Here is a 237627-nt window from a genome sequence, read left to right on the forward strand (position 1 = left end):
AGGTATTAGGATTTTTGGATGACAGTATATTCCAATTTGCCAGTAATTTCCAATTTTGAGATTCTTTGGAGGATTATTGTATTGGATCTGCTGGTGAAGGTTTTATTGGAATTTCATTAGTTAGATTCCTTTCCGTCGTATTGTACGTTAGAATTAATGAACATTTTATGGTATTTTGTTAAATGAATTTAATTATTTGTTGACTTTGTCATTTGTTGACCAATGACTTTGTTTACTCTTAATTTCTAATATCTGTTATCTAGCATATCTCCGTTTTACTTGTTTGCGCAGTATTACTTACCAATATCAGAATGTGTTTTAAGAAAAATTGATAAATTAATTTATTTTTAACTAGGCTTAATATTTTTAACGATTTAAATCTTAACAATTTACGCTATTTCTTCCCTTGAAAATTTTCCACTGGAACCTCTTGATGAATAATACATTTTTATGGCATTTATTTATTCAGGATGCCCTTTACAAAAAAAATAAAAAAGCTAAAAATAAAAGCACATAAAATTTAACTTACTACATTTTCGAAAAATTTAGCCCATTCGCTTTTTGGTAAAACATTTTATTAATTTACAATTTTAGTAAATAAGTTTAAATAAATAAATCTTTTTACAAATTTCATAGTAACGTTTTCAAAATTTTAAACTATGGTTTCTTCCCAAATTGTAAGGAATGATTTTTGTAATTTACTCACTATAGATGAATTTTATTAAAAATTACATAAGGATAAGAAAACAAATAAAAGTTGAAATTTTAATTTTTGTAAAGTATTTTTTGGAAGCGTAGCTCATAACCGATCACATGCATGTTGAATATAATGCATCTTTTTAAACATAAATATCACGCTTGACAAATTATTTTTACCGCAGATTTTCAAAGTATTTTCAATATCTTTAAACCCGTATTTCGGTATTCTGTGCTAATTTTCTTTTTAAGATAGTTTTTGATGCTGGACATTGTGTTTCATTTTCTAAAGGATATCTATAGGCCTGCTCTCTCTCTGTCTGTCTGTCTGTCTCTCTCTCCCTCTCTGCTAAGATATTTTTTTTTATCTTAGCATAATTTAAAACTTTTTTCTTGTTTCGTATATCTTAATTGTAATTCATGGTTTTATCATACTGTTCTAAATGGATTTAAAGATCTATCTGTCTATATATATATATATATATATATACACATATAGGTGTAAAATTTGTATATATCTTTCTTGTCATATATTTTTGATTCTAAGTACATCTAGTTTGTATTTCAACAAATTTATTTTCTCAATGACAACTACTATTTTTTTTAAATATTTAACAAATTAAAACAAATAGATATAAATTAAAACGTATTAAAATCGAACTAATTTTTAGTAGGTGTTACCATAAATAAGGATTATCACCAAAAAAAAATCTTATAATGATTTAATATTATTGAAGACTAAAAATTTAAAAAAGATCATGAACCAGTATTTTTATAATTAATTAAAATCCGTAAATAATATTATTCTGTTGAGATTATAAATTTAAAAAAATTTAGAATACCTTGAATTTTTTGTGCATCCTCGTTTAACGTTTTCTTGCGATGTTTTTTTTAATTTTAATCATACAAAACCATTCGTAACAGTGAACAGTTACTTGATGAAATTTTAAAATTTAAAGTACCTAGAAATCCGTGTACGTAAAAGTGTATGTAACTATAAATCTTTGTTTCTCTGAAAGCAACTTTACTTTTTTAAAGCCTTGAAATGTTGATAATTTTAATAGAATTTAGTAAAGAATATATCGATTCAGTTATGTTAATGATAGATGTTGATTTTATAAATTAAAGAATTGATGGAAGAAATTTTATAGAAGGTTTTCACAGCAGTTAATTTTTAATATAACTGTTGAAATAGCCTGATGATGGACAGCTGTTTTAGAAGAGGATTGAAATATTTTATAAGAGTATAAAATGTAATGTTGTGCATTTTTGTGGTATTTTTTTTATAAATAGTACAATTTATCAGTTAAATTCTGATTTAAAAGTTAGATTGTATGTGTAATAGGAACCTGAGGCTTGAGTTCTAGAACTTGCATCTAAACTTGTTCTAGAAGATGCATCTAAATAGTTTACTTATTATTTGAAATAGTTCTTTTTAATAAAAGTTTCAAAACTGTAAATTTATAATGTACTAATTAATATCTCTTTTTATTAATAACAAAAACACATGGTGCGTTGGTTTGTTTGTTGTATTTGCTCACATTTTTATTTTAGCTGCTATTGGCGCAGAGCGGACCACGTGTGCGCCGGACAGCTGCGCGCAGTCGTTTTTAACCGTTACCATCTAGCGGGAAACATTGAATTAACAATTATATGATACATTTTTTTGTGTACTATAAACAGTACGTTGTTTAAATTAGCATTTATTATACTTATTATTTCTTTATATTTTGTTTAAAAAAAACTATTGTAGACATAAGTTTTTTGAGATTTTTATAAAAATAAGTAAGTATAGAAGCACCATGCTTCTTGATACGAACGATGTATATGTATATAATATGTAAATGTATTAATTCTTTTACTTCATTATATTTCTGTCCCCTTGGCAACAGAAATATAAGTAAGTAAAATTACTAATCTTTTTTTCTTTAATGAATATTTGTAAAATACTTAATATTCTCACAAACATGAGGATACAAACGCGTCAAGGGTCCAAGGGGTGAAGCTCCTTGACCGGCTAGTTATATTTACTTATTATTAATAAATAGTTAAATCACTTAATTATTTTTCATGTAATTATTACTTTTTATAAATTTAACAACAAGATTACATTAAAAAAACCATTAAAAGTACTAGTTTTGTAATGTTTTATATATAAATTGCTATACGTAATTAACATAAATAAGTACTGTTCTTTTTTTATTTTTTTTTTTTGGGGGGGGGGGAGTTACTTCAACTATGAACCACACAAGTGTCATTTCTTCTGGTTTCTATTTCTTTTCTCCCAATATTCTTTCATTCATGTGTTTAGTCTTTCTCCGACCATTTCACTTTGTTGTGATTATTTCGTTTTTCACCGTTTCAAAATCACTTTTGTGTTTTTTTCGTCTGAATAGCTTTGTATCTTTCATTTCCTGTTCTTAGATCCTTGGGTTCTATAATATTTTCTTCATTTGATATAGGCTTTAAAATTTATTTTTTTATTGTTTCATAATATACTATTCCTGAGTGTAAGGGCCAACATAACCGCCGTCCTAGAAACTACCCGCTCTATAAAATGGTAACTGCTATTAATTAGGAGGTGAAAACACTAAAAAAGTTAGCTATCCGGAAACAAGAAAAATTGTTAGCAATCGAACATCTCGATCTACGTCAACTTATCCACAAGCAACTGGCCCCTCTTCATCGTCAAATGTCAACGCAGAACAATTACTTTCTACTCTTCCACCAAGTCTTGCAGCTATCATTGAAAAAATCATAGATAGTAGAATGAAAGCTTCTCTCCCTGAAGAAAGAGTAAAACCTATCAAGATACAGATACTAGTCGACATTGTACGAAAGATTTGGAGAAGACAACTGAAAAGGTCAAACATATTCCTTTGTGCAGTCACAAGGTGAAGGAAAGGGTAGCAAGAATACAAAAGAAAAATTCTTCTGAGCCTAGTGGGATGCAGGTTCAACAAGGTAAAGAAAGTCCTAGATAAGAAACTTATGGAATCTCCGAAAACACAAGAGGACTCCAGAAGAAAGGGCGAGCATTTCAGCCACCCGAAAAGTCTCAGCAGGGAGTGCATCGAGTCTAGAACTGGTTGCAGTGTTCTCCGCACCACTTGAGCAGGGACCTCTCCACCACCCTTGGCGGTATCGGAAGAAGAAGATTCCATCTCCGAGATCTCAGATACAATATGTCCTCTGAAGTCGAAGCAGTAAGAAGAATGTAAAAAAGAAGTAAAAAAGGATGGTCCTTTTTACTTTTTTTTAAAGAAGTAAAAAAAATATATTATATCAAAAAACATAACCTGGGCGGTAAATAAAAGAGAAGTTAGAAATCAAGACTCTTTTTTTAATTTTTTAATTTTGAAATGTATTTATTTTAGGAAATGTTGTAAATAATTACTAGCTTCTTTCATCGAAGTGGGAAAGTTATTGTCCCTTTGTTTTTGGGAGAAGGGTTAATGACCCTTCGATCCCGAAATCGATGCCCGAAACACCGAAGAAAAAATCAAATAGTCATCTAATTTAAAAAAAGTTTTGTAAATGCATAGATCTTAATTTTTTTTTGTTTTTGTTTGTTTTATGCATTTTATCGAGACTTCCATGGTTTCCTTGATCCTTCTAAGCAAATATCAGAATAATTCTTTGCAGTAATATACATATATATTGTTGACTTTATAAAGTATATAATTATGATTTATTGCGCTTGCTACTAGAGTGTAAACTTCTGAAAATCTTTCACTGTTTACGAACTCCTATTTTTTCAGATCAATAGAATATGTTGCTTGATTGTAGTTTTCTCGATCTTGGGAAGATCGATTGTAACTCGTTTACAGAAACATGACCTTGAGTTGCTGATCATATGAGAAATATGGACCGTGGCATTAATATCCAAGTTTCTATTTCTATGATCAAGATAATAGTCTTTGATTAGTATATATATATATCTAGAATTAATATTTTATTTTGATATTTTTTAACTGCATTTAAAGCTAATATTAATCCAAAAATCATTAATTACTTCACCTTACATTTTTTTATTTTTTTAATAGTATCTCTTTTCTTAATTTTTGCAATTTTTATTTGTTTATATATTTTTTTTAAAATAAGGGATATTATAACCATTGTTTATGAAAACATTTTTTCCATTTATCATTATAGCAGAAAAATACAATAATTTTATCTTTCGAAATTTTGTTAGAACAATTAAAATTTTATTCTTGTTACAAGGTGTTATGTAAGTAAAATTAATTTTTTCCTCCTTGAAAAAATAAACAAAGAAAAAATAACACGGTACATTTGTTTTCTGTCCTAAAATTATAGTTTGTTAAAAAAAGTATTCTAAAAATAGATCTTTAATCTGTAAGATATATTTGAAACCTTGAACGTTGGGAAAATTATTCTATGTAAATATTGTGTTTATTGTATGTAATTCGTTTTTCAAATTCACTTAATAGAAGACACGTACGGTTCAAACAATTCTTTGTCTTCTGTCTTCAGTAATAATACTGTTTTTCTTTGTATTCAAACTGTGTAAAAAATATATATAATACAATCTGTGATTGTTACGAACAAATATCTCTGTACTTACCGTAAAGTGACCGCTGCAAACTTACTACAGTACATCTATCCTCTATCATTTTTTAAGAGATCCGTGTCTTAACATGATTTAATAAATAAATAATAGAATTAAAAAAATTATTAAATTGACAATTTTTCTTTTTTTCATCTCTTTATGTTTGTTTCTAAAATCTAAGGGTACGGTAGAGAATCTTTCCCGTCGCTCTGGGGATGCCTTCTTTGTGTATTGATAATGTTCACTAATCTGTGTTATATCCTTAGATGTTTAGAATTAGGATTATTTTTAATAAGATTCATTAAAAAAAATGACTGTAGTTATGAAGACAGTACAAATGTAACTTTCAGATTATTTAAGAATATCTTCAATAGAAAAGTTCTTTAATCTTTATTTATTTTTAAAAAAGTCATTTTCGTAAAATTTCACAAAAGAATTTCCATTGATTCAACATAGATTTATTTTAAGTTTGATGTCATGACTAAAATATTTGTAAACGATCCGACTTCAGATTCACTTTACATTTGAAATTAGTCACTTTCAAGATTGCTAATACTCCACTTTACTGATGAAAGTAAAAAGTGTTAACGTTAGAAAAAGTGGATAAAATTCCTAATAAACTTACAGATGATCTATCTATATCAATCCGATTAATGATTTTATAGACAGGAGCGATGAAAACTTATGTAAACTTCTATCGCATATTGTTGCAGTAATTGAAACCTTACGGTACGTCAAACTATCTCCATTTTTATTAGTGGATTTCTTCGGTACAACTAATATTTAGGTGAATTTTCTATTTTTCTTTTATCAGATCTGAATTTATCTTACGGGTTATATTAATTTCAACAATTTTATTTCATTATTTTAATTTTATAAAAACGGATTTTATAATAACTGGAATACTTTAGGTGTTTTGAATGACCTCCTCCAACATCAGTACAACACTGCACACGTTTCAATTCAAACACTTTAACCAGCTGATGTACTGGAATGTCTCGTACTTATGCTGTTATTGTTGTTTTTAGTTCGTCAGTCGTGAGTGATCTGTTGGATTGTTTTGTGCTTGTTTTGCTGCCCTCTGTAGAAAGTAACCTGGGGGAGTCAGATCGGGCGATCGTCCAAGCCATAAAGCCCTCAAAATTATTCGTTCACCAAAGACATTTCATAAGTTCATTGACCTGTTATTTATCTTGTGGCGCCATCTTTTTGGAACCAACAGCACAATAACTATCACTATTAACTGTATTTTCAAAAAAAGACTGGACCCACAATGCGCGTTCTACTCGCACCGATTCAGACTCCAATTTTCACTTCGTGTAAAGATTTTTCATGGGGGATAGTTGTCATCCACAGTCGTATATTTTTGAACTAATATATCCTCCCAGATAAAACCACGCTTAATCTGCAAAAAACGTAATGTTGAAGATACCTACAAGATTGTGCTATCCTACATACTTCAAGATAGTCTTTTTAACAGAATGTTTTGAAGAAGCGTAATTTCAGCGGACAATTTCCTCGTACATTCAGCTTTTCTTCGCTGTCCTCTTTTTTAAAGAATTTTTTTTTTTTAATTAAGATTTTGAAAACAACTCCATTGATTAGAAACGAAATCCAAAATATCGAAGAATAAATCAATACTATTGTGTCAAAAAAATATAGAATGGATTCCTCCAAAAAATCATATAAGGAGTTATTTTATTAAAAGGAGATTTTCGTTGGAAATATTTACTTATAAAAAAAGTTGTCAAAGTATTGACAAAAATTAAAAGGGTTAGAGCCAGAAAACAAAAAGAACAATAGATATTCTTTAGTAGCGGGAATAAACTTTAAGAAAATGTTTTCTAAAAATATTCATATATAGGTTAAGCTTAACAAATTTGCTTAAGTAAAGTTTTCTTTAAATCTAACACCTCCTTTAATATAAAGCTAAAATTAGAGAAAAGAAACTTTCAAAAACTTTTCTGTACTTTAGATCCGGGTTCTATAAAAACATTTCTTAATATCTCTATATATGAAGTGTAACTTTGTAAAACATTTAAAGGGAGAATAGAAACAAAAGAACAGAAGGAAAATAGAGCAAAAGAACAAAAAACATATTCTTCAATTTTATGAGGTGGGGGTTTAATTTGTGAAAAAAATTTGCATCCAATACATATGGATTGTAGGAAACAAATTTGCTTTAATAAGATTTTCTCTAAAATGCCTCTGAATAAAATCGAAATCATGGTTTTCGCGATATCTCCCCACCTCAATGAGTAATGTAAAACTTTAATGTTGTAAAAAATTAATGTAATGAATGACCTACATATAGAAATATTTAAACCAAATTTTACGAAAGTCGGTTCGATTAATCCTGAGATATAAGACCAAAAGCATACACATACGTAATACATATGTACACATATACATACAATACATATTTTTTTTTTTTTTTTTGGTCTATATGAACTAGTTTGGCACTAAAACATAAATATTTGGAAAAACCTCGATACCCCACTTTTGATAATACCATACTTGCATCTTTAATATTTTGTATTTTTTATTATTATTTTTTTTTTTTGGCATTTTCCCTGCTACACTTGATTTGTGTATAAATATTTATCCGTTTAACATTCTAAACGATCTATCAGTAATTAATGAAAAACTTGATATATGTATGTATGTTGATATATATTTATGTATGTTATGTTGATGTAATGCTAGATGATTATTTACGTGTATACGAATGCTAGGTATAAAATGTGTTCTTTGAAAATATATCTAATGAGTTCACTCATATACGAGTAAATCTATATAGAATTTTATATTTTATTGGATATAATTTAAAATTAGAATTAAAGCATAATACGTACAATTAAGTCGTCATATATAATACGAGTTCTGATATCATGAAATATCAAACAGGTGTTTTGGCAATCATTTTACGTCAGTTGTAGAGCCAAGTAACTTCTTTCTGATCTTGATTATCTCAAGGTCTATTTAATTACATCAAGCTCAATATTTTTATTTATCTTTCTTTTTGTTTTAAGTCAATTAGATTTGATATTGATTATTTAGCGTCATAAAATTAAAGACTTTATTTATATAAATTACTATCAGCTGGCTGCAGCATCATAGGGCTCCTTGAAATGTCAGAATTTTTTTCCTAAAAACGTTGTTTCAAGTTTTATTTCTTTTTTTACTCTCAACTCTTTTAATTGTGTTTTTTTCTAACATTTGACGTAAAGGAGTACAATCACAAAATAATGTTGCTGTATTTTCAAAACTAAACTAAGAAATAAAGTTTCCTGTGAAATTAATTTTTTTTTTAATTTTGCTTTGAATTATATCGGTTTTAGTTTTAATTTTTTTTTTTTGTAAAGTGTATCCTTTTGTAACTTTTTTAAAGAACGTTCTCTTTTATATTGTAATTTAAAAGTTATTTCATTTTATATATTTTATTAGAATTATTCTCGCTTGGTATACAAATAAAAAGACATAACTCAAAATAATTAACCAATTTAGTTTATTATAAAGAGTGAGCAACATAAACCGAACCCGTAATGAAACCGCTACCCAACACTATTTATGAAAAACTCTTTCGCAACTAGCGCGACTAGTGGATGCATATATTACTGCTGAATTTTGCTGCCGTTTGGCAGGTGGTTAAGTGTCAATACAGTATACGTTTTGTTGCAGGGCAGTATTTTGAGTGCAGTTGTGTTTGTGTAAAATGCCTTATTCAATCCAGGAGAGGATTCCTATAGTTGAGACCTATATTCGTTCTGGATTGTTTGAAGAATCACGCCAAGTATTCGTAGAAAAGTTTCCGAATGCCTGTATCTCAGCGAAGAGTACCATACACGATTTAGTTAAAAAATGGCATACAACAGGTTCGGTTTCAAATGCAAAACGAAATAGACAACTTTCCGTTAGGACTGCACAGGTCATTGCCGATATTGAAAGGAGAATTACTGCCATTCCAAAAAAAAATCACAACGAAAATTATCCCAACAATCTGATGTTGAATATACATCTTGTCTTAAAATCCTTCATGAATTAAAGTTGAAATTATACCGCATTACAAGTGAAGGAGACAGACAAACCGAAACGACTTGATTATTGCAACTGTCTTCTCGAAAACATTGTTGGTGGACAGATAGAGTTGTGTACTGGCGTTTTTTTCCTTTGAGGCTACTTAAAGGAGAGAGTTTACGCATCTAATCCCCACAATATTGATGAACTGAAGGTGAGCATTCAGCGAGAAATTAACGTAAATGACGATAACGTTTTGCGTCAGACGACTCTCAATATGATCAGTCGAGCACAAAAGTGCATCTATGCCAGGGTAGTCATTTTGAACATGTTTTGTAACAATAAGGTAAATAAATGTAACATTTAAATTACGTTTTATGTTTTTCTTATTTACTTTATCATCCGTGTCATTCATAAAATTTCATTCCAACATAACCAACCGATTCTGCAGCGGTTACGTTATGGGTTCGGTTTTATGTTGCTCGCTCTGTATAAACTATGTTACATCTTATTTAGCTTTAATGAATCGATATTTCCGCAGTTTATTGTAAGCTGTGTTACAGGAAATAAGAGTCCTATGAAAATCCACACAAGCTATCCTACAAGAAGTACTAATGAATTCCCATATGCTAATCATTAACGTAGTTTAAGAACCTTATCAATAGAACAAAAAATAAGGAAAGAATTAAAAATAAAAACATCCAGATGATAGAATGGTGCATCTGCTAATATAAAAATCGCAACACGAGAGATAATCAAAGTTACCAGCAGGCAGAAGACACCCATTCTTCTGTCTACAACACCAATAATCTTTATGTAGAATGGAATTATCACATTACTGATAAATGATTTTGCATCTACCGGTGAAATATATACTGCAACAAAATTTTCTTACCTCTAGGAACAATAGTCAACCGAAAGCTTTCCAAGAAATACTTGTATCCGTTTCCTTTAATTGTACAGCAAGCGGAATTATGCAAAAGACTGTAAACTGTTCACCCTAATCTTTACTGAACAGTTGTTTTTCTATTAATCTATAAAATACAAATTTATCATTTAAAAATGTAACCTTAATGCAAAACAAATTTATGCATTGTTTTCAAAATTTCCTTTTTTTTAACGCAGATCATATATTTTTGAACAGAAACCTGTATTAATTGTTTTTCAATCAATTTTTACATCAATTTTCGAATGAAAGACAAATTAATGGATGTAAAATTGTTAATTTAATTGTAATTGACGATGTAAATATTTTTACATCCACCTTTACATCCAGTGGATGTAAAAAGTTTTAATTTTGATGGTGTTAAAATATAAATTTAACACTGTACGAATTTAAAGGTGACTTTTTAGAACATAACAATATCCAGTAAATTCAAATTTTTTAAGTATTGACTTACAATCTTGATTATATATTTTTTTTATTATTATGTATAATTAAAATTTTTACGCAAAATCTTAACATCTGTGGAAAGTTTAAAAGAATTAATTTTTTTTACGGGAATAAACAAAAGTTTATTATCCCTCAAATAAAAGGAAGAACAAAAGAAGATACTGGTTTGAATATTGAGAAAAAATTACGAAATTCTGTAGAGAATTACATGAAAGTATAATTTTTTTTACTATGTAAATGATATGAAATAACATTACTGAATTAAAAAGAGACCTAAAAATAAGGTTTACATTAATTTATAAATATTATAAATGTAAAAATGGGTATATGTAATAAAATAAATAAGGAAGTAAATAAGTACATACACGGTGCGCATATACTGCATTTAAAGCGAATTAAGAGTGTAAATCGTTCCGACCATAAAAAAACTTTTTTAAGATGTAGACAAATACCTTATAAATGTCAGAAATTTAAATAGTTTTTGCTATCGGACAGATCACCCCCAAAGATACTGCTATTAAAATGCGTCAGTTTCAAATCGATAAAACGCCTCATGAGAAACATAAGAAGAAGAAGAACGTAACAAAGCTAATTACAATTATCTAAATCGCATAATAGATTATCACGACATAAGAAGTCCTTTTATCAACTTGATAAATTACTTTCTCATATTAAAATTTTGTAGATTACGTTTTATTATATTGGATATTTATTGAATCAATAAATATTTATTATCAACATAAGTATTACAATTAAATACTTATCTTAATTAGCTTATCTCTGTTTTTTGTTTACGAATTCCCTAACTTATATATGTACAAGGTAATAATAAATTATTCAGCTTATTTTAGATGTTGATAAAAAAATAACAAAGCAGTGTGCATACATGTTATATTACTGAACAAAACATCCCAAACAGTTTGTTTATAACACTTATTAACATCAAAAAAGTTCAATATGAACACCTTTTCTGGTGCGTAAAATATCTAGATGATATTAAGTTTCACGTCACACATTACGAAGAATATCTGGAGTTATTCCATTAATTCCTTTCCTTTTATCTTTTTGGTTCATTGATGTCGACAACTTTCGTTGCGTATACCTTGACTTTGACAAATTCTCAAAGAAAGAAATCGAATGTCGTAAGGTTAGGGGATTGAGATGGTCAGGGAATTGGTCCATCACGGCCGATCCAGCATTGAGGAGATTGCTGATGTAAGTTGTCCTTAACATGCAACCCCAGAGTGATGATGCCCCCTATCTTGTTGAAAGTAAACGCGGGTTTGCCGATGTTCAATTTGTGGTACTGCATACTCCTGTAACTTGTTTAGATAACTAGCGCTAGTAACCGTTGGCTCGGCAAAGAAGAATGGTCTAATCCTAATCACTTCATAAGCAGTCAACGCACACCAAACGTTAATTTTCGGTCTATCACGTTGTGTTTGTTGAATATGACCTCAAACACCTCGACATGAGGGTTCTTGCTACCTTAAATCCGACAATTATGAGGGTTAACGTGACCGGAAATATGGAACATAGCTTCGTCGGAGAAGATAACCTTTTCTAAAAACGCATTATCTTCGTTCACTTTATCAGGATTGTCCACGGCAAAATTGTAACGGCGTGGGTTATCGTTATCTTCAATTGTATGCACCTACTGAATTTCGTAAGCGTGAAGTTTTAGGCTTGTGTAGATTGCGGTATTCGCAGTTCTCAACTCGCACTATGAATCGATTCACCCGGGGTTCTCTGAAAAGTTTCTCTTACTTGATCCACAGCTTCCTCGGAGACGGGAGGTCTGCCAGCATCTTTTTTATGTAATACATTTCCTGTATCCTTAAACTGTCTTTATTAGGAAGATCACGGCCTTATTCTAAACGAAAACATCTACGAACAGTAATAACAAATCCGCTTTCGTGACCGTAGTACACACATTGCTTTCACTTGTACGATAGCCACTGCTCAACTGACGATCCCCTCTGTCGTTACATCGCGCCGGCATTTTCATTCAAGGTTATCAGTAACTGTACATTAATGTTTGAAAAAATCAACGTGAATTACATTGCTGTATTGATTTTTTATCAATAACTAAAATGCGCTGAATAATTTTTGTTCACTCTATATATCTGCTTATTTTACATTTAACATTATTTTTCACTTGTCTGTACTTTTTAAATTTTATTAATTTTTTTATTTATTTATTTTACTGCATATTATTAAATAATTTAAAAGCTTTGTTTATAAATTAATTTTGAGTGTTACACATTTCAGCTTTATTTATTTTTACTCGTCATAACTTTTAAAAAAATACTTGTTATTCCATGGCAAGCTTAATAGTTTTAGTAAAATTTAATCCGAAATTATTTCTTATATTTAATATAAAAATTAAAGCTAACATTTTACTTTTACTAAATACTTAATCAATACTATCACCACGGGTGAGTGTTAACCCACCGGGTTGACTAGTGGTAAACTCGTCGTCGTAAATCAGCTGATTTCGAAGTCGATATTTCTCAGGTTCAAATCCTAATAAAGGCAGTTGCTTTTATTCGGATTTGAATACTAGATAGTGGATAACATCGGTATCTTTGGCGGTTGGGTTTCAATTAATCACACGTCTCAGGAATGGTGGGCCTGAATTTGTTCAAGATTGCACATTTACCGGTAGTTTCATTACACTGATAAGTCGCTAATGACTAAATGTTGATGGGACTAAAAAAAAAAGTGTTTGTAGCATAAAATTTATATTTGTGTACTTATTTAATTTTAAAATTTTGGAGATGTGTTCAGATGACCTTCATTTCATAAAAATAAAATAAAAGCACAAAAATCATTGTTTGAAGAGGTAAAACGCTTCAATACATGTTTAGATTAACAACTTGTATATAATTTAATCTATTTCATAATTCTACACAATAAGTACATTTTCTGAAACTTTTTACGAATATGAACATAAGTATTTGTAATACTTTAACTTGTCATACACTATTATATCTAAATATTGATTGTAGGGACTTAGTATTGATACATTATCAAGTTTTAATATAATTAACCGTTAATAAAGATATCAAAATAAGCCTAAATCAATTGCTACGTGATTGGATGTATTATATTTAACCACGTTTATACAACATCCGGACAAAGTTGTACACCCAAGGAAGATTGTCAGTAAATTGAAATCCCTTTTATTCTCTCGGATGTAGGTAAGTAATGGAAATGTTTAGCGATCTGAAAAAGTTCGAGTATCGGTCCCTTTTTACATATGTTGAAGTTTCAAGATCCCCCGTAGCCAAAAACATTAAAAAAACCGTAGAAATTTCCGGAAGATGTATGTAAGTGAGTAGACTTGTATTTTGATTAATATCTCCAGACTTAGTCAACCAAATTCATCGAAAATGGCTTAAAAGAAATTCCTATGTGGAGCATTGATGGCTTTCAGTTTTGTATAAAATTAAAAAAGGGGACGAGAACTTATATCATCAATTTTTTTTTAATTTAAATTTTCAAAACCAATTGTATCTATTTGACGATATGGAAACTTTTTAAAACAAACGTATGATCCGAATTATGAATTTTAAATATTTGTTTTATTTTTGATAATCTTTTACCTGTTTTTCAATTGTAGATGTTACTAAAAATGTTATATGAGGCAATTGTTGAGAAAAGAGGTCAAACGAGACTCAGATTCTTAAAAAGTTTTTTTTTTGATAATTTTACTATACTTTTATGATAAAAATGTCATTTCATCAAGTGGGTCGACTGGGGGTGCAAATTTTTTTATTAATAATTTTGATTTTATTTCACAATTTTATTTTTAATACTTCATAATTTTAACGTAAAACCCGAATTTAAAACAAAGGCTCAAATCGAACCAAAAGTATTTTACTGACCATTTTTTCTTCTTCTTTTTCGTTTCACCTGACTTGGGAGTACGTTGTATCAATCACTTTAATGTGTTCTGTGCCTTTCTTTTAGTCTAGTATCGTTTAATTCTTTCCGATTTTACTTTGTTCTTCGGAGAATATGATTTTACTTTTGGTTTTGGCTTGTAAACTCGTTTTCTTGTTCTTTGTGGTTATTTTTGTGCGTTTTGTCCAGGAGCATGCTTTCCGATAATTGGAGTGTCATTAGATCTTTTCCTGTTTGGTTGAACCAGTCTGGTTTGGTTTTTTGTTTTAAAGATAATCAAAGATTTGTTTGATTAGTCTGTTTGCGCTGATTCTGAGGATGTGGCCGTTCTTTTTCTCGTTGTGTCTTGACAATTTTTCTGTCTTTTGGTATAGGATTTCGTTTTTGATGTGGATTAGTTTGTTTTTTTTTTTGGAATTTAGGGCCTAGGACCTTTAAGATTTTCCTTTCTTTAATCTCCAGTAAAGACTGGAGATTAATACGGCCCAATCGAGAGTGATTGGGTCGTAGTTAGTAATGGATAATGTTTCGGTTGCATACAAGGCTTCCGGTTTGATTATCGGGTTGTAGTGTTTTATTTTTGCATTCCAGGACAGAAATTCTTTGTTGTAGGTGTTTTTTGATGAGTTGAAAGGTCAGTTCAAGTTTGTTTCTTCTGGTTTTCATTGCCTTTTCTCGAGTGCATTCCAGCTATTACATAATTAAACCAATAATATTTAAAAACCTTGTGGTGTATTTGAAATAAAAATCTGTCAAGGGCAAAGCAGAGAAAGTTATGTAACTTTTTGTTGATTTTTTTAAGAAATAAAACTTTTTGGTAATTGATTCTCATAGGATCGGATTTAAAAATCTTAAATCTTTTATTTATTCAACTTCAGTCCAAACGTTTTTAATGTTTACCTATCTCTAATACCTATACCTTTTATTTATGTATCTATGCTCTTTTAAATTTTTTGTGTATTATTTTTTTAAATGGGGAAATATATTTTTTACCTAAGAATTTCTGAGTTTTGTAAATCTGATTGTTTTTAAAAATTCTCTTGATTTTTTTTTGACTGATGAATTAATTCCACAGAAGTTTACAAAGATATCTGTGGGAGTGTGAAGATTGAAATATTCTGCGCATAAAAAATGCTACGCCTGACCGGGATTCAAATCCGGGACCTCCTGATGAAAGGCTGAAACGCTACCACTCCGCCACGGAGATCAGTTTTTAAAATTATTAAATTTTTAAGAACTACTTCGAATTTTTAGAATTAACTAGAAATATTCATTCTATTTCGGTTTAAAGATACTAAAAGGTACGATAAACAGTTCAAATTTCAAGTTTGTAGGTCTTTTTGAAAAGAAATGTATTCTTTATTTCTTCATTTCATATTGCGGTAACATTCTAAAATATATTTTATCTTGAGGTTTTCCTGTTTCTATAAATAATGGTTAAATTTTGAGATAAATAATAAAAACTTAATATTTTATTGGTGAATTTAATTATCATTAAGGATAAGTAATAGTAATTTTTACTTTCTTTTTTGTAGGAAGTGCGTCATTAAATGTACTCTAAAATATCAGATGCGGTTATTTCTATATTGACATTTCCTTGATTAAAAAAAAAAAATCAAAATAAATATTAATTATTATCATTATTGTTTATAAATTAGAATATTTATTTTGAAATTTGTACTCGAGAGGTTCAAATGCTTCAATTTTTTCTATAAGATTCTATTTTATCTTTTCCCTTATCCACTTTAAAAAAAATGATTTCCTATTTTATTAGCTTATCCAATTTTAAAAATTCTCCAAATAAACTGCCCTAAGAGTCTCATTCTTCTATTTTCTGATTTTTTCCACTTGTCGCTGGTTTAAAGCGTTACATTAAAAAAAAGTCTTCTAATTATGAAATTATGTTTGATTCGAGCAGATTTCTTTTCTACATAAAATTATAAACGTAGTTGCTAGTATACTTTTTTATCTTTTTCCTTACTTCATGTTTTTACTTTCTCGGCAAAAAATAAAGCTACAATTGCTGTATTAAAGGGAAAAGTATGGTGATCATATAAAAAATGGGGTAACGGGGTTTTTTTGCAAATCTTTACATTTTAGGGTCCAACTTGTTCATATAAACCAAAATAAGTTATGTATTTGCGTACGTATTTGTGTCGCACTGCTTTTGGCCTTGTATCTCAGGTTCACCGAACCAATTTTCTTCGTATATGACTCAAATATTACTATATATGAGTCATTGATCATATTAATTTATTTTAAAATTCTTTAAGGGAGTGAAAAGGGATATTGCGAATAAACCAATTTAGATTTTCTTCACAGGAATTTTAGAGAAAACTTTATCAAAGGAAATTTGTTACCAACAATGCATATCGTATATATTAACCCAAAAAATTAACCTCCATCTCTTAAAATTGGAATATATACTTTTTTCGTTTTTTGCTCTAATTTCTTTTGGTGTAAATATTTTTCCAACAATTTTTGAAAGTTTTTTACTTCATATATAGAGTTTTCAAGAAATATCTACAATTATTTTTAAAAATTATAGACCTAAATTGCAGAAAAATTTTTTGGAAATCTTTTCTTTTTATTTTAGCCTTTATTGAAGAGGGTGTTAGATTTAGAAAAAACTTTACTTAAGAAAATTTTTTACGCTTAACCTATATATGGATATTTTTAGAAAGATTTGTTTTGAAAATTTATTCTCCATCTCTAAAAAATATATATTCTGTTATTTGTTTTTTGGCTTTTAATTTTTGAAAGTATTTTTTTATTTTTTTTCATTACTTAAAGGGCTACTAAAATTAAAATAGCTTTGGCACCTATAATATATTCTGGATCCAAAATGAAAAGCAGTTTTTTTCATTACTTTCATTAAAGTTATACTTTATTTTTTCAATATTTTAAAACAATTTTCTTTTAAATTAATGTTTTTTTTGTTAGAGAACACTTATTTATAAATAAATTTTTCTCACAGAGTAAGGAAGCCCCTAAAATAAAAATTATACGAGATTTAGGAATTTTTATGCTTAAATCTTATTTTGGTAATCATGACATGAGTAGCCAGGAAAGTCATGCAATATTTTCTAAAAAGTTACAATATTTTTGTCTCTTAAACTCTTACTTTTAATTTCCTGTACGTAATCTTTCACGGTTGTTATACTTAAATGTATGATTGTACATATGTTATTTTATTAATATATCAGATTTATTTATTTATTATTTTACGTCAGAATAACATCTGAATGGTAGTGATTAACCAACAAACGTGTAACTAATGAAGCACGCATATTTAAAAATAAATAAAATTGAGATTTATGTTAATAATAAATAATTAAACGTACGAGGTTTTTTTTAAATTTATTAATTCAATAGAAAACAGAGTACACTTTTATATATAGAACAAATAAGAATTTATAACACAAGTAATAATGTACCTAGTTTTATTTATTTATTTATTATGTGGTTTTTTTAAACCTACGATTGTGATCATTCAGTACCTTTGTTTATTGTTTGAGCGTTCATTTTATAATCGACATTTTTTTATACGACCTAACAAGAAACGAAATCAAGCGGAATTTGATGCTCATTATATCTGTTAAATGGCTATGCCGTTTTTGGGGTCTGATTAATGACTCATTTTAGCTTGCATATTACTGTTTGATTATGGTCATAACATATCTTAAATGAAATGATTACAGATATCTTACCAGGAACTAAAAGATAATATGAAAATCTATAATAAATTTTTTGTAGGAAAAAGTTGTTTAAAAAATTATTCATGTAGAATATGCAAAGTTCATTCTGTAAAGAATTAAAAAATGTTTATAAATATTGAATACTTTGGTCTCCCTTTAGATAAGTGAAAAAGGTAAACGTTTATACAAATATATATATATATATATATATATATATATATTTATTTATTTATATATTTTTATAAGAGATGAAGAAAAACAGCCTGATGTATTTTTTCGTTATATACTTAAATTTGTAAATAATTTTTTTTAATATAATTTTTTTGTCAGGTTTTTACCAAAATTTTTTCGATATGTATTGAAAAACAAATTATTTAAAACGGAAGTAATCATTTTTTGGAGCTTTAATTTTTTTTTACATGAATATGCCATCCTAAAATTTTAATAATTTTATTCAGTCAACAGTTCAGATGACTATGTATTAGACCATAAATTTAAAAAAAATTTAATTTTGTGATAAACAAAAAGTCATAAATCGTTTTTCGTTAGTTTCCTGCCACTTTCTACTGACAATCTAATGCAATAAATTATACCGTACATGTAAATTAAAGGCTGAAATTTATAAACTGAGAATTTACTTTTTTAAAAATACAATTTATTTTTAAACCTACTACAGTAAAATAGATTAAACGGTTTGATCTAGACAAGGGAGTAACGCAAGAATTCCTGCTTATTATCAGTCATATTTATTAATGTATATATGTTAAAGATGTTATCAAACATGATCTAGAAAAAGATAAAGGAATCATTGTAAGAGAAAGAAGAATAAATTTGCATAAGATTTGCAGATGATATAGTTTTTCTTTGAGGAGATGAAGCACAGGATATTTGACAAAATTGATATTTTATTATTATTTGATATATATTTTTGAACTATATTGATATATTATTTGATATTTCCAAAATTAGAAGACATTATTGCAAATAATAAAAAGAAAATAAGTGTTAGGAAAACTAAAGTAATGGGTATTGGTGATAATAAGCCAATTCAAATATGAATTGAACAAATAAATCAGTAGCGATACTTAAGTGCTATGTAAAGAAAAAATAATGCAGATGAACCACTGAATATAAAAATACAAAGAGAAAAGATCGTGGAGGTAAAAATATTCTGTTATTTGGGAAGTAGAATTACTAAAGATGGACGAAGCAGGAGCGATATAAAATGTCTAATACCACAGACGAAACGAGCCTTCAGTCAGAAATATAATTTGTTTACATCAAAAATTAATTTAAACATCAGGAAAAAGTTTTTGAAAGTATATGTTTTGAGCGTAGCTTTATATGAAAGTGAAACATGGACGATCGGAGTACCTGAGAATAAAAGATTAGAACCTTTTGAAATGTGGTGCTAGGAGAATGTTAAAAATCAGATGGATAGATAAAGTGACAAATGAAGAGGTGTCGCGGCAAATCGATGAAGAAAGAAGCATTTGGAAAAATATAGTTAAAAGAAGAGACAGACTTACAGGCCACATATTAAGGCATCCTGGAATAGTCGCTTTGATATTGGAGGGAGAGATAGAAGGAAAAAATTGTGCAGGCAGGCAACATTTGGAATATGTAAAACAAATTTTTAGGGATATAGGGATGTAGGGGGTATACCGACATGAAACTATTGGCACTAGATCGGGAATCTTGGGGAGAGCTGCATCAAACCAGTCAAATGAAAGAAGACAAAAAAAAAATAGAAAGCATTTACAGATAAAAATATATAAAAATTACATTTAATAAGTTTGAAGGGTTGGTCTATTGATAAAATCGTTGTCTCAAAGTCGAAGGTTCTGAAGTTCAAATCCTACTAAAAGTAAGTTACCTTTTTACGGATTTGAATACTAGACGGTGGATACCGGTTATACTTTGGTGGTTGGGATACAATTAACTACACATATCAAGAATGGTCGGCCTGAATCTTTACAAGACTACACCTCATTTACATGTTATACATCATATCATCTCACTGAGTCACGGGATCGGTTATTGTTCACAAGTTGAACAGATTGCAACGTACATATTAGGAATAGAAAAAAAAGTTCGAAATGAGAATGCGTTTCGTGAAATGTTTGGAATCTACTTTTATATAAGGATTTGAAATGTCGTTTGTAGAATAGTAAGTGTACACATTAATGTGGAGAGTTAAGGAGAATAGTAGCTAAATTAGAGAACAATTCAGAATAAGAAATCATAAGAGGAGAACTGATTAAAACAGTGCTTTAATTATAAAATAATAAGCAAGAGTAAAAGTTATAGACGATTAAAAAAAAAATATAAAAGATTACGTAGGACTAGAGAATAATGGAAACGGAAATGGTGCAAAGGATAGGCCTCAGGACAGGTGACTATAAAATTTGCATTATATACATAGATAAAGGCTTCATTTACGAATACGGAAACGCTGCTATAAAAATATAGTTAAATTTATAAATGATATTATTTTAAGTATATTTATTTTCATTATAATAAAAAAAGTCTCCAATTAGTATTTTGATACTTAACAAAATTTTAAAAAGGAAAAGTAATAAAATTCCCGATTTTAAAGTGGGTTTAAAAAAAATAATTCATATGCTCATTTACAATAATCGATAGGAAATACTAAGGATATTTTAATCTCTTGTAGTAATTTTCCAGAAGATTATGTTACTTGATTTTTTTCCCCTTTATCATAAAAATAATTAGATTATCATATAATTCGTTAAATTTATAAAGTGGTTGTGAAACTTGTAAGCTTACTAAAATAAAATGTTTTCGTGATAAACTGAAACCATATCGTACGATTTATTTTCTTTAATATTTTAAATACATTTTTGTTACTTTAGATATCGCTTAGAATTGTTAATTTTGTGTTAAAAGTGTGATTCATATTTATTCTTCTCAATAGTTATAACGTCATCATTATCAAATTTAACGAATATTTTATTTTACGTAACCGTATACGGATAGCAATTTGTTATCAGGTATTTCCTGTTTGATTTATCGTAAAAAGTGTGTAATATACCGAAAAAAAGTAATATATCTTGAACTAGTCTATAAATTCTAGATTTTTGTATTTTCTTGTTTAAAGCTGAAATTAAGGTAATAATAATAATAGACCATATCTATATTAATTTAATATCGGTTATTTATTAATTTTAATATTGGTTTTAATTTTTACTAAAAGCACCCGGTTTGGCTCGACCGTATGGTGTTCGTTTGTCAGCAAACTAAAGAAAACACCTTATTTTAATTTGTTGTAAATTCATTATCATCTAGTGTTCTGCCTGGTGGCCAGTCCCGTACACCTTCCATTCTGGCCCAAGCCTTTTCCTTCGTCCTCTTGTAGTTTCCAGTCTTCACTTCATCTGTTTACTTCTACTGACCCTTCCGATGGAGTTATCAATTTGCCACCTTCTGTAATCACATATCATAAACGGTTTCTGTTTCTTTTGTGTACTTCCCGCAAAATTCCTCTTTCTTCATTAATTCTGTCTATTACTTCCTCATTCCTCACTTTATTCGGCCATCTTATTTTCTCTATTTTCCATATCCACATCTGCAAAGCCTCAATCCAGTCCTTCTTCCTCTTCCTTATGGTCTACGTTTCACTCGCGTACAACAAAGCATTTGGCTAACCACTTCCTTAACTCAAGTCCTGTCTTTTAGTACATAATAATTTTTTCTTCTTACTGAAGGCTTCCTTTGTCATCGCTATCATTCCTTTTATTTGCATCACGTTCTTTCAGTCCTCTATCCCCACAGTACCCAGATATCTATCATCTTAGTTGTAGATTAATCCTTTGAAAAGATATTGGTGGTGTTATATGTACTAACATCGCATATTATTTGGGGAAAACGGTTCAAAATTGGGATATAGAATTTTTTGTTGTATAAATTAGTTAAATATTCTTACTATATTATCACCTGCTCTATCGTCAGTTGCTGTATAAAACTTAGGCCACACTGCTGAGTAATATGTCATCTATATTTATTTTAGTAAATTAAAAAAATAAAAATAAATTATTAATCCTTATTAATTAATTACTTTCAAGTGACTTTTCATTTATATCCAGATGCTTCTAATATTTCTAGAAATTTCAAATAGAAAAAGCAATCGATTATAAAAATTCAACCAAATCCTTCTGTAAAAAACTAGAAAAACAGCAAAGCCAACTGACTGTAAAAAAGAATAATAATGTACAATTCCTTATTCTAAGAGGATACACCCCGAAGCTTTATTTAAATTTGAAAAAAAATTAAAATTTTTCATTTCTAAGATTAGGGAACCCAAAATGTTATATTATGAGTGACTGGGATATGAGGCCAAATCATTTCAAATAATGATTTTCACCGACATGTTATTATTTTGATTAAACCATGATTTTAAAACTAAAAAAGGAAAACGTTTTTCCATGTACTGGAGGGTTTCACAACCCTTTTGAAATTATTTAAAAAAGTAAGATAAAATATGTTTAATTTTAGATAATTTTTTTCATATATTTATTTTTAGAATCCTTTCTGACAATATAAAATAATATTAAAAATAATCATTAAATTTCAAAAATAGATTTGAATTCTTTAAAGATTTTGAATCTTTTTTTAAATTTTATTCTTACGTTATTTTAAATAGAGTAGATACTAAATCGAAAGTTTAAAAGTATTTACTGCTCAAATTAACATGATAAACAAAATTTGTTTAGATTTATTTTAATTTTTAAAGATTGTTTGACAAAATGGATTCTGATAAGTTAGAAGACCTTTAAGAAGTAAATAAAATTAAATTTTTTTTAAAACCCGCATGAAATAAACATTAAGTAAAAAAATGTTAATTAGACTTAGAAATATTCAAAAGTCGTTTTGAAGAAACATATTTACTGCAGTGTCCCCTGGCGGCTTATTACTATAAAATTAATCTAAGAACCTGCTCTGAAGTGATACCTATGTAATGCAAAAAACCGCATCGAAATAGGTTCAGTAGTTTTTGAGGAAAAAGGTAACAGCCATACATGTACAACCTCTTACCCAAACGCATATACCGTCTCCGTTCCGTCGAAAGTAAAAAAATATTTTCACCATAAAAGGAGTGGTCTAATCCCTCAAAAAATAATATTCTGGCAATTTTTGTTAAGAGATTTTTTTAAAATTATATCCTGAGTAATTAAGTAAGTAAAAAAAAGCTTTTTCAGTTTCTAAAGAGAAAGCCTGAAAAAATTCAAAAATCTTCTGACTGAAGTTGTTTAAAATTGCATAGTTTTAATTTTAATAATAAGAATTTTTTTAAATGGACCCTAATTTGTAATAAAAAAAGTGTGAATTCTGCTCTAAAATTAAATTAATAATAATAAAGATTTTTTTTAATTTTTTGGGTAAAATTAAAAAAATACATTTTAAAGTTTTTTATAAGATACAGGAAAAATTAAATTAAAAAAAAAACATATCTTAAAGTCATATTTTAGCTGAAATTTATTCCCATGATAAGATTACAACACTTTGTAAGCATCGTAATATCGTTTTTTTTCCAACCAATTTTTCACAAATCGATCGAAAAAAATTATTGTAAATATTTATATTAGTAAAACAACTGTATTTATTAACGTGCCGACGAAACTAAAATAAAATTTAACAAAATTTATTTAATAACATTAAATAAAACTAAAATATATATTTTTCACATAGAAAAAAAAATTGAAAGTGTCGCTGTGGTGAGAATTCTAACTGTAACCGTTTTTACATTCGACGTTATTGGTTGCGTAAAATGATTTCGCATTGTTTTTAGTTCAACTAAGATGCATTGTCAATGTAGACTGATTGCCTAATTATTGTTGGTTTTTTTGTATGATAGATGAGAAAAGAATTTTTGTAGCATGTAAAAAAGCCAAACCTGGCTGAGATTCGAACCCAGAAACTTCAGGATGATATTTGAAGATATGCCATTATTTTATTATTGATTATACTCTGAAATACAATACATACATATTTATAACAGTAATAAAATTCTAATAGATTTTTTTTAATAAATTAAAATTCTTAGACCTAAATTATCGAATGTATAATTAAAAAAACTGAAAACAAAGTTTTGTAGTACTTTCCTGGCATTGGTTATACATTTTTATGCAGTGGAAAAATAATTATACATGAAAAAAATTACCTAAGATTTATTTTTGGGGTAGGGGATAATTTATGATGAAGTGTTATTGCAAAATTGTCATTACATGTTTAAATAAACCAAAAAAAGTTTAAAAAATTCAAAAACGGGTAATTTTACCTAAATTTCCTTTTTGGAGATGGGGTGAATTATGTTGAAATTTTATTGGAATATTATTACTAAAAGTTTATTGTTTAAGCTTTTAATAATATTAAAAGTTTAAATAAACCAAAAAAGTTTTGAAAGATTCGGCTCCACACCTCCAATATTATCTCCAAGTATTTGTTGTTTTTTTTTTTTTGGGGGGGGGGGTCACTTGCACTACTACTGTGCCTATGAACACATGAAAAAAATCTGTTAAAATACACGCATTAAATAAAAAGGTTGTTTGTTGGATTGTTTGCGGGAAGTGGGAATTTTGGGACAAAACTTAAAGCTCAGTATATGCACGCATGTACTGAGCAAAATATATTAGGGTTATGTTTAACAAAATTTCGTAAAAACTGACCCCAAAAAACAATTCGTATACCCGCCCTCTGTAGATATTGATACCAAAACTGTACCAACGAATTGCCCCATATACACGAATCAGTGTACAAACTTACATCAAAATCCTTTTAAGCTTTAAACACGTCAACAACACACGTACGTACGAATATTGCCTCAAACGGTTTTTTGTTTTTTGGGGTCCTGAGTCACGACACGTCGAGAAATGAAAAAAAACTATCCCCATTTTTTGACTGATTACCATACTTTCCTTCTTGCAGCATAACTCTACAGCTATGATGCCAGGAAAGTAAAATTGCGTATTAAACACCGGCTTAGTATCTGGTAATGTACGAATTAATTTTTGAGCTAATGTACCATATTTTTAGCGATTCCTTGAAAAACTATAAAAATATATGTTAATTTTCTAGGAAAATTTTATGTTGAAGATTTATTTAAATAAATCTTCTTTATACTATACTGAAGGCTATTCTCAATTCATTGTAGATAATGTAAAGTACTTATACGTTAAAACGAATTATTGTTTGTTTATAAAGCAAGCATTTATTTAATTTTTATTTATAATCATTTAAAAATTAAAAGTAATTTAAAAAGAATACGTATAAAATTATTAGTAGATACTTTGTTATCGATTAAAAGATTTTCCTAAGTAAGATTTGTTAAATCATCGCAGAATTGCAATTTAAATTTTACGTATTAATGTAAAATTATATTAATTTTTGTGTTGATTTTTATAATTTTTGTATTGGGAATTTTCATAAATTTTATTTTAGGGTTTTCCTGTTGTCTGTAAAAGATTTTTGTTTTAAAAATACATTTTTAATACATTTATATAAACTAAAGATTTATAATGTAAATTTTTATATTTAATTTTACGAACAATTTTAAGTATTGATTTTTATAAAGTTAATAATATCGTTAAATATAATATATAAATGTATAAAATCGAAAAAGATTTGACTTTTTAGTTAGAAATAAACTATTTCACATTTTGTAACTATATATCGTATAGATGATTACAGATTTAATTTTACTCGGATGAATCCATTTGAAAATGATTGTCTTATTAGCTGTTATTTATTTTCGTAAAAGTAAATAGAAGTGATTATCTTAGCTGTTATTTATTTTCGTAAAAGTAAATAGAAGTGATTATCTTAGCTGTTATTTATTTTCGTAAAAAGACGATATAAATGGTAACGTTTTATAATGCTGAACATTGTTATAAACACACAACAGTGATGCACGTAGAGAACTGACTAACTTAGCCGTTGTGCGTCACAAAATAACTTGAATTTACCCCCACTATCTTACCGACTTTCAAGACTGTTTTATCCCCACTATTTATACCTAAAATGATGTTGAACGCAACGTTTTCAGTTAGTTGCTCGACGGCTTTACTCTTGTGAGCATATGATTTTTGATGAAGTTCGTATATTAGAAGTGTGGTTATTTTTTTGTTAATTGTTTCATCTGTTTACAAGTAATAATAGTCTTATTATAGTTAAACTAAAGTTTATTAGTTTTTTGGTTTTAATTTTATAATAAATAAAAAAAAAACTATGAGTAGTGGAGTGTGTGAAGTCGTACGGCGATTGCCGTTCGACTTTCAGTCTATGAGCCGAGCTCTAGAACAGTATAAAAAAATTATTGAAAAAAAGGTAAGATTTTACTCTTTAAATATATATATATATATATATATATATATATATATATAAAAAAAATACTAAATTTATTAATATTCTAAATTATACTAATTTGTAATATTATATATTTATTAATATAAGCTAAAAAACTTTTTGTATTAAAATTATATATATATATATATATATATATATATATATTTTAATAACTATTTTCTAACCTAAAAATTTAGTTTTGATTAAAATATTTTCACTACTTATTTATTATTATTATTCTTTTTGTTTAATTAAAAAGAGTTTATTATTTACAAAAAAAATTCTTAATTTTTTTTTTCATTTTTTAAGTTTTATTTATTATTAATACTTTTTTAACCATTACTGAATTTTTACATTATTATTTTAGTTAAAAAAATTATTTTAATAAAATCAAGCGAAATTTAATTTTTTTTAAAAATAATATTCTTAAGTAAGCTCATACACTAATTTTATATGTACTTGTGTGGTAACATATATCACAAATATTTTTCGTTTACCGGTAATTTTTAATATAAGCGAGTTAAGTTCCAAAATACGTTTACAAAAAACACATTTGTGTGTAAAACATTCGTCTTAATAAGGTTAAAGACAGTTTATTTAATTAATTTTTTTAATGTACTTAATCTTTTCCCCATTTTTTTAACGAAGCCTAAAATTATTCATTAACCTTTAATTGCATTTATTTAATTACTCTTTAGTAACACTTTTATTATTTATTTTTATTACTATTTTGTTATTATTACTTCCTGTTAATTTTGAAGGCTTTTTCTTATAAAATATTACTTTTCTTTATTACACGATTAAGCCTATAACACTGTTTAATAATACATGATAGCCTTATAAAATAACTTAAAAATTTTAGAATGATATTCGGTTTAAAAATCTTATATGTCAGCGGGTACTATGATGAACACACGTGAATTTACGTGTATGTGCCTTTGTATGTGTGTTTATTTTAGTTGTTTTGGATAAGCTATAAAATTATTGGCCTATTTTTTTTTTTGTTCTATTGTTTAAAAATAATACGCACGTGTAATTCAATTTGATATATTTTTCTGTAGTTTGTAACAATTTTTTTAGATTTTTTAACTAGGTCATTATGATGTATAGATATCTTTAAAATATAATTTTGAGGTTAATACGTTGAAAATATATATTGTACAACGTATTTTTTGCCTAAACGTAAATACATATTTCTTTCTTATATTTTTAAAATAAATCTTTCGTCATCCGATAAATTTATTTATTTTTTGTCAGTTTATTTACTTTTATTATCTTCTTAAATCTATTCTTATTACTATTATAAAATTAACTATTATTTCATTATCTTTATTTTTTTTTGTTGTCGTTTTTAAGTTATTTCATGGCTATATTGTTTTTGTCAATTTTATTTTTATTATTATTAGCCTAAATTACTTTCCAGTTGTTTCCTTTTTCCCCTAAATCAAAATATTATTTCTTTATGTATAAAACAGATGAATTAAATTTTAAATAATTTTATTAATGATAGATTAATATATTATGATGTTAAATTAATAATTAAGTTAATTTAGAGATTACTGTAATTATAAAACATTGACCCTATTTATTTATAAATAAATTTTGCCTTTATTATTTATAAAAGAAAAAACGTAATAATTTAAAAATCGGGAATTTATTTATGAAATATTATTTGTACACATGACGCGCACCCGCACGTGCTTTCTAGTACATTCACAAATACGAATATATAAGTAGAAAAAAAATTAAATTAATGATAAAAGTAGTATTTTGTACTATATGCGTGTATGTAATGACAATTTTCTTGTTATTTTTTAAAAAAATTGTTTATTTTATCATGTTTTAAAAGCATGACCCCGATAGTCGTTTTGTGTGTTTGTAATTATTTATAAAATTATGATGAAAATATTCGTTGTTATTACTTTTATTTTTAAAATGTAAAAAAATTCTTATGTAAATTGAATTAACTTATGTATCGTTTCTGTGTGCGTTCAGTGAAGATAATGTAACATAATATGATTATATTTGAGTGTTTTTGTCGCACATTAAAGCGATTGCCATGAAAAGATGTTAAAAATGTACTACTGTTCTGATAATATTCTATTATTTATCTTAGAATACAAAAATATAATAAAATAAAAAAATTGAGGTTAACTGTTATTAAAAATTACAAAATAATAACAACACACTTAATAATATATATATTTTTTTAATGTGTCTAATCTATTAATGATAGATAGTACAGTTATTTTATTTATAGTAGTACTTAAATGTTACTTAATATCCATCAGAATTAAGTAACATTAAGCATGATAAATAAGTGGAATATGCTACCGTTTATTAATATATGCTTAATTGATTTAAATAGATTTTTACTTTCCCGGCGAATGTAGCTAATATAGCAATATTAAAAACAAAAAATTAACCCCCCTCTTAAAATTGAAATATATAAATTTTGTTCTTTTGCTCTATCTTCCTTCGGTTTAAACATTTTTCAAACATTTTTTGAAAGTTTATACTTTATTTATAGAGTTTTCAAGAAATATATACAACATTTTTCAGCTATAGATGCCAGTTCTAAAATGAAGTGTAGGTTTTGAAAATCTTCTTTTTCTTATTGAACAGGGTTGTTTGATTTAGATAAAACTTTACTTAATTAGATTTTTTAAGCTTGTCCTACGTATGAATATTTTAAAATTTACTCCCCACCTCTAAAAATATATTTTTAGCCCTAACTTTTAATTTTTATTGTTCAACATTTTTTTTGCATTTTTCTTTTTCACTTAAAGGTTTATTAAAATTTGAGTCGCTTTGGCACCTATATTACATTACAGACCTAAAATGAGAAACAATTTTTTTCGTTACTTTCATAAAAGTTATTAATATCAGGGAAAGTCATGTAATACTTGCCAGCCTTTTAAAAAAAAAAAAATATTACTACATTTTTGGTTAATACTTGTGGTAAAATATCTTTTTTAAATATTTCGGATTACTATATTAAAAAAAACGTTGTACGTTCTTAATTCAGAAAATAATAATAACAAAATTAATTTTTTTATAAAAAAAAGATTTTTTGTGGTTAAAAATATTAAATTTAAAAACTTGTTTTTTATATTATAATTGTTTTAGATTCATTAATTTAAGAGAAAAATAATAAATAATTTTTAAAATTTGACATTTCTAAAATATTTAATTTTCTTTAAATGACTACGAATGAGGTTGTAAAAATATATAGAACGTTGCCCTCTCTTTATAAAATACATACGAGTACATTTTATTATAATGTTTGCTTAAATAATTATTTGTCATTAATGTCCTTCAAGTTAAAAAATAATGCTAAAAAAACACCTTGACTTTGACTTTTAACTCTTTTTTTTTCTTGCCTACTGTGAATTATATTAAGGTTCTTTATTCATATAAAATAATAAACAGTAAAGTTATTCTTTACATATTTTTGATAGAATGTGAACCTTGACCTGTTCTTCCATTAAATAAAATTAGAATGTGTGTATATATGTATATATGCTATGTAGAATATACGGTATGATAGACAAATGTCATTTGTAACTAGAGTAGGCCTATACAATATATAAGTGATACAAATGGTAGTTTATTATTCTCTTTTAAAGTCTTGGCGAGACGAATTTCACCGTCGATTTTTATTATAAGTAATTTTTAAAGCTATTTTATTATAGGCCTTGAAATCACCTTGAATCGAGGTGAAGAAATTTTACGGTGATTTATATAAACGAACAGTTTTTATGTCATGTTTTTATTATTATATTGTTCAAAATTTTATTGAAATTAATTTTCTTTGTTGTTATGATTTTGATTTATATGTTTGTGACGCATAACAATTTTATTATAAGTTTTATGTTTTCTAATTTGATTGGTTTTTTTATAAAATGAATCTTTTGTCATATATTTGTCCTCTTTTATAATGCTGTGTATATTTTTTCAATTTATTTTTAAATAGGTATATTAAAGAAATTTACGCCTTTCTTTTGTATTTTCAAGCTTTAATATTTAATTCCTTTAATTTATTTTTGTGTCATCATTATAAACATTTTGCACGATTTCGTAATTTAATTAGCAATCTCTTTTCTTTAAAAATCGTTAATTAATTTTTCTCGATATCTATTTTTGTCTATTTAAATTAAGATTATTTTAAATTAATATTGTTTGTACAAAATTAAAAAAATAGATTTTTTATGAATAAATAATAGTATTATTATTTTTATTTTTTTGCATTGTTAGAAATGTTGTTTAACGTTGAAATTTTGAGATTAAATCAAATTTATTATAAACTACAGTTCGACAAGAACAAAATTATATATGCTCAGAATGAGTATATTCGTGTAGCCCTTATGATGATATATTCCCCACTACTATTGTATAACCACAGTCCAATGTACGACTTCGTTTTTATCAGTAATTCTATACTTACAAAAGCTACAGTAAACTCCAAATAGCGTGAAAGCATTTTCAAGCGTCTTACTGCTTTTTGTTGAAAGTGTTTGTTATTAGGGTTCCAGTATCTTCCTAATGTAAATTATCATTGTTATACATTCCTTTAAAAAAGTATATGTTTTTACATATATTAAAAGATACAGAGATATCGTCATGTTATTTTATATTAAGGTAAACATTTTTATCAATGTAACTGTCCGAATTCATCGCACGTTATTTTTTGATAGTATTTAAAGAATGATAAAGAAATATGATTCATGGCACGTTATTTTTGATAGTATTAAAGTATGATAGAAAAATCTATATTGATTTTCTAACATTATTTTTGATTTCGTTATAAAAAAATTAGTTAAAATATATAACTAATGATTAACTCACTTTAATCTTCATTTAATTGTTATTATTACTGGATAATATGCCTGTTATAATCATAGTTACAAATAATTTATTTTTCTTATTTTAAAAATACGAAAAGAATTGCGTTAAAATTGTTGTTATAAGACGTTTTTTCTCATGGACCTTGATAAGATAATGTAGATTTCTTTAAAATGTAAGCTATAAAGTAGTAAAAGATTTAATACAGGTAGTGTTGCATTTTCTCCCTCCCTTCCCTTATCGCGCTCTCTCTTTCTCTCTCTCTTTCGTAAGTGTGAATTAACACATTGCTTGTTTTGTAGACTTGTAATGTTATAAAATATATATATATATATATATCTGTTAGAGTATATGTCTTGAATATTATATTTCTTCCTACAGACAGTTTCTGTTATTTTTTATATATTTCCAGGGACAAGTGATGTTCAGAATATATATATAATTTTTTTTTTCTTTTATATTATAAAATATGGTATTATCGTATGTTATAATAATTTAAATTAAATATCCTTATTGTTTAAAAAATAAAATAAATATTGGACATTTATCAAATTAAATAAATAAATAGTAGTTTTGTAAGGTTTTATCATTTTAGAATTGTAATAAAAATAATAGTAATTTTCTTTACCTGCATTTGTAAGTATTGATTTTTTATTAGTTGAGGAAATATAATAAAACTACACGTTTTAAATTGCTCATATTATATATATATATACACACACACCACGGAAATTTTGTAGTTCTAATAAAATTTAATTAAATTGAAATTTAAAAAAAAAAATCAAACGTATATTTTATTATAAATATATATTTTTTTTAATCCGTTTATTTATTCGATAAACCGGGTAATTTTGAAATTATTAGCTTATCCGGAAATTGTATTCCTATGCCACGTCGAAATTATAATATACATTTATATTACACGTAACCCGTCATTATTAAAATATTAATTTGTAATTTTATTGTGTAATAAAATTATCTTTTTTATTTCCATTGTTGTAACGAATTTATAGTCATTAAATAAGATCTAACATTTCTACTTTAAAAAATAAAAAATAATCTTTGTTATAAAAATAATTAAGTTGACTTGTATTATAATTTTTTTTTTCGTAAGATAATTGATTATATTTATTTTTATTTAAACTAAACGCTTTTATTTGTAATTATTTGAATTTTATACTTTATTTTTATATATTTTATCATGAAAACCTTTTTTTTTTAAAGGAATTCATTTATATATAAACGATATAAGTAATTCATTTTATCAACTTATATACTTTAATACTATATATATATATATATATGTATTAGCAATGAAGGCTTTTTAATTGATTTTATTAAAATTAATATTATCTTAATTGGTTTAAATTTAATTTACTCCTTCTTTTAAATAAAATATCCTTGAATATAACTAGAATTATTATTACGTTCCTTATCTATTTTTTAAAAAAAGTTAGGTTTTTAATTAATATATATTTTTATCATTAAAATTTTTCGAAATTAATTTTTAAAAATAGATTTTATTTCTAATTTATATTGCAAATATCTAAATTTAATTATAATAATAAGCTGCTTTTAATATAACTCAATATTTTATGTAGATAACCTTAGTTAATCCATGTAAAAATAACATCGGTTACGTTATATATTTAAAAACAGATTAAAATATTAAGAAAAAACATATTTATAACGAAGCAATAATTATATCATTAACCTACCTTTTATTGTTAGTATCATTAGTCGATTCAATAATTTTTTTTTGTATTTAGCTTTAATTAGAAAACATTTTTTAAATGTATAAATGAAGAAATTATATCACTTTTAATGTTAGATAGTTTATATGCAAGTTAAAATATTTTTTATTAAATTTTATTATATTTCATATATTAAATTTTTATTTGATAAAAAAATGTCACTGTCTACGCAAATTTACAATATAATTCATTGAATAATATTTTTTATATTACTATTATTATAATATTAATGACATATAATTGCGTTTAATTTTAGATAAATTTGTTCGATAAATTATTAGTTTTATTACAAGAATACAGCTTAAAAAATTTTTTGATTACGTAAATTTTACCAAATTAACGTCTTATCAAATCCACTCAGTCCTTGGGTTTTTTCTAAAAAGAACTTAGACCATATAAAATAAAATAGAAATATTTATTGTAAATGTAGGTTAATCAAATCTATCTTTTATTTTCATAAAAAAAAAATATATATATATATTTAAAGAGAATCATTTAGTTTTAGTTATAAATTATATATCGTTTTTGTTTTTTTTTACGTTTTCTAATGTGGATATGAAATTCCTAAGTAGTCATTCATGCAAAAAGATTCGTCCCGTTCGCCTTTCTAATGTGTATATATATATATATATATATATATATAATGTTATATATAATAAATTAAAACCATTATAATATATTAATTACATACATTTTCTACTTTCAGTATAAATAAATGGTTTGTTTTACCGACCTGTTAAAAAGATTATGGCTTTCTTAAAAATGAATAATCTGACGTCGATTGTAGCCTTCAAATTTGTTAAAGAAGGACGTTTATTAAGTCATAGCTGTTTTACTATTGTTTTGTAGACATTATTATTGCAAAAATAATAACCTTACCTTTCCGTTTAATATTATATTACATAAAACTTTATAAATTAAAATAAAAAATATTACCCTCTTCGTTGATGGATATAAAATTTTCTTGTATATTAATTTTTTGGGGATTTAATTTTTAAAATATTTAACAATTAACAGCTAGTATATATCTGTGCTCTATTTGATTGTTTATATATATATATATATATAATAGGACTGATTACGTAATATTTATGTCGCATTTATTTTAATAGAACGTTTTTATTACAACAACAAAAAAAATCATAAAAATTATTATTCCCTATTATGATTATATTATTTATAAATTAAATTTATTTATTGTATAATTTTTTCTTTTTAAGTAGAGTACATTGTTAATAATTAGTTAATCGTTTAATAATGATTATACACACACATACACATTCACACACATACATATATATACTGATATGTCATCAGTTTACTTAATTGCACTATTAAGGGTAAGAATCTCGTGCTGTTAACAATATAATAGTCATAAACACATTTAACTCTCTCTCTCTCTCTCTGTGAATGGATGCGTGCGATTATTAAATTTTTTTCTAATATACATGTAAAAAAGATAATTTTTTTTGTTCGATTTTTTCCCAAATAATTATATATTTATTTTTAAACAGACACGTTTTCTTCACTTAAAAATGAAGAAAGTGTTTTATACGTCATATTCATTTTTAAAAAAATGTATATATATATATATACACATAGTTAATTAATGTAAAAAAAGATTACTTATCTATTTTTTTTTCAAATTTGTAAAATTTTTATTAATTTTCTTTATATTTTACATAAATATGTTAAATTCATAAATAAGTGTAATACAGTACGTGAAAAGGATATTGTAATTTTAGTGACATTAAAAAAAAAAGAGAGAAAAAATGTAGGTCAAGTTGTAATGAGCAAAAGTTGGTCGTATACGTATGGTATATGTTATACTACAACTATGTATGTATTCATAAAAGATCAGGCCGTTATACGAAGTCCCAGTTTAACCCGGATCTTCCTTTTTAAACACGAACATGACTCGACTCTCTTCTTTTTAATTTCCGGTTTCAGAACCGTTTGTAAAATAATTATAATTAGTAATCACATTATTCATTCTTTTCATTATATATTTTTCATTCATTTACTGCACTTAAAAATATATAGATAATCGTAATAATAATAGTTCTATATACGGTATTAATAGAATTATAGAGTAGCCTAATTTAATAAATATAGTTATTATATTTAACCCGACTATACATCTGGTTAATTTATTTATTGAAATAATAAAAAAGTTTAAATATAATTTATTTTATCTTTATAGAAATTTTTATTTGTTAACTAGACAATAACAATAATTTATTTAAAATTATATTTATTATGAAGCTATAATTAAAACTCTTACATACAATTTGTTTTCTATAAGTCATAGTAGGCTACTTACAATAGTATATTATAATCTTTAGTATAGTCAGGTTTTTCACGATTACATACCCTACGTCATTTATTTATATTCTATTAACATTCTTTATTTTTAGTCTTATTTAGTTAATCGTTTTAAAAATGGGCTTGTTTATATAAGCGCGAACGTGTGTATATATAGGTGTTAAAAAATGGCCACTCGAATTTTCGTGTAAGAAATATTAGGTCAGTGATAACGTTTATTGAATGCTATTGTTTTATAAATCGATCTTGAATTAATACTTTTTAACAGTAAAAAGAAAAGAATTCACGCACGCACGCGTGTTTGTATGTAATCAGTCATTAGGCAGTTAGATTATCTAATATTTTGTATTAAAGTACATTATTATATTTTTGTAAATTTTATTATTTATATTATCAGTTTTAAATTATTATTTTTTTTAATATTTCTGATTGCATACGATTTCCTGTATCCTTGATTGTAGTTTTTTTTAATATTCTTCTGCGGAAACATTATTTCCGTTAAATCTAACTCTTGATTTTTTTTAATGTCCTTTTACGAGTAAATATTTATTTAAATTTTAATTTATTTTTCTTTTTTTATGTCAATGTTTCTGTTATAATGCTTTCTGAAATTTAATGTTTTTATATATTTTTTAAATATATCTTAATTTGTATTAATTTTTTGTTACAGCAATCTGGAGAAGGATGGAAGACTCCGTCATTATCAAGTCCTAAACGTGTCAGAAGGCGTGAAGAAGAACAGTCATTACTGAAATTTCTTGCCCTGGTAAGTTACATTTTAACTTGTGTAATTTTTAATTCACATGTAAAGTACCTCAAATAGAATTGAACTAATCATATTTATTTTCTCTGAAAGTAATAATGATCATTATACAATAAATCTTTTTGGTGAATAGAATGAATCTGTTCAGTCGGCTTAATATGAGTAAAAAAAAAAAAAAAACAGGAATCAACTTTATTTCAGATTTTCTTTATTAAGCCTGACCAGGAATGCTTGTTATTCTTGGGAATTGGATATGACATTTTTTTAAGTAACTTTGTCTTGTATTAAGTTGCCTAAAACCGATATGGTTATGGCCGTTAATATACATATAAAGTCAGATATATTTTTTCTGTGTTGTAATTTTTTTTTTAATTAATGAGTTTGTAAAAATTGAAATTAAATTATTAAAATACATTTCCCGCAAAAGAAATATAATAATATCTATTTTACATATTTATGATTAAAATAATAAATAATCTAAGAAAAAAACTAGTAAAATGTAAATAAACCAAACTGGTTATTTCTATATAAAATTTATTAATAAATGATTTAAAAAGAGTTATAATGTAAGAAATGAGTTATGACGCCAGAACAGTGTAACATAATTATTTTTCTATCCTTAGGCATGTCCTTGTTATGTCCTTAAATCTATATAATCATTATCGTAATTCTTTTACTCATTCTTACCATAAATAATTGTGATCTCCCCTTAAGCATGTGTTAGCATTACTGTAATTTTTTCTCATTCTTATAAATTTATTGTGCGATATATTAAAAAAGATACTATTTTTTTTTTGTTTCAGAATGCTTTAGAATTAACTGCACCGGCTAGTGATGTTCTTTTACGACAAAGCAGTAGTACAAATTCATCATCAAATTGGTTCCAACTATCAGGTCATCCGGATACATTTGCTCCAGCCGGTCCTGGTACCATATGGAAAAAATGTAGTGGTGGAGCTGAAAGAACCGTTTATGAAGCATTAAATAAAGAACCATCATTACAAGATGTTACACCTCGTTTTCTACGCGAAGTGCATTATGCTGGGCAAACATTTATTGAATTAGAAGATCTTTTACAAGGTTTTAGAGATCCAAATGTTATGGATATTAAAATGGGTACACGTACATTCCTTGAATCTGAAGTACAAAACTCATCATTGAGACCTGATCTTTATTTAAAAGTAAGTACAATTTATTTTTATGAACCTTAAATTATAATATATGTTGTGAATAACTATAATATTAAAAATTTAATTATTCTTTTTTAATTATAATCTGATCAATAAATATAGATTTTTTTTTGTTGATGTTTTGGATTATGGACTGTAATAAATGAATTTAAAAAGTTGAAAGTCTAATTCATAAAATGTCACGGTATCTGCCATTAATCTTTGAAACTTTAGCAAATCAATATTGTATTAAACTGATTGTTGTTCACCCGTTAATTTACACATTTTATTTTTAATTACAGTATGTTTATATATATATATATATATATATATATATATATATATACATACACACACACACATAGATATAAAATTTTGTTGTAATTAATTGTAAAATAATTATTTCAATTAATGTTATTATCTTATATAATATAGGAAAGTTTATTTTATTAACTATCTAATATGTCTCCATATGATTATTAGACCATGAATATCTTTTTGGTACTAAAATAAATATGTAAAATATAATTTATAATTATATTAAATCGCAGTGTAATATTATATTTTTTAAATGTTTCTTTTTATCAAATAATTAATCATGTTATTTGATAGCAGATATTAATTATTTATTAATTTGTTCATTTAATTGATTCTAATTTTAATATTATTATAAAATTATATCATGTGAAGGTATTTATGTAAAATAAAATATCTAAATTTGTAATATAAATGATGAATATTAATTTTTTGTTGTTTTATATAAGTTATTTTTAATAATTTATATTTATTATTATATATAACATTTTCTGATAAAGAAATATCTTTATAGTAACATTAACAAGCATTTCAGTGATGCGCGTAATCTAACATGCATGATTAAAATGGTATTATATAATATTTTCACGGCACTTTATTTTAAAATCCATGATTTATTCAATTGTATTTTATTATCATTTTTTAACCCTCACCTATACATCACACCCGCACTTTTATACACAATTGTGGGTATCTTTTTTAAATATATTATATACATTAATTTTTATAATTAATTAATTGTTTTTCTTTCTTCAGATGGTTTCATTAGATCCAACAGCACCAACACCTGAAGAGCATGCTGCTAAAGCCGTAACAAAATTACGATACATGCAATTTCGAGAACAACAAAGTTCAACATGTAGTCTTGGTTTCAGAATTGAAGCTATGAAGGTAATTATTGATGTAATTAATTGATAGTATGATTATTACTTTAACTTTTATTTTTTGATTATGATAATAAATTGAGAACAATTGATTATTAATATATAATAATAAAATTAAATAATTAAGACTTTTCGCAATTAAATTTGAGGGGAAATAAATAACAATGGGTGTTTGTTTAAAGTAATTAAGCATTATCAACATTACTTATTGTACACCATTGGCTATGAAAACGAATTGTTTCTAATTTTATTTAACCTTACCCAATATGTTTCTGGGTAAAACTTTGGTTCCAATTAATAAAACATTAACAAAATAATGTTTTGTTTTTTTTTCTATATATTTATTAATATATGTAGAGTACTAGATATTAAATTGTACTTTCAAAGCAGTGAGGACTATTTTAACAGATTATGTTATGTTAATGTTAAATTGAAACTTTGTAAAGAGATTTCACTTTAAACTGGTGGCTATTTTAATTATTTTGAAGTTAAATATTTATTGTTCCATAAAACAAAGCAACATTCTTTAGCAATTTGACATTCTTTAATGAACGTCATATTGAAATATAACCATACTCGTTAAATTTTAACTACAATTTTTCTTTGGTTTTGTCCTCCAGCTATCATATCTTGTTAATTCTAATTAACAAAAATATCCTATTTTGGTAAATCTAGGATGTAAATTATCCAAATTTATAGATTTACTTCATGAAAAAGGGATGCAACCACTTGTAGGAACCAACTAAGAAAAAGGTGCTGGAAATTTGTAGATTATCATCAACTCATCGTACATTGAAATAATGTTCTAATTATTATACGCATTAATTAAATTATCTTCTTTTTTTGACTAGAGACATTTTTAAATCAATTATGATTTTTTTGTTCTGTAGTTTAACATTACCAAAATTCTCTTGAAATGTTTTAACACTTTTATCTGTAAGTTTATTTTTTAAATAATTGTTTATAAATTTTCAGTGTACTAATTTTTTTTTTTTGCTTCTTTATAGTTTCGTGGAACTCCACCAGTAACAGATTTAAAACGTGTTAAAAGTTCGGATGAAGTAATAAGTGCAATGTCATTATTTATTGGTAACAGAGGAGATGTTAGATTAAGACTGTTAGCAAGACTTCAAGAAATTCGTTCAAAATTAGAACAGTCAAAATATTTTAAACATCATGAAGTTGTTGGAAGTAGTATTTTAATAATATATGATGACGTCAAAGTTGGAGCTTGGTTAATTGATTTTGCTAAGACAAGACCTCTACCAGATGAAGTTACAATTAATCATCGTAGTCCATGGGAACAAGGAAATCATGAAGAAGGCTTCCTATTCGGCTTAGATCAGCTTATTAATGTAAGTATAGCTGTTGTTTTTCTTTCTTTTCATATTAATTTATTGCTGATTTATTTTAATTATATTATGATTAGATTTTTTAATCTGATATTTTCTTTCATTTTTATTTAAATGTATTAATTTATAAATAAACTTTATTATATGAATATAATTTATTCATTTAAGCTTTGTATGTAAAATCTTTCATTTTTTACTTACGTAGACAATATTTTTTCTTCATATAAATAGTAAAAAAAGTGTAATTTTCCTTCATTGATATCATTTAATTATTTAATATATTGGAATATAATCATCATCAAAACACTTTTGCTCTTAGACAGGAACCTGGCTCAATTTTTTCTCTTTCAGTTTATTTTCAATAATATTATAATTTTGATTTTCTTTCGTATCATCTACAACTTTTAATATTCATTTTAATGTTAACTCCTATTCTACCTTTACTTAATTTTTATTAATTTAACAAATGTCATAAGCAATCAAATTTTCTTTTCTGAATTTATGAAAATTAAATGATTATGTTTTCAAATATCTTATTAAATATTTTATCGTATAATTCATTCTTGCCTACCTGGCATTTGGGAATGTGTTTATTGGTTTACTTCTGGGGTACAATCTTTTTTAATTAAACAAAGAAAATGCGGAATTTTATTTTTAAATGGATTATATTATAATGATGAAAATTAATAATGAAGTAATGATAATAATAAACATCAATAATCATTACAGGAAGAGGATGAAGAGTTAATAAAATATTAAAATTAGCATCAGGAACTAATCTAAGGGCAAAATGTTATTAATCATTTATACCCAAAATTGAACCAAAAGTATTGTTACCTATAACACTAATCATTTCAGTTGTAGATTAGTGATGCTATGTTTATACATAATTTTGTGTCTAGTGAGCTGCAATTAATAATTAATAAAAACCACCTAAAGACACTTCAAAGTAGTAAACTTTATTTAAAATTTACAATTTATATAATAAATTTTTGAATCCGTGGATTCATCATCAATTATTAAACACTGTAATTTCATCTAATGCATTATTATTGCTTCATGATAATACCACCATTTTATGATTTAAATCGCTTGATCATGACGATTTTTATAAGCATACTTTATAAATTTGTGAGTTTTATATTCATAATATTGATTTCTTTTGATCATTGATTTCTTTTTTTTTATTATATATCATATCACGTTTACATATTTATTTCCTTTTTTTAATTTAATTTACACAGTTATAGTAATATAAATGATAATATTTTTATTTTATTATTATCATTATTATTATATTAATGTATAAATTAATTGATTGTTACAGGTTCTGGAACAAGTTGAGGTTAAAAGTGAAATAGATAACACGGTATCGTCAACTAGCAGTTCAGTGGCACTGGCTTCATGATCGAATATATATGAATGATCATCGTTATTGTCATTGTTATCAATCAAACAAGTCAATCTTTATAAAATAAGCAGTACTGCCAACATATAAGAATAAATAATGATACTAATAATAATAATAATAATAATAATAACAGTGTTATAATATTATTTTAAAAAGATAAAGCCAACATCGTGCCAATCTAGTCCACCAATCATGATTATTATTTATCATTACCATCTTGTCATCCATTTTTTTAACCATCCTCATATTTATCAAGATCATTAAACAGTCATATAAATTCTTTTCAAGATTGTTTTATTTTTCATTAACACTGTATTTCATTGTTCATGTTATCATAAATTGTACGTATAAACTAATAATATTGTATTTAGAAGTCACCTCATTTTTTTAATAATTGTGAATTATAATAATATTAATTAATATATATGATGTAGTTTTGTATAATTATATCTGATGTTCCTGTTTAGAAGATATTTCTAGCAGAATTATTATATTATAATGACACATAATCTAAAATTCTTAAATCTTTTATTATATGTATGCCATTTATACTATGTATATTTGTACATGTATTTTATATTATGATATTAGCAAAATAAATTTTATAAATTTTTATATATAATTGTCATTAATTTTAAAGATATTACTTTAAAAATTTTTTTCAAAAAAAAATTTTGATTTCTTTTTCTTATTTTCTTTAATAACATTTACTAATAAAAACATTAATGATATGAAAAGGTTTAATGACCCTGAGGGTAGCTCAATATTAAAAGGAATAACTTTCTAGTATAAATATTACTTGTTTGAATATTTTGGTAAAACAAAAAAATGAAAGTGACCACCTAGTCCTGACTTCTTATTTTTAATGAAAAGAGAGTAAGCATGATACTAGGTGCATCGTTCATCCCTCTTTGTATTAGTGTTATTTATATTATTTTGTTTTACTGTAATAAAGAATATTTATTTTGCTAATATCACCTGCTATTATTTTTTATCATAATTGTTTTTATTAATTAAATTAATATATATTTTAATAATTATATAATATGTAAATTTTCTTACTAAATTTGTTTCAAAATAAAATACTATTAATTTATGTTTAAAAAATATTTGTATGGATATTATAATCAGTTTTTAAATACCATATTGGTGTAATTATTAATTATATTAATTTTAAAACAAAGAAGTTCCTGTTACAGTTCATGGCAGTTTTTTTTTGCAGAAACATGAACTTCTTTCCAAATACATTCCTAATCATTAAATGTAATTTGTTGAAAATAAAATTATCTTCTTTTTAAAAAAAAGAAAATATATGAAATATCAAATTAATTACTTGAATTTAATAAATTTATTATTAAACATTTACTGATTATAATATTTATTAATAATATACATTATATTTATGTATTATTGATAGAAAAATATTAAAACAATAATTAATTATAATATAAGTATGATAATTATATAATTTTTTATATTTTTTTTATTACAACTAATTAAAATTTGTATTTTTGTATCATGGAGTTGAAAATATAAATTTATTATTTCTTGTAATTTTTATTCCCTAATTCATAATTTTCTAAATATTTTTCAGTATTTTTTTTATTATATTAAAATTATTTTCTGTTTATAAACACACAAGTTAATTTATTCCAAGATTTTTTATAAAATTTGATTTTACAGTCCTTTTTCTTTAATCTTTATTCTATTTTAATCAGATAGAACAAATTATTTATAATTTGTAAACACATTACTTCTCATTGTTAATAAAATTTACTGTCTTGTATATATATATATATATATATATATATAAATCTTGGTATTGTTTATCTAATAATAAGATTATCCGTTGTTAAAAAAAGTGATCTCAGAATTTTTTCCAGATACCGTATTTATATAATTAAAAGTACTTCTAATATATGTACTTAATGAAACATAATCAACTACACATATTTAAGTCTGTTGCATGAATTATTTTTTTAAGGAATTAGTAAACCTTTTGTTTATTTGTCATTATGTATGTTATTATTGTAATTTTATAAATATTGTGTCATTTTGTATCAGTATTAAGTTATAATTATTATTTTATTGTAACAAAATAATAATTATTATGTTTGATAATTTTTGATTATCCTAATTAATTATTTATTTATTTTTATTATTGTTTGTTAATAATAATTAAACCATTTTCTTATATTTAAATATTACTTTTTGTATGTATTTAAAGTAAATACAAAATATGTTTCTTGAAATTTTTTGTTTTCTTTTTTTAATTTATTACTAACCATAATATTACACAATTCTTTAACCCTAATGGAATGTAGATAGTGCATTCTGAGCACTTTTTCATGACAGAAAGTGGTATGGTACATTAACTTGTGACTTTATATTATTTGTCTCAGTTTATTACTGACTGTGATATATATGAAGAATTTCAAACAACTGGATACACCAGTCAGATTTTTTTTTCTATAGTTTATTTAAAATTTATGATGTGAATGAATGTTTGAAGTTGGATTCAGTGGCCTTGGAATTTTTTATTTTTATTATTAAGATGTCAAACATATTTGGAAATATTTTATCAAGGAAGATTAGATAGATATGATAAGTGAAAAGATATCAGACCCTTGCCGGGAATTGAAACCAATACCAATTGATCTAGAGTTCAACATGCTCACCACTACACCATCTGCAATTCAGCTAAGTGAAAAAGAGAGACAGGAAACTATTTCTTTCCTCATTATCCATAGCATATCTGATTTGCTGTGCGTGTTTTAAGCTTTGCTATGTTATATTATGAGTTTTTTGCTGATAATTTATGACCAATCAAATAAATAATACATGTGATTATGTAATATTGTGATTAAATATTTACAGTCAATCACTATATCTGACATCATTCAGTTATCAGTCGAATAGTTTGGTTTTAATGTTATCATTGTCTTGTTTATAAAGCTTAGACAACACTGAATATGTGTGTTATAAACCAAGACTTTCCTCTTTAAAAAGGCTTTAATTACTTCCCACTTTTGAAATTTGTGTGTTACTGGATGATGCTTAATCATTAATTAAATAAAATTATATATACTGACCAGTTTATGCAGTGGCCAGCGTTCTGACCAATTTGTAAAGATTCTAGAGTTTGATTCCTGACCTGAGATTTTTTCATTATTTAATCATCATCTATATTAAGAAAGTAATAAAATGAAATTTACTGTTATAATGAAATATATTAATAACAGTAAAAGAACTTTTATCAATTTTGTATTTTCTAATTAATTTTTTCCAAGAAGAATTTCTTGAATGCTAGTTTTTTTATTTACTTCACATTTAGTTCTTCATTACTAAAGAAATTATAATTTATCATCTCACTTTACTAAAACAATATTCTTAATAATGGGTCGGCATGGAAATATGAAGATTTTTGAGTTTATCTATAGTAGGAGCAATGTGACTGAAGGAAATAGAATACAACACACAATTACTATACTGCATGCAGTTTACCTGTTAGCAGTCAGTGCAACACCATTTATTTATCATTACAGCATTCAGTGTTTGAAAAATGGTTATTGATGTTGAAAGAAGATTTCAAATTTAATGAGCTTGACACAGATGAATTTTTTCATGGAATATTTTTTAAAGGTGCTATAACAAGTTTAAAAACAAATGTAAATGTATTAGATGCTTTAGTTTGTCTATAACCAGCTATTCCAACTCCCAAAAATGCTGATCAGGCAAAACGAATAGTCCTATAGAGTTCTCAGTAGTCAGTAAGATGATATTTACTCTCATTTTAGAAGATTTTGCCAAATGATCTACTAAATTAACTTTACTTTTACTTTATTTAATGTAATTGCATATGACAAATCCATTTTCATTCAACAGTATATTTATTTATAAATGAAAATGTATATATTGGTCTTCCAAACACTACTCTATCACTGAGTTACTTCATTATGAAAAGTTAACTGCTAGCTGTAAATTTAAAATGTTTGGAGTCATCATTGGTCATTAATATTTTAACAGTAAAACAGAAGTTACACTTCATCAGTGTGCTCAGATTTTTAAAAGAATTTTTTACTGTTGAAAATACAACTTTTAAAGAAACGGTATAATGTAACTATCATTTTCAAGAAATTGTATACATTACATAGTATCAAAATATTCATAGATATTTTAGAACATTCTTTCCTGGTCAGTTGATTCTTTGGAATGGAAACATTAATTGGCCATCATGATCTTCAGATTTAAGTGTATGTGATACATATCTTTTGTGGGGTTATTTAAGTGTATTTTTGAGCAATACACCCATAAAATTTTGTACACTTTTCAACATTATTACCATCACAATTATCATATGATAAGTTGAATTTCAATCAACTTATCATCATAAGTATCAGCATGATAGAACAAATTATGTCCTTCAAATTGTGCAACATATTTTGAAGAATATATTTTCATTTTCAAAAAGAAAAATAAATAAAATGAATTAATTATATATATATATATTTTTTTTTTTTTAAATATCCTCAGTTGACCTAACTTGATTGTGGTAAATCTTATTTTCTTGACAAATGAGAACTGAAGGTAAAAAGTAAATTACAAAATGTGTTCTTCCTAATTGGCAAAAAATAAAATTTACTTACTGTAACAAGTGGAATTTATCATATTTAATAAATCACATAAATAATATGATAGTGGTATGTAAATCTTTTCATAAAATTGTTATACATTTTATTATTATTTTTTATCAAATTAGCATCTGGTGTATGTAAATTAAAAATTCTCAATCTAGAGAACATAGATTGTAAGCAATATATTATATATTTTAAATAATTTATTTACATTAAGCAACAAAGAGTTGAAGAAAATAGTTGCAACAGATCTAGGAAAATGACCTTGAAATGCTACATAAGTTGTTTTATTTTGATAAGCATTGTCATTTTGCCAGTTCAATTAACAAGCAGAATGGTGCTTATTACTTAGCTGTTATAAAAAAAAGCTTTATCAGTGACCTTTGTCTACCCAGAGTTAATTGGATGGTATGCTTTGCTTTGTCATTATACTGCTTAATTGTACCTTATTTCTTTTAAATTATAATAGAAATGTAAAAAAATTGAATATTGATCTTTATAAAGATATGAGGAATGACTTCTTTACTGTAGAAATTGTTATTCATAAGTGAAAAATTTTATATATTCAACAAAAGTGCACATGGTATATGTGATCATGGCTCATGAATGTAATTTTGAAGTGGTATAATGGAGATCATTTGAAAAACACAATTTATTAATAGACAAAATTTGTATACAGATTACTTTTTTATATACAACAAAAAATATCCTTTTTTTATAGATAATTATTGATTCTGTATTATAACTTCACAAGATAAGATTAGATTTCATGAAGAATAGAAGGTCTAACTTTACCCAGCAGTTATCTCAGGCACCGGCTTGAATTTTTGTACAACCCAGAATTAGGAAATATAATTCTTGGATAGTTTTATGGGCACAGAAAGTTGTTAACCCACTAAAATGACTGTTGTGCTGGTTATTATAAATTGTAGAATAAAATAAAACTAAAATGGTACCTGACCCAGCTTGCATAGTATTCAACCAAGGGTAAAGGAATAAAGAAAGGGATAATCGATCCTCAGAGAAGCTGCATTTGGTCAAAGTGATTCACAGTCTTATTCATTAGTAAAATGTGATGGCTCTTTATTTCATTCTGAAAACCTTCAAATATTACTTTTAATTATTGGAAAGAAATATCACTTAAGTAAATCTTTTATTCTGATCAGTACTTAATAATACATTATATAGATCATGTCATGAGTGGTTAGATGTACTACGTAGAAAAAACTGTTGCAATGTCCAGCATTTGCCTGGACGGCTCAACCATCATAAAATGTTGATCAGAGCAGTGTCTCAAAGTATATAATTAATTATGAAATAAAAAAAGATGTAATTAAAATTCATATTAATATTAAAAATAAAAACACGTAAAATAGTACAAGACGTAAGGTAAGTAATAATAAATTACAATTCAGGAGGTGTTTGTGAAATTTATTTGAACACATATTTATATACACATTGAATGGAATGGAGAAAATTCAGGAATTTTTAGATAGTTTTTAAATTCTAATTTGTATAATTTAAAATTTCTTTGGCAGAAAAATATTGTTCCCATAAAAGAAAATCTTCTAACTGTATTTAAATAAATTTGGTGGAAGATTTTTTAAATAATTTGGTAATTTATTAAATTATGCTTCCCAGTGAAAGCATAAGGCTCATTCTTGTAAACCAAAGTATTGTGTTGAGTTACATGAAAACAGTCCTGTAACACAAAAGATGCAAGAGTATCTGAAAAGTGGAATGAACTTCCTACTGTACTGTTTTTCTATATTTCTTATTATGGATGAAAACTTTATAATTAAAGAATAAAAAAGAAATTGGGTAAGATACATTACAAGGAAAATGTATAAATGTTAAACCAATGAAAGAAAAAAATTGTAAAGAAAATAGCAAACCGACTGTAAAGAACCATTGAAAACCGTAAATTCCCAAAACTATACTTAATATAATCATACCTTTTAATCTATAGATTAAATGATATTATTCATAAGATTAATTGTTTGAAAATAGTATAAAAATTCCATCACTTGTTTTTTTTTTGTTAGTAATAAATGGTAATTTACTTAAGCAAATACGAACATTCTTTCAATACAGGAAATTACAGATGATTTTAAAAAATAAAGACATGTATTATTCTGTTGGTTCATCTTATTTTCACAATAAATTAAAGAAAAATTAAATAATTTATTGAAACCTATTAAAGTTATTTTTAATTGAAAAATGAAAAGAAGAGTTTCTCAATTAAGCAATTTTTTTTAATTCTCGTATATTTTCAAGCCTTATTGACTACCAGTAAGTGCACCAATTTCAATTTTTTTTTTTTTTTTTTGTAGTGGCACTCTAATTTATTTTATAATATATTTCTTCTGAATAACAATAATCAAACATTTTCAGAATGAATTATTCTCCATGCCATTATATTGAATTTTTGTAGCATGTTGGTACATAACCTGTAATCTTTCTAATATTCAAAATATTTTCATACTAATTTTTTTCAAGAAGATTGTTTGGAAAATATGAAAACATAGCATGTTTAGAGGCACATTGCGTTACAGTACATACAAACAAACCAAAACAAAAATTACATCTAACCATTAGATCTTACATCCAGAAGGAGGGAAATAACAAAGATAAAATTTATTTTTCATTGAAGCCCCTTGCATTCTAAGAAAAGATGCCAAGCATTCTCACTGGCCAAACAGACTATCGGCAGTATCTGTATACTGGATCTTCTCAATAAAGTATCAAATAAAACCTAATTCTACCATTTTCACACAAGAAACCAATAACTTTCCTCAGGCTTGGTCTATTTGTTTTAGTAAGGAAACAGAGCTCTTTAAAAGGTTCTTAAATTAAATAACCTGTACATTTTTGTCACAGTTGGATTTTTACAGTGCTCGTTTGTTTAATCTGAACTAATTGCTTAATTGCTGTCCTGACCAAGACTGTAGTCATTTCATATGGTGGTTCAAGATCAATGAAGGTTGTATTTTTTTCTCTTATTAGCAAGAAAGTCTGCCCACTCATTAACCTCAATTCTTGAGCATCCGTATATCCAGCATAATCCTTTATTACTAAAGGATGAAAGGTCTAAAAACACGTTATAGCACTCCTACATGAGTAAATAAATTTGGATGTAGTGTTCTGAATACAATGAAATCTTTCTGTTTATTTAAAAGGAACCAACTGAAAATAGTGTGATATTTTTTCCAGTTTTTGACTCTCCCACTCTGTCATTAATCATGATGTTTCTCCGTTACTTAATAGTGTTGTAACAAATTTAACCGCATCCCATGAAGTAAAAGAAATGACTTCTATTTGTATTCAAATAAATATTAAATAGATAAATAAATGTATTAGATGTATCTAATGTGTAATGTGTAGATGTGATTAATAAAAACTTGTTACTATGTTACTTCATATTAATAACAGTGCCTTCCATCTTCCTTGTTTCATAAGGTAAACTTGGAAATTTTTTTTCACTGAACAAATACTTTGATACTTAAAATGCATTCTTAAAAATTGTTTCTTAATCTAATGTTACAAATCGAGATCCTCCTACCATTCATTATATAATTGACTTGATCCCAATTCCTCCCTTCTTTTCAGAATATCATGAAATTTATGAATCAGCCGAAATATTATTCTAAATTAATTAGGAAAAAGATCATGATTACTTTTATGGATTTATTATTAATAGAAGGAAAACAACCCAATTTAAAAAATCAAATAATCCAGTATTTTTGTTTATTTAATCATAATTAATCATATGTCATGAATGAAAATAATTTGCCTTTTATTGACACTGATCATAATATCCTTAAAATTATGTACTAATATATCCAATTTAGGTTATTTAAAGATTAATTTTTTAATTCAGCAAACAATTATAATATATTTCTCTTTATAAATGATCTTTTGAAATTTTATTTTAATGTAACATTTATTCGAAAAGTTTCTTGTATGTATTTTATTTTTCCCAGTTTTCATGAAAATTTGGGGAAAATATGTATAAACTTCCAAATTGACTAGATAAATTTCTTTTCAGAAAATATATTTACTTAGAAAAAGTATAATTGCAATTGAAAATTATTACAAAAATTCATAAATGAACTAAGTAATGCATTTATACAATAAACATACAAAAATTTATCTTTATACCATAATTGTTAAAGTAGTACTCCACTAGAATGTATACTAGTAGGGTATTGTACTGGAAGGAGGATATAAAAAAGATGCCTAAAAATTACAGAGAATAAAAATGATAGACATTCAGTAAAATTAAAATGACAAGTATATTTTTGTAATATCTTCTGTTACAATTTATAACAAAGTTATTGCATGTTCACTTTCACTAATTCTTGTTTTATAGAAATAACACTGGCTGCTTCTGGGTCAAGACATTCTAGCCCTGGTATGCCAGAGAATAATAATTCATATTACAAAGACAGTCATCATAAATGTTGGTCTTTTAAAATATATATTGTAAACAGTGACATACTTTCTATTTCGGTCACGAATGAGAATACTACATTTAGTACATAGTACTTCCTTTCAGAATAAAAATAATAATTTATTATTTATAATCATTAAATATTTCTTAGATTATTTTACATATAATTAAAAAAGAAATTCACAACTTATGTTTTATTGTAGCTAAATAAACAAAATGATATGTCTTAATGAATGGAGAGAGTATAATACAATTACCCTTTCTTACATAAAAAATTAAATTAATTTGTTAAATAACATTATCCCTTATAGAGTCTTTCTTATGATTATAATAAATTTAAAAGCATCTAATGTATAAGTGGCTCTAATCATAAATGCTTTCCTTGAGAATAGTATAATAAAACCAGTTCCTGTGAGCAGATTGAAGATGCTTCTTAAAACTTTTGTATAGCTACTGTTAAGGAAATAAGATAGCTCAGACTTGTTTAAAGGCAGAGTTTCTCCTGTCAAACTGCATATATACATATTATCTCAAATAGGTCCCCATAACTTTAATATTCAGTAGACATCTACGAAATTCTGAAAATCTCCAGGAAGGCTAAGATCAAGGATAATGGAAAAGGGTGAGCAATGTTGAAGAGATGACCTGCTTAAAGAAGAGCTGTGAAACAAGACAAAGAAACTTATTCAAAAGAATACTTAGGTGTCCTCCATGATTTTATATTAATTGTTGATTTTAGTTTTTTATCACGTTTCTATGAAGACAATCTTAAAGCATCTGCTGCAGCAGGTGAAGCTCAGTCTTCTTTAAGGCAAACCTCATCCATTTCTAGAATATTGTGATGTGTAAAAGTATCTATTAGACTATACAATTATTTAGCCAGATACCTGTTGGAGGGTCTTAAAACTTGATGGCTTATTATAACTAGAATATCACAGTGATTAGCATCTTGAAATATTAAATGCTAATAATTGAAAGTACAGTTAAAACTCATTCATTTAGATCAAAAAATGAACAACACTAGGCGTCATTTTTATTTGGAAAGTAGTATACAGTTAACAATACACATTTTTTTTGGCTGATGTCCTGAGAAGTCTATGCCTAAAAAGAAAGAAATCTGACAGTTATAATTCTACATTACAGCTTGTGAAATTTGGATGAACAAACATAAAAGTGCTCCTTCAGGTATTTTTTTTTAAATCCAAGTGTATTGTACTGACATTACCAATGAATTTCAGTCTAGAGTTATATTTTACAAAAACAAAACCATTAATTGCAATCTAGTTAACAGAACCATGAATATAGTATAGTGAACAAGCCATGCAATAATAGTTTCTTAAAAATTACCTTGAAAAAGAATTAAATAAAATACCATAAATTTCAGTCAATAAATTAAATTAAATTTTAAGATGCTACAGAGAGTTAAAGAGAAATCTGTAATTAGTTAAGTTTAAATTAATCTGATGTATAGAAAAATATACATTTTGCTTACTTCAGGGCTGTAACAGCAGTCTTGTGTTTCCAGTAGAACGTTAAGTAAGCTCAACCAAAAACTAATAACACCTTCAGTTTGCATTTCTAAGTATAAAATCGTCGTTAGCGACCATATCCATTTTAAAAACAATAATATTGTTATTTCATCTCAATTTTAATTAATCAGTATGATATTCTGTTGTATTTGTGTCAGATATTTTTATCATTGTATTTAGTAAAACATATGAAATACATTTAATGAAAAAGTAGTGAATTTTGCAAATAAAAAAGAACAATAGGGGGAAAAAAATAATAGAAATATAGTATTTAAAATTAGCACATTTAGCATAAAAATTGTTTATGGTTGTCAGAAAGATGAAGATATTATTTAAATATGCCTTGACCAAAGAGTACTGTACAATCAGACAAAGCATGCTAATTGTAATCAGAGAATCAGATATTAAAATGGGTATTTTAAAACCAACTGAGCAGCTACATGAATTTGTAATCTTAGCTAAAAAGAATAATTACTTATTCTTTAAAAAAATAGCAACATTCACCTCTATCAAACTCGACAAAAGAATAGTTTTTTCCTAACTGAATGTAATACTTCATTTTACTAGACAGGAATTGCTTGCTTCTATTGCCATTTTTAATAAATTACAGAAATTAAAAAAAATCTTCCCACTAATTCTTTTAAAATACAATTAACAAATGTTCTTTTAAAGAAACAATGTTATTCTCTTGATGAATTTTTAAATAAAATAATTCAAAAATAATTCCTGTATTTTTTTACATTCCATACAGTATGTACATATACATGTGCTTACACAATTCTCATTGACACATTCTGAATTGTGAACTAATTTGTTTTTATTTTTAGTACCTTCTTACATTTACCTTAACATTATTTCATGAGTTTAAATTTTAAATAATTAATATGGACTTTAATCACATCTATTTTTTATTTTATAATTAATTATGTTCTGTAATGCTACTCTGATCAAGATTTTACCTTGATTTCGCTTAATTCATCCAGGAAAATGCTAGGGCAGTATATGTTTTATCTGCAGAGCAGCATATCTACCCATTTCTGATATAATCAATGTTGTATTATTATGTTCCAGTCAGAATAAAGGATTCATTTACATTACTTTTTGTTGATACTTTTACATACAAAAACGGCCAATTTATGTAAGACAGCTTTATTCATTAATGAACAAATTATATTTAGTCATAAATAATAAGAATCATATTTATTAATACTATTTAAAAAAATATATATATACAGATTAACTATTTTAATACCATTATAATATAAACAATGCCAGTCAAAAGAATGAAGTTGCCCAGAGTTGTTTTTACGATCTGTGTGTGCTATCATGGTTTTAATGAACATTAGCCAATTACGTTCCTATCAGAAAGAATGTTTACATTTTGCATTATGGCCATTAAAAAAATAAATACTATAGGAATTGCTATTTATTTTTAAAGTTATAAGCTGTTGTGTAGGTACTTATTTTTCTGTGATAGGTAATTGAGTTAATAAGTAAAAATCTGAATTTATGTATTCCTTAAATATCAGCAGTGTATTAGATTAGTGCCATTGATGAGATGTATTGAGAAAATTAATAACATTTGTGAATGTTATGATAGAAGAATCAACACATATAATAAAAATACAAATGCCTTTACAAGAAAGATAATCTGTATCTTTAACTAGAAAATTGTATTGTCAGAAAAATTAAACAAATAAATAACGCTTCTTAGTAAAAGATGAGTACACAGATATGGCAACATGTGGACATTATTGGTTATTATCTTTAAGGATGACAGAATTGTAAAGTAATACACTGAAAGTAGAGATGAATTCTCTCAGTTTTTTTAGTTTTTTTGTATTTTAAGTTTATTTTAAAATCTCACTGTTGAATTCCTCAAAAAAAAAAAATGTTCCTTGTTACATACACTAAGATTCACTAAGGTTTGCAAATATTCTGCAATTATTTTACTATTTAGAGTAGGTTTTTCTGCTTTCTATTAAGAAAGGTAATCCTCATGAAACTGAGATGATTCCAAGAAATATTGAGACCATATTAATGTATATTTAATATTTTTAATTACAATTTCTGTAATCGGATGTAAACAATTAAGTAAATAACTTGCACTCAGGGCTATCCCTCGAGGTTAAGGTGCCTGGATTAAAGACTACCTGAGGAACCTCCCCCACTGTCAAATTCTCCAAATAGTGTAAATATTGAAATTTTTCCACTAAAGGGAATTAAAAATAAAACAGATATACTTTTCATAATATATACTTTCCTGAATATTTTATTAAAACAAACTGTAAGACATATGTTTATAAAAGATCTTTATTATTGTATGTGTATGATCCAAGTATTATATTTAGGTTATCTGTATGTCTGAATATTATTTTACTTAACATTTTTAAATGGTAAGATTTATATTGCAAGAAGCTAGTTACTTGAAAGTAGTCCATAGGCAGTAAAACAACTAAGCAAAATTTATGAAAACAGTTGTAGTTAAAAAGAATTCTAATGCAGCACCATTATTAACTCAGTCCTAGGTGTTGGTATACTCATTCTCATAAATGGAATAATTTTTATTGTTAGTTTCTTAGACATATTGTATTATGTGGCTAACATATGAGATAAATTTTCATTTGGTTTTTAAGACAAGCTGTATTCCATTCGACCATTGTAAACATTCTTGAAACTTCTTGAAGTTTTTACATTTAACTACTATAAGTAACCGGAATATAAGATAGTTTCAAAATTTATTACTGAAAAAAGAACATTGTTTAGATCAAGTCCTTAATTTCTCATTAAAAAGGGATTCTGCGTGTTTTTGATTTGGTGAATGATCTCTTCCATGTTGAGACCCTTTGTTTCTTCATTTTCTATGGAGATCATTGCAAGGGAACTTAACCTTCCTTGCATCATTGATGAACGTAAATAAGTTTTTATCAATTTTAACTTACTGAAGCTTTGTTCACACCTTGCTACCGTTACAAGTATGTATGATTACAAGGATACGAAGAGAAATCCACAGATTGGTGAAGAGATCTTTTTGGTTGGTTTTCTTAATAATTTGTAGAACTTTCAGTGGAGACATCTGCTTGTCTTTTGATTTCTCATTTATTATTACGTTTACATGCAGAAGTTCATTGTACAAGCTCTGCCCATTTATGATTGATACACCTTTTACAGTAAGATATTCCTGTAAATTTTTACATTGTTCTCTAAGTGCTTCTTTTTCTGGTAGATGCTTCGGGTCAAACAAAAATCCCCACTTTGATTTTTTTTTTTGTCTTCAGTCATTTGACTGGTTTGATGCAGCTCTCCAAGATTCCCTATCTAGTGCTAGTCGTTTCATTTCAGTATACCCTCTACATCCTACATCCCTAACAATTTGTTTTACATATTCCAAACGTGGCCTGCCTACACAATTTTTTCCTTCTACCTGTCCTTCCAATATTAAAGCTACTATTCCAGGATGCCTTAGTATGTGGCCTATAAGTCTGTCTCTTCTTTTAACTATATTTTTCCAAATGCTTCTTTCTTCATCTATTTGCCGCAATACCTCTTCATTTGTCACTTTATCCACCCATCTGATTTTTAGCATTCTCCTATAGCACCACATTTCAAAAGCTTCTAATCTTTTCTTCTCAGATACTCCGATTGTCCAAGTTTCACTTCCATATAAAGCGACACTCCAAACATACACTTTCAAAAATCTTTTCCTGACATTTAAATTAATTTTTGATGTAAACAAATTATATTTCTTACTGAAGGCTCGTTTAGCTTGTGCTATTAGGCATTTTATATCGCTCCTGCTTCGTCCATCTTTAGTAATTCTACTTCCCAAATAACAAAATTCTTCTACCTCAATAATCTTTTCTCCTCCTATTTTACATTCAGTGGTCCATCTTTGTTATTTCTACTACATTTCATTACTTTTGTTTTGTTCTTGTTTATTTTCATGCGATAGTTCTTGCGTAGGACTTCATCTATGCCGTTCATTGTTTCTTCTAAATCCTTTTTACTCTCGGCTAGAATTACTATATCATCAGCCAATTGTAGCATCTTTATATTTTCACCTTGTACTGTTACTCCGAATCTAAATTGTTCTTTAACATCATTAACTGCTAGTTCCATGTAAAGATTAAAAAGTAACGGAGATAGGGAACATCCTTGTCGGACTCCCTTTCTTATTACGGCTTCTTTCTTATGTTCTTCAATTGTTACTGTTGCTGTTTGGTTCCTGTACATGTTAGCAATTGTTCTTCTATCTCTGTATTTGAACCCTAATTTTTTTTAAATGCTGAACATTTTATTCCAGTCTACGTTATCGAATGCCTTTTCTAGGTCTATAAACGCCAAGTATGTTGGTTTGTTTTTCTTTAATCTTCCTTCTACTATTAATCTGAGGCCTAAAATTGCTTCCCTTGTCCCTATACTTTTCCTGAAACCAAATTGGTCTTCTCCTAACACTTCCTCCACTCTCCTCTCAATTCTTCTGTATAGAATTCTAGTTAAGATTTTTGATGCATGACTAGTTAAACTAATTGTTCTGTATTCTTCACATTTATCTGCCCCTGCTTTCTTTGGTATCATTACTATAACACTTTTTTTGAAGTCTGACAGAAATTCCCCTTTTTCATAAATATTACACACCAGTTTGTATAATCTATCAATCGCTTCCTCACCTGCACTGCGCAGTAATTCTACAGGTATTCCGTCTATTCCAGGAGCCTTTCTGCCATTTAAATCTTTTAATGCTCTCTTAAATTCAGATCTCAGTATTGTTTCTCCCATTTCATCCTCCTCAACTTCCTCTATAACACCATTTTCTAATTCATTTCCTCCGTATAACTCTTCAATATATTCCACCCATCTATCGACTTTACCTTTCGTATTATATATTGGTGTACCATCTTTGTTTAACACATTATTAGATTTTAATTTATGTACCCCAAAATTTTCCTTTACTTTCCTGTATGCTCCGTCTATTTTACCAATGTTCATTTCTCTTTCCACTTCTGAACACTTTTCTTTAAACCACTCTTCTTTCGCCAGTTTGCACTTCCTGTTTATAGCATTTCTTAATTGCCGATAGTTCCTTTTACTTACTTCATCACTAGCATTCTTATATTTTCTACGTTCATCCATCAGCTGCAATATATCATCTGAAACCCAAGGTTTTCTACCAGTTCTCTTTATTCCGCCTAAGTTTGCTTCTGCTGATTTAAGAATTTCCTTTTTAACATTCTCCCATTCTTCTTCTACATTTTCTACCTTATCTTTTTTACTCAGACCTCTTGCGATGTCCTCCTCAAAAATCTTCTTTACCTCCTCTTCCTCAAGCTTCTCTAAATTCCACCGATTCATCTGACACCTTTTCTTCAGGTTTTTAAACCCCAATCTACATTTCATTATCACCAAATTATGGTCGCTATCAATGTCTGCTCCAGGGTAAGTTTTGCAGTCAACGAGTTGATTTCTAAATCTTTGCTTAACCATGATATAATCTATCTGATACCTTGCAGTATCGCCTGACTTTTTCCAAGTGTATATTCTTCTATTATGATTTTTAAATTGGGTGTTGGCAATTACTAAATTATACTTCGTGCAAAACTCTATAAGTCGGTCCCCTCTTTCATTCCTTTTGCCCAGCCTGTATTCACCCACTATATTTCCTTCCTTGCCTTTTCCAATGCTTGCATTCCAATCTCCAACTATTATTAAATTTTCATCTCCTTTTACGTGTTTAATTGCTTCATCAATCTCTTCGTATACACACTCTACCTCATTATCATCATGGGTGCTTGTAGGCATATAGACGCTAATAATCGTTGTCGGTTTAGGTTTTGATTTTATCCTTATTACAATTATTCTATCGCTATGCGTCTTGAAATACTCCACTCTCCTCCCTATCTTCTTGTTCATCACGAAGCCTACTCCTGCCTGCCCATTATTTGACTTTGATTTATGGTTTGAAAATTGATTCATCCTGTCTTTCAAAGATACTAACATTGTGTCAACAAGGGGAAAGAATATATCCCTTGTAAATAAATGTTCAGGGCTCAGATTGTTACCCTTACTTTCATAAGAGAACATCCTTTGTTCTAGATCTTTTTTGTTCAAAAACAGCTTATACCAATTTTAGTGGCTTTCAAGACTGAATCCTTCAATCCACTATCCCTGAATTTCTCAATGAAATCAACACATATTTGTAGTTGATTAGATGCCAAAGAAACATCTACAGACTGACTTTTAAAAATTTTACAAAAAAGATTAATCTCAAGAGTACATCATGCCACACTAACGGGTACAGCAAGAATGGGAAATCTTACATATGCATCTAAAAGGACTTTGCTTCTGATGAGTGGTTGAATCAGTCGTGGTTTCACTCAGTTCATGAAGTGCTCTTAGAACCCTACCATACTGATATCAGACAGTGGATATGGAATCTACCCTTGATTCCACCTTTTATCACAAACTTGTTTGAGTATTAAGATTGAACATGATCACAACAATACACCATCAATGATGCTGAACAAATTTTCATTGTAACAGACTAAACAAGAGGGTTGATTTCACAGAAGTTTTTGCTCCATCACAGACAACCAAATTCAGACTGTATTAGCTGTAAAGTACATGAGGCAATTGCGTAGTCTTCTGAAGGCCAAGATTGAACACCTTTTCAAATTCCAGCCATACTTGCCACATTTTCGTAACCTTGGCCTCGACAGTTTTTTTTAGGTCTAACTCACAGGACTCTGTTTCATGATTAAAATGTTTGAGATAGCTTCACCTGTTGATTCTTCAGCTATGAGATACCCTATAAAACTTTCTTTGATCATCACTTCACCTTCACCGGTAGTGTCTTCCTATGAAAGACACTACCATGTCAAATCATGTTATGGACTTAGTAGATAGAGAGAGGTTTGGTCCTTATGACTTAAGTCTGGAGTGCAATCCATGATAACTAAGAAGTACTTTGTAACTTTTATCTCAAGAACAATAGCATTCTTGACTCGCTTAGCCAGAAAATTGATAATTTCATTTTGGATATTTACCCTTAACATTTGTAAATGATACTCCATAGCTTCTATTCATTGCTCCATCAACGCAGGATCAAATTGTCCAAGCAACTGGACAAAACCGAGGAAACCATTAATTCCAAAACCATTATTTCTTGTGAAAAGTTTTGATGAATCCCTTGGAATGCAATGCTGTTTTCAGATAAGAACATGATAATTGCTGTTATTCTTTTCAATATATTTCTCCATCTTTCAGTCACAATATTAATTTGAACATCATCTCTTGATTGATAACTTGATTCTATTTCAGAATTTTCTTAGTTTCAATCCATTTTTGGGCGGAAATAAAATGCCCTGGTCTTGTTTCATGTGTAGAAGCCTGTTTGATGTTCTTTTTCCAGCTATTGAAACTGGGTTCCAGCTAGAAAAGAAATTTGGTTTGGAATTACAATCAAACAAGTGACCAGACAAACAAAAGGCTGCATCAGCAGATTGAGAATACTCGAGCCATATTCTTTGATCTTTTCACCATTCTGCCAGTCTATATTGAAATTCATTTTTAAAATGCTGTTTTTCTACTCCAGACTGAAGATGCTCTTCGCCATATTTTAAAAACTGTAGAGACTCCATCAAGACAATCTCATCTCTTTCTCTTATAGTTAGGCATTCTAGCCAAGTTGATGGGTCATTAAACAAAAGATTCGTTGGATAAAGTAGGATGTATTTAAAACTATCGTCTAGGCCTAATTCTACCATAATGTTACTCAAATCACAGTGAGATTTCAATAAGTTTCTTGAAAATCTTTTTCATCTGATTCTTCTTTTGGCTGCAAATGGGACAAGAAGTCGAAGTTGAAGTAGCAAAGACAACACTAGTTCCAGCTGCTTCTTCAGGCACTTCAGAATAAGTCACTGATTTGACTGGTTTGAAAAATTTTGTTAATTTTGGAACTTTGCACAGCAGTCCTTCATAAGCAGCATCATTGTCCTTAATGAGTTTTCTTCTCTGAGGGCCAGACAGTTTTTTGGACTTTATGGAAAGCGTTTTTATGTTGATAAGCAGTGGTGGCGCATAACTAAAATTAGTAGGGGTGCTGCTCCAGAAATTGTTTTTCTGGGCCTTTTCAAGGCCATGGTTAAAGTTTTCTGTAAAATAAAAGAACAGAAAAAAAATGAGTCAAATAGAATAGCTGGAAGCAGGATAATAATCTAATTCTATACTTTATCACATTCAATAATATGGTACACGGTTATTAAGCACATTATGCTTAAAAACCGTATTTGGTTTAACTGAATAAATAATAAAATGTCAATACAGATAATATTTTTTAGTATTATTAAATAACTTTTCATAAAATGTCCGCTTAAAAACACTATAGTCGAATGGTGCTTAATTTAAATTTCTATGTACACAGAAACAAATACATAATTAGTTTTTACTAATTACCTTATCTCTTCACCCTTCCAGCATGTTTTTGGCCAGATTTGGCAATCAAAAAGCCCTTGCTTTCCGCCATCTTCTGATCACTACTGAAAAAACAACTTAACCACTTTCATATTCCTTCCACCAACTAAACAAGAAAAGGGAACGAACAAGGAATGTTCTATACACACACAGAGTAAAAAAAAAACTACCTTCCACCAGCACGCCAGGGTTGGCACTGTGGGAGCAACAGTGCTCTCTTTCCCTCATAGCCTTGCATGCAGCTTCCTATGCGTGCATGCCCACAACAGCCAAACACCATGCTGCTGGAAGTATGAAGCACACACTTCCATACAAAGATATTTGTATCTTTTTCATAAACTGGGAGACAGCTACTGACATTAAGCTTAAGGATTATATATTGTACAAGTATAAAAAAATTAAAGAAAAAAGAACTCATTATATTAAATGTTATCAATAATATCAAGTGGAAATAGGGGGTGCTGCAGTTCCATAGTGCCTACATGCAAGTTGCCACTGTTGATAAGTGATATACCAGATTAAAATCTAGTGCAAAATTTTACAGACTATCTAGAGTACAGTTGTACTGTAGGCTACAGTGAATATTGTATGATTTATCTGTCTGAGGACTAACCTTTGAAATTTATTACAACCTTTAAAGTTTTATTACAATATTTACATATTATTCACATTTAAATTGGAGAAAAAACATATTTTTTGAGTCTATATGCAGTAGATAGAGTTATGTATTTTTCAGTTTCAAAATTTAAGTGATACCTATTGGTTTTGACACCTCAAGAAGGGGTACCTAATGGCATCCCCCTGATGAGTAGCTCGGGTCAGTTTGACTCACTTGAACCCCCACCCCCCCTAGGGATGGCACTGCTTGCACTAATAAATAAGTTATAATTTGCATTTTAATAAACTTACCTGATAAAATTAGAACATTCAATTTAAATTTCAGCTTTTCATCAATGTTTTTTTTAGCATGTTATTGTTTCCCAGATATTGACTTTTATATTAGGAATTTAAGATAATTACTTTTCTCTTAGGAAGATATACACGTGTAAGTGTGTCATTAGGGTTTTAACAAAATTCTTTTAAAAATATAGTTATAAGTTAAACATAATTGAAGAAATGAAATGAGGTCCTGCTTTAACTTGAACTTCCAGCAGTTAATTTGTATTAATAATGCAGTCACTGCCAAATGCATTATTTATAAAAAACCTGAAAAAAATAAACATAAAAAGTTATCAATCATCAAACCTGGGATATGTTTTTAAAAAATTAAATAAAAAAGGACACATATTAAATGATATCGACAATATCAAGTGGAAATAGAGGGTGCTGCAGTTTCACAGCGCCTATTTGCGAGCTACCACTGTTGATAAGTGATATACCAGATTAAAGTCTAGTGCAAAATTTTACAGACTGTCTAGACTACAGTTAATATAACTGTAGGCTACACTGAGTAATTACTCACTTGTAAACAGTTACTAAATAATAAGTTCCATAAAACTATTAAAAAAAAATAGTAAAACAAATATTATTCACATAAAACAAATAGAAAGTTAATAGATCAACACAATGACCCTTATTGTTGACCCTCATTGTTTTCAGGTATATCCCTGAAAACAATGCTTATGATATTGCTTCCAGTAAGATTATTTATGAAACTAGCTAAACCTTCCACTAACTATTACAATCCTATTATAGTCCATTTGCATTTATTTTAATTTTTTTTGTAGAACTCAGTTTGTTAAATTTAGTACAAAGTGAATGACATTTAGTTGATATTAATCAATAATTTCTACTTAAATCTTGACCATAAAAGTCACTGAATCATTCTCCTATTAATGGTTTTTTAATAAACTTAGTAATATAAAACTTTTGTTATTTTATTTATTTCATTTTTCAAAATTACTTTTTTGTCATAATTCAGTAGTTCCTTTTAATTAATTATTTTAATTTATACAATTGGAATACAGAGAAATAAATATTCAGCATATGATTTTTAATGTTTTACATTTAAATACATGAATTGCCTATCATGCATCAACAACATGATTATTGTCTAACAAGCTTGGCTCCCCAACCAGTATGACAGGCATGACAGCCAGTCATTTGTATTTTTATTTGTACTATATAGTTCTACGAGCATTACTTATTATTTATTCAGTGTTACCTAGAACTTTATTTTTAATTAATGTTTGTAAAGTTTTTAACTCTTTCTTCCCCTTTTAGTCTATCAGAAAGAGTAAAACGTCAAAACCTTTTATTAAAGTATATTTTGTGATAGAAACAATATACGTTAAATGTCATTCGTTCTGTTTTATGATGATGAAATAGAATTATTAGTTGATTTATAAAAATAATAATAAATAATTTAATTCTTATTACAGCTTAAAAGTTTGTTTACTTCAATTTTTAGTAAATTCACTAAAGTATAATTTGTACAAAATAAATTTTATTGGATGACTGAAATTCAAATTAAAATAGACTAGTATATTATCAGTTATCTACTACTATTAAAGTGATAGTAAAATTAATTTTTTGTATTATTTTAGATCAGAATACAAAATACTTCTTTGATCATTAGATTGTGATTGTTAACACTATTAGAGTAACGGACACTCCCCTGGGTGGCGTAATACTATCAAGTCGGTCCGGCCCAGGGGAGAGAACACTGTCTTATGTCTAGTTGACCTAAGAGTTACAATCTGAGTTACCATCTTTCACAATCAGGTTGTAAGTTCAGTTAATTGTTATATACTAAAAGATTATAATCACAAAAAAAGTTCACAAAATTCTGGGGCTTATTTATACCTCTGGTCAGTTCAATACTAAATTTAAGGAGCCTGAAACCAGGTTTGCCATACATTTTAACCTATGGCTCAGATCAATGAGGAAACATCTGAAAGAAGGGTTTTGGCTACAAAAGGCAACTGCTAGGTTCCTCATTTTCATGTTAATGTTAAAATATTTATTAGTTTCCAATCAATTAAATTTATTCATAGTGGTAGTGGTGGCCGTTAAAAGCATAGCATAGCCAATCTGTAGTAGATTAATAAATTTATTTATTCCATATTTGCTGCTAAAATGTAACCTTGTTTACTCTCCTAGTTGCAGGATATAATTTGACCTCTTTTTCTTGCAGATTTCCTTGATTCAGTCAGTTAAGGATACCTGCATTAATTCATTGGTGAAGATGCATTGTAATTCGTAAACTCCAAACTAAAAATGGACGACCAAGAAATAAATGGTGAGCCTAGGTTGCAATTGGATTTCATTTATCATTTCTGGTAACACCAAGAAGTAATTGGTCAAGTTAATAATTGTGGATAGTGAAAGACACTTGTTGGAAAATAAGCTAAGTATTTATCTTACACTGTCATCATGTTCTACTCAACCTAATGCTGAAAGATTTTTATAAATAGGAGGTAGTTATTTTTGTATAACTACAAAAAACATTCTCAGATTACAATTTGTAATACCATTTGCATTTTGTGCTACAATCTGTTACTAATCTATAATTTTGTTATAAAAAAAATTACGAATTATGCCTACATTGATACTTTGTGATTATCTAGAACAATGGATATTTAAAAGTATTGTCTGATTAAAGTTGTCTGCTATTAACATATAATGGCATAGAATGGTTTTTATTTTTTTCTTCCAATTTTGCTGCCTTGCAATATTCTGTAAGCCCAATCAAATTTCATTTCTTTTGTTTAATCTTTCTCTTTAAAGAAAGAGACTGCAATTTTAACTCTTTTCTTAAAGTAAACTCTTTCAATAAAATCATTAGTCTTACATCGTCATTGATACTGTTTTTATCAATACTAAAATTAACTTAAGTAATTAAACCAAGCAACATTTTATAAAATTATGAAAAAATAATGTTCTATAGGTTATGAAAACTAAAATATAAATATCTATTTGTAATATAATGAGAGGGATAAGCCTGTATAATATTAATTTAATTTGGCAAGGAGATTAAATATTCATTATTTTCTTGTCTTTTTATTATATTTTTGACTGAGATTTGTAGGATAATATAAGTGAAACTGGTGTTTGCTTTGTTCTTCTGCAAAAATAAAAATCTGTTGTCGACATCACATGACTTCTTGTACGCCTATTAAATTACATATACACATTTTTTGCTGCACTTCATTTAAATTTATTTCATTTGAAAGTTAGCTACAATCCTCCAATTTTTTAATAAAGTGGACAGTTACACAATTGCTGAGATATTAGTTTTTATTAACATCAAATGTTTATACAGTAATTAATTCAACAGTCTTACATGAAATATTAGGATGGAGTAAAAGTCCCTTTATTACTCGTACTACTAGAAGACCAGTATTATTTGTATCTTTGAGAGTTGCTGATTAACAAAAGTTTCAGATTTCTGGTGTGTCGTATAAACAAATAACAATAATGATTTTACATATGTATGTACATACATACATACATATGTACATACACATGTCGTACCGAAACTAGTCAAAATGGATTCAGGGATAGTCAAAATGGATATTTCCATTGAAATCTGAAAATCAAAATTTTTCACAATTCCAATTCTTTCCTACTTCATACAAGGAAGTAAAAAACAATAAATTAGAATTTCCTAAAGATAAAAATTTTCTGTATACCTTTATGGATGCTAAATAAAATGCAAAAGTAAAAAAAAAATAAAGCTATTTGATGTAATTAAAAAACAACTCACATTACAGGTTAATTAAAGCTCCACTATTTGTAATTTGATTAAAGGAACAAGTATACCCTACTTTCACTAGATTCATTTGCTGAAATTTATTTAGAAAAATATTTAATATTTAATTCTCCCTTGTGTGTAATTTGGCCTTTTCTGATGTGCTAGAACATTTAATATATAATTTAATTAATGATTAATTGCTGAAAAATATCATGTAAAAGACACAAAATTAATTTTTTTACTCTTCAGTTCTGGGCTTTTGAGATTAATGAAGGCTTTATTTATGTAAAACAGCTTTTATGTAGGTAAAATAAACTTCACTTCAGGGTATGAAATACATGGAGTATATGGACTACACATTTTAAACACATTAATGATTTTTATGGCTTACACCACAATATATTTGATAAAATGTATAGAAATTCGAATGCAGATTCATCAATTCAAGACCAAAATGCCCCTTTTCAATAAAATACATCACACTTACTAGCTGTAAGCATGATCAGGTTTCTCTCCAATTTAATTGCTCTCTTACTTTTATTGGGAGGTCCAATGTTACCGAATGTCAAATGCACAGTCGCACAGTTTCATCGATATATATGATAAGGTTTAGTTACAAGTAAGTTTTAACTAATTTAAAATATACTGTAAAATTTTATAAATAAATATACTTTTATTGGTGTTTTATTCTTTTTTTTATTAATTTCTGATAAACATTACAACCTAATAATGTTATTAAATTTTATTAGAAAATAATCAGCCACTTTTTTTTTTAATAAATTCATATAAAGACTAAATCACGGAGACTAAGTGAAATTACTCATTAGCAGGGAACGGCCACAGTAGTTGATGACACTTAAAATTTATGAGTAGTGTATAATAATTTAAAATAGAATTATTGTAAACATTAATGAACTCTCTCTATATATATATATAGTAGTTAAAAACTGCATAAAAAATTTGTAAAATTAAACAATTTATTAATTGTTAATTTAATCGCATAGCAACATTCATTAAAATGTTTTAATATCATTCTATTTCACTTCAAAGATATACCATCAAAGACAAAGGTGCACTAAGAAAAAGGAAATACAATAAAAATATAAAACAAACATTAGTTGCAAAAAAACAAATGTTTTTTGCGTTTCTCAACGTTTCATTAAGTACAAATACAAGTACTATAAAAAACAATAATTTGCAACATTATTACAAATGATATTGATATTATTCCATATCAATAATATCATTATTATGTCAATTGATATTATTACTAATGGAAATTTTTGTCCACCTCTTGCTCCATCTTGAAGTGGACAAAAATTTCAAATGCCTATAAGTACTACAAAAAACAATAATTTGCAACACTATTACAAAGTAAATGGCTAGGTCAATTGATATTATTACTAATTGGCATTTTTTTCCACCTCTTTCTCTATCTCGAAGTGGACAAAAATTTCAAACACCATAAGGTAGTAATTTTGTAACTATGTAGAACTGCACTTGTTTCTACCTCCTAGCATCCCTCAGTTTTAAAATATGAAGCTGTTTCGATATGTTAATATTACTCTGTATATAAACAATTAAAAAATTTAAGATCTAAAATTTTCTTTTAGAAAAAAATAAAGGTATTTTAAGTCATACAGTAATAAAGAACCGTAGAGAAATGTATATTGTTATTCTACTGATATTAGGAAGGAATAAAACACAATACACATATAACAGGAAAATAATTTACTATTTTGCGGAGACCTACATCACAATGAACAACAAAATATAAAGAATGAAAAAGAAACTTTATTAATTTTGGAATATAAATTAGAATTTGTATAAAAAAAGAGGGTGATGATAATACGAAATTAATCATGGAGTTCGTTAGAACTTTGTCGGTAAGAGTCGACGAACTACGTTTACAGTCTAAACATGACCTAATCTAACAATTAAATGAAAATGGGAAAAAAAATAAATAAGCGTGAAAACATTATATTTCATTTCAGTTAAATTAGTAATAAAGAATATTTTCAAAAAATATCTCGATTTTTGTTAGACAACTTTTTTTTACATTTGATGAACCGCGGGACTCGAATATGTCATTTTATGCATTTTTTAAATGTATCTTTATAAATCGCGCCGCTATATAGCAGTACTTGATAGTACTAGGTAGTGTAAAAAAACTTGATAATGTACTTGAAATAATAAAATTTAAAAAAATATATACTACAGCTTGTTTTAATAGTAAATGCTCTTATGTAAATGAAAGTACTAAAGATGAAACAGTTTTTTTAATTCCCATCACTTCTTTAAAAAAAATAAAAGTTTTAGTTTACAAGAGATATACTAGTTTTATTTAAAAAGGAATAAAAAATGAAAAATAAAAATCAAGAGTTACACTTACAAAGTAATAAGTGCCATATTACGTCACAGATTTTCGATTCGTAAAGGTCATTATTATACTAGTTTTATTAAAAAAGGAAAAATATGGTATGAAATGAATGACATAACTATCAACAAAAAAATTGGCCGTGAAATTCAATTTGTTTATTCTAAGGCAATAAATTTTAATAATAAATCCGTAAGATAACAGTCACTAATTCACAAAAAAATAAAAATAAAAGAATCTAACAAAACACAGTGGCATCCAAAAAAATTACAAAGAAATTGTAAACCATATGGTAAGAGTCTTGCAGATATTACTTCTGCTCAAAAAAAATTTCTGTAATATAAATAAAGCTGTTTTTAACAAAACGATACTGGTATCAAAAAAGGTAAGTTACTACATTTCTGTTATCAAAATCTGCTAATAATTTATAATTTTCTTTAAAAAAAAAAAACTTGCTAAATATATGTAATAGACAATAGATATACAATAATAGATAATAAACAATGTTTAAGTGTTCCATATAATAAGCAAAAAATAAATAAAAATTTGTTACAAAACTCTTACCCAATTTCATTTATATGTAATGCATATCACATTTACAGAAATAATATAATTCTTATGATTATTCATTGTATAATAAAACAAATAACTTATCTTTGTATTTAAAGTTTTTCTAATAAAATAAGTAAATAAATGTTTATAGAATTTGATATAAAATCTGTTAAGGATTATCAAAATAAAATTTAACTTACACCACCAGTAAATTATTTTTTACTCTTTATTAATTTCTCTCAAGGGCTGAAATATCTGAAATCGAATTTTTTTTTAACAACCTGCATTAAATAGAACATTATGGTTACTTTAGTAATTTATTACTATATTCAATTAGTTACTTTCGTTTACCTTGAATCAGAGGTACAAATATGCCATTTAAAATAAATGAAACATTTTAATCAATTAACAACCCAATAATAATAATAAACATTTTTCTATTATTAATTAGGGATTAAAGATCTATTTTTTATCGCGTCGAATAATTTACTCCATGTAAATAGTTGAAAGTACCGGTTAAATAGTTCATATTTCTAACGACAGATTTTTTAGTTCGTTGACTTACGAGATCAAATTGTTGGCATGTGAGTTACGTGATGTTCATATTTATCTTGAATTGTTATCAATTGTTGCTTTGGCTGCGTTGTTTAATTTATAAATTGAATTCTACTGCATTAATTAATTATTTTAACAAAATAGAAATTGATAAGCAATTTGAGGATTCCTTGCTGTGAATGTGGCGTATTGGCGTATTAAATCAGATTAATTTGTAGTATCTGAATAAAACCGGTTAGTATTAATTTGCAATTTACTGTATAATATTGTATGTATAATTCTTATTTTTGTTATCTGTATAAATCCTGTTATAGTTAGTTAAATCTTCATGTTTAAACTTAAATAATTGTTAGTATAGTAAGTTCTTTTAATTCTGTATGTTGATTTTAATTTTTTAATTAGAATGCATTTTTATCCAAAAAAAAGCTTGGCAGAAGGAGATTATTTAATTCTCGCATTGATTTTATTTTATATAATTTACCGTATGTGGTAACTAATTATTTATTTTTTTCATTAAAAGATATTACCTACTTGAGTGATAGGTTAGGTAGTCTAAATATGTTTTGGCATATTTGTTATAGATTATTAACCGTGTAAAGTGTTTAATGTATATGCTTTTTCAATTATATGAAGAATTGCAGACATTTTATTCACATAAGTGTATGTTATTATATTTTTCATCAATTTATCAAATAAATGAAGTCTGCTATTGATCAGTGTGTAACACTGATATAAAACATGATTCTGTGACTGTATAATCAAGTATTTAACATTGTTGAAATATTATTATTATTCATTGAAAAAACTGTTATTTTTATTGAATTTATCAAATCAGATTTTGTCTGTTGATTGTTAACACTATTTAAACAGTTTATTTTATTGTTAGGTTAACGTGAAGTTGCAGTGTAGAATATTACTTGGATAACATTTTTCTTAAGTAAATTGGGTCTGTTAATATAAATTAGCTCATTAACACTTTAAGATCAAATATCTCATTTTTATACCACACAAACAGGGTATACTTTCAACTTATTTTGTTCTCATTTAAATCAACTTAAACTTGATTCATTATTTGCTTTTGTTCTCTCTATTCAGAATGAAATTAAGTTGATCAAGTAATTGCTCTGAATTTTAATTAAACTTCTGAACACCTAATACTAGTCTAATTTTGTTTTGTGACTGTATTATTGCATTAGATAATTTATAAAATAATGCAATGAATTATATGAAAAATTTCTAATGTAATGGGAATTAATGAACTTGGTAATTGAAAAAAACTGTGGAGAAAACAACATTCGTTCATGAAACATCTTATTTTTCTCCTTTATATGTAATCTGTTAAAAACTGTACTATATAAATGACAGCAACCCTAATCTGTGTCAGCTTGCTAAAATTTTAGGTAATTGTTTACTATTTCTCCCCTGCCTTGAAACTCTTTGGGAGATATATTCTATGAAATGGTTTGGAAACGATAAGGAAAGAGGTATTGAGAGTCAGTAAAGCATTTGATTGAATAGATTGTTGCTATCAGTTAGTAAATTGGTTATTGCAAGTTTGAAGGTCGATGCTGGAAGATTGTGTAATGTAATTGCAGTTATGGCTTTGTCATGCTCATATGATCAGGCATTTTTGTGCAGTAGATGTTAGTTTACATTAACCCAGTTTTATTGGAAAGGTAGTGAATCTTTATATAGGTTTTTGTATGACCATAGCATTTTACAAAAATTTAAGAAATAACCAGATTATTAACATCAAATGACATTAAGGGTTTCTTTATCACAAAAGAATTTATACAATTGATTCTCACCAGAAAAAAGAGTAACAGAAAAATAAAAATACTTTGTTTTTCCATCATAATTTAACTAAAACATAGATTGTCGATTATTGAATTTTAGATTACAGTAAAACCACAGTATCATTCTTGTGTTAAGAGTTTGGTATGTCTGCTTTTACATTTGTGGACAGGACTTCATACATTTGTGAAGTTTGTGTGCTCACTATTACTGGAGTCTTCAGTGGTTGATGGTGTGGAGTAACTGTGGAAAAAGGGCAAAGCAAAAATTTATTGATTGTTACTGGATCTTTGGAAGTATTGAGCATGGAAATAAATAGGTGTTCTTTGTTCTATTTCCAACCCACAGAAGTGAAACTTTATTAGCAGTAATGGAACAGTACATTTTTACCCAGCTCTATCATTAGTGACTGATAATTGTTTGTAATACAAAAGTACAACAACTACCTAACATTTAAACACTCTGTAAACTTTGTCGATCCAGACATGGAGTTCATACAAAAATGATAGAAAGAAATTTGCTAGATATGGTCACTGAAAGCATCATTTAGTTACCCATCTGGCTGAATTCATGTTCTGTGGACTTAATCTTGGACTACAAGTCACAAATCCACATGCTGTTCAAAGCAATATTGCAGCTTTACAATGGTGGATTTGAGCATTAGCAGCATCCAGATGCAGCCTCCACCGATGATCCTGAATCTTCTGAAGATGACTTAAAGTTAGTTATGCATGGCTTTATGAATTTCTGAAGTAAATCAAGTGTTTTTCTATTGTTCATAGTTTGTTTTATATTAATATCTCAATACTATAGAGTTTAGAGGCAGGGAGAAATTGTAAACAGTTACTAAATTTTAAATTGTGTAGTTATAATTTTAATCCTGTAATGATTTTTTAAAGTTGTTGGGTAATCGTTTTTTTTTTGCAGTAGTCATGACAAAGACCAGGGATGAATTGTATGAAGAGTCCAGGAGTAGACTGGAGAAAATGTATCCTATATTTTTAATGCTGATTTCATTACCTTTATCAATGTTTTTCTGGGTTGGAAATCTTGCATTCACTCATCTATGGGCTGATCAGTATGGTAATTGAGACTAAACTATTGTAATATTCTGTTTATATTTTTATCTAGTTTATAATTGTTAAAATAAAAATGAAAAAGTCTGATTTATATAGTATATATGCATCAAATCAATTGATTCTTATCAAATTTGGAAGTCTCCAGATAACTTAGAATCAACAGATTCAGAACTTGTAGACAGCTAAATCCCTTTTTTTATGTAATATATACCCTTAGCTTTTACATCTCTGGATTTTCGAATAGGATTTATTATTAATTAAAATTTGACATAATGGTGGCTACAAAACACTATCAAGAAGCCATCGCAATCAAAATGTAACTGGTCTGACTGGGCCTCCAACTGTCTGTGTTGCATAGGAGAGCGAGTGCTAATTCTAATCATACTAATTCTAGACATAAGTATACATATAATATTGTCCAAATAAAACTCTGGCAGCACTAGATTGATTTAAATATATTAGTAAGGTTTGCAGGAATCATAATTTTGATTAATCTGGAATTTTTTTACCAATTACAAAATATTTTGGTTGTATGCCTTCTTCATGAATCTTTGCAGCCACTTTTTCTTGTCATTCATTTTCATTAAACTGCTACTAGGCGTTTCTTCATAAAGAGTAGCTTTAGCTACTCTTCTGTAGGCTCCTCTTCTCTTAACTGTTAATCTGAATTCTTTTTTCTTTTGAAGGTCTTCCTCTTCAACAGGCTTTTTCTCTTACTCTCATGCCTCTTCATCTTAATTCCCACTTTTTTCCTGATGGATTTAGCTCTTGACTTTTCCTTATTTCAACAGGAGGTATATCCCATTCTTCCTTATATTTTATCTTCAAATTTTCACTCCCTCAATTCAAACTCATTTTGATACTTGCTCTTGTTCATTTACTACTCTCTTTGAGTCTTAGACTGATAAATTTTTTATTTTGCATGATACCTACTACATCAGCTTAAATTTCTATTCTGCCCTTTAATATAATGTTAACAAACATCTTTGTTGGTGTGCAGTTCTCAGCTGATCTATAGGTACTCTCAAAAATGAAAAAATCCTGTCTATAATCAGCTACACTCCCAAGATATCCTTCATTCTACTTATTCTAAAGATGAGTACAGTTGATGTGTGCATGGTCAGTATCCTGATTCTGGCATCTCTTTTCTTTTAGTTTATTATTAACTGAAATTGGGTCTGGTAATACCTACTTTTCCATAATCCTGGTACACCTTTGCAGGATTGTACAAGGAATGTTCGATAATTAATGAGACAAATTGATATAGAGAAAAAATGATTTATTCAGTGACAATGAATCTTACACTATTTTCAACATTGTCTCCAGCAACATTTAGACAATAGTCCCACTGTTCTGTGAACTTTCTGATTCCCGCAGCGTAGAGTCTTTACCTTGCTGTTTGAACCATTCATTGTCATACTGCTTTTTTAACTGCTTCATTGTCATCAAACTTCTTGGTGCGTAAAAAGTCTTTGAGCAAGCCAAACAAATGAAAATCAGACAGGGCAATGTCTGGGCTGTAAGGAGAATGTGGCAACACCTCACAACCCAACTTCTAGAGCGCTTCTTCCGTTCTGAGTGATTGGGGGACATGCATTGTCATGCAAGAGAATTACACTTTTTGAGAGATGGCTCTGACATTTTTGCCTTATCGTGGGTCTTACTTTCTGTTGGAGCAGGTTAGAATAGTATTCACTGCTCATGGTATGTTATTCTTCTAAATATTCACTAAAAATTGGACCTTGCGAGTCCCAGAAGACCATCAACATCACTTTACCTGCTGACACAGTAGTCAAAACTTCAACTGGTCTTCCAGAGTGATAGAGATCATTCACACTTGTTCTACCCAAGTTAAACTGTTCCACCCACTTCTACACATCTGTGGTTTAAACACTTTTCACTATACTGTTGCAACATTCTTGAATAAATTTTTGCCAATTTCACATCTTCTGATAGCAAAAACTTATCACTGAACATTGCTCTTTCAGCATACACATTTGAAGTGGAGCTGACAACTGAAATCAACAAAAGAGGTTATGTTAAAATTAATTATGATTTAACAGCCGATTAAATGTGTTCTCAAGGTTGTCAACTTGACCCTCAAAAACTTTCATTATCATTGAATGAGCCATTTTTTTCTCTACATCAGTTTGTCTTATTAATTACTGAATGTTCCTTCTACCAAGTTCTCTACTATTAAAAGGTATTCATTGTAGCCTTATTAACTGTACAATGTATGCAGGCCATTTGGGTTATAAAGGATACAGTTAAATTGAGCACCACTCAATACTTTTACTATTTATAGAATTTAATAATTTTTCCTTTTTATAATTAATCCTTTGGACGAAATGATTCCGGAACCGATTTAAACTTTCTCCATACTTAAAATCTCAATTAAGAAAATCGGTTTGCGCCTCCACGTTGGTTCGTCTGGATAACCAGTTAAAAACGTGGAGATTTCTACTGGTGAACTAAATCGGAATCACCTCTCTGGATCACATCCAGAGTTGTAACTCGGGAATTTATTCCCACCCAAGGTTGACTTGCCTTTGAAAGTCAAATATGGAAGGTCTTTTAAGAAAAAATCCACCGTCTGGTAAATACCAGAGAAGGCTGCACTCGGATCCGGTGGGCAGCTGCTTAAAAGATAACAATGAATCGGAGCGTTTAGAAACACCCAAAAACAACACAACTTCAAAATTGAGGATAAGACACAAGCAAATAAACTACATTGCACACTCACAACATTAATTCTCTAACTCAACCCGGCAAACTAAAAACTCTTAACAGACATAATGGACAAACAAAATATCCTAATCGCAGGACTTCAAGAAATGAGAAACACCGATCGAGAGCCGTTTGAATCTCAGGGTTACAGAATTTACAAAGGAATCCCTGGGAAACATGTGATGAAGAATTGCCCACAGTTCGGAACAGGATTTGCAATCAATCTTAAAATAATTGACTCAGTCGTAGAATTTAAGTCTTACTCTCCCAGGATTTCAACCTTAACCCTAAAATCAGCCAATAAATTCTACACCATAATAAATGTCCATGCTCCCACCAATGGCAAAAACAATCTTAAAAAAGATAGAGAAGAGATGGACAAATTCTGGGAACTTCTTGACCTAACAGCAAACAACATAAATAAGACCCACACCAAGATTTTAATAGGGGACTTTAATGCCCAACTTGGTAAAGAACGAAGATATCGTGATATCGGAAAATGGCCTGCCCAAAAGAAAACTAACAAGAACGGCCAAAGACTTGTCAAATTTTGCAGAAACCATAATATGATCTCAAAATCCACCTATTTTATGAGAAAACCAAACAAATTGAAGACTTGGAAACACCCAGATTGGAAAAAAGGGGAATGGCAACTCGATCATGTTTGCATGGACCGGAATTATCACAAGGAGATTTATAATGTAAAAGTCTTGAGAGGAACAGATACTGGATCGAACCATTACTTAATTAAAGTTAAAATAAAATTCACCCCGCATAAAAAGAAAAAATCCCAACCTAAAAACAAAAGAGCTTATGATTCACATAAATTAATAAACAATGCCATCTTTGAAGAAACAAAAAAAAAATCAAATTAACTAATAATTTAAAAGAACTGACATCCCAACTGAAAGAAATAGCTGAAGAACTAGCCCCTATAAACCCAAGAAAAAAACACCAATGGTGGAATGAAGAATGTGACAAAGCAGTCAAAGACCGACACCGGGCGTGGCTCAACCACCAAACCCAGAAAACTGAAGAATCTAACCATGAATTCACCAAACAAAGGAAAATAACTTAGAAAATTATAAGAGGAACCAAACTACAAGCCCAAAAAAACTTGATTCAGCAAATAGAAGAAAGTTCCAAGAAAACTAACTTCCGAGACTATTATAAAATTTTTGGTCAGGCTCTTCAAAGATATGAACCACCCACCCTTATGCTGAGAGGAAAAAAAGGAAATATGGCCCACACCAATAAAGAAAATGCTGAGATTATGGCAGAAACCTTCAATAGACTCCTCAACTGTGACGACCCCCCAGAGCTTTTTGAGATTGACACTGAAACTCCAGTTAAAACTTCACCAGTAAATATCAACCCGCCTACAATTCAAGAAGTTCTCGCAGCCTTAAATGAAACAAAAAACTACAAAGCAAGCGGAGAAGACCAGCTTTTCGCAGAACTCTGGAAACACTCATCAGTTTATTCAGTCAAAACTTCCCTACATCTATGCCTCGTGAAAATATGGAACGAAGAAAAACTTCCAGAACACTGGACCACAGCCCTCATTCATCCATTACATAAAAAAGGGGATAAAACTAATCCGGAAAACTACAGAGGCATATCTCTCCTGGATTGCACATACAAAACCCTGTCGAGAATCATATACAACCGATGCAAAGACCAACTTGAACTGGAACTTGGGGAATACCAAGGGGGATTTAGGCCATGGAGAGGTTGCCCGGAGCAAATAATATCCCTAAAACTTATGATGGACTTATATAAAAGACGGAAAAAACAACTAATAATCACCTTCGTCGACTTTAAAAGGGCCTAAGATTGTATACACCGACCATCCATGCTGAATATTCTGAGAAACCTGGGCCTTCACCCTAAACTCATAAACATGATAAAATTAACTTTAACCAATACCCAGTCCAGAGTGAAATTCAGAGCTGAACTCTCTCAACCCTTCTACATAAAAACTGGATTGAGGCAAGGAGACGGCCTCTCACCACTCTTTTTTAACTGCGCCCTCGAATTTGTCATGAGAAAATGGTATGAAATAAATCCCAAAAATATAAAAATGGGTACTAAGAAAAACTCCATCACACTAAATTGCCTAGGATTTGCAGATGACCTCGCTCTTAGCAAATAATATTCAAGAAGCCAAAACACAAATCATGAGCCTTCAAAACCTAGCACAAAAGATAGGGCTTCATATCTCTTTCGAAAAAACTGAACTAATGGCCATAGATCCTCTGGTAATAGAGCACATTACGGTAAACAATCAGAAAATTAAAATAGTAAAACAATTTAAATATCTAGGGGAAATAATAACTTATAATTTAAATGAAAAAGTGACATGGCAAAACAGGACAAATAAAATGATTAAATCCCAAAAATTAACTTGGTCAACATATAACAAAAAATGCCTTTCTGCTAAAACAAAACTTAAACATTATAAAACTGTAGTACAGCCAGAAGTCACCTACGGAAGCGAGACCCTTTTCAAAATCACTCAGAAAAACCGAATTGAAAAAATTCTGAAAATAGAGAGGAGAATTGTCAGAACATGTATCAATAAAAAACACCAAAAAGAAGGCCAGTGGTGGATTGTGCCAAATGAGGTGGTGTATCGAGAAATAGAGCCTGTTACTGATGCTATGCGGAAAAAAAGAATCTCTTTCTTTGGTCATCTCATAAGGACACCGGAAACAAGACTGTCAAGAAATATCATTGAAAAGCTCTGGTTCCAAAAGCTAGAAGTAGGATGGATCAAAGAAATTAGAGAAGATATGAAAGAATTGGGAATTTCCCTGACTGACCTACAGAATAAAACTGGAAAAATTACAAAGCTAAAAGATAAAAGCATTAGATTTAAACAAAAGACAGACAAACGACAAAATACAACGAAGAGGGTGTTTACGGATGAAGAAAAGAAAGCAAGATCTGAACGGATGAAGAAATACTGGGCAGCTCGGAAGAGTAAAATAACAGCTTTTCTCAGAAAAGATCCAACTAAAATTGACTTAAGTGGTCCCATGTTGGCCGTAAAAGCATAATAATAATAATAATAATTAATCCTTTAACAAATCCAGTTGATGAGGTATAATTTTTTTTATGTAATAATATATAATTTCTTGGAATTTTGTAAGTGGTATTATTACTTTACAAGGGATGATTAGTACCATTATAATACACCTATTCTAAGCAGTGGTATTAATTTAATTTTAACTATGCAGTACACCAGCAACATAAGTATTCAATAAACTAACATGTAATATATAACCAGCTGTAGGTAATCACAGTACAACTAACTGATTTGTGATGTTACCAACTATGAATAGATTAATGCATTATTATTTGATTATTTACATTAATTTTATTTTTTACAGATGAAGTACCTCCTACTCGTTGGTTTGCAGCAACTTTAATCCCACTATTAGTTGCTACATGGGGTCTTAAAAAGAAAAGTTTGTGTATGAGTGGAGCAGTTTTAGGTAAATTTTTATTTATACATACATTTTCACTACACATACAGTGAATGAATATGCTAGGAGGTTAAAATTGCTTCTCACTAATGTTGAAGTTACCTTAGTGCTCAAACTTTCTTCCCTCTATATTAGTCATCTGATGTATTTTTCCCTCTTTAAGTATTTTTGCCTTCAGAATTGTAGTTTATGCCTCTGTTAAATCATACAAAATGTCAGTAGTAAAAATGTTGTAAGCATTATTCATCTCTTTAAAGGCTTCTTAAGCAGAAGAGTTGCTTAGTATAGCTGAGATCCATTGTGCTGGAAGTACAAAAATTTTTTAGTTGTTGAAATTCATATATAATTGCAGAACAGTATAGGTTGTGTAGAATGTACTCATTTCTAAATATATTTCTCTAGTCACTTGACAAAGAAAATCTCAATCTTACTTGTCCTGGCAAGGCATTCCATTCCAACTGTTTTGCCAGGTTAATGAAATTATGTTCTGCGACAAATTTTGTGGATTCCTGATTACTATTAAATTAGAGTGGTTTATCAGCTCAACCCTCAATCCCCACGTCTGATTTTCAGGATGTCTGCAGTATGTGCATAAAAACCCATGTCCTGTTTTCCTGATGCTAGGAGGATGTTCATTAAAACCTAACGTCTGGTTTTCAGAATGTTTTATAAAACTATTCTTTTAGTATACATTATGCTTGATTTTCCTCATATATAATACCAAAATATTCAGAAAGGCATATTCTTTCTGATAAACATGTCATTTAGTACATTCATTTATTCATATGTGTTGATGATTTTGTGGAGAATGAATCATGTTTTTCCAAGTGTGTTTGTGTAGTTGTCAGTTGAGGTTAAAACGGGTCGTGTTTGTTTCATTTTATGCATTAGTTTGTACCTTTTGTTCATGAAAAAAAGTTGTGGTTTTTAATAATGAGTTTGCCATTTAGTGACATTGCTGTGAGACAATTTGAGAAGAAGATAATTCTGATGATAGCTATGGTGTAAACAGTAGCGATGTGGATGATACAGACATAGATTTTACATACGATCCAGCGAATTATCTTCGTAGCTCTTCATGAATTCAAAGTAATATTCCATTTTTCTCTACTGTCACATGATGTTTATGATAGTTTGTGATTAATGGCCTAGAGGTCAACCTCACAGTAAAAACTAGTCATAATTACGATATCAGTGACTTGTCATGTAATGAAAGTCAGTAGGAAGAAGTTACTGAGGATAGTGATACAGGTTTTCATTATAAATGTTCTTTTTCTGAATTACCTGCAATCAAACGTGGTCCTCCTCATAACTCACTTGCAGTTGCATATTTCAAACGCTTCTTTACTACTTCAATGTTAGAAATGTTGATGGAGTATGCTAATATATGCTCTGACAAATTTATATCAGTAGTTGCTTATTTTGAAAGTTTGGAAAACATAATAATTTCAGATGGTAGATGAATGTTGCAGATGTAGATGAAAGTTGCAGAAATACAAGCGTTCATAACAGTCTTTATAAATATGGGACTTAACAAGAAACCCACTACTGCCAGTTATTGGTGGACCAATAAAAACCAGTGATGCCCATAGTTTGGCAGAATGTTTTACAGGATCCATTTCCAAATAATTTTTTTTTTTTCCGTGTAGTTGACACTACAAATCTTCCAAAGCCTAACGAACCCAATTACGACCCATGTATACTAATTTAACTGCTCATTGACCATGTAAATAATTTGCAAACAATTTTATACACCAGGAGAATATTTGTCAATAGACAAAAGTATGACTCCTACTAGTCGTTCAATCCATTAATGCAGTATGTACCTAACGAACACCACATATTTCATATCAAACTTTAGATGGTTTGTGATGCTGTTTGTCATTACTGTTTAAACTTTTTTCTGTACTGAGGTGCAAAAGGTCCTGACAGAAAACGAGTTAAAGAAAAAGGACTTGCTTACACTGTAGTTATGGAGCTTATGGAAGTTAGTGGATACTTAAAGGATACCACTTGTGTTTCTAGACAACTTCTTTACTTCTTTCAAACTTGCCAAAGATTTATATTCAAAGTGTACAATTTTACCCGAAACATTGTGGGTGAATAGGCAGGAAAGGTACTCCTAATGAAGTGAAAGGGCAGTAAAAAGTTGATGAGAAAAAATAACGTACTGATAGGTTACAGGCAAAGAAAATCTAATAAGAAACAAGTGCTTTTGTTGTCGACTGATTCATTAGCTTCCAGTGAGGATAGGTCCAAAAGAAGGGGTTATAGAATGTTTGTTATCAATAAGCCTACTATTATACAACAGTATGATTATATGGGTGGCGTTGATGTAAGTGACCAAATGTTTTATCAGTATCTCAGCAATTGTAAAAAAATTGCATTTTGGAAAAAAATAACTTTTAATATTTTTGAACAATTGATTTTAAATGCCTATCAAATGTATGAAGTTAATGCAAACAATCCACTGTCTAGATTATATTTTACATTATTATTAGTCGATGATTTGAAAGAATGGCTGGATGTAAAAGAAAGCAGAAATCTCAACGTAGAACTTCAAGGTGATGATGAGGAGCATGGCAACAATGATGCCATTACATTGGTACCTTTTAAAAAGATTCCTCATGGGAGGGAGAAAAACTGTTCTGTGTGCAGTACTACTAGCACTACAAGTGGTGGTAAAAGAAAAAATCGACATATATGTGTGCAAAGTGTAAAAAAGCTTTTTACATAAATTGTTATCCCAACCACAAATATTAGATTGTTAGTTTGTGTATCTTTTATCAACTATATTTTCTTAGTTTAGGACTTTGTATTTCTTTGTTACTCTCTAGTGATTAATAAACAATTTATTCATTCCTTATAATATAATTTTGTAATACTTAGTAGTGGAGCTTACAGTTCCACTAAGAATATAGTTTTTGTGACTCGAAGTTAAGAGGAAAAATCTTAAACGACATACTTAAATCATGACATGATTTAAGTATTATGTCCTATAAGACATGGAAACAGAGTTATTTATAAAGATAAATACATGAGATTTTATTAAATGTACATTTTTAATGTTCTTTTATGCATCACAATGCAGTCTTCATTATATTTGGCTGAGATTTTTTTTTGTGACTATTAACAGCTAACTTTTTACTATTTACTTATTTCAGTAAAATATTTTTTTAAATGTATTTTTTCTATCTGTGCATCCTTAATAATTTATATGTATACAATATTTTTGAGGGGTTCCTTATAAGTAATTTAAAAAAAATCATTGCCATTGGTTCATAGATAACTGAAAGATGACTTTTTTGTGAAAGGCTGCAAATTGGCCAGAAATCTGTGGGGGTTTTTTAGGTCATAACTTAGATAAAATACCCAGGATATTAAAAGTAATTTCTTTTCATTTTCATGAAATTTTTGAAAATTCATTTTTTGAAAAAACTTGATTCATTTTCCATGAATTATTGAAATACTATTAAGGTAATTATATTTCTTTATTGAACATAATCTTCAAAAACTGAAGCATAATCTTAAATCAGGATTTTTTCTCTAAACCATTTACTAACTACGGTGTGTAGTGTCACTAAAATTGTTCCTTGTACAGAATTTAGAATTTTTTGAATTGAACTTTATGAAGTCCCTTGCTCAGCAGTAAGCCCATGTTGATTTTTCTTTAACTCTAATGATCACCTGGTCAAGTCTGGACGTCAGTTCATAAATTTAATATTTGATTTTTTAAGAGATAAATTTCCTCTTATTTACAAAATTTTGACTTCTATTTTACTGTGACTGTTTAGTTCTCAAAAATGATGTGAAAAACTATCTTCTGGTTATTTATCCTTGAAAAAAAAACTTTGTTTGAAAAAGCTTTTGCTGTGTTAATTTCAGATATCCTCAACAGAATCTTCAAATCGCACTATAAATTGTTGTAGATTACCTTACAAGTTGGCAAAACTGAATTAAGCAATTGTTGCATTTAAATTCCATACTTTTATGAAAAAAATTTTTTTTTTTTAAATTTTACCATAAATTAGTCTTTAACAGAAGAACAGATAACATTATAAACTGCAGCTGGGGTGTAATTAACAGTTTTATAGGTGAATAGCAATTAATCTAATAAGTTGAAAATAGAAGATGGAAAAGTATAATATTACAAACTAATTAAAGTCCTATTGCACTTTATATTTTATTGGTTAGTGACTTTTGGCCACCTCATACTATTTAACTATACTCATTCTTTTTTTTTATTGATAATCAGAGTGGATTTCCAATATTTATAAAGGGTAGCTACTTTATGACAAAATTCCAATTTTTAATGATAAAATCATTATTGACTTTGAGACATACAAATAAAAAAGCAATATAATTTTTACCATATCTATCACTGATTGTAGTTCGTGTTTTTTTTATTTTCAATGCTTTTGAAGACTGTCATGAGTTATTTTTTTTTCTATTTTATTTTTATAAATTTTTCCTTTTTCAAAGTAAATTGTATTTTTTTTTTATCATGTTGTTACATTTAGAGATAAATTTGTCATTGTTAGTCTCATTGCAAGAATTTCTTTTAATTGCACGTTGAATTCTGTTCGGTTTCATTTTAATTAGGTATAAATGGTTTTTTGGTCAAACATGCTATACCTAATTATAAAATTTAATAAATTTTTTCTCAAGATAGCATTGTTTATTAGCAGTTTATATAAAAAAAATTCAGATTGAAGTATTTTTATTTGTAAAAGTTTGATTTAACGTTGAGGTAGAAAAATGAGACATAAAATTTCCTATCAGGGGAAATTTTAGATTATTGAGGTTTCATTATGTATATTAATTTATTGTAATAAATTATAAAATATATTTTGATATCAGTGACTAATTAATTATATTTATAATATGTATTATTAATATATAATTTTTTTATTCTGTTTATTGAGTAGTATATGTTAAATTTTCTAATTCTGTTCTGCCTCTTAATTAGTGATATTATTATTTAAACCATTCCCTCATTAATTTTATATTCATTCTCTGTCAGCTTGTCTGGATAAGATATCTTTTATCTCAACTAATATGTGACAGTTTTGTTCATTTTAAATTAATGATTTGATTTTAATTCCATTGAAAAAAGGAGCTTATTACGTTTTTGTAATTTATAGTTTATACAGTATTTCATCCTATATACTGTTAAGATTAGCTTTGGGAGCATATCCAACCATAAAAATTCCATAGAATCATCCTCTTCTAACCTCCAGAAAAAATTATTTATATTTTTCATATTTTTCTTAACTGTCTGAAATTATTTCTTTTGAATTATTAATGTAGACATTTTTTACACCATTGCAAGTCCTTGTATCATGTATTTTCTCGGATTGCCGTTCTGTTGAGTAAACTTCATCTAATTTTCGTTGGTTAATGCAGTTCCAGGTTTATTAGTACCCTGATAATTAAATCCAGTGATTGAGAGTAGAACTAGCTTGGATTGTTTTTTTTACATGGATTTGAATACTAGATCGTGGATACCGGTGTTCTTTGGTGGTGGTTGCGTTTCAATTAACTACACATCTCAGGAATGGTCGAACTGAGAATGTACAAGACTACACTTCATTTACACTCATACATATCATCCTCATTCATCCTCTGAAGAATTATCTAAACGGTAGTTACCGGAGGCTAAACAGAAAAAAGAAAGAAAAGCTTGGATTGTTTTGAAACTTGCACTAGGCAGGCTATAGTATTACCACAGCATGTTTTTATAGTTTGTGTTAATGTTTGAATTTAAATTTTAATTAAAAAACCAAACCAAATGTTTGAAATAATAATTGGTTTAATACCGTAGTAATCATTATTTAATGGTAGCTGTAAGTGTGACTGGAAAGCATTATGAAATGAGATTTTAAACATTAAATAAATTTGGTTTTGTTAAGTCATTAAATAATTAATAGCTTTTATGATTTTAATCTTTTATTCAACCGTCAATAGTTAATCTATGGTTGAGATTATCAAATAATACATATGTTTTTTATTTTAAGAAAAAATGATCAATAGTTATATATCCTATTGAAAAACAGAGAATGCTAAATTGTTTTTTTTTGAAATCATTATTTTGAGTTGTTTTGTCTCCTGACGAGTTATCTTACAGTATTCTTCCATGTTTATCAGTTGTATTTTTTCTATAATTTCTTTTTTTATTAATGTTGCCTAGCATTAGAAACCTTTTTTCTCTTGCTTGCTTCTCTTCTCACTATTCTGTCATATAAGAATTTCCGTATCGAAGAATGCTCCATTTGATACCTTTTTGTGTTTTTATCTTTAGAATTTTTTTCTATCATATACCCTTCTCGTTGTCTTTTCATTCTTAATCTTCTTATCCCACTTCATGCCTTTCATCCTTCTTAAAATCGTTATCTAAATATTTTAGCCATTTTACATACTGCTAGTAATTTTTGTTTTAAATTTTATGGGATAAAGGAAGTCTTTGATGTTTGTACTATCAAGATCATTTCTACTGGTTTAGTTTCCTAGTTTTCAAATCTTTTATTAATTCTTTTCTCCTTAATTTCCCATGCCTATTTTTTATTACATCCAAGGTTTTCATTTTTTCTTGTTTGTTATGTTGAAGAGCTTTAATACTTTGTTTTTCAATTTCATATATCAAATATGTTATATGTTGCATATCATTGATATAAATGTTAAGAACTAATCAAATTTCTTAATGTAATTGTTGTCTAACATGTAGCTAGTTAAATATCTTAGCTACAGTTTACTGTTAAATTCTAATTAATGATTGTTAGAATAAGTGTTGCTATATCAATAAGCAGTTATCTGAAAGTGCTGAATGAATAAAACTGAACCTGATATTGCAGAAATTTCTTGATCATTTGTAGTTTGCTCTTGCCTTCTTATATTCAAAATTTATTGTAACTGGTGGTTTTAGAAAGAATTCACAAATAAGCCTGGGTTAGAAGAGACTGGTTTTTTAGTGTTAGATTCAGAATTGTGAACATGGTTTGTTTCCTATTGATTATAGTGGAACAGAATTAACTTTGAGAAAATTCATTAATAATAAACAAGACATCCAGCACTAAAATTACTTTTGTACTATGTAAATTACCTGTAGGATTTAGAATTTAATAATAATTATGCTAAAATATCCATTATTTAATTATATTCATTTAACAGATAAAATTTTTAATTAATTTTTTTTTACCTTGTCAATTACTCTCTACCATAGAAAGTTCATGATACTTATGTGTAACATATATAACAGCAGTTGACTGGTTCATGCCAAATTACAGAAATCATTCATTTTTATGAAGAAAAATTCCAGATCCTTGATTGGAATTGAACCCTGGATACATTGAATGAGAAGCCAATTGCTGATCACTATACCAAAATGGTTGGACAGTTTAAAAATTGAAATAAAGAAACTTTTAAATAAAAATAATTACTATATAGAATATGTGTATACTTCTATTTTCATCCAGCTATTTCTGCAGATTTTATGCAATAATTTCTGTAAGGCTTATCTTATTATGTAATTGTCTTTACAGTATAATCTCATACAAATTCAAATACGAAAGAAATTTTGCTAGACTTTAATGTGTAATGGTCTTATATTACATATATATGTATAAATTGTTTTTTTTTTTTGTATTAAATTATATTATTACAATTTGAATGTTTATTACAAATGAATATTAATTTTTTTTTTGTTCCCATAACTTCAGTCAAAGGGTTTTGCATTCATACTGTTTTCCTATCACTCCCCATTTTTCTTGAAGTAAAATAAGTGCTTTAAGTTAAATGGCATATTTGTTATTGAATTAGATGCAGATATCAATAGTGTGATATTTAATTATAAATTTTGTACAGGAATTTGTGTAAACTGTTCAGATATTTTAGAACAATCTATCTGGAAATAGAGTGATGTACTTTGCATTATTTATTTTATTTTATGGATAAATGATGCAAGGTAAGGAACTTAAAAGGAGCGAATACAGCAATCTAAATATTGTAATGTATTTATTTGTTTAATTACTGTAAGGTTTTTGTTTAAGAAGTATTTAATCAATGATGACAGGTCAATATGGTGTGCTCTAGGAGCTATAGTGGGATTTATTCTTACATTGGGCAGCTATTTGTTTTTTGTCTGTCTGCTGACATTCTTTGTGACATCATCAAGAGTGACAAAGTTTCGAAGTTCAATGAAAAATAAATTGGAAAATGACTTCAAAGAAGGTTTGTTATTTTAAAATATATTATATTAAGGTTATCGGTATCTGTTCATTTTTATGTTAGGAGATTAAGATAAGGAATTTAAATGTTAATTATATTGATTAAAACTGAAGTAACTTTGACCTCTGTTCATTCAGTACCAATGTTAATTTCCAATATTTTTTGTGTAATTATATTTTAATTCCCTAAAGTAAAATTAATGTTGTATATTGCAGTTTAGATCGTGTATACAAATGAACTCAAATCAAAATGTGGATTTCAAATGTTTTTTGGTCATTTTGAAACCCACCTTAAATAGTAATTATTGAGTTTTAAAGCATTTTCAAGGATTGTTACTCTTATTCTTGGATATCTTAGAACAAGAAGTACTAAACAAGTTAATTTTTCTCTAAACCCTTAAAAATAGTATCAGTTATTGAAAAAAAGTTTGCATTTATTAGTTTTATTTCTCAATTTTCTTTCTATGTAAAATATTGAGTTTCTATTTTGATTCTATAACTTCTTTCTTATTTTGTTGGTTTGCTTTTAAGGCTCTGAAGCCTAAACCTGAAAAAGTACACGACTTAAGCCTAGAATAGATGAGTATTAAATTTTACTTAAAAATCCACTAGATATATTCTGGTTTTTGTTAATTTATTCCTATTGGATTAAGTATAATTACGTGGTTGAGTTAAAGGATAAATTTCTTGGAAATGGATATCGGATTTTCATAAAATGTATTTATAATTTAACCTATTAAATCTTACATTTGTTAATTACGAATGTTTGAGTTAATTTTTATTTGAAGACATAATATGTTTGCAACAACTGTTGAGATACAGAACTGAACACTTCGTCCAAAAATCCTTTGTAACAGATTCAGGGTAATTAGTAGGAAGTTATGATAATAAGCAAATTGCAGTTGTTTAAATTTATTATTACATGGTAAATGTAATAGAAAAGAGGTTCAGTGTTGCCAGATGTCACATCTTTATCATTTCTTTGAAGATATAGTGGTTTAAAAAAAATAGGAAATAATTCTTTAATATCTTTATGTACACAAGTGTGAATTCAGAAGGATCAGAGTGTTTGGATTTACTCTTTGTTTGGGTTAAGCATCTTAACCCAAGTTTTTTGAACCTTTTTGTACAATCACCAAATCAGAAACGGTGTCTTACACTAATCATTAGGCTTAGCCTGTACCAAACCACATACCTAATATATAAAATATTTATAAACAAATAATTTAACATTCCCTAAATACTTATGGTTATCTAGTTGCAGTTTTTTTTTACTTATTTTTCTTGATTACCTAGCTAAAATCCAAAGAACCACACTAGAGTAGAAGAAATCAAGGATTAAGAAGAAAAAACAGGAGAAATTGTAGTAAATGCACAAATGTACCTTGAAGTAAGACTAATAATCCTGTAAGGGTGTGTTTTAATGGCTGTTGCAGGTAGTGATTTTCCATCTTGTTTACAATATCTCCAACCAGAGTATTTTTACTCAGAATGATATGTTAACGATTTGTTATTAGTTATTATGTTATTAATCTAAGTAATAACTAATATCCATCCATAAAAATGTGCTCATGTATGATTTTTCTATGCTGAGACTTGGGAGTTTCAGAAAAAAAGTAAAAAGAGGATCATAGTAACACATAGATCACTTGAAACACTTGAGACATGAAACCTGGAAGTTTTCATGTCTCTAGATTAGAGGACATGAGGGATGAAGGGGATGATAGTGGGAGAAATTGAAGAAAGAAAATTAAAGAAGTATCTTTATTTATAAAGGATAGATGGAGTAGATTGCCTAATAATGTATTTAATTGGGTTTCATTAGAAAAAAAGAAAAACAACGAACAAGGGTGATCTCATTAAGCAGTTTGTTGATGGCATAAAAGCAATGGGAAAAAGAAGTTTAGAAGAAAATGATTGGAAAGATAAATAAAAATTGTGTTTTTGTTGTGACTTAATTTGCAAACAATTCAGAAAATAGAAATTAACATAAAATATGAATTTAATAACTTAACACAATTGTTTTGAATGTAAATATAATTTGCAGGTGGACAAAGAAATTGGTTGCAAGTGTTATGCAATGGTGGTATGGCTGCTCAGCTTGGCTTATTATATATTATTGATAATGGCTGTGGTGAACAATCTATTGATTTTGATCAAAATTATAGATCCTCATGGCTTTCAGTTGGAATTCTTGGTATGTGTATGGTACATTAAGCTGATCATTCATCTTTTTGCATGATAGCTATGTAATCAAATTTAAAAGCTTTCTATCACTTTAGTGATTAAAATAAAAATCAAGATTGCTTTTTCTCTTGGTAGTTGTTAATGCAATTTGTAGTAGTAAATATGTAACACTAATTACTTGCATGGTAGGCGAATACTGATGCTAGCAGATTTTGCTGTCTATACGATTAATATATGGAGTTTTTACATTCTAGAATGATGTAATGTATATCTTTAGTGAAGAAAATTTTTTTCTTAAAGTTCATTCATTAAAAAAATTACTTAGGTATTTAAAATTTGGTCTTGGTTAAACTAATGATAAGGTTATTTGAATTGTTATCCTTTGTTCAATACCTGTTTTTTTGTGTAAATTTTATTTGCCCAAGATCTGACTTATCTTAATTACGTCAACATTTTATAGGTTAAGGATGATATTAAGCAAAACTCAGATTTGGATAGTCATTTTTTAAGGGTTTACTCCTTTCTCTTTTCTCCCCCTTTTGTTATCTTTCATATTTTCTTTATGGATAGGAAACCAAAGAAATTGTTTTAACCACTGCCTGGACTCAAATCTGTGACATGCTGGGGCTAGAAGTTAGCACAGAAGATTTTGCTAGGATTTAATTGTTTGACACCTATCCATAGAACTCTCCCGTATTCTCTTTTTCCTATCCAGGGGTGGCACAAAAAGCCAAAGTACTGCTGAGGTGCCTATCAGATAAATCTGGGCTTGCTCTTCGTGTTGAAATCTATTGATTGAGAAATAAATTTTGCTTTGTGAATACATTTCACTTAAATCATTTTCAAAGTTACATTACTTTGGTCTCTTGTCTGTTGATCAGCAACATTTTTATCATACTCATACTCATCCATCACAGACAGCAGTGAATATATTTAAAAGTTGTTGCTCAGTTTCATCACCTTTTTTAAGTACTTTTACTAGAAAATTGTGTTTTATTATTAAATTTTCTCAAACTGTGTTTAGAATTTTGATACCATTAAAGTATTTTTGGGTAGATTTTTGTTTTCTAACAAATTTTTGAACTATGTAATGTTGATGTTTTATTTCTTATGTTGCTATTAGTTACATTACTGATAATTTGCCAAAAGAAAGTTTCATGATGTTAATTATCATTTTTTATGATTTAAAAAAGATTTTTTTATCTTTCATTTGTAATAAGATTTAAGGAATTGTTTTAAGTTTTACCTTGAAATTTACAAACTTTTCTATAAAGATTTTTTTTTCCCAAAATATTTTCCATAATCTGTAAATTGTGGAAAATAATAAAATGATTTAGTCTCCTCATAAAATCCTAAAATAATTTTTTTTTAAATGATATTTTGCTATATTTCTTCATATTTTCATAGCTTGGTACGCAAGTAATTACTTGAAATATCCTCATTTGTATATTATATATATATATATATATATATTATTGTGTTTCTAAATGATATAATACATCATTGTTTCAGCTGCATTTGCATGCAGCAATGGTGATACTTGGGCATCTGAATTGGGTACTGTAATTGGTTCTTCACAGCCATTTCTTATTACATCATGGAAACGAGTGCCTAAAGGTAAAGTTTTGTTTAATTTTTTTATTTTATTACATATTAATAAATGGTTTAGTAAAAATTGCATTGTAGTAGCAAAATTTAATTATTTATTAAAAAAACTTTTCCTCTTTTAATATCTTCTCAGAGATCTCTGCTTCTTCAAAACATTTTATTGTAAAATAAAATTAAAAATGAATATAAAATGATAAAATTATAGAAAGGTATGTTTATCACTAGTCACTGCAATAAAATTAATTATTATGCTTTTATTACAGTCTGTAGTAGTTAATGAAATTATTATTTTTATACTGTAACTTGAATCTATATTTTAAATAAGTTGAGTAATTTACAGTAAATGTCTACTTCCTTAATTCAATCATCATATTAAAATTTTACTTGTTCATCAACTATATTTTTGTGTTTTTTATGTATGTAAAATAAAAAGATAAGCAGATATTTCTGTGAAAAGTACTGACGTGGAAGAAAATACAAAGTAGTAAATGAACAAGTTAATATTGTGAATAACTACAATGTTGATTTTATACAGTTATTATTATTAGTATCAATTAAATTCTTTGGGAATACTTTTATAGTGTACCGATACAGTACAGTGTAGTGTGCTGTACAGTATTTTGGAATTGTACTGATTATTACCAGTCTTTAGAATGTAATTTGGAGGTTTGCATTGGAGAGAATACAAAGCTGTTAAAATTGGAATTGCAAGGAAAAGTTGTTTAATCAGTGTGTATCTAGCAATACAGCCTTTGATTTATAAGAAAAAAGTTATAAAGGTACTGTTATTCAGATAATACTTTTAGACAGAGTTAAAACAATGGAACAGAGAAAAGACAAAATTGAAGGTGTACTAAATTAATGGAAATGGAGTTGACAAGATCATCAAAAAAATCTTTAAAAACAATCAGGAGGTGATAGACCATTTATAGGATTTAGGTCATACAGAAATTGTACAGAAAGGTGAAATGTATTTACAAACTAACTGGATACAAAAGGCACTGGACAGAGAGATTAAAAGAAAAAATTTGTAAAAAAAAAACCCTGCATCAAGTAAATTATGAAGATGATTAGTCAAAGAAGAAATAAAATGCTAAAAACTGCTTTTACTCCTCCTTTTCTCTATTTTGCTTTGGTCTTTTCTTCCTATGTAATTAATTAATGATGCTTGTTAATTGAATTACTCTTTGAAACTATTAATCAGTCTCTCTTGTCTTGTTCCGTACAATCAAACTCAAAAGAGGATTATCATTCAGACTCTTTCGCTTTCTGCTTCCAGTAGCTATAAAGTGCCCTGAGTATTGGTGCATCCATTGTGGTTGAAAGTTAAAGAAAACGTTCAAAATGTATGTTGACCACGGTTGAAGCAATGGTCAATGATACATATCTTTCTGGCTTGGCTTGCTGATAATGAGTATATTGTATTTGAAGTAGTGTCTCGTAATTTAGAACAGATTACGTGGTTTAGTTTATTGGGCAATTACAGGAAAGGAAACAAACTAAAAGACAGGTCTGCTGGTTGCTACTTTCCACCACATCACTAAGAGTTTATTAGTTTTTCTAATCCTGGTATCCTTAGTATGGGCATAGCAGGTTGTTACGCCCTTAGAACCGGAAATGAAAGTAGAATTAAGGAGAAGGAATAGATAGTGGAAAAAACCAATCTACCCATTCGGGAACCACCAGATAAACCTAGTTAAAGAAACAAGTTGCTCCACTGAAAAATGAGCATTCATTCTGATCAACCATCTCAGATCACTGCTTTTTAAACAAATACAGGAGCACCACATCACTAATTAATGATTTTGCATTGACTGGCTTAAATATGTCTGATAAAACATTTTTCAAAAAATATTCTTAATGTATAATCAAAACTGATCCGAATTTGTTAAAAGTGGGATTCATTATTGATTTATGATTAAAAGTTTTTATGAAAAGAATTTTTAATTTTATTAATTTAACATTTTTATTATATCTTTTTGTTTATAAAATTAATTCTTTTACTTGCTTTGTAAAAATTTTTGAATTTTAATATAATTCTTAAACACTTTTTTAACAGGAACTAATGGAGGCGTTAGCTTCTTTGGTCTTCTGTTCAGTTTATTAGGAGGCTTATTGGTCGGTATAGTATACTATCTTACATTATTATACATTGTCGATCCTATTATATTAGTAAGAAGTCCACCTCAGTGGCCTGTCATTTTTTGGGGTGGTTTCGCTGGACTTTTTGGAAGTTTATTTGATTCATTTCTTGGTGCTACTCTACAATATTCAGGTAATTAAATTATTTTCAACTACTTATTGATTAGATATTATTTTTTGCGTATGTATAAAGTGGAGATGGGTTGTATTATATTTAAAATATTGATTTCTCTTGTAACAGGTAAAATCAATAACTGAATTTGGAAATAATAAATATTATTAAAATTATTAATTATAATTAATAAAAAAAGAAAAATGTAACTTTGTATGATATTTTACATTCTTACTTTTTTCTGTATTAAATTTTTTTCTTAATGTGAGGCAGTCTTTTAACATAATTTGCATTAAAATCTATTTTCAACAATTCAACCAGTTCTATTTTCACTTTTTACTTTCATGAACCTAATCACTTTTGCGTTAATTAAAATGCATGGAAGTCATTAGATGCAAGATCTGGGCTTTAAGCAGGAAATTACAAAGGTGTTCCCATCAGAATTTTTTATTGTTATAAATGGTGCGAACCCTTACTTTTTAAATTTGCTTATTTGTGCCGTACAGTTCGATATCACAAAGAACAAATGATTTTTAATTGATTTTTAACAATTTAGTAGACGTCGCGATACCAGGCTAGAATTTGTCAACACTCCAAGCGTAATTCAAGTCATAATTCAAGCATAAATGAGTTATCTTTTATCAATAAACCAGTGAACAGTTACCAACAACATACCAGCAAAATCACATCATCAATGTAACACAGCATTAATTTTTGTTATTATTACAATTTTGTTCAGAGTGGGAAATGACGATGTCGCTCTCAGTCTAGCTGTTCTCTTTGTGAGATGGCTGTGTTAGCTTCAGTTGTGCTGTGTAAGTTTTTGTTTATCACTAAATCACTGGGTTAAGCTCTTGACGAAATTTAAATAATCTAAAGATTTTATTTAATTCTTACTTACTGATCGTGGCTGTTGCTGGATTGTCAAAAGAATACAATGAAAAATATCTAAAACTAGATTATTTATAAATAAAATGTTATGCTCGATAAGACTGACTGGTGCTATGTTGTCGTGATGTTCATTATTATGTGTATGAATTCCTGTAATTTTTATTTGGGATGTTAATGCTTATTCAATACAGACTATTAATTTTCAATTTAGCTTTCTGTTCTTGTAGCATGAATATCATTTATCGTATTATTCCTTTAGTTTAGTATAGTTAATGCATAAACTCTTCTTGCGATTCTGGTATAATTATAAACTTTTCAAACTTTAAATACTGTTGATGTGCTTTATTATATTTTTTCTTTTTTGTAATGCTACCCAATCCAGACCATCAGATCCTCTCAAAACAAACATCATGTGCTAAATACTATTGAAACTCTACTCTAGATACAACTATTGAAACTCATCCCTTTCCATCTGAACATATTATGCATCTTCTACATTTTCGTTATAAACAAATTATTGGGCTATCATCATCCAAGTTTGGAAATTCATAAATTTCATCTAAGATGCCCCTATCGCTATTTCTATCTTACTGTAAATTATATTTGATTATTTGCAATATTTTAATTATTATTTCCAATATTATTCATATTATTTTTCAACATAATTCAAAAAAGAAAATGTTCTCATATTGGTGTTTATATTTTTTGGTAACATCTACATTTAATTTTATAATGGCTAAATCATATTTGAATCTTTTTTTAAAGGAATCTTTTTTTGGTGTCGCTTAAATTTCATCAAAATTTGTTTTGAACTTTTTTAAAAATTCAACAAAAGCCAAAAAACACCTAGATGTTAGCTTTTGATCATGGAGTTTGAAAGGTATACATGAGTGTTTATGGTTGAGTTAATATCCATATAAACATAAAAAGAATGTCGTTTTAATAAAAAAAATCACATCATCTAGGTAACGCTAGTAATTTGTGAATCTCTGCCAGCTATTTGTTACCATGTGTTTTATATTTTGTTAGACTCCAAATCACACAAAGCTAATCTTTCTAAGCTCTTCACTCGACTTAGAGCAACATATACTTAGCCTTTCACAAAGATTTGCCAAGATTGCTTACAGCTTTATTGAGTGTAGTGTCTTGTTGTAACTTGTGTACAATCACAACCCAACTTAGAATTAATGGGATCATTCAACATTTAAACATTCCCATACCCTATAGTGCCTTGAAAAGTTGCAATGACAGGTGCAGTCAAAATGTAGCCAATCTATATTTTTTACACAATTAATCAATCAATGGTATTGTCATCAAATTGGATTAAACCGCATCTGGCTGCTCTGTAACTTCTAACTGGTCTCTTCTAAGAGCTGGCCATTTGAATTTCTTGACTACACACAGAAGTTCCATCTATGAAACAGTTGCTGACAATTACATTACAGCGCAACATTACTTACCGCAACAGATTTTATTAACCGTCACAACTGTTGACATCAGTTGGGATTACGTCATTTGATGGTTTTTCTTTAATATTTTCTCAAAAAATAAATTAAAAAAAAAATTGAACTGAAAAAAAAATAAAAAATTGAAAGTGAAAAAAATAATTTTTCCACTACACCCTGAGTACAGTCATTAAAACTTTTCTCTTCTGAAATGTATAAAATTAACTAATAAAGTATGAACAATTATTTGATATCTGTGGGTTGTTGATGGAATATTATTTAAGTGATTTTTTTACTTAAGTCTAATAATTCTTTTTGATGATCAATTTTTTTTTCAACAAAAAAGGTTTAATTCAAATTGAATTGGTAGGATAACAAAATTTAACCAACAATCTTATAGTAAAAATGTTTTTATAAAACTGATGAGATTTCAGTATTTTAATATTGATTCTTTTTTTTTTTCAGGGGTTAATAAGAAAACAGGAGTTGTTGTGGAGCACCCAGGACCTGGCATAAAATGGATTAGTGGTCATCCCTTGTTGGATAATCATTGTGTTAATCTGTTATCAACTATTGTTACTGCCCTTGTTACACCAAAACTAGCTAATTTATTTTGGCCGTAAACTAAATGCCTTGATATTAATCATTTACTTATTTTTTATTACCTTGAATATTAATTGTATTTAATTCATTCTAATTTTAAAGTAAATTGAACATATTAGTATCCAAAAAAAATTAATATGATCAACTGGCACATTCAATGGAGTTGTTTTTTATTCTCAGGGCATTTTAAAATACATTGCCCCTAATAACTTAAATATAGAAGATCTCTTTGTGACAAGGATATCCAACCTCGTTGACTTCTCAGGTCCATTACTGGTGTTTATTTCTTTGTTATTTAATGAATCTCTAATCAGTTTCTTTTTTATCCTTTTGTGCCATGTATAATTTTTGTAAAGTAAAAAAGTACTAGTGCTTTTATTGAAAGTAATTTGCAATTTCTAATTTAGAATTTATTAGTGTAATAGCCCATATTATTTTTAATACTGAACCCGTAATCATGGTCATAATGGAAAAAGATTTTTCCATTATGTTTGGTTCTTTTGTGTATCCATTTATTTTATAAGTCTTATCAAGTATGCCGTAATTTTTTTCTCTCTATTATTGTTAATTCTAAGTATTTGTGTTGTCCTATCTTATTTAAACCCTTTTTAAAATATATTTTTCAATGTACAGTTATGGACTGAAAGCCGATTTTCAACTGCATGTATTTTATAACCAGCAGGTACATTGACCATAGTATTAAAGTAGAATATGATGTACAGACATTTTGCTTGCCATCACTTACATTTGCAGTAGAAATCATCATACTTATAAATGAGATGTGACAAACATAAATGTAGGTCAAACATAACAGTTGAATTCATGTTAGATGCTATAAATTTTTACATAATGTAGTAAGACATTTAATTATTAGTATCAACTATTGCTAAAAGCAGAACAAATCAAATAAATATAGAAATGTCAGTGTTCTACAGTCAAGTTGTGAAAATTTATATGCAGGAACAGATACAATCTGCAGGAACTCTATCATCTGACTATCATCCACTTTGTTCAAATGATAAGAAAAATGTTATCAATAAAAACTTGGTGGAACATATGTATCAGTTAAAACAACAGATATTACTACTATTTTGGAATAATATATTCAGAAAGTAAAGAAAAAATGTTTAGCCTGGAATCGTATAACAGTTCTTACAGTTTTATAATTATGCTAATATGAGAGTTTATATATATATATATATATTCTTTTGAAGGACATGAAATGTTTGAGTCATCTATTTTCCCATAAATATAGAAAATGTCCATAAAGTTTTGCGTAGACTAAGGTTAAATAAATGCAAAAACTTGTGCTGATATCATTTGTAGCAAAGTACCATGGTTACAAAGATAAACATCTTCAAATAACTGTTACAAAAAAATTATTATACACTGCAAAAAATCTCTCACGTAAGATCATGATTGCTATTAGTATGTCCACTTATAAGTTTCCCAACAGATCATTTTTTTGATCTGTTTTAGGTTAATAATCATTTTACTCGAGGCATTAATTCTAACTTAATTGCTTGCAATGTACACTGCTAAAGAAGGCATTCATAAAATAGATTCTTAATAAAATATGCAGAATATAAAACTACTTTAAAATTTTACAGCTCATTCATTTTATATTTTTTTCTGTTTTTCTTTTATTTGTTAGTGAATTAATTTAAACCATTCTTCATCCAACTTCATAATATAATAAATGTGTGGTAATGCAGATTTTTACTGCTGTAAACGTTTTCATCTTTATTTATATATTTTTACGTGAATTACAAATGTTTTGTGTGAATATTGATTGAAAGCTAAATGTTATCCCCAGAACTAAATTATACAGGATATTTTGCCCCCAAGAGGGGGAGATTTTGAGAGAGGCAGATGAAATATTATACTTATTTTTTTATTGTACACTAATACTCTGTGACTAGTTTTAATATATTAAAAGAGTAATATAAATTTTCATTTTGATATTTAATTATATTATTGTTATTCTCATGTGTTGTATTTTTTATGTAATTAAAAAGTAATTTTTTATATTATTTAATGTGAAATTTTATTTTTTAATCATTTTCAAAAAAATAAGGTTCTTTAATTATTCTGTCTTAAAGTATTTTTCTCCAAAATCAAGAAAATTGGTTAGAACATAGGGATAAAAATGTATTCTTAATGTACAGAGATCCTTAGCTGATGCTTGGTAGCATTTTCTGTTTTTACTCCCTTTCCATATTAATTTTTCCTATTTTTATCAAGATTTCTCATTCTGAATTTTTTACAAAGGGTGTAGACTGTATTTTTACAGGTCTTTTAATGTTTAAAAAAATAGAATGTATTTTTTTTTAAAAAGGCCCTACAAAAAAAAGAAAATAATTTATTCTTTAAAAATCTTTCTTTTTGAAGTTGGCACCAAATTAAGGGCTTTTGAGTTTTTAGGAGGTACAGACTTCTTAAATGAAAATTTTAAGTATTATTTTGAAAGACAAAAGATACTATTTGAAAAAGTATTGATTTTTACTTTTTGGGTGCTTTTTCAAAAAAAATGTATTATATATACTTTTTTTAAAGTTAATTTAATAATTTTTAAATTACTATATTATTTCATTATAGTAAATATTTTATCTTATAAACATTGTTTTGTCATAAATATAATTTTTGTCAACTATTGTTGATAATCAGAAAATATTGGTCGTATAAATTTTATGCATGGTGCCCTTTTCATAAAGCTCCATAAAGGCTCCAGATCAACAATAGCCTAAAAGATATTTTTTTTTAATTGTGTTAAAGTTAAGAAAAAGTTTTTTTTGAACTGGGGTTAAGCATTACTATTTACAAATTATTTGAGCATTAAATGAAATGAACACTAAGTTTGCTTATTCACTGTTTATTCTGTTACTTCATGAGTGTGCCATGTTACCTACCATAGTAGTGGTTGGGAAATATATTTTATAAGACTACTGGAAGGTTGCAATTAGTAGTGTAAACTTAGGTTGTCTACATTATAGGTGCTGAGAAAATTTCACTTATTTGTTCTGTCAGTTGTTATCTTGATTTCTACATTTATTTTAAATATGTACTTATTTTTTGTTGTTTTAATTTCAGTAGATATAGTAATTAAGTTCAAAGAAGAAATGTTATAAAGATCTGAAAAATAACTATTTATCTACATTACTACATAGTTTCTTTCCACATTCATGCTCTTATTGTTTTAACACAAACTTATTCAGACACTCATTAAAAGCATTACTATGAGAGTATGGAGCTAGTTTTGTACACCATCCATGAGCTGCTCAGTCTTTTCAACATGCTGTGGCTAACCTTCGTATTGGCGAAGAGTTGGTAGTACCCAACACAGTCTGCGTTGCCAGGGATTAGTGAAAATCCCCTAACTGAACACATAAATTACAGTGATAGTCAAAAAAAAATGTTTTTAATGTTTCTCCAAGTGTGATACCATTCTTGTAATACTTTTTTGCATACATTACAGATCTGTAAATACAATTTTTCTATCACCCTTAGTTTTTAAATAAATCACTCGTCAAAAAAAATTAGGAAAAATATAGTTAAATGTGTAAAATTTATAATTATAATTAAATTAATTAATTATAATTATATAATTTATAATCATTTCACTGATGCTTTTCTTTTATAAATAGCCTCAGGCACATCCCAATTAATGCCAAACAGTAATCTGCTAGCATGTTAGTATTCCATTTCCCTTTATAGTGGCTTTCCATCACCGAAACGTCTTGGTGGAAATGCCGTGTTTGTCACTTACATCTCCAAGGCTTTCTAGGAAAAAAATTCTGTTGTGAGTGGAGGAAATGCATTTTCAAAGACATATTACATCCCATAGCTCTGTATAAAGTAAGAATTTCATTAACAATATCATGGTAATTGTTGGATTTTTGTTTGCCGAGAAAATTTTTGCAAACATCTTTAAATGAAGCCCAAGCTGCACTTAATACATTATTTAACATTGAGTTAAATTCATCATCTTTGACTAACTCTCTTAACTGAGGACCAATAAATATTCCTTCTTTAATTTTTCTTTCAGTTAAATTCGGAAATTTCTGCCTGATGTATAAAAATCCAGGACTGTCCTTCTTCATTGCTTTTGCAAAATCATTCGTTAGTTCTAGCTTGATATGGAGAGGGAGTAAAAATATTTCTTTGGGTTCAAAGAATATTTAAGAATATTATTTAAGAGTATAAAGAATTTCTTTGGGCTCATGAATAATATTTTTTCCATTTGGAGTTGTCTCATTTCTTCCATTTTTTGGTAACATAATGTAGGGATAAACATTATGTTTATCCCTAGCTCGGCTGTCCCATTCGCAAAGAAAACACATGTACTTATTATATACCCTAACTTCATGCCTAACAAAATAGCTATAACTTTCAAGTCACTGCATATGTACCAACTATATTTTTACAAGAACGTCTTTCATTACATCATATCTCTCTTAACGATAAGAGATTGGTATCAAAGGATATTTGTTACCATTGTGAAGTAGAACCGCTTTTAAACTATTCCTGGACGAATCTATGAAAAAGCGCCAGTTCTCACGTTTTTGAACTTGTCCTAAGTGCAACATAAGCTCATCAATATTTGTGCAATAAACCGAATTATTTTCATCAATAAAGTACCGAAAAAGTTCTTTTTGTTGGCTTCAAAAGCCCAAAATTTTTGTATTTTTTTTTTAAGTAAATCCCAACCTTGCCGTCTTGATCCTAACAATTCAGCTTGATTTTTTGATAAATTTAAATCCCTAACCGTCATTTAATTCACCTTGTGGTATAAAATGTGGGTTATTGGAAGATAATTCAAGATCAAAATCATTGTTATCTTCTTCAGTACTGCCTGATTTTTCATCACTGCTTTTGAAACGTACATTCACAGGTGGATCAGGAACTGGAATAATTTCACTGTGAGGTACAAACCTGATTGCAGATTACAATGAAGGATATTTTACAGTTTGTTTAAATTTTTTAGAAATTCCAGACACTTTTTAAACAAAAGTAACAATCGGTTACATGATCCTTTGGTTTGCACCAAACCATAGGTTTACCAAATGGCAAAGCCTTCTGTGTACCTTTCAGCCATCCTCTTAAATATACAGAACAATTTGTGCATATTATGTGGGGGGCTCATGTCTTATCCTGATCACCAATTTTACACTGAAAGTACAATTGATATACTTTTTTGATTAAAGGTGTAATGTTTTTCTACTTGATTTTATGGTAAACTCACTACATACATAACAAAAGGCATAAACATCATTTACAATTTTGAGGCATTATGACACTGCACTGTTAACAAAATTAAGACAGCAATAAGACTGAACAAAATTAATTCATTCCTAAATCCAGTGTTTAATACAAACAACACAGCTGTATTTTCAGCTACATGTTTTGACCTGCACAGATATGATTAATCTTGTCCATGAAGGCTCACTCTTCAGTATTAGGTGTGATGTCATATGTGACTATGATATAATTTAATTGTTTATGTAGTATTGCTTATTTATAGCTTACAAATTATGTTAACAAAGTTAAACAATAAAAATGAGCTAACAAAAGACAATGTAGGAGCTTAAAATGCTAATTATATGTTGAAAAATGAAAAAATCCTTTAATTACAATTTAAAAATTTTTCAAAAATGGTGGGTGATAGAAAGATTCATATTTGTTTTCAGCATCAAAAAACAGATTCAAATCATGTATTGCATGTTAGGAAACAAAAATTAGTGTGCATTTAATATTTTCCAAAAATATAATATTGATAATAATTTATGGAAGTGAGTCAAGAATTATTTACAATATTTTCGTTCTACAATTTATTTTACACAAAGGTAGGGGGTTCAACCTTAATTAATTTTCTTACACAGTCACCTTCCTTATCAATCTACTTGGTCCAGCGATCCATAAGCTTGAGTATTCCTTCCAGGAAGAAGGTTTTTGGTTTTGTCCCGAAGCCAGTTTTGCACTGCTTCCTGCACATTAAGTGTAGAAAATTGATGACCTAGCAGAGCATCCTTGAGAAGCCCAAACAGATGAAATTTGGAGGAGCAAGATCTGGGCTGAAGGGAGGGTGTTGCAGTACCATAAAATTCAACTTTATGATCTGAACAGTGTGATGAGCCATGTGAGGGCAGACATCATGTAACATTCTCTTCAACAATAAACTTAATGGAGATTGAGCTTATTGTGGATGATTTGATGGACAGAACCATGACTGATGTTCAGAGAAGACTACCTCATTGATGGTAACTTACCTGTTCACCAGAACCTCTCAAGCTTGCTAAATCTTTTCATCTTTTGTGGCGGCTGACTGGCGTCCTGCTTCCTCTTCATGCGTCATACTTATTCGGCCATTTTTAACTTCTTGATCATGAAAAAATACTGATATGTGATAAAATACTGATCTGTCCCTCTATTGTGATGAATTTATTTCACCAGAGAAATCGGATCACTCACTGTTCATTGTTCCTTCTTGGTACAAACTGCTATCGTAGTGAACATGTTTACACTGTAATAGTCAGAAAGCAGATGATGCAATCAGGATCAAATTTCATACGTGTAACTGCAGTCCTACCAACTCTAAGCACACATGCGCAGGAGACGGTGACTATCTTGAAGATGTGTTATGGCAAAATTGTAGATAATTTTTGACTCGCCTTTGTATAAATGATTGTGATGTTATAAATTTGTTATGTACTGTAACAGGTATTGCTGAAAAAAATACAGGTAAGTTCTTTTAAATTTCATTTATATGTATCAAGTAAAAGTATACAAAGCAACTGGTTTTACACATTGACTGAATACATGACTCATTTTTAATCTGATAGTTGGAACTTGCTCATTGAGACTACAGTGATTTTGGTATGTACTATGCTGCTCACATGTTAAGCATATGTGTTATTTTATGTACCTTCCATACACGTTTCAATGTACTATTGTATCTAGGACATTTAAACAAGGGAGAAATTGTCCAACAACATACCAGATACATATGTTTTGTTTAGGTTGTTTTTTTACTATATCTCTTACATCTCTTAGAAATTGTTGTTTGGTAAATTTAATGACAAGCAGTACAGTTCATTCTCTTAAAGGTATTCTTTCATTTTTTGAAACTATGTAAGAGCTACACTGTAGCTGCTTCTTCTATCTGAGATTAGCATTTCATTTATATTTTTGCTTACATTTTCCTTGAATTTCTTTATATCTGTACAATTATAAAAATGTATAAAAACATACTGTATCTCCTAAACAGATTGAATTAGATTAATAATTGGTTTGGTTTTGAAATGTTCATAATATCAGAAATAACTATTCTGTTAAAATGATTATAATATAAACTTATGATAAATATTTAGTAGCATGCAGATTAGTCCAAACACAGTTGTTTAATTAAATTTTTACACATGTACAGTTTGTAATAAATTAATTATAAATATATATTTTTAATTACTTCATATTAACAATTTGGTTTAGTTTCAGGTAGTGCTATATCATTTTTTTATTTCTTCATGAAATCATACCTATAATGCTGATTTAATTATGGGGGGTTCAGCATATATGATATGGTTAATTTTTTACAATTTTTTTTGTCAAAAAATTGATTTTAGATTGAATTAATTTTGTGGGAACTGCTTCTTGGTCATTGGAACACTGAATATTCCAGTACACTGGAGCACTTGAATATTTCTTCATATTTCGATAATGTGACATATTGCCAAATCATTTTGAAACAGTTTCTCATTAAATAATTTTTGAAATTTTGCGTACAGAATTTTGATGTACTATGCACTGGCACTAATAAACCAGGGTCTTCAGATGTAAAAGAGCCTTCATTTCAAGGGATTTAACTAGTTGTTGGACGTGCGTTTGTGACAATTTTGCATTTGGTCTCTTTTTGTTTGTTTGCATGTATAAAAGTATTGCTTGACAGAAAACAACTCTAGTCTTTTTTTTACTGTACTTTTGATTTTCTTTACTGACATACACTTCTTTACCTATTATTATTAGTAACATTTTTATTGGGTAGTAAAATTCTTTAAAGCAGTTGTCACATGTACCATTGCTCCACTGACTGTTTACTCTCATTAAGTTGACAGCTGATAGGATAGGGTCAACTTACCTTTTATTCAGAGATACCTTAACATGAAATGAGGATTTTTTTCTTTGTTCAGATTTTTTTCTTTTTGTTTGCCTTTAAAGTGAAAATTATGAATTTTCAAATATTTTTCATGGTATCTTTTTTTCCTGTTTAGCCTCCAGGAATCACCATCAGGTATTACTTCAGAGGATGATATGAATGAGTGTAAGTGAAGTGTAGGTTTGTACAGCTTCAGTTCAACTATTTCTGAGGTTTGTGGTTAACTGAAATCCAACCATCAAACAACACCGGTATCCACAATCTAGTATTCAAATCGATATAAAAGTTTACCTTTACTATGATTTGAACATTCGAACTCTCGACTTCGAAATCAGCTAATTTGTGAAGATGCATTCACTGCTAGACCAACCCTATGGGTCTGTTCATAGTACTTGAGCTAAAGTTATTTTTTATTGTAATTTCTGAAGAAAAAAATGTTGAGAATGTTTTCTTGGAGTTCTATCCATTATTTTGTTTGAAGTGTAAAAAAGGTGATTTAGTAACAAAACACTGAATAAATTTATGTAAAAATTATACAATAATATACACCAGTTATGGGATAAACAAAGAATTCAACCTTGTTACTCTGAGAACAATGGTGTGGTCGAGCAGTGTCGCCATAAGCAGAAAGAAACAAAACTGAGGGAAAAGCGTAGTTGTAAAATTAGTCTCTACATTGAACTCTATATATGTTAACCACTTTTATAATTTTGTGTCTGTTGACAGAAGATGTTAAGTAGTAGTGCTATTCAATTTTCTTTACTTAGGTGAAATGATAAATGTGATTTAACAAGTGGGTTTGGAGATGATGCTGTTGGGGTTAAACAAATAGAAGATGTGCACAAAAAATAGCCAAAATTGATTAATCTGTGAACTTATTACTGTGGTGTTGCTATCACAAATATACTAGAGGTCACAGTTAATAAATACTCATTAAGAACTTTGTGATTCTGTACACCATAAAAATATCAGCCAGTGTTAATTGCAAAACATAAAACCACTTTGACGATACCCTAACCATTGCTTCCTCATACTCTAGAACTTAAAAACTGAACAGCAATTACACAGGTTTATCAAATTTACCTATTTCTCCAAATGAGGTGTCCTATAATATCTGGCTACTACCAATCTTAAAATGCTGGTAAACATATTCAATACGATAATTTTTCCATTTATTAATTTGAATGAAGAGAGATTGATTGTAATAGAAGGAAAAAATATTTATTTACGTATTGGAACCTCCTCAAAGGGCAATTACTAGGAAGTCGGGAGCTATATCCTCTATATAGAAATAGGATCATGCAGACCTAGGCATTTGCATGAACCTTGTGTCTCGTGTAGAAAAAAATATGCTTTTTTTATAATTAATTCTTAAAATAATGTACATTTCAAAATTTTGTATTGTTCAAGTAAGTAAAAAACTGAAAGGGTATAAGTACATTTTTTAAGACAATATTTTGTTAGAAAATTATGTTTGCAATTCATATTTAGAACGGAAGACTATAATGGGAATGGAAAATGCATATAAAAAAAAATTGGATAGTTATCAAATTGGTTAACAGGAATAACTATTACATAAAATTAAATTCATAGAAAAGAATACCGCATATAAATGTATTTTTTAAATAATTAACCAGCCAAAGTCCTGGCTCAAGCTCTTGGCATTTATTGTGTTTGTGATACAGCTATGGCCAGATGTGTTTTCTAATTTTTCAAAGATGTAACACAGCTTGCTATGTATTGGCTGAGTAAAGTATGTGTAACACTTTTTCATTTACAGCAGCAATTTCTATTAAACAGAGGTATGATGGAGGGAAAGTTAATGTCATCAACTCATTTCTGCTGATAGAACATGTAGTCTCCCTGTTTGTTATCACTCATCATTTCTAATGTGTCCCAATGACAGATTAATAACTATTACTAACTCCCAAGATAGTAACATCACTTACATTATACTATTTCAAACCCTAATTTTTGTCTCAGATTTTGGGTCTCAAGGTCATTTCTTGGTAAAATATGAAATGCTTATTCGTACATTGATTTTTTATGAACTTACTGTATTTCTATTGTTTTATTCAGGGACTACTTAATGCACCCTCTTGATGCTCCTAAATCAGTGATGTCTAGTATCACTGGAAATTGTATTTACACTACTGCTAATACAGTAAGATTATTTTTGGTATAAATTAATACTAGCCCAGTCATTAATTTAATTTTGTTCTGTATTGTAATCTGTACTTAATAGAAAGTTTGAATAGAGGTTATTTGTAAAATTAAATATAAAATGTTAAGGTGAATGTTAGAGAACTTAAGTTTTAATATGTTAGGGAATAAGTTGGTGATGAAAACTGAAAAACAAATCAATTTTTATTAACTAGAAGTTAAAACATGAAAATTAAATAAAATATGCAAAAAAGTATTTGAATTCTCAAAAGTATAAAAATTGTTAAAAAATTAAAATTCTACAGAAAAAAACCATTGTATGATATTTTATATAGCGTAGTATGACCCTAGAGCAGTTAATAATGGATCTCGCCATTCAAACCAAAAAGTGAAATCCTGGCAATTGTGGAAATCCAAATTATACAGTATTAAGTAAAAGATTACAGTTGTAAAGCAAAACTGCAGTACATCTGTATGTCATTTCAAAACAGATTTACAGAAATGTACAGCAATCACAAAACTGTTGGACTGAGGGTTGTTGAGTTACAAGTAATATACCTTGAAGTTGATGAAAGCTAGAACGGTATATTTAAGTTATTATTTAATATCCTATGGTAAGTTTAATTATTGGACAGAACTGTTATGTTTATGAATTATTTGCTTCTATATATTTTCGTTTGAACATTAGTTTTTTTTTCTAAAAATTGGTTTATCATAACTGAATTTTATTTGTTGAATGCTTTAGTCTTCGGAGCGAAACTGGTAGTATATGGCCATGGATAGTAATGACGTAGCGAATCTTTTCCCCAAAATTTCTGTGAAATTAACTGCCAAAAAATCAAGTGCGATATCGATGAATCGATATTTTACAACTGACTTTTGGATATGCTAGAATGCACACATTTCTAAAGAACGAGTAAAATGCTAACATTTAAATCAGTTCTTAATTAAGTAATTAGTTTTATTTTAGGACAGTTAAAAATTAAGTTATGTTGGCCAATGTATTTAAGTTAAAGGGAAGAAACTGATTATAGTAACTTGATTTCGGTGAGAATCTAATATTCAGTAACATATATTAATACTGATGAAATTTAAAAGTACTAATACTTTTAAAAATCAGTAACGCATTCATAATATATGGGTATGTTTCAAATATATATATATGTATATGTTAAAGGAAAAATAATGAATTACGTTGCATTATTTTTCTTAAAGGTATTAATAACACTTATTTTTTGTCCCACGAATTTATCCCTATCTTTTATTTATGTTAAAAAAATAGGATATTGAAAACATTAAACATTGATTAACAAACTGATTTTTTTTTTAGTGTGAATGCAAGATAACATGAAAAAGCAGAAGAAGAACAAGTTATGAAGGCTGAATTTCTTGTTATTGTTTTGGTTGTTGTCGCGATGTTAAGATGTTATTTACGAGTGGGGTTTGATTCGTGTAAATAAGATATGTTTAATACCGGTATCTTTTTCTTAACCATCTATAGTGTTTAATGTTAAACCTTATGTATTTTGCGATGGTCGTGTACATATTTTTTTTCGAATTAGTTGTCATTATGATTGAATGATTGACTTAGCCTAAGAGATAATAAACAGTATAAGACTGATATTAGGGTAAGTTTTTGAAATTTCTTTATTTTTATTAATTATAAGTAATTTTCATTTTTCTACAATATTTTTGTAGAATATTATATTTATCTTTTAATTCTGTGTAGAGTGCTTTATTTTAAGGTTATGAGTTTATGTTTGGTTAAATGCTTTCGTTAGGTGGAATTTTTGTTTAGATTTCTGTAATTTTTTTTGAAACCACTACCGTAGCATTATTTTGATGTTGACGCAGAATTTTTTTAATTACAAAATTTGAGAGGATTCCGATGACAATGGGAGAGAAAACATTTCGTTATTACAGAGTAGAATTGAACTCTGCTACATGTTCGACGGGAGTATTACATTTTTTATTGTATTTTCATAAAATTAAACAAAAATTTCAGAAAGTTTTATATTGAGTGTAGGCCATGCAGCTTACATAAAAAAGTATTGTAGGCCTTATCTAGTTAGGAATTCATGGAATTTTGGGGGTTTTCTGCCTGATTTTCATCAATTTATTTTGTCTATTAATAATTATATAGTGGTTATACTGCTCTCCTGCTACAGTATCTCTTATGTAAAATAATATTAACTTATTTTCCATTTAATACTGTATAAAATCTGTAAAACCAGTTAGTTTTTTTTAATTGTTGTGTATCTGTTCAGTACATCTCTTGTAAATGTATTTTTTCTGTTTGAATATGTTGACGTGTTTGAATATTTATAATGAACTTTTTTTTTTGTAAAGTAATTTCAGGTGATTTTGTATCTAGTATTTTGGTCAATTTGTTTTAGTCACCTTTTTGCAAATTATATTCATTTATAATTTTGATTATCTTTGATAATATCATGGAAATAATTCAGTACTTGAATTAATGGTATTAATTTATTAGGTTTTCTATTGTGAAATAAAAATCAGTTGTTTTTTTTTAGATATAGCAATTTTTTTAGGGCTGTAGGATTATAAAAAGCCAGAAATTAAATGCAAGATCTGCATGTTAGCTTGATTTACTAGCAAGTATGCTGACCACTTTACCTGTTGGTTGAAAGTACCTCTTTACTCGTACTGTCTGTTTGTATGATATTAAATTTAAAAGAAATTCTCAGTTTTTAAATATGTTCTACAAAAGGAAAGGTTGATCATACTTCCCATTTTAGAAGATACTCTGAATTCTCTTTTTGTTTTTTGTTTATTAAGATTGGACTGTTTTGAAGAAATCAGTGATTTAATAAAAAAATTATCTTCAGGCAAAATATGTAATTTTGTTAGAAGCTCTTTGTATTAAAAAAAAAATAATTTTAGAATCTTTCAGAAATATTAATTATGTTTTTTTAAAATATTAATAGTACTCAAATTTTTTTAAATGTATGTATATTAACTTTTTGATCAGAATTTTGCTTTATTTTGTCTGTTTTTATCATATGGTGTATATATTTTTTTTGCTAAAAACACATTATAGTCTTATACATTTTTCATAGTAATTTCCTACACATTTTGCCGCATCAATGTATCAGCATCATCAGCGAATGAGAATTATCCACATTACATTTTGTCACTCTTACGTACAGTCCTTATAGGTTTTTAGTAAAAAAAAATAATGTATATATTAGGGTTATAATTAACTCTATAAAATTTGTCTGTATTAGACTGGTGAATAACATAGAACCTTATATATATATATATATGCATACATGCATACATACACAAAGCTTTTGACGCACTAGAGGTACTACTCAGGATTATATTATGAAATGCAGTAACAGCAGTTCTGTTTTCCAGTAAGCATTTCTCTTTGTTTTTTATTGTTAACTCTGGTGCATTCCTGTCAGTAGTCTGTAAGCAGGTAATGATATTACAAGAAATGTTCAGTAATATACTTAAAATATATTTATTATGTCATGAAGACCTATTTATATCTTACAATAAATCATTATCAATAAACAGTTTATCCTGATCATAAATTAAATGTAGTTATGAAATAAGTTTAAGATAGTTAAATCATTATATCATTAACTTAATTAATCATTATGTTATGGTTACAAACATATTTACTGTAAAATTAACAACTTTTACAATTACGGCATCCTTGCAAAAACAGTAGATGTTGTTATTAAATTTTTTACTTATTAAAATAAATTATTAACATATTCAGCTGTAATATGTTATATTATAGATTTTAAAAACTAATGCAATAAAGCAGGCTTAAAATTCTGTTATTTTCAGTAAAATAAAAATTGTAAAATGTGCAGTTTATATAATTAGTTAACTAAAAAATATTTTTGTATTCTTAAAATGTTTTTATTTTAATGACTAAATTATGTCATAAATAATGTCAAATTGTTTCATAGGCTGTTGATAAATATTGCAAAAAGCTTTGAAATAAAAAAAAACAGAACAAGTATTATTAAATTTCAAATCATTGTGGTTCTGGAACAAATTAAATATAATCAGCAGAAAATTCGGAAGTTTGGAAAGTTTTTAAACTTTGTACAGAAAAAACAAGTCCCAAAATTTTTACAACAGATATACTTATTAATTTAGATTGAAAATTAGTTAAGAAAATTAGAACATAATAAAACTACTTTTTTTTTAGTAATATTGCTATATTAATGAAATTATTAACACAAATAACTAATATAAAAGCATAAAAAAGTTTAATTATACATGCCTCATTTAGTACAGGAACACTTTTGAGTGTACCTCCATCAGCTAAGTGAATATATTTATTAAAAGTACACATCAGAATATTTTTTTGTCATTATAAATAAAGTGTACTATTCTGATAAGTGTGTGTGTGTTCTATTAATGTGGCTAAGAGCAGATACCAAATTATTAATTTAATAGCACACTTTATTTACTGAAGTGCTCTATAATTTTTTTGTAAATTTTTTGTTTAAAACTTATCCACTGAAAGCAGACCTGCATTAAATAAGATAACGTTAGTTAAATTTACTTTAATATTTTGCCTTGAGTTACTTTTGTTATTAAGAGTATTGAATTGCTAAGAGTTTCTTTAATATTTAAACAATTTATTTTACATTAAATATCTACTTTTACCTATAATAAAAGTACTAAGCAAAGTATTACCTTCTTTGTGATTGTACCACAAAGAAAGTAATGTGTTTAACTGGTTATTTTATATAAACAAATGAACTTATTATAACTTTTATGAAACAGATAAATGATTTGTTTGCAGTTATGCTTGCGGAACTAGGTACTCCATAATGATTTGAAAACCAAACTATTGAATACAATATTTTGCTGTTTCATAATATATATATATGGTATTATTTTATATGTAAAAATAATGAAATTTGGGACAAGACAGTTTTTACTTGCAAAACACTTGTCAAAAATGGGCAATTATGTATTAACACCACCGCAGCTACAGCTTTATTTAAAATTGAGTATCTATTTTATTGAGTCTCTTTATTAATTTTAAGAAATGGTTATTTATATTTATTTACTTTATAAATATAATTTAACCAAACTTAACCTTCGCTCGCTAACCTCGACTAATTAACACCGTAATTTTTTAAGTATTTATTTAATAAATTCAGTAATTATTGCAATTATTTATAGCGAAGCGAGCATAGGTTAAGTTTGGTTAAATTATATTTATAAAGTAAATAAAGAGACTGTTTTTAATCTATGTTAAACTCTATATCGGCCCATTTTCCACCGAAATCCGATTGACTACTTTGTTTTTAAATAAAGCTGTAGCTGCGGTGGCGTTAATATGTAAGTACCCAAAAATGCTTTATTATTAAATTCCCTAAAAGTGTTATGCATTAACTTCTAAAAATTTTAAGTTACTTCTTCACATTTTCATTGGTATTCCCTTATAGATATAATTTAGAGAATTATTATTAAAATAAAGGAAAAAAAATCTCATGTTATAAATAAATAAGTAAAAACATATTATATATATTATTACACATTTATATATTATATAATGTAATACGTCTCAATAATTGTCATTTTATAATAATTATTATATATATATATATATATGTTAGCCTTTTGTGATGACCTGGCTATTTTAGCTGAATCAAAGGAAGGCACAGTAGCACAAATAAAAGAGTTAACAGGAATAGCCCAAAAAAGAAGGCCTACAGATATCCTTTACCAAGACTGAAATTATGATGGACATCAAATCTTTCACTCAAAAAACAATAGGGATTAAATATGGAAACATAAATTTCACCAACCATTTTAAATACCTAGTAGAGATTATAAGTTGAGCTGAACAGGAATAGATAAAGCGTCAATTGAAAATAGAATATCAGAACTAGAGAAGATTATTTCCACCATCTACAGTAAAAAAATCTCTCCAAGATTCTGATATTAAGTCATTATACAACTGTAGTAAGACAATAATCTTATGTCACTGAAACATTACACCTAGAAAAATTGTTCTAGATTGAAAGAACTTAGGAAGGAAAATTCATGGCCAAAGGTAACAGAGGAAGAATACAGTTAAAAATCTAACAAGAAGATCTGCCAAAAATCAAGAACACCAGAAACAGTGATAAGGAAAGGAAGGTTAAATTTATTAGGGCATTTAATCAGGATGAACCCAAACAGATAACATAAATATTTGGCAAGCTGTGGAACATGAAAAGAAAATCAAACTACTTAAAACAAATGAAGGAGGATTTCCAAAGGGCAGGTTTGAAAGGAGAGGACTGTTGTGATGGAGATAACTTCAGAAGAAAAATGTACAATATAAAAATTCTTGTGGCAGTAAAAAGGACAGGAAGAAAATGAACAGATGAGTGAATTGATATAGTCCTAAGTTGGCCTTTTTGCTTAAAAAAAAAGGTTAATGATTTATTCATATGATATTCTGTAATTCTCCTAATATATATTGTAGTTTTTTTTGTATGGAATTTATAGGAAGCTGGATTCCTTGTTCATGTAATTTGTTGTAATCATCAGGGCAGGATGCATTTATAATTAGAACTCAACAGCAGATTGGTAGCTGGGGATATTATTAAGGAATTATAGCATTAGTAAACAACTTGTTTCAGCTAGGCCTTGAACTATGAACCTTCCAAACGGAAAAGCTAGCACCAAATATTTTATGTCATTCCTGGTGTCATTTATGATTTATGTCAGTAATCAGGTTAAATATTAATCTTAAAAGATTAAAAAATTGAATCTTCATAAATTAGCCATCAGATTTGTCAATATCATTCAGGTATGGTTTCATACCAGTTTGGAAAAAATTCAGTTTCTTAAGCATCTACATCCACTTTGGGAATAGAGGATCAATATCATCAGAAATTATACGGTTTTCTTCTTTTTTTTTTAATAAAAATACCTTTTTTAGTTTTTCAATAAAAAAGGTATTATAATTTAGTCAAATCTAGACATAATTTAGACAAATCTACTTCCATCTAACGATTAGAAGCCTTTAAACATTGACTAATGCGGTGAAAGAGATTGTAATCGAGCAGATTGACAGATCTCATTGTTCATATCTGTATGAAATGAAAAAAAACACTTAGTTTTCTAAAATTTTTTGATGTGTTATTTTTTTCTTTTAATGCCCTCAAGGACGGAAAAGTAATCATTATCAACTTGTATTTTTGTTTGGAAATAATTTTAGAAATAAGACTTCTATTTTGGAATAAATATTTCAAGAATATCTTCTTTTTCTTCATCTTCTCTTCAGATTTTTAATCCTGGATGGACCTTGGCTTTACTCTTCTTAACCCTTTGCTCTTTATCATGAGTTTTGAAGTTGCAAAATCATCAAATACATTGCAATACAACATTAATGTCTAGAGTCTTCCTTTCCCCCTTCAACAGTGCTTTTCATAATTATCTTTGGCATCCTTCATTCAATCATTCTTTACACATACCTGAACATAGTCTCTTGAGATTTAATGAAACGTATAGTGTCATCACTACTTCATTGGTTTTTTTTTATCTCTGCATGGATTTGGATTGGTGTTTTACACTGATCCTAGCATGCTCTTCATATCCTCCTTTAAATATGTGCAGTAGATTCTCATCATTCATACTCAAATTTTATTCAGTTTTTATATACAAATTTTATTCTCCTAAAGTCACACTTCTTTCTTGTCACTTTCTGTAATTGTCATTCTAAAATTTGATTTGTATAATATGTATTTATATTATTATAAATAAATAGCAGGTGAAAGGTTATCTGCATGATTTCAGTTTGAAATATTTACTGGAATTCATCATTTTAGTCCCTCAGTTTGTAGTATTGTCGGCGAATGAATCAAATGTCCAGTATTTGATTTCTGCAAAAAATTTGATTTTAGTGTATACTTGATCATTAGCTAAGAAGTAGGCGTGTGTATAAACTGTCATCTTTTTGGAAGTAAATGTATGTAGCACCTTCTATCACAAAAGCTTTATATCCTATTTTACCTGTCAAACAGACTTTAATATTGTTAACTTTTTAAATATATCCAGGTAATTTTCTGTAAACTTGACAATTACATTAAATAAAATACCATGTTCTGTGCCCTTTAATTCCTGGATATTTACTATAAATATCTGTGAGTAGTGGACCATTCTACTGAACAGTTAAATGCGACAAATAAATGTACAAACTGTTGCATATTTGATGTAGCATCACTTTCAAGTAATTTTGTTTGTTTATTTCATGTATATTTATGATCATTCCATAAAATTCTTATTGGAATACCTTTTTGTTGTTAATGAAATTCCTAATGAAAATAGTTTTCTTTGGTTAAACAATGGAATGTGCAGAAATTTATAATAATTATTGTTTACTTTTATGTTAGGCTATCATTAAGTTTTATTATTTGTTGAGTATATAAAAGTATGAATTTTTATTTTATTTTTTACTTTATTGATTTGTTGGGAAGTTATTTACATATTTTTACATGGTACCATAAAATGTGTGTAGTATTTAATTACTTGTTCTCTTTTTATTGTGATAAGAAGATAAAATATGGTTAAAATTTAATATAAATGTAAACATGCATAATTAATTTTTATATGATAATTGGTTTATAACTTTGATTCAGAATACATAGAAATCTTCTTTGGCATTATATGGACATTTCTCATATTTCAGGGTAATTTTCTAATATATGGCTTTTAGTTTTATTTCACTTGTAAAAATATCTCATCTGTACTTTTTTAATACATGACAAAAAAAAATCTCAAACTTTCTGTTTTAGTTAATACAACTTATCTCTAAACTTCTATCCGGTTATGAATCTATTAAATAATTCTTCAAAGGTTAAAATCAGTTTCGTGTTTTTTTTTTTGTATTAAATTGATGAACATGTGAAATATTGATCGTATTTTATTTCACTGTAGTTTATATATTATTGGATGGGAGTTTTGCTTCTCCAAACATCTTTCAGTTTAGATAATTTAATCGTATATTTTTGAAATTACATATTCAAAATTTTAATTTTTGTAATAAAATTAATTCCTAATTGTAATGGATTGTGGCTAGTATGGCTCCTATTAAGATAATTAAAAAAATTATATTGCTTAGAAATTTGTAAAGATATACTGATGTCTTTATTTATTAGTCATAAATTGGGTGGTATGGTTTTGTTTATTAATTAATTTAGAGAGGGGTGTTTGAAATTAGTAATTTTCAGAAAGTGAAAATAATTTTGTGCAACCTAATTATAAATATTGAGTGATCTGAGTTGCAGTAAATATTACACTGTAAACACAAGTAGCTTCCAGTCTGTAGTGGATTAAGCATTGTTTGTGAAAGCAGACTTAAAATTTTTTTAGTTTATGCTTATCAAGTCTATTATTGATAATTATTATTTTATTATTATACATATATTCTTGTCCCTTATCCCTTCAGTTGATGTTGAATTTTAGCAAATTTTATTCAGCTATAAAATAGATGTACTCGACATTCCAATCTATTATTCAAAAAACATGATGTGGCCAGAATAGGATAATTACTGAATTTTGAGTGTTTGCACAGTTCTGGTTCCTTTTTCATCCGGCTTAGAATCGTTTCATTTGTTATTCTGTCTGTTCAGTGCACTTTAGAAGACGCCTGTAAGATCACATCTTGATGGCTTCAAGCTTTATAATAGATACCTCAGTGAGCGTCCGGGATTTCACTCGTTACAACAGAACAACCAGATTGTACCATCTGAGCATTCTTGTATGCGCAATGAAAGATCTGGTGACACAAACACATTCTTAAGTCGGAAGAAGACTGATCTGGCCATCTCAATTTTGCTCTTTATACATTTATTTAAGAAAGTTTTCCATTATGTGGTGGGGGTCCAAAATATATTTTTGTTGTTAATATTCATATTTTATTATTAGTATACAAATTAATAAAAACACTTATAAAATTAATAAAATTTAATTATTTACTGTCTATTTAGGCGTCTTCTAAAGTGCACTGAACAGTATTACTATTATTTTATTCTGTTCAATTTATGTGACATCCTATATAGAAATTGTCTTCAGTGAAAGATCACTGAAAGTAAAATGTAGGATATTATAAAAAAAAAGAGTGAAGAAGAATTGGAAATGGTTACAGACATTAAGAAAGTTAAAAGGTATATAACGAAATGAAGTAAGATGCATATGACGAGGGAAATGGAGGGTGATTAATTAAAACTTATTGAAAGAACAAAGAAAATTTGTGGTGCATGGTGATCAAAGCTCAGGATACGATTCAATGTTTTTTTTTTTATCTGGTCCATTTTTTTGTTGTAGTAATCTTAAAATTTTTGTTAATAGTTTTATAGGGGCTATAAAGTCTCATTGTTTTATATATATACATACATACAGTCAAATTCCTGTTATTCGAATACGTATAACTCGAAAATTTCTAAAACTCGAAATTTATTTTGATTCTCGGCTGCATTATATTATATTATACGGAAATATAATTCCTTTAACTGTATCAAAAATCCTGTCGAAGTAAACATTTGATTAATTTATTACAAAAACTAAAGTAATAAAAACCCAAGTTTAGCATTAGGCCTATAATACCGATCTTATTTTCAAAAATATGAAACCAGCATGATTCACTTCTTTTACCATGCGATAACAAAAAAGGATGAATCATACAGTAAAGAGGGAAGCGAAATCTTATACATCAGGCTCAGTATTCACCAGAATTCGTTTGTCGGTAAGAAGGGTCGGTCAGTGTGTCTTTATAACCGTCTTAGCTTGTGTCCATAGTTTCGTATGTCTGTTTGGGTTTGTGTGTGCCACTGTAAACAAGTGTGGTGTTGTTTACCACTTTTATTCTTTCTTTACAACACATTTTTATGTGTTTAGTTTTTGTACAATTAGGTTCAGTTTTTATTCAGTTTGGTTAGTTGTTTTTACACTCTTTTTGTTCTTTTTTTTAAATGTCGAACAGAAATTTAAAAACACTGTTATTAGAGATTAAAATAAGGCTCATGATGGAAGTAGACGGGGGAAAATAGAAGAAAAACGTGATCGCATCAGAATTCGGTACACCACCCAACACTTACAACGATTTACAAAAACCGTGAAAATTTTCTGAAGGATTGTAGCCTTCGTAATTCACGCGCTATCAAAAGGGTAAGGTCTGTCAAGTATCCCGATGTTGAAAAAAGCGTTTTAGAGTTGTTTAAAAACAGTCGCTATCGAAATTTACCTATCAGTGGACCAATTTTACGTGAAAAAGCCGAGTACTTTGCGAGACAGTTCAAGTGTACGCATTTCAAAGCTAGTGTTTTGGGTTTGCATAACAAGTTTAGAAGTTAACCTTTTGGGTTGGCTTAATAAGTTTAGAGATAGGGATGGGATAATTTTTAAAATTGTTTGTGGTGAAAAATGAAGAAGTTTGTAATACGTGGATAAACAGTACGCTAAAAGAAATTATGAGCGCATACAACGAATCGGACATTTTTAACGCCAACGAAACTGGACTGTTTTACAAATTTTTACCTGACAAAACTGTAACTTTAAAGGTGATAAATGCTGTGGTGGGAAACGAAGTAAATACCGCGTCACAGTTCTTTTAGGTGCAAACATGCGGGGGACAGAAAAGATGAAACCTCTGTTAATTGGGAAATCGAAAAAATCATGTTTCGCTAACGTTAAATCTTTGCCTATTCAGCCAATAGAAACGCGTGGGTTACTAGTGAAATCTTCGAAAAATGGTTACTCAAATTATCATTCGAAAAATAGAAAGATTTCTCTATTTATTGACAACTGCCCGGTACATCCAAAATCGTTTCCTCAGGGATTGTTATCGATAAACGATAAGTTTATCGTTTTCTTTTCACCAAATGTTACCTCTAAACTCCATCCAATGGATCAGGGCATTATATCAAATTTTAAGCAAATGTACAGGTAAAGGACTTTAATGAAAACGTTATAGATGGTTGAAAAGAAACAAAAACCAAAAATTAATCTTCATTGTCTATGGGAAGTTAAAAAATCTTGGAGTGATGTGACTGAGCCAACAATCTTTAACTACTTTAAAAAAGCTTGATTTAAAAATACACAACAACCCGTTATTTTTGTCGGAATGTGAACAAACTAGCAGTGAAAACCTTTGTTCTAGCAACAATAATGGTGATGATAACGAATGGCAGTCAGTTATCGATGTTTTGCAAGTACCCAGTGACGTAACTTTTCGGGATTATTAGACGAAGATTTGGTAGTTGCCGAATACCCTAGTGACGAAGGTATTGTAATCAATACGATTAACGCAAAGGCAAATAAGAATGACACCATAGAGACTGATTCGGATAACGACAATGATGAACTACCCTGCGTACCGCCCATATTTAATGGAAGTTATGATAAGTCTGTTCTACGATTCGTTGACTCAAAAGATGATGTACCAGAATCGGTTTTCCCCTGGTGGCAGTTATAGAAAAATGTTTGACAACACTGCATCAGAAGAAACGTCAGACAACTATCAACAATTTTTTAGTCGATTTTAATTAACTTCAGTTTTTTTTTACGAAAGAGCCAATTATTCATCACTTTCTATTTTATTTTTTATAATTTTAATATTTTTTTAATTTTATTTGAAAAACTTTTAAAAACACAATCCTTGAATTTCAAACAACCATTTTTTTATATACAATACAATGATATTTTTTACTATACATAATAAGTATAGCCTTTTATACTTTTCATTCATTTACGATTTTTGTGCAGTAAATTATTAGAGAGAAAAATGTGATTAATGTACAGTATTTTCGTGTTATTTATTAACCTACTTTTTTTTTAGTGTCTTCCGCGGTAATAGGTGTCTCTTCAGGTAAGATTTACTAATTACATACATACTATATATATACGTACTCACTAGTAGTACGTACTGCATACTGTATTTATAATGCTGAATCATGTCATGTAATAATATTTCTGTTGTATAATAAGGCTATATGAAAAAAATGCAATATTTTCTTAAATAGTGCTTGCTGTACATTTTATGCTAGTGAATTTACTGCGGGTAGTAATTTCGTAACCTGTATATTTCTCTAACTCGAATTTTCCGTAAGTCGAATTTTGTCTTTATTCCCCTGAATATTCGAGTTATAGGAATTTCACTGTATATATACTATTATATAAAGAGGAAGGGGGTTTGTTTGTTCGTGATAAACAAAAAAACTACTCTATCAAACGCAACAAAAATTTTACCCATACTTTCTTGGCATAACTGAGAAGGTTTTCAGATATATTTCATGTCGGGGGAAGAAAAAAAATAAATATATATATTTTTATTTATTTATTATATATATATGTATGTAGTAGTGGAGATTTACCGGTCGAAGCATAAACTTTGATGAAATGAATTTAACTGCGAGTCTCTATCACTGTGTAAGCTGGGTTTGAACTGAATGATATGAATCAATCGAATTAATAATACCACAAAAATAATAGAACTAAATTTACTTTAAATAAAATAATATTAATTAAATTATAAAAAATTCTGTTTTACAATATTACGCTTCGCATGGGGATCGCGTGTGAGGCTAGAGTGGTGAAGTATGCGAGCACCATTGTATATATATATATATATATATATATATATATATATATTTTATTAGATCAACCAAAGCACAGAATAAATAAAGTAGGTTGACTTATCTTATTCCACTACGTATGCTGGAGCGCTTTCGCGATTTACTCGCATTTGCTCTAATAAAAGTTTAAATTATTAAAATAAAAAGATTAATGGTTTTAAATTTTAAATAAAATAAATAAATGCATGATAAGTTGTGTTTTATGAAGTTTTTAATGTAATTTGAGATGAATATATGAATATGTAATGCAGCTGATGATGCGAGTAAATCGCGAAAGTGCTCCTGCATATATAGTGGAATAAGGTAAGTCATCCTACTTTATTTATTCTGTACTTTGGTTGATCTAATAAAATATCATTATTTGTATATGATACAGAGGAGTATAATTCTTAAAAAAGAGTTGATTTTAACGAAAAAAGATATATATATATATATATATATATATATATGTAAACTTATTAATTGAAAATGCTGAAGGGTTATATGATCAAAAACTAATCAACTGCATTTTTCCTTTCATATTTTGTTTTGCAATATATATAATATATACACACTCGATTTAGTTGAAAACAGGTTAAATTTTATTAACGGTTAATAGATTTCAAGAAAATTCTCCTTGTAACAAGAAATAACAGTTTTTACATTTCGTTTGATGGTCCAGATGGATAATCTTTTTTTGTTGAAACAATTTAGAATTTTTTAATAGATTAGTTAAAGTAGAATATTGTGCTTAGATAATAAATGTCATTACTATTTGCATGACTATGAACGGACAGGTGTTTTGAATGTATTACTAAATTATTACTAGATAAAATTATAACATTTAAAAAACGTCTGAGTCATTCATGTGCCCGGAATCGCTCAGCAGTTACGGTTACATCATTCGCGTCAACGTCTTTAAAAAAATATGGCCCAATAATCCTTTTTTCCTACTCCTCTGGGCCGGACATACAACATACAATGAAGTAAAGCTCAGCCCAGGGGAGTGTCCTTTGAACTCTAAGGAGTCTCCCTACCTACCGGCAATAGCTCCATCGTGACAGGTCGGCCCCTCGGTTGGATCTTTTACATGCCTGCCTCTAATCCTCAGGGATGAGTACTGTGCTCGACTATGTCGTTCTCAGGTCCCCCCTAGACACTGAGACTCTGTCTTTTCGTATGCCTGCCTCTATCCACCGGGGAGGGAACCAGGCCCGATTACGTCGCCCCCAGAACCCCACCCGGTGGCCGGGACTAGGTCTTTATTTTATCCCCACCTATTCTTCCATGGAGTTCCCACCCGTTCATTCGAACCGGTACACCTAAGCATACGGCCTTCGCGACGGGCTATCCACCCGTCCCTAAACTAATATCCCCTTCTCATAGCCTTCATGCCTTTGGTACTCAACACTTCCGTCGCAAACGAATCCACCAGCCTCCAATTTTTTGACGAAGCCATCATGTATGTCACAAGGAGCCCGGCGTCAAGTCAGTCACACCAGTCCTAGCCCTCTGATCTACCCATTCACTAATCGAAAAAAGATGTGTTCAGCTGGGTCTTCAGCATGGCAATACATGCAATTGGGAGACTCGCGTCTCCCAATGCGGTACAAGAATGATTCAAATTCGCCATGGCCCGTGAACATTTGAGTTCGGCAGAAATTCATTTCACCGTGTGTTCTCCCACACCACAAATCCAGGTTGGAGATCAGCGGTCTAGTCCATTCTGATGTTACACTGGCTCTCCACTTGTTAACCCAGTTGTTGCAAGTAATTTTCTTCGCCTCTGATCTACTCAAACCTTCTTATCTGATCGCTCGTTCTCCCACCATTAATTCGATTGGCGGGGTAGATGCCAATACGCACACCGCGTTGTATGACACTGAACGATAAGCAGAAGTTACCCCCAATAAAAGCCGCCTGTGGAGTCTCCGTAGCCTGATAACGTTTCTCTGTATATTAATCGCTGAGCTCCAAATCGGTGCTGCGTAAAGCACGGTAGATAATGCAACAGTCATAATTATATTTTTCTTCGAATGACTCGGTGCCGCGTGTAAGGTCATAATCATGTTGAAAGACGTAATAGTCTTTTCCGCGGTCTCACAAAAATCCTTAATATGGTCACTGAATCTGCACCCTTTGTTAGTGTAACTCCCAGATACCTCACTTTATCCTCGGCTGCAACTGTGTCATACCCAATCTGTGTCCTGTAGGTCCAATCCAATCCTCCTTCTACCGGTTAGCGTGATGTATTCATATTTCGTCGGGGAGAGCTCAGGCCCGTGGTCTATCATCCGTGAATTAATCGCTACCAAAGCAGCGTTCCCTCGTTCTTGAAGATCAGCTTCTGTCTTGCCTCTGACGAGGACAGCCCAATAATCCTATGAGATGTAATACCTTACAGACTGTGCATTTAAGCTGATGCAATTCTCTCTGGTGAGTTACCCTAGAATTTGCAGTTCCCCCAATACGGTAATTTTGTTTGTTACAAAGTCATTCAGATGAAAGTAGACTTCATCACTCATTATCAAATTATGGATGAAGTTTTGCCAATTCTTAAAACTGTTAAGGCATAATTTGGGCGTCTCTCGGCTTCAATTCTTGCAGGAGTTGAATTTTTTTTATGTGAACAGTCTTTTTCTAGTATTCGCTGCAATCATCTCCGAGTAATTTTTAACTGAAGAAACGCCTTCAAGTTGATATTTCTTGATTCTCCTCAACACTTTCGTAAGTTTTCAATATTCTCTTCGCTTCGGATGGTACGTGATCGTCCGGATTTTGGCATGTCCCCTAATAAACCTTGCGGTATAAAAGCGTTTCACCAAGTGCCTAATCATGTAAGCGGAGGGTGAATTCCTTACATTGAAATGGAGCCGATAAGATCGTTGAGTCTGTATTATTGATTTTTAATTTTTTAAGTAGAATTCTATAATTTTCATTCGCTGAGCAACTGTGTATCTTTCCATCATTAATTTTCCTGACTTCCAATATAAGAAATGAAAAGAAAACGAAAAAATTAATTAAAATTTAAAAGTTACGAATTTTTCAAATCGCTTGGTTTTTGTTACACCCTGGTGTAAAATTCTGCCAGCTGAAGAATATTTTTAAATCCTCACAAATTATGTTTCTGGCTGTACTGGAAATTAAAGAATTAGGATGAATTAATTATAATTAGTTCAATCCTGATTTATACACTTTAGGGATTAAATTTTTTCACGATCAAAAAAAATAATTCTGAAAATTTTCGATTTTTTGGGTCCAATTTCAGGACAACCGTAATGAAAGAATGATGTGTTTCGTGTGTATATATATAAATACTACTTTATCCACAATTTCGTTCTCTGGTATGTGGATGTACGATTTCAAAGTGAAAACGTTTTGAATGTTATGGACAGAAAAGGTTTTATTCCTAAAAACACCCGCATATGTTTATTATGATAACATGTGCTGATTTATGTATGTATTGCATTACTGAGAAACAAAAATTTCACGTGATCACAAAGAATATACAATAGTTTATACAGTTTTTTTAAAAATACTTCGTTTAAAATTTTTGCGTTGTTAAAAATTTTATAAGAAATAGTCTTGTTCAAATTTGTGAAAGAATGATATATAAATAGATAATGGCAAAACATTTCATCTTGAGAAACGCGAATATTTCTGTTAAAAAAAATGCAGAAAAATCTTTTTCCAATACCACAAAAACCGTTGAAATGAGTTTCAATTTTTGTATCTTAAAATCTTTTTCGTTAACTAACAATAAAATCATAAAATTAGGGTAATGTGGCATTGTATTATTAGAGGAATGAAATTACTCTACTTCTAGATTTCAAGATTTAAAAAAAAATAAATTTAAAAAAGTATTATGTGTTCGTTTTGTACCAGACTTAAAATTTATAATTTCTAAATTTTGTCTGTCTGTTTGCAAAAGCATCACGCGAGCACCAACCGACCGATTCCTTTCAAGTTGGCAGGATTCATTCGTGTTATCCCAGGGAAGGGCCATAAATCGAGGCCGTAGCCCCCTTCGGGATGAAGTTATAGGATTAAAGATATTCATTAAAGAAAATAAAAATTAATCATTTCATTAAGTTGTGGAGTTTTCCTCGTCAAAGGTATTTTAGTTACCATAGTTACTACTATTCCGTCTTTTGTAATTTACTTTATTTTTCAGGTTTCTGTAAAGTACGAATAATTTAATTGTTATTTATTAGTGTTATTCACACTTCTATGAGGGTTGCGATTATTGCGGGGTCCAGCGAATCGAGCTCTGGGGCCTTGGGTTCGGCTCCTTCGCCTTGGCCGACCTGTTCCCTGGGGGTTCAGGGGGTAAAGCTCCCTGGCTAGTACATATTATATATATATAAAACTAATAATTTATATTTTAAATACAAAATAAAATTACTGGGTGTTGTAAGTTTTTCCAAAGTATAAAAGTTTATTTTAACCATTGATTTTTTATATTGTCTTTTTAAGTGATTTCTTTAAGGAAAAAGATATCTCTTTTTTCCTTGTTATTATTTAATTGCTTATTATTGAATTGTTATAGCGTAATAATACACAGCCTGATATAATTATGATGTTCAATTTTTTTTACGGGGAAATTCAAGAAAATTAATTAAATATCTTAAGGTAAAAACTAATATATATTTTCACATTCCAGAGGGGTTTACTCAAGTTTTTATTTATCTTTCATAGTTTTTTTTAAAGTGCAGCCGTTTATTTTTTGTACGGCTATTCTAATCTATATATTAAAAAAATTGATGTGGACACAACATAAGTTGCTTTTACGCCTATTCAATTACATTTTTTTGCTGCACTTCATTTAAACTTATTTCATTTGAAAGTGAGATACGATCCTCCAATTCTTTAATAAAGTGGACAGTTACACAATTGCTGGAACTAGAGAACGTGTAAAAAAAAATTAAGATCAGAAGAATTATGTTAAACCAAAGAGCGATTAAATGTTTGGCAACAAAAAACAAAGAAACGAAATGATGATCAACACCGACTTAAGGAGAATATTGTCCGACAATATCAGAGGAGTAATGAACTAAAAGATTAGAATTTTTTTCAATTTATTAAAGATCGGGCATGTATGCCTCAGTGTATATGTTGTTCTTGTGAGGGTCTATTTTTCAGTCACTCTGTAGTTAACTTTAATGTAGGTAAAATTAAACAGAAACTCCAGAATAATTAAATAAAATTAAACAGAAATAAACTAGAAAATTCAAAAATAATACGTTTCTAAATTATAATTTTTAATTAATATTAAATAATCAGATGTTACACCAAATCTGTTACATACATATACACATATATAATAATACCTGTTAAATTACATATACACATTTTTATAAGTACATAAAATTGTATTTCACTAATAACTTATAATTTTTTTTCATTTTAAAAAATTTTTATTGTTATTATTGGATTATTAGTTATTGCAAACACGTTTTTACATTCACGGGTTAATAATTATTAATAAATGAATATATTTAAATTAAAAAAGAAAAACGGTAAAAAAAAAGGAAATGAATTCTGATTCGAACCGATGTGCCTTCCCTTGTAAGATCCAATTATTTAATTAATTCAGATTTTATTTGGCTATAACTCTGGAACGAATAACATATCATATTTTACCATTTATGATATGTCGTGGAAAAGTTCTCAATGAGGGCTTATTACTGCAGTTAAGAAAAAGTCCAAAATCCAATTTTTTTGAGATTTTGGGCTTTTCTGGACACTTTTGGTTCAGTCGATTGCACTCATAAGGGGAGGTGTACAACTAGATATTACAACAGTCCTAAATCCAAAATTTCAACATCCTACGACTAATCGGTTTTGAGTTATGCGAAATACATACGTACAGACGTCACGCCGAAACTAGTCAAAATGGATGCAGGGATGGTCAAAATAGATTGAAATCTGAAAACCGAAATATTTCGCCATCACAATACTTCCTTTACTTCGTGCAAGGAAGTAAAAATGAATGTGTTTTGTTTGTCCCGTATGCGTTCCTATACCATTCATCCATTTGCGATGAAACTGGTGAATTTGTGCGCACGCCCGCGAAGGTTTCTGTATTAGTTTGGACCCGTTAGGTGCAGCTGGGGTCGAGATATTTCGAAAAATTATATTTATGAACCGATTTGACTGATATGTGTCCAAATCGACAAAATATTGATCGACACAATTAATCATATTTAACCATACAGCGCGGGCGAAGCCCTGATGGGGATGCTAGTTTTAAATAAATCTAAAAAATGAAAAAAAAACTTTTTTTTTAAAAATTAAACCGATTTTGAAAATCGATTTCTAAGAAATAAGTTTTATTATTCATTACTTTTGAAGTAATTATTAATTTGGGAACGACTTAAAAAAGTATAAAATTAAAAAAAAGTCGACTTAAAAAAAGAATCGAAAAAGTATTGTATTAGGATTTTTAGTGCGGCATTTTTAAGTTCGTTTTATTTTTTAAAGTAGAGTACTGATAAAATGCAATAAATTAGAAAATGACAGAAAACAGTCTTTCATAAACATGAGGGTAGAAGTCTCGTTCGAGATTTAAAAGTAATATTAGTATTAAAATAGCAGAAACTATTTTTTTTTTTTTTTTTTTAATGTAAAGAAGTTAAGTCCAGCATGAAATTTCAAAAAAAATATTTTGTGGAAAAGTTATAAGAAATTGTGCGGATTTAAAGTTTTTTTATATGAAGATTTGGTAGATATTTCTAATTAAGGGAAGAATCGATAGAAAAATCGTGTGACTTAGCAGAAGCACCGCTCCAGACATATTTTTAAATGCTATACGTGATCTCATTCTTACTGATAATCAAATTTTCTAACAATGATGGTTTCATTCAAATAAGATCTGCGGTTGTTAAATTATAATACGACAAAGGGGTGTATTAGAAGATGTCACCCAGGAGGTCGGTGGATGGGTTTAAATTATGTGCGGTGATTATATACTTTTAGTAATTATTATATTAATTAATATAGTAATATTAATAAATTAATAATAATTAATTATCAACCGTTGTACTTTTCCGATGCAAATAGATATTTTTTTTTTCTATTTAAAAATAGTCTTTTAAATAATAATAAAGGATAGAAAAGGATAGAGAACTACGGGAGAGCCGCTATGCAAGGCGTGCCTAAATGGCTGAACATTACATCTTATGATAAAGGGCAGTTTATAATTTCTCATTAGGTGAGTGTTTTCGAAGGGAACCATTTATCATTGTTCCTTTGAAAATTCTGTTGTAATTCAGTACAAACAGTCGAGCCTCATTTTTTTCCTTGGAAGAAATTATTGTTTAATTAGGCAGGTATCGGAGATATATTCTGACGGTTTTTCTTTCTTTTTTTTTAATTAAAAATAATATTTTATGACGTAATCATTTTATTAGAACTACAAAATTAACGTATTAAATGGGTTTTTTTTTTAATAAATTTGTATTTCTGTAAATAAAAAATTCTAACTTATAGGTGTGTTTATATTTTTTAATGTGCAACCTTTGCCAAAAAAATAGTAGTCACACATAAAATAATATCCACTTAAGGCTGATGATGGTAGGAGTCTGTGTTCGTAATCCCGAAGAAAAAATCCACCTGTATCAAGCTAGATAACAGAACTCTTTTTGTGTAATTCATGATAATATTTCAATTTTCGAGGACGGGTTTTCCTTTACTATTTTTAATAAATTACTGACTCGTTTAAAAGATCATGTACTTTCTCAAATTAAATTCTGTAATTTCTAAACCTCCATTTGACATATGAATAAATACGTGCTCAAGTAATTTTCATTAACTCCTTTTAAATTGTTAATCTTTTGGTATCTTCACATATTTAATTTAGTATTGTTTCATGAATGATTGATGTAGACTTTAAATATTTTTATTTTCTAATTTATTTTAAAAATAGTTGAATAATTTTTGACGTTACTCTGATTAGGGTTTCAGTTGATGTATCCAGACAGTTAACTAGGGAGTTTCTTATCCTTTCACTAGCATACGAGTTCTGTTCAGAAAATAACCGAACTTTAATTTTTTAATCTTTATTATTAATTTTACAGGTTATTGGTCCTTGTCCTATTCAAGGTACTCCCCTCCCCTATTCACAACTTTTCTCAGCGATGTTTTCATTTCGTAAAACAGTTTTTGATAACTTTTGAAATGGCTTTTAAGGTCTGTGACGAATTCTCTTTAATGATCAGTAGTCTCAAAACGGCGTTCTTTCATAGCTGATATTAATTTCGGAAATAAGAAAAAATCGCAAGGAGCCAGGTCTGGCGAGTAGGGAGGCTCAGAGAGGACAGCATCTGATTTTTGGAACAAAACTGACGGATTGACAAAGCTGAGTGTGCGGGCGCATTGTCGTGGTGAAGGAACCATGAGTTGTCTCGCCACAACTCCGATCTCTTTTTGCGGATTTTTCACGTAACCGTTGTAAAACGCCTTGATAGTACACACGCTCCACTGTTTAACTTTGAGGAAAAAATTCAGATAGCACAATTCCATTAAAATTGAAAAAAAAAAGATAGAGCATTGGATCGAGACTGACATGCTTTCTTGGGGCGTGGAGATCCTTTGCCGATTCATTGTAATGATTGAACTTTTGTCTCAATATCGTAGTCGTAAACTCAGCTTTCGTCTCCCGTTATGACCCTTTGCATGAATTTTGTCATCGGCTTGTTCAAGAAGTTGCTGACAAACTTCCACTCTTTGTTCTTTCTGCTGTTCGGTAATCAAACGAGGAACAAACTTTGCTGCAACTCGATGCACGTTCAGTTTTTCAATTAAAATGTCATGGCATGATTCAATCGAGATGCTAACCTCTTCTGCAAGATTTCTGACAGTCAATCGGCGATTTACACGCACCAGATGGTTGATTTTCTGAACGCAAGTGTCATCAGTTGAAGTCGAAGGCCTTCCTGGTCGAGGATCATCTTCAATTAACTGACGACCACTTTTAAATCGTGAAAATTGCGTGTAACATCCATTGTACGTATATAACACTGCGCAATATTGTACGTATGTAACATTGCGTTCGACCCAAAGCATCATCTCCATATGCTTGTTTCAAAAGTTAAAAAGTTTCTGTGAAAGTTTGCCCCAGTTTCACGCAAAATTTTACGTTGCTTCAACGTTGCTCCTGAAAATCGTATATACAAAAATCGCTACTAACACAAGTTACACTCGTATAACAATAACAAGAAAACTAAACGAGGTTTCAGAGGATGTTATGCGGAACACAATGTTGCCAACCGCACGTCACTAAATATCTCCGTTGGTGCGTTATTAAATATCTTTGGTTATTTTCTGAACAGACTTCGTATCTACCCATTTCTGATCTATAATAACATGTAGTATTATGTATCTGAATAAAATATTTTTTGATTAAAAATCATTAATTCGAATTTAACATGCTAAGTTGCCATAAGTTCGTATAGGGTTGTTCTTATTTGTCGTTAGGGAAGAAGGTTTAATTAAAAGGATGCTAGTGTACAAGTTACAAATACTTATAAACGAAAACTATGCTAAATAGTTATTGAAGTAAAAAACTCTCAAAAATTGATATTAATTCTATTCGAATAATTATTCTTCTTATTGTTTCAAGTGTTCTTGCTCGCAATCTTTGGATTGTGAGCAAGAACCCTTGGATTTATACGCGTATAATTTAAATAAAATTGTGTGTATATGAATTGTTAAACAATCATCTGTTGATCTTTTTTTCTTAATTATATCTTTATTTTTATAATGCTTATCTTGAAAATTTTATTTTTTAAATTACTTTTTATGAAGCTCTTTACAATTCCTGAATGTAGTTGGTCTCTTTTCTCCGCTGTAATTGGATTAAAAGTTATTTTCCACGTAATTTATTAAATTTGTTTATTTAGGATTATTTATTTATTTAATTTTACGTTATCTACTTCGCGCTACAGAATCGTTCTTGAACACAGTTGATAACGTTCGTTTTTGTTCGCATTTAAGAAAAAATTAAGGAAATCAGAAAATAAAGAAAAAAATAGTCGAGATAATTATTAATAAGTATAAAATCATAACTTAAAATAAATAATTGCAATTAGTAATTATAAAATTATAACCAGTTAATGAAAAATCTAATAAGACTTTCCCGAACGAACATTTTTATTATTTATTATTATTACTGTTCTCTCAATTATTAATATTTATAATAAGTTATTATCTCTAACTTCTACTTAACTTAAGATTATTACATATTACATTTTTGTGTAACATATTTGAGTATTATTGTTTGACTTAATGCAGTTGCTATTTATAGAGTTTGTAGTTTATTTGAGTATATATTTGTATAAAGATATTATTTTAAATTATAATATAATTAGTTGAATGATGACAATAACGTCATCATTGTTGTATATTAAGGTTAAATAAGTTTTTAAAGATTATTTTTATGTTTTAAAGTTCCCTTAGGTCACGTGACCATTATTTGGTTGCCGATCAAACCAGTACTCGCATATTATTTTATTTTATTTTACTATTATTTGACACACCTTATATTTTTCTAACTTTTCCCTGTTCATATCCTACGTGGCGAATCAATCCTATAAATTTTAATTTTGGCCTAACCATACACAATAAAATATCAACAGCTCCTTTTGTCGTTCAGCAAATGTGTTACCAGTTTTTCTCAAAGATAAACCCAGACGCAGTAGTATACACAGTTGGATCGAACAGAATTATACCGTTAGATATGCATTTTTTGACAGAACGTATATGTTTGGCTTACCTAGTATTACAAGTGTCTTTACTGCTGAACTGTATGGTATAAATAAGGCTTTGAATATCATTAACCCAAAGTACAGTCATATCCTTATTTGTAGCGACTCTTGTAGTGCACTCTAAGTTTTAAAAGATCTAGACATTCTATCGTCATCGAAATCTATAATGCAATTGCTGAATTGAACCGCCGCAACACAGGAGTGAGTTTTTGCTGGATCCCTAGCCACGTGGAAATTCCGGAAAATGAACGTGCGGATTCCGTTGCTAAGAACGCATTTAGTCAACCGTCCTTCACCACTCGTATTACTACATCCAATTTTTCCTTCACAACTCGTATTACTACATCCAATTTTAAATTCGCGGTGTACAGTTACTACATTCTTAGTGTTCAATTATTGCCGTACATTTTAACTACTGAGCTAATGAATTGTCGGTTGCGTAAATAATCAAAATAAAATATTTGTAGGTTAGACTAATTTATTTAAATTGAAAAACATGTTATTTTAATATTTTACAATCAGCACATCTTATAATTTTTTACTAGTAAAGATTTGATAAATCGTTTAAAACTTTAGATACGTTATTTTTTAGGATCTTAATGAAAACGAGACAAGTTACTCGTTTAATGAATAGTTTAATACCAAAAAACAAACCAAAAAAAAAAAAAACGATACGTTCGTTAATAATCAGATAAAAAACAATAATAAACTGTTCACAGAACTCTTTACAAAATAAAGAATAAATCATTACTTGATTTCATGTCTGAACATTAAGTAAACGTTTTTAAACTGGTTATAACGAAGATAGTATCAATTTTTATTTGCTTTTTTTATTCCCAATTTTTTCAGAAATATATCCCGACCAAGTAAAAAGTAAAGAGGGAATCCCGTTCGTAATGAAAAAAAAAGACCGACTTTTCGTTATTATATTTTGTTACCATTTGCCCCGCTGAAACACGTACCCGGTCATCATAACCCTCAAAGTAGATTTGTTGCTACCTGAAAACACCGAACAATATTGCTAACAATAGATAACGCAGATAAAGACAGTGTCAACATTAAAACTTGCAACATCATAACGAACCACAGTTTTAACTCGCTACGCCCAAACATTTTCGACCTCAAATTGAACGTAATTCAATAACGACTTAACCAATCTTCATTAAACCTCAGATACATTACTACAGCATATGTAAATTTATGTGAAATTGATGTAATAGTTTTGGAGATTTTCGAGCCACAAAACTTTACACATAAATATATGAATGGAAATCTCAGTTGAAGTGAATGGTTTTTTCGTACTTCTCATACCTAAAAAAGTAAAGAAAATTCATTTTCACCTCTTCCAACTTCCACCGTGCGACCGAAAGTAATACCGTACTTTTCTTCGAAAAGACGCTAAAATAATCATGGGAAATTTATTTAAAATTCTACCGCTTACTTGCTTTTTTAACTAAGATACATCCTCCGAGAATTTAGCCTGCGGCTGAGCAGGTCGTCCTTGCATACTTCTCATCGCCAAGTAAAATTGTGTATTATACATTACAGTATTTGTATCAGAGATCACATATTATTCTAGTTAAAGGAGATTAAACGCTGTCCTCGGTCACAGCGAATGAGTTTTGTTGGCCTTTAACCGACGTTGTCCGCATGTACTGAGCGTGATATAAAGTGGGACTATGTTTGTAAAAGTTTGAGAAAATTGCCCCCGAAAAACTCTCCACCCCTTGGAGATATTGATCTCAAAATCTTACCAATAAATTGTCTCTTATACATGAGTCTCTCTACACAATTTCATCAAAATCAGTTTATCCAGTCAAAAGTTATTGACTGGATAGAGCTTCAAACACACCGACGCACATACATTACACCCCACAGTTTTTTTAATTTTTCGGGTCCCATGGTCATTGAAACATTGAAAATGCAAAAAAAAACCTATACCTCATTTATTGACCGATTACCATACTTTACTTCTTGAAGCGTAGCTGTAGAGTATTGATTCTCAAACGTTCGCCCACCGACTACATTGAGAATCAAAAATCTTCTAGCGCCCACAAAATTTGTAAATTTACCATCTGTTAAAAAAAAATAATAATTTCAATTGCTATTTTTAAGATGCGCTCTTAAATACAGCAATCGCAATTATTGTTTTTAAACGTCATATCCTATTTCTGAGTTGAAACTTACATTATAAATGATAGCAATTAAAACGCATATTTAATCATATTTGAAAGTATTTTTATTAAAATTGCTTTCAAAAAAATTACAGTTGTATTTATGTAGTTATATAACAAAAATAGTGATAACATATTTAATATAACAATACAATAATTAAAACAAAGCTTTCAGTTGAAAAATTACACTTACATTAATGTGAAGGATGAATCTGATGTGCTTTTAACTAGTTCGTCAATATCAGGCTGTTGTGTAGTAGGTATTTAATTTTAGTTTGAATTATCAAGAAAACATAATTTTTGCCTTTTTTTTTTAATTAGCCATCGCCTTCCTAGACCGCCTGAACGCCCCCAATTCTCTGTGGGCATTCTACTGATCCCCCCTTAAGGCCTCCAGCGCCCACAAGGGGGCGTTATCGCCTACTTTGAGAACGAATACTTTAGAGATATGATGTCAGGAAAGTAAAAAGAACTTTTTAAAATTGTTTAAAAGTTCAAAGCTGCAGTCATAATTATAAACAAAGTTGTAATTTTATAGGAAGGGGGGTTAAATATTATTACAGTATTACTTAATTTTATTTATTTATTTATGTTTTGAAAACGGTTTTTTGAACATTTTCTTTCTAAAATTATTTTTATTAAACATATTATTTGCTTTAATTTTTCGTTATTTTTTTCTAAATTCTTGAATATTTAAAGCACACAAAACAGTGTTTCGTCCTGGGTGTTTGCTATTATTTTCAATATTATTGGCTGTTTTTTTGTCAAGAAATATTAAAACATATTGTTTTAAATTATAAAAGATACTTTTTGTTACTACATACTTTTGCAGTGGGATGGAAAGATTTGTATTATAGTCGTTTGGAGGTCTGTTGAAGTATATAACTGCGAGAAGAAACTCTCATTACTCCTTTTCTGAAGCAAGATATAGCTAAAAAAGGAGTAAAAGATAAATTAAGTCATTTTTTTAGGGTAGGGGAGCGAATATTAAATAAAAAGGTTTGATAATTTGTGATCTTAATAAATGAACTTCAACTTTTGTAACACAAATATAAGCTAAAGTTATCGCTAAAGTATGATAAAGTTCACCAGTAAAGATTTGAAATTTTATTTTGGTCATAGTATCGCCCTCCTCTTTTTATAATTTTTGCAAAATTTTAATACTTCCTTTTTCCTCGAAGGTTTGTCTGTTTGTCTACCAAGTTTGAAGAAAATCGGTCAACGGGGTCCAGAGTTATAAGACCAATTACTGGAAAACATACATATGTATGTACATACGCAAAAACGTCCGTCTGACAAAAATACATTTTTTAATTTCTGAGCATTGGAGTAAATTTTCTTTTCGCAGATTATTTACAATTTATTTAAATCTATTTTCTTTTATTAAAAATTTAAAAAAAAAATGTTTAATCAAAATTTTAATATCTCCTTAAGGCACAAAACTTAAAAAAAAAAACAATTTTTTTTTTTTACCGGTCTGTATACTTTGTACACTTTTTACTGACACTTTGTACAAGACTTCATTTACACTCATACATATCATTCTCGTTCATCCTCTGAAGTTACTACCTGAACGGTAATTCCCGGAGGCTAAACAGGAAAATAAAGAAGAAGTAATTGCACGATGGACTATGAATCAAAAATGACATATAGCTATAGCTATAGCAGTATATATCACTATGGATGGGAAAGCAAAACACAAAAGTTTAATTGCATCAATAAAATTTGCTTTTGAAGGCCCATATTTTCATTATGTAGGCTTTTAAATTTAAGGCGTTGTTTATGTTTATTTCTTTCTTAAGCATTCTGCACACAGACACACCGAGTGTGTTCCAATAAAATGTTTATTTATTTTCAATAATTATTTACACAAACAATTAAAGCAGAGTTTCATAACTCGTATTAATTAATACAGATGTAGAAGCTTATTACTTATCAGCATTGTTGACCGTTATTGACCAGATACTAGTAGTAACGTCGATGATGCTAAGCTTATAAATTAATATTTGAGTGCATTCTCTTTCAATGGTTGCTCTCAGCTCGTCGATTGTAGCAGGAACGTAGAAGGAACTCGATGTTCTACCTCTTTACGGAATTCCATACTTCTGTAAACAGTTCAGCAATTCCATAATAATCCAAACACTTATAGAGCACACTGCTGTTCCTCTGTCAAACGAGCATTTCATTCGCCCAGTAAGTGCAATTATGAATAGTAATTGAGCCGTTAAATCTAATTGTGGCATTGCCACTCCAAACTTGTTTGGAAGTTGATTGTCCTTTCCGTATTTTTCGTGGTACTACTCACAGAATTCAATTCTCCGGTGAGGATCATCTTCATTGAGAGCGTGTATTAATGTGGGAGTAAAATAAAATAAAGCTTGACGAAATAAATGTTTAATTTCTACATAAACAGAGCTACAAAAATCAACCGGTTTAAAGAAATAGAAGCACTTACTGTGTAAAGTAAGAGATAAATTTAGAAAAGCGATTCGAAAATCATAAATTCCAGAGAGAAAGAAAAAAAAGTATAAACCTGAATAGATGGACGGAAGAAAAACGACACAACAGTGCCAAATAAATAAAAGCTTTTAGGAAAAGAAAAGAAGTCAAATTTATGCAAAAGTGATCCGTAGTGGTCGGAACGAAAAGAGCAAAACAACAGAAATATAAGTATATTTTAATCAGTTGTATAATTATAACTGAAGCAGTTATAATGGTATGTAATATAATTCTAATAATATTAAATTTTATTTTCATACATAAGCCTAGCGTAAGGTACGTTAATAATAGTAACATTTCCTCTTTAACCCACCGGGTTGGTCTATTGGTGAACGCGTCTTCCCAAATCAGCTGATTTGGAAGTCGTGAGTTCCAGTACGGATTTGAATACTAGATCGTGGATACCGATGTTCTTTGGCGGTTGGGTTTCAATTAACCACGCATCTCAGCAATGGTCGAACTGACACTTTGTACAAGACTTCATTTACACTCATACATATCATTCTCGTTCATCCTCTGAAGTTACTACCTGAACGGTAATTCCCGGAGGCTAAACAGGAAAATAAAGAAGAAGTAATTGCACGATGGACTATGAATCAAAAATGACATCTTGCTCGTGTGTTGTTCGTTGATTTAGGCTGATTTAAGGCTGATTTACTCGTATTGTAGGAAACGACTGCTTGCAGTTTGTCGGTGTAATATTTATCTAATGTTCGTAATACGATTTTGAATGTGGATAATTATCAAAATTACTTCTGTGCGTGCGTGCTTGCGTCAAAAATTATACCTCTCCGCCTACTATTCTTATAAGACTAGATTATTTTTAGTCCGTAATTATTTCTATATATTTTACCCAAACACAGTTTTCGTTAAGCAAGAGTTGCTCTCTCGTAACGAAAAATATCCTCTTAAATACATGTCCTGACCTTCGTAGCGGAGTGATAACGTCTCCATCATCAGTTTGGTTCTAGGTTTGAATCCCGGGTTGAGTTTAATTTGAATTCAACTCTTATCGTAAAAAGAAATTGATTTTAATTTTCTGAAAATATGTGGTTATTTGAATTATTATTTTAAAGTTTGTTGTGGTTAACTTCTATCAAGTTAAAATATTAATCAAAATCGGTTGGGCTGTTCATACGTAATCCCTGGATAGGAAGAAATAAAGAGGATTTTTTTAATTTGCTTCAGTTATATAAGAAACGCAAAGATATCGAAAAAATATGTTCTGAACAATTATTCTACAAAACTACAATAAATGTATGTTTGTTATTTATGAACATACTTACTTTCCGAAGTTTAATAAGTATTAAAAAAATTTTAGAAAACTGGTGTACTTTGTTACATCCATTTTCTCTCTCTCTCTCTCTCTCTCTCTCTCTCTCTCTCTCTCTCTCTCTCTCTCTATATATATATATATATATATATATATATACACACACACACACACACACATAAATATGTGGGTTTGTTGTATGTAATTACGCATTAATTTATACTGTAGCAGTTTTTCTTATAGTTAGTGTTGCGTTTTTAGGAATTCACTAAAAAATCTTTCTTGTGTTGAACAGAGTGATGTGTGTAGAGATTTAAAAGGGATATAATATTACTTGCAGTTCGGTGGACTTGTTATACTGATAATTTCTGTGAAGGGGAACCACTTCACTGCTCATTTTTTTCTAAGTCTATCAAGGTTCACTTGCTAGTCTTTGGAATGGCTGTTTCTTGTCAGGTCCTGCAACCTAAATTATTGGTTATGGTTCTTAACACAAGAAGCGGTAACTTTAAAATTAATATGATCTTTTTGATGTGTAATCTAATCCCCGCTAAGAAATCATTACATGTTATAAATATATGAATTTTTAATACAGTAAATGAAAAATTTCTATAGTTGTATAAATATTTCTTTTAAAATTGAATTTAATATGAAATAAATCTCCTGTTAAGTATCAGCCATTTATTTTTATTATTGTATATATGTTACATACATCATTTTATAAAATTATATAATATATATATATATACTCTTTATAAATGCTTTGTTGTTTTAAAATTTATAAATTCTTATTTATTCTTAATATTTTCGTATATGTATAACTAGACGAGAACGCCGAGCTGCAGCTCGGTTTCATTTATTGCTATTGTGCACGCCGTCCTCCCATTTTCTCGCCTCTCCTCCCTAAGGCTCTGTCTTTCTCTTTCTACCTCACATAGTCGTTAACGTCCCGCTGGGTCGTGCTGCGTCATGATCATCATAATCATTATCCATCATCCTTGGTCATCATCATTATCGTAATCATCATTTATCATTCCACGGTGTAATCATCATTATCTTTCTCTGCAACGTCATAACCTTCATCATCATTATCATCATCATTAGAGTTGATGTTATCGTCTTTTTTCTTTTTTTTTTTTTTGTAGAGAAAATATTTTTTTGTCTGATGTTTTGTTGTATGCTTTTTTAAAAATAGATTTATATATAATGTTGTTTTTAAAATGATTACCTTAGTCTTATGTTTTTATGATACTAGCTTGCCAATGAAATTTCTACATGTAGTTAGCGAATTTTCCGTCCTTGGCTGAATATTTTTAAGATTTCTGAAAAAACATTTCTTTCTTAAAAAAAAATTCCGTGAATTACCTCGGGATTTCTTTCCTAATTTTTTCGATTAGCTTTCGTTTATATCGGTTTAAAACAATGCAATATTTAGGCACTAGATTGTTTTAAAATAGACAATATTTAACTTTTTATATTTGTCATGACATAGACGTGTTATTTAACTGATATCTTTCCAAAGAAACATTTATATTATATTTTGTACGGATTAATTTGAAGACGAATTAGCTTTAGTCCTGAGGTTAACGTTTTCTAAACATGACCCATCTTCGGTCTTCACAAAACTAGTAATAATTTTAAAATGTTAGTAATTTTTATTACTTAGTCAAACCCTTCATTATAGTCGGTTCGAAAGTGAATTAATTATCTTATAATGTGTTATCTGTACGGATTAATTACAGCTTATTTAATAAATTGTCTTGTGTAAAATTAATTTAATGGTTTATTAATTTAAGTTTGTATTAACAAAATTAGTAAATTTATATTCTATAAATATAGTTTCAACTACTATTATATCAGTATAATTTCAAAAGGATAAATATAATTTTTCCTTTTGTTTTCTTATTTATAATCTTTTAAAGCTTTTTTCAATATTTTCTAAAGCATTTTGCTGTATTTTCTATATTATATATATTTTTTAAATTTTATAAATGTTCTTCATTTTTGTTGTTATTGAAGTGTTCCGAAAATTTTTTGTAGAATCTTATTTGTATATTATTATTATTTTTTTTTTTAGTTTTTATGGGCATCGACTGCTAAGGTCATTAGCCCTCGTCACATTCTTTAAAATAAATTATTATCTTCATCAGGATCGTCATATGTAAGGGTGTAAAGGGCCCTTACATTATATTTAAAAACACAAACTGCATGATAAACATTAAGATATAGACAAGGACAATCACAAACACTTACGGGGTGTAAAGGGCCCCAATATTAAAATTTGAGATAAGGTTCTCAAAAGACCATGAAATTAAAATTTCAACTTATCAATACCATCTCTTTCTTTATATATATATATATATATATATATATATATATATATATATATAAAACTACCGCTTAGAGATTCTTTTATCACAGCTTTAAACTTTCATTTTATAGACTTTTAAGAAGTCCACTGGCGTGTAAAAATGCAACTATATTTTCTTCATTTCCATTATCCAGATCAGCACTAATATTATTTCTAAGACGGAACCTCTTTCTGAGGTCCTCATATATGGTACACTCTTCTATTAGATGCTTGATTGTCAGTGTTTTATTACAAACACCGCACATTGGTCTCACTTCGCCGGTTAACAAATATAAATTTGTTAATCGCGTGTGACCGATTCTAAGTCTGGTCACCGCTACTTGTTCACGGCGAGTCAACTTAAAGTCGCTTTTCCATTTATAAGGAGAAGTTTTTACTGAGTTTAATTTTGTATTTAAACTCCTCCATTCAGCATTCCATTTGTTTTTTACTATATTTGTTAGACGGTTTTTAACATCTGCCACTCTTACAGGAAATGCATCCAAATCATCGCAGACTGTTGCCTTTCTGGCAGCTTCGTCTGCGATTTCATTACCTGTAATACCAGCATGCCCCGGAGTCCATACAAATACGCATCGCTGTCCTCGTTGTTTTAGAACGTATAAAATGGACAGGATGTTTGCAATTAGGACATCCTTAATGTTCTTGTTCCGAATTGGGACAAGTGCACTTAAAGAATCGGAACATATTAACACTCTCTCTTCGCAATAGTGTTCAGTGTAGCGAAGAGCTTGCTGAATTGCAGTGAGTTCTGCCGTGTAGACACTGGCCACATCTGGCAGTTTCCAAAAGTGGGCTTCTCCATTTACATATATTGGGCATCCAACACCATGTTCGGTTTTAGAACCGTCAGTATAAATTCTAATATGTTCTTCGTAAGTACTGACGGTTGCCAAAAATTCCTGTTGGATGATCACTGCTGGTTTCTTTTTTATTTCTCCTTGAGAGAGATCCCAACTTGTATTTACCGCTGGCAAGAGCCATGGCGGTATTTCTCTAGTAGAAATTGCCAATGTATCTGGGAAGGCAATTTCGTATTTACTTCTTAATTCGTGGTACCTAATTCCGGCTGGTCTGGAATAGGTAGCACGACGTTCGTATAATGCAGCCATAGGATGGTTATTGAAAGGTTTGTTATTTATATGGGCAGGATAAGCGCATACATTTGCTGCATATCTTAACAAAAGGATCTCTCTTCTATAATGTAGTGGCATTATTCCGGCTTCAGACATCAGACTAGCCGCCGGACTTGTGCGGAAAGCGCCTGTTGCATATCTTATTTCGCTATTATGAACTACGTCTAACTTTCTAAGTGCGACTTTCTAGCGGATGAATATACAATACATCCGTAGTCTAGTTTAGATTGAACCAATGCTTTATACAATCTCAATAATGTCTCTTTGTCTGAGCCCCAATTTAAGTTCGATAAACATTTTATAATGTTTAGGGCTCTTTTGCATCTATCACTCAAGTCCTGTATATGTAATCCCCATGTAAGGGATTTATCCAATACTAGTCCTAAATATCTTACGCTGTCTTTATATTGTATTGGATTATCATCAATTGTCAACGCAGGACTTTGATGAGGAATTCTCTTTCTACAAAAGTGTACACAGCACGTTTTTTCTGGTGAGAATTGGAATCCGTTATTCCTTGTAATTTCATTTACAGCATTGATCGCTCGTTGCAATTTGTACCTCACCATAGCAGTCTTGTTGCTGGCATACACAATTGCCAGATCATCAACATAGACGCTTTTGCTGATTTCTACTGGAATGGCTAATATCAATTTATTAATGGCAATGGTAAATAAGGTACCGCTCCACGGCGAACCTTGCGGTATGCCATTTTCCAAGATTCTTTCACATGAATATTCATTGTTGACGCGTACTTGGAAGGTACGGTCATTCATATAGTTGCTGAGCAGTATAGGCAGATTGCCACGAATGCCCCATTCATGTATCTGGAGCATTATACCATGACGCCAGGTCATATCGAAAGCCTTCTGAAGATCAAAGAAGACTCCGACACAATGTTTCCTTTTAATGAAGCTGTTATGTATAACGTCCTCTAAGCTGATCATTTGATCAGTGGTAGAATGGTATTGCCGAGAACCTGCTTGATACGGTGATATCAGGTTTTCTTTTTCCAAAACCCAGACGAGTCGATTATTAATTTTTTTTTTTCCCCGTAGCACACGTCAAAGAAATAGGACGGTAGCTATTGGGATCTGTTAAATTTTTATTTTTCTTTGGTACTGGAACAACATGAGCTTTTGTCCACTGCTGCGGGTACGTTCCATCCCGCCATATTTGATTATAAAGTTCTAATAATCTGCGTTTTGCAGTGGTATTCAGCTGCCTGATCATATTATAATGGATTTCATCCGGACCAGCAGCTGTGTTACCTGCTTTCTCCAACGCTTTCACGAATTCTTCCATTTTAAATGGTATATTATATGAGTAATTAAACTCAGTTCTAAAATTTAGTAGACCTACGAGTTCTTCTTTTTTGGTTCGAAAACCTTCCTCGTAGTTGGCCGTTTTGCTGGCCTTCTCGAAGTGATTGGACAATAGCTCTGCTATTTCGTTTGGAGTATCCTTTATTCCATCTTCATCTTGAAGGCTAGTTATGGGAGCAACATTTTTACGCCCACAAATCGCCTTCACTTTCCTCCAAACATCAGATGCAGTAGTGGTTCTGTCGATGGATGACACGTATTGCTGCCAGGATCGTTTTTTCGAGTCACTCATAAGACGTTTTGCATACGCCCTGTATGTTTTAAAGGCAACAAGATTTTCTATGCTAGGACGCTTCTTGAAGGCGTTATACGCTCTTTTCTTTCTTTTAATAGCTTCACTTATTTCATCGTTCCACCATGGAACGGGTTTCTTCGTAAGTTTCCCAGATGTTTTGGGAATATATCTCGATGCCGACTCAATTATTGCATTTGTTATGGCGTCGACATCGTCTCCGATAACTCCAGTTGTTTCAGGGAGTATCGTTCTAGCTGTGAAGCTCGTCCAGTCTGCCTTTTCAAATAACCATCTTTTAGGGATGGGATATATTTTTCTTGTAACATCAGTTACAATTTGCACCGGGAAATGATCGCTTCCATGGAGATCATCTAAGACATGGAAGCTGTACCTCGGTGCTATCGATCCGCTTATAAGTGCAAGATCTATACAGGACGTCGATCCATCTCTGGCATTGAAAAAGGTTCCTGATCCGTCGTTTAAAATAATAAGTTCTGAATTGATCAGGAACCCTTCCAGTTCTCTTCCGCGGGGATCTATTCGATCCGATTCCCAAAGAGAATTATGAGCATTGAAGTCACCCACCAGTAAAACAGGTGGGGGAAGCTCAAAAATTAGTCTTGCTATGTCATCCTTATTCCAATCAAAATTCGGCAAGTATATGCTGCAGACAGTGATCTGAAGCGGACGCTTCATTCTAACGGCGACCGCTTGTAGGTTTGTGTTTAGAACAAACGCTTCGGTGGTAGCTCTAGTCGATGTTAATATAGCTACTCCACCTCTAACTCTTACATTTGGCGGTTGGTCTCGCCGAAATATTTCGAATCCTTTTAATTTAAAATTTTCATTTCGGCGGAAATGCGTTTTTTGCAGACATATACAAATCGGGTCTACATCATGTACCAAGCGTTGGAGCTCATGGATGTTTGAAAAACATCCATTGATGTTTCATTGTACAATCGACTCGCTAATTTTAATTAAATTATGATCTGGGTTTGCCTTTCGGCCACCCTTTTTTTCTTTTTTTCTCTATCTTTCGAACAGCATCGTGTTCGTGGAGAACGTCGTCGCCGGTGTAGCTTCCGGTCTCCGAATCGGAGACCACCGTAGCCGCCGACGACGACGGGCATGGATCGGCGCCGATTTAGAGGCGGCAAGCTGGCCGCCCCCAGACACGGGGGTCGTACTGGTCACCGCCTGTGGAAGGGGGGACACTGTCCCCCCTGTGTGATATTTTGTGGCCTCTGTGGTTTAGAGGCCAACTCAGTTGCAGGAGGCTTGGGAGCCTCCATAACAGTCTCTGTAGGTATCACCTTTTTTTGTCATCGAGAATCTTACTGAGACGGACTTGGCATTCTGCTTTGGCGTCCGTTTTCTTCAGAACAAGAGCAGCTTTCGGTGTTTTATCTTCGGGAGGGGGCTGTACTAATATCTTTGGCTTTATAGGATCCTTACTATTGAAAGGTTTCATTTTATTGTCAACAATTCTTTCAATCATATTAGCCAAGGTCGGAGCAAGTTTACTGATGAGTTGACCTTCATCGACAGCAACTGGAGCAGGAACAGGAACGGCAGCCGCAGCCTGAGCGTAAGTTGTTGTTGCTCTAGGCTTACGGGCGTTAACAATCTTCTTTGCATCGAAGTAGCTGACCTTTTGTAGGGTTTTTACTTCCTGCACAGCTACTTCATCTTTGTAGACAGGACAGTTCCTTGATCTACAAGAATGTGCTCCTTTACAGTTGATACATGTAGGAGGCTCTTTACACGGCTCTCCTTCATGCACCTCTTCACCGCACACGCATATTTGCGGTCTTTCACATCTAAGAGCGGTGTGGCCAATGCGTTGGCACTTAAAGCACCTCATTGGCTGTGGGACAAATGCCCGCACATCCAAACGATGAATCCCTGCCCTTATCTTTTCCGGCAAAGTAGGCCGGTTGAAAGTGAGGACATGAGAAGCTGAGGGTAAGACCTCACCGTTCCTTCTCATGTTCAATCGGCGACACTCTATTACTCCTTGTGTTGCCAGTTCCTCTACAATCTCTTGCTCTGAACAATTTAAAAGATCTCGACAGACCACAACACCTCTTGAGGTGTTGAGTGTGCCATGGGGATCAACACGTACAGCCAAATCTCCTGTTTTTTTCAAGCCTAGGATCTTCTGAGACTATATCATTTACAGTCTCTACATGAAGTCCCGTGAAATTTTTTCTTATTTCCTTAACAGAGCCTCCAGCAGATTTATTTATTTCCCGAGCGATGAGGAAAGGACTCACCTCCGAGAAATTACCTTCTTCCTTAGTGATAACTAAATACTTTGGTTTTGAAATGCTGCTCTTGAAAAAAGCTTTCTGCAAGCTTTTTCTAGCCTCAATCTCAATCTTTCTGGATTCCGCACTCTTTCGGCGTTTCGCCTCAGGCGAAACGGCCGGTTCTAGACGAGGGTGTTTACGTGAACCCTCTGCCACGTTTGGTTGTTCAACTTGCATAGAAGAACGATCCCTTCTGTAGTAAGGCTAGCCGCCGGGGTACACCCCCACTCCAGGGCTACCAACCCTGGAGGTCCGTTCCGGTACTCCGGTGGAACCGGCATATGTCCTGGCAGAGAGCGGATGCGCAGTCTCTGCACTGACTCCAGGCCCCTACACACCGAGGCTTTCAGGGCCCCCATGCCCCGAACAACATGGGCACCTTAACTACATGCTTGCCATCGCGTGGGGCATGTGGACAACGAAAGGTCTCCGTTACACCTGCAAATAACTTCGACCGTGGCCGCCACATCGCCAGCTCTAAAGGTGGTATTAATCGATGTCCATAATCGTTAAAAGTTTCGTACCTGCAGGTGGCCGCGAAATCCAGTCCTGAAGTTCAGCCTGTAGATGTAATTCGGCCGAAAATGAAAGTATCCGAGAACAACACTCGGAACCCCGTTAGCCAGCTATATGTAATGTACGTGAGTACAGCTGTTGCCGCCCTGGACGTGGAACGTAGATGTTGTATTCCGGACGTTGGGATTATCTACCTCAGGGCAAAATCTATATTATTATTTTCCAATTTGTTAAATTTTATCTTGTACGTATCATAAATGTATTTTGTCTAAAGTTTTAAAAAGTTTTTATTTATTACATTTATACGGTATTTCTTAGGATTAAATGTATTATTGTGCTTATTTTTGTTATAGAATTTGATGACATTATTTATTTTGTTACTTTTATATATATATATATATATATATATATATATATATTTATATATTAGCGCCTAAGTTAAACTTGCAACGCAATGCCGCATAACGGATACAATCCACAAGGATGTGGTGCACTCACTGTTAGTTGGCAGTCGCAGCGAGCACAAACTACTGCGTCTGTTTGAATCATCAGATATCCATGAGTGACCCTCGTGTGCCCTATTCGCAAACGACAGATAATAACCTCCTCTCGAGGATTATTTATGCATGAGGAGCTCCATGGTGACACAGTGTTCTCAATTGGGTGAAGTTTATTGTTCGTGGTAGCATTCCATTCACTTTGCTGCTCATCATGAATCATCATCTTCAGGAAACAGACGAGATCGTTCGAAGTGTCGCGATTGGTGAAAGGAGGCTGGAAACAAGCCTCCTTTGCCGCACCACCAGCGCGCTCGTTGCCTAAAATCCCAATATGGCTGGGGATTTAACAGAGGCTCACAGTTGTGTTAGGTTGAGTCATTTGAAAAATAACAAACTGAATCTCACAGACAACAGGCCGTCTGAAGTACACGTCATTAATCGCCTGTAAGGCATTCATGGAATGTGAGCAAACAAGAACATGTCGAAATTTTGGGTTAATTATATGTAAGGCCTTATTAATGGCATAAAGCTCTGCAATAAAAATACTGGTAATGCTGAGAAGGCCAAACATCTATGCTCTGTTACCAATCACAACCAACAGAATTAACGTTTCTATAGTCGTCCGTATAAATTGTAACATCAGGATTCATGCTATTTATATCATAAAATTCGTTTGGTAAGATAACCGGATTTATGTTCTTTTTATTATACTGACAAACATCAGAGCAGTATTTAACGAGAGAAGGCTGCCAAGGTGGGTAATAACATGGAGCAACAGTAAGGACGGGAGGTAGTTGTATGTTTAGAGCTGAGAAAAGGCGGTGAGCTATGACTAGTGGAACAGTAGATCTCGGCTGATCTTGGTATCGAATCAGATGTTGGTTAGAGAACTTACCGCATCAAACGCTGGATAAATTTGTTGCGCTTTAATACGGCTACGTAAATGAAGATCGTTTGATTCAGTCTATTCGAAAGGGATTGCACCACTTTCACCAGTAGACGTATCACAGGGCTTGAACGAAAATCACCTGTAGCAAGACGGACGGAATCTAGCATTCCAACAGCGGTGTACCGAGCGGAAGAATACGCCACACAGCCGTATTCCAAGCGGTAACAGACTAGAGCTCAGCAGAAGAGCAACATGCATCGATCAGCTCCCCATCGCGTATTAGATAAAACTCTCAGCATGTCCAATATTTTTAAACATTTTACCTTCTGTTCTTTTTAATGTGTTACCCATGTTAGCCGTTGGTCAAACCACATTTCTAGAAATCTAATCCGTGTGCATGCTTTAACTGGTCCACCATGTAAAAGCACTTGAGGGTCAGTATCTTCCTTCAAGCGTGAAAAACAGATGCTATTCGTTTTCTCCGGCGAAAACGTGAATACGATCGTTTTACACCACGATTCTAAACTGGTTATTGTTTTTTGGAATAGCCTCTCGTCAGTAACTAAAGTTCTAGATGTTACGTAAATTGAGAAATCATCAACAAATAAAGAACACATGACGGGCTTTCGCACGCATTTTCTTATACTATTTATGGCTACAGCAAACAAGGTTCCCTGTAGTATTCCGTTTTCTAGTGTAAAACCTTTGGATATCGTCGTTCAAACTCGAACTCGAAAGGACCGACTGCTGAGGAAACCTCTGATAAATGCAAGGAAATTTCCTTGTATACCCCATTCATGCAGTTTATTTAGGCTTCCTCTCGTCCAAGCTGTTTCGTACACCTTTTGCATATCAAAAAATACCGCATCCTGGCGTTAACGAAATAGGAAGGGTTTTGAATAACAGATTCCAAGAACACTACATGATCGTCAGCCGATCTACCTTGCAGAAACCGCATTGTTCGGGAGCAATAACGGCTTTTTTCTCAAGATACCACACTAGACGAAGGTTTATCATACGTTCCATTAACTTGCACAGGGTACTGGTCAAGGATATAGAACGATAACTGGAAGGGCATGATTAATCTTGACTTATCAAATTCATTTTCCTAATCTCCGATAATAAAAGGCATACCTGCAACGTATACCTCATAAACTCAAGACAGTAGGATGATGCTAGCGAAACTGACCTAAACAAATAACCAAACATGTTCGCCACATCAATTAACGCGGTAACGAGGATGCCGTATCTTTCTAGTTGAATCGGCGGTGGAAATTATCCTGATCCACACATGGCCCGTACCTTTCTCCAAACAACCGACGATGGAGCTGTCCTAGAAATGATATCGATATAATTTATCCATGATTTCCACTTAGCACACCGCAACACCCGATGGCATACAGCCCTCGCACTGCGGTAGGGCAGAGCATTTCTGTCGTCAGCATACGACTGAAATTATGCAAAGCCCTGCGACGACCCCTTAATGCCCTCCTGCATTCTCCGTTCCACCAAGGAATAGCAGGCCGTTTTGGTTTTCCAGATGTTAGGATATATTCATTTGCACTATCGAGTATCAGGTGTGCAAACATGGAAAGTTGGTGGGTGGATCACGTCACCACTTTCATAGTATTGTCTAAATGAATCTTTGTACCCGATCCAGTTTGTCTTCCCAACCATCCACCTGTGTAGCTGACTCTGAGGCAAATCACAATTACCGACCGCAATAACAACTGGTCTGTGATCGCCTCCAATTAAAGTTTCACGTCGCGTCAGGGAATAGTCATGGCTCGCTACGCTTGCCCTTCCCAGAGGGCTCTGCATCTTGGACTCCGCTATGTTCATTAAACTCTTGCTTCTGAGAATAGTAATGATAAATAAAAATTAAAGTCTGTTCGATTTATAGAAAATATCAGCGTACTGTAATTTCTTCAGAGCAACAGTTTGGTTAGTATAAGACTTTGAGTGATCTAAGAATGTGGTTTTAAAACAGTCGGCCTCCGTCTTAAAAGTAGTAGTTGTAACTGGCTACCTGTACTTCGTACGGGAAAAATGTATTTTGCCCGGTTCGTAGCATTACCCGACAAAAACCATCAGGAGGTGACCGTACTTCGTTTCTCACTTTTTAAAAAAACGTTTAAACTACTTTTATGATATTTCTAGTCAAGTGACTGGAGGCAGGTGCAGCCAGTCGCGTTGCATATACAGTAACAGTGACTGTGTTGGTTGAGCTGCCACGCCATATACCTCGCACCCCTTAAAAAATAGAAATTCAAAAAACCCGAAAATGGATTTTAGATATTTATCTGAAGAGTATTTGCATGCCCCTATCTAGTGAATATCTCGTTTAGTACAGTCGGAAATATGGAAAATTTTCAATAATTGTTCAAATTTTTTTTACCTTCTTCACCCCTATCCAGATCTAATTTCGTAAAGTTTAGAAATTTATTTTTAGACGTTAACATAAAGGTTACACATACTAAAAAATCAAACTGATATCATTATTTGTTACTGAGAAATTTAAAAAGAAAGCCGAGTTTTTAAAAAAATTAAAAATTCTCAAAATTCATTTTAATCCTTTAAACTCGGAATTTAAAAAAAAAATAGAAATTAGTTTTTAGATATTCACATGAAAATTACACACACCAAAAATCAAGTTGATATCTTTATTTGTTACCGAGAAGCTATAAAAATAGTAAATTTCATTTTTACTACATTATTCTTGGAATTTCAAATAATCCTTTCGTAGTGTGGACTTACACCGTAAGAAGAACGTGTGTAGAAATTTTCATCAATTTGTCTTCTGTAGTTTTTGCTGGGCGTTGATGAATCAGTCAGTCCGTCGAAACATGTTGCTTTATAGCAACTGTCATTTATTACACACACATACATATGCGCGCGCGCAAAACATTACAAATAAGTAAATAAATAATTGAAAAAAAAAATATTGACTAAAAAACAGCACTTGCGAAACGATGAAAGAATAGTTGTAGAAGAATCTTTAGAATGATTGTACAAAATATAAAATAAAATCAAAAATACAAAAAATTGTTTTTGATGTAGACAATCACAATAAAATGATTGTATTTAGTAGTTATTGTTTGTATTTTCGTTATTTTTATTCTGAAAACCTTGTAAAAAATGTGTAAAATTTAAAAGGAATCATGTTTGGTCATTTACCGTTTGGTTATAGTTTTTGTCTGTGACCACATAACTGTAGAATGATTTTTCATAAAATGGATATAAAAGGATTCGTCTTTATCATGCGAGAAAAACGATTATACAAGTTGATGAAAACAAATTGGCTGGTTTAGAGACTACATTTTCTTTTACTTATAAGTTTTTGTAAATTCTTCAAATAGGTTATCAAGTAATAATGCATGAAATGCGAATTAAAAATTTGTATACATATATTTTTCTAAAGTTGTGTAACAGTTAATTATATAAAAAGAATTAAATTAAAAAAAAATATTTTATCAATTCTTTTCATCTCGATAACAAAGGAATAAATTATTTATCCTCGATTTACATCGATTTCAAGAATTCGAAAGTTGAAGAAGAATTAAAAAGATGTTTTTTTTTTTAATGTCGATTTTATTATTACCAATCTAGATTTTAATTAAAAAATTAAAATCTAGATTGGTGTACAAAAAATATCCGTATTAAAAAATAAACTGCTTGCCAAAAACTACGTCAAGAAAGCTGCATCTTGATTTAGTCCAGTGTTTGACGGTTTTTTGCTCAGAATTCTTTCGGACAAAACCGATTGACATGAAATTTAAACAGTAATTAGGGAGTAGCTCAAGGAACAAAAGTTATATAGTGCCGATGTGTGTGCTTTAACCCGTGTGGTGAATGCTACCTCTTCTCGGGGGTGGAAATTATTGCATTCAAAATAACCGCAGAAATCGATGGAGGAATTAATTCTAAGCAAAAAACATTCTATAAACGTTTTGTAGAGCCGATACTTTTTGAGTTATTCATGATTGAAAATGTCGACTTTTCATCCAACCATTGAACGATTTTTCACGAATAATTCAAAAACCTTAGGTTTTGTCGAAAACATTATTATTAGCAAAAATAAACCTTATAAAATAACGAAAAGAGTGTTTTTTTCTTTTTTAATTTTGTAGATGCAATATGAACCGAGTTATGCCTCGTTGAAGGTAACTTTTTGTTCACCGAAAACTGAAGTAGACCCTTTCAAAGTTAAACAACGGAATGACGGAACATTTTTCGAGGAAAAATTATATAGTTTTTTCGAAGTACTTGAAAAGACCTTTAAAATTAACTTTGTTAAAAGTTATTAGCATGAAAACTAACGAAGTTATGATGAAAATAAAATGGCTGTCTCGTTTTTTTCAGAGAAAATTTTAGCAATGAAACAAATGATTTTTCCATAAGAATTGGAATTGAACGTAATCCTTTTACAATTTACTTTATTTAAGTACTAACAATATGTTCTAGAAGTTTGATTGGTTTAGAATGTCTAGATTTGAAGAACACTTGATTCAAATTTGAAAACCTTTTTGAAATATCTTTAAAAAAATTCTTGTTTTCACAATAATTCAAAAATAAAGAAAATATATAAAAATTCTAGAGTACAAAAATTTAGTTTTTTTTTACTGAAAATTTTGTTTTTTTAATTTTTTATTTCTGTAGTATAAAAATTGATTTAGATATCACCGTTAGAAGTTTGCATTTTAGTTCAAGGACCACATTCCCCAAGCTGTTCAAACTCAAAATTTCAAAAACGAAGGGCTCAAGGAATCTGAACTTTACATGCCCTGTAGCCCTTGAAATTCCCTGCAAAATGGTTTTTTGAGTGATTGGATAGCTTAAGAATTAAATTAAGGAATTTATCGTTGAAAAACTAATCAAATTTTTTGGTGAAATTTTCAGAGCATGTAAATTTTTATATTCTTGACAGTTTTGGAGAATTTATGAATACATGTGAACACATATAACTGTATCTACATATGCATATATATATATATATATATATATACACACACACACATACATATTTATAAATAGATGAAAGTATAGGTAGGAGAAGAAAAGTAATTGAGCACACCGTAGGCGAACACCTGCTGATGGATGATAGAACTTTGTGTATATAGATGTATTTAGGTATATTGTACATGTATATATGTGGGTGCATGTTTCTTTTATATGGTGAAGTCAGTACATTTCCAGAATCGAAAGAATAAACATGTGGTGCACTTTGTTAATATTACCTCTCAAAAATTATTGAATTAAAATTATTATTTTTTTGATTAATAAAAATGTAAGTACATCAAATTTACGTTTTATCATTAAATTCATCATTTAATACACGTGCAGAAATTTAATTTTCATGATAAAATTAAAAATATTAATTTCAATTTGAATGTATATGAATAGTTTTAAATGTACTTTTTATTTCGTTAATTTTAAAAGCATTCTCTGTGGTACTTTATTGTTAAATAAAATTTGTTACAAATTCTATAATGCTATTTTTTAAGGTTATATGCACATATTTTTTTGGGTAACTTTTATATACGTTTCATATTTTCAGAATTCACATACACACACTATTTTTGAATCATTGGTTATTTAAGAGACATAATTGCAGATGCAAGAATGCATTAATTATTAATAAAAACGCTGCATGTTTATGATGTTGAGATAATTTTGATCACTAATAATATATAGATTGTTAATTTTAGTCATGAGGCCAGTTTGTAAGGTTTGGGACATTGCAGTAAATTATAAATTACATAAACAACTGTAAAAAGTTTATAATTCATTATAAATGCACCATTAAAATGTTTTAAGCTGTTGAAAACTTATTTTTTTTGTCATTAGGGTGGATTCTAAGGGTTGCAGTGTTGTAACACATCATAAATTATGTTGCAGAATATGGAACAATGTTTATTCTACACATTTAAGTGATTTTGAGCTGCAAAACACTTACATCTGTAATTTTAACAATTTTTTTCATAAGAGGTGGTTATTAAGGGTTGAAATGTTGCAATAAATCATTAATTATATTATAAATAGTAAAGAGATTTTAAATTCATTATAAATGCACCATTAAAATATTTCAAACTGTTAAAAACTAATTTTTTAAAAAATTACATCGTAGGAGTGGTTTCTAAGGATTGAAATGTAGTAAAAAATTATAAATTATACTCCACAACGTAAAAGAATGTTTATTCTACATATTTAAACATGATTTCTATCCATGAAATGTTTAAATCTGATTTCTGAGTTTTTTTTAACAAGGGATAGTTTTCATTCCCAAAAAACTTTGAATCAGACTTCATCTTTTTTTTTAACTTTTTTTTGTTTAATTTAAATATATTGATTTATTAATAATTATTAACTCGTGAATGTAATTGTAAAAACATTTTTGCAAATAACTTTTTTTTTGTCTTCAGTCATTTGACTGGTTTGATGCAGCTCTCCAAGATTCCCTATCTATTGCTAGTCGTTTCATTTCGGTATACCCCCTACATCCTTCATCCCTAAAAATTTGTTTTACATATTCCAAACGTTGCCTAACTACACAATTTTTTCCTTCTACCTGTCCCTCCAATATCAAAGCGACTATTCCAGGATGCCTTAATATGTGGCTTATTAGTCTGTCTTCTTCTTTTAGCTATATTTTTCCAAATGCTTCTTTCTTCGTCTATTTACCGCAACACCTCTTCATTTATCACTTTATCCACCCATCTGATTTTTAACATTCTCCTATAGCACCACATTTCAAAAGCTTCTTCTAATCTTTTCTTCTCAGATACTTCGATCTTCCAAGTTTCACTTCCATATAAAGCGACACTCCAAACATTTTTTATATACTTTCAAAAATCTTTTCCTGACAAAATTGATTTTTGATGTAAACAAATTATATTTTTGACTGAAGGCTCGTTTCGCCTGTGCCATTCGGCATTTTATATCGCTCCTGCTTCGTCCATCTTTCCATCTCCCAAATAACAAAATTCTTCTACCTCCATAATCTTTTCTCCTCCTATTTTCACATTCATTGCAATTAATAATCGAATAATAATAAAAAAAAAAAATGTGAAAAAAGATCAGAAGTTATTAGTGAATTAAAATTTTGTGTACTTTTAAAAATATGTATATGCAATTTTAATAAGCATTATTATATATGTGTATGTGTAATAGATTTGGTGAAATACTGATTGTGTAATGTTAACTGAAAATTATAATTTAGATTTTATTATTTTTGAATTTTTTAGTTTAATTTCTGTTTAATTTTATATACATTAAAGTTAATTACAGATTGACTGAAAAATAGACCCTCACAAGAACAACATATACACTGAGGCATACATGCCCGATCTTTAATAAATTGCAAAAATTCATTTCTTTTCGTTCATTACTTCTCTGATATTGTTGGACAATATTCTCCCTAAGTTGGAGTTGATCATCATTTCATTTATTTGTTTTTTGTTGCCAGTCATTTAATTGCTCTTTGGTTTGATATAATTCTTCTGATCTTAATGTGTGTATCTTAATGTGATCTGGTTTTCAAATTTTCTCTGTCTTTATATTCATCATCCTCTCTTAATCTTTTTATTCTTTCCTTGGTCTTAATGTTTTCTTCCTCTTTATATTTGTCATCTTTTCTTAATCTTTTTATTCTTTCTTTAGTTTTAACATTTTCTCCCTCTTTATATTTATCATCTTCTCTTAATTCTTTTATTCTTCCCTTGTTCTTAACATTTTTCCTTTTCATATTCATCTTCTTGTCGTTTTTTTAAAATCTATTTCTTCTTGTTATCTTTTGTTCTCCTGTGTGGTTGTTTCTTTTTCATTTTTGATTATTCACGAAATCATCCAATAATAAAGACTGAATATTTTACACCATAAGGTTGAAATTAACATATGTAACCAGTATACAGTAGTTCACTAAACGGAATAGTTTAATTATTATTAACTTTTATTTTTACGACACCAGAAATGTGAAACTTTTGTTAATCGGCAACTCACAAAGATACAAATAGTACTGATCTAGTAATACAAGTAATAAAGGGACTTTTACTCTGTCCTAATATTTCATGTAAGATTGTTGAATTAATAATTGTATAAATATTTGATGTTAATAAAAACTAATATTTCAGTAATTCGTGTAACTGTCCACTTTATTAAAGAATTGGAGGATCATATCCCACTTTCAAATGAAATAAATTTAAATGAAGTATAGCAAAAAAGTGTATATATAATTTTATAGATATACAAGGAAGTCATGTGGTGGTGTCCACATCAAATTTTTTCTACATAAAAAATACATAAAATGCATAAAAATGTTTATTTCATCTCTGAAATAAAAAATTACCCCTGCTTATATAAAGTTTGGACATAAAAATTTTTTTGGTTAATTCATTGTTTATCATTTATTGTTATAAATGTTTTTCATGTAAAATTTGAAAAAAATTAGTTGAAAACGTAGGTAAAAATAATATATATTCTCGTGTTCCTGTAGTTTTATCCTATGATCTGTATTAGTCTGTTATTTTTCTATAATCCAGTTCATATTTTCATCAAAATGAAAGTCTCTTAGTTTGAATTTCTTGCAGATGGCGAGAAATTTTTTCGTAGATACAACTTTTTTATGTCTATTCATATTTTATATAAAACAAAAAAGTGAAATAAAGTAAACATAAAAAAAATAAAACGTACTTAAAAAACTGCTCAAAAACTTTAAAATGTATTGCATTTCCTTTTCTTGAAATTTTGACATTTGAATTCCGAAATGATTACTTCAATATCTGTTTCGGTATTAAAAGTATATGCTATTTCCTATGTTCACAGTTACTGTAATGTAATTTTAATATTTTTTTTCTCTGATGAAGCCATTAATTTATAAAACCAAAGTATATATTGCTTCAAGCAATACCTAATTATTGCCAACTGGTCTGTCAGACCCCTTCCATTATTTATCCTTTCTTCTTCCTTGAATGGTTATCAAGGAAATTGAATCAGCCACTACCCTGATTCTATCTGTTACAACCTCCTGTCATCTTCTAGAAGCAGTCAGCAGGATAATCACTTCTTTATTTTGATTCAATGGGGCAGTGAAGTACATCTATGAAACTGTCAGGAACTTTTTTTTCTACATGTTTAAAAATGGGAGGTCTTCTTTCTCTGTAAAATGTAATCTAATTTTAGTTTTTTAATTAGGTGGTCTTGGATTAATTCCTGGCTAGGGTTTGGGTCTTTTTTTACCTTATATGTTTGACATGACTGATGTTGCTATATTAAAATAAACTAATTTATTAAGTCTTTTTCCAGCCGCTGATATTTTATGCTACTTCACAACTTTATATTTTCTACCTGTTACTTAGATATTTGATGTTGAAGGACAATTAAGTTTGCAATAAATGACTGGGGTTTCTTTACTTAAAATGCTATCTTTTACTTGTACTGTACTTTTTTTTTGATAATAGCTTTGTTAGAACTATAGTCCCTTTGAAAGCTAATAGTATTGAGCAGAATGAATTTTAAAGACATTAAAAATATATGCATTAGAAAAATCATGTTTTTTGTGGTAATTTATTCACTGGCCTGTATACTCAATGTTCGTTCCCTCTCAGAATTTTTCATGCTGCAGTATATTATTTATATTTTAAATTAATGTGTCAAATAACTACTTATCAGTTTATTTATCATTTAATTTTATACCATATCATTTTTTGTTTTTTTTTTGTTTTTAGTGTGTTAGATTATTTTATCATTTTTTTAATCGTCGATTGTTATCAAGATCTAATGATCATTTCATTATTTCTTAAAAATCCTGTTTTATTAATAATCAATTATTTAAATTTGTCTTTCTAAAGATTTTTTTTAGATCAGTATTTTCTACAATGACTTGAGGAAATTCTTTCCTGTCTGTCGGTTCAATACATTAGAATATTCTATTGCCTGTTGGTATATTGTTTGTATTTATATTTAATTAATTTATATATGTGTGACTATCGATGTTGATTTTTACTGAGAAATTAGTTACACTGTAAAGAAGCTGAAGAAAAATAACTATTAAACTCCTTATCTATTAATTTGTAGGTCTATAAATATTCATTCTTTGTTTTTATTTATTCAATGTAATCTATTTTTCCATTGCTTTATTTATATATATCTATTATAACTGCCCCATTTATATGAACTAAATGGGATTAAATAAGGTCCAGATGAATGAAAGTTCAGAGTATCCAAAAATGTTATATACAGCCTGTTGCTATTATAAACAAATACAAATTTTACTTAGAATGAGGTAATTATTAAGGAGATAGATAAAAAAATGAGGGGCAGAGGCTTACAATACACTCGCTACGGTGCATTTCATTGAATGAGGTTGCTGTTACTATACAAGAGCTTATATTTTCATGTAAGCTCTTGGATTTAATATGTAAAGATAGTCTTTAATTTACTGAAAAATAAATAAGAAATATTAAAATTTTATGATTTAAAAAAATTAATAAATTTAATTTGTCTGTACATTTCTTACCATCATAAAATTAAAAATTCCCAAAAAAGTGGTTATATTTAAACATCCTGATGCTAAATTGGACTGAATAATTCAATCACATGAACAGGTTCTAAAGAATTTTGAAGGGATTCATGATTTACTGAATGTGAATCATGAATCATTAAAATAGGTTGATTATTGTTCTCCTTGCTTTGTGGTGGTATAGATAGAAAAGAGCAATGTTTTATAAAATTTTAATCATAGATTTACAAATGTACTTTTGATTGTTCTTTGAATATATTTATTCCTTCTTATTTCGCTGTATGTATACAAATACAAATTGCAGTTAAAAATATTATATATATACAACTTGTAAGATTATGTGCTATTCACATAGCACATAATCTTGTGCTATGTGCTTATTATATACTATAAACTTTATTGTTTATAGTATCCGAGACATCTATTTTTAGATGTCTACCTTTTTTTTCATCTTTCTTCCCCCTGGGAACAATCTGCATCCAAGCAACTAATACTCAATCCCAGGAGGTGTCCCTCTTAACAGGCCTCCCCCCTCTACCAGCTGTAACTGTAAGTGCAGCATGACAGGTTGGACCGCTGGTTCTGGATCTTTTCTTTTTCATCCTTTGTCTGAAAGGAATGAACCCAGCCATGCTGTTTCCAGGAACCACTATCAGGAGCCGGGACTACCTTTTAGGTTGTTTTTTTACCTTAGTGTCTACTGGCTCACCCACCTCAGGAACTCTTCCTCTTTCTGCCAGAGGACAAATACCACACATTCGAGACTCTCTTCCAATTTCTTTCTTCTTTCAACATAAAGTCCACAACATATCTACCTTATAAAGTTTGTATATGATAAACATGCATTCAAACAAACTTCCTTCAGTATAAATATTCATATATAGATTAAGATTAACAAATTTCCTTAAGTAAAGTTTTTCTCTAAAGCAACACCACATTCAATAAAGGCTAAAATAAAAAATAAAAAAATTTCAAAAATAACTTATGGATTTTAAGTCTGTGGTCTATAATTTTTCCTTTAGCTCTCTGTATGAAGTATAAAATTTCAAAAGATATTCAGCTGTATAAATGACATTTCAGTCTGTACAATTATTTATTGTTAACCAAGTTAAAATCTTTTGAGACAGTTGAACAACCTCTAGTTAAATTATAAATTACATATTCATTTTCTAAAATTGCTTATCGAGACTAAAAATAACTTGATTAGGTTCCCTGTATTAGGTGGCTTGTTTCAGGTGCAACTACTTGAGTTAAACTCCGAACTTGAGCAGCTTAGTCATCATGCCACTAAGAGCTTCTGCTCCACTATTGCCATGACTAAGTTTTCTCTCACAGAGGGAAAACCCTTAAAAACAGAGGGTATTCTGTTACAGCTTGACAAAAAAAAATACTAACTATAACTGATAGACAAAAAAAAATTTGTTATTGTTTCTCTCTAGTGTGATACCATTTCTTGAATTGCTCTTTTGCATACATTACATATCTGTAAATACAATTTTTTTATCACCCTTAGTTTTAAATAAATTATGCTTAAAATAAATTAAGGGAAAATACAGTTAAAATCTGTAAACTTTGGGTTCAACTAAGGGCTCATGAATAATATATTTCCCATTTGGAGTTAAGTTGTCTCGTCTCTTCTACTCTTTGGCAACATAATGTTTATCCCTAGCTTGGCTGTCCCATTCTCAAAGAAAACTCATGTACTTAGATATAGCCTAACTGCATTCTTAACAAAATAGCTATAACTTTCAAATCATCACATATGTTCCAGCTGGGTTTTTTATAATTTATTTTTTCAAGAATGTCTTTCATCACATCGTATGTCTCTTTTAAATTAATACTATAAGCGATTGGTATCAATGAATATTTGCTACTGTTGTGTAGTAGAACCACTTTTAAACAATACTTGGATGAATCTGTGAAAAGGTGCCAGTCCTCAGGTTTATGAACTTGTCCTAAGTGCAACATAAGGTCATCAATATTTGTGCAATAAACCAAATTATTTTCATCAATAGAGTACTGAGAAAGTTCTTTTTGTCGGCTTCAAGAGCCCGATTTTTTTTTTTTTTTAAGTAAATTCCAACCTTGCAGTCTTGATCCTAACAATTCAGCTTGATTTTTTGATAGATTTAAATCCTTAACAAAGTCATTTAATTCACCTTGTGATATAAGATGTGGTTTATTAGAAGATAATTTAAAATCAAAATCATTGTTGTCTTCTTCAGTATTGCCTGATTCTTTATCACTGCTTTCAAAACATACATTCACAGGTGGTTCAGGAACTGGAATAATTTCACTGTGAGGTACAAGCCTGATTGCAGATTACAATGAAGGATATTTTACAGTTTGTTTAAATTTTTTAGAAATTCCAGACACTTTTTAAACAAAAGTAACAATCGGTTACATGATCCTTTGGTTTGCGCCAAACCATAGGTTTACCAAATGGCAAAGCCTTCTGTGTACCTTTCAGCCATCCTCTTAAATATACAGAACAATTTGTGCATATTATGTGAGGGGCTCATGTCTTATCCTGATCACCAATTTTACACTGAAAGTACAATTGATATACTTTTTTGATTAAAGGTGTAATGTTTTTCTATTTGATTTTACAGTAAACCAACCACATATGTAACAAAAGGGATCCACATCACATACACAGTTTCGAGGCATTATGACACTGCACTGTTAACAAACGTAAGACAGCAATAAGACTGAACAAAATTAATTCATTCCTAAATCCAGTGTTTAATACAAACAACACAGCTGTATTTTCAGCTACATGTTTTGACCTGCACAGATATGATTAATCTTGTCCATGAAGGCTCACTCTTCAGTATTAGGTGTGACGTCATAACATGTGACTATGATATATGATTTAATTCTTTATGTAGTATTGCTTATTTATAGCTTACAAATTATGTTAACAAAGTTAAACAATAAAAATGAGCTAACAATAGACAATGTAGGAGCTTAAAATGCTAACTATACGTTGAAAAATGAAAAAAATTCTTAAATTAAAATTAAAAACTTTTTAAAAATGGTGGGTGATAGAAAGATTCTGAGTTCATATTCGTTTTCAGTATCAAAAACAAATTAAAATTATGTATGGCATGTTAGGAAAAAAAAATTATGTTTATCAGTGTAGTGAAAGTTGAACGTCACAAGTTCATCAAATAAAAACCTTTTGCTGTGAGATCCTTTTTTAGTGATAGTTTACTGCTACCTAAAGGAACATCCTTACTAGGTTTAAAGTTTCTAGTTCTTCCATTCTCAAGGTGCTGTTTAACCCATTAGAAGTAAGATTTTTTTAAAAAACCGTGTGTAGAAACTTCTATGATAATTTCAGCTTTCTGGTTGATTGTGGAACGAGAGAATTTCTGGTATTGTGTATATGTTTAGACATTTTACATTTTATTTACTTTTTCCAAAAATATATATTATATTGCTTTTATAAATTTAATGTTTGTTACAAATAGGTGTTGAAGGAATGATTGGTAATAATAACTTAATGGCTTGAGATGACTATACTAGTTACAATGATTATTATCTTTATTTATATCATAATGTAGTATCATAATGGGATGATAAGTTATTCAGATAGGTAGTAAAATGTTCAGGAATTATCATTACTGATATTACTTTTTTTTTTATTATCATTAGAAATTTATTTATTCATTTTTAATGTTCACTTAATGATTCATTATAATGATAATTTATTGTATCAATAATATATAATGATTCATTGAAATATTGTATTAAATTTTCGTATTCATTGTATATTGTTATAATTAACAATTATTATTATTATTATAAATGAGTTATTAAAATTGAAGTCTATCTGCATGCTAGAATCTTTTTTAAAAATTATGATTTTCTTTTATATTTTCTCCTATCTTCACTGGGGATCTATTTGAATATTTTGTAGTTCAGTTGTATATTATACTGATCATATAATTTTACATACTTGTTATATATCATATAATTATTGATCAGTAACTACTGTTCTTTTCTGAAGTAGAACTCACTGCCTGGAGCTTCCTTCTTGAGTGGGATTGTTTTTCTTTTACTGCAGTTCCACTAAGGAGGATCATCTATTTTCACCATCTACCTTTTATCTTTAACCCTTTTCTCCTTTATTTTTTTATTTTGTTTGAGGCCCAATTCTGCTAGCCTCATTTTACAGGTGTCAGGTTATGTAGAACTAATTTTAATGAAATCTGATGGGAGAGTGTCATGGATCGACTTGACTTGTTTTCCAGGCTAAAAAATGTATGTAGAATCAATTTTAATGAGATCTGATGGGGGAGTGTCATGGATTGACTTGTCTCGTTTTTCAGGCTACACAGTAAGGTTTACAATTTAAAAATAAAATAATTGATTCGAGAATAGTTTTGGAGTTTAAACATAAATCTGATCTGTAGTGGTGTCTCAGTTGTGTATTACTACTCTCAAGTAAAATGGGTTATAGATGATTTTTTCATAATAACATTCCTTGTATATATTAAATTCTTTTTTCATTCCCTGATCTCTGTTCTATTACATTATGTTTGTTTTCAATATTTTTTATTGATGTTTATTTGTCACAGTAAAAAAATAATAAAGCCATATTTAGAAAAGCCTTTTTTAATAAAATACTTATGCATAAGTGTAAAGTCATGGCTGCAGCTAAATTTAGTTTTAGTATTAATATTTCTGTTTATACCCATTTTTAATTTTTATGCAAATCTATCTATTTTATTGTAAAATATAAAAATATATCAATTTATTTTACATAGATATGATGTGTCTTATGAGTTACATCATTTTTTAGTTTTTTGTTCTGTTTTACAGAATTGGCTGTTCAAAATGTCTTCACAATATGAAGTTTTATGAAATTTACATTGTTAAAAATAGTTTGTTTATATAAAAGTTTCTAAACTACAGTTTGTTTTCCAAAATGAAATTGAGTTTGTAATATGCAAGTGTGTGTTACATGGAGCTGTAAAATGTTAAATACAAGCCTGGATTATTTAAACTTTTTAATTTACTGTAGCAAAAGATTAGTGTAATTTTTAATAGTTTTTGTCGTGATTACTGACCTGCACAACAATAAAATGAATGTAATAAATTACTCATCAACAACATCATTTGATAATGATACTCTGATGTCTTTTTTCATTTGTGGCCTATATAGCATTTAAAAGATAGGCTATATAAGTAACTGCTAAATACTAGCAATAGTTCAAACACTAATAGTTGTTGGATCGACTATTACTTATGTCAGAGTTTGTATTACAATGAAGACATTTCTATTTGTATAATTTGTATTACAATGAAGACATTTCTATCATTTAAACAGAAGGAAATTATCATAATGAAATCAATCAAAATTGTAGTCCCAATCAATTATTAATGTCATAATAAATTAGCGAGTTCAGTTAATAAAATAAATATAATGCACCTAGTTTTAAACTATGTAGTAAAAGATAAGACCTGGGTATGTAACCATTCTTCAAGCAAAACAACTGCAAATTATTATTAAATAATTTAAATTCCTTGCTAAGATATTTAGAAATTTATTTTGTCATATTTGTATTGTGTTTTAGTAAAGCCCCCACTTATTATAATAATACTTTCCTGAAAGTGATGTGAATTTCAGGACATTACAATTACAGTCTTTTTCTGTTTTTCAATTTACTAATTAATAAATGTGTTAATGGTGAATTATCATAAAATAATATTTAAAAAATGAAAATTACTTCAAAATGAAACACATTAAAAAGGAATCCATTACTACATTGTGTAGCATATTAATCTGTAATGTTTTAGTTTTTTGGTCCTTTAATTTTATTTATTTATTAAAACTAGCAAATTAAGTTGGAATATTGGGGTAAATTTCATCATTTTTATTAAGAATATTTTATATTATTGATTTTTTTGGTTATTTGAAACAACCAAACAAGAAATTCTTCATTAAATCAATTTATCAAATGAGGTATTATGATAATTGATCCTGAAATTCATGTTTTCTTTAATTTGTATTATCTTAGTATATTCCTCATCCTGTATGAAGAAATATTAAAATAAAAATATTGATATAAATAATTCTTTTAAATACTTGATTGATGCTTTGACTTCTTAAATTTACTAACCTGATTTTTTAAAGTTATTTTTAGGTTTTTTACTTTTATTGTTTACAAAAACACTTCCTGTATTAAAAAAAAGTGCTTGCAAGAAATTTGAAGGCAAGAAGGAATTAGCTTTGATAAGAGTAAGAAAAAGAATGCAAAGGAAGAGTGTAGGTTTTGAATGTAAAAACAAAAATTAATCAAATTGGGAAGCTCCACCACCTTTTTTGAAAGCTGGTTGAAAATGTTCTACCGGCAGCTAAAGATTTACAAGGAAGTCAAAACCAAGCTTCATATACTAAGTTCTTTGAATTCAGTATAATTAGAATTTCATTTATGAAAATACAAAGTTGTTTAAATACAAATGTTTAGTAGTCAGTAGTAGTAGTAGTAGTAAACACAAAGGTTCTAAATAAGTTAAACTTGTAATACAGTACTTGTAACATGCTAATATTATTTTATTATTTATTTTGATTTCTTCTTTTTTTCTTTGTTCATAGGTTATTATTATACATGATGGCTGGAGAGGATCAACAGTTTTGTTTACGATGGAATAATTTTCCAAACAATTTTGCATCTCAGTTTGATGCTTTAAGACATGATGAAGCATTTGTTGATGTCACTTTAACTTGTGAAGGACGACGTATTGAAGCTCATAAATTAGTTTTATCTGCATGCAGTCCATATTTCAAACAGCTTTTCAAAGTATGTTTTATTAATATATATATGTAATGGGTGTATGTTTCACATTTATCTTCCTTTTATATTATAACGTTTTTGTAATTTTTTTTTTTCAAAATTATTATACTCCTTTTTGATGTACCACCATAACATTGATTGATATCTGTACCACAAGCAACTACTGGAATGGAAAAGGAGTTTTGAACAACAACCACTTAATGCTCAAACTATTCAGTGATTAACGGCTCAATTTAAGAAGATGAGAACCACACTAATAACATACAGGGAAACTCTGATTGAGTCGTCTTTGTAAAAAAAATGATCTTGTACTAGTGAAAATGTATTTTAAGAATATTTTCTAATTTGGATATAAAAGAGTGTTCCTGCACAGAATAAAGTGAACTGGTTTACATTTGTTTCCTTTTAAGTTTCTGGTGATTCGTGAATTGAGTTAGACTGATATTCAGACATGTTTTACATAACGTGAAGTGTGAAGTGGTAATGCTGAGATCATTGATTTTTTTATAAAAAAGCAGGTAGTGAATTGCATAACTTTCCCTGCTACACCAAGCAAGTTATGTAATTCATTTTTTTTTTAATTTTGGGGGCTTCCATACTCAAGGAGAAGCATTCCGGGTAAAATTAATTTTTAAGAAAATAATTCCTAAATGGTGATAATAAATTTAAAAAAATTTATTAAGATTGTTTAAAAATTCACCCATAATGCTAAATATACCCATAAGTTTATTTTTTTTTTAGAAGCGGGGTATTTCCAAGAAATACTAAAGAGTAAGAGCTATCAGATGATTAAAGATTTTTACATTTTAAATGCAATGGGTAACTTGCGAGATGGATTTAATTTAAATTTAAAATAGAAATTTTTTTTTGTAACCATTGACCAGTGGAGTGGGATGGGCAGAAATTTGTTGGCCTATTAATTAACTACTTTTCTGAACTAAAGGACACAGTAGGGCTTTGGATCAAGGAAAAACGTCACTTCATTGGTGACCAAGTAAACATCATTCATCATTGGTGAAGAATGTTCAAATTATTCTTCAACCTATTCTGCTATTCATTTTAAGAATGAATATATCATTTGTGTGTATGTGTGTGTGTGTGTGTGTGTGTGTGTGTGTGTGTGTGTGTGTGTGTGTGTTGTGCACTATGCACAATACATACAATTTAATAAAACATGCTCTACAGGTACTGTGTAAAGAAAAAATCAACCTAAATGTGCCAAGCAAATAGCAAATTATTAATTTTTTTACTTTCACATTTTAAAATAAATTCTAAAACACACACACACACACACACATCATTAATAACAACAAAAATCAGTTAAAATAAATATTATCAACATGATAAAGGTTTGTTTATAAAACAACTAATTTAACACTAGTTCAATGTGATTACTTAAATAAAAACCATTTAAACAAAGCTAAAAGAAGTTTAAATAGCACTTAATTAATTTTTAATATAATTTTGCAGTGCTAATCCATTAAACTAACACTTAAACGTTTAGACAATGTTAAATAAACATTTATCAAACATTAAACGACTGAAATGAATCTTAATAAAATGTAATCAAATGTCTTATGTTTTTCATTTTGTAAACACAAAATGCAACCTAACGTTTCACATCCTTAGTAAAATGTTTATAAACGTTAATCAAATGTCATACAACCATAATGGATTTTAATTACATAATCAAGCATTTAAAAAAAAAGCATTGGACAATCTTAATTGATTATTTATAGATTAACTGTCAGATGTTAAAATAACTACTACAATAACAAGACTACCTAAAACCACATATTAATTAATAATTAATTATTTTTACCTAATCAAATACGATACCATACAGAAAGTCTTTGCTACAGCCTTTAACAATAGTACTTATTTTTATTAATTTCTTTTATAATACATCACAGTTATGTTTTTCTTAATATCTAAACTGTTATATAGAGCACATACACTACACACGGGTACAGATTTAGTTGTATCTAACTTCTTTACAAAAACAGCTACATACATTTTATTTACAACAAACTTAAATAAGTTAAAAATATTTGTATAATTTGCTGGAGAGGTATAAATGGGGAAAATCTCTGATGATGTAAATTATTATAGTTTTTAAATTTTATGATTATAACCAAGTTTTGATTAATTTGGGTATGAGGATTATTCCTTAATATTAGGTCGAAATTAAATGTATGTATTAATGTATTACTTAATTAAATGTTCTTTACTATTTATTTAAGAAAGATTAATTTTCCAGTACTTTTTACTTGCAAAATAAATGTTATTTTTAACTAACTTACTTTCCTTGTTTAATCTTTCCTAATAACTAATATATTGATAATTTTTTGTATAGGACATTCCATTTTATTGGTTTTACCTGTTTTTACCTTCACCTCAATATTAGTTGCTAAAAGCTTAACACTTTTTTAAAACTTTGAGAATGTGTAGAGAGGTGCCTTTAATTCATTCTCATTCCCATGCATCTCTATATATAAATATGTTTAAGACAGATTCTGAAAATTTCTTGTAGCTGTTTTCGCTTGCTCTAGATTTTTTAAAGAACCCAAATAAAAATTCATGTCCGTGTCAGTTATATTTAATTTTTGTATAAAATTTGACACACTGTGCAGAGACTTGTAGTCCCTTCTGGACTTCTGTATTTAGTGCTTTTGAATAGTTGTCAAGTAACCTAGTTCTAATAAGAAACTTAAAAATAAATCTGAATCCTCGTTTTCGACTTTTCTATTCATAACAACATCCCTTAACATTTGTAAGTCCATCACACCAATTTTTGTAGAATTTATTAAGCGTAAAGAATGCCCTTTTGTAATTAATTCTATTTGACTAACAATACATTTATTTAAATATATATATTTTTTAATTTTCTACGTATCCTGATGATACCCAATAACTGACAAAGACAGCAGATCAAAAAAATGTAACTATTGAGAATGCATTTAATAACTTAATGTAGCTATCAGCTACGCTATATCCATAATACCATGTCTCAATCTCAGCTGTTTGTTCAGTCATTTTGAATTTTTAGCCAATCTACTGACTTCTTTTAACATAAAGCCATATAACAAACTAATTGGATGACTTTGACCAAACAGAAAATGATCAATGTTATTCGCATCTGTTGTGGCTACTCCCACCCAACAATCTTATGCAAATGTTAAGGAGAGCCCTTTCTACTTTAAGATTTGATTTTAATAAATTAGAAATAAATTTCCAAATAAAATAAATAACTTTGCCTATATTCCAACAAGATTCAAAAATAGTGTTTTTAATTGGAGCATCATATTAGCATAATCACCTGTTTTGTAAAATGGGAATACAGAATACAGCATAAAAATTTTACACATTCTACCAAATCTTCTTCAGTTAAATTCTCACCTACTGTTTTGTCAAAATACTTACTTAACCTTCTTAACAAAACCGGTCTTAACTTAATATTATTACTGTTTTGTAAATACTCATGATGACTATACTCTTCTGCTACTAAATTTCTAAATGTTCTAAAAAAACTACTAAAACCTTTTCCATTTAAATTTAAAAAATCTAAATATGTGATGGGATTCACCGAATATTTCATTAAAAAAAAATGAAAGTGTTCACACCTTTAAAAATGTCCAAATATTCATATTCTTCACTTTTATTGTATTTACTAGAAATAAACTTGATATTTTCCATGTTTTCTCTCTCTATTCTCATTCCACTTATGTCAACACTCACTTCAACAAACCTATGAATTGTCCATGTTTGTACTCTTACCAAAGTGCCTGGGTGAATACCACACCGCTCACGGTCAAGAAATTCCTTTATTAAAATAGATTTGTCAGTAAAATACGATGTTATTACAATTGACTGAAATTCACTGGTAAATATGCTTGACATCTCCTTGTTTTGTACCCTAAAATATGAAACAATGAATAAGTGTGTTTAATGTAAATATTTATAAAGAAATCCAAATTAATATCTGGATATTTTTATTAATAGGAAGACAGCTACTAAAATTAAGCATTCTTAATAAATTTTTACTCTGATAATAACAAAAAAATGTGTATTTTCTTTAAATCAGTGAAATTTAAAAGTGAGACATTCTATCGCTAGAAAACTATAATTTGTCTCAAACATTGAAATATATTTTTTGGCTTCATGTGGAATAACTTGGAATAAACGCTTAAAAAACTATTTGTTTCTTCTTTTCTTTTTTAAAAAATAAGTATCTTAATGCTTCCATAAAATATGTGTTATGACTTAAACAGCAGGGTATACAAAAAGGATAAATTACCTTTTTTAAACTACTTTTTATTCTAGAAAGTGTAGTGCTTTTCTTCAATGGATTCTAATTGTAGAATCTTTTCTGTTTGACGTAAAAAATTCAATTATAAATTCAATATTACAACTTTTTTTTGTTATACCAGATAATAACTAACAGTTCAATTTCACTTAAAGTAGTTTTCCACAACAATTTTTTCTTGCACATTGATCCCATTAGAAACTAGAGGATTTTGAAGTTAAGAATCACTCGAAATTGAAAAATATTGTACAGAAAGTTATAAATAAAAATAAGAAAATTTATAAAATGTAATGAAAATTAATGTAAATACTTACAAATGAGTTGCCAATAAAGCAGACTAAAACAAACATTACTAAGAGATCCATTGTCTGGATTAAGTATTTTGATCAGAATGACTCAAATTGCAAAAATAACACAAATTGTATATTGCATTTATCAGTATAAAGAAAAGTTAAACACTGTTTTATAGAGGAAAAACAAGGTAATAAAACTAGCCTGTGTCATCTTATCTGAAATAATTACACACATTCCACTTGATAAAATTCCTCTTATTTTATAAAGGTTTATTATTTTTTATTAAGAAAAACTTTAATCTCAAAATTTTGTTACCAAGATATTAAGCAATCATTTATTAAAAAGACAGTAATCTTCTGTAAATCAAATGCACAACAGCACGAGAAAATAATTATATAAAAATTAAATTTCTGACAAAAAGTATGTTCTAAAAAATAGAACACTAGGGAAAAGATAAATTTTCCTTATACATATTTCAAGAAATATATGGTACAAATGTCTTTCTGTAGGATACAGCTGCTCTTTTAAAATATAATTGGCCTACCCATATAAAAATTTTGGAAGCTCGTGTTTTTCAACACCACTTTTTCCAAATCTACTTTGGAAAAACAAATTTAAACATAAACTTAATGCAAAACATTTGCACAATATCGAATTAGGTCGAGAGAATAAAAGAATTTGCTTACAAGGAGCATTTATAACTTCAGTTTGATGTGATCTAAACAGGAAAATTTTACTAATTTGTTACATTAATGCATAGGAAAAATTATTACATAAATGGAAAATATTACTTGAAAACCACTAAAAATACATTTTTAAACAATGTATTATTACACAAGATTACTAAATGAGTCCAATAATATCAAACTATTTTTCCCATTATAAATAAGTTTTTAAATTAGGAATTTGCAACATTAATTCCTGGTTGCCTAGTCAATTTGTTAATTTACGTTGTAAAATAATTGCGTTCTTAAAGAAAGATTCCCCAAAAATAAGTTGATGAAAAATTTCTTTTATGCCCCTCCTGTAACCACTAAAACACTGTTAAAGGGAACCTTGTTAAATAATTAATTTGTTTAAAATAAAATGCTGTTTTAGACAATTGGAAAAAATAAAAAGAATGGAACTTTTTTCTTGCGACTGTATTGAGAGAAAAATTTATGAAAAAGGTTTAGAACATTCTTATAAATATCATAGTAGATATGCAAAGGCTGTGTATTTATCTTATTAGAACATGTATTAAAACCAAAAGAATTAAAGTATTTGGTGGAAAATTGTGAATGATTTAATTGTTTTTATTTCTAAATAAACTAACTGTTGAAAAGTACTACAAAAAATAATGCCTATGGTTAACAAGGATTTTTTCTGTTTTGTATTTTAAATCCAACTTGGATTTAAATGGTACTCACATAAATATTAAATTACGTAATTACATTAAAATTTTTCTTTTATCGAGAGACACACTTTTATAATTTCAAACATTGTAATACTCTCTGCATTCTTAACTACACAATATTCACACATTTGACTCACCTAGAAAGTAAAAAATGATGATTTTCTGCTAAATTTCACCGGTAGAGCATCCCTCTTGATGGTCCAACAATAATCAGCCAGGATATTAGGATTCCATCTGCCTTGATACCTCTTTTCCATAGCTGAAATCTCCTGATGAAAGTGTCCCCCGTTCTCATTGCTCACTGCGCCAAAATTTTCCAGGAAGAAATCTAGGTGCAAGTGCAGGAAGAGTACTTTTAAGGATATATTATAACCCAAGGTTTTATAACATGTTATAAGGTCGTTAACAATGTCACAGTAATTTTCTGCCTTTCGATTTCCCAAAAAACTCTTGAGTAACATTTTTGAATGCTTCCCAAGCTGCTTTCTCCAGTGGATTCAATAATTCCTCAAACTTTTCATCATGCATTAGTGATCGTATTTGTGGACCCACTAATATTCCTTCTTTAATTTTTGTATCATTAATTTTAGGAAACTTCCGTTTTAAGTACATGAAACCAGGAGTATTGTCCATGGCCTTGACAAAAGTCTTCATTAATCCTAGTTTGATATGTAGCAGAGGTAGATACACACTTTTAGGATTACAAAATGGGTCATGTTTCACATTTTCCTGCCCGGGAATGAGTGATCCGTGTTTAGGCCATTCTTTTCTAATGAAATGAATTTTTCTGTCCCTAACATGGAGTTCTGTCCCTGTTCATAACACTTTTTTACTAATGGAGTAAGGTTTCGCCTTTGGGACTTGAGCATCATTAAACCACACATATATCAAAAATTGTTAGGATGATTTAAAGAAACTAGGCATTTTGTAACTAACAACTAATTAAAAGAAATAAAATTGTAAATATGCAATACACAGTAATTTAGACACACAAAGCCCTAACAATGACGTGTTTACTGGTTCACTACTATCTCACAACTGGCATTGTTCTAATGAATGTGTGCTACATTAGATGATGTTTATACATGTCTATACATGTCTGAACCTGCACAACAGTAGCAACGCGCTACCCTTTGAGTTAGCTCATTCAGTTCTATCATATTTACAGTGCTCTAGAAGCTTTTACTTCATAATGGACAAATGAACGAAAAAACGTCTTAAAATATTTAAAAATATTAAAATAACAAAAAAACTATGGGTGATGGAGATATTCTGAATACACATTTGAAAACAGTTTAAAAAACTGCATTAAGTACATGTATTTGTACTAGTGAGACAAAAATCAAGTTGACCAGTGTAATTAGAAACAAAAAAGTCTTTTCTTTCTTCTATTTTTAAAATTGTGTCTTTTCTGTAATCTAAGGTAAATAAAGCATAAATTGTATTTTCATCTGAAAAATCAAATTTTGTGTAATTTACAGGTTTAGATATTTCGTGTTTGTTTAGCGGTACAATTGTAATGTTTCTTCTTACGATTTCAATTTTTGTTTAGACATAGCCATCTAATTTGCTGTTTATTTCTAAACAGAGCTTATCCAAGTTTTATTATATTTTATTTTCTAAATAAATTAATTAGAAAATATTGGTTTTACACAGAATTTTTTCTGTTACATTTTAGCTTATTTTTTTATTTACTTTCTTATCTTAAAATAGAGATGAGAAACTTAAAATCTAAAAAGAACAGACATATAATGTAATTTGGTATGGTAGCTGAAATTGATTTTCTAATCTTTTTTTTATGATGTTTTCTCTTTAAAAGGTGGTAGTTGAAATTAAAAATCACTTTTTTATTTGTTGTTGACAGGCTGGACAAATCAAATTTGACTTTATTAAATGACAATATAGTACAAATAACATAAAATTTGAAAAACCATTTTATGGAAGATTTTAAAATTGTAGCTGCTTTCGCTACTGCTAATGTGAGAATGAGATTATATGATATACTAGATAAACTTTTTTTTTTTAACTTATTCCTCCGGGCCGGATTTACAGCTAAGTAGAACTCAGCCCGAGAGAGTGTCCTTATACTCTAAGGGGGCCTCCCCACCCACGGCAGGTTACCCCCCTCCACCCCAGCAGTTGGATCTTTTAAGTGCCTGCCTCTAATCTCCAACGGATGGTAACCGGGCCCGATTATGTCGTTCCTGGGCCGCACGCCAGAGACCGGGACTCGGTCATAGACATTGCCTGCCTCAAACTGCAGAAAGTAGAGACCAGGTCCGGTTATGCCGTCCCCCCCCCCCACCGTGTCCAGCACTCGGTCTTAACTTATTCCCATCCTCTAAGCCCATGGAGTCCCCACCCGATCATTGGAAGCCACACACCTAGGCGTGCGACCCCTCACCTGTGGGGCTGTCCACCCTTCCCTATGCTAATGTCCTCGTCGTCTCCCCTAAGCCTCCTTGAGTCACGAGGTCGACCGCGAAGACCTCGAACTTAGCCAGTTAGCCTCGGAAGCCAGAATAAAGGTGAGGAAATCCTCCGGCCTAAGCCGGTGAATACCCGCTCTGGCCCGGTGAGCTCGCCATTCGCTGCATACAAAGATGGTATGTTCAGCGTCGCCTACTCCGTCGCAGTACATGCATCGGGGGGTTACGCGTCTATGAAACCTGTGCAAATAGCTCTCGAAAGCACCGTGAGCAGTTAAGCACTGTGTGATATAATAAATTGTCTAGCCATGTCCTCTGTCAATCCATGCGTCTAAGTCTGGTATAAGCCGCTTAGTCTATGAGGCGCGATCGCCAGACCGCCACTTCTCTTTCCACTTATGCCGTACTAAAGTAGCGGCTTCGGCCCTGTCTGTACCTTTGAAGCGGAAAGTGCGTTTCAAGGCTTGCAATTCTATTGGGAGTAAGAAGACACCACACAGGCTGCCTCATATTAGGCGGTACGGTACCCCAAAATCACGCTGATCAGAATGCTCCTATGTATGCTCCTTAGACGCGTGCAATTGCGACTCACATCAACCGCGTAAAGAAGGGAAGAGGCCACCGCTGATGCGATGAGTCTCCTCTTTGAAAATCTAGGTGCCCTCTGCCCTGCTAGGACAGACACGCTATGAGGCGGGATCTTCTTCCCCCCCCGATCGAGATGTCCTGCTAGGAGATAATAATTAGAACTAGGCGCGGGGTTCGTGCTTCCGCGATCTCGGTTAGCTAGTTCAGAGGGATATGATGTAGGACATTCAAGATGTCCGGACGAAGCTTACAGCGAAGGCAAAAGCTAAGCTAATAAATCACCGATGCAAATGCCTACCGAGGCATTTACATCGGTCGCATCCCAACGAGGCCAGGCTTATTACTATGAGATGTAAAAAGTCAGAGGGCAATAGACGACTCCCGTTAAAGCCCAACAGTGCTAGGGAGAGCATTTAGTGCTCGGACCGTTTTGCCTGCTTTATCACATCTATCCAAGAGATGTTGGTGAAAAAGCAGACGCTTGCCCAACTGTATTCCCAAACATCGTATACATGGCTTCCTCTGTAGTGACTGACCTCCCACTCGCAGGTCAAAATCTCTGATCACCCGTCGTCTGGTGAATAAGATATATTCGCATTTACTTATTCCATGCCGTGATTCCCTAATCATTCATGGTTAACCATTCAACGCTCAAATATATGTACTATACATAATTTTTAAACATTCCTAAATCATTATGCAGCTTTTTTCACAACAGGCCTGCAGAGGACCACATCCCTCTTCTCCAGAATTCTTCATTCTTTCACTATGCTATGTTTTTTATTCTTCTGTTCAGTGTATGCACTCTTTTTTTTTGCATTCTGAGGATTTTTGATGAAATTTTTTTTTCTGTCAAGTTTTATTTTTATATTTGCTTTATTTAGTTCTTTCTTTACTTGTTTTATGTGTGAGAGTGGAGTTTTATATTTTCAATATAAAACTCCGCCCTCATTTTATGTCCTACAAAATTTAGTCTTCTTTTTTGGATTGTGAAAAAGATCAAATTTTAAAAGTTTCAACTTTTTTCTTATTTTTCTTTACTTTTGTATATTTCTTTATTTGACTTCAATCTGAATCTGACTTTAATTTTTCTTGGGCCAAGGATCATTGTTAAAATTTATAAGTGGTTCTAGATTTGTTATATTTGAGGTCTCTGTCCCATTGAGGATTACTGATTTCAGTACTGTATTACAGTGTCTCAATTTTGTGTTTATGAGATACTTTTCTTCTTGTAAATATTTTTAATTAAAAATTCTCATAAAACTATCAGGAAATATTTATTATTTTTGAGAATGGCTATATAAAAATGTTATTTTCTAATAAAAAATATGCATTTTGTCAAAAAAATATTTAATAAAAAAAATTCATTTCTTATAAAAATAATTCTGAAGTATGTGTGTTTGTGTAAATCTTAGGCAAATATATGTCTGTGACTGTGTTTGAATTTGTGTATGTGTGAATGTAAGAATCTAAGTGAATCTAAGTGTATGACTGTGTGAATGTGAATGTATTTATACCACTGTATGTGTGTGTGTGTGTGTGTGTGTGTGTGTGTGTGTGTGTGTGTGTGTGTGTGTGTGTGTGTGTGTGTGTGTGTGTGTGTGTGTATGCAGATGTGCATGTGTGGTGCAAGTGTGTCTGTGCACATATATATATATATATATATATTGGAGAGAATTAAAGTCTAAGTCTATATACTAATTAAAGCATAAGTTCTAACTTCTAACTGAGTTTAAAATCTAAATCAGAGTGTGTAAATCGAAGAATCTAGTAGCCTCATTCTTCCTTGCCTGTTTTGAATCAAAGTAACATGGTAGAGCTTAAAAAATATTTAAAATAAAAACACATAAAATAAAATGTATACATACATATATATGCTACAGTAAATCTGATCAATCCAGTGGTTATGTACAACCATCAGTGAACCCCGATCAGTTGCCAGTGTTGGAGAATTAATAAAAATGTATAGCAATTTATTAAATATACCCAGCCATTTTAGATATTCTCCTTATTAACATATTTTATGTATTAGTCAATGTTATGTAAGTCAAATATAATCAGTAATTACTGAATTTATTATTTCAGTAATCAAAAAATTACTGTTAATTAATTGAGGGCACTGATGGAAGCGAGCACAGCCTACATTGGTTATTTTATCATAACCCAACCAAACACAATCCATGCTCACCCTCCTCGCCAACCTCATCTAATTAATGTTAAATATACAAGTTATATAAGCTATTCTCCTATATTGGAGGTGATTAATCTATCTCACTGGCAACTATGCATAATCACTGGACCAGTCACCAATCAAAATACATATATATAGTAATTTGAGGTAAATTACTGACAAATTTTATTGATGAATTCCTTCAGTTACCATATTTACTAAAAAAAAATATTCATAGAATGTGCTATTATTATTATTAGTAAATATGAGCTTACTTCAAATTATCAGCAATGCCATCAGTATAGTGGACATATGTACTTATTTTTGAGAGAAAATTGTTCCAGTATCCTCTTGAGACCCTGGGTACGCACACATGTACCTTGTACCGGCCTCTGATAACTTTTTTACATTTTTACAGCATTCAGACATGTTCACATTGGTGTACCTTCTAGCTTCACAAATCTGCTACTTCTGTGCTGTTTGTACTCATAACTGACTGTCAGTAGCAGAAGTTTTCAGTTCATCTCAGAAAGATGGCAGCTTCTTTGACATGCTTGTCCTTGTAAGTATTATATATATTTTATTTTTTGTAATGTAATGATATTTGTGATATGCATTCACTCTATGTTTAAAACATACTTAACACTTCAGTGATGAAAATTTGTACCTAGGTTATGTTATGGTGTTATGGGGGATTGGCAAAGTTGAAGTACACGTGAGTGTACCTTTGGTTTTAGCACCAGCTTAAATTAAGTATGCTATATGTCTTTTTAGGTTGTTATGCTTGTACTGTTTACATTTGCTTTAAAGTTGAATTAATTCATATTTTACATTATATTATAGTTTTAATTTGTCAATTAATGTTGTAACATTATTTTAATAATGTTAGAAGATAATTTTTAATAGTTAAAAGCTCCTTTTCATTATCAGGTTGGTGATATTTTTTCTTCTTTTTCCAGTTTTGAATGATGAACTAACTTATAGCAGCTCTAGGAGATAGTGATCTTGATATTGACGAGTTCGATGACTTATATGAAACAGAAATTTTGAGTCATCCAGATTCTGAATCTTATTCAACTGTAGTAAACAACCACAGCCTAATAATTCACATGTCTTTTATACAGACAGGTTTTTTAATATCCTCAGATGTGTGGAAATGTTACTTGATCAAAACATTTACTTCACAGGAACTGTGATGGCCAGTCGAAATGGCTATGCAACATCAAAAGTAGCTGATGATAAAATAAGGTGACTAATGGAATCAGATAGTGCGTCAAAATGATGCAGTAGCCATCATCAAATGGAAGGACAACAAAAGTGTCCTGATTTTGTCTTGTACAGGATATACACCTGTTGAAACCTATAAACAGTGGTCAAAGGACAAATTGAAGAAAATTAATGTTCCCAACCAGCTGTTGTAAAAACTTGTAATACGTACATGGGTGGCATTAATCTTGTAGATTAACTAATCGCGTATTACAGGAGTTACATACGTACAAGAAAATTGCCTTTTTGAGTCTTTTTGAGCCTTTTGAGTGTATCATAATTATCATATTTGTTATATTGAGTGTTTAGAAGATATTGTCATAATTAACTGTTGGTTGGTCTACAAGAGGAAGTGTAATGTAGAGGGTACACCAAGGAAGGACCGTCTATCCCTACTCCAATAGGTTACTTGCAAATATCTGAATATCTTCAAATTCCAAACCAAGAAAACATGTAATTATTAAAGAAAGTGATTACGAAAATGACGAAGAAGTAGAAGGACCCAGAGGAAATTATCAAAAGATTGTACCACAAGCTCTTCCAGAAATAAAGTTTGACAATTTTGGACACCTGCCTAAGTTTATGAAAAATGATAAATTTGCTTCAAAATGCAGATAAGCAGGGTGCAAATCAAGATGTCAAGTTTTGTGTACTAAATGTAAAGTTTATTTATGCATTAACAGTTGTTTTTTAAAGTAACATAATCCTTAAATTTGTTTAATTATTGATACTTAAATTATTTATAATTTCAATTTTCCATTCCAAAAACCAATAAATTTATTAATAGATAATTATTTTAGTCATTTTTTTGTAAGTGTAATTAAGTTATAAAAATAATATAATGTTGGTTCAGAAGTATCTGTGTAAAATTCCTTTAAATAAAGTAAGTTTCAATTTAAATCATCAGGATTTGTTTATTTATTTCCCATTAAGGCATTAGATACACGTATGTGTACCACCTAAATTTTGGGGGATTCAAATTTTGAAAAACTCTTTTGCATGAATCATAGCATAGTTAATAGATGTAATTAATATATATAAATATATGCAACAAAAAATAAACTGCATGAAAACATGTGTGTATTCGAATGCAACATTACATGGTTGCATGTAATGTTGCATTCGAATACGTGAGTACCGTATGTATATATATATGCTGGGTCTCAAAGAATGTATTGTATTGCTATTATATATATATTAATATATTATATTGCTATATCACTCAAAATATATATTGCTGGGTCTCAGAGAGGTTATATTAAAAAAATTCCTCGTAGAAAAAACTTATGCACAACAAAATAGACACATATAAATTATTAAACAATTTAAATCATACATTGTGTGTTTATAAACTAAGTTCTTGAACTAATATCTATTTAAATAAAAATGTAAATGTTCGTTTGTTCAAAATGTTAAATCTCTGAAAGTTCTTCACCGATTGCTTTGAAATTTTGACACAATGTTCCATTCGAATACGCGTGTGTTTTTATGTACCTAAGATGTCACACCTGTGATAGGTAAAACATGGTTTTTTTTTATTACAGCGCTATCTGTTGGATGTAAAAGCAACACACGCTATTCTAAATATTTTACGATTCCATTTCAATATTTCCGATATGTGTGTCTGCTATAGACTAAAAACTACTGGACCAATTTACGCACGGGCAAAAGCGAGAAAGGGTAAAATCGAAAAAGGTAGATGGGGAAGGGGGAAAAGAGAAAAAATGATGGGAAGAGAGGAAGGGGAAGGGAAATGGGGGAGGAAAATGTGGAAATGGAAACGGAATATGGTAAAAATGAAAATGTAAAAGGGGAAAAAGAAAAGGGAAAGGTGAATTCCATAATGTTCATTTTGTTAATGCTTTATCAAACTTTCAATTGTGTTCATTTATTCTATATACCCGTATATACTCAAATCTAGCAATAGCGAAGCATTGCCGGATCTGCTAGTAATGAATAAAATTAGTGTTTCCTTGTTAATCAGACATTTTTTTATCCCTTTTCCTAGTATTATTTTCTATTTCTCATATTTCCTATCTTCATTACTGTTTTAATTTGTGTTATGACATTCAGTGTTAATGACCCAGTTCCATGTGTAGATATCTCATTTTTCAGGGGAAATATAATTCTTCTTCCATTTCGACAATCAACTGTTATATCACAAGTAGTATTACATTTTTATAAAATATTTGTAAGGAAGCTAATAGATATAGTTAACAAATTGCCCTTAAATTCATAAAATCACATATAACACATTTAAAAAAATTGACGGTAGTTGAAATTAAACATTTATCGATTTTTATTTGCTTAGTGGATTAGTAAGATTGAACCTTCCTCAAGACTATTAGAAGACTCATCTTATTTAATTACTAGTTTTTTGCCAGTTTATGATTCGGTTAGTTTTACTTATGACATTCTGGACTTTTTAAAAAGTAGATGGATGTCACAGATCGCTTTCTTCATAAGGCCATTGATAGATCACTTAACAATAACATGTTTAAGATTTACTGCTTTACAAGAGAACTTGCTATTGATGAGGGAATGTTTTTATGGTGATTATGATTGGCAGTACATCATTATATAAAAAACAAAAAAAAAGTTTGGGATTCTTTCATAGAACCTGAAGTCCTAAATTATTATTCACTATTTATAATTGAAAACATAATCTTTCATTGAGAAAGGTTATTCACATTACCTGCAACCACTGAGACCTGTAAAGTTGTAATTTAAACCTAATTCATATCCTCCATACTCATCAGATTTAGTGCACTGCAATTTTCACTTATTTTTAAAGTTAAAAAAGGTGCTATTAATGGTATTCATTTCACCATGCATGATGAATTGAAGGATACAGTGAGGTTGTGAATTAAGGAAAGAGTGCCAGAAGTCTTCACTGGTAAGAAAACTGGTTCCACATGTGTTATTCTAAATGGTGACTTTTTTTAGCAAATTTCTTTTATGTCATAGTTGATTCATTTGACTATTTTCATTCGCAATTTATGAGTGATCGTTTGGTACACGATTGATAATCCAATCGATCTTTTATCAAACAAAAAATATTTTTTCTATGCATTTAATACTTCTTCTGTTGTGTAGATTTAGCAAAAAAGCTAAAAAAGATTAATGATATGTATTACATTATAAATTATTGAATTATTAGTTAGTAATTTTATGGGTTAGAATTAATTTTTCAAAATATTTTAAAAAGCTTATTTATTATATGTAGAAAATAATAAGATTTTGTTAATAAAGCTGAAACAAATAATAATAATTAACAAAAATTAAAACCATTAGAAAATATGTTAAATCTGTAAAATAACCTGTGTTTTCATGAAAGTAAATTCTTTTATTGTACGTACATATTTTTTTTTTTAATATACTTATTTTCATTGATGCTTAGAAAATGTTATAATATTTTCATGTTTGTTTTAATTTTTTTTTTCTATTGACTGAAAGTTTTTTAAGAGCAGAGTAGAAATATGCGTTTTTCAGGTTTTTCTTTTAAAATCAATTTTAACTTTTTTACGCGTTTCAAAAAATTAAACGTGTTATTACAGATACCCATTTTATCTTGGTAACTACAGATATATAGTCAATTTCAGTTAATCAACTCCTTTATTTTTTATTATGAATGATATGAATTTTGAGACGTGTAAAAAAGTGCCAATCTCTACTGGGATTTGAACTGAGAATCTTCCGAATGGAAGGAACAGGCACTGTCATTCCCCTTCAGAGGTCAGTTTTATCATTTAAAATCAGATAATAGGACATTGGTAAAGAAGCTATATATTGTATAATTTAAAAAAAAATATCTTTTATAATATTTATCCAAAATAATTAAAGTTTATTACAAAATAACTTATGAAACATAAAATCAGAGGATTAACATTCCTTCAGTGATTGTTGGTCCACATGAAAAACCATCAAATCCGGGAGACTAGAGACTACGATCAACTTTGTCAACCAAAGATTTAGCTAGTGGTGAGGAAACAAGAAACGTTACAGACAGGGTGAAATTTTTCTGTGTAAGGTTTCTTGCAGTAAGACACAGCAAGGAAGGTAAATATAGTTTGGTAAAGTTTCTCCCTTCCTGATAAATTAGTTACCCTTCATCGTAATAGGTTGCAGTTGTTCAAAATGTATTAAAAAGCTAAGAAGTGGCGCCTTGTTTATTGAACAATGAAGAACAGTGCCAGAAACTGCTAACCCTTAAGTATATAGTGATGAGGAAAGGATGGAGTGGTAGTGGAACCCCCATAGACACTGAATTTCAGCAAGGGAGTGATCTTTTCCCGCAATTTGGCTGATGTAGAGTTACCTGAAATAACAGAGGAGTTGTCACCGCAGTCAGTTACGACAGTGCAGAGAATTATGAGAAAGGAAAATGGTGTTGATGTACTGACATCTTTGTTATTTTACCTTTCTCAAATCCAACCATTCCTGATAGAATAAAAGAAGGTTACCTTTCTATCCGTCTACGACCATATATACCCCAGATGCTGCTTTCAACATCAGGGTATTGATCACAACAAAGATGGTTGCACAAAGGAATAGGTTTGTGCGCATTGCTGCTGTACAGGACAAGATGACATCACATCCACTGAAGTAGAAAAATGTACAAATTGTAAAGGCCTCCACTCAGCAAGGTCTTGAGAATTTCCCATTTACAAAGAAAAGAAAAAGGTATTTTGAAGATCTGTACTGAACAGAAAGTTCCCTTTCCTGTGGCTCATCAGGAATACAGAAAACTCTTAGTATGAGGAATCCTGAAAAACCTGGTGTAAGTTTAGTTTTGTTCAGGTTCCCTCTTCTAACAATATACAAAAAGAGATGAATGCGGATCTTGCAAAGAACTGACCAAATTGGTAAAAGCTTTATCAGACCAAGTGTAGTCCCTCACGGCTGCAATTACAGCATTGAACATTGGCAAGAAGGTAGGTAACTTCTGCTAGAAAGACCAATAGTGGTTTACCTAAAATCACTTCAGTCGGTACACCACCATATAAGGTCTCGCTGCACCGAATACGCAGCAAACTACCAATATCCTTGTGAAGGGATTTATTAAAAAAACATCATCACCTGGTATCTCTGTTCGTCCAGGCTTCTAAATCCCCACCATCTCGAGGTCTCTACGAGGATATGTTGGCGGATGAAGTGCCGTAAAAGCAAAGCACTTCTTCCTAAAGGTTGTTAAATCCAAAAAGAAAAATCAGATAGAACTTGATAAGTGATCTGCAAGCAGAGATTTTATATATAAAACGAAGAAAGTGTTTCCTATGATTACAAATATTATTCAGTGGAATGTTTGCGGTCTCTTTTCTCACAGTGAGGATATTGAAATCCTACTAAAGGAAGAAAACTGGAATAAATATTAAATTATTTTTCTCTTTATCAATCTTTTCTCCATCTAGTTCTGTATCTTCCAGGTATACATAACTTTGTTTATCTGTATTTTACTTAATAATCCTCTTACTTATCAAGTGTTTTATCTTGACCATATATTTTAATTTTGATCATAATGGATAGAAGTTTTAAAAAGAGCCTTTCATATGAAACTCAAAAATTGATAAACCTGATAAAAAAGATTGTTCTCATTACTTTCCCCAATCTTTGTACTACATATTTTGCAGACTTTTTACTCAGATCTTCCGATTAATTCTCTTGAATTTTATCACAGAAATACTACATGAGGAGGTAATAATTACATAATCATATAATTTATTTTCTTCTGTTACTGCAAACCCAGTAAATTTATTTTCTACTCATCATGGTATTTTGTAAACTATTATCAATTCTTTAAAATATTATACATTCATCAAATCTTAAAGCTGATTCCAGATACATACAGTTCATTGTCCTAAATCATGTCTTGGATTGTAGATCTTGTTTAAACCATAGGTTTTCCAGGCTGGGACTGTTGATAATTAGAATACAGCTAGAGAGTGGGGCTGTGAGATACAAAACCAAGAGCCTTGTAGAGTTGAAATTAACTAGTACATCTAGGCTTAATAAAAAAATTGCTGTGAATTTTTAAAGTAATATTTCATTTTAATATTGTGACTTTTCTGTAGAGGAGAAGTAAGATATATGTATCGGATTGTTTTTTGAAAGTGTGTGTAATTTGTTTCTTTATGCTATCCATCCCAATCTCTCTGATGATTATAAGAAACTTGTCATATAAGATGCACTGATCTGAGTTGCATTCTTTGAGAGTAATGATGCTTTACTATATATTCAGTGTAGTTGGTGAAACAAGAATCATATGTTGTGCTGAAAACATCTGAAACTAATTTCAAACTAACATCTCAAACTAATTTCAACTAATTTCCAACATATAGTTGAACTGATAAAAAAGGTGACATGAAAGAGAACCACTTTATAATTTCTATAATAACTGGTGTAGGGATGCATATTATTCCTGAGAATTGTTTTGTCAATTTCAGTAGTGATTTGTTTCTCATAACAGATCATTTACAACATGTATAATTATAACATTTTAATATATGCATAAATTATATACATTTTTTATATAATTAGTTTTATTTTATTACATTGTGTAATTTTGTTTTATGCTTATTTTATTTGCTAATGTATTATTTTTCTAGAAATTGAAACTTACCTTTAAATTAAATAATAGTACTATTTTTTCCAATTTAATCCTGAATGAAAAAAGTAATTTATTATGTTTGTAAATTGATGATGTCAAGAGTAGTCATTACTGGATCAGCAAAAACAACTTGCAAAGTTAGAAAGCTGTGTAATGGTTTAATTTATTAGTAATTCAAAGTAGATATTTTGTAACCTATACATTTATATAAAACTTTCATTTTATTATGTATGTTTTTTTGTATATAGATTAAAAAGAGCAGTAAACCTTAAGTAGGGTTGTAAGCATTAAGTATAGTACATCATTTTTTTAAGTTTGTCATTATCATTCATTATATTGCCCTATTTCCAGTCTTGTCAGGTGCAGTTGATGAGTTTGCCCATTAGGTTTTACTTTCATGAGCTTTGCTCTCATTTTATAGTTATTTTTTTATGTTTTCTATCTTTTTCTTTTTTTTATGTCTTTACTTGATCATTTCATTTTGCGTTTATAGGTTCCACTTTTTTAACTGGTAGTATTTTTTAAAAAAATGACTAGAAAATTGTAATGCTTGTATTGTTCCGTATGATGAAAATTTGATTAGTTTTCTTTGTTATATTGATATTTATATATAGATTTTTTATCTCAAGTTAATTAAAGGTATTCTTATTTAATTGCTAATGAACAAGATATTTTGTAAAAATATTTCTCAAAGTAGGTAGTTAAATACGAGTAAAGTGATCTGTTTACTTTATTAAAAATTAAACTTTTCTATAAAGTTTGTTCTAAGTCCATAAACAGGATTAGGATGACTGAAAAATTAATAACGCTAAAAAAACTTCATTGTTGAATAATGTACAGGACTAACATCTAATATCCTTTTATAATTTAAAATTTATTTTTAATGCTTTTTATGAAAGTTTTCTGTTATAAGTTCTCTTTGACTGGTTGATTGAAGATTTCATGCTATCTCTATAATTTTTGTGATAAATATTTATCTTTTCCAACTCTTTGTAAGAAACATGTATTTGCTATGATGGGCAGTCTGAATTGGGAGTTTGAGCGGGGTTAGACTGTTTCTAATTTTCCACATTCGGATTTTCAACCATATTGCATATATAGTTTATTCATTTTTCAGTTAATATATTTTTTATTTATAGATATGCAGAAATGTGGAGATAATCATTTTGTAATGTTTCATTACTATTATTTATTAACAATAATTAATTGTTAATTATTATGCTTTCATCATTATAATTGTTTTTTTTTTTTTTTTATATATTGCTTGGGTTTGTTTTATTTATTTTTTAATACTTCTGTAGTATCTAGTGATGGTAGTTTAACAGTTAAAATAGTATTTTTTTTTTTGTTTTCGTGATGAATTAATTCATTACAGAAGTTTTGAAAGCTTGTATGTGGGAGTATGGTAATGGAATTTTGTAGTGTATGAAAAATACCATACCAGACTGGGATTCAAACCCAAGACCCCCAAATGAAAGGATAAAATGGTACCTCTCTTCCATGGAGTTCGGCAGATCAGTTTAGTTTTTGATATTAAGTAAATCTTTTTGTAAATCTTATTTTTTAAACATTTTCTATTTTAAATTTTTTTACAATTAAAGACTATTGTGACAGAAGGTAGGATTTGTTAATTATCATACTACTAAAATTTTAAGTTTATGATATATTTTTAATCATATAAATAGATTTATAAAAAAATGTGTTTCTACCAATTAAAAGCAGATTTAAAGCAAGAAAAAGTTATAAATCTAAAAGAGAGGGATGATTGTCACTGTTAATTCTATAGGCAATTGTGATGATTGTAGTGGAGCTAAATAAATACAATCACTTGACTTCTGCTACATGTTCCAAAAAGATATTGTCTTTAAAATTTGTGCCATTTGTTATAAAAAAAAAAAGTGTAATTTAATAAGAGTCCTGGTCAAGAAAATACTAATGTATCTTCTAGTATTGATATTACTTACTGCTGGGATATCTCATGCCATTTCCCTTCTGTGTTTTCTATGCATGACTAATTTTTTCCTAACCTCATACTAACACTAAACTATTAATTAATAATAATTAGTAAAAAAAGGATTAAAATTTAATTATCAACAGTAAGCATGGTTGAGTAACATGCTCTAGTCAAATCATCCATCACCCACCTTCATTTCATAATAATATGTACCTTTTATACTTAATATTTAACATATAGTGTAAAAAAGTTTTTTGTTAGATGGCTATTTCTTATTCAAGCTTCAAAATTGGCTTATCATTATCCATTTTTGATAAAAGAAAAGAAGAAAGAATATATATTTTTTTTATTAATTTTGCTGTGATCAGGTCTACTTTTGCAGTGAATAGAGGAATTCGCTAATATAATAATGAATTTTAAACACTGCACCCTCATCAGTAAACACATAAAATTCATCAGTAAACAGCCTTGCTGTTAATAAGAGGCCTGCACAATTTTTCATATAACTCCTAACTAAGACTCTGGGAATGCTTTAATGTGAAAGAATTGGCATGATCAAATCCAACACAAAGGAGCAGTGACTTGATATCAATAAATGCCATAAAAAAATTGATGATTGTTTTAAGTTCAATAAGTTATGTAATTTGTTTATGTTTTATTTATTACAGAATTTATATATTGGAACATTTATATGTGTTTATTATAAAATTGTATATTGAAAAAAAAACAAAACATAATTACAGTAATTTCTTTAATGAGTTATAATGCTTTGTTTTTAGGGCAACCCTTGTAAACATCCTATAATGTTTTTACACAATGTAGAATTCAGGCATTTAAAAGCTTTAGTGGAATTTATGTATGTTGGTGAAGTTAATGTTGCACAAACACATTTACCTGCATTTCTTCGTACAGCAGAATCTCTACAAATTCGAGGGTTAGCTGATAACCATGCTAAGGTAATTATTTTTTATTGCACCTATTTCTGTATGTAGTGTTCATTTGTTTATTATTAATTATCATCAATTGATCTCAGGTTTGATCCCCAGCATGTGTGCACTAATTTTTCAGATAGAAGTTTCTTCTTTGAGCACCAGCCTCTAGCAAAAACATTTGTTAGCCTTCAGTTATAACTAAGTAATTGTTAATTTTTTTATTTTCCATTATTCTATAATTATTGGATATATGAGGTAGCTTTTAAAGTGAAACCAGATTAGATTTTTAAACATAATAACTGTGTTCATTAAAATGCTGTACATTATATTTTTTCAAAGTCTTTTCATGTAGTAGCTGCCTTATTTTGCCAGGATTCATAAAGTTTTCAGAAACATTCATGCATTTTGTCACATTGACATCCTTGTATTGTGTTATTTTCAGTGTCAGTTTCAAACGAGAAAATGATTAATGAACAGCTGTTCTCAAGTCAGGATAATTTGTTGGTAATACACAGATATTACATTATGTGCTGAGGGTACTTCATGATCAGCATGAATCAATCGGCTCACAACATTTTTGGACAATGTTGCATAAATGGATGGTGCATTTTTAGATCATCATAAAAAAATTATGGCAACTTCCCACTGCTCTTCCATTTTCTAACTCTGTTTCCACAATAGATCTCCATTCATTTCGAATAACACTTTCAACACACTTCATTTTTTTTGATGCTGTAGATGAGTAGCTATTTGCATCAGCAAAGTTAACATAATCCTTCAGTTTTGAGTAAGATAGTAAATTATCTACGTCTACCCATCAGGGAAAATCATTCTTTCTTACTATCCATTTCTTTTCCATAGCCTTGTTTCCCTTGCCGCCTGTTATCATTACTGTTAGTTTTGGTTTAATCCTGCTAGATCCTCCATATTGAGGATGTCAGGACCTTAGTGATAGAACTACTGAATTGTTAGTATTTATAAAAGGGGGACTATCTGTGAACTGACTCAGGGAATCTTTTTCATATCCAGTGTTTGCATAATAATTCTAATGGCCGAAGGGTGTATTGGATAAAACTGAGCTTCATTATCATAAAAAAAGAAAAAATTCTCATAGGCAAATTTGTGCCACACACAAACTTCTTTTCCTTGTTGCTATTTGATTGTATGCTTTATAAAACATCCTTAGTGTTTCTGACATTGATTTTTTTTCTACAAAATACTTGTTTGTTGCTAGACATTTTAACTATGATGATATCAAGCACATGCGATACAAACTACATAGCTATTGCTGGAAAGGAGAGGAAACATCTTGCTCTTGCCAGCATCATGTTGGCTTACTTATGAAAAAAATATTTCTTTGTTATTATAATGTTTCAGACAGAAAGTGCTTATTTCGACTACATTTTAAAACTCGTACATTTAAATTCTGTAAAAGACACAGAAGTCTATGTGCTTTAGAATAGTGACATGAGACCCTGTTATTCCATACATTTAGGAATGGACTAATTTTGGATTCCCAAAACGTTTCGATTAACTAGTAATAATATCTATTTATCTATGTTAAAATTTTTGCAAGTAATATTATCATTGCAAAACAAATTTTTTGTTTTATTTTCTTAAAGTAGCTGTAAACTCAGTCACAGTTGTGGGTGATTAGTCTGGCCAAAACTCAAGGAACCTTTCCTGAGACTGTGCTGATAAAGAACAAAGTATTTTGATCACTTTCAAATTCAATTTTTTTTCCCATTATTTTTAAATAATCTGATTGTATGTCCTGGAGAATTTGCAGAAATGATAAGTGATCTTGAAGTTCTTTATACAAATAAGAAGTTCTTTATGTATATAGTTCTTTATATTTTGTAAAAAGATGCCTTGCTTATTGTAAAACATACAGATATTTAATACAAATTAATTAATAATTTAATAAGTGTGCTGTAGTATTTTTAATGTAACTAATCTTGAGTAACTAACTTGTTTAATGCCTTTGTAGTTCCAAAACTGATTTTAATTAAATGATCTATCCAGTTTTACAGTTTACATAGGTCATCACAACAGATTCCTAAATTTTAAATTTTAAGTTTCTTGTTTTCTGCAAAGTGTAGTAGGAAATTTCTTGTAATCAATTTTTAATTGATATGGATTTTAAAAAACTTTTTGACGTTAATGTTATCATATGGTCATTCTCCACTTTGAGGCAAGTTCTTTGCATTATTTTCATCTCCACTTTTCTCTATTGCTAGCTAAACTTTTGAGTTCCTGGTAGGTCCTACTTCTTTTTAGATTACCTATAATTTTTACTTATTATGGCGGTTTTTTTTTTACTACTTCTACTGATCTAGTGTTGTTTTAATTAATCTTTCTACTTATCCCAGTGATGATTTATCCCAATCAGTTGGCTTTCCTATTTTGAATTCATCTAATTATTAAGCTTCTGTTTTTGTTCAATCTTGTTACATTTGCAGTTTTTATTTTGTATATCTGTGTGATCTCTAATTTTCTCTAATGCTCATGTTTTAATTGCTTCTAACATTTCTTTTTTTCATTTTATTAGTCAATGTTTCTCATTCATATAAATGTAACTCCAAACATAACACACAGATGCATGCGTGTGCACACATATACATACTCACTCACTCGCTTCTCTTCACAAGAGACATCTTTACATCTTGCTCAACTGACTGCTACATGACTGTTTTTTTTCTATTAAATACTTCTGTATTCTGTAATTTTTATTCTATTTTTCCCTTTGCAGATTCTCTTTACATGATACCTAAGTTTACATTATACATAAGTATTGTTTTACTCGTTCAGTTCATCCTTGAAATTCATTGTTATATTATCTTCTATCCTGCTAATTTTGTTCAGCTATTATTCAGTTTCATGCCTTATCATTATTTTACTATTTAAAAAAAAAACTATAATAATTGTTTATAACTATCCAGTTACACGCCATATATAAAATACTGATGATATATATATATATATATATATATGTACATATTAGTTTAAAAATAAATAATACATTTTCTTTTTAAATAATCTATCGACTGAAAGAATTATACATCCATTTAACTGAAAGAAAATGTTTATACGTGGTGGTCCTATAAGAATTTGAGTGTTTGGATGTCTTGTCCAGTTTGATTACATGCAAGGTAAAAAACATATTTTAAATAGTTGCCTAATATTTATTTGTTTATAATCTTTTTGTAATATACTTATATCTGTTAAATTGTTATATTTTATTTATTAATAAATTAATTTTATTTGACAAATTTTCCTTTGTTTTTGTTTCATTACTTTTTGCTTGTATGCATATACACAGAATGTGTACTTTGAATGATGCTAATTTATAAATATTGTTAAAAAATGATATTTAAATTTATTTTCTTTTTGTAGTTTACTGATGGTCGTCCATTAAGTTCTGTAAATATAAATTCCACATCTAAGCGACGTGATGATAATTTATCCAATAATCATAATTTAAATGATTCCAATAATACAGATGATCCTGAAGATTTTTCTAATAATATTGGCCCAAATAAACGCCTTAAACATTCACGTTCATCAATTGAAGGGATTACGCATAACATGCAGGTTAGTTTGGTTAAATTATTTCTTAAAAAATAATTTTGTATTTCATATTAGCTTGTATGTATTGTATCTTGCATATATCAGAACCTTATTTTTTTTTAAAAAAACTTTATTAGCATTCAAAACTTATAACTTTGCAGATTCTACCTAGTTTTTTGTGGCGTTTCTTTTGATGTATAGAATATACACACAGTAGCTGTTGATTTGTTCTGTTGAATAAGTTTTTTGTGTGAACTGATTTTTTTAAATTTTCTTTACCATCTCGGTGGGGGGAGGAGATTTTACAAAATTGTCTGCTTTTCACACTTTAGGACCTATTAATGTGTCTGTCTTCCTCTGCAATATGTGTGATTGTAAAGCTCATATCTGTTATCAGAAAAAAATATAGATTGTTTTAAGATTATTTTAAAACTAAGTTCATAAATTTCTTTTAAACAAAATAGGAAAAAAATAATCTGTGTCCTACTTTGTAAAAATTAATTATAAACAGTTCTTAATTAGGTGACTTGTACAACATTGTATAACTAATAAAATATGGTACTTGATTATTGAACACATTTGATTGTGAGTAGAAGATTTCAAAATCTGCAACTTGTGGCTTCTCTCCTATAAAAATTATCAGATACTTTGAAACATTGTAAAGGAATTTGTTGAAGTCAAATCTTTGTTTAGATTAAAATCCAGATTTTAGATGCTGTAAAGACTCCAAAATCTGTCAGTTTATGCTTTACTAGAGAATTAAATACAATTTTTTTGTCGTGAGACGTTAAAAAAAAATCATATAAATACAGAGTTAAAAAAAGTGTTACAATATCTGATTAAACAAGATTATTTATTCTGCAGGACCTGGTAAAATGTTGCTTTTTAGATTGCTCTTTGTTAGTTTCTAAATTTTCATTATTTTAAATTAGTAATTTTTCATATATACTGTTCTTACTTTAATTTTAGATCTTTCATTACACCAGTAATGATTGCTTTTCATAAAAATAATTTTTTCATTTATCAAATAGATTTAAGATAGTAAATAAGTTGAATTTTAAAGTTTTTTGTAATATAGAAATGAATGAATGAATTTATCTGAATTTTTTTTTAATTCAAATAATTTTTTCTCCCAAATGTGTATTGTAATTTGTTCAAATAATGAAAATAAGCAACTCCCTCATGGCCCAATGAGTTGAGTATGTTATGTATATGTGTGACATGTAAATGAGGTATAGTCCTGAACAAACTCATGCCAACCATTCCTGAGACGTATGGTTGAATGAACCCCAACCACCAAAGTACACTGGTATCCACTGTCTGCTATTCAAATCCATATAAAAGCATCTAACATATACTAGGATTTGATCCTCAGAACCTTTGACTTCAAAAACCAGCTGTTAAACCGTTGATTTGCAACATTGAGTTAAACCCACTACACCAGTCTGGTGGGCTAATTTAAATTATTTGACAAAACAAAAAATGTATGATTGTTCCAACACCGTGTCTTATAATGAAAAATGTTCATTATAACTGTTTCTTATATGAAAAATTTTTGAAAAGATATATCCATTCTCTGTTTCTAACATTTAATTGATAGTAAAAATAAAAACTACTGGAAAAAATTAAATGTGTGTATGCACATGCATGCGCGCGCGCGTGTGTAGTATTTTCACTTCTTTACGTTAATTGTGAAGTGGATAAAGATTTATCACAGCAGAAAATAAGTTTATCTATTTTCTTTCTGTGGAAGTTTCTGTGCAGTTCCCATGAGAATGTTTTGACTATTTCTTTCACTTTATAATCATGATCAAAATACTTCTTCCTGGATATTTGTTTTATTTTCTACATAAATGAAAGTTAGAAGGTACATGGTTGAGGTGGTACAGTGAAAGTCCATTTACATAAATCTAGATGCAAACACATCAAGTATGATGAACTATTTTAGTGAATTCTCTTTGTTTATTTAAATTATTGTTGTTGATTTTTTGTCAAATATTAATTACAATCAATTGGTAAAGCTTGTGCAGTTCATCTAGCTAATGTGAAAAGGCAAGATGAAATCATTGTTTACATTTTATTTTTTCATATAATCTTGAAAATTATCATTGAAATGTCATTTAATCTCAAAAACGTGTGTTGTGTAGTTACTTCAGAAATTGAGACTTCTTTGAGACGGCATTTCAGAAATAGGGAAAATGCTGTTTAAAGATGGTCTGCAGGGTAGTGTTTTAGAACCACTGCTCTGGGTTGAATTCGATTCTTTGATGCGGTTGAGGTTACCCAGTGGATGCCACATTATCATTGTGTATGCAGATGGTGGGCTTTTACTGGTTATAGGCAAGGAATGAAATCGAATTCAGGGTAACCCAGGCTTGTAAGATATGCCAATTGTGGAGTTTGCAACATAAGATGGTGTTTAGCCCAGAGAAAACAATGATGATGTTGCTCAAGGGCAGACTTGCTGTTTCACGACGACCTCGTATGTCAATGGCAGGTTATCGAATCTGGTATGTCCTGCTGCAGAAGTATCTAGGTGTTATCCTTGATGGAAATCTTCAATTCAAGGAGCACTATCAATATGCTGCGAAGAAGGCTTGTTCTAATTTCTTCGATGTTTAGAAAGCAGGTCATCCTGATTGGGGGCTTAATTTTAGAACCATGCATGTTCTATATAAGGTTGTATATGAAACTATTATGCAGTATGCTGTACCTGTCTGGGCTCATAGAATGAGGTACAAATGTTACAGGAATATTTTTTTGAAAGCCCAGTGTCTCCTATTGTTATCTGTGATTGGTGCCTATAGGACTGTTTCTTAAGAGGCGGTCCTATTTTATTAAATCCATAGATATGTTTGTGACTGAGCACCAATCACGATATGATGCCAAGAAGGTAGGCCGACTTACTTCTGGGTGCATAAAAGAAATAGACAAATGGGGTTCCCATTTATGGCAGATCAGGTGACTGAATTGCTGATGGCCATTACACGCATGGAATTTTTCCTGGTGTGAGAAGTATGTAGGTTATTTATGTGGATTTCCCCCAGTCGGCATATTATACAATTTCTTTCTTGACATGGTGCTTTTCGAGATAGACTGGCCAAATTTGGTTTGATTAATTCAGGCTTATGTTTCGAGTGTAGGGCCATTGATGTTGTGCGCCATTCTTATATGTCTGTCCCAGGTATAAAGCTGAGAATGTACCAAAGCAGCCAGAGAACTTGCGATGATCAATTGTGGTTTTGATCTGCAAATTAATTGGAAAACTGAAAGGGAATGGAACATATTTGTTGGCTTCCTTTTCTTAGTCCTGCAGAGGATGGCCGATTCTAACCTACCAGGTTAGGGGCCTGTCTGGGTACTTACTTTGTCAAGATATGCGTTTTGGTATCGAGCCCTTATTAGCTTAGATATTTGCAGTTAGGATGTGTGGAGAACTCTTTGATTTGCCCTTTCAGTTGCCCTCGCTTCTGAAAGCAGACCAGAGCAGAGAGAGATAGGGTATGTTTTCATTAGAGGCTTATTAGATTAGAAAATATATTTCTTGATTTTTATATAATTCAAGAGGATTTTGAGTAAGTTTAATTGTAGGGTAAAATTGTTGTTGTGATCAATACTTATTTTGTTGGTGTGAGGATAGTCTTTTTGGTGTTTAAAGACTCAATCAGCTAATGATCTGAGTGCATAGTCCAATTGAAGTTAGATGTAAGAAGAGTTTTTGCATGAAACCTTCAATGTTAGTGAAAGGCATTGGGATCGTGCTTCCACGAATCATTTAATTTGATAGTTAAGGGTTGTAAGTTATGGTAGTTGGTTGTGGTTGGAAGAGGCCATACAAAGGTGATTGTGTAAATACAATCCTTCGGGTTGGTCTAGTGGTTAAACTCGTCATCTCAAATCAGCTGATTTTGAAGTCATGAGTTCTAAGGTTCAAATCATAGTAAAGGCAGTAACTTTTATACAGATTTGAATACTAAATCATGGATACTGGTGTTCTTTGGTGGTTGGGCTTCAATTAACCACACATCTCAGGAATAGTCAACCTGAGACTGTACAAAACTACACGTCATACATATCAACTCATTTATCCTCTGAAGTAATACCTTATGGTGGTTCCAGAGGCAAAAAAAAAAATGTTGTGTTAATAAACTGATGGAAATATCTGCTGAGGCATTTGCATCTTTGACATCCTGGCAGAGGCCAAACTGATGACTGTGTGTTGTGTTACCAAGTTTAGGAGGGGTCTAAACGATGACTTCCAGTAAAGCCTGTCAGGGCTAGGAACGGAGGGGGTGGTAAAACTGTGAAAGATATATTTAATCGAATATTTGTTTACACTTTCTTAATGTTTAATACATATTTTAAAAAAATGTTTAATTAATTGTTTTTTCTTTTTTATCAATTTTGGTTTGGGGGAAAACATATTGCCAACAAAAAATGTTCTTGCATGTTACGATAGTATGCTGTTCTCTGAGCAAATTAGTATATAATACTTGCAGATTTATGAAGTTCTTAATTAAAAAAAGGATTTTATTAGTTACATCTTACAAATTCCTTAACATGGCCAATATTAAGGAATTATTTTGACTGATATTAAAGAATTGGCTATAAAAATATTCTTATTGCCAATTTTAAGGTTATGGACTATATTAGAAAAGTTTTATTTTTAAGGATTCCATTTTCAAGAAACCTATATGTATATATAAATTATAAATTTTGTTAAATTTATTTGCTTAAGTTATTAAAATATTTAAATTTACAGTAAACAAATTATAATTTTTAAAAAAATATATAACTTTATTTTTGAGAAGTACTGTTTTGACATTTTTAAGAATGTTTATTATTTTCCATGAAAATTTCTTTCATGTACAAAATATTATATGTATAAAAAAATAATTTTTTACATGACAGTAAACACAAAACTTTTATCGCAATTGCATTAATTTTTTTGAGATATAAAATTTTGTTCATGCTTGTCATGTAAAAGTAAATAGGGATTACATTCAGCTTTGACTTTTTATGTACATATATAAATATAATTTATTAATATACAAATAAACTGTATAATGAGTAAAAAGGTTTTCACTTAAATATGTATTTTTTTCTAATTTATAAAAATAAGAATTATACTTGTTAATTTTTTATTTTATATTTTGAGTGTAGAAGGGCATATTTTCATAATTTATTTTGGTTATTTTTATAAATTTATTATAATGATTGCTTGATATGAATTTTTTTTTCTAAACGTCATTATAAACATTTGTTGGTGTATATATGCACGTGTGTAGTGTATTGAAGCTAGCAGTATAATAAGAAAGAAAAAATGTATGTGTGTGTGTGTGTGTGTATATAAATACACACACACACACACACATATATACATTAGTGTTCATACATATGTACACACATACATAGTATATATATATATATATAAAGATTTAGAAGGTTATATATTATGTTTAAGTAAGTGTTTGCTGAAAAAAAGATAAATTTTTAAGGGGAAGTAAGTATTGTTGGATAGAGAGAGGGTTATTGATGAATGAGTAAAAAAGGCAGAAATAAATGTGAGGGAAAGAAAGATAGGAGCAGAATATAATGTGATGGGGAGAAAAAAGAAGACAGTGAAATAGAAAGAGAGGGAGAACAAATTACTTTAGATTAGTGTTTCCTGAGTTGAATCAGGCAGACGAGCACGCTAGCTTGCTATAATGATGATGACTGTAATAATAAATAATGATTATGAAGGAGTGATGATTATGATAATGATGGTAACAGTTCTATGATTACCCTTCTCCACGCCCTCTCTCTCTGCTGTGCGATGATGACTGCTGCACTAATAATAATGATGGTGTAGTATCTAGATGATGATGATGTAGTGGTAATGATTTGAAGTATGAGTATGCGGCATCAGTAGTAACCACACACTGTAAAACCATTCTAATAGTACATGAGGGTTGCTAATGACTGCAGTCATTAAGATTGCTATAGATGGCGCTTCAACTGATGATCCTTGGAGAAAAGTATTGTACTGTAGTATTATATATATGTCATTTATTTACCTTGTAATTAATTTATGTGTATAATTTTTTTTTATTACCTGTGATATTTAATATCTTATTTTTTGTTTTCATTACATAATTCGTTATATTACACAAATATAATAATTACTAGCTTATTCGTTAATGTTTTTAAATTATTGTAATTATAATAATACTTTTAATGTTTTAACGTTAATGAAACATCTCTATTCCAACATATTTATTTATAATAAAATAATATTATTATATCTTATGAGAAAAACATAGTTATAAATTAAAGTTTTATTTATTTTTTAATTAATGATTTTACTGTTTTGTAACTGGCTGATCAATTCTATAATAATAGTAATTAAATACAATCTTCCAAAGTAGATATTTTCATAGACATTGAAGTTCTATGAAAATATACATGGGACATTTAAATATTAAACCGAAATTACAGCATTTGTTATCGCTAGTGATTAATTGAAACAGTTGTTAAGTATCAACTGTCATGATTCCTTTCAAAACTCCTTGACGTTCCATGTATAAGTGTAATTGTTTGTGCTCAATTCAAGGTGAACATTTTTTAATTTTATTTATATTTTTAAAATTTTGTTACGGAAAAAATAAGCATCATAGTGTTTCTTTGTCAGTATTATAGTTTATTTTGTATTACTATACTTTGGTGATAATTACTGTAATTATTCAAAGTAATAAAAAGTAATTACAATTTAAATTGATTACAAAACTTAATGGTGCTGTTTCTTAAACAGTTAAACTTAATTGTTTTGTGTTTCTCATTAGAAATAACGTGGTAAAAATATTTAAAATTTTTTAAATCTTATATTATTGATAATTGTTAAATGGATTTTTATGGGATTTAAAATAGTTTTTAAATCTAATATTTTGTTCATTTTTTCTATTTACAGACAAAATTAGATAGGAGAGATTTTACTAGTGAACTTTTAGATACTTCTACATCATTAAATCCATTTATTGGTTTAGAAACTACTGTTGAAGCTGTCAATACTAGTGGTCTTACGTTACAAGGTATTTTATTACTTGGTTAAAATTATTTTGTTCTCAGTTACTTTTTATTTTGAGAAGTATTTTGTCTTATTTTTAAATGGATTTTTTATTGTGAAGGTTATTTTTTTGTAAATATTATTTATTAATATCTGTGAGATGGGTACAATTTTTGCACAGAAGTAAATTCTTTAAATCTTGAAAAAGCTTGAACAGATTTTTCTCATTATAAAATGTTATTCAAAGCAGAACTTTTATCATTTTTGTTGATAATATATTAAAATCGTGAAGTTTCTAAGGACTGTTTCAGTATATAGTTTAAGAACTGTTTTCCAATGTTATTTTTTTAGACATGATGTTTGTTTATACTTAGGTGCTCTAGATGCTGCTACAGCTGCAGGTCCTTCTTCAGCACATACTGATTCTAACAATGTTCATCATAATAGTAATAATAGTGAATCTTCTGCTTCAGGTTAGTATTCTCTTTAATAATTTTGATCTCATACTAATTATTTTAATTATGAGGAAAGGAAAAACATATCTTAAGTAATGATTGTTCAGTAATTTCTGTAGTGTAGGTTGGCACCCTTGCAGGACTTATGTCAACTGGTTTATTAACATTGGTTACTGTAGTTTACTGATTGATTACCATATGGCTATTTATGAGCAAGTTGTAAAGTTTTAAATTCATATTAGAATTTACATAGCCACTACATGTGAAACACCAGTAATTTTTTGTTGAACTTTCAAAATGTGATATCAGCTGGAATCTATAGACAACTGATTAATATATGTTATGTTGTTAATATGATGCTTTAAAGAAATGGTGCAAAATATTTTAGAACGATGATAGCAAAAAAACAGTTGTGGGGGTCCCATTGGCAGAATTAATTTTTTGGTTGTATTAATTTGGAATTAATTTTATGGGAATTCAGTATATTCTATTGGAATTAATTTTATGTGCATTTTTTGAGTAGTTCTTGATGAGATTGTTCTAGGTTAAAACTGTAAGAAGTATTTTGAATGAAAATTTCTATAATGAAAGATCAGTGTACAAAGGGTACTAAGAAGGTTTTGCCATACGACAGAACAATTTGCATCACAGCCAGTTACAAGTTAGTGTGTTTAGACAGGACCTAGCTTACACTGTAGCTGCTCTAATCACTGTCTCATTGTCATTTACTTTTTAGCTGTGTTGGTGAAAAGAGATAGTGGTGTTTGTCATGGTCAGAAACTGAATATTGGGAAATTTTGTGCTAGAGTTCCTTGAGTTCACCCAAACTCAACAATGGACACGTGGTTTATTATGCCATGATAACCCTCCAAAGTTTGCTCCAAGTATTTGTCAGCACTGGAATAAAACTGTTAGAGATTTCCCTACAGTCATGACCTCACTTTATGTGACTGTGCTGTTCCCCTGGGGAAGAACAGTGAAAAGTGAGGTATTTTATGAATGATGATGACCTTGTAATGGGTTGGGATGATGAGTGTTCTCAGCTCTCTGACAAAACATGTTAGGGTTTCTTTGAAGACTGATTTCAAAAGATGGAGAAGTGTATAACTTGCGATAGAAATTATTTTGAAAAATTATAAAAAATAAAGTCGTATTGCAAAACTCCCCTATTGCCTTTTGTACTAGTGAAATGCTTTTATGTTCTATACAGTATTGTGTTTTACATGTCTTCTAACTATCTTCTAAGCAGTTAATTAAGCATTTATAATGTTTTATAATTTTTATTTTTGTCCTTTTTTTGTGCAGAAGGTGAAGTCATTAAACCTCATTCTTTAGATCCAAGGCCATGTCCTGAATGCGGCCGTGTTTATAGCAACATTTCAAATTTACGTCAACATATACGTCTTATACATTATCCAGAGTGTATAGCATGTCCATTATGTTTTAAGCCATTTAAAAATAAACTTTATCTAAAAAGACATCTTATTAGTTATCACGAATTATTACCACCAAGTTACATGGAGAAACGATATAATTATAATACTCAAAGTGGTGCTCCTGTATTTACATATAAATCACAACCGCCAGATGGATTCATGCAAAGGCATAATAATAATAATAATAACAACAATAATAGTAATAGCAATAATAATAATAATAGTAGTAGTAATAGTAATAATAATAATGAACATCATCATCATCCACCACCTCATCATCATCACCATCATCATTTACATCATCCTCCAACAAATAATAATCGAGATTCAATAATGAATCATTTAAATTTTCCCCATGCAAATCATATTATGCCTGTTCAAGCAGTTTTAAGTTCACCACCACAAAATTTTTATCCTCCTAATGGTGAATTTCCTAGTATTCCTAATGAAAATGGACCACAACCGCAGCAACCACCTGGTCCAAATGATCATTCACAAGTGCATATGCCACAGGATCCATCTAACAAACAAAATTATTCACCGCAGCCAGGATCACAATCTGGTCCTCCTCCTTCGTTAGATGAAACAACTACTGGTTCAGATTTAAATGGTAATAATTCTAATAAATAAAATATTTTTATTTTAAATATAATACAATTCTAGGTTTTATTATAATAATTTGCGTATTGGTTTCATTCTTAATTAATTTATTTTTAAAATTAATTTTGTGTAAATATTCTAATGCTTATATGGAGGCTTACGTAACTGTTTGCTAATGATCTGCAAAAAAAAATATATTTGTTAGCAACTAAAATTTATAACTAATAAATATATAATAACTTTGAAGCCACCTTCGTGTGGTGTACTGCCATTAGCTACTCCAGATAAGACTCACAGATTTTTAATTAAACTCATGACAAATTCTCTACCTTTTACAAGTTGTGTATGACATATTGTAAGTAACAAATTCTCTTTACTAGTGCAGGTGTTATCTCATGTTCTCTATATCTTACTTAGTCAAAAAAGAATAATTGTGGTTGATTTATTGACAACATGGTTAAGCTCTATTGGGGTCAGTAAATCCATATCTGTTCTTAAATATATATATTATAAAATGTTCTTTTCTCTTATTCTTCTTTTCTTCAAGTAGCAGATTGCGTGTTATGTCATCCAGTGGTCTCTTGTGCAAAACTGAACCCTCCATATTTTCTTTGGTAGCTCCAAAATTCCCTTCCCTCTCTGTATTCCTTAATAATTTTGATCTGCATTCATTCTTCCACGTGATCAAGCCATTATAATCTTATATATTTATTATTATATAATTACATATACTTAATATTTTTAATCTTTAACCTTAGCATGTAGAGAAAAAATTTTCAGTTTTCTGCCTATTATTGTCATTACATATAGGAGGTCTTCTGTTGGGGCTTCTATATTGTGCAACAGCTCTCAAGAAAATCTCTACTCATCTCTGCTCTCTTTAGTTTTTACCTGAAAGTAGATGTCATTTTCCGAATCTTGCTTCCAAATTAACAACCTGGGACTGACATTCCTTAATAAAATTTCATGAGGGTTTCTCTTTTCAATTAATTTTTAAACATCCGTCTCTCTTTGCCATTCATTATATTGAACTGTTATCTTATTATCAATGTAAATTTTACCATAATAAGACATATAACATTCAGGAAATTAAAATAGCCGACTTGCTCAACAGAACAATCCTCAATCTAGTGGACATTACTCCTGTAAACGCTATAACTTTGCTTTTCATTGGTGAAACATATAAATTATATCTTTTTCCTATATTAGCCAATTTAAATATTGTTCATTGTAGGATATCTTCAGGATCAGATGTCATGACTTGGTCGTCAGCTAATAACAAAGTAAGAATGCTTTTTCTCTTCCAAAGTCGTAAATATATCTAGGTAGATATTCCAAAGAAATTCGTCCAAAATATATTGTCAAAATTGGAAAAAAAACTGTACCCCTGCCTTGTATTCTGATTAATTCTCTATATCTTATTTTTGTTTCCTTTTTCTTATTTAGCTCTACATTTCTCAGTTATTCTTCATACTCATCATGAGCTCCATTAAATAGTTAGCAGTTCCCCTCTGCTTTAAATAAAAAAATCATTTATCTATGCACCATATCAGAAGCTTTAATATAGTACATAAACAATGTATAGGTTTCCATATTAAACTCCCAATGTTTTTCAATCAAGTGCTTTAAAAGAAAGTATTATGTGAACAAAATTTACCTACTCTACAACCTTTTTGCTCCCTCAGAATAACATCAATCAATGGCAGGCAATCTTTGAGTTAAATTTTTAGAATTAATTTCATAAGCTCAATTCAAAAAATATTCTACAGAAATTGCTACAAATAGCTTGGTCCCTTTCTTAAAAATAGACTTTTTTTGAGGTGGTGCATTTACACACAGTGTCACTCCTACTGATCCAACCACCAACAGCAGACTACCGACTAAAACCATCCCCATTTGGAGTAATCTTACACACTCCAGAACCACCGTTAGGTATAATGTCAGGGTACCAAGCTCCAGACAGGTTCACTCTAGCTTCAATGAGAGTTCGAACCAACAACACGCCACAACAACTTAACATTACAACACTAAGTTACTATAATACTGCAGTAACTATATTATATATAATACAACAACTGCAACACAAATTTTTTTTTTAATGATTAGCCCTATGACTACACAGTTGCGAATTTCGCTATGGATACAAATGTAGATATGATCACACTTAAACTCAAGTAAACAAATACGAAAACACAACGCAATAAACAACCTGATGCAACACGGTAATGAATAACACAATAATAGTGCGAATTACAGCTCCAAATTCATGAGAAAACCCGCCAACACGCAAATTATACTACAAGTTAAAAAAACTATACTTACACTGCAAAAATACATCGACATAACACTATGACGTCATTTTTTTGTTTTTTTTTTTAAACGTGGACATGTTAACGCAAAAACATAAACAAATCCAAGAAAAACAACCTGACACAAATTACACTATGAAACTAACTACTACACAAATTACACTACAAATTTCACCAGTTCAGGAAGGGGGAATCGTCCTCTCCATTCCTGAACATGGAGGATGTTATAAACCTGGCCACGACTGCCTATGACTCCTTGCTTCGGAACATGATTTTGGCTATGTTGTCCAAATGCTATGTTGTACCCACATTCATGGGTGTCTCCTCCCCCTCATGTAGAGGTAAGCATTGAAACACCCATGACTGCTGAAGACTTGGGAGAGAAAGTAATCAAGCTCCCCCAATTCCTGCTTACTCAACCCTTTGCGTCAGGCAACAACCTCATGGTCCAGGCCTCTTTGTTGGAAGTGTCCCACCTCCTCTGCCATTGCCTAAGAAATGCCATTGCCATTGCCTCTGCCATTGTGTGGCGAGACCTCGCCACACAGTGGGCGACACCCTCCTTCTCTTACACCACTCCTTGGCCATCAGATTCAAGGGAGGATTCCCACTAAGACCTTCACCGCTATGTATGAGATGGTTTTGTAGGAGGAAATGACCCTGAAGTCCATCCTCCTATGTAATCTCTTCAGAATTCCTCAACTTCTTGTGACCTTTAAACCTGCCTCCCAGAGCTGGACTCCATACAGGATGGTTGAGTCCACAACCAATGCCAGCAGCTTCCTCTTTGACTGCCGCAGACCCGCAATATTCAACATTAATCAGCTCAGAGCCAAGACTGTCCTCTCTACTTTCGTGGCAGTTTCTCTGATATGTATCTGGAAGGTCAATCTTTTGTCCAATCAAACCCCCAAGTACTTAACTGCTGGCACCAGAACGATGACCTCGTCCCCCTACCCTAAAAACTATTTCCTCCAGCCTTCTCCTCCCTGCGAAGACGATTGTCTGCGTCTTCTCCACAGCAGCCTGCTACCCTCCATCCAATCCGTGATGCTCCTGATTGCATCATTACATTTGGTGGTCAACTCCCTCTGTCCTGGCAGTCACCAGAAGAGCAAAGTCGTCTGCATATGCCAGGGTCTCCACACTTCTGGCAGCCCCAACCTCAGGACCAAGTCATAGGCCATGTTCCACAGAAATGGACCCAGGACTGACCCCTGAGGAACACTCACCGTGATGCTCTTACACAGACGCACTCCCTTGGAATTGTACACAATAGATCTATCACAGAGATAGCTGTAGGATCTTCCGTAGCTCCCCACTAACCTTCCATTTGATCTTCAACCTTCCATGACCATCCTCCAAAGAAGTGAGTTGAACGCATTCATGACGTCGGGATGAGGCAGCCATTTTCCTCATCTCATCCTGCTCGTTCCTGCAAGAGTGTCTCTCACGGTGCCAACAACCCTGCTAATGGGGTCCGCAGTAGACCTGCCCCTCTGGGAGCCAAACTGGCTAACCATCAGACCGCCACTCTTTTCGATCTCTTTCTGTAACCTAGCCAGCAGCAGTTGCTTGATAAGCTTACCCTCTATATTTAACAGGCATATCATATATCATATATGATATATATATATATGATATATATCATATATCATATATTTAACAGGCCGGTAAGCCGAGGGATCCTCTGCAGGTCTTCCCGGCTTCCTGAGCAGAGTTAATCTGACCACTTTCTATTCCACCAGGAAGCACTCACTATGGAGCAAGCCGCTCGTGCAGTCTGCCACCAGCTTGTGTGCTGCCTCCACGAGCGCTTTAACTATCTCGTCTGGCCCTGGACTTTTGCCAACCCTGAGTCTGCATGCCGCCCTCATCACTTCTTCCGAGGTGAAACTCTTCACTTCATCGGCAACCAGCTCCTTTGTGCACTTGAGCTCACAACCCAGAAAGAAGGTGTTAACCACCCTCCATAGCAACCTGCTGGCCAGCACTGGAAGAGCTCAACCAAACTTCCTAGTAATGATGCAATACTTATCTCCCCATGGATCTCTGTCCACCTCCCTACACAGATCCTTCCACCTCTCCCTCTTTGCCTTTCAGGTGGCTGTCTTGAACTCCTTCCTGGCTGCACAATACACCTCCCACACCTCTTGCCTACCACTGCCATCGTTTCTTCTACCTTCCCTAATGTAACTCCTCCTCACCCCTTGCACATGATATTCTTAGCCACAACATTTGGATACCACCAGTATACTGGCTTCCTCCTACCTGCACCAGGGGGCAGGCATCACTGCTTGGCACATCGACTTGAGCACGTTTACCATATCCCAAAGAGCCATGAAGCCTCAAACTCTGCAACCTTACTCCTGAGCAGCTTCCTGCTCAGGAGTAAGATTGCAGAGTTTGAGTCTGTTTCTTGGGGAGATCGCCCACCTCCTCCTCCTAGCTTTTGTAGCAAGGCTTGCGAACTGCACCTCAAAATACATATACCAGTGATCACTCAACGACTCGTTGGTCAACACCCTCCATACTGCAGCCATCCTGCAAATATCTTCTGTCACAAATGTTACATCTAGAATGCTACCATAATCACATTGACAAATTTTGCGACATTTCCAAGATTTAGACACACCCAGCCCCTGAGGTCCATCACCTCCATCAGCCTTCTGCCTCTCATATCTGTCCTGATGCAACCCCATGCAGCATTCTTTAAATTGAAGTCGCGGCTATGATTCCTTCAGTGGAGTCTACTAACTCATCCAGGAAATTATTAAAGACATCTTGGGACACATTCGAGGATATGTAACAGCTATAGACCACCACCCTGTCCGTCTCTCCATATTCATATCCGCTATCTCTACCCATACTAATGATGGGACACTTGTCATTGTGCAGATAGCACAATCACTGTTAAGGTCTACGAGCCACTCCTCCCTGATTTTCCTTGGGTTTGGCTCAGACAGTATAGCCACATTGATGTCCTTGTTCCTTGCTGCTTTCGCCAGCATATCATGTGCAAGGACACTCCTGTTTAAATTAATTTATAAAAAATTCATACTTTATACATTAGATACCACTCCCTCAGATGTGCAGCCAGTCTTCGTACATTCTGTTTTCCCAGTTCTGTGCCCTACATCTCCGCAATCCAAGGATTTGCTTTTGCCTTTACAGTTCTTGGCTTGATGGCCCTCCTCGCTGCAGTTGAAGTAAAGGCTCATTCTATTAGGGGCCACTGCACCTTACAGCCACATGACTGCTGCCTCAACATTTAAAACACCTTGCTTCCTCCACCCAACCTCAACTCTGCAGTGCACCCACCTGATTTGTAATCTCTTCTAGTGTCTTCGCAGTCGCCTTGTCTACCCGAACAACCACATTCCATATCTGCTTGAAGGCAGCCCTCTTTGATGTGATAATCAGCATACAGTTAGGTTTGCATGCAGCAGTTACAGAATCAATTATTTCTTTGACCTCGGTATCGTGACACACCACTTTAATCCTGATTGAAGCTATCTTCAAGGTCTTGATTTTGCTCACTACCTTAGCGTCTGTGAGTTTCTCCTGTATCAACCTTTTGATGGTACCAGATCTCTCCTTCTTTTTCCTCATTTTTATTTCCAATTCCTCCCTTGGGCCCTTTCTCATATAGAGTGCCTGTGCTTCTTCAACTACCATGACGTTTTTAAACACATTGGCTTGTCTCTTACTCTCTGCAGATACAAAAACCGTCTCCACTTAGTGGATGGAATCTCTGCTTGCACTTGACTTGTCAGTTGCAATGTCACCTCCCAGATACACCGTAAAGTGCAGATCGTCACGGCGGCCAACACTTTCCTAACCAGGAACAATACCCTGGGCTCGACAACACATTTGTCTAGAATCCCTTTCAGCTCCACCCTTGCCTTTTCGAACCCGTCCAAAAGCATATCTAGGGTGTCCTCTTCACTACCATCAGAGTCCTCAATGACAACACAGTTCTGCGATTGTGAGTACACATCCCCATCAACAGCAGCCACAAAAGACCAAAGAGTGTATACTTTGTCCTTCTGCAACTTCCTCGCCTTAATCATCCCCAGGAGCGGTTGACTAAAGTGAGCGAGCACACCCTTATCTCGAACTCTAGCCAAATCTACTATGGTGAGAACTGTAGTATTTATGATGGCGGGAATGTTCCCGCCATCATAAATTGGCAGCCCCTTTTCAATGACAGACTTCACCAAGAAGTTCTTCTTCCACTTCTTGAGCCATAGCACCTTCAACTCATTTCTGGATAAATCATTAAGCAAGCCCTTGTTCACTTCATCTCGCAGCCTGCCATCCACTTCCTTTACTGGTGTCTGTGTGGCAACATCAACGCCTTTTCTACCTGGGCCAACTACCCTGGAAAGATCTCTTAATTCCTCCACTAGGGCCTGCAACTCGATGAACCTTGACTTCAGTTCTATCTTAGTATTTCGGTCGAAGTGTTTAAGCATGCTACTCACATGGCTGGCAACTTTCTCGACCACGTCAACCAACAGCTGGGCCACCACATCAAGGTCCTCGTTGGACTGCTTCACTTTTTTAGATGGTCCAATGAGCTCGTCCACTTGGGCAGTTTCAAATCCACCATGGCCGTCCCTGGCTTTGTAACCAGGAAGGAACATGCCCTTGCCTTCAGCCATAGTCCCAGCTGTGGAAGTTGAAGCCCTGACCTTCTATGATGTCCGAGGCATTGTTTACCCATTCTAGGAGCCACCGTCGAGTCCGAGCCTCTTTTCAAAACTGGAGACCTCTGCGATGACCTCTTTGACTTAAACATGTCTTCCATCGCGAATCAATTTGAAAAAAAAATAAGGTAGGTTCAAGGATGATAAACCCATCGGGTTGGTCTAGTGGTTAACACGTCTTCCCAAATCAGCTGATTTGGAAAGTTGAGAGTTACAGCGTTCAAGTCCTAGCAAAGCCAGTTATTTTTACACGGATTTGAATACTAGATCGTGGATACCGGTGTTCTTTGGTAGTTGGGTTTCAATTAACCACACATCTCAAGAATGGTCGAACTGAGAATGTACAAAACTACACTTCATTTACTACACTCATACATATCATCCTCATTCATCCTCTGAAGAATTATCTAAACGGTAGTTACCGGAGGCTAAACAGGAAAAAGAGAGAGGTTCAAGGATGATAGGGGTTTAAGAGTACGTAAGGAGAATATAGTAAAGTAGTAGAAATTAGGAGGGTTAAAAAGGGGGTTATGAGGGTTTTACATGGTTGGGGGGGGGGCAAGAATGCCATAAGACCCCTGGCAGAACAACAAACAAAGGAAAGTAAAATGAAAGCGAAATTGTCTCTGACTCTGCCTATACCTATTACTTGCAAAATAAAATTTTGCAATAAACAAGTGACATCAGCAAACATAATTAGACCGGCAATAATCTACTAACCAATTCCAAAAAAACTAAAAATAACCACAAAACTGTTATATGCCAGGCCGACATCAAACCTATGATGTATATGCGTAGCTACAGTATAATATTAAAAATTGACTATTTCATACTTATTGCCCATTTTGGTAGAATAGTCCTTTCCTCTTAACTCAGTAACCTAAGGAATCTATTTTTTACTTCTAGGATAAATACTTTTTCATTTCAATCTTAAGCTATCATTACCTAGTGATTTTCTAATTTTAAACTTCTTTAAATCCTCTTCTGACTTAAATTCCTGCTGGCCAACACAATAAAAACTTCTGAATTTATCTTTGGATTTTGTGAAATCCTTGTCCTCCTCTCTTGTCTGGAAATCATTAAAATACTTAAAAAAATTGTAGCTTCTGTTCACTTGTAATACTTCATTACTTAATAACTCATTTGTTGCTGGCTATGTATATAATCAACAGTATATTTGTTCCAGTTTTCCTATTTGGTTTTCATTGTTTTCACTTTTACTAAATTTGTAAGCCTTTTAAATTCTTGCTTTGTTATTTCATCTTCTAACACCAAAAAAAATATCTATAAGCCTTGTTTTTCATGGTGATGGCATCTTTAACATTATAATTCCAAAATGTAATTCTTTCTACCATTTTCTACTGCTTCCCAAAGCCTCAGATGTTGTTCTTTTTCTAAAACTTATTTTATATTCTGCCACTCTAAACCAATATCACATTCTGTGTGCTATAAGAAACTATAAATGTTTTCCTTTGTTGATATAATGCTAATTGAATTTTCCTGTAGAAGATGAGTTTTCTACAGACAGTTCGACCGTACCCAAAGTTTCTGAAGTATTATTATCCTAAACAACATTAAGTGATCGCTCTCCACATTTATATACTCACATGTCAGTAAATATTTGATAAACATTAAATAAACAGTAAATATAGTAGGGTTCACTAAGAAATAGTCAATAGCACTCCTAATCCCTCTAGTCAACCTGTTGTTGTTGCAAATAGTTGATGTGTTTAAAAACATAATTACAATTTAGAAATTATTGAAAGATGGAAAAAGTCTTTCAAGATTTTTCCATTCAAGTTCACAGTTCTTTCATTATATGGTCCTGAAATGTCACTAACATTATCCACTCTTGCAGTTAGATTTACCAAAATATATTCATTTTTGTTAACTTTCTTGACAACTTACAATGATTTGTAAAATTCTTAGGTCTTTTTTTTTTAATTCTTCCTCCTGAGCATAGATATATAATGTAGTTATGTCATCTCTCTCTCTATTTTATACTTAACTCATTTAATTCCATCTGATCTCAGCAATAAGAATATATTCCATTCCTCCATTTCCTATTAAGAACAATGGCTACTATCATAGAATTGCAAATTGTAAATATGTATAATATGGTATAATGGCCTCTCTGTTTTGTTTTTAAAATTTTATTTCAATTATCAAACCGGTACCAATATCTTTTCCTCTGTAATTTTAAGAAACTTGTGTTCTTTTCCAATTGGGACATCACATTCTATATACAGATGTTTAATTTATCTTAAAATTCAAAATCTTTATTACTTTGTTGGCATTTCTAATTCTTTAACAATTTCCAGTCTCGCTACTTTTCTTTGAACGGTTGAAAATTATTAGAATTCCCAAAACAAGGTAAAAACCTAGTTGCCAGTAAAACCAGTGGTAGAACTGCCACTTTAGAGCCTGTAGATTCCTTCTAGAGACTATTGGTTTCTTTCAGGTATTATCCTTTTCACTCCTCCAACCTCTTTACCATTAGATTGTTCCTCCTGTTGAGACCATAGATCATCTTTCACTTGTATTGTAAACAGGAGCTCTTTATATTAGTATTACTATCTGGAGCCAGATTGACCCAAGTGTTTTTGCAAGGTTGGTATTCCTCCTTTATATTCCCATTAAATGATGAGTCCAATTTGTCCTGGTGGGTGTTTAAAATGTGTGTTTTTAGGTATAAAGAAATTCATATGCTTATTTTTGAAGCCATAAAAAATTTAAAACAGAAATTAGACATAAAACTTGACATTTTCAATTTGTTAAAGTATCATACCATCCATACTTTTAGTACTGTATCACACAGCCATGCCTTTATGTTAATTATCTGCATGAGGTTCTTGACAGGGTCTGTTAGTACCTTTTTGTGTTTATTGCTGCCACTATTTCATATCTACATTCCTAGCAAATGCTTATGTGGGATTCTGTACTAACTTGATATTATTTAATTTTAACCATAGGTAGTGTTTATTTTCTTCTTGAAGGAATTCATATTAGTTTTTATTCTTTGAGGAGCAAAATTCTTGCTTTCATACTTAATAAAATCCAATACTAAGAACCTTTTCATTTTTTTTATATTAGGAAATAAAAGATATGTAATTGTGAAATAGTGGATTCTCTTTAAATAGTGCCGTTTAAATATTGCTTCACCTAAATGTAGACTGTGGTTCAAATACTTAACTAGTAATGTAAACATAGATCTAGTGAAGAGACTTGTTACCAGTATTGTCCTGCATAATGCCGTGACCAAAAATAGAAGTCTGTATTATAGGTATAGTGAATTCACCATGATTGTATTCATACTCACTGGGTAAGCGATAGACTTCAGTTGCTTCATTACAAATGTAAGGCTGATATCAGTATTGATGTTTGTTTACAGTATTTCCTTTGCAAGTTTCAGTATTAGAACTGAGGGTTTTATATTAATGAAGAAAGGCTTTTGTAGTTTGTGAAAAACTGTTGTTACTCTTAAACTGTTGGAACTAGACAAAATTTAAAAACAATCAAGGACAAAGTAGTAAACGCTCAACATTTTACAAATTACAGTAACCAGAGTTTCAGTGGTTTTATTTCAATTACTATTTAAGTAAAGCTTTTTGTACAACTTATTTAATTATAGTAATTTGTATAAGGAATAAGAATAATTTCAGTTATGAAATAATGCATTTTACTGACATTAAGGTTTGTTGAGCATGTGTTTTGTTTATTAACTTTTTTAAATTTGAGGGAAAATAGGGTTAAAAATTATTATAAAAAAAAAATGTTAAGTTATACATTAAACATTTCAACAAAAATTTCTAATCTGTGGAGAAAATTCTGAATTTAAATTCCAATTATTCTTGGCATTGTTCACGCACTAAAAATGTAAAACTTTATGTTTATATGATAAAGTAATTATGTATTTAAAAAGAATAGTTAATTCTTTTTTTTAATATTCACTTATGAAAGAGCGGGTCATTTTTAATGACCAGAATAATTGTTTAAAGGAGTAAAATGTAATTTTTTTAACAATATTTTAAAACAAAAATTCTCATTACAGAAACTTCAAAGAGTACAGAAGTAGATCAAATAGGATAAGTTGGTTTCAGATCCTGGATAATCCAGTGAACTACATCCGTTATAACTTGATGATTCTGTTATGCTAGAACATCTCTGGAAATAGCATCCTGCAAATTGAAGGTTTTGAAATAAAGATAAAATGGAGTAGCCAAAGCCGTATTAAATACCTGTTACCATAGATTTCTGATGTTAAACAGACAAAAAGAGTAAATAGTTTGATTTATAAGTAAAAAAAAAAAGTCATGAACACTATATTTAAAAATCTCCAAGATTAAGAAACAGAACTGTCATCTTGTAATACTATTTTTGTTGTTTTTTTATAAACAATACTCTTTCAATTTTTTATTTTAAGGTAATTCTAAAAGAAAACTAACATTTTATACCAGATACATATACTTTCAAATAACACGTTTAAAAATTATAAGATTTTAGATTTTTGTAGTTTTTATATAAAATGAAAATTCTGATTTTACAGAAAAACGTTTTATTTATTTTTTATCTGGGACTTTTTTTTATAATAGTTCACAATTTACATGAATATTTTAAAAATCAGAAAATCTATAATTTTTCAAACAGCTTCTTAAAAAATGGGTTGCTCTAATAATTTGGAACGATAAAAACATATTTATGTATATTTTAATATTAATATTTATAATTTTTTTTTTAATTAATATTTTATATTTTTTCATGATATACAGGCATCTAGAAAAGTTATTTTTATCAAGTAACGATATATTTTAAGAAATCTCGTAATCAAAATACTAAAGTGAAGTAATCTGTGTTGTGATCTACTAATTTCTTTCTCTCTCTCAAAGTTTAATTTTCCTTTCAAATTTAATTTGTATGATGTATTTATCATAATTATTTTTCTATTTGGACATTGCTGAATGATATTGGAATTATTAAACTGAGCCAAAAGACTAGTTGCTCAATTATAGTTGGGATTATAACTGTGTTGAGCAGTATATCTCAAAATGAAGAAAAAAATATAAATGAAACATGTATATAATTTGCTAATTTGCATCTAATATTTCAACATAAACATACTTCAAAAAAAATCCAAAAAATTAAATAAAACAAAAAAAATAAAATAAATTATGTTCAATAAAATAAATTGATTGAATTCTGAAAATCTAAAAATGTTTGGTAACTTTATAGAATATGTGTGTGTGATATTTTAATATAACCTTGCTTAACTAAAAATTTAAGTACATTTTTTGGTGCAGATGTTACTACTTTGAAATTGTATAATAAATGTAAAAACAGATTGTTAAATGTTTGAATTTTTTTTTATTTTACAAATAAGATTAACATAAGTATAATATTGTCAGAATTGCAATATACAGACACTATGTTTAAATTATGATCTAATTTTATTTTATAAAATACTATGATGGCACTAGATGTCCCTTATCTATAGATACAGATAAGGGATATACAGATATCCCTACAGGTAAGGGATACATATATATACACGAGGTGTGATCAAAAAATACGATGAATAATTCTTTATTAAAAAAAGTAATTAGGTTACATAGAATTCAATTTAATCTCCTTCATAGTACTGTCCTTGGCTAGCAATGCACTTATCCCAACGTTGACTCCATGACTGGAGGCATTTCTGGAAGGCGTCTTTCGGAAGGGCTTTCAGCTGCTCGGTTGTGGCCCTCTCAGTGTCAGCAATGGTGTCAAAACGTTTTCCTTTAAGCACAGTTTTAATTTTTGGGAAGAGCCAAAAGTCGCATGGTGCTAAATCCGGTGAGTATGACGGATGTGGACAGACAGGAACACTTTTTTCAGCCAAACTCACGAATGAGAAGCAAGGTGTGACACGGTGCGTTGTCATGGTGAAGAAGGAAGCCATTGGTCCATTTTTCTGGTCGCTTTCTTTATACGTCGTTTCGCAAATGTTGCAGTACACCCTTATAAAATTCAGAGTTTACAGTTGTTCCCCTTGGAACGAACTCTGATCTCACTATCGAAAAAACAACGAGCATGACCTTGATGTTGGATTTTGCCGAACGTACCTATTTAGGGCGAGGAGATGAACTGGTTTTCCATTGGGAACTCTGAATTTTGGTCTCAGGGTCATAGCCATAGACCCAACTTTCATCTCCAGTTACAATTTTGGCCATGAAGTCTGGATCTGCATGAAGACGACCCTTCAACTCCGTGCAAATTGTTAATGCGTTGTTCAAAATCCATGTTGCGCGACAGACACGAGAAACACAACCCCACTCTAGCGGCTCTGGCAGCTGACTGGCAAGCTCAAACGTGTTACCACTTGTCCTTGCCTGTCTCAGTTGATCACGCTATTGGACAAATTACAGCATATGGATGAAGCATCGACAGTTGCCGCTACAAAAATTCATTCACCGTATTTTTTTATCACACCTCGTATTTAAGGGATACAGATACAGATAAGGGATATCTATCCTTCATCTATATGTCTTAAAACTTAATTAGTAAAATCTTGAAATAAAAAATAAATGTATTTTTGTCTTGTTTAAATTTACAAAGCATGTTGCTGAAATGATGAGTATGTTGCTGCATTTTTCAATTATTATATTTTTTGTTTTTTTTCATTATTTTTTTGTCTGAAATTATTGTTACATAATTGATCTTCGTATTAAAATCAAAAAAAGAAATATGCCATGATTATTAATAATAAAATGATATAAAACCTTTAATTATGTGCTTCACTAGAAATATTTTTAGAATTTGATTACATACCTATGTATTTATTATTTACTTATGTTCGAATAATATGAATGATTTTCTGTGATCACTAAAAGTGTTCAAGGTTATTTAGCATTGTTAACCACAAATAATGTCATTTCTCTCAATTTTATAACGTTGTTTAACACTTTGAACCCTGGGCTTCTTAGCACATGGTGACCTTTTGTAACTCTGTAATTTAGACCGATTTAAAAAAATTTCTGCTTTTCATAATTCTAAAATCTCCTTACAAGAGTTTTATCACCTAAAAAAAAAGACATGCAGATTTGTTTTATGTAAAAAAAGAAGACAAATGTGACTTAGCAGAGTTTGTGTGTCATGTTGAAATTTCCCTTTCAAATGCAAAAAAAAAAAAATAACTGTGGCACAAGGACTTAATATTTTTGTAAGTATTATATATATTTTAAGCTATTTATATTTCATATAATACATTTTTAGAAATTTAGAAACATACTGTTTCAATATAATGTAAATTCAGTTAGACACCACTAAAGTTGTCACTTGAAAGAAAAACCTTTTTTTGGTGAAGTACAGCACAAAACCAGTCTGTCTGATGTTTAACATCCAGTGAATACTATTGTTTTACACACACTTCTGATTGTTTAAACTTGAGAACTAGGTGTAGATAGAAACATTATTATTATTATTATTATTATTATTAGAAACTATTTTATAAAAAAAAATAATAATTATGAGAGTTAACACAGTGATATTTATAAAAAAATTTAAATATAAACAAAGAAAGATACTAATATTTACAAATAATTTGAAATTTGTATGATACACTTTGAAACAATCTGGTAAACACACTGCAGCTTTACAGTCTGGGCACTACCAGCTTGGTTTCTTTTCTAACAAATTCATTTGGTGATGCCTATTTTCTATCACTGCAGACTTTACATTTTCTTGTTGGCTGTACTTTTTTTTAGTAGGCAGAAGTTTCTCAAAAGTGTGTGCCTGTCAGTCTGTTTCTTGATATTGCAGCTGGTTTTTCTTCTTGTTTGTGGGGGGGGGGGAGTGGCAACCAGAATCATCACAAGGTGGGGGGTGTCTTCCCCTACGGGGGTTGGGATGGAAAAAGAGTACCACCCTTTTCAGCAAAAGTTTTACTAATTTCATTTAAATACTTTTGTAGTAATTAAATACTACACTTATAGCACTAGTAGGCCTAGAAGTAGAATCATTATAAATATTATCAATTACCGAAGGTTCAGTTATAGAAACAACTTTTTTTATTTTTGAATGTCATTGGTCATAATCATCATCCGATGAATGTAAATCATGATCACAAATAACCAGATCTTCGTACATCGGGTCCCTATTCTCTTCATCTTGTTCCTCTTGAGAACCACTATCAAAACATAATTCACCAGTTTGTTCATGTTCAATTGACAACCTCAATTTCTTTGTCAGAATCAGAATTTTCTGCATTGCTATCATCCAAGATATCATACACCAGTTTGACTAACTTAGGGTCATAAATATTACTCACAGTTTTTAAAAGTGATAAAAAAAATTGTGTCAATAGAATAAACATGAAAAATAAATTAACACACGCAAACAAACATGCCTCACAAATATAATCTACACAGAGCCTCATAAATATTATCTCACTTAAACTAGCACAGTTCAAAAAATATTTTAATAGATAGCGAAAACAGCTTGATATACGAATTGAGTATGAAACACTGAACATCTTATATCAATAAAAGGTGATGTAGAGTCATCCTAATGAAAGATATAAAGTTTTAAACACAAGGACAATTTATACTTGTTCATTGTTCAACTGAGTAAAGATGTTTGGACAAGTTATACTCGTCCATTGTATACAGTGTGTTAACATATCCTCCTAGTGTTTTAAGATACAATATTTTAATTATGCATCGACAACCTTTTTGTAGAAAACTGGCCACAGTTAACTGGAATCTTGTTCTAAAGAAAACTGACCTGTTTTGAGCAAATTAAAATTAAAATCTCCTATCACTAAATTACCTCTTCCATCATTTTCATCAGTCATAGAAACTGGTTCTTGAGCTGGCAGATGAATAATTATCTCTTCAATATTTTAATTGATCAGTCAATATTTTCAATAGGAACACATATGAGGTCTGTAAATGAAGTAATCACCTTCAAAATAGTTCCTTTGGGAAACCATGCAATGCTTCAAACGGTTTTCCCACTCTTCATAGCAGTATTGGAACTCAGAAACCAGAATATCCTTCAGATGGTCAGTTCCTTTTTTTTATGTTTTCTACTGTTCCAAAATGGTGTCATTTGAGGTGTTTTTTTGAAGTTGAGAACAGGAAAAGGTCGCAGGGACTCAAGTCAGAACCACTTGTTTTATAATTGAAACTCTTTTTCAAGAAGCTGAGGAACAAAATTATTATGCAGCATGTTTAGATAACATTCACTGTCTATTCACCAAAGAATGGTCCTAATACCCCATTACTTGAGATAGTGGCCCTACCATAATTCAATTCTTGGAGCATGATGCGCCTTTTCATGAAGCACGTGTGGATTTTTGTATTCTTGGTTCACAGCCCATTCAGCAAATGGGCTGTGAACCAAGAATTGTCAACCATTAATTTAGGCAACATTGTTATTTTGTACGGATACAGACTACTTAAAGCTGTTGTGCATGTGTGAACCAATCAGTGTTGCCTGTCACTACTTATAACTCGTCGGCCATTACTTTTGAACTGCACCTTGTAATTTATACATTTTAAAAAATAAAATACAATTAACAAATGTTACAAAAATTTCTATACTACCATTTAGTTTATAATTTTGGTTTTGTTTTATTTATCTACCAAAAAGAAAATAAGATCACTCATCTTAAAAAGTGACACTAAAGCTAGTTTTGGTTATTATTACTTATTGAAAATATTTTACATTTTTTTAAAAATATGTTGTAGATTGCACTGTCATTAACATTGCAAAGAAGCTGCACTTTGTGTTATATAAATCCTGTATTTGCTGCTAATTTTTAATAATTTTAATAGATTATACTATTTTTGTTATATTTATGATTACTTAAAAAATCATGTATATTGTAATTTACTACATATTTATAATTAATTAATAAAAATTTTTGTATTAACAATAATATCATTATTATGTACAGGGTGTAAGATAAACATTTATTTATTAGAGATTTTACAGAACAATGCAATGTATATTAAAATTACAAAAATTTACTTAACATAAACTTACATATTGATAGATAAGTATGGTATCCCTCTTAGCCATTACACATCCTTACACATCTTAGCCATAAAACACATCTTTTGTGTTTTACAATCTTAAAAATGTCTGGAACACATTGGTATTAATTTACAAATCATTTAACTTACTTTTGAGATGAGCGAGCAAAGATGGTTATCACAAGTGACTCCTCTTTTAGTGCATTGCAAATTGTTGGATTAACAACTCTCAATGAAGAATTTTGCATCAGCTTTCATTGTTAGTAGATTTTTGCCAACCCATAATTTTTTAATTCAGTCTTCTATTTGTAGTATTACCTGTTAAAGTAGTATTAATTTTTTGTTTATTGTACATATTACGACAAAATTAGTGCATTTTTAAAAAAAAATTACCTTGTGTTTTTAAAAATATTTACAAAATTAATGCCATTAATTGCTCTGTTGTTATATCATTCTGTTTGTTTTGTCTTTGGTTTTTTATTATAATAATTCGTTTGGTTGTTTGCCCAAAGAAAAATGTATGAATAGACTAAATTACATTATTGTTTTAGAAGAGTTGGAGGCTTGGGTTAACCCATTTGATACCCTGGACAACCATATAGGTGAATCCACTTTTCTATTGAACTCCATTAAGAAAGTGGCCGCCATCCTTGACTTCTTAAAGATGCATGGTACCAGAGATGGAGCCAGTAGGTGACTGACATAATTCCAAGGTATTTATCACAAGTTACTGCCTATATTTATGGTAGTCAGCTGTCTTGACCAGTAGCAATCATTTACTGTTATTAACTGTTGTTAACTGATACCTGTAACACAAACTATGTTTAGAATATATATAACATGATTATTTGTAATATTTTATATAGTAGCTGTACTCCACTAAAAATATTTACAGGCCTATTTTCCACCCTGTATATTTAATTTTTAATTGTTTTTCTTAAGAGTGGTTGTTTTATCAGTATTTGCTGTTAAATTCTGTTAATTTAAATTTAGATTTATTGTATACTTTAATTAGTATTTAATTGTTTTAACTGTTCTCTTCTGTATAGAATAACATTCCTGTAGAGTTCTATTTTATAATATTGTTGACTTGTTTGTCAGACATGGTATTCCTTTTAAGAAATATTTATTTTATTATTATTTAATGTTTTATTGTAAAGTTTATAGTTAGTGTTTTCATATGTTTCTTAATTGAAAAATAAAACATTGTTATTTTTATCCAGTTTTTCTTATTTGTAATGTTTGAATTTTAAATAGTTAAATATAGTAATATTTATTACCTAATTATTTTATAAATTTGTGCAATACTATATTGAAGTTATAATGTGTTGTTTTTAAAAGTATATTTTTTTTATATGTATATAAGTATATTATATTATTTTGTGCTTTTGCGGTGTAAAGTCTTTTAACTTTGAACAAATTTTTATGTTTATTCAGGATATTCATCTATTTTGATTTTTTATAATATAACATAACATTGCATGTTTTATGTTTCAAATCAGAGAATTTCAAGAAAATAATTTAATGCACTTTTATGAACAAATTTAGGGTATGGACCCCTTGATCACTGTTGACATTTATTATTCGTTAAGTTCATCCAGTAAAAGTGTTAATATGAAATGTTTGGTTCTTTTTATAGTCTCTCATAGATGTGTCCTATTTAGATTATTTACATTGTTTTTTTTTTTTTACTGTAAGCTAAACTATGTTGGATGCTGTAAAATACTTACTCTATTCAGCACGTTGATAGGCATGGTGGGCAAAGAGAGACTTTAATTCATTGTTTGACAGACTAGCTGAGGACGCCAAGTCAAAGTCTATCTCTCCCCACTACGCACATCAACTTGCCGAATGGAATAAGTATTTTACGGCGTCCAACATAATTTAGCTTATAGTGAAGAAAATGAAATCGATTGCTGCGGAATAATCTTTATATTAAAGTACAAGGAGACATTTTTTGAAAAAAAAAATCTTGGCTCCAGTAGATTGTAGAGAAAAATTTTTAATTTAAAATTCATAGAAAAATGGTAGCTGTCAAATGGCAATAATGCAATTTCTATGGAATTCCAACTTTAAAAAATAATTTAAGTTTTTCTTAAGCCGAAAAAAAGTCAATGTTGTGGTCAATTTCTTGCTTGCTTGCAGTTGTTTTGCGATACATGCACTATATGCACAGGTTAGTACAACTCTTAAAGAAAATTTTAAGCCCTGGATGGGCCACATAGGTGCATTACAGTATAAGTTATTCAAATTTAAAAAAATGTCTTTTCTTCTCAAACAACTCGAATTTTGTAAAAACTATTAAATACTTTGCAAAGATCAAAAACAGTACTTATTCTACTCACCAAGAACTGCATATTGTGAAATATTGTCAAAAAATATTTTTTCATTTTAATGATATTAATAATTGAAGAAAACATCATTTTTAGCAGTTGTTTTTTTACAATTACTAATTTATTTGTTGATCAATTAACATCGGGTAGGGCTTAAAAGTTCTGTTTCAAAAAGCCTGACAACTTTTATTTAAAACCTTTTTTTTGTAAAACGTCTAGTTTTTCTTTAAAACGAAAAAATGTTTTTCGCCAACTTTGGGCACCATTTTGAAAATAATGCGGAAAAATGAGGGGGTGGAAAAGTAGTTCATTCAATACTATGGAATTTTTCCTATTTTTTACATGTCTTACCTAATGGAAGTTAATTTTGGCAAATAAAAATCTAATTTGATTGGCCTATATTGCTATTTGTAATGAATAAAAGCAGAGCTTTGCATCCCAGTTAGAAGTGAAGATTTTATGGCAGTTATAGTCTGTTTGGATATCTAGGTTTCAGTGTTCAGAATTAGAGTACTGGTCCCATCTTACAACTTGATAACAGTCAAATAACTTGTGATAATTTGTCATAATGATAATTTTCTAGTAAATTGCTGTCAAGATAATAAGTTTTAACCAGATTTGATGTTTATATAAACCAAAGAAACTTTTTTTAAACATTGAATTTTCAAATGAAATATTCCTATTATTTTAATCACCCCTGCATTTTTACTTTATGGATTGTAATAGTTGGAATTTTCTGTTTTACACATTGGTGTCGTACATTGTAAAGCCGTATTATGCTGTCTTCTAATTTTTTTAATAAGCCAGTCTCAGTGGCAAAATGGTATTGTCTTGGCCTTTCATCCAGAGGTTCTGGATTTGATTCCTGATCAGGCATGACATTTTTCATACAATGCAAAATTTCATTTCCATATCACGCACAAGCTTCAAGCTTTTCTGTAACCCATTTTTCACAGTTCTGTTGATTCATATTTTGTTGGTAGTCACCTCTTTAAGCATATTAGAAGGCATTAGGAATAAAACTGTTTTATCTGCCTGCATGAATTATATCTCTTTTACCTTTGGAAATTGGCTGATGGACTTCTTCATTGCTTCCATCAACTCAGAAGTTTTAGGCTGAATTGCTGAATGTTGCTCTTTTCCAAGTAGATTTCCTGATCTCTTCTCTTCTTGAAAATTTTCAGGCTTTTGTAGGAAATTCTTTTCATAGCAAAATCGTCTCTGGGCAAGCAACAATGTGTTATTTGTTGTTATGCATAGACCTGTAACTTTACTGCCACAAAATTAAATTTACTACAGTGGAAGAAGGAAATTACCATCTGATCTCTTCTTTTTATTGAGCATTGCTTCTTCTACCAATTTTAATATATTAATTATAATTTTTTTGCTTTTTTTAGAACTTTCTTTACCCGTTTATAGTTCTAAAAGTCACCAGATTTATCCAACATTGGTAATACATGTACTCCAACTACATAAAACCATGGAGAATTGTTTTCAAAGGTATAAATAAGAAGTATAAATAAAAAATCTGCAACAAAAAAAAGCTCCTAAAAATATCACTTTGATTAGTGCACAAATTGTTTTAATATACTCCATCTTTTTTTTTTAATCCTTCCTCCCAAGGCCGGACCTCCAGTTAAGTGAAGCATAACTCAACATTGGGGGGTGCCAATTGCCTCTGACATATCAGATGGTCATGCCAGGCCCCACTATGTTGTTCCCAGCAGCACCACCTGAATAGCCAGGATTAGGTCTTTGTATGCCTGGCCTCTAGCTAGGGGTCCCCCTACTGGGACTATGGTCTTGTTTTCCCCATCCTGACTATACTCAGTATACTCAATCTGCATTCAACTAACAGAACTGTAATTTATTGGTTCAACTGGTACATAATTTGTAATAAATAAATAAATTATTATTATTATTATTATTGTAATAAATTAATTATGATTGATTCATATTCATACAGCTGTGATCTGTAATGTAGATAACTATCTACTTTGTTGTACAACTTAAATAACTAATATAAAAATAATCTTAAATAAAATACTGATGACATCATTGTAACAATTAGTTAATATGTTTTTGAAAATCATTATAATAGCTCTCTTCCCCCCCCCCCCCTTCATAGTCACTAGACAATCATCACTCTTATCACAGCAAAAATTTATAATGGGAGACCTGTACTGCTCCTCTCATTCTGTTTCACCAAAAACATAGAAAAGCTTTTATAAGTCCCATTGTTTCTATAGGTATACATCAGTATTTACCCAAGACAGATTGACCAAAGACATCAGTGTTTAGAAGGGACCATAAATCTTATTGTTGAGTCTCAAATTAGAAAAAATATGTTGCTGGAGACAATGTTGGTTGAGTTTTGCTGTCATTGATTGTTCTATTTTTTATTTATTTTTAATTGTGATATTGAATATATTTTTGCATTATTTTAATAAAGAAGATGAGTTAGATTAAATGATAGGTTAAGAAATGTCGGACTTTTACCAGGAATTAAACCTGAAACCAGCATGCCAATCACTACACCAACTGGCCTTCCAGTTTAATTTGTTAATTTTACCATTAATGTTCAGCAGACTTGTTTAACAATTTATAATTTAGTTTTATATTTCCACCAGCCACACATTTTTAAGGACAAGTTTCCTTAAAAAAGTCTGTCTCAGATGCTTCTTTAATATTAAAAAAAAAAAAAAAAAAACAATGTACCTTAGTGTATATTTTAGCAAGTCAGTGTGTAAAATTGTAGATCACTAATTTACTAATTCAATCCTGAATAAAGATACCACTTTTCTCAAGCAATTGCCCAAGAAACTAATTCCCACTTCTTAAAGAAAGCTTTTAAGATTCTGTTTTTGGGAGCACTGTTATTTCTCATTTCCTGGTCCTACTGTAGTTATACAGACAGAATGTATCATGAAGTTCTCCTGGGACTTTATTAAGATATTTTATTTGGGATAGAGAAAGATCATATAAACATTCATCCTAAAATTCTTTGTTTCCGACTTACGGCTATTGAAAGATTTCGCACGATTTGGTGAGAGCAGTTCTACTTGTGATATATCTGGTGGTTGTGTTAAAGCGTAAACTGAATTTGTTCTATATATTAGGAAAACCTAACCTTCTGATTATTTTAGTTTAAACATATTTCTGAAATATTACATAATCTTTTTTTTACTTTGGCCACTTAATCTACTTCTTAGAAATAGTAGTCCAGAAATTCATTTCCTTTGGTAAGGTAAAGCATTTGGGATATACTTTCTTATAAACTATTTTATTCACATCCATAATGGAATGTTATTGTGCCTGTATAAAAATTTTCATAATGCTCTATGTGCAGTTTTTGTGGGATACCACTTTAATTACAAATCATACTGTCTCTTATAGTAATTAAACATAGTTATTCCTAACTTGCAATGTGGGACTATTAAAAAAAAAAACCTGGTAACCAAATAATTTGGTATGACATCCATCAGTTTAAAAAAAAAATTATTTGCAATTTTATAAGTACTGTAAGGTTCTTTTATTTTTGTGTAACATTTAAATCTGTCAAATTATTTCTTTAAACTGTAAAATTGAACATGCTGTAAATCTTTGCAAACAACTATTTTGAAATAAACTGCCTGTTCCTGCTTACAGTGGCAGCACCCAAAAGTAATGCAACAGAATGGAAATGCTATGTTTTATTGTGACATTTGAAAAAAGTATTGGATGATTAATGTACGACGAGTATGGTGAATAAACATGTATGTTGTTACAAATTTATAATGTTTTTTTTTAATTACTGTCATTTATAAATTATTTGAATTTGTAGAATAGTAGGTTGAAAATTAAGATTAATTCGATAAATATTTTATGGTACAAAATCTAATGTGTATAAATATTAAGCATTATTTATTACAGTGATTTCATTAGGTAACTGAAAACTGTTTTTATTTATTCTAAATTCAGTTATATTTTTGGCAGTATATCACATGTTAATATTATTTAGTTTTGATAGTTGTTAGTATATTTCATATATTTTTATTGTTACAGTATTGTATTTTACAGATGTCAGTATTAATTTGAAATTTATATTGTTTTAATAAGTTTATATCATTATTATTAATTTTTTATTTTGTACAGTGCATTCGTAAGAAAATTTAATAATTTTGGATTCTATTAATGCTAAGATCTCTCCTTATATTGTCACACATAGACATCTAGTAAAACTTAATGTTCCATCTTTATAGGTTAATTTTTCATAGATATAAAAAACTTTCATAGCATAATTTTTGGGTATTAATACTTCATATCATAACTTTTATGAATTGATTATTTCACTTAAAGCATAGATTTTTTCCATAACAGGTCTTAGAGTGTTTTTAGTGACATGGAATAACAGATGTTACTCTGTTTAAAATGGATAAACTTAACGAGCTGGGGACTTTTAAAAAATAAATAAATGGTTAAGCTACACTTGACCAATATACACACACCTTAGGAACATTTGACAAAAAAAATTTTGCCTGGGGGACATTAGGCTGACAAAGGAAAATAATTTTTTGCTTTGTTTTTACTTAAATAATTCAATAACCAAATAGCTTTATGACTAATAATCAATCTTTAAAAAATACAGCTCTGTGACTGGTAAAGAAATATAATGAAATATACATAAAAATTCTATTTTTATTGTTTTATGTAAATAATAAATGTATTTTTACAAGAAAGTATATTTTTATTAATACAAAACTTCTGTTATGTTCATTAATCAGAAACAATGTCAACTAACTATTGAAGAGATTGTTTTCATACAGAACTTCCATATCTCTGAACATTTCTTGTTATATGTCTATTGTATGAAACATATTTTTTTTATGAAGGTTCTGGATCTTATTTCCATGATTTTTTCTTTGTTATTGCTTGACAGTTTTTGAATGCATGAATGATATTTCAAATATTAGGGGTTTTATTGGAAAAAAGATACTGGAAATCTTGATGTCAGCCCTTAATGCTATTATTGATTCTGGTTAAATTTTGCATTACAGACACATACTGATTCTAGTTTCTTCTTTTTTTTTGGAGGAGGAGAAACATTTTATAGGCATCATGTAGTCTCAAGCCTCATGCTAGTATGGGACTCAACTTTGCAGGCCTACCCACTAAAATCCCTCTCCTTCTACAACATGGGATGCTGGGCACACTTTACAGTATTATCAAACTATCCTGTATGTCTTCTTCATTCACACACCCCAATTTCAGGTCCTATGCCTTAAACCCGCTGGAGCCTTGCTGGTATTTTTTTGTCTGCATCAAACCTAATTTATGGTCTATGACAGGCATGGCCAACAGTTTTTGCATCTGGGCCGAATTGGAAAGAAAACTTTCTTCACAGGCCAAATGAAATATTAAAATTAAAAAATGTTAAATACAAAAACAATTCATTTAAGTAAACAAAATTTTATTATGGAATTTGTTGTACTTTTATTTAGATTCATTAAAGAAAAAGTTTGTTCACAAATATAAGTTGAGCTGAAGATTACTAAATATTTTTTGGCAAGTTTTTTTAAATTTCTGTATTTTCCATTATTCAATTGCTTATAAAAAAAAGGCTAATATTGAAAAAATTTTCGTGGACCACATAAATTACTTACGCAGGCCGGATCCAGCCTATGGGCCATATGTTGGCCATACCTGGTGTATGACCTCCAATTGTAGCGCAAATATGTTTTTTGGGTTCTTTTTTTTTGGAATGGGGTCTTCACTCTCCCAATCCCTAGTCTACTGGGGCCTCTTAAAAGTGGTGCATCAAAACACCCTTATAATAATTTTTACAAAATTGTCAGTAAAGTATCCTCATTTGGTCAAGAGATGCTTTGATAAAGTATCCATTGGTCAAGTGTCTGAGATAAAATAAAAGAGCTTACTGTAAAATTTATTTATAAATTTTCATTGCTCTTAATTTACAGTTTTTTCAATACAGTTATGCTTTAAATAATTTGATAAGATTAATATAATTTAATTGCTTTTTAATATAATTTAATTGCAGTTATCTGTAAATTAATTATCTTATTAATTATATATTGATTACCAACAACTTCCTAATTTTTTACAGTTATTAATCTCCTTACACAAGAGGTTCTTTTTACTTAAGTGCTGTTGAACTGAGGTCTCAATTAAAATTAACCCTTTAATTTCTGAGATAATTAAAAGTTCTCAATGTATTTTTATATACTGATTAATTCAGTATTTACTATTGTCACCATAAAATCCCAAATGTGGATGGCAGTTTAACACAGATCATATGTGCGTACAACACATCTCTTATTTTATTACAGTACTACTTTTTTCTAATATATATTACATTTTATATACCCTGGCCAGAATTTAGAAATTGATTTCTGAATAGAGAAGTGTTAGTCTAAATTATAACTAATCATAGAAAATAATAAATAATCTGTTGAATAAATAATATATATTGAATAAATAATCTATTCAATTTTGTGGTCAGACTTGATTAGACACTTGTAAACAAATATACTAAGCTGTTCCATTTGGTTTAACTGTTGCAGCTTACTGATTTTTCATTATGACCTTATTTGAGACCTTTGTTGTAGTTAAGTGTCTATATTTTAATTGATAAATAAATCTTTATAGAGTCTGTAACTTGTTTTCGTGACTTTAATGATGAAAAAAAACAAAGAACATATCTTTATATAAAGTTGCTAAAACTGTATATTAATAATACTTTAACATATTTTTGATGAATCCATTATCATCAAAAGCATACTTTTCAAATAGACATTAAAAATAATAATGAAAAAAAAGTTTATAAAAGGCATTTATAATATTGCCTTTGTTCAAATTTGAATGAGCATAAACATGAAATGTTTTTTTCAATGTGGTATTTATTTTCATCACTGGAGTTCATACTTTTAGATCGTTTTTCCTTTTTCCAAATTTATATCTGTTTTGTTTCATATGGTCATAATTGGTGGAATAGGTGTAGTCATGTTTCATAGCACTTCCATCTTCAAATTTTGTAATAAATTCCTGTTTAATTAGTATAAAATTTTATTTACCCCTGGTAATTCTTACAATTGTTATGGATGAGTGGATAAGTTAATCATTATGAAAAAAAAAATGTGCCATATTACATTAAATTTTGAAGTAAATTTTATGATCTAGAGTTATTTGAAGATTTATTTGTTAAAATCAATTAGTAATTCATTTTGTTACTTATGTTATTTCAGTATTTTAATAGAAGAAATATTTTTTTATATTTTTCTTAATATGCTACACAAACACATAAAATTGATGTAGTTCCTGTTTTTAAATTTTTTTTTTTTTAATGAAAAATTTTTCATTTTATAATAAAAATGTAATTACACATACACAGAGTGTCTATAATGTTATGGTAGAATTTCAAAACTTTTTTTATAGATAAAAATATAGATATAGTCATATAGGTCATAGATACATAATTACTTTCATATTATCATAACCACATTTATACACTCTTACTCTTGCACTGATGTATATTCAGAACCAGAATTACATCATTCATGACAAATACTATTGATGAAAAATTGTTACCCAGCCAGCCATTAAGCAGGAGCCAAGAACTAACAATTAACTTCAATTTCTAATAAACCTCTCTTCTACAGCACGGACAAGGACAATTCTAAAGACTATGCTGGTGCAGATTGCCTTTAACAATCACAAATTTGCACCCAGCAAACCTGGAGCACATGAAAAAATAGCTGTCTCTTTCAAAATTTTGAAATTCTTTCATGAACTTAATAAATAGTTCATACAAAGTTATTGTTATTGGTCATATTATAATTATTTGTAGTAATAATATTAATTTATAATCTTTCATAATCATAATTATTTTATTATTCTTATTTTAAAGAGAAAAACAGAAGGAAAAAATGGATATTAACAGACAAATTTGTTAATGTAAAATTTTATGTACTCTCTATAAGACTGCTATACAAAAGGAAGTTTATAAAGACTCCTCTGTGTGCTTTTCTCAGATCAAGTGATATATTACCTGTCATATTCAACCTGCTTTTTAGGTCACTGTACAATATATACTCTTCCACCATGAATATAGCATTTCACCATGAATATAGCATTTCTGGTTTCTTTCACCATGAATATATCATCACAATAATGACAAACTGCCCTATCTTCTCCAGTTAAGATGTAAATCTGGTTTGTTTAATTCAGAAACAAGCCTGTGCATTCTGTTCCTGGTGAGACTTAACAGTTTCTGAAGTTCTATTGTATTCAATTTGCTCATTAAGCTTTTCCTTTTCCTGCACCATTCCACACTGAGAAGGTATCTAAACAAATTCAATAACAGTACTTTTTAAATCCATGTATAAATAATTTGTAATGTTAAAATAGGTTAAAAAAGGGTCTGTTAATCTTATATGAAAAGGCATACTACTGTTCATATTGTGGTTATCATATTTGTATTCACAGTTAAATCTTTATTTCATAAGTCCATAGGCTATTAAACATCAACATCATGATATGTCCTAATGTTACGTTGATTAACATGACTTATTCCTAAAATTTAGACTGTCACTGAATAATATCTTGTTTAAAAATTCTTCTCTGCCTTGTTGAATACTTTTTCAGTTACCCTGTGGGTGCAAGTTAGTAACTTTTAAGACAAAGTACTGGCAGAATTTATAACATCTGACATTAACTTAAATTACAGTTGTAATAGTGAGTATTGTTTTCATTTAGAGGCTCTAAAGCATAACAACAGTTACACAATAGTAACTGATTTCAGTTTGATAGATAAAAAGCATTCTGAATGTTCATCTGAAATATTATAATTGTTACTGAGCGGCATGATACATGTTCAGAATGACTGATTAGCTGTGTATGTATCTAAAGCCCACTTCATGCTTCAAATCTGTTTGATTTACATTTTAATGCAATGTTGGATTAATATTTTTACTGCATTTTCTTTGTATGTTTCAAGAATTTGAAATCTCACCATAACTTTATGTAGCCGCTATATAATATACATATGTTATATGACATGTTTGTTGTATTATCATTATAAAATATTTACCTTAATTGACACAGTGAAATTTACTTAAAATTATTCATTTTATCTTATTTACTAATAATTTCCCTAATTTCAATAAAATATTTATTGTAATTAGATGTTAAATGCTTCCCTTACAACTATATACTTCTATAATATACCTGGATATAATATACTTCTATAATCTCTCAGGAGGTACAGTCTGTCACTGTCCTAAGCCATGTTTATAAACTATTTCACAATGATCACTAAGGTTAAACAATATTGAATGCATTTTCACTGCAAGCTGTTGGCATTTATTAGTTGCTAATGATCATAACCATAATTACTCTTAAAATCTATTTGTAGAACATTATTTTACTTAATTAAAAAAAAAGAATGTCTTTATTTTGTTAATTATTAATAATTATGTTCATTTTAGGAATAGTTTTCATTAATATAAGAATGGTAATTTTTATTAAATTACTTCTTAGTTTATTTTATTTAAAAAAATGGTATAATTTATATATTATGTGTGCCGTAATTTATTAGTTATTATAATAATGGCTGTTATCAGCACTGCAATTAAAAATCAAAGTATTTTATATTTTTATTTAATTATTGTTTGTACATTTAAAAATATGTAAATTATTGTATTTATAATTAATGAAATATTATAGCCTAAATGTAATCATATTTTGTAGGTACAATAATAGTTGTAGAACTGTATTTTGTTATGTCATGTGCCATCCTTATCAGTTAAGGTCATCATTCAATTTGGTTAATTTTTTTCTTTGATTAACATGTATAAAAAATTATTCACTCAGGTTTAAATTGATTATTTAATTTCATTGAAATGTCTGTGTTAAATATTCAGGTGATGTTATAGTTTAGTATAGTAAATGATTAATGGTTTTTGGTAGATTAGAATATACAGATTTAAAATTTACCAGCACAGTTCAATCCTTGAGTGAAATTAAATGTCACGCTAGTTTCCAATATAACTTCGTAATCTTTTTTAAAGATAATTTTCAATATTAATGTATCAGATTTATTTTTGGTAGCTTTAATCTTCTAAAAATACTTTTGATTATACTAACAAATTAATCTGTTTTGTCAAGAGTAAAATTTTAAAAAAAAAACATTGGAACAGAGGTTCTTTCAGATCATTTTGTTGTACAGTTGGAAGTTGATGGATGAAACTTCCAATTAACCAGTTATTATTAACTTCAAATATTAAATTTATAAGCAACTTTTGTATTTTATTTTGTTATTTTTCATTATTACAATAGACTGTTAGTCCAGTGAGAGTTTATCATGTTCATCTTATCAAGTTTCAGATTATTCATTCCTGAGATGAAGTCATTATTTGAATGAGTAATCTTTACGAATAAATCATTATAATTTGTTTCAACAGTTTTTGCTTGGAAATCCCTTAAGATTTGAATAATTTATTGTGTTGAATGATGATCATGTTTAATTATCAGGTTACCAGGTTATTATTTCTGAGCTGAAGAATAACTAAAGGATCTGCAAACTGCATAATGAAAAACTGATTATGTGATGCTGTGTTTTGGTATTTGGCACCTTTGGCTTACTCTTTTTCAACTGAAAAACAGTGTAAATGACCTAAAAGTTTTCCTGCTAATTTCTTCATTACATAAAACTCTATTAAAATAACAATTCCACTTCAACTTTTGAGAATTTTTATTTTTTAACAAGCAAGCACAACTTCAAGTGATTCTGGAAATAATCATGCTTTCTCTATACAAACAATATAAAAAAATCAGCAGCATCATTTTAAATATCATTAGTGTATCTATATTATCACTAGTAGGAAAGCAAAAATAAAAATGGAAAATGTAAGTCCAGGCCCAGCCAAGATATGTCCCTCCATTCCCTTTTACATCCTACCCTTATGAGATCCAACTGTAAACTTTAATTCCATTAATCTCCCCATACTGTTAGAAGACGTAGTAAAAATTTAACGCTTTTTGATCAGCTAATCTCTAACACACACAACACAACTTTTTTTTGCATTTCTCAGTATCTCATGACCACCCGAATAAAAAAAATACAAAAACAAAAAAAGTGGATTTTAGCATGATTTCCATCCTAAAGCTGCCATGCTTTGTTAAACCATATACCTATGATTTCCAAACTTTTCCGAGTCGCGGAGCCCTTTTTCAATTAACATTTTTCCATGGCGCCCTACCCTAAGTAAAAGTATGACTTCTTGTAAGAGATAAAAATAAATAAAACTCGTGTGTCTTCATTATTTTTTTACTTTATTAATATTAAATTAATAATTATAATGTCTTGGTTCAATTAATTATGAAGTTTTTACAATATTTTGCGATGCCCCTGTGAAGAGGCCATGGCTCCCTGGGGCACCGTGGCACACAGTTTGGGAATCACTGGCATATACTATAGTATCACTAGTAGGAAAGTAAAAATAAAAATGAAGCATACTTGTGTTCATCCTAAATTTGTCTGTAAATGTAATTTCTTGAGTGTAAATAACATTCAGAATATAAATATAGTATATACAATCCAGTATTCTAAAATAAAAAGTATACATTTATCAAAATCAAAGAGACAAGAATGAAAAGAATTAATTTTCCATGATTTGAAACTAAAATGTAATTAATACATTATATAATAAATAATGTTAGATCTTATTTGATGACCTTGAATGTTCTATTAATGGCATAGTTAATAAAGAAACTGGTTCCTAATACATATAATGAAATAAGTAAATAATGCATTATTAGTATTCATAATGAACGTTTTTTAGATTTAGTGATCCAATCATATTAAATGTTGCATAATATTAAAATAATTAATGTTTAGCTATCTATTTAAAGTTAATATGTATGAAATTGTGCATTTGTGGATGAAGGTTTAATTGTATTTAATTACTAATTTTTAAATTGCAATTTGTGTAAAATTAATGTTAATATAAAATGTGCAATAAATAATATTAATATAATTAGTTATTAAATTTAGTGTTTGTAAATTATTTTAGTTATTGATAATAATTAATTATTGTTTTAATATTATTTATAATAAAGTAATTTACTGATACGTTTTTCATTTAAAAAAAAGTTTTCTCATCTACATTTGTTACATATTGATCAGTAAATCTTATTGATCGGTACATGGCATCCTATGCCCCAATCCTTAAGGTTTTCAGTATAATGGATTCTGTATATTATCAAACGGTTTGTTGTTGACAACAACAAACTGAGACATTTTGCAATTATTTTCATTGTATGGAAGTTTTGTATTTCATGGAAGTTTAATTTAGTGTAGAATTTGAATATGCCTGAATTGATCTTTAGGCCTCGATGCAGCAGTTAAAATTCATACAACTGCAGCAATATTTTAGATTTTTGGGCAACATTATTTCTAATTAAAGTAAGATTTAAAGTATTACCACTTATGTAGCATATTGTTGGACTGTTCTCTAAAAATAATTCAGCTTTTTGCAGATGTTTATTTAAATTTATACAAATTATTTACTGCTCTTAATTAAAATAAAGGTATCCCAAAAAGTTTTTATGTTTTTGAAAATAAAATAGTTCATTTTATTAATATATGTAATATATATATAGGAGTTATTTTTAAATTTTAAGGATGATGAAAATTATTATCAAACTTTATCAAGAAAAATATTTAAAGATAGAACATTGAAGAAATATGTAATAAGAGTTGAATTCTGAAGGAAAGATCAAATTGGTAGTACTACTTTTAAAAACAAGTTCATTTATCAAAAATTTGCTTTTTCTAAGTGTATGTGCTTGTTTCCAACTGTGTGTGCATTGTTTCACAGTTCTAATATTTAAATGTTTAGAGGTTTATTGCAATACTAGAAATTTTAGTGGCAAATAAACTTTCATGAGATATGACAAATAAAAATGAATTTTGCTTTTCACATGCTGATTTCTCAGTTAAATTTTGTTTTAATTTATGAAGGAAATACAAGTAGCTTTGTAGTTAGAAGCAGTCTTATGAATGGATAGTTATTGATGTAAATTTCAATTGAAATTGTAAGAGGTAATTTTTATAACGATTCTTTACTTTAGGTTTGTAAATTTATTTATTAATATACTTCAAAAAAAGGAGGAGGTTATCAATTGGACTGTATTTTTTTTTTTAATGCATGTTAAACATTATCTCCAACATTACTTAACCGATTTTGATAATTTTTTTTAATCAAAAGAGTATACTTTCATAGTGACTCCATATAAATTTTAACCAAATTCAACAATAATCTTAAGAAAAACACCAAAAAAAAACTAAACAGCTCAACACCCTTAGTCGCTGATGGCTCACACCAATACAGTGTTGCTCTCTGTTCCCTATATAACTAGGATTAAAATAACAGTCTTTATTATTGTTGTTTAGTCTCTATGAAAATATTCATGGCATTCTTTCTCTATTTTTCTCCCTTAAACAATCATTCCTTTATTTTTTTTCTTGGTTACTTTCCTCTAAACTCCATATAAATACATGTATTAAACCTACATTTAATATTTATTTAAAATGGTGAAAAAGTGTATTATCCCTAATTGCAAAATTGTAATATAAATATTTATATTTATTTTATGCAATAATAAATTCTAATTTTGCAATATTAAATAAAAAATACATAGCTCATACAACAAGCTCCCAACTGACATCATCCTGTACAAAGTGAGTTAACTATTATAATTTTGCAATAAATAATATTCTATAGTAACTATAAAAACTTTTCTAACTGGGTACTTGTAAACCATGTCCAAATGTCTACTTGCAATAATGAAATCTATAAACTGTATAAATTATGTAACCTCATCATTTCTGCCAGATCATTCATATCATGTGGCCTATTTAATAACTTATCTGGGTCTAAATCAGATAAGGTGATGCCCTCTAAAGTTTTAACTCAACTGATAGCGACATAAATCTGTCCCTTGGCAAAATTTTTCTTGCCAAGGTCTATCACTGCCGTGTCAAGAGTAGTACCCTGCAGTTTGTGAACAGTTACAGCCCAGCTTAATATTAGAAATAGCATTCTGTGCTCGACATCTCGGTATACCTTTATCACTTGGAATGTTGTACACACTGGTGAAATGGTTATGCAACCATCAACATCTTTCATTCTAAGATCAATAGTCTAATCATCAAATTTTATGAGTACTGCTTCCGGTAACTCTCCTTCCTCGTATATCAAACCGAGACGGTGAGATGGTTGCTCTTGTATTTCGTTTGACAAACATTTGTATATTAAACTGAGATGATAAGCATAACTCTAGACTTTCATTCCGTAAGAATCAACTGTTGTACTTTTTCATTTGTGAGAGTCTTCAGTCTCATTATTGAGAAGTCACTGCGGAAATATTCATGGCATTTTGTTCTCTATTTTTCCTAAACAATCATTCCTTTCTTGGAAACGTTTCTTTAAATATCACTGTCTCATTTGAACAGCATGTTTAGTAGGCCTACCCATATTTTAATTATATAATAATACATATATAAGTACTAGATACCACTAAAAATTGTGAAATAAAATAACTTAAAAAATAAGAATAAAAACCAACTTCAAAAAGTAATAGTACTAAAAAGTTATAAATAATTTTATTTTTATTTTTTAAATGAAGTAAAAGTATTTACAAAAAAAATAACTATTTTTGAAGTCAGTGCCAGCCAACACAAGTTAAAAAAAAACCTATGCTGTAAATAATACAAATTGTTTTTCAAACAGTACAAAGTTGGTAATAGAAGTTTTACTATAATAAATTGAGATCTACAAAAATATAATATAACAATGAAATGAGACATTCAAAAATAAGATATAAGAATACTCTATATATGCTTAGGCACATACATTATCGCTTAGTTTATATCTTAGCGAACTCAAGATGAGGTATTATGATCTTGAGATGCGCTCTCTTATATGCTCTTGAAATCCCATTTTTACATGTTGGAATCCCATTTAGCCACCTAGCAGTTGGTTGAGGTACTAACTTTTCGTAACTTTATGTTTAACTGGTGTTGACTGGTACAGACATAAAAAATAGTTATTTGTTGTAAATACTTTTACTTTAGTTAATAAATAAAAATATAATTATTTGTAACTTTATAGTACTATTCATTTTTGAAGTCTGTATATATTTTTATTTTTATAAATTATTTTATTTCTTACTTTCAACACTAAAAAAGTGAAAACGTTAAAAATTATTGATATATTATCCTTGAAATTGTTATTAATCATTCATTTGCATTGTGAATATCATATTCCTAAAGAGGAAAAGTTTCTGTTGCAGTGAATTTTTAGTTACCAAATAACTTATATAACAGTATGATGAAATGTAATTCAAATTCTCATTTAAAAATAGATTGAAGAACAAATAACTTTTAAATGCATAAAGTAATTAAAGTATATGGCTACACATCTGAAAATATTTAAAAACATATGTAATGCAATAATAACTGATAATCGGGATTTGATTTAGACCATTATAAGCAAATGTGTATTGTAGTGTGTATGCGCATGCGCATGTGTGTGTGTAGAAAGTTATAGTAATATCAGTCTGAATTTTTATACTTTAAAGCTGAGCATCATTTCTCCACAACAGATTGTTACATTTCATATAGTTCATTATTAGTGATTTAACCCAAATTTGTAACTATAATAAATATTGTTTATTTTTTTTGTAATTATTTTAAAATTACAACCCAGATTCTTTTTTTCTGAACAACTCTTTCACCATATTTATTTCATTCACTCACATTACATTAGGTGTTACTTGAAAATATTATCTTGAAAAATAATACCTTTACAGACTTAAAGATGTTTTCAAATAAACAAGTTGCAACAGAAAAAATATATCTACATCGATACTCCAATTCCAAAGTGAGAATAGTATTTTGTTAAATTTTGAACCAATTTTTGTTTTTGTAAGTATGAAGAAAAAATCACAATTAATGAATGATCTGTAAATTATTTATGTTATATTAATTCATTTTTCTGGCACAGTAAGCTTAAAAATATATACAAATAGACAACCAAAGAAATTTTATGGCGATGAATGTGATGGTAATTAGCTGTTATTGATTGATTTCAATGAGGATTATGTTTTTTTTATTTTCTTGCTTAATGTTATAATGTAAGTTTATTATATTTATGATGAAACATTTGCAATGTGTGTATTTAAATTCTGCTTACTTAAAGCTAAAAGAATATTCAAATTTTAGTTAATTAAAGAATATTCTTGTGTTAAATGAAAGTCAGCGTTAAGTAAACAGAAATTAGAAAAAAAATTCTTTATTTTTTCGGTAATGTCAGGAAATAAAAAATTAATAAATGTACAAAATATGAATTAGAGATGACCACCCGTTTACCTAATGGGCAGTCATCCCTAATATTAGTATTGAATCGTAGTTGATAAATGTAGATAGTTTTACGTGTGTACTTCAGTAGGGACGGGAGGTAAAGAAATGGATACAAAGGTACTACAAACACTTATATACCATAGGCTTGTGAGGAAGGTGAGTATTAACGTCCATAATTTACCCTTATATGGAGGGATATAATAACACTTTCACATATGCAAGATAAGCTCACGGTTACTAACTTGCCAATTAAATGTAGATAACAAATGTGTTTTAGAAGGATGGAGTGGATATAACTCTCATAATAATATTAATATGTATTTTTTTTTTGAGTTATAAAAAATTACTGTAAACATACATATTTAATAATATTTATGTTTACTAGAATTTTGTCACCAGTGTATAATGATAAAAATTATATTTTATCAACTAATAATTTTTAAATCTAAATTGAAAATTATTCATTTTACTCTAAACTTAATCATAAATTTATGAGTTCTCATTTTATAAAACAATTGCTCATTAAAAAAAAAAATCAAATTATAACACATCTATATAAATAAAAATGTAAATGTTCGTGTGTTCAAAATCTTAAATCTCCAAAAGTTCTTCACCGATTGCTTTGAAATTTTGACACAACGTTGCATTAGAGGATGCGCGTGTTTATATACCTAAGATGTCACACCTGTGACAGGTAAAAACATGCTTTTTTTGAAAAACAGTGCTATCTTTTGGACGTAAAAATAACATGCAATACTAAATATTTTACGATTCCATTTCAATATTTCCGATATGTGTGTCTACTATAAACTAAAAAATTACTAGACCAATTTACATGCAGGGAAAAAGGGAGAAAGGAAAATATGGAAAAAAAAGGTAAAAGGGAAAAATGGGAAATTTAAAGGGGAAATGGGGAGAAGGTAAGGGACATTGAGAGTGGAAGGGAACTGCAAAAAATGGGGAGGGAATATGTTAAAAATGAAAATGGGAAACAGGAAAAGGGAAAGGTTAAATTTTGTGTTCCATAATGTTCATTTTGTTAATCTTTTATCAAACTTTCAATTGTGTTAATATACTCAAATCTAATAATAGTGAAGCATTGCCGGGTCTGCTAGTAAACTATAAAATTCTCTAATTTTTCAAAACAATTTTCCCCCATTGGGTTATCAACAATAATAATTTAATAAATATATACAACTTTCAAAGTCTACAATGAAATCATAATCAGTTTCTTAATACAGATGAATTATTGCACAGTTTAAAAAAACGGTGACCTGAAATTATAAATATTGTATAATTAATAATACCATTGTGGTTGTCATATCTTTTAAGATACCATAAAAAGTATGTAAGTGACTTGATATGAATCATTTGCCTTTCAGAAAATGGCTTAACTATTTTCAAAAAAAAAGTGGCCATGCAAGGTTTACTTTGAAATGTAAGAAATCAGCCATTTCCAATTTATTCTTTTTTAACTCTAAAAATACAGAATGTTTTACTAAGGAAATGATTGTACATTGAACATCATTACTCTAAGAAAAATTAACCCTGATTGGATATTCTTAAAAACATACAAGAATATTATTATTTATTATATTCTGACATAATAATATAAAAATGTACTCTGATTATAGTTTTATATTTCTGCTTAATAAATGTTACCTTCGTCATAGCCATAAGAGAAATGTTAACAACATATGAATTTAGGCAGTAAGTTTATTTATTTTTTTTGCTTTAATATACGTACTTATAAATTATTTGAGATAAATCACTGAACAGTAGTACATCAAATCTTCATTAATTATTTAACCATAGCATGTTAGTTATACTAAATTGTCAGTTTATTATTGCCACCCCCACCACCACAGTTTATTGTTGTACTTAATGAGCTGAGAATTTAAATATTAAACACTGAAAATATAAATAAGACTTTTTTTAATCTAAAAAAAAAATACAAGAATGGCAATTGACAAACTATGATTGAATGATAAGGAAATAATTTAGATGAAAATATTTTGTAGGCTGAATAAAATCAAAATATTATGAAGATGTTCTCAATAAGTAGAGAAGTATTTTTTAATTAGAAAATTTCTGTCATACTTTGTAGGCTAATTCATCTCATCATAGTAAAAAAGGTTTAAACAAACAGCGTTCTGAAAAACTTTGTTTTTGAGGAATTGCTAGCGTAACATTTTTGCTCTAAAGGTCAGATATAATACTGTATGAAACTCTACAGACTCAAATTATTCAACAAATTATTAGTTTTATATACAATCTTAAATGAAAAATTGAAAAAAATGTGTTCCAGAACTATATGCGAGAAAATTCGTGTGAAGCCCATAAAATCGAAATCACTTTTTGTAGGTTTTTCATAAACTTACTTTTTATTGGTTAGTAATCAAGTAAACCTTAAACAGAATTTAATTCTGAGAAAATTTATATAATTAAAGTTAATAAAATTTGATTAAAAATCCTTTTTTTTAACCAAAACCAATTTTTAAATAAAATGTTGAAAGTCTTGCAGTATAAATGATGAGTTAAAAGGTAGTTTTATTTCTCATAAAATATTTTTATAACAAAATCAAATTATTATTTCATATACCATTAACACTCTGTATATTAAGATACTGTATATAATTTATATATGTGTGTGTATTTATCAAGTAATGTTCAACTACTTCTCATGAGAAGTGGTTGAATATTATAATGCAAGCTTAATGTAAAAATGTAATGTAATGTAAAAATCTCCTCAATCATTTTGTATCTATATATTTTGATTCCTGACTAAATCAATATAAGCAACAATAAAATTCTCACCAATAAAATTTTACACAAATTTTATTTCTCACAAAGGAAAAAAATTCCCATGTATATTTATTTATTTTATTTAAATCAGGTTCACTTTATGCTTGATATTAGGTAATTTATAGAAACTAGTATTGCAATTTAAAATAGCTTAATTATTCGCAGGTAGACATTATTGAAATCTTACCAATGTATGGTATTTTTAGAGTTTAAATATTAAGTAGTAGGTCACACTTATTTTAGAAAATATATTTTTTCACATTTTCTTGCTATTAGTATCAAATTTTAAAAAATTAACTTTATTTTGTAGTATACATATTAATCCCGGTACTCTCTGGTAAAACTTCTAAAACTGTATATATATATATATATATATATATATTATATGTATAATATATATATATAATGTGTGTTTTATTATCACATAATAGAGAAATGGAAAATGTAACTTAAAAAAGTTATGACAGTAATTTTTTAATTTGTTTAAATATATAAGGGAGGTTCAAATATAAAAAGAAATTTCATCTATAATTAATTTATTAATTACAATGTGTGACCTATACACATTTCTCAATACAGTCTTCTGCCATTGCAGTTTTCAGGAAGCTTCTTCATTCCAAAAAAGAAGTCTGAATATTCATCCTTGGACAGCATCAATAATTACTGTCAAGTGGATTTCTTTCCTTTTAAAAATTCCTTAAGTTGCCTTAATAGTTGACGGTCCACTTTTCTTAAATAGAACTATATTGAGGTTGGAATAGAATATCCCTGGGTTTTGTAGCACTTACATTAGTGCAAGTATTTTCTGGAGGAAACAAACAGAAGACTTCTCTTGAAAGAAACTGAAAATTGATTTTATCTTTTAAAATTATCTCATACCACTGGGCAGTGAGATAATTCTTTGTTCTGTAAAAGTTTTGGACTTGAGCATTTTCTGTGAACATCAAAAGACGATATTGTGATTTACAGGCAAAAATATTATTTTTACTTTACATAAGGAGGTGATCTTAAGCATCGCTGTTACAGTTTTGTTCATTTTGACACCGGGGTTAAATAGCACAAATATTTCATTACAGATTATTATAATCTAAAACCTGCTTCTTATTTTTTCAAAGAAAGTTGTATGGTAGCAAATTATATTTTTGGTATTTAGACTGAAAAATGTAGAGAACCAGCTAGCTTTCATTTTACTAAATTGGAGATGATTTTACTGTTGATTCAACTATATCAAGTGTTTTTTGTCAGAGATTTTCCTAAGAGTAATTTTCATTGATTTTTATACTGTAAAGATTGTCCTAACATTATCGAATAAGTCATCCAACTTCAGTCTGTTTGCTTTCATTAATTGAGATTATTAGCCTAAAGAACTTGCAGTTTATCTTCAGCCACCTTGATTCTCTCTGAATGACTACTACTATTACTCATACACTCTGGAGTGAGATACTTTCAATCTAAACTGATTTTTGAATTTTATATAAATTTTGAATAAAATTATCGTTTCATTTATCAAAAACACCAAAAGAAATAATGTATATTATTAGACTGTCTGTTTCTTGGCTTTCAAAGTATTAAATTTATTTTATTATAATTTAGATACAACCCAGCTAAATAAAATTCAAGCTTGAATATAAAATTCTTCCAGCTTTAAATAAAATTCAA

At 29.5% G+C, this 237627-nt stretch overlaps 3 protein-coding genes across 6 annotated transcripts; all 3 read left to right on the forward strand.

Annotated features, from left to right (window-relative positions):
- The first annotated feature begins 26338 nt into the window (after positions 1 to 26338).
- Positions 26339 to 43714, forward strand: IP3K1 (inositol-trisphosphate 3-kinase-like protein). The gene is made up of 6 exons (XM_075364054.1): positions 26339 to 26626; positions 36239 to 36334; positions 37135 to 37512; positions 38572 to 38706; positions 39707 to 40054; positions 41379 to 43714. The coding sequence occupies exons 1-6, from the start codon at positions 26528 to 26530 to the stop codon at positions 41457 to 41459; spliced, it is 1137 nt and encodes a 378-aa protein (XP_075220169.1). The 5' UTR covers positions 26339 to 26527; the 3' UTR covers positions 41460 to 43714.
- A 25009-nt stretch (positions 43715 to 68723) lies between these two features.
- Positions 68724 to 97064, forward strand: LOC142323813 (transmembrane protein 19). 4 transcript variants are annotated; one of them, XM_075364055.1, is made up of 8 exons: positions 68724 to 68964; positions 71452 to 71607; positions 77726 to 77830; positions 85910 to 86047; positions 88091 to 88240; positions 89743 to 89847; positions 91898 to 92113; positions 94894 to 97064. In XM_075364055.1, the coding sequence occupies exons 2-8, from the start codon at positions 71457 to 71459 to the stop codon at positions 95049 to 95051; spliced, it is 1023 nt and encodes a 340-aa protein (XP_075220170.1). In that variant the 5' UTR covers positions 68724 to 68964; positions 71452 to 71456; the 3' UTR covers positions 95052 to 97064. The 4 variants fall into 4 exon arrangements, with proteins under 4 accessions (XP_075220170.1, XP_075220171.1, XP_075220173.1 ...); XM_075364056.1 differs by having other exon boundaries at positions 71455 to 71607; XM_075364057.1 differs by lacking the exon at positions 68724 to 68964 and adding an exon at positions 69060 to 69078.
- Positions 97065 to 106730: 9666 nt separating this feature from the next.
- On the forward strand, positions 106731 to 197406 carry LOC142322705 (uncharacterized). Its single transcript, XM_075361782.1, has 8 exons — positions 106731 to 106971; positions 162130 to 162334; positions 184118 to 184294; positions 187667 to 187864; positions 194790 to 194910; positions 195260 to 195358; positions 196646 to 196899; positions 197050 to 197406. Exons 2-8 carry the CDS (start codon positions 162143 to 162145, stop codon positions 197404 to 197406), a joined length of 1398 nt encoding a protein of 465 aa, XP_075217897.1. The 5' UTR covers positions 106731 to 106971; positions 162130 to 162142.
- The last annotated feature ends 40221 nt before the right edge of the window (positions 197407 to 237627 follow it).

The sequence above is a fragment of the Lycorma delicatula genome, chromosome 4 (genome assembly GCF_047948215.1).
Source record: "Lycorma delicatula isolate Av1 chromosome 4, ASM4794821v1, whole genome shotgun sequence".
NCBI lineage: Eukaryota > Metazoa > Arthropoda > Insecta > Hemiptera > Fulgoridae > Lycorma > Lycorma delicatula.

What these genes read in the sequence shown, in the direction of transcription:
- IP3K1 (XM_075364054.1), top strand. Translation starts at nt 26,528, where the DNA reads ATGAGTAGTGGAGTGTGTGAAGTCGTACGGCGATTGCCGTTCGACTTT. An exon ending in AAAAAATTATTGAAAAAAAG is followed by an intron (nt 26,627 to 36,238) that starts GTAAGATTTTAC and finishes TTTTTGTTACAG; the next exon opens with CAATCTGGAGAAGGATGGAA. An exon ending in TCAGAATTGAAGCTATGAAG is followed by an intron (nt 38,707 to 39,706) that starts GTAATTATTGAT and finishes GCTTCTTTATAG; the next exon opens with TTTCGTGGAACTCCACCAGT.
- LOC142323813 (XM_075364055.1), top strand. Translation starts at nt 71,457, where the DNA reads ATGACAAAGACCAGGGATGAATTGTATGAAGAGTCCAGGAGTAGACTG. An exon ending in TCTATGGGCTGATCAGTATG is followed by an intron (nt 71,608 to 77,725) that starts GTAATTGAGACT and finishes TATTTTTTACAG; the next exon opens with ATGAAGTACCTCCTACTCGT. An exon ending in GGAAAATGACTTCAAAGAAG is followed by an intron (nt 86,048 to 88,090) that starts GTTTGTTATTTT and finishes TATAATTTGCAG; the next exon opens with GTGGACAAAGAAATTGGTTG.
- LOC142322705 (XM_075361782.1), top strand. Translation starts at nt 162,143, where the DNA reads ATGATGGCTGGAGAGGATCAACAGTTTTGTTTACGATGGAATAATTTT. An exon ending in TAGTGGTCTTACGTTACAAG is followed by an intron (nt 194,911 to 195,259) that starts GTATTTTATTAC and finishes GTTTATACTTAG; the next exon opens with GTGCTCTAGATGCTGCTACA. An exon ending in TAGTGAATCTTCTGCTTCAG is followed by an intron (nt 195,359 to 196,645) that starts GTTAGTATTCTC and finishes TTTTTTGTGCAG; the next exon opens with AAGGTGAAGTCATTAAACCT.